Below are 223156 nucleotides of genomic sequence, written 5' to 3'. Positions count from 1 at the left end.
CAAAGGGCTGGGGTAAAGCGCCCCTGGGTTCAATCCCTGCTACCAGGAAAAAAATATGTCAAATGAAGGACTGAAATTAATAAATTTTCCCCAATGCCCCCTTTCCCCTCCTGTCTCAATACACCTCACCTCCTGTTCCTAAAGCCATTTAAATTCATTCACTTGTGTCATAAAAAATATGATGCTGTGGGTGGTATACATGGGTGGGTTGAGTGGTACTATAGAAGCCTGGCACTCAGGGTTGGGAGGGGTAAAGCTTAGTAGCAGATTGTTTGCTTACAAGGCATAAGGCCTTAAGTTCAATCCCCAGCACTGGGAAAAAATAAAGAAACGGCTGGGGATATAGCTCAGTTGGTAGAGTGCTTGCTTTGCATTAAGGCCCTGGGTTAGATCCCCAGCACCAGGGTGGGGGGGGAAGGAAAGTAAAAGAAATCTGGCCTTCTGGTCACCCACCTGCATAGCAGAAAGAGAGACCCACCTAAATTCTGGTGGTTAATTTTGGCTCCCAATATTAAGTTCTCATTCTATATAAGGGCAAAGCATTTTATACATATGGACTTACTATCCTTCATTACCACCTAGGAAAGGGATGCACTCTAGTGCTCTATTTTATGGATGAGAAAACTGAAGGTCAAAGAGGTTTAGTTGCTTGCCTGTGACCTGCCCAAGGAGTTTGAACTCCAGCCCTTCCGACTGACAGAAGCTGGGTTCTCCCCAGCCTTTTCCCCTCCCTCCAGGGGTGGTACTATGGTGTTCTACCACAGAGCTCATCCCTAGTCCTTTTTTTTTTTTTCCCACCCCTCAGAACTGAGGCTTGAACCCAGGGGCACTTAACCACTGAGCCACATTCCCAACCATATATATTTTTATTTTGAGACAGTGTCCTACTAGATTGATCAGGGTCTTGCTAAATTGGGAGGGACAATTAAATTTAACTTGTTATCTTCTGCCTCTCAGCCTCCAAGCCACTGCTGATGTCAGGTAAGGGCCATTGTGCCAGACTCAAGCTGCTCTTTCTAAAGAAGTTCCTTTTTACTTTCCACACTGTCTTCTGATTTCCACACCAACCCCACATGGTCATGATCTTATCGATGTATGTGCTTTATTGCTGACTCTTTCTCATCCTCACTAGAATGTGAGCTCTGTGTAAATCAGGACAGTTCACTACTTGTTCACCACTGTAGCCTGTGCCTGGCCATCCAAGGTCAATAATGCTTTGGTGTTCTTGTAAATTAAAGATGAGACAAAGGCCAAACACAAATAGGAGGCAGAGGGCTGCCTGGGAGAACCATATTCAAAGTCCTAAAGAGAGAGAAGGCTTTAGGAGGTACCCAGAGGTAGTTGGCCAGAGCTGGTGACATGGAATGTGGCATGGGACCATGAGGTGTGATGAGAAACAAGAAATGGGGAATGTTGTCAGTTCAGGGCAATATCTGAGGTTTTTGTCCCAGAGGCCTGAGAATACTGCTAAAGAGTTCTAAGTGGGTGGGGCAAGAACAATTTTGCAATGCAGGTGTGTGCAGGAACCGAGTCCACCAGTAACCCAGGGAAGGTGGCAGGGAACACAAGCCAGTTCTAGAATCCCAGCTGAAGGTTGGACAGTGGCATGATTACTAGGGTATAGTCCTTGCCTATATTCCCAGCTACTCAGGAAACTGAGGCAAAAAGATCCCTTGAGTCCAGGAGTTCAAAGCCAGTCTAGGCAACATAGGGAGGCCCTATCAAAAATAAATGGGCAGATGGGGGTCAGTGATTAAGCACTCCTGGGTTTAATCCCCAATACCACAAAGAGAGAGAGAGAGAGAGAGAGAGAGAGAGAGAGAGAGAGAGAGAGAGAAAAGGAATAAAGAAAGCTGGGGCAGAAAACCCACAGGAGGAAGAAGGATGTGAAGGGTAATGTTGAGAGAGGGCTTTTCACATTTAACTCAATGTTCTGTGTTACTGGAATTGTTATTCTGTTTTACTTTCATTATTTATTTATTTAGTACCAGGGGTTGAATCTAGGGACACTTAACCACTGAGCCACATTCCCAGTCCTTTTTAAAATTTTTTTATTTTTGTGACAGGGTCTCACTAATTTGCTTAGGGTCTCACTATGTTGCTGAGGCTGAGTTTGAACTTGGGATCCTCCTGCCTTAGCCTCCCCAGGGATTGCAGACATGTGCCACCACACCCAGCTCTTAAATTTTTTTATTGATTTATTTTTTATAGATGGTGTCTTGATATGCTTCCCAGGCTGGCCCTAAACTCCTGGACTCAAGAGAGCTTTTTTTTTTTTTTTTTTTTTTCCTCCTTGTAGTACTGGGGATTGAACTCAGGACCTCATGAATTCTATGAGTTCAAATATGGTAGAGGAGCCCTTTACATTGAGCTACACCCTCAGCCCTTTTATTTATTTATTTTAATTTCAAGGCAGTGTCTAAGTAAGTTGCCCAGGTTTACCTCAAAACTTTCAATCTTCTTGCCCCAATCTCCCAAATAGCTGGGATTATGGGTATGTGTTCCACCATGCCCAGGTTATTTTTTTTAGAAAAATAATTGTGATATTTATTAATTTTTAATTTTTTTTTATATTGGGGATTGAACCCAGGGGCACTTTATCATTTAGCTACATCTGCAGCCCTTTTTTATTTTACTTTGAGACAGGATCTCATTAATTTCTGAGGGTCTCAATTGCTGAGGCTGGCCTTGAACTTGTGATCCTCCTATCTCAGCCTCCCAAGTCTCTGAAATTACAGGTGTACACCAACGCACCCTTCAATAATTGTGAAAATCTCAGTGAAGGCCCCCTCATCCGTGTCCCTTCAGGTCCTGGATCTCCTGCCTCCATCATTATACTTGCAGAGTCTGTTCTGGAATCCTTCTGCAGGATGCTGTGGTCCCTCTTTCCTGACCAGAGCCTGGGCCAGGTGAAAGAATGGATGAAAGAGGGGAGTCAGCTTTTTCTCTAAGATAGAAAAGTGGAGTAAAAGACTAGCAAACCGGGCTGGGGATGTGGCTCAAGCAGCTTGCCTAGCATGCTCCGGGTGCTGGGTTTGATCCTCAGCACCACATAAAATAAAATAAAGATGTTGTATCCACCGAAAACTGAAAAATAAAATATTAAAAAATTCTCTCTCTCTTTCCCCTCTCTCGCTCTTAAAATAAAATAAAATAAAAAGACTGGCAAACCTTTGTTTATGGGTGAAGCTCAAGGAAAGTGGATGAGAATGCAAATCCTGGCCATAACAATGACCAAGCAACCCTAATACTAGAACTCAGTGGGCCCCAACTGTAAAGTAGGACTTAAAACCATATGTGCTTCACCAGCTTGTGTGACCATTAGGTAATTAACACAGATGGAGCAGGAAGAAGCTCAGCAGGACCTCAGTAAAGGGAGAAGTTGGGGAGAAAGAGGCAGAGGGTACCCAAGATAAAAAGTGGGGTCAAGATTAGAGGATGCTCAATTTCCCTTGTAAGGTTCCTCTCCAGCAGTTGGGGAAGGCCAAGAGTAGACCCCTTTTCAATCTTGGCTAAGGAACAGAGTCCTGAGGATACCAGTAATCTCCAGGTAACTCTGATTTTGCTCCCCTGGGGAATGGGAGTTAACCAAGGTCTCCTAGAGGGATTCTAGTTTTCCAGTTTTCTTTGGGAAATCTTTCCCCATTACCAGGGTCCAGTGGGGCCTCATGTGACAGTGGGGGAAGGGGCTATCTCCCTCATGGCCAGAACACCAGGAAGCCCCTGGGGCGGGGTGGAGGGGTTGGGACAACAGGCTCTGGTCACCATCACAGGGAGCTGGGTGAGGCAGCCCTTATCTTGCTTGACCTGGTGGAGGCTGACCACTCCCTCCCTCCTTCTGGAAAATGTGGCCCTCTGCTCTTTCTGAGGCCTCTTCTCCTTGAATCCCAGGGGTCCTGGGGTGGACCTTCAGTGACCAGATCTATCCTTGACCATCTTGGGGTGCTTTGGCTGGCTCTAGCCCCAAGGTGCCTCCCAAGACACCACCACCTGGAGTCTTCAGGGCATCTCTGACTCAGCAGGTCTGTACCTATCCCCCCCACCCCCGCCAGCGTGGCTCTGCAGAACACCCTGTTGCCCAAGCCCTAACTGCTGGCCACTCCCTAGCACCTCCCCCCACCAGCCTTACTGATTTGAATTCCTGACTCTCCCTCCCTCTGGCCTCCTCCCTAGCTAGACTCAGGCCCTCCCTCAGGGTGAGGGAAGGAATCCTCCAGATAAGGACATGGGGGCAAACACACACACATACACACACACACACACACACACACACACACACACACACACATACCTGAGTTCAGACACGGGGCTCTGCCACCAACTTGTTGTATGACCTTGACAAGTGACCTCCTTCTCAGACCTTGAGTTTCCCCATCTATAAAAGGGGGGCAGAATGGCACTCAGGATAGGACTACTCTTAGCAGGACAAGAGCACAAGGTGAGGTTCTCAGCAGAGGTCAGTTCTTAAAGGGAACCATGGCAACTAAAAACCGAAAGCCAACTCTTTCTTGGGGTAGTCTTGGTGATAAGCGGGTTGGTGTCTTTCCTAAGTTAGGAAAGGGTTAGTCCACACACCACGATGTCTGTTCCATGCCATAACATATCCAGATATCTACTTGAGGGAGCAGGCAGAGTAAGACAATCTTATGGGGAAGGTGGTGGAGTAAATGAGTAATTCCAGGGTGCAGGATCACACCTGGGGGCTGTCCAAGCATGTGGGAGGGGCAGCTATGTGGAGGAAGGGAGGAGTAGATGAAGACAGCTTCCCGAAAGAGGTGATAGAAGGCACTTTTGAAGGGCAACTTGGAGTGATCCCCTGAAGGGACAGGAGAACTGGGAAGCTAATTTTAGGGAAGAGGAAACAGGCTGAGACTCAAGCAATGGAGGAACTGCCAGGGTCACTCAGGAGTGAAGGGCCAGGATTTAATGGCACCCCCACTCTGTTTTCTGTCTGAGCAGGAGGTATCTAACTTTCTGGAAGGCACATTATACCTGGAGCACCTTAATTAGTGGGTCCCTAAGACTGAGAGGTTAAGGGCTAGGGGTGTAGCTCAATGTTAGAGCACTTACCTTGCATGCTCCAGGCCCAAGTGTGATCCCCACTGGAGAGTGGAGGGGGAGATCCCATCAAGCAGGTATAGCCAGGCCCAACAGGAGGGTTTACCTAGGATTCCAGGGAATCCTATGAGAAATGGGGCACATGAGCCTGAAGGTCTGTATCAGAGGCCAAGGTTTTATGGGAAAAGCAGGCAGACCCTGTAGGGAGGGAACACTTGGGAGGTCCTCAAAACACAGGGCATTCTCTGTTGGGGAACAGACCCATTGCTGATCTCACCAACCATCTGGAACAGGATAGGTGGGACTGAGCCTAGAAGTTGGATGAACCTGTGGGGATGTCAGCAGTGCCATAGTGGCCCCAGGAACCCTTTATGCCCAGGATCCTGGAGCTGGCTCCACCTGGCTATAGCCTTGGCCTGGAATACCTGAGTCACTACAAACCCCCCTTAGCCTTCTCCAAATCTAACCTCTATGGGAGTGAGTCAGGAAGAGAATGATGTGGCCAAAGGTGGATGTAATTCAATGGTAGAGCATGTACAAGGCCACCAGAGGTGTCTCTGAGCCCTAATTTTTTTGGTACAGCGATCAAATGCAAGGCCCAGTGCATGCTAAGCACATACTCTTCCACTGAGCTATGCCCCCAGCCCCTCTGAAATCTCCCTTTTAAAATTGTGACCTTCATATTGTGTTCTTGTGACATCTTTTCCAGATCTGGAACAATGACTTTAAAATGGATCAGTTAGGGGCTAGAACTGTAGCTCAGTGGTAGAGTGCTTGCCTGGCATGTGGGAGGCATGGGGTTTGATCCTCGGCATCACGTAAAAATTAATAAAATAAAGGTCCATCAAAAACTAAAAAAAAAATTTAAAAAAAATAAATAAATGAATAAAATTTTTTAAAAAATGGATCAGTTAGTCTTCCATTTCGAAAATATACAGTAGCATAGGGTGGGAGGGGGCAAGTCATGCGCAAGTAACCGGGAATAAATGGGCTAGAGGCCCCTGGGCAGAGATGGATGGGGCCTCAGTCTCAGTATTCCTCTTCAAACCCACCCCCAGTGCCCACTGGATAGGCTCCTCTGCCCTCTGACCAGTCAAGCTTCCTATTTCCCTCAGTCCCCTCCTGGGTAGAAGTGGCTTAGAATCTCTAGGTCACATGTTTGGCCAGGGAAGGGGCCCAGTGCAGGTGATAGTCAAGCACTTACTTCCTTCCTGACCCACCCCCGTCTTCCAGTAACCTGCTTAACTTGTTAGATATGTGTGACCTTTCCTTGCTTTTGCTCAAAGTCTTCAGGTTTTGGGGAACTTCAGAGTACCAAGGTGAGCCTAGAACCATGTTCCCCTGTCCCAGTCCCACTCCTGTGCCCTCGACAGCTTTCTTGGTCTTAGTTTGGGGTCCTTAACCTCAAAGTCCTCTATATACATGATCTGTTAAAAATAAACTTAACCCTACCATAGATGAGGAAAAGGAGACTTAGAGAGGTCTCGTAGTTGTCGCATGCAGGCTGGAATTTAGACCCAAGTGCTGGGTTCCAGAACCCAATTGCTCCATAGCTCCATGACCCTGCCTTTCCTAGCCTTATACTTTATTCATTTACCAAAAATTCCCATGGTCTCTGGGATTTAGGATTTCAGGTTGCAATGCTGTGTGAAGAGTGTAGCTCAGTTTCACATTGGCCAAGTCTAACCCTGGTTTCTGGTCCTCTAGAAAGATGGCCCCTATCAGTTTGTAAGGCACTCCCTAAAGTGCTCTGGGGAGTTAGGAGGGAACAAACAAGGCTGAGTGGGACTTGAATTCTAGGCCTACAGCGTCAAAAAGATATTTTCTGCTTTCTGTCATTGAAGGTCTAAGCTGGCAAGTGTGGCCCAGGCAGCTCTGCCCTGTGATAGCACACAGACAATAGGAAAACCTAGGTAAACTGCCAGGTGTGGATGAGGGCTACAGAGGGAAAATCAAACAAGGTAAGGGTGGGAGTGAGAGATGGGGTTGCTACTTCATAGCTGTTGGAAAAAAGCTGAGTGATTTGGAGCAATGGTCATGGAAATTCATAAAATTAAGTAAAAATCTGGCTGGAGTGTACTTAGAAAGTCTGAGACCCTGGATTCAATACCCAGGACCAAAAAAAACAAAAAAACAAACAACAAAAAAAAATAAGGTGAGCACAGGCCCTAGATTCATTCTACAGTAATGAAAATAAATAAGTAAAAACTAATGGAGGGCTAGGGTTGTAACTCAGTGGCAGAGGGTTTGCCTAGCATGTGTGAGGCACTAGGTTCAAGTCTCAGCACTACATATAAATAAATAAAAAATAAAGGCCTGTTGACAACTAAATAAAAAAAAAAAAAAGTAAGAGAACAACATGGATAGCATGGTCCTCACTGGATTGAATTTGTGATTCTTTGGGATGAATATCCTTGTCTTTAATTCTTTGTTTTTCCCCAGTGCTGGAGATCGAACCCAAGTTCTTCACCACTGAGCTGTATCTCCAGGCCCCTTGTTCTAAATTTTTCTTTCTTTTTTTTTTGTACTGGGGATGAGCTACATCCTGGCCCTATCAATTAATCACTTAATTAATTTGGTATAGGGATTAAACTCAGGGGTGCTTAACCACTAAGCCATATCCCCAGCCCTTTATTGTATTTAGAGACAGGGTATCACTGAATTGCTTAGGGCCTCACTAAATTGCTGAGGCTGGCTTTGAACTTGTGATCCTCCTGCCTCAGCCTCCTGAGCCTCTGAGATTACATGTGCCACCACACCTGAATCCTTTGTTCTTAATTCTGAAACTATGTGAATTACAATTTCTATTCTCATCTTAAACTGTCATTGCTATTCCACCCACAATGGGAATCATGTTTGTATCCAACCCTCAGTCAGTGAACAAACTGCACATCCCCCAGGGTATCCTCCCCTGCAGATTCAGTTCTCATGTTGCTCCTTGTCCTTAGACACCATTCTAGGTTATAGGTTCACCAGGGATCTGGTGATTCAAAACATTGTGAAGAAGAGCCGGGTGTGGGGGCCCATACCTGTAATCCCAGCAACTCTGGAAGCTGAGGCAGGAGGATTCTGAATTCAAAGCCAGCCTCAGCAATTTAGCAAGGCCCTGATCAACTTTGGAAGACACTGTCTTAAAATAAAAAATAAAAAATAAAAAGGGCTGGGGATGTGGCTCAGTGGTTAAGTATCCCTGGGTTCAATCTCTAGTACCAAAACAAACAAACAAAAAAAAAGAAAGATTGTAAAGAAGAGATATTTGCTGGGCTGGGCAGAGCAAATCTATAATCCCAGCCATCTGGGAGGCTGAGGCAGGAGGATCCCAAATTTGAGGCCAGTTTCAGCATTTAGATAGGCCCTAAGCAACTTCATGAGGCATTGTCTCAAAAATAAATAAATAAATAAATAAAAAGGACTTGGGATATGGCTTAGGTTTTTTTTTTTTTTTTTTTTTTGTTTAATATTTTTAGTTTTAGGTGGACACAATACCTTTTATTTTTTTAATTTTTGGTACTGGGGATTGAACTCAGGTACAGTCAACCACTGAGCCACACCCACAGCCCTATCTTGTATTTTATTTAGAGACAAGGTCTCACTGAGTTACTTAGTGCCTCATTTTTGTTGAAGCTGGCTTTGACCTTGTGATCCTCCTGCCTCAGGCTCCCTAGCCACTGTGCTTACAGGCAGGCATACACTACTGCCCCTGGCTGAACCTTTATTTTATTTATTTATTTATTTTATGTGGTCCTAAGGATTGAACCCAGTGCCTCATACGTGCCAGGAAGTGTTCTACTGCTGAGTCACAACCCCAGCCCTGACTCAGTGTTTTTGTAAATGCTTCTGGGTTCAATCCCCAGTACCCCCCAAAAATGTATTAATATTTCTGGCAGCATTATTCACAAGAGCAAAGTAACTTTGCACTGTACATCAACAGATGAACAAATAAGCAAAAGATGGTAGGGATTGGATTTTTGCTTTAGTAGCAAGAGTGCTTGCCTAGCTGGGCATGGTGGCGCACATCTGTAATCCCAGAGGCTCAGGAGGCTGAGGCAGGAGGATAACAAGTTCAAAGCTAGCTTCAGCAAAAGCAAGTTGCTAAGCAATTCAATGAGACTCTGTCTCTAAATAAAATACAAGATGGGGCTGGGGATGTGGCCCAGTGGTTGAGTGCCCCTGAGTTAAATCCCTGGGTGTTACAAAAACACCAAAAAAAAAAAAAAAAAAAAAACAGTGCTTGCCTAATATGCATGAGGCCTTGGGTTCAATTCCCAGCACTGCAAAAATATATAGAAAAAGGGGCTGGGGATGTGGCTCAAGCGGTAGCGCGCTCGCCTGGCATGTGTGCGGCCCGGGTTCGATCCTCAGCACCACATACCAACAAAGATGTTGTGTCCGCCGAGAACTAAAAAATAAATATTAAAAATTCTCTCTCTCTCTCTCTCTCTCTCCCCCCTCTCTCACTCTCTCTTTAAAAAAAATATATATATATATATAGAAAAAGAAAATAATTTAAAAATAAATAAATAAAGCTGGGTATGGTAGCACACACACTTGTAATCTCCCCAACACTGGAGGCTAAGGCAGGAGTATCTTAAATTCAACCTCAGCAATTTAATAAGTCCTGTCTCAAAATGAAAAATAAGAAGGACTGAGGATATAGCTCATGGTAAAGTGCCCCTGGGTTCAATCCCCAGTATCAAAAAAAAAAAAAAAAGGTGGTATATGCATATTGGAATATTATTCAGCCTTTAAAAGGCAGAAAATTCTGACACCCACTACCACATGGATGAAACTTAAGGACATTAAGGCTCAGTGAAATAAACCAATCATAAAATGACAAATGCTGTATGAGTTCTTTCATTTGAGGTACTTAGAGTAGTCAAATTCATAGAGACAGAAATGAGTAGTGGGAGTAGAGTAGGCCAGTGGTAAAGCATGTACAGAGTCCTAGATTTAATCCTAATCATCAGAAAGAAGCAAAGTAAAATGCCCTTTTAGTTCATCATGTCCAACAATGCTCTCAGTCAGAGGAAAGACACTGCATTTCTCAACGTAGCCTCAAATGATTGGAAGCACCCTGGGGCACAATAATTGGTGCCACCAGCTGTTTCCATGTCAAGTTAGTGGTTGCCAGGAGCTGGGGTGGGGGATGGGGCATTACTGTTTAGTGGATACAGTTTCTGTTTGCATGATGAAAAGAGTTCTGGAGACCTTTTGCACAACAACATGAATGTACTTAACACTACTAAACTACACTTAAAAAGGGTTATGGTTGGGCTGGGATTGTGGCTCAGCGGAGTGCTCCCCTAGCATGCCCTGGGGCCCTTGGTTCGAATCTCAGCACCACATAAAAATAAATGAATGGAATAAAGGTATTGTGTCCAACTACAACTAAAAAAATATATTAAAAAATAAAAAAGGAGATGGAGTTCTGTGGTAGAATGCTTGCCAAGAGGTCCTGGCTTTGATCCTCTTGAAATGGAGAATTTTTTTCTTTTTTCTTTTTTTTTTTTTTCCTTTGACAGTGCTGGGGTCCAAACTCAGTCTCTGCATATGTTAGGCAAGTGCTGAACTATAGCACCAGCCTATGATGGTTAAAAAAAAAAAAAAAAAAAGTTTTTTTTTTTTTTTTTTTTGTACTGTGGATTGAACCCAGGGGGCTTTTACCACTAGTAACATCCCTAGCCCTTTTTATTTTTGAGACAGGGTCTCACTAAGTTGCTTAGGGCCTCACTAAGTTGCTAAGGTTGATCTTGAGCTTGCAATCCTCCTGCCTTAGCCTCCTGAGTTTCTGGGATTACAGGTATTCGCCACCATGCCCAGCCGATGGTAAATTTTGTTAAAAACAATTGTGAAAGATGTTGCTTTCAGCTGTGAGCATTGGCCTAAAAGGAGGAAAGGTGATGGGTGCCTTCAAGGGCTGATGGTGAAGTCCAGTGTGGTGAGCTGGTCTGAGTTCCTTCCCTAGGGTAGTCACAGAACCTGTCTGAGCCTGTTTTCTTGCTGTAAAAATGGATTATTGTGAGCGTGAGAGGGGACAACAGTGGCCCTTGATCCATGGATATCCTGATAGATTTCCTTTGCTTGCTGAGGCCTGTGGCCTTCAGCTCACAAATAATGTGTCCATGTGTACACAAGAGCTCCTCAGGTAGGTCAAGTATTCTTTGAGGATAAGACTGCCATAAATGTGTCAGATTGGGCTCTTGGGCCTGCCCCTTCCCTCTTTCCACCTTCAACCCTAGGGACAATAACCCTTTAGCCTCAGTTCTTAGACTTGACCATATAACCAGATGGTAGCTCCAAAGCTTCTGTCTCAAGAGTGCTTCCAGGGCTGGGCATGTGGCTCAAGCGGTAGCGTGCTCGCCTGGCATGCATGCTGCCCGGGTTCGATCCTCAGCACCACATACAAAAAAAGATGTTGTGCCCGACCCGACGGGGAAAAAAAAAACTAAAAAGAAAAAAAGAGTGCTCCCAGTCAGGGTTGAGTTGTAGCTTAGTGGTTGGGTTCCATCCACAGCACCAAATAAATAAATAAATAAAACAAAGATATTAAAAAAAAAAAATAGAGTACTTCCAGTCATTTCTGGCTACACTGTCATCCTTTCTCTGATAGCATTGGACAAAGTGGCATCAAACAGAAGCAAGGAAGGATGAAACCCACCCTTTGTCCCCATCTTCCTGGAGAGGGAACCCTGGAAAACCATGGAAAGAGGAGGTGGCTCTGAGCCTTCTGACTTTAGCCATTGGGGGACTCCCCTGAGTCTCAGTTGGCATTTATGTAAAATAGGGGCAATTAAGAAAGTGCACTTCCAAGGGGATCTCTCATGAAGCACTTTGGGAAAGGGAGAATCTAGAGTCAGACTCCCTACTGAGAGACACTGACCCCACCTTCACAAGGGTTCACCAGCAACACAATCCCAGCATAGGGACCCCTTGGGAAAGTTCTAGCCAGGAAAAACCTTCAGGGCCCTGTTTCTTAGCTCTGGCTTCTGGCTGGACCCTCTGTAACCAGCATGCCTTGAACAGGGCCCACCCTAAAGAGTAAAAATGCAACTACTCTTCCCTGGCCAGGAAGACATTTCTGTAGTACTTGCAGATCCACTGGACAGGTCAGGGAAGAAGAGACATGTGCATGTTTCCCTTGGTTGTTCTTTAACTTCTAAAATATTCTTTTTTTTTTTTTCTATGAACATTTTAATGAGGGGTTGAACATAAAATAAAAAAATAACATTCTGATTCTTTTTTTTTTTTTAAGATGCAGACTTTTCTTAAGACTTTCATACAAGGCAATGGATGAATAATGTTAACTTGCTAAAGACAACACATATTGACCACAGAAAAAGGCACTTCTTCAAATACATATTATAGTTTTTGACAACTTTGAAACAGTCAAACTCTCAGGAATTGGCTTATTTTCTTTTGGAAACAATTAAGCCCAACTTCTCCCAGAGGTTAGGGGACACCTGGGGACTGCCATCAGTTTTAACACAATGGTGCCTGGAGCAAATGTTGCTTAAGGCGGCTGCAAGAAGGGGTGTTGTATGAGGGTGCTCATGCTTGCTTCTTATCCAGAGGGGTGTAGGAAGCCAGAGGCTACCACCCCAGCAGGTAGCCTTGCTTACTCTCTGTGGATAGACAAGTCATCCAATAGGTGGGCTGGGACTAGGCCCCTGTGGCCACCTGACTCACCATAATAGAATCCTTTATCATCCACAGGCCCATACACTGTGATCATGTCCCCAGCCCTTAGTGCCAGCTTGCCTTTTCCCCGGCATCCTGCTCTCCTGTTCCTGGGATCATAGTCCAGGGCCGCCATCATGGTCTTTGGAGTCCACAGTGTGGGTCTCTTGGAGTTCCCTTGGGGTATGAGGAAGGAACCTTGGGGCCTGGTGAGCCTCTCAAAGTCTGCAAGGTGGCCCACAGAGGGCAGGTGCCCTTGTGCTGGCAAATGCCACCTCCTGTCAGTCCACTCTGTGCCCACCTCTACCTCCACCACAAGGTGCCCAGGGATGTTGCCCACTTGTCCATTGCACTCACCATGGTAGAAACCATGGGGGTCCTGACAGCCCCATACTCTTAGCAACTGCCCTTTCTGGAAGGTCAGTTCCTTCTCTGCAGCCTCAGGGTTGGCAGACATTGTCAGAGGGTTATAATCAAAGAGAGCCACAAAGACCCTGGCGGGAATATTGGCTTCTGTACCCAGCTGTGTGGGGCCACCCCTGGACATCTTAATGATTTTGCTGGATGGAGTTGGACACAGCACTGAACTGGGCTCAAGGAGCTGGCCCTCTCTCTTATCCCCCAGAGCCTGACCTCGCCTACTGTGAGGCCTCAAATTCTTTTTCTGCTCTTGATTTTTTGTGCACCAAGGATCCAAGCACAATGCTGCCGCCTCCTCAAAGATGTCATGGAAATCAGCTGCATATTGCTGGCAGGTTCTCTGTTGGGGAGGTATGAACACTTGGGTATCCTGTTTTTGCCTAAGGGTCTTTTCAAAGGCAGCCTTCTCCTGACTTAGCTCTTTTCTGGGCCCACACTCAGGGGGCGGATGGCTGAATCCTGGAACAGGACTTCTGCTGGTATTCATGTGCCCATAGTGGTTTTCTTTCAACCCAGACTGGTCACTGGGTAGAGGTAATCTGTGGTGGTTCTGGGGATTCTTCTGAAAGGACACATCCTTTCTGCATTTTTTCCAGGTTTCTATGGGTTCCTGGACTTTGTTGCCAGTCCCTTCTGAGCTTAGGTTGGACACTGGGGACTGCCTTTTTGGGGCTTCTTCAGGGAATGCTTCTAAAGACTTGGTCTGAGGCTCCCCACAACTTCCAGGAGTGTGGGGGACAGCTTTGGTATTCAGAGAAGCCAGTACCAGCTTCTGATGGCAGACAGGGAAGGTGACTCTATAGGTGGATGGGTCACCACAGGTATAGCTAAATGAAGGAGTCTCTGGTAATGGGTTGCAGGTGAAGTAGTCCTCAGGGATCTGAGCTGGCACTGAATCCATGGACTCACCATAAAGTGACATGGTTCTCACTGAGACCTTCTGGCATGTTAGGGGCACCTGCATTTGGGAAAATTGCAGCAGGATGCTCCCAGCAGTGGCATCAGTGACCTCTGCAACCTTGAGCCCATCTGCGTACACAGCATAACCAGTAACCTGGACCCCATTGGAGGACCCAGCTGAGTCAATGGTCACAGGAAGCCAACTGACCACCAGGAAACCTGGCAAGGTGTGGTGCTCCACCAGGACATCTAGCGGAGGGTCAGGGGGTCCTGCTAAGGGGGTATTGAAGATGATGGTAGAGGACATTGTTTCCCAGTGCTCCTGCAACAAGTCCCAAGGCAGACGCACCTCCACCCGCACCTGATATCGTGTGCTGGGATGTAGGCCTTGGAAAGTATAGCAGCTCACACCTGAAGGGGTCAAGGCATGCTCCTGGTCATTGAGATATACCACATGGGGGTGTCTGTTGCTGCTGCAGACCCAGGCAATTTCAGCTGATGTGGCTGTGACATTCTGCAGATGTAGTTGCATTGGAGCCACACACAGCACTCCTTTGGCCCCCAGAAGGGGTCTGGAGAAGCCCTGCTCCCCCGCACTATGTGGTGAGCCTAGCCAACATGCTTTTGTCTTGGACTCCAAGATCTCTACTGCCACTTCTGTCTTGGAGCCCACCCTTCCCTTCTGGCATGGCACTCTATCCACTGATCCCTGTGCTTCCCCTGATAATGAGCTATTTTCCTCTGAGATTCTGCTCTGCCCAGCTGGCAGTACAGTGGGGCCAAGGTCAGGGTACTTGGAGGACAGGCAGCCCAGGATGTCACTGTCTGGAATCTGTTCCACCAAGTTTGAGGGCACTAGTCCCCGCCGGCCATCCTCAAGCTCCCCTTCATAGAAGCCATCGTCATCCATATCCCCAAAGATATATACATAGTCACCAGCTGTCAGGGGCAGCTCACCATCAGGTTGCTCATTGGGCCCCTCTAAGGGGTTGTAGCTATACCTAGCCAAAAAGATTTTGAGCTTGGGAGTTGCAGGAGTCTCAGAGGACCCCACTTCCAGGGAAGGAGACACACTGTCTGGCTCCAGGTCATCCACCTCACTGACTGTATCCATGTCCAGAGTAAGGCAAGATGGCACTGTGGCCCACATGGACTCCACCTCTGAGGAGGAGGAGGAGTTTGAATGGGAGCTGGTTTTCTTGGTCTGGGGCCTGGAGTCCAGGAGCTGGCTGGCAGGGACCCTATCTGACACTTGGGGCACACTGGATGGTTCCCCAAGAACTGGGTTCTCCTGCTGGGAGAGACAAACAAGAAGCTGTTTGTCTCTGCTGGGCTCTGTCAGAGCATGGTCTTCAGGCCCTGGCTTGAACTTGGCCCTTCCACTACCCCTACCTTGGGATTCTGGGGTTTGGGTGGTCTCCCGTAGCTGTTCGGGAGGGTGGTCAGGGGAACACTGCAGCGCCTGCATCTCCTTCCGGGCATCCTGCAGGTCACTCAGGGCCTTCTGCAGGTCGTGCTGCAGCTGCTGCTGCCTGTCTTGCTCGCGTGCCGCCTGTTGCAGCAGCTGCTCTGCCAGCAGGCTTGCGGCGTCTCGCTCCTGGCACGCGCGGCCCAGCTGCTCGCGCACGTCGCTGTTCTCTGCAGCCACTTTCCTCACCCAGTCGGCCTGGGCCTGCAGTCGTGCGTTCTCCTCCGCCAGCCAGGCGCCCTTGCGCAGTGCTGTCTGCAGCTGTGCTGCTGTCTCCTCGCCGCGCCGCTGTGCGGCCGCCGCCTGAGCACCCAGTTCCTCACATTCCCTACGCCGCGCGCCCAGCTCGCGCTCTAGTGCTTGCACCTGGTGTCGCGCATCTTCACAGAGTGCGCTCTGGCCGCCCGCCTCGGCTGGCTTGTCGCTCTTGCCCTGTTGTAGCGTCAACTGCCTTTGCAGGCGTAGCACTTCCCGCTGGGACTCACGTTGCAGCCGGTCCAAGTCGCTGATGTTGAGCCACTGCGTGCAGGGGGCGCCTCCTCCAGGATCAGAGACGCTACTAAGGCCAGTGGCGACGCGTGCTTGCAGCAGGTGGCATTCGCGCTGCAGCTCTTCGATCTGCTTGTCTTTGGCCAGCAGCGCGCTAGCTTGCTCTGACAGATCCTGCGCACGCTGACGGGCAAAGGCCTGGCATAGCTCCAGGCCAGAGCGGCTCTCACCCGGAACAGGCGCGCTCATTGCTCTCAGGTTGGTCTCCTGAAGCTTTCGAGCCCGGTCCTCCAGGCGCCTCGCGAGTCCGGTCAGTTCCGCGTGCTTCACTTTGAGCCGCTTCACCTTTTCCTCCGCCCCGTCGGAGAAGTGTGAGCGACGCAACTGTATGTTCTCTTCTTGTAGTCCAGAGCAGCGGCGTGCCAGCACCCGCAGCGTTTCAGCAAGTTCCGAGTTCTGCTTCACCAGTTCCTGGTAGTCCAAGCTCAGTGGTGAAGGCGTCAGAGCAGCGCAGGGCTCCTTCCGGGAGATTTCTTCTCGGGGATCGCTAGGATTCCTACGTACCGATGACAGGGATGGTAGCAGTGGCGGCGGCGGGGTACTTAGGGAGCCCCTGATGGATGCATCTGTCAAGGAGACTCGCGCCTCAGATTCGGAGGCCTTGGGGAAACTCAGTGTGCTGTCCAGCGAGCAAGAACGCTCTGTTGCCAAGGAATCGAGGGAGCTGGCGCGCGTTGGGAGCAGGCCATCTGCGGAGCTTGAGCACACAGCGGGCACCAAATCCAGGGAACGAGAGCGAATGCGATCGCGGGCGCTCAGGCCGTCCAGGGATGCGAGACGACAGTCGGGCTTTGGAGTGAGATGAGCACTGCTTGCTGTTTCAGGGAGCGGCTCTTGCGAGGGATTCACTGCCTGGGAGTCCGGGGGTCCAGACAAAGCGGGCTGCCAGCGGAAGTGTTCCAAGATGTACTTGAGGAAGAGCTGGCGCTCCATGTCCAGCGCCGCCTGCAGGTGACGGATGCGCGCTGCCTGCTCGCTGTCGGTATCCCAGCGCAGTTGTGCCAGGACGTCCTGCAGGCGACAGCGACATTGCGCGGCGGAGACCTCCGGCGCCCCCGCGCGGCTGCAGTAGCCACGGTTCACCAGCTCCTGGGCCAGCTGGCGCTGCAGCTCCCGGGCCTGGCGCACTACGCCATCGCGCTCGCGATGCAGCAGCTGCTGTAGCTGCCGCAACTCGGCCTCCTTCCAGCGCAGCAGCTGCCGGATCTCGGTCTCGCGCTGCCGCTGCACGTCCTCCTGCAGCTGCCGCAGCTCCCGGAAGCGCTGTGCCTCCCACTTGGAGCGCAGATGGTCAGCCAGCTGCTGCCGCTCCCTCTCGGCTGCCTCCCGCAGCTGCCGCGCCTGGGACGCGAAGCGCCGTCGTTCCGCCAACCTCCGCGCGCGCTCCGCCTCCAGCTCAGCCCGCAACTTCTCCAGCTCCCGTCTCTGTTCCTCCTGCACTGCAGCCGCCGGGCCGGGGCTATCTGGCTTCTTGGGCGACGCGCGGCCGCCACCCAAGGGGGTGGGCGAGTCCTTGGTCATTGTGGCCGCAGCCAGGCCAGACGCCTGACCTCACCTGGGAGGCCACAGCTCGCCAACGGCTGCCGCCCCGGCAGCGGCCAACCGCCCCGCGCGCCCCTTCCGGCGCACTCTGGTGGGACTCCACGCGCCCCTTCCGCTTCGGAATGGGTTCCCCTAATCCCCTGCCGCGGGTGTCTTCAAGGGTTGTTCACCTCTCCGTGTTGCCTAGGCAGAGGCTGAGACCTGACACGGATGCCTGAGCCTACTGAGATTCCCTGGGTGTCTTTTTGGCCCCACATCTTTCCTGCTTCATGGCTCTGTGACCCACCTGGATATTTTTCCAGGCACTGTTCGTGCAAGCCCTAGCAGAAAAGGATGCCCCGTGGGAAGCCTGAGCGCTGCTCCTGGGCCCAGAGAAAGGGTCCAGGTGGGTAGGTCAAGATCACAGATGATCTGTGTTCTCCCAAATTCTTTCTCTGGAGTCTTTGTGTGCCCTATCTTCAATTGCCTGGCCAGGGTTTCATGCAATGTGTTTGACCTGGGTGGCTGGGATATACAGCAAGAGTGCCTAAACTTGGGGGTGAGCACTGCACCACTGACAGGAGAGCACATCTGGTGGCTGTATTCCACTACATCTACTCTTCCAAGAAACCCTGTAGTGCCAAGCACTAGCATACATCATCTGTTGAAACCCTCTCATGCCCATTTTACAGATGAGTAGTATCCAAACCCACAACTTGGATTTGGTGCCAGCTGTGACAGAGGAGAAAAGGGCACTTGTGAGAGCCAGAGCCCAGGACCTCACAAATGTTAGGCAAACGCTCTACCACTGAGCTACATCCCCAAATCCCTGTGCTTTGTTGGTTCTTTTTATTTTTTAATTTTCTTTCTTTTTTTTTTTTTTTTGTATCAGGGATTGAACTCAGGGGCACTTTACCATTGAGCCACATCTCCAGCCCTTTTTTATATTTTATTTAGAGACAGGGTCTCACTGAGTTGCTTAGCGCCTTGCTAAGTTGCTGAGGCTGACTTTGAACTCCTGCCTCAGCCTCTGGAGACACTGGGATTATAGGTGTGAACCACTGAGCTGGGCTTGTTAGTTTAGCTTTACCATCATCTGGCAAGGATGCTCAGAAAAATAAAGAACCTTTCATGGCCACATAGGTTGGGAGTAACTAAGGGGATTCAAACCGAAATATTCTGTCTCTGGAGTCCTTGGGTGCTCTGTTTCCAATTGTCCAAACTCAGGGTCAGCTGTGAGAATCTCTCCCTAGTCTTTCTCCTGGAGAAGAGTCTTGCATTTCAAAGCTTCAGACAGAAAACAGTCAAGGAGAATCCAGAGGTGCAGTCAGGCAGCAAAGGAGGTCAGGGAATGGGCCTGCTGCCCCTTCATGCACACCATGGGAACACAGCCCATCCTTTGGTCTGTCCCTTGGGTGCCTGGAGCTGCTTACTTCCCTGAAAGATAAAGCCAGGGGCCCCTATAGGCCCAACTAAGTCCCACATCATAAGAGACAGCAGCACCTGCTGTGGCCTTCCAAAGGGTCATTTAGTCAGATTGTTAGGGCTGGTGGTCATTGGATTCCAATAGGGTTTCAGCTTCCTGTACTTCCATGCTGTCATTTGTTAAATGGACTAATAATGCAACACTATTTGGTCTGTGTGACATGTGATCTCACAGAGTTCCCTGATCTTTCTGAATACCCATGTCCTCTGTGTTCAATGAGGTGAGAGAACCCAGAACAGAAAAAGGCATCCGGGTAATTAGCTCACTTATTTTAGTTTGAGTCCATTTTTTTTACACTCAAAGAAACTGAGGACTTTGAGGCAGGAATTTTACTGAGGCTGGGCAAAGCTACCACCATGGTGGACATAGGACAGATAATGTCTGATCTCTCTGGGGCTCAGGGAGGAAGGAAGCACCAGAGAACAGAGTTTCTTTCTAGGTCCTACCATTTTTTGACTAAGTGATCATGGCAAGTTGCTTCATATCTGCCAGCCTCAACACAATGCATATAGCCATAGCACCAGCCTCCCAGAGTTAGAGGGACATGGGGACTTCATTGGCCCAGGTATAGGCAGCTCCAAAGTTTGCGTAAAAGCCTATTTCTCCTACTCAGGGCTTAGTCTGGACTTTCACAAGCCTTATCCAGACTCCTGGCTTAAAGGCCTCTGGCATTTGCAAGTGTGGTTCTCTCTACATGGGTTGCCTACCTTACCCAAAACAAAAGTAACACCACCACCACCACTACAGAATAAGTACCTACTATGTGCTATGCTCTATGCTTAACATGCTTGCCATACATTATCTATTTAAACCACCTGTGGCCATTTTACAAATGAGAAATTTTAAGCCCCAATAGATCAAGAGTCATCTGAAATAGTGGGTTCCTCTCAACCCTTGTTTTGTCCACTCATCTACTATTCACTTTGGCTTTAACATAGCAGTTTCCTCCTCCTGGAAGCTTTCCTTGACTCTTCCAGCTGGAACAGCTCCATAGAACACTATAGCTCCCAAATCAACCCTGCCTGATGGTCATTGGATTCCAATAAGGTTTCAGCTTACCCATTTCCTTTGGGGAAGGGATATGTCTGAAACATATTTTTGACTCTGTCCAGAATGGGTTCAGAGGAAGTGAAAGTAAAAAGTCCCTCCTAAGCAAGATGGCATAAGGACCCAGGGCCAGACAAGCAGGAAAGTCACAATGGGTACTGACCAACTTGACTACCTGGCCTTCCTAGCTCTACAATTTAAATACCACTTGGCAGCAAGGGCTGGAGCCCTAAAGTCTGATCTGCATACATACATATCACCTCATTTTGGGTCCACTTATGGGGCTTAGGAGCTCAGGAGCCCTACTTTAATCTGGCTCCTCTCTATCTTTCCTGCCCCTGGCACCAAGTGGTTTGTGGGAGACACAGATAGATAACTGGTACCTGGCCATCTGTATCTAGAACACATTTTTTTTTTTGTGTGTGTGTGTGGGGGGGTACTGGGGATTGAACTCAGGGGCACTCCACCACTGAGCCACATCCCCAGCCCAATTTTGTACTTTATTTAGAGAAAGGGTCTCACTGAGTTGCTTAGCACCTTGCTAAATTGCTGAGGCTGGCTTTGAACTCACAATCTTCCTGCCTCAGCCTCCTACGCTGCTGGGATTACATGTGTGTGCTACAGTGCTGGGCTTAGACCACATTTGAGGTGCCTTTGCTTCTCAGTCTGTGGTGTCTGCTTGACCTGGGAAGCACCTGGGACTTTTCTCCACCGCTGTGTTTGCTTAGCACCTCGCCCTCTGGCTCTACTTTTCCTACTAAACCCAAGTTTTTCAAATCAGGTTCCCCTGAACCCATAGGAAATATGGTCAGTGGTAAGTAATAAGAACTAGGAATTATGACTTCAGGTGTTCATCTTGAGAGTTGAGGTTGAGGTTGAGTAGGATGTGGGGTGAGGGTGGGCAAAGCAGGTGAGGGGCAGGGATGGGTTTAGCCTTGAATTGATGCTTGGCCTTTGGATGTGGTAGCTCCAGAGAGGTCTGCTTTCATGGACTCCTCACCAAATCCCTGTTTTACAGAGGGGGATCTGAGGCTAGGTGGGAGCAAGTGGCTTTCCAAGGCACTTGGATGACTATTGCAGAGTTGGATTGTATTTCAGGGTGGTGGGTGGGGTTCCACAGCCTGCAGTCCTGCTGTGGCCTTAAATGGGGCCTCAAATTATCAGGTCAGGAGGGCAAGCTGGTACCAAGGGAGAGGACTCTGGGACGAATCTCTGAGTTCCCAAAGGCTACCGTCTGGCAGCTATCTAGGTTGGCACACCCTGTGGCATATCAAAGGTATTCTGGAAGGTGATTGAGTAGATGAGCAAAGCAGGGTTTCCCCAGTGCTGGGTTTCAGCCATTCCTGCACTTATTGTGTTGCCTAGTGATTATCCGGTGACCTGCCCATCATCCTTATCAAATCTGAACTTGGGAAGAGCAGGGGCCATATCTTCCTTGGTCTCTACTAAGTCCCTGATTAAGCCCAGCACATTACCATACCCAATATATGAGAATCACAGATTAGGAAACAGGAGGACTGCCATTAGCTCACCATATTACTGTTTTCTTTGGACTGAGATTTCTCACTTATAAAATGAAAGGGATGCATGACATCAGCAGTCCCCCCCCCCCCGCCTTCCCTTTTTCCCTTCATTTATTCCCTCCTTCCTCCTTCTTGTGTTTGGTGCTGGGGATTGAACCCAGGACTTGACAAGCACTAGGCAAGCACTCTACCACTTAACTATCTCCCCAGATCTCATGAGTGACTTTAAAACTGGATTCTTGGGCTGAGGATATAGCTCAGTTGGTAGAGTGTTCGCCTTCCATGCACGAGGCCCTGGGTTCAATCCCTAGCACCAAAAACAAAACAAAACAAAACAAACAAACAAAAAAAAAAAAACTGGGTTCCTTAGGGCTCTAGGATTCTTGTAATACCACTGTGGTATTCCTAGAAATTCTACAGTTCTGTGGGGAGCAGATAATGTTGTTGGGAACTGAAAGAGAGACACTCTCAGATTCAATCATTAGTGTTCCAAGGAGGACTTTGATTTTTAATAAACATGTTCACTTTGAAACAATTTTGAAAACTCCTATGTTAGAGGCCTTTCTATTATGTAGACACACGTTCTGCCCTGCTACTAAAGCCCTGAGCTTGGTAGAAGTTGCCTGGCTTTGGGGAAGGGCACAAGCTCTGTCATGGAGGCCCACAGGAAGGATTTAAACTTCCCAACCCCTGGAGCTCCAGCAGCCGCAGCTTTCCACACCACGTCCTTTATCTTTGCTTCAGTGTGTTTTCTGTCTATTCTCTGCTGTCTCTTTAGTCTCTAGTGTAGTACCAGGTACAGTCAGGGACTCCATAAGTACATGACTGAAGAAGATGGAGGCAGACAGGCCCTCTGCTCTTCAGCGGCCAGTCTAAGGAGCACACAAAGGTTAAATATAAATATCACAAAGGAACACAGTAAGTTGGGTATCATGGCACACACATGTAATCCTGGCTATAATGGAGGCTGAAGCAAGAGGATCGTAAGTTTGAGGCCAGCCTGAACAACTTAGTGAGACTTTGTCTCAAAAAAAAAATAGACTGGGAATGTAGTTTAATAGTAGGGTACTTGCTTAACATGCACAAGTCCCTGAGTTTAATACCCAGTACTCCAACAAAACAAAACAAAAAATGAAAAAGGAACATAGTAAAATCAGAGTCTGGACAAATGCTATGGGTGAAAAATGGGGAGAAGGGCCCTATCAGAACAGGCTTTCCAGAGGAGGAGACAAGACATATGAGCTGGGAATAGAAGGAGGAGAGGGCCTGAGACTACAAAGCCCCTGACCACTGCAGTCTAATTGTCTGGACTAAATCTCTCCTCTTTCTGGGCAGGCCCATACCCCTCTTGCATTGATACTTGACCATACTGTCATGATCTTCATTTGTGGGGAGGGTAAGGAAAACTACAGATCAGAGAGGGAGCATCCCCCAGCCAGACCTTAATCAGGCAAGTTCCTTTCACCACCCCCCCTCTAGCACTGATGTTTCCTGGAAGGGGCCAGATACCTGGAAGGGAAGTGTTCCATTCTCTGTCCCCATGTTCTGGACCCTATGGCCTGCCATGGCTGGTCATATCCTCCTGGGCATGGAGGGTAGCACGTATACTAGCTTCCAGGAAGGGGCAACACATGCACCAGTATTCCACTTGGGGCTCCTTGGCCCATTGGGCTGACCTCTTGCCCTGGCATCCCTGGCCCAGCTCCCCAGTACATTTGCCTTTACAGGTGACCATTCTTTTTTCCACTTGCACTTTATATGCTTTTTCTTCAATCTTTACTACAACCAGGGAGGCTGATGCTATTCTCATCAGATAAGGAAACTGCCTAGGGTCACTCAGGGACTTGTGTCCAGGTCTTTGTGACTGAGTCTGGGCTAGTCTCTGCTGGCATTGGCAGCCTGGATATTACTATAATCCTCAGACACTTGGATAAGTGGCTGCTGCTTGTCTGAGAACCCTGTTGCTGTTGACAGCATCACTGTTCTTAAGATCTCCACTGTGTCCAAGACACACCTTTCATTTTCTAGCACCTCCATTTCTCTCCCATTTAGATCTATTCCAATTACTTTCCTTATTCCACAGTCTGAAACACAAGGCTCTACTCTCTTCCCATAGGCATCAGTGGAAATGACCAACTGTTCTGTCATTTGGCTATAACTCTAGGTTAGAGGATAGTTCTTCATTAAATGTTTGTTCAATATCCATTCTGGTGAGGGCATGGCAGAGAGCATAGAGAATTCATCAAATACAGAGAAGAGAGTGAAGGGAAGGAAAAAGGAGGGAAGGAAGCCAGGCAGGGAAGAGGATAGAAAGGAATAAGAAAGGACAGAAGGAAGGAGTTCTTTTTTTTTTTTTGAGAATTTTTTATTAATATTTATTTTTTAGTTCTCGGCAGACACAACATCCTTGTTGGTATGTGGTGCTGAGGATCGAACCCGGGCCGTACGAATTCGAGGCGAGCACACTACCAGTTAAGCCACATCCCCAGCCCCAGGAAGAAGTTCTTTAGGTCAGTCAAATCCCCTCAGCCTTGGTTTGACCCTCACAGTCGAAGAATACACTTGGGTTGAGCTTGTGATCAGCCAGCTGGCTGAGAGTTGAATAATAACTTAAGACTCAGTTTTTTCCTTTGTAAACAGACCCGATAACTCTTCCAAACTCACAGGATTTGGGGGGCATCAGTGAGATGCTGAATACATTTTCTTTCATGGGGGCGCAGCACACAGTTGGATGTCAGGTTATCTAAGCAAAGGATCATAGTAAGTTGAGTCTTTGAAGATGAATAGTACTTTTCAAATGGCTATCGGGGCATTGGGGCAGGGACTGACACAGGTATCCCTGGCACAGACAGCAGCATAAGCAAAGGAGTAGGTGAGATGTGGCTAAAGCACTGACTGTGGGAAGGGAGATGAGGCTTTGGGTCAGCAGAGGAGGTAAAGGCAGTATGTATCAGATGAGGGTCTAATTCCAGGTACTCAGTTTCCTAGTTGGGTGATGTGGTACAAGTCACCTCTTTTTTTGGAACTGGGGATTGAACTCAGGGACATGTTACCATGGAGCTATATCCCCAGTTTTTATTTTTGATTTTGAGTTAGTGTCTTGCTAAGATGTTGAGACTGACCTCAAATTTGCAATCCTTCTGCTTCATCATTCTAAATCTGTAGGGTTACATCCATACCCAGCAAGCCACTTTCTTAGGGCCTCAGCATCCTTTTCTTTCAAACAAAACATCTTAGTACTGTTCTGTGGTGCAATGGTGGGCATAGATGTCTAGTACCCAGTTGATTATATCAAGTATGAGTACCCATTGGCCATTTGTTTTCCTAGTCTTTTCACCTAGTGGGAGAACTCCTTCCATCCCTGGCCTGGCCTCTCCCCTAGCTCTGTCAGACTTCTCCTCAGAGCCTCCATACCTCACCAAACCCTCACCACCTTCTGTCATTCTTAGTATCTCACCAGGTTGCCTCCTTTTTTTTTTTTTTTTTTTAAAGAGAGAGAGAGAGAGATTTTTTTTAATATTTATTTTTTTAGTTCTCGGTGGACATAACATCTTTGTTGGTATGTGGTGCTGAGGATCGAACCAGGGCTGCACGCATGCCCGGCGAGCGTGCTACCACTTGAGCCACATCCCCAGCCCACCAGGTTGCCTCCTTGGAGGCAAGTGCTGAGTATCTCCCTCTCTGTATCTAAGCCTATGAACTAGTAGGTAAGCACTCAGGATCTTGTGCTGATTGGAGGAAGGAACTCTATATGTAAGTATAAGTGGTGTTTGAGTGTTTAACTTATAAATTAGGCACAGTAAGGAGTCCAGAAGGGAAGAAGAAGATGAGGAAGAGGAAGAGGGCACCCCTGATGGGAGCCTTGGGAAATGGCATGAAAGGCCCAAGTCTGAGCCTGGCGTGGTCGCTCATGCCTGTAATTCCAGCGGCTTGGGAGGCTGAGGCAGAAGGATCATGAGTTCAAAGCCAGCCTCAGCAACCATGAGGCGCTAAGCAACTCAGTGAGACCCTGTCTCTAAATAAAATACAAAATTGGGCTGGGAATATGGCTCACAGGTTGAGTGCTCTTGAGTTCAATACCAGGTACTCTCATCCACCCCCCAAAATGCCCAGGTCTGAATGATAAGGAGGGGAGCTGATGTGACCAGAATCTAGGCCTGCTACAAAGAGTAATGAAGGTTTTAGAAAAGAGAGGCACCAAAGGTCACAAAGACCAGGCAGCTTTTCCACTGGGGCTGGATACATTTCCTGTGTGTTTGTATAGCATTGACACCCTGAGACTCAGAGCCTCAGCTCTTAACCTACAAAAAGTGAATACAAGGAAGCTATCTCAAGGATGAAAGAGTGAGAGGATGCAGGAAGATGCTACAGCAAAGGCTAGCCCTTGATATTCATTCTTTCCCAGTCTTACCATATTCCCAGATTTGCATGGCAAGGTCAAAGGTATGAATTGTGCTTATTCAACTGGCTTGGTATTTCTCAAGGGAAGGGTGCCTTTCCCTCTGTGGTTCTCCACAGAGGGAAGCTGTTCTCAATAAAGTGGTGTACTTTATTGGACCTGGGCCTACTGAGGGCAGGCACTGTGCTCCCTGCAGGATCATGGAGTCCCTAGGCTTCTAAGTTCCCCATGACTCTAGAAAGCTGGTGGAGTCCTTCAAATGTTTATGGATCACCCTGTATGCTGGCCTTTAGCAGAGGTATAAGATCTCCCTTACTAGAGGGAGACATATTCTAACATCCCCAGTAGATGCTTGAAACTGCAGATAGTACCAAACCCTATATATACTATGTCTTTTCCTTTATAGCCAGGTATTGATTAAACATGAGGATGCATTCTGAGAAATGTAACATTAGGGAATTTTGTCATTTTGTGAATATCATAGAGTGTATTTATACAAACTGAGACAGCTAAGATATCACTATGATATAATCTTATGAGACCATTGTCATATATATGGCCCATCATTGGGATGTTAAATGGTGCTTGACTGTTTAGCTTATAAATTAGGCACAGTAAGAAATCCACAATGGTAACTAATAATAAAATAGAACAATTGTAAGCCAGGTGCAATGGCACACGCCTGTGATCCCAAAAGCATGAGAGGCTGAGGCAGGAGGATTTTAAGTTCGGGGTCAGCCTCAGCAACTTAGCGAGGCCCTAAGCAACTTAGTGAGACCCTGTCTCAAAAAATAAAAAGAATTGGGGATGTGGCTTTGTGGTTTAGTGGTTAAGTGCCCCTGAGTTCAATCCCTAGTACCAAAAATAAATAAAAATAATAAATAAATAAAATAAAAAGGACTGGTGATGTAGCTCAGTGATAAAGTTCCTCTGGGTTCAATCCCCAATACCCTCCCCCCAAATAGAACAATTATAACAATATACTGTAATGAAAGTTATTTAAACTTATGAATTATTTATTCCCAGAATTAAAAAAAAAATATTTTCAGACCATGGTCAACCATGGTAACTATAAACCTGGATAAGGGGGGCTACTGTAAAAGGAAGGTAGGGTTCCTGATAGCATAAGCCTTATCATCTCATTTCTCCTTCCCTCCCCGGGTCAAGCCCAGGCCTCCAGGATGCAGTGTGGGAGGCCAGCTCTATTCTAGGCTACACTTTCTCTCTTTCTCTTTCTTTTTTTACTCTATAGGGATTGAGTCCAGGGCCTTGTGCATTGCTGTGTAAGTGATCTACCGCTAAGCTACATCCCCAACCCTTTTTGGTTTGAGGAAAGGGTCTTGCCAAGTTGCCCAGGCTGGCTCAATCTTGCCACATGCCTCCTGCCAAGTAGCTAGAATTACAGGCATGCTCCACTGTACCTGGCTTAGGCTTTATTATCTCCAGTGTGCTTTCCTTCTCATCTTTCCTGGGAGAACCAGTGTCAGACTGGAGAAAAACTCCTTAACGTGGCCTATCTGTGTCCTACTCCTTTCTCTCTACATGCAGTGCCACCTAACGTCCAAACCATTATCACCTGGATTATTATAACAGGCTTCCAAGTGGCCCCTGCTCCCCTTTTTATCCCCCTACCCACCTCCATTCTCTAATCAGAGTCCTGTCCTTAGGTCCATACTTAAACCCTAAAGACTTCTCATTCATAGTACATGGAATAAATGTGAACCCACTCCCATTTCTTTTTTTGTACCAAGGATTAAACCCAGGGGCATTTAACCACCAAGCCACATCCCAGCTCTTTTCTATATTTTATTGGAGATAGGGCCTTGTTAAATTGCTGAGGCTGGGTTTGAACTCTCTATCCTCCTGCCTTAGCCTTCCCAGTGTCCGGGTACCACTGCACCCGGGTACCACTGCACCCGGCTCCCACTCCCATTTCTACTGGGCTTCCCATGGTCTATTACCTGCCTCCTTTCTTCCCTTTAATCATTCTTACTCTACTGTGACCACTCAGACAGTCTCAAGGTCTTTGCCACCCTTAATTCTCTGCTTGAAATATTCTTCAACCTTTTCAGCTGTTCTTCCTATTCTTCAGGTCCCAGCATCGGCTCTGAAGCCAAAAGCCCAGCCTGGAACTGAATACCTCTGCTCTTAGCTGGCAAATGACCTTGGGCAAGTCCCTGGCCCTGTTACTTTCCTGCCACATGGGGATGTTATTTATAGGGTGGTTTCCAGTATTAGAAAAAAATTAGTAGGTTCCAGTATTAACTACTCTTATTTAAGCTATTTCTTCAGTGAGGCTTCCCTGACCTCTCAATGAAAAGTTGGTCCCGACAGTCACTTTCTCCTTACCCAGTTTTCATTTCTTCACAAGGCTTAGCAGTGCCAGAAATAGTCTTGGTTATTTAACTATTTTATGTAAACAAAACAATATTTATTGTGCATCTACTATGTGTCAAGTACTGTTTGTAATTGCCATGTAATTGCTCCAAGAAGACCGGTTCATCTGTGATTACCCCACCAATCCAGTTCTCTGACCCCCACACAGTAGGAGTTTCGCTCAGCAGGGGCAACCCGCTTCGCCCGCCCCTCCCCCGCTCCAGGAAGTGCGGGGGCTCCAGCCGCCCGGCCGGCCGCGATGCATTCTGGGAAAGCAGCAGCACCAGATCCAAGATGGCGGCCAGCAGGAGGCTGATGAAGGTAAAAGCCATTCTCCGGCGCCGGCCGGGCGGGGGGCGGCGTCCCGTGCTCGGGGCTCCCACGGCGGGCCGGGGCTCCTCGGGGCGCCGCAACCCGGCCTCTCTTCCTGCTTGACCCTGCCGCCCCGCCGAGCCGCGTGCGAGTTGAGGAGCTAACCGGGCCGCCTAGGCCGCAGCCTGGGCGGGATCGCCAGGCCGCGCTGAGAACCGCCGCCGGCTCCTCCGCCCAGCCTGGGGCGTTCATGCCACCCTCCTCCTGGAGCCCGGGCGGGTCCCTATTTTGGCGGCTGTGGCCTGGGCTGGGGGCGCCGCTGATGCCAGGACCGGGCTAGGAGGACCCAAACCCTGCACTTGCGGGGAAGGCCCGAGACCCGAAGTGCCGGAGACCCGGCTGGGAGCCCGCGCTGCGGAGCCGCCCCGCCCTGAGCCGAGGTGTGCCGGACGGGGAGCCTCTCTCCACTTCTCGAGAGGCCGGCAGGCTGGGAGGCCTGGGCTGGGGAAGGAAGGAGGAGGCCAGGCGGCCAAAGTTAGGTCAGTTTGTTGGTGGGTCGTTTGAAATTGCTCTGGGTCCTAGCAAACTGTCGCCTTGTGACTGCAGAGTCACACAGCGGGCTATTTCAACTCTAGGAAGGCTTGGGGTCGGCCCCAATCGTGCCTCTGTTCTCCTTCTAGATTTCCTTCCCTATTCCCCACTTAGTCATCCCCATCTCTTTTTCCTGATGAAGCAAAGTGCCATTTTTTGGGGGTGGGGTGGGGGTTGGATTCTGTCGTTCGAATCAAAACGGGCCAAAGTTTATAAAAATAACTTAGTACGCGCACTTTGGATCTTGAATGCACCGGGGTGCCTTCTCCTTAATTGGCTCCTTTGATGAGGAACACAGGTGGTAAATTGACTTAGTTTGCTAGTGGATTTTCCGACGTCCTCCTGAGCCAACCCAGCCAACGTTTGTTAGTCTGCTGCCGGGTAGTGCCAAGGAACTGCAACCGGGCCGGAAATACAAAAGGTCCAGGACCTACTTCCTAAAGGTGCATAAAAAGTTGAGGCTCATCCTGGGCAGACTCTTGGTAGAACTAGACATTGAATTTTGAGTTACAGCCTCTGGGCCTTCCTTCATTGGGAATGTTTCCTTTCTTCACTAAGGGCTAGAGAGGACATTTAACTTTATAAAATTGGAGTGGAATTGGGCACAAAAGAACAATCAGACTCCAGACCTCTCCTTATCTTTTCTGCCAGTGACACCACCATTCCCCTAAATTAAAGTATTATTATTCATTTATTTCCCTACTTACCAAATGAGACTTGCAAGTGTGTGACTTGCTTCCTAATCTTACTAAATTACTTGAATCCGTCTACCCTCCTCTCTCAGGTGCCCTCTTGAGCCACTCCTTCCCTGGACTTCTTTTCTTGGACACTTGAGTCATTTTTCTAAAGCAAATACTTAATCCTTTCACTCCTGTTAAGAACTTGCATGGTTTTTTTGCCCTCAGCAGTAAATCTTTTTAAATTTTTTTTTAATATTTATTTTTTAGTTTTTTTAGGTGGACACAATATCTTTTATTTTACATTTATGTGGTGCTGAGGATCCAACCCAGTGTCTCAAGCATGCTAGGTGAGCACTCTGCCACTGAGCCACAACCCCAGAGCTCTCAGCAGTTAATCTTAACTTCGTGGCTTGCCAGACTTTTCTGGCATTTCTCTAAGCAATTTGTTTAACTTCACTTCTCATCCTTTGGTTTTCCACTACTCCTGCACCTGATAGCAACAGCTACCATTTTTCCAGCTTTTACACTGTACCTAATATTCATGATCATATTTAATCCTCCCTGAGAAGTAGACATTTTCCCCATTTTGTAGATGAAAAAAGGGAATGGAGAAAGATTCCTTGGCTTGCCTAGGCTGCTTAGCAAGGGTGAGAGTGAGCTGTTCTGTTTGATTTTAAAGTTTGTTATGTTGTCTCCCTTTGCACATAGTATTTGCTGTGCTTAAGAAGGGCTACTTTCTCACTTCTTCTTTCCAGGGAGGTTCTAGGTTCAGCTCCAATGCCAGCTACTTGTGAGCCCCTATCCCTCATCAGAATGAATTGTTTCCTCTTCTGTGTGAGCACTGAACTTATTTTATGTTTCTGTTTGAGTATTGTCATAATCTGAGGTTGTCTTTCCTGCACTGGGTCTGAATTTCTGAAGGGCAGGGATACCCAATTCATCCCAGTATCCTCTTGATCTGTCTCAATTAATTCAGTTTATCAGGGGCTATCAGAGGTCTGAGAGAAGATTAGTTCCACAGATCTTTTCTTGTGTGTGTGTGTGTTGGGGGCGTTCAGAGCAGGGGTTGAGTGGGTACTAGATATTGAACCCAGGACCTTGTGCATGCTAGGCAAGCAGTCTACCATTGAGCTACATCCCCATTCTTTTATTTTTTATTTTTTGGTACTGGGGATTGGACTCAAAGGAGCTTAACTACTGAGCTACATTCCCAGCCATTTTTTTTTAATATTTATTTTTTAGTTTTCAGTGGACACAACATCTTTGTTTGTATTTGTTTGTATGTGGTGCTGAGGATCGAGCCTGGGCCGCTACCAGAGGAGCCAGATGAGTGCGCTACCGCTTGAGCCACATCCCCAGCCCCTCCCCAGCCATTTTTATTTTTTTATTTTGAGACAGGGTCTCACAAAGTTGCTGTGGGTCTTGCTAAATTGCTGAGGCCAGCTTTAAACTTGCAGCTTTAAACTCTGCCTCAAGTCTCCTGAACTGCTAAGATTACTGGTGTGTGCCACCATGTCAGGCCCCATTCCTTTTTAAAAATTTTTAGACAGCGTCTTGCTAAGTTGCCCAAGCTGGTCTCAGATTTTTGATCCTCCTGTCTCAGTAGCTGGGATTATAGGAATGTACCACCATATCCTGCTCTTTTTTGTGTTTTCAACACTAAATTTTTTTTTTTTTTTTTTAAAGAGAGATTGAGAGAGAATTTTTTAATATTTATTTTTTAGTTCTCGGCAAACACAACATCTTTGTTGTATGTGGTGCTGAGGATCGAACCCGGGCCGCAAGCATGCCAGGCGAGCGCGCTACCGCTTGAGCCACATCCCCAGTCCCAACACTAAATGTTAGTGTACTGTCATTTTTGTTTTATGAGGTTTGGATAGATTAGGAGAGTTACCTAAAATAGAATAGTATAATGGTGGAGAGATGAGGCACTATATTTCCTTGGCTCCCAATCTCAAATTGCTTGTCTCTTGTCATTTCCTACTTCAGGGCTACATAGGAAGGAGTAAGTCCATTTTTAAAATTCAATAGGAGATTTCTGGCTATATGCTGCTTATCATTTCTGAGAGCCAGTATTTAAGCCTGTTTAGTTTAAAAACATAAAAAAGGAAAGAATACTTATTGATGCATGTTGGTCAGCAGTTTTTCAGTAGTTGAGGTGGAAATAATAAAGGGAATTTTGGATGGTGAAAAATTGGAATTTAGTGAGTACCTTATGCAGAGAAAGCAAATACATTGTAGATGGTCACATTAACCAGGGTTGGTGTAAGGTCCAGTGTCTGATGCAGGAGGATTGCTTGAGCCCAGAATTTTAAGATCCAAATAAACAACTGAAACCAGGATTTTACAAGACCTTGTCTCAAAAAATTGTGTCAAAAAATTAAAAGGGGGGCTGGGGACGTGGCTCAAACGGTAGCGTGCTCGCCTGGCATGCGTGCGGCCTGGGTTCGATCCTCAGTACCACATACAAATAAAGATGTGTCCACCGAAAAACTAAAAAATAAATATTAAAAAGACTCTCTCTCTCTCTCTCTCTCAAAAAAAAAAAAAATTAAAAGGGCTGGGGATGTAGCTCGGTGGTAGAGTCCCCCTGGGTTCAATCCCTAGTACTGCAAATAAGCATAAATAAATAATAAAAATCAAGTGGTTTGCATATATTAGTTTGAGAAGTTATTTTAGCCCCCCCTCGCCCCCCTCCCCCCCCAGATTGAACCCAGGACCTTGTGCATTCGAGGCAAGCATTCTACCAACTATTTCCTCAGGGTGAGAAGTTATTTTAGGCAAAGTGAGTACAATAAATAGTCTTTAGTTTCAAAAACAATAACCAAAAAGATGAACTTTTTTTTTTTCCCAGAACTCTTTTAAGGGATTACAATGTTAATAAAACATTAAGTACATTTTAATTTGCACATAGCTAATTCAACATTGATGGCAACACCCAGATTGTAACTATTGCTTCACTCAGGACAGGGAAATAGCTACAAAGCCAAAAATTAAACCTCTATGCATGGCTTAGAAAAATTGATTGCTGTTTGATCATTTATTTGTTTGCAGTCTCACACAGTACACATTTCCTTTAGGAGTCCTCTCATTGAGTAACTTCCCCAAGAAGGGCTTTTCTCAGAGGGGAAATTTGTGAATTTAGAGTAAGGGAGGGAATATTATTATTATTTTTTTAATATGTTTTAGTTGTAGGTGGACACAATACCTTTATCATTTATTTTTATGTGATGCTGAGGATCGGATCCAGGGCCTCACCCATGCTAGGTGAGTGCTGTACTACTGAGCCACAACCCCAGCCCTATTTTATTAGTGTTTAATGGCATAATTGTTAAGATAAGGAATTGAGAGTTGAAACATCCTTTTAATGCTATTTAATAATATTCACTCAGATTTCCATATTGTTGTACATGAGCACATGTGAGTGAGTGGGAGGAGTCACTAAATAGCAATTCATTCCTTGCAATTAATTTTATTAAGCAATGAACAAGTTTGCTCTTGAGTACAGTTTGTATTCTTCCAAGTTGGGTAATGAAGACTATAGAGAAATGACTGTGTCTAGTAGTTTTGTTAGGAGGTAAGGGGAGAGCCAGGCATGGTGATGTGCACCTGTGATCCCATTTACTCAGGAGGCTGAGCCAGCTGGACCAACAACATAGTGAGGCCTGTTGAAAAAAAAAAAAAGAGAGAAGTTTTACCGATAAAGTTATACCAGTATAAATGGCCTGAGTCTGTTTTGGAAGTGGATTTTAGGTTTTTGGGAATTGAGAAAAGCATTTGTAATTTTTATCCTAAAGTCATGCTTTCTTGTAAGTTGGGACTAATTCAACTTTCCTTAATGATATTCTTTGTAAATGTTTTTCTATGGAAAGAAGATTGGTACAGGTACTGGGAAAGAACATATAGTTACTTATTGAAACATTTAGTTGGGACTTTTCCTTAAGACATATAAAAGAATAAAATCACTTGTCTCAGAATAGTGGGCTTTTCCTAACCTTGTTTCAACTCAAAATTAAGAAAGAGGGGCTGGGGAAGTAGATGAGTGGTAGAGTGCTTGCCTAGTCCACGTGAGGCCCTGGATTTGATTCCAGCATTGCAAAAACAAAACGGACTAAACAGACCCAAAGTAAATTAAGAGGCTGTTGATTTCATGTTATTAGATGAGGTCACCTGAAAGTATTCTTCTTCTATTGTGAACTATCACAGTAAATGTTCAAGACATAGTTGTCTTTGCTACAACAGTAAATTAGGAATTAAAATTTAGAGAGACAGATATGCCTTTTGAGCCTAGTTCCCCTGCCCCCCCCCCAAGTGCACCCAGGAGCGCTTTACCACTGAGCCACATCTCCAACCATTTGCCATTTTTTTTTAAGAGAGAGAGAGAGAGAGAAGAGAATTTTTTAATATTTATTTTTAGTTTGGCGGACACAACATCTTTGTTTGTATGTGGTGCTGAGGATCGAACCCGGGCCGAGTGAGTGAGCTACTGCTTGAGCCATATCCCCAGCCCTTGCCATTTTAATATTGTATTTTGGGACAGGGTCTCTCTAAGTTTCTTAGGGCCTTACTAAGTTGCTGAGGGCTAGCCTTGAACTTGGAGTCCTCCTACCTTAGCCCCCCTAGTCTCTGGGATTACAGGTGTGTACTACTGTGTCTGGCCCAAGCTTAGGTTCTTGTATCCAACTATGTCAAGAGTTTTTGGTGAAGCTGGGTGTGATGGTGCATACCTTTAATTCCAATGACTTAGGAGGCTGAGGCAGGAGGATTGAAAGTTAGAGGGCAGCCTCAGCATTTTAGCAAGACTCTGTCTCAAAAAAAAAAAAAAAAAAAAAAAAGACTGGGAATGTAGCTCAGTGACAAAGTGCCCCTGGCTTTAATCCCCAGCAAAAAGTACTGGGAATATAGCTCCTGGTAGAGTGCCCCTGGGTTCAGTCCCTACCAAGTACTACACGAAATTTTTTTTTTTCCCCTTGAAATGGTACATAGACCTGAAGGCATATGAGATTCTGAGCTCTTTCTGTGACTCCTTCTGATCCCTTACTTCTCCTCCTGTCTTGTTTTACTAAGTTTAGTGGTCTACTTGTCTACTCAGTAGCCTAAGGAAAAAAAACCTGTATAGCTGTCTAAACCCTTTCCTCTTATCTCTATTCACCTATTAGATTCTTCTGAACTATACTATCCATGTCTGTTCTCTGCCTGTCTTCCAACTATTCTCATTGCTGCTGCTTAGTTCAGGCCATTCCCATCTCCATGGTCCACCTGTATCAGATTCCTTGCCAGTCCGCCTATCCTCTGACCCACAGAATTCTTACATAGCAGTCAGTCAAGAGTAGTGTATTCTTTGTGGAGCTAGAGAGGAATGCATATGCCCAGGCTTTGTGCTCAGAGATTGGGACTGAATGCAGCATAGCAGGGGTAAGACTGGGATTCAGGACTAACAAGTCTACGTGTCCACATCCTTAGCATGTTCCTTCAAGGTCTGATCTCTTCAATTTTGTCTCTTCCCCACTTGCCTGTGAAATCCCTTAAACATGGCATGCTTTGTTTATTCTGAAATTTTTTTTGGGGGGGGGGTGGTGGTGGTGCTGGGTATTTGACCCAAGGGCTTTAGGCAAGCACTCTGACATTGAGCTATATCCCCAGCCCATCCGGGTCTTTTGATTGAATCCAGGGGCACTCTATCACTGAGCTACATCACTAAGTCTTTTTGTTTTGAGGCCGTCCTCAAACTTGTGATCCTCTCCCCAAGAAGCTGGGAGGGATTTTAGGCATGCACCACTGCATTCTGTGCCAGGGTGACTTCTTGTCCTTTGAGATTCCATTTAAGGGGCATCTTCTCTGGACCAAGCCCTTGAATGGTCAATGAGGAAGAAAAACAGCACATACCTGGAACCAAGAAATTCTGATCTGACTGGGGTGTGTGCTGTGTGCTGTGTGTGTGCCAATTGAATGGTAGACTACAGGGGAGAGAAAGAGACCCTCCTGATATTGAGAAGGTGGTAGAACACGGCCTGGCCCTTCAAAATGAGTAGGGTTTTGCTGGGTATGGTGATGTAAGCCTGTAGTCCCAGTGGCTCTGGAAGCTGAGGTAGGAGGACATGGACAATGTGGACAGTGGCCCAGAGATGCCCTGAGGAGTCCCAGAAACTGTGTTTACCAAGTCCCCCAGACAGGCAGCCTGCTTCTGACCTTGTGCTGTTCCCTCATTGAGTTTTAGTTAGGCTTGCCCTTGAGGTGATTTTCAGAAGCACCAGGGAACTGGCCTGGTTTTGCCCTAGGTTGTCATGTGCATCATAGCTGGCTTCCTCCAGAACTAGGAGTCTTCTGCTTATGAAGTCAGTCTTGGCAGGACCAAGTTCTCTGGAAGGGACATTATGGAAGGTTTAGGTTCTGTAGCCTTTAGGTTTCATTTGTACCCTTCAGGAGAGTGGTCCTTCTCATTTGTTTTGCCTGTGTGATTCTCATCTAGCTAGCCTGGAATGTAGATAAACCTAATTCTCCTCAGTAAAAAACGTGTAGAATAGGGACCTTCACTCAGGGCAAAGGTTTTGAAAGGAAGACTGATGCATAGTGATTAAGAACTCAGGTTCTGGAGTTTGAATCCTGGGCCTGCTGCATCTTATCTGATTGATCCTAAGCAAGTTACTTGACCTCCCTGTGTCTTAGGTATTTCATCTATGTGTGAAAGTTAAATGAGTTAACATATATCAAGTGCTGAGAAGATTGTTTGATGTATACTAAGATATTTGTAGATGTTATTATTGGGAGTGAGCAAGTCATGTTCTAAAATAGTGAAATTTGCCTGGCAGAAATGGAGAATTTGGAGGATTAGTAAGAGACGCTGCTGAAAAGGTAGGTAGAGGCCAGGTGGGCATGAGCCTGCCTGAATATGACCTCACTACTCTGGCAGAGCCCGTTCTCTTAGCCAAGGTGCTCTTCTATCTCTGGAAGTACCTATCCTGTAGGATTGGTGAAAGAGTTACTGTGATCCCAGTGACTTGGGAGGCTGAGTAAGAGGATCCCAAGTTTGAGGTCAACTTTAGCAACTTAGTGAGGCCCTATCTCAAAATTAAAAAAGTCTCTGGATTCAATTCTCAGTGCTTCTCACCCCCCACCAAAAAGTGAGCCAGCATGTACAAATTTTCTTCCCTTCCCTCAACCCTCTTTCTTTCTTTCTTTATTAGGGATTAAACCTGGGGTGCTTTACCATTTTACCATTGGCTTATATCCCCAGCTCTACCTGCCTTTGTTTTGATACTGGGGATTTAACCCAGGGAGGCTTTACCATGGAGCTATATCCCAAGCCCCCAGCCATTTAAAAATTTTATAAATTTTTTTTTATTGTTGTTGTGAATGAAAAAATTTTATAAATTTTAAGACAGGGTCTCATCAAGTTGCTAAGGCTGGCCTTGAATTTAATCGTGCTGTCTCCCAACTTGCCAACCTCCCAAGTTGCTGGGATTATAGGTATGTATCATCATACCCATCTTCCTAGCACTTTTTATTTTGAGACAGGGTCCCCATTAAGTTGCTGAGGATCTCATGAAGTGTTCAGGCTGGGGTCCTCCTGCCTCAGCTTCCCTAGTCATTGGGATTATAGGCATGTTCCACCATGTCCAGCTATGTATAAGTTTCTTTGTTTAAAAATATTTACTGTGGGGGCTATCCCTCTCCCTGCACAGTAGTTTGTCCAGTGTTTTACTTTGGACACAATATCTTTATTTTGGGGCTGGGGATGTGGCTCAAGCGGTAGCGCGCTCGCCTGGCATGCATGTGGCCCGGGGTTCGATCCTCAGCACCACATGCAAACAAAGATGTTGTGTCTGCCGAAAAACTAAAAAATAAATATTAAAAAATTCTCTCTCTTTAAAAAACAAACAAACAAACAAACAAAAAATATCTTTATTTTATCTTTGTGTGGTGTTGAGGATCGAAAACAGTGCCTCGTACATGCCAGATGAGTGTGCTACCACTTGAGCCACATCCCTAGCCCAATGTTTTATTTTATGTTATCTGTAAATAAAGGGTCTTTATTTAAAAAATTTTTTTTTCTTTTACAAAATTGATATGCTTTTGAACTCAAAATGTGCCTTCCTGTTATCTCAGAATCTCACCCTGTTTTTTTCCCTTCCTGACATGAATATATGTCCAGTGCAGTAACAGTCCTCCTTGTGTACAAAGATGTGCTCAGCTTCAGTGGAAGGCAAAAGAGGAAGGTGTGAATGAGGGAATGAACCCTTGAATGAGTTGTTGCAGTCCCAGAAGTAATATTGTTGCCTTTTGTCTTCTTTTTTAACCTTGAAGCAGAAAGTTAAGAAAGTTGCTTCTGTTGGCTGTTCAGTTTATCCTCCTGGCTCCTGCCACAGTCTCTTTAAAATTCCAGAACTTGGAGAGCAGTACACACTGATGGCCCCAGTTTATAGATGAGATTACTATGGCCAGCAGCAGAGCCAAGTCCACTGCCCAACTGTGCGGGCTCTCAATGTCATGCTCTGGTTGTATAGATGATTGCTTTGGTTTTTTTTTTTTTTTTAAAGAGAGAGTGAGAGAGGAGAGAGAGAGAATTTTTTTTTAATATTTATTTTTTTTTATTTCTCGGCGGACACAACATCTTTGTTGGTATGTGGTGCTGAGGATCGAACCCGGGCCGCACGCATGCCAGGCGAGCGCACTACCGCTTGAGCCACATCCCCAGCCCAATTGCTTTGGTTTTTAGGGAGGGATAAGGTAGATAGTAGGAGGATTCATTTCAGAGTAGGTGGTTTTTGTGTTTTGTTTGTTCTGAGGGCTTTTTGTTTTGTTTATTTTGAGGTGCTTAAGATTGAACCAGGGTTTCACATACACGTGCTCCACCACTGAACCAAACTCCAGCCCTGTTCCCACCCACCCTTTTTCCTGGTACTGGGGATTGAACTCAGGGTCAGTCTACCAAAAAGCTACATCTCGAGCCCTTTATATTCTTTTGAGACAGGGTCTCCTCAAGTTGCCAAGTCTGGCATTGAAATTGGTATTCCTCTTGCCTCAGCTTCCCAAATTGCTGAGGTTACAGGTGTATGCCACTAAACCCAGCCCTGTTCTGTTTAACAGTCTGGGTCTGTAATGATTATAGTTTTCTGTCCATTATTATCCTGTCAAATTTTGCCTCAACCTTCTTAGCAGAGGTTCAGCAAAGGGGTACAGTTCTGTTTTGACACCCCCTAGCCTAGAAAGCACACTTACAGCCAAAGAAGATGCTAATGTCAAAGCCAGTGTTTGTGATGGGGCTCCTCTCTTTCTGAGAGGCGACTTGTGGGTGGGCAAGAGGGTGTAACTCAGAAGGTGAATGTCTTCTGAGCCTTTTCTGAGGTGGTTTGTGTTTGTTTTATAACTCTTTTGTAACTCTTGGTATGAAAAGTTAACAAAGCAACCTAAATTTACAGAAGGAGTTACCTTTTTTTTTTTTTTTTTTTTGTGGTGCTGGGGATTGAACCCAGGGCCTCATGCATGCCAGGAAAGCACTCTACCACTGAGTCATATCCCCAGCCCTATGTGTTTGTTTTGTTGTTGTTTTTTAAATATATATTTTTTAGTTTTAGGTGAACACTATATCTTTATTTTATCTTTATGTGGTGCTGAGGATCGAACGAACCCAGTGCCTCACACATGCTAGATGAACACTCTACCATTGAGCCTCAACCCCAGCCCTTGTTTTTTTTTTTTTTTAATATTTATTTTTTAGTTGTAGTTGGACACAATGCCTTTATTTCACTTATTTATTTTTTATGTGGTGCTGAGGATCGAACCCAGGGTTCCGCACGTGCCAGGCAAGTGCTCTACCGCTGAGCCACAACCCCAGCCCCAACCCTTGTTTTTAATGCTGGGGTTGTGTTATCTGTAAATAAAGGGTTTGAACATGCTAGGCAAGTGCTCTACACCCCCAACCCCCACTACATGTTTTATACAGTTTCTTTTCTGCTTACTCATTCTGTGTCACACTTTATGTCTCTGGTTCTGTTTTGGACAGACTTGAAGAGACTGGTAAGCCCGTCCTTAAGGAGCTCTCAGTCTGGTTGAGGGATACTGGATTTGGGAGTGTGTAATGTAGGTCAAGAATGCCAGGCACACCCATGTTCAAATGGAGACAAAAACACATTCTAGGAGTGAGACTTGTGAGAAGCTGTCTGTGTGGAGCTGGTGCCAGAGCCTGTTCAGCTAGGGCCTTGGACATGCTTGTCTTGGGATGTTGTAGGCAGTACCTTCCTTCAAGCCTGTACAGAGGGTTCTTTTTAGTTACATCCTCTTTAAATGACCTCTCCAGGAGTTACCTGTTTGGAGGCATTGATAGAGTAATAGGGACCTAAGTTTAAATATTGATTTTTTTTTCCCAACTCATTTGTATTGTTACTTTGAACCCATGTCCTGATATCTACAAAAAGAATAATGAAATGACTTCATAAAGTTTTGATAATAGGTCCGTATATCAATTATGATAATAAACTAAGTATAAGATAGCTAGCTAACACATTCCAACCTATGGAAGAGGTCATGTGTTGTCATGAGTCCTGTCCCCTTTACTGAATATTAATTCTATTTATTATTTTTTGCAGTACTGGGGATTGAACCCAGGACCTGTACTAGGCAAATATTCTACCACTGAGCTATATCCTCAGCCCTATTGAATATTAATTGAAATGAGATTTGTAGATTTGCAATGTATGGAATCAGGTTAAAGTCATGATTTAGTGTCTTTGCTCATGGTTGCATTGAATAAGCCTGGAAAACTTGTATTTCTGCTAAAAGTAGTCGCTTTGAATCACACAGAAGTAGAAATCTGCTATTTCACATTATTATTTCCTACCAGTTGTGTAGCTGGTATTTGATAGTGACACTGTGCTTAGATTTAAGGCAGCTTTGTGTAATTTTCCTCAGACATCTGGTTTATCTGCCAGAATTTGTTTTGGCCAGTCAAGAGGAGCCTAAAAACATTCCTTATTCAACATAGACACTTACTGATTTACTATGGAGAACTAGGGAAATTACTGTACATGTTCATGTTTTTGTCGTTGTAAATATTGATATGTGGTATCCCAGAGCAAGCTAAACTGTCCTAGGATCCTACACAGGAAACAGAGGCACCTGCTAGGCTCATTTTTTTCTCCATCCTCCTCACAATGGGAGTTGAACTGGGGGCATTCTACCATTGAGCTACATCCACAGCCCACCCAGGGCCCTACCTACCTTTTTTCCTTTCTCTTTTTTAAGTACCAGGGATTGAACTCAGGGACACTCAACCACTGAGCCCCAGCCCTATTTTGTATTTTTTTTTTTTTTTTAAGAGACACGGTCTCACTGAGTTGCTTAGTGCCTCACAGTTGCTGAGTTGCTGGGATATATAGGTATATGCCATCGTGCCCAGCTGCTCTGCTCATTTCTTTTCTTTCTTTCTTTTTTTTTGGTACAGGGGATTGAACCCAGGGTTGCTTAACCATTGAGCTACATCCCCAACTGTTTTTATTTTTTATTTTGAGATAGGGTCTCATTGAGTTGCATAGGGCCTTGCTAAATTGTTGAGGTTGGCTTTGAACTCTTGATCCTCTGCCTCAGCCTCCCAAGCTGCTGGGATTATAGGTGTGTGCCACTATACCTGGCAGCATGTTGATTCTTTTTTTTTTTTTTTTTTTTTTTAGAGAGAGAGAGAGAGAGAGAGAGAATTTTTTAATATTTATTTTTTAGTTTTCAGCCGACACAACATCTTTGTTTGTATGTGGTGCTGAGGATCGAACCTGGGCCGAACGCATGCCAGGCAAATGCACTACCACTCGAGCCACATCCCCAGCCCCAGCATGTTGATTCTTAAGCAGGAATACACATTGCAGTCACCTGGGAAGCATTTCTAAGACACAGGTGCCCAGCCCACTCTTGAAGTTGATGTGGTGGGACCTGATACCAGCTAGTCTCTGTCCTTCTTGCCCTCCCCCACCCCATCTCTCTGCATGTGGAAGTTGAACAGTCCCCCAGAGGCTCCAAAACTTACTCTGGACCTAATCATGACATTAGAAAACTCTCTAACTCATTTCCTGGTTGCTTGCTTAACCTGTTGATTTCTTCCCTCATGTGTTTCCCACACTTGATCTTATCTCAAGGTTTTCTGTATCCTTCATGCAGAGCCTCTTCTATGTAGCTATTTCCTTCTGGGGTCTTCTGGGCTTCACTCACTCTGACCTAAAGGTGCCTAAAATGTCATTTGTTAGCTCTTCTAACTCAGATCAACAGCCAAGGAGGGACTTTAGACTTACTTTCTGTAGTTCCTCTAGGGACATATTGCTTCTTTTTCCATTTAACAAATATAGTGTGACACGGTAGTATTGAATATGCTTGTTTATACTCAACAAGAACCCTGGTATTGAAATGTGCTATTCCTAGTGTTGGTGTAACATCAGAAGCATCTCTCACTTGGCTTCTCTGATATATATTTTGAGGGGGAAGAATCATTGAGTACTTTGGATTTGTTATCTTTTTTGCTAGTACTAGAGATTGAACCCAGGGGTTCATTACTATGAATTATATCCCTACCTCTATTTATTTATTTATTTTTTTTAGGTACTGGGGATGAGACCCAGGAGTATCTACCACTGAGCAGTTTCCCTAGACCTTATTATTAAAAAAAAAATTTTGTAGTTGAAGATTGACAGAATGCTGTTAGTTTATTTCTTTGTTTGGAATCGAACCCAGTGCCTCACATGTATTAGGCAATTAGGCAAGTGCTCTGCCACTGAGTTACAGCCCCAGCTCCTCCTTATTTTTTGAGACAGGATCTCACCAAGTTGCCCAGGCTGGTGTTGAACTTTGGATCTACTTGCCTTAGCCTCCTGAGTTGCTGGGCTTATAGGCATATACCACCATGCCTAGTTTGTGTATTTACTTTGTTTATTTATTTAGAGAATACTTTATTTCTGTAATCAAGCATAGGTAAGACTTTAAAATTTAATACAGTGTATTACCCCTGTACAGATGGGAAAATATTATGTATTTGCATTTGAGATAGGATCTTGTTAAATTGCCCAGGCTTGCTTTCCACTTGCAATCCTTTTGTCTCAGCTGGGATTACAGGAATATACCAACACACCCAGTTTTTCTGATTTCTTTTTTTTAAACCCATCATATTCATATTCTCTCTCTCTCTCTCTCTTTAAATGCTTATTTATTTTTTAGATGTGGGTGGACACAATACCTTTATTTATTTTTATGTGGTGCTGAGGATCGAACCCAGGGCCTTGCACATGCTAGGTGAGCGCTCTATCACTGAGCCCCAGCCCCCATCATTCTCTCTCTCTCTCTCTCTCTTTTTTTAAAGAGAGAGTGAGGAGAGAGAGAGAGAGAGAGAGAGAGAGAGAGAATTTTAATATTTTATTTCTTAGTTTTCAGCAGACAAAACATCTTTGTTTGTATGTGGTGCTGAGGATCGAACCCAGGCCGCACGCATGCCAGGCAAGCGCGCTACCGCTTGAGCCACATCCCCAGCCCCTCTCTCTCTTTTTAAAAAAAAAATATTTATTTTTTAGTTGGACACAATATCTTTATTTATTTATTTTTATGTGGTGCTGAGGATCGAACCCAGGGCCTCACACGTGCTAGGTGAGCGCTCTGCTGCTGAGCTACAACGCCAGCCCCCATCTCTTTTTTAAGATATATTTTTATAGTTGTAGTTGGACACAATTATTTTATTTATTTGTTTTTATGTGGTGCTGAGGATTGAACCCAGTGCCTCGCACATGGTAGGTGAGCTTTCTACTGCTGAGACACAACCCCAGCCCTGATTTCTTAAAAAAGACTTTGACCATGAACTAGTTAGTAATCACTGGCCCCTGTGTGGTTCTTAAACTTGGACTTCCATGGGGATTATGTGAGGAGATTTTGAACAGTCAACTTTCTAGGCCCCATAGAAGAAACAGATTTTTTGCTACTTTGACAAAATGCAGATAGGTAGATCCGAGTTGGGTGATGAGTGCCGATTCTGCACTGCATGACAATCTCTTACTCTTCTAGCTGCCTCAGTACTTGAAGCAGTGGACTTCTGCAGGGGTTTCAGGGCCCAGCTTTCAGGTAGTAACCCCTTTCCTTTCTGCACACTCCACACTTTGCCACATGGTTGGCATATGGGCATCTAGCTTGCTGAGCTGGCGTATAGGGAATGGGCTGTTCCTCTTTTTAAGAACTGTACAGGGCTGGAGATATGACTTGGTTGGTAGAGTGCTTACCTGGCATGCACTAATCCCTGGACTCCGTCCCCATCATTTCCCAAAAGAAAAACAAAAACTGGGCAGCATTTCTGGCTCGGAAAGGGATCATATTTTGGGAAGCATTACTGTCTTCCTCTTCTTCCACTTGTCCTGGCTGGGAAATCTGCTGTTCTTTACCAGGAGAAGGGACTAGCAGGGTTCTGCTTTCCTTCAGGTCTCTCTCTTGGTTTGTCAGCATTGTATCATCAGTTCTGAGCAGTTGACCCCAGGCTGCTTCTGGTTCTGAGCAGAACTGAAAGGAACCTTTGTGGGAGTATTTTTTGTAAGCTCCTGTCAATCTTGGCTTTGGTCTTCTTGTTTTTCTTAGAGCTGGGCCACTCTACATTTTTTCTTTGTCAATTCCTTTCTTCCACTATTTGTAATAACCTTTATTTTATTTTATTTTTTTTAATAGTAGGTGGACACAATGCCTTTATTTTTATTTATTTATTTTTATGTGGTGCTGAGGATCGAATCCATGCCTCATCAGTGCTAGGCGAACGCTCTGCCACTGAGCCACAACTCCAGCCCTGTAATAACCTTTTGAATTAAACCTCTTTGACTTTATGTGGTTTCTTTAAATTCCTTCCCCAATTCTTCATTATCAGGACCTTTCTCAGTTATTGTTTAAGGGTTTGTCATCTTGAGTGTCATATTGACTTTTTGAGTCTCATGCCTTCAGATGGAATCTATTTTTTCCCTAAATGAGTATTGAATTCATCTTCTTTAAGTTGTTTTCCTCAATGTAGGAGGCATGATTGGCATTTAGTGGACTGAACATTTTTTTTCCTGCATTGCCATTTTGTGCAATGCAGGACTTTTAGCATCTTAGCCAATGCTAGGTCCAGTGATTCTCAGCCAGGACTCTAGAGGACGTTGGGAAATCTGGGTGGGGCAGTGTCACAATGCCTAGCATCTGTCTCAGGCAAGGCTCAGGATGCTTAAGTGCAGAGTTAGGATGCTGGTGACACCCTGTTGAGAAACTCTTTACTATGGGTTGTTCAGCATTCCCAGAAGATGACAGGACTTGTTTGTTGGTTTCTCTCACTTCTGCCTTTTAATCAGTTCTTCCTTATTGGTTAGAGTTATGCAATGGAGCTTGCCTCTTCCTTGGGAGGACTTAACTTGACAGCAAGGTAAGTTGAGAGTTTATCTGATAACCCTGCTTTGAATTCCCTGAGCTTCCCAGCTTAGCCCTCTTTAGTGTTGCCCTTTCTTCTGTGACCCAGGCATGTGGCTTGCTCAGAATTGCTTTTATCTTTGTTTATGCATCTGCTTGATATCAAAGTACCTATAGGTGCTCTCCCTGCACCCATGCCCACAGGTTTCTCTTTTTTTTCTTGAGGAAGATACAGTTTTTCACTGCCCTGTTACAATTGAGTTCATCTTGTGATATTTTTGTAATTCTTGTGAGATTTACCTTCTTGTGTTTTTCAGCCGTAATTCACAATGTTGGTATGTAGAGTTCTGAAACCATTAAGTTTATTGATTAAGATTTGCACAGTGGCACACAACTATAATCCTGGAGGCAGGAGGATTGCAAGTTCCAGCCCAGCCTCAGCAACTTAATGAGAGCCTGTCTCAAATAAAAAATAAACATAAAGGACTGGGATGTGGCTCAGTGGTAGAGTGCCTTTGGGATCATTCCCCAGGTCTAGGGGTAAAATTGTTTTCTCCCATGATATCTTCTCCTTTGTTTTTTCTTTTTGTTTTTCCTGGTTGTCTAGTTTCAAAGTTCTTTCTGGCATATGTATACATATTTTTTCTGTCTGTATTTGGTTCAAAGCATTTTTTTTTTTTAAAGAAAGAGTGTGTGAGAGAGAGAGACATTTTTAATATTTATTTTTTAGTTTTCGGCGGACACAACATCTTTGTTTGTATGTGGTGCTAAGGATCGAACCTGGGCCGCACACGTGCCAGGCGAGCGCGCTACCGCTTGAGCCACATCCCCAGCCCTGGTTCAAAGCATTTTAATAGTTTAGTATGACCCAGGCCTTACTGGGGGTTATGATATCTTCTGTCCCTAGCTAAGAATTTTAATTCTAATATCTTTTTTTAAAATTTTTTTATTTATTTTTTAGTTTTCGGCAGACACAATATCTTTGTTTTTATGTGGTACTGAGGATCGAACCCGGGCTGCACACATGCCAGGCGAGTGTGCTACCACTGAGCCACATCCCCAGCCCCTAATTCTAATATCTTGAACCAAGGACCAAAAAGCCAAAATATAGCTTTGATACTCAGAGAATACCAGGTCCTTTTTTCCTGTTCCCCTAGGAAGGCCTGCCTTCTTAGCCATTTACTAACTTAGTCGTTAAGCAAATGTTTGAGCCCCATCAAGAGCTAAATCCTGGCACTGCTGGGGCTTTCTGGTCTCTGCCTTCCCACCTGCCCTCCTCGAGCTGATATTCTATTTGGGAAGGGAATGGGGCTGGTGTTGGTGCAAGACTTTTTTCCCTTCTTGAATCTGCCCAGGCTTCATTATCTCCAGTGGAGTGTTCTGATGAATCTCTGGCATTAGCAAAAGGACCAGGCAACAGTTGGCAGGTTGAAGTGGTCCCTCAGGCTTCATGCTTTCTCTATAGGGGAGCCAGACCACTTCATCCCTCATTGTAGAGTAGATCTTCTTAGTGCTAGTTCTTCCAAATGGACCTGTCCCTCAGTATGGCAGTGCCTCTGCCCTCCTTGTGCTGCTTGTTAAAAATCTTTATGTTCAGGTTCCATCTACACTTGTTGGACTAGAATTTCTGGATCTGGGTCCAGGTTCAGGTGATTATGGTGGGCACCAGGGATGGGAGAGGGGTTTGACAAGTAGTGAGCAACCCTGTGGGAAGACACTGTGCCTGTTGCTTGCCATAAAGTACCTATTCCTTGCATTCCTTCAATACATTCTCCTCCGCGGCCCATTCTGGGCCAAATCCTCTTTACCCCAACTAAAGAACCTGTAATTGGCTTTGGTTCCCCCTTCCTCAGGAATTGTTCCTTTCATGCCTATATAGCCCCAGTGTGCCTTGTAAATTGCTGCAGAGCAATTAAGTGTGGGGTGCAGAGGATCTTTTGAGCTTGAAGATATTGGACCTCTGAGCTATCCTGAGCCATGACTGTGCACAGGGAGAGGCTTTCCTCATTCTAGAGGTTGTGTGGGCTGGGTCAGAGAGAAAGCAGCTTGGTACAGGAAGCAGAGCTCAGTGGGGGTGATGCTCAGAGTTGCAGAAGAGAAGATATCTGAGATGTTGGGGAGGCTGTCTTGCCAATGGGCAGGAGACTGGGTTGAGGCAATGGCAGGAGGGGCACTCCAGTTATGTGAATATGAAGGAATGTTGGTAATGTGATGGGTGGCTGGGAGTGTGCATATGGGATGGCTTGGGTTGTGAAGCCTGCTGGATATTCACATGAGGTGTTGAGGAAGCAATGGGAAATGTTAGGCTGGTACATAGTCAAAAAGCAGTAATAGACAGTTCTAAGCACATCTTAGACAGGGTCCTAAAGTATTTAATTGCAGTGGTTGTGCTTTCTGGGTGAAATAGCATTTGTCACATTGACTATATACATGCAGTAATAACCTGATATTTTTAAAGATTCCTGTTGCTTACAACATAGTTTCTCTTTCATTGTCTGCAGCTCTGGGTCTCATTTCCCCTCTGAGGCAACTGAAGAAACCAAGCCTTAGTGAAGGTTTCCTATCCCCGTCCCCATCCCAGTTTGTATGATGGTCTCTTTGCTTATGCTGGGATGGAGTCCTGAAATGCACTCATGGCAATGTGTAGGAAAGTTTGTGGGTGTGCATTTACCTTTGGTTGGCTCCTAGTACACAGTTTTATTCATCTTTATATTCTTAGCATCCAGTGCCTAGTCAGTGCTTAACGAATCTTAATTGGAAGAAGTTAGGTCTGTAGCATCTCAGGTTAGCCCCTGCTATGTGTCTGCTAGGTGCAGGGTGTTGAGAGTATTTAAATAGGCATGGCCACCAACCCAAAGAAGAGTTGGTATATCTGTAGACATATGATCACCCCCGTTATGCTCAGTGGACTCACCGAGGTGGGGGCTTGTCTTGGTCTGGGACAGGGGTAGAGGCAATGACCTCACAGAGGGTTGGGCTCTGTGCCTCCTTAACCACCCTGGTGTGATCTAGTCCTCAATCATATTTTGTCATTAGTGGTGTCATCACCTGGTTTAATTTGAGGGAGTCAGGAGGGATCTTAATATGTGGTACTTTCCCTGATTTGATATCCCTTTATGCTTTGTTAATCAACAGGAGCTTGAAGAGATCCGCAAATGTGGAATGAAAAACTTCCGTAACATCCAGGTTGATGAAGCTAATTTATTGACTTGGCAAGGGCTTATTGTTCCTGTGAGTATTGAACACTTCCACTTCTTATCAGATTATTCTTTCAGGTGGTGTGTGTGCTGTTGGGGCTATCTCTGTGCTCCTAAAATACGCTTGTAGTCTGGGTAGCCCACACATGCACAGAAGTGGGCTGTGACTCTGGGCTCTTGAGGAGATTTCCAGCTTTGTACTAGTTTTCCAAAATTCTGGGGGGTTCCAAACTTTGCAGATTTGTGGTAATATACACAGGGGAGAGGAGTATGTATTTGTGCTCCTATTCTCTCCTGTCTTCCCTGGCTTCTGGATGCCTGGCCCTATTTATCGGGACAAGACCTCCTTCTCTGGCTTCTCTTAATAGAGGGTTGGTATTCCCATCTAGGTCTTCTTTTGCTTTTCCCCTTCATTTTGCATCTTTCTAACTTTCTGGACACCTGTGTTCCAGGCTTTATTTCTGGTACCCTCCAAGAGGTGCTTCCCATTTATCTCAGTCCTTATTCCTAACTGACCACATTACCTTCACTGGCTTTTCTGGGGTTTTGCTTTCAATGACTACCCCCCACATCCCTACCTCCCCCTGTCTCAGGGACTTCTGACTCAGAGACTTGGGCTTCTCTTAACAATAGGCTTTGCTTTGGCATTATTATCTTCTTGTCTCTTCTTTTCTCCATTCTTTGATCCCTCACCCCTTTGGAGACTTGACCTGTGCTTAACTCCAGGATGCAGTTCTCATTTCTCCCACCTTCCTGAAAGTACTTCACACCAAGCAACTGGCCTCCCTCCAGTTGTTATACTTCTGACCCTTGCTTGCCTCCCAAGCTTTTAAACCTTTGGCAGTGTCTCAGCCCAGTCCTGTGGCCAGTGCACCATTCTTTGCTGATCTGCCACTGCTACCTCCTCACTGTTGAACTTGGGTCTTGTTAGTCTCTACCTTTCTCTTCTGTTTCTGGGGCTCTGCTTTTTCTAGCATCAGTGATTATCTTCCTGTACACGAAAGGTTTCTACCTCTGTCTCACTCCTTGCCTTCTTGGAACTGCACTGTTTGTCCATCAGGTGACTTCAGTTGGGCAATATATAGCCTTTCAGGCACCCAGCCCACAACCTCATCCTTCTGTAAGAATGCTCCCCTTCTTTTCAATTCTTACAGATCCACCCTTCTTCTCTCTTCCTTTTTTCCTCCACTTTTCCCATCTGAGCCTCAGGTGCTTTCCCTCTGTCTGATATTGTCCTCTTATTGTTACATATAATTGTTTCTTGTGAGAGCTTGGATCCTTTTCTAAAGCAGAACATAAAATATACTTACTGTAGATGCTTTCTTGGTGCTGGTTCATGCTTCTGTTTTTTTTAAAGCTCCTGAAATTTGAGTGGCAAATATTGGGTTTGTAGTTTATTCTCAGTCATTTGGATAACTAAGGAAAGATAGTTTTGGAATTTTTAAATGTGGGAGCTTTTAGTCTGGTTTTGAAGATGAGTGCTTTGAATTTTTTGAGACTTGAAGATGGTACAGCTGAGGGCACAGGGTGGGTGATCAGGAAACCCTGGATGGGAGGGACTGGCTTGTGACTATAGCCCTTGCCTGCCATTATGATCTGTTAGGTGCTGAGTAGAAATATAGCTAGGATCTTGTAATCTCTTCTTCCTTTTTCTAATTGAGATTTTGTATTCCACTGATAAAAGAAGTGAACAGCTAATCTATGGCTTTTTTGGAAAATGATAAGAATCAATGGAATATGGTTTTAAATGACAAGGCTAGGGTGGTGTGCTCACCATGTGAGCTCAGTAGCCTGAGAGCCCACAGGCCAGCTTAAGTGTAGATTGCTTCAGAAGTCTCTGCCACCAGCTCACTCCAAGGCCTTCCTTTGGTTTCACACTGGTTGAGCCTGTGGAACAGAGGGCTAAGGGTCTCATTAAACCAAAGTTAGAGAGACTGGCTACTTGAATTCTAATGTGCTTGGACTGAGGTTCTGGGGAGTATCCCAGGCCAAAGCTGAGCCCAGGGAGAGTAAACTACAGCCAGACTGCTCTTCCTGCTCAAATTGTACTCTTACCATTTCCCTCTCACTTGCCTTCTATAATTATTGCCCAGGTCCCCTTCGTTGGCACCAGCAGCATTTCAAGGTAGCATTTTTATTTTTATTATTATTACTCTTTTTGGTACTGGGGATTGAACTCAGGTGTACTTGACCACTGAGCCACATCCCTAGCCCTATTTTGTATTTTAAGTAGAGACAGGGTCTCACTGAGTTGCTTAGTGCTTTGTAGTTGCTGAGGCTTCCTTTGAACTCACAATTCTATCGCAGCCTCCCAAGCTGCTGGGATTACAGGTGTGTACCACCACACCCGGCAGCATTTTTTTTTTAATATATATTTTTTATTTCAATGGACCTTTATTTCTTTAAATGTGGTGCTGAGAATTGGACCCAATGCCTCACACATGCTAGGAAAGTGCTACTCTCAAGGCTGAGGCAGGACCCAAGGCTAGGCAGGAGCCATAATCCCAGCTCCTCAAAGTAGCATTTCTTCCTTCCCCAGAGTTGACATTCTTGGCTGCTACCTTCCCTGAGTTAAAGGAGGGCCTTGAGTCTTCCTGCATCCTAGGGGCTAGGCCAACATGGTAATCTTTTACTCCAGATCACCTGAGGTCTGTTGAATTGGGGTGAAAACAGAGCCAGCTGATAAAGCAAGGCAGCCCTGCCACACCCTACCTCAGGCATTTATATCAAGGTGCTGGTTGGGAGCTGCTGAATAAATCTTTGGCTGCAGTGCAGGGAAAGGGAGAGCAGGTGGAGGAGAAGTGAGAGATTCTCCCTAGAGGCACTATATTGAGACCATGATAGTTTAGATTTATTCTCTTTATTTTATTTTGTTTCAATACTGGGGATTGAATCCAGGGCCTCACACATTGTAGGCAAGCACTACCATTAAACTACTTCCTCTGCCCTTTTTATTTTTTGAGGCAGAGTCTTCTTCAGTTGCTGAGGCTAGCCTTAACTTTGCAAACCTCCTGCCTTACCCTCCTGAATTGCTAGAATTACAAGGCATGTGCCATCATGCCCAACTGTTTCATTAATTTTTATTTATATATGTATATTTATATATCATATAAATATATTTTCTTATTTATATATAAATATGTGCAAATATTTATATGTAAATAAACTGGGCAAGATGAAATACATCTATAATCCCAATAGCTTGGGAGGCTGAGGCAGAAGGATCATAAGTTCAAAGCCAGCTTCAGCAATTCAGCAAGGACCTAAGAACTCAGTGAGACCTTGTCTCTAAATAAAATACAAAAAAGGGCTGGGGGTGTGGCTCAGTATTGGTACCCCCCCCACCCCAAATCTATATCTGTATTTTATTGCTGGGTGCAATGATATATTGTCTGTAATTCCAGTGACCCAGGAGGCTGAAGCAAGAGGATTGCAAGTTCAGTACCAGCTTGGGCCACTTAGAATCTACCTCAAAATAAAAATGTTAGAAGGGGCTGAGGATGTACCTCAGTTGCAATGGTAAATCTCGGTTGGATTTGATTCCTAATACAAAAACAAACAATCTAAACATATTTGTAAAACCATTGCTACTATTTCCAAAATATTTTCATCACCCAAGCAGAAATTCTACCTATTAAACAACAACTCTTCATTTCCCCTATTCCCCAGCCCCTTGTACTTCTGTGATTTTTGCCTATTATAAATATTTCATATAAATGAAGTAACATACAATATTTTTACTTTTATATGTGTTTTATTTCACTTAGCATAATGATTTTTTATTGTTATTTTTAGATATACATGACAGTAGAGTGTATTTTGACATTGTACATACATGGATTATAACTTAGATTCTAATTAGGATCCCATTCTTGTGGTTGTACATGATGTGGAATTTTGCTGGTTGGTGTATTCATATATGAACATAGGAAAGTTACGTACAATTCATTCTACTTAGCATAATGTTTTCAAGGTTCATCCATGTTGTAGTATGTATCAGAACATTATTCCTTCTTATGAATCATTAATGTTCCATTGTGTGGATATACCACGTTTTGTTTATCCATTCATCTGTTGGTAGACACTTGGGTTTTTTCTAGTTTTTGGGTTTTTTGAATAATGTTGCTATGAACATTGGCATGCAAGAATTTGCTTGTGTTCCTGTTTTCAATTCTTTGGGATATATATGTAGAAGTGGGATTGCTAGATTATATATTTATTCTGTTTAATATTCTGATAAATCGCCAGATTTTCACAATAATAACCACACAGTCTTACATTCCAGCAGTGAATGAGGGTTCTGACTTCTCCACATCCTTATCGATACTTTTTCATATTAGAGCCATCTTAGTTGATGTGAAATGATATCTTATTGTGGTTTTGATTTTCATTTTCTTCATCATTAAGGATGTTGAGCATTGTTTTTGTATTTTGTATTCTTTCTTTTTAAATTTTTTTTTTAGTTGTAGATGGACACAATATTTTATTTATTCATTTTTATGTGGTGCTCAGGATTGAACCCAGTGTCTCACACATTTGAGGCAAGTTCTCTACCACTGAGCTACAACCCAGCCCTGTTTTTGTATTCTTATTGGCCATTTGACTGTTTATTTATTTAATTTATCATGGTGCTGGAGATCAAACCCAGGCCCAGCAAATCTTTTTTTTTTTTTAAACACTGAGCCACACCCCCAGCCCTTTTATTTTTCATTTTGAGTCAGGGTCTTGCTAAGTTGTTTTGGGCCTTGCTTCATTGCTGAGGCCTGCCTTGAACTTGAGATCTTCCTGCTTCAGCCTTCTGAGCTGCTGGGGTTACAGGTGTTTGCCACTGTGCCAGGCCCCAGCATACCGTTTTAAAGCTGGTTGTCTTTTGTTGAATTATAGGAGTTCTATATATTTCCAGGATATTAAACCCTTATCAGATAAATGATTTGCAAATATTTTCTCCCATTCTAGGTTTTTTTTTTTTTTTTCCTGTTTTTCTCTCTTTAAAGCTGTTTATTTATTTGGTGCTGCGGATCAAACCTTGCTGAATTGCTGAGGTTGGCCTCAAACTTGCGATCTTTTTGCTTAGACCCCCAAGTTGTTGGGATTATAGGTGTATGCCACTGCACTCTGAAAATTTCACAGTTTTGTTTTTTAATTTGAGTTTTATTTATTTATTTATCTATCTATTTGTTTATTTTGTGGTACTGGAGATTCAACCCAGGGGCACTTTACTACTGAGCTATATCATAAACCCTTTTAAAAAATGTTTTATTTTCAGGCAGAGTCTTGCTAAGTTACTGAGGTTGAACTCAAACTTGTAGTCATCTGGGCTGGGGTTGTAGCTTAATTGGTAGAGCATTTACCTTGCATGTATGAGGCATTGGGTTCAGTCCTCAGCGCCACATAAAAACAAATAAATAAAATAAAATTATTGTTTGCTTGTAACTAGCAAAAAAACTCTTTCAATCATCCTGCCTCAGCCTTGAGAGTAGTTGGAATCATAGGTACTCACATGCCTAGCTAAAATTTTTTTTTGGGGGGTGGGGGTGGGGGAAGTACTGGGGATTTAACCCAGGGATGCTTTTCCTCCTGAGTCACATTCCTACCCTCCCCGTCCCCCCCCCCTTTTTTTTTTGAGACAGGGTGGGCAAGGTGGAGCACACCTATAAGCCTAATAGCTTGGGTGGCTGAGGCAGAAAGGATCATGAATTCAAAGCCAGCTTCAGCAAGTTAACAAGGGTTTCACTGAGTTGCTAGCACCTCACTGTTTGAGGCTGACTTTGAACTCGCTATCCTCCTGTCTCAGCTTCCCAAGCCTCTGGGATTACAGATGTGTGCCAGGGTGCCCGCTGAGGTTGCATTTAATCTTGAGATCACTTTAGGTATTTTTTAAGTTGTTTAGTATCTCATTAAGTTGCTAAAGCTGAGTTTGAACTTTTGATCCTCCTGCGTCAGCATCCCAAATCATTGGAATTATAGGCATGAAACACTGCACCCGGGAAAACTTTTAATTTTTATTGAAACCCTATTTATTTATTTTTGAGGCAGTCTTGCTATGTTTCCCCAGCTGATCCTGAACTCTGGGGCTTTAAGTGATCCTATTTCCTCCTCTACCCCCAAATAACTAGAACTTCTGGTGTAGGCTGCTTAGGTCTGATTTTTAAAGAAACTGTTGTCATAACATGAATTCATGTAGATTTTCCGATGTTTTTTTCCCTAAGAGTTTTTTTTTTTAGTATCAGCTCTTCAATTTGGTCTTTGATCCATTTTGAGTTCGTTTGCATATATTACATGAAGTAAGGGCCCATTTTATTTTTTTATATGTGGATAAACAGTTTTTCTAGTACCATTTGTTGAAGAGGCTATTCTTTCCTGTTGAATGATCTTGCATTTTTGTTAAAGATCAATTGAGCATATAAGTGAAGGTGTATTTCTGAACTCTCAGTCTATTGGATTGGTCTATGTGTGTATCCTTTTGCCAGTGCTATACTGTTTTGATTATTGTCCCTTTGTAGAAAGTTTTGTCATGAGGAAGTGTGAGTCCTCCACCTTCAGTCTTTCTAAAAAATTGTTTTGCCTTATTCAGGGTCCTTTGAGATTCCACATGAATTTTTCCATTTTGGGAAGCAAATACTGTTGAGATTTTGATAGAGGTTGCATGTAATCTTTTTATTTATTTGTTTTGTGGTGCTGGAGATTGAACCCAGAGCCTCATGCACGGAAGCAGTCACTCTACCAACTGAGCTATATCCCCCAGCTTGCATTTAATCTTTTTGTTGTTGTTGTTGATACTGGGGATTGAACTCAGGGGCACTCAACCACTGAGCCACATCCCTAGCCCTTTTTCATTATTTATTTATTTATTTATTTACTTACTTACTTACTTATTTTTCAGAGAGAGAGAGAGAGAGAGAGAGAGAGAGAGAGAGAGAGAGAGAGAATTTTTTTTTTAATATTTATTTTCTAGTTATCGGTGGACACAACATCTTTGTCTGTATGTGGTGCTGAGGATCGAACCCAGGCCACATGCATGCCAAGTGAGCACGCTACCGCTTGAGCCCCTTAGCCCTTTTTAATATTTTATTTAGAGACAGGGTCTCACTGAGTTGCTAGCACCTCACTATTTGAGGCTGCTATTCTCCTGTCTCAGCTTCCCAAGCTTCTGGGATTATAGATGTGTGTCAGGGTGCCTGCTGAGGTTGCATTTAATTTTTTTTTTTTTTAAAGAGAGAGAGAGTGAATTTTAATATATTTTTTTTAAGAAAGAATGGGGGGGAGAGAATTTTTAATATTTATTTTTTAGTTTTCGGCAGACACAACATCTTTGTATGTGGTGCTGAGGATCAACCCGGGCCGCATGCATGCAAGGCAAGCAAGCTACCGCTTGAGCCACATCCCCAGCCCAGAATTTTAATATTTTTATTTTTTAGTTTTTGGCGGACACAACATCTTTGTTTGTATATGGTGCTGAGGATCGAACCCCGGCTGCATGCATGCCAGGCCAGCTCGCTACCGCTTGAGCCACATCTCCAGCCCCATGGTTCATTTAATCTTGAGATCATCTCATTTTTACAATATTGTCTTCCAATCCATGAACCTGGGATGTCTTTCCATTTCCTTAGGCTTTCGAGTGTTGTTTTTTTTTTTTTTTTTTTAAAGCAATATTGTATAATTTTCAGCATGCAGGTCTTATGTCTCTGTTAACTCAGGCTAACCTAACAAAATATTATAGACCCGGTGGCTTAAACAAAATTTATATTCTCAACAGTTTTGGAGGCTAGAAATCCCAGATCAAGATCTAGCAGGGTTGGTTTGTGTCAATGACTCTATTCCTAGCTTGCGGCCTTCCAAGTATATCCTCACATGGTCTCTCCTAGCTGTATGTACTGGAGAGAGGGAATTGCATGGTTTCTCTTCTTGTATGGATACTAATCCTGTTGAATCAGAACCCCTCCCCCCACTTATAACCTCTTTTAACCTCAATTACTTCTCTGTTCTAAATATAATCACACTGGGGTTAGGGCTTCAATGTGTAAACTTTGGGGGAATAGCATTCAGTTCACAACAACCTTCTCAGTTAAATTTATTCCTAAGTGTTCTATTGTTTTTTGATATTATTATAAATTAAATTGTTTGCTTAATTTCCTTTTTGGATTATTCTGTGTTACTATGTATAGAAATATTTCTGATTTTTGGGTGTTAATTTTGTATCCTGTAATTAGCTGAATTTGTTATTCTAATAGATATTTGTATATAATCTTTAGGGATTTCTACACTTAAGATCAGGTCAGTTACAGATAGAAATAGTTCTTTTCTGATTTGGATGACTTTATTTATATATTTATTTTATTTTTTGACATAATTGTTTAGGCTAGAATGATCAGTACCATGTTGGATAGAAGTGGCAAAAGAGGGCATGCTAGGGCTGGGGATGTGGCTCAAGCGGTAGCTCGCTCGCCTGGCATGTGTGCGGCCAGGGTTCGATCCTCAGCACCACATACAAACAAAGATGTTGTGTCCGCTGAAAACTAAAAAATAAATATTAAAAAAAAAAAGAGGGCATGCTAATCTTCTTTCAGATACTATGGGGAAACTTTCAGATTTTTAACCATTGAATATGGTGATAGCTCCTTTTTTTTTTTTTTAATGTTTCAGAAGTTCTTTTCTATGGTATTCAGTGTTTTTCTGAAAGTGTATTCAAGTTTGTCAAATGTTTTTTGCTGCATCAGTTAAGATGATCATATGTTTTTTCCCCTCATTTTGTTCTATTAATATGATGTAGAACATTAATTTTTTAAGATGTTATATTATTGTAGTATCCTTTTGGCCAAAACTATTGTAGGTCGTAGTGTATAATTCATGCTACTTCACGCCCTGCCCCCAGTATTTGGGATTGAACCCTGGGCCTTGCATTATTGCTAGGCAAGCACTGAGCTACAGACAGTTTTATTTTATTTTAAAATTTTATTTTATTTTTTAAATTTTTTGGCAGGGTCTCTTAAAGTTGCCCAAGCTGACTTTGAGCTTGGGATCCCCTTGCCTTAGCCTCCTGAGTAGCTGGGACTATACCTAGCTGGCTTATTAGCATTTTTTTTTTTTTTTTACAATTTTAATTTTTTTTTCTTCTGATAGCATTATGTGACTTCATTATCAGGGTGATACTGATCTTGATTATATGAGTTACAAAGTGTTCTTACTTTTTTCTTTGGAAAAGTGGTTGAATTTACCACTGAAGCTACATGGATCATGGTTTTTCTTTGTGGGGAGTTTTGATTATTGATTCGGTCTCCTTAATCATCTTATTGGTTATAGGTTTACATTGATATTTTGTTTATTTTTATGTGAGTTTCAGTAGATTTGTGTATTTTTAGGAGTTTGTTCATTTTGGTTTTGGTTATCCAGTTTATTTGGTGTACAGCTGTTCATAGTATGTGTTTGTTTATTTATTTTGTGGTACTGGGGATTGAACCCAGGGCCTTGTGCATGGGAGGCAAGCACTCCACCAACTGAGCTATACCCCCAGCCCTTATTGTTTTTTATTTTATTTTTTTATATTGAAAAGGGTTGCTGAGGTTGGCCTTAAATTTGTGATCCTCTTGCCTCAGTCTCCTGAAGAAATGGGATTTACAGGCGTGGGCCACTGTGTTCTGCTTGTTTATTTATTTATTTTTTTTGTGGTGCTGGGAATTGAACCCAGGGCCTCAGGGATGCTAAGCACATGTTCTGCCACTGAGTTATACCTCAACTCCATGAGTGTTCTCTTATAATCCTCCTTATTTTTGTAAAATTAGTAGTAATGCCTGCACTTTCAGTTCTGATTTTGGTGATGTCTGTCTTTCTTTTCCTTTTGTCAGTCTAGCTAAGGTTTTATCAATTTTGTTAATATTTTCAAAGAATCAGCTTCTAGTTTCATTTTTTTTTAGCATTTTATTTATGTGTTATTTATCCTAATTTTGTGCTTAATTTGCTCTTCCTTTTCTTGTTCTTTAAGGTGTCCAGTTAGGTTGTTCAGAGGAGATTTTTCTTTGTTTTTTAACTTCATAGTCCTTATATATTCCCTCTGAGCATTACATTTGCAGCATCCCTTAAGTTTTGGTATGTTATGATTTAATTTTGTTTGACTAAAGCAATCCTCCTCCCTCATCCGCCTGAGTAGCTGGAAACCATAGGTACTTATTACTGTACCTGACTTATTTTCTAATTTGTGATTTCTTCTTTGATCCATTGGTTGTTGAAAAGTATGTTTAATTCCCATGTAGTTGTAAATTTCCTAGCTCTGTTATTGATTTCTCTTTCCATTCTTTTGTGGTCATAAATGTTACTTAGTCTGATTAAAAAAAAATGAAGTATCTTCTTCCATCTTTTTACTTTTATCAGATACACATGTTAGATCAAAAGTTTTAATAAACTTTAAAAGATCAAAATCAGACTAAGGGGCTGGGGTTGTAGCTTACTGGGTGCTTGCCTTGCATGTGTAAGGCACTGGGTTCGATTCTCAGCACCGCATATAAACAAATAAATAAATAAAGGTACATTAATAACTAATAACAGATTTTTTAAAAAATCTGACTAAGTGGGCTGGGGCTGTAGAGCGCTTGCCTAGCACACATGAGGCAATGGGTTTGATCCTTAGCAACACATTTTTATAAAATAAAGTAACTGTGTCCATATACAACTACATTTTTTCTTAAAGAGAAGGGGAGAGAGAGAGAGAGAGAATCTTAATTTTTTTTTTATTATTTTTTAGTTATCGGCGGACAAAACATCTTTGTTTGTATGTGGTGCTGAGGATTGAACCCAGGGCCTCGCACATGCTAGGCGAGTGCTCTACCGCTGAGCCACAACCCCAGCCCCTCTTGTGATATTTCTTGACTTAAAATTCAAATACTTTGTTATCCCAGCACAGTGGTCTACATCTGCAATCCCAATTTAGCGAGTCCCTAAGAAATTTGGTAAGATCCTGTCTCTAAATAAAATACAAAAAAAGGCTGGGGATGTGACTCAGTGGTTAAGTGCCCCTGGGTTCAATGCCCATTCTCAAAAAACAAAAAACCTGCTTTGTTAGATAATAATATACTCACTATAGGTCTCTTCTGGTTACTGCTTACATGAAGTATCTTCTTACATCTTTTTACTTCCAATCTCTCTATATCTTTGTATGTAAAGGGTTTCTCTTGTAGGCAGCATATATATGGATCATACTTATTTTTTAAATTTATTTTTTTGGTACCAGGGATTGAATCCAGAAACATTTAACCACTGAACTACATTCCCAGCCAGCCCTTTTTATTTTGAGACAGTCTTGGTAAATTGCTCAGGGCCTTGCTAAATTGCTGAGACTGGCTTTGAATTTATAATCCTCTTGTCTCAGCTTCCTGAGCTGCTGAGATTACAGGCTTATGCCACAATACCCAGAGAATCATATCTACACCACAGCCCATTAATTTCCCTTCTTTCCTTTTCCCTTTATTGTTTTCTTAGAGGTTAACATGGGACCTTCATTTCATTTCTTAAACTTTTAACAACCTAATCTGATAATACCAACTTGATTTCAGTAGTATGTATTCTGTTCTCTCGTGTGTGTGTGTGTGTGTGTGTGTGTGTGTGTGTGTGTGTGTGTGTGTGTTTGGTGATACTGGAGATGGAATCCAGGCCTTGCCCTTGCTAGGCAAGTGTTGAGAGCCACAGCCGAAGGGACCCCAGCAAAATTCCAGCTGCCAGCTGATGATTGGCTCACAGCGGCCCAGCAACTTCTAGCTGATTGGCTCCTCTGCGGTGATGCTCAAGTGCTTTATCAATGAGCTACATCCCAAACCCTCCTTTTTGTGGTACTGTGGATTGAACTCAGGACTTAGTGCATGCTGTGTATTAAGTGCATTGCTGCTGAGCCACATCTGCAGCCCTCAGCCTTTTTACTTCCAATTTTATTTTTAACATTTTATTTATTTTTTTTTTAGATTTTGATGGACCTTCATTTTATTCATTATTTATATGCTGTGCTGTGAATTGAACGTAATGCCTCACACATGTTAGGCAAGCGCTCTACAACTGAGCCACAACCCCGGCCTTTTTAATTTTATTTTGAGATAGTATTTTGCCACATTGCCTAGACTGCTTTGAACTTGTGATCCTTATGCTTCAGCCTTCTGAATAACTGGAAGTACGGATGTACATCAGCATGTCTTATTCTCATGTGGCTTTGTACCTTTCTTTTTTTTATGATTACTGTCACATATTGCATCTTAAACATTATGTGTCCATTAATGCAGAGTTATATAATTATTGTTTTATTATATTTGCCTCTTATATCATTTAGAAAAACAGGAGTTGCAAATCAAAAGTGTAAATGTTTTTATGTTTTCTTATGTAGTTACCTTTGCCAGTGTTATTTATTTCTTCAAATGGCTTCAAGTGACTATATATTTATTTTCATTTCAAGACACCCTTTCATATATCTTTTCGAATCGGTCTTAAAAGATGAATTATCTTTGTTTTTGTTTATCTGGGTAAAAAAAATCATAATTTTTCTTTAATTTTTTTGAAGGATGGGTTTTACTAACAATTGTCTTGAATATATCATCTCATTGTTTTTTAGCTTTTGTTTTCTGGTTTCTGGTGAGAAATTAGTTGATAACGTTATTAAGTATCCCTGTATATAACAAGTCACTTCTTGGGCCAGGCGCCCTGGCATATGCCTGTTATCCCAGTGGCTTGGGAGGCTGAGACAGGAGGATCGAGTTCAAAGTCATCCTCAGCAACAGCGAGATGCCAAGAAACTCAGTGATAACTTGTCTCTAAATAAAATACAAAATAGGGCTGGAGATGTGGCTTAGGGGTAGAGTGCCCCTGAGTTCAATCTCTGGTGCCAAAAAAAAAGTCACTTCTTTCTTGCTTTTTCCAAGATTCTTTCTTTCAGTTATTTGACTATAATATGTCTTGGTTTGTTGTCTATGAATTTATTTTGTTTGGGGTTTATTGAGCTTGGATTTGTAGATTTGTATCTTTCATGGGATTTAGGGCCATTATTATTTTTTCTTAATGAATAAATATTTATTTATTTTTAGTTGGACACAATACCTTTATTTTTATAGATTTTTATGTGGTGCTGAGGATCAAACCCAGGGCTTTGCACCTGCTAGGCTAGTGCTCTACCACTGAGCCACAATCTCAGCCCCTTGGGGTCATTATTTCATCAGATATTCTTTCAACTCCTCTTACTCTTATTCTTCTAAAATTCCCATAAATATGTATTTGCTCTGATTGTTGGTATCCCACATGTCCTTAGGTTCTGCTAGCTTTTCTTCCTTCGTTTTTTTTTTCCCCCCTTTCTGTTCCATTAACTGGATCATTTGAATTGTTTTGTCTTCAAGTTTACTGATCATTTCTTCCACTTGCTCAATCTCCTGTTCAATCACTCTAGTGAAGTTTTTATGATTACTTTATCTTTTTAGTGTTGCTGGGGATCCAGCCCAGGGGTCTTGAGCATACAATAGGCAAGTAGTGCTCTACTACTGGTGTATATCCTAAGTCCCACTTTTATTATTTATATTTCTTTATTGATATTATTGTTTTGTTCATAAATAATTTTCCTGTTTTAGTTTTTTGTCCATGGTGTCCTTCCTTCTTTGATCCTTTTCTTTCTCTCATTTCTTCTTCTTTTTTTTTTTTTTTTTTGTGTGTGTTAGAAATCAAACTTGGCCTTGTGCATGCTAGGCATGCTCTACTACTGAGTTATGTGCCTAGGCCCCTTCTTGAGCATATTTAAGACAGTTGAGCTTTCTTTAGTAAATTTAATATCTAGACTTCTTCATGGATGGATTATGTCAATTAATTTTTCTTTAAATGTGCCATGTTTTCCTGTTTGTGTGTTTTGTGACTAATTTTTTCCTCCACCCCTCCCCCCTTTTCTTTTCAGTTTTAAGACTGGGTCTCACTAAATTGCTGAGGACTTTGCTAAATTTCTGAGATTGACCTAGAACTTGGAATCCTCCTGTTTCAGACTACTGAGTTGCTGGGGTTATAGATATGTGTCTCTGCACCCAGCCTTTGTGATTTCTTATTTGTTGAAAATTGGACAATCTAGTATTATAATGTGGATATTAGATTTTTTCCCAATACTCAGAGTTTGCTGTTCTTGAAGGTTGAATGCTTTGCTTGAGATCAACCAGTGTTTAGATTAGAATTTCCTTGAATGGCAGAAGTTTTTAAAAATCACATAGAACATCCCTTTCAATCTTTGAAGAGTGGCTGTCTGGTTTACTCTTCAGCCATGCTATTTACAACCCTCAGCTTCACTTCTGCTTACATTGAATTTTAAAATTAGTCAGTGGTGGAAGCTTAAGGTGGTTTTACTCTTTTTTTTGGTACCCAGTTGTACTTAGCCACTGGGCCACATCCCCAGCTTTTTTTTTTTTTTTTTTTTTTTGTATTTTTTTTTAGAGATAGGATCTTGCTAAGTTGCTGAGGCTGAGGCTGGCTTTGAACTCATGACCCTCCTGCCTCAGCCTCCTAAGCTGCATGTGCCACCATGCTCACCTGTCATATTCATTTTCTGAGTATGTGTCTTCTGGTAGGCATGTATATGTCTTTTCAAATGCCCTGATGTACCTGAGCTATTCTTTCTCTTTCTCTTTCTCTTTCTCTTTCTCTTTCTCTTTCTCTTTCTCTTTCTCTTTCTCTTTCTCTTTCTCTTTCTTTTCTCTTTTTCCTTCTCTTCTCTTCTCTTCTCTTCTCTTCTCTTCTCTTCTCTTCTCTTCTCTTCTCTCTTCTTTCTCTTCTTTTTTTTTCTTTCTTGGTGGTGGTGGGGCACTGGGGATTGAACAGAGGAATGCTGTACCACTGAGCTGTATCCCAGCCCTTTACATTTTTGAGACAGGACCCTGCCAAATTACTCAGGCTGGCTTCAAACTTGTAATGCTCTTGCCTCAGCCTCCCAAGTCATTGAGATTACAGGCATGCATCACCACACTTGGCCTGGCACTTTTTGTTTTTGGTACCAGGGATTGAACTCAGGGGTAACCATTGAGCCACATCACCGGCCCTTTTTTATTTTGAGTCAGGGTCTCACCAAATTGTTGAGGCTATCTTTGAACTCATGATCCTCCTGCCTCAGCCTCCCAAGATCCTGAGCACTTTTAAATGCCTTAGTTTCCTAAATTCTCTTTCCACCTTTCCCTCCTTGACTAGGGAATTTATTATATACTTCAATTCTTTTGTTCTAGGCAGCATATTTTTGAGTAGTACCTGCTAGTTTTCCACCTTTATGGTTTGTAAGTTAGATGAAATAGATATCAGCATGTGTGTCAGTCCTTTGTGTAATCTCCAGACAGGTTAAAACTAACACACAGGGGCTCGGGATGTGGCTCAAGTGGTAGTGCGCTCACCTGGCATGCATGAGGCACTGAGTTCTATCCTCAGCACCACATTAAAAAAAAAACCAAAAAAAAAAAAAAAACTCTGACATACAGAAATTTGCCATTAAGGATTGCTCTGAGATCAGGGGCCAGTGTCCCATACTGGATAGGAACCTCTGTCTTTAAAGCTATCTACCACCTAACCAGGGAAGTAAAAAATTGCCACAAAGCTTACCTATCATTGTTTAGTTGCCCTTTTCTGGATTCTGTCACTTGGTTGCTGTAAACCTTTGACTTTCCCAGAGTTTTTTCTGTAGAGGTTTGAACCCAGGGGTACTCTACCACTGAGTTATATCCCAGTTCTTTTTATTTTTTATTTTGAGACAGTATATTGCTAAATTGCCCAGGCTGGTCTTGAATTGTGATCCTCCTGCCTCACCCTCCCAAGTAGCCAGGATCACAGGCATGTGCCACTTTCCCAGAGTTCTGACAAACTCAGATATAACCTTTTTTTTTTTTTTAATTTTTAATATTTATTTTTCAATTTTCGGCGGACACAACATCTTTGTTTGCATGTGGTGCTGAGGATCGAACCCGGGCCGCACGCATGCCAGGTGAGCACACTACCGCTTTAGCCACATCCCCAGCCCATAACCTTTTTTAAAAAACAAAACAAAACAAACAAACAAACAAAAAAAAAAAAAACTTTTTTTGTGGTTATAGATGTTCAGCATACCTTTATTTTGTTAATTTTTTTATGTGGTGCTAAGGATCGAACCCATTGCCTCTCACACTTGCTAAGCAAGCACTTTGCCACTGAGATACAGCCCCAGATCTGACTTTTTTTAAAAAAACTTTTTTTAGTTGTAGATGGATACATTATTTTTGTTTTATTTATCTTTTCATGTGGTGCTGATGATCGGTCCCAGGGCCTCATGCATGCAAGGCAAGCATTCAACCACTGAGCTATAACCTCACCCCTGATCTGACTTTTTTTTTACCCTTATGTTTCCGTGGAGGGAAAGGAATTTGGAGCTGATTGCTTTGCCTTTTTTCTGGTGTCACTCTCCAAGTTTTTCTTTTTTTTTCCCCCTGGAGATTGAATCCAATGCCCGGCAAGCACTTTACCACTGAGCCACATCCAATCCCCAAGTTTTTCTTTTTTATTCAGGAATGAGTAGATTGATTTCATCCCAGCTGCTCAAGAGGCTGAGATAGGAGGATTGTGAGTTCAAAGTCAGCCTCAGCAACTTAGCAAGGCTCTAAGCAACTCAGCGAGACCCTGTCCCTAAATAAAATATTAAAAGGGTTAGGGATGTGGCTCAGTAGTTAAACATCCTGGAGTTCAATTGAAGTTTTATGGTAAAGTTTTTCAAGGTGGGTCTGGGGTTGTGGCTCAGCAGTAGAGCACTTGTCTAGCGCTTGCGAGGACCTGGGTTCAATCCTCAGCACCACATAAATATAAATAAGTAAAATAAAGATATTGTGTCCAGCTACAACTAAAAAATAAATATTAAAAAAAGTTTTTTAAAGTGCCTTTTTTAACTGTTAATTAAATCTTTTTGAATTAATTCCTTCATCACATTGTTATCTTTATTGTGTTTGTGTCTATGTTCATGTGTGAGCTAGAGTTCTGTTCTTTTGTTGTCGTTCTTGTTGTTGTTAATGGTTTTTAGTATGATAGTTATATTGATTTCATGTATTATGAAGTAGAAAGTTCATTTTTTCTTCTGTGTTCTGATTCGTTTATTTTTATGTGTGCTAAGAATTGAACCCAGTGCCTCACACAAGTGAGGCAAGCGCTCTACCACTGAGCCCCATTCATTGGTGTGTGTTAGTGTTCTTTTCAACTTCTTGATTTGAGTACTAATTCTTTAGGGTTGAAGTTTGTTCTGGCTTGAGATCCCTTTTCTTTCTTTCTTTCTTTTTTTTTTTTGTGAACCACTGTTAAAATGCCTTTATTTATTTATTTATTTTTATGTGGTGCTGAGGATTGAACCTAGTGCCAAAAGTTTGCTCATTCTGTCACTAAACCCCAACTCCAGCCTTTGACTTCCTATCTTGTCTGGGCTGCTCCTGTGTCCTGTGTTCTTCACTCTGAACTTGAGGTGGTTGTTTTAACTTCTAAGGAGAAGGTTATGCATGCAAAGGTAAAAACAACATCAACAGTAAGTGTTACATATAACTGTGCTTCACGTTTGTAAAGCAAAGCTAATGATAATTACCTGCCTCATGCAGTGGTCAAGAGGACTTAGTAAGTTGATGATGCCACTGCTTCTAGCAGAAGTGCATGTTTCATTTAGCTGATGTGGTTTATGCTTCAGTAGGGATGCCCCTGAATTTCTCTGCCTTTGGTCTTTGGAAGTACAGACATATGAGTCATCTTTTGTATCCCTGAGGCCTTGTGTATCAAGACTTGCCTCAGTAATTTTATTTAATATAAAGTGAAGTTCTTTGGGAAGACATTACTTGCCTTGGTGTCTTCTCCCTACCCTTAGGAAGGGATGCAAATTCTTTGCTATTATACATTTTTGTTTCCCCATGCTGGTTCCTGGAGCTCACTGCTTTCTTTTCAGTGCCCACACACTCCAACTTCTTGTGACTCTTTTTAGAATAGTTCTGGGAATGGGCTTCAGGTATACCTTTAATGTACATTTCAAAACTTGAAATTGTGCTTGCCTCGGTGTAGAAGTTCATATCTCTGAGGTTATTTGAAGCACCTTGGAGGTTCATCCTTAGATCTTTCCAGTCTGGGATCAGAGATCAGCCTCTTTGGAGCAGCTCTTCTTTTTCCCTGGGCTGCAGGTCAGTTCTCTGCACCACCTGACTCTGAGTTGGTGCAAGCTTGGAGCACAAACAGAATAAAGGTTGACTTGAATACATGTTTCTTCCTGGGTCTTTTTTTTTTTTTTTTTTTTTGGCACTGAGAATTGAACTCAGGCCCTTGCACATGTGACTCTCTCACTGAGTTACATCCCCAGCCTTGTTTATGCCTTTTCAGTGGGAGACAAGCCTTCTTGGTAATGGTCATGCCACTTCCTGTCTAAAGAAACACAGATGCCCCTTCCACTTAGGGTCCCAACCTTCTCCTGAGACTCTCCCTATCCTTTGGTTAGTGAGCCAGTACCTAGATTCCTCCTGTCTCTGTTCCTCTGTCTTCCTCTATTCCATTCTGGCCACATCTCTACCCAGTTGTCAGATCACTGCTGCAGAACAGAGAACCCATGCAGACCTGACAGTTTTGCAGGAGGAAAAAACTTTTGTGTGTGTGTGCACACACTTGCATGCAGCTGTGTCTTTGAACTTTTAACCTTGCAGCAATTGTAGATTCTCATGCATTTGTAAGAAGCAATACAGAGAGATTTCCAGCACTGTTCTCCCAGTTTCCTCCAAAGTGGTATTTTTGTGTACAATAGTATAATATAACCAGGATGATTGTGAGATAATCCACTGGCCTTATTCAGATCTCTACAGTTTTATGTGTGCATGTTTAATTAAAATGCAGTTTTATCATATGTATAGTTTCATGTGACCAAAAACCCAAACACTTCCTGGAGTCCCTTTTCTCATTATTTAGAACTCAGACACATGGCTCTGCCCATCTTTCACTGGCTATGGTACAAGAAGTACCACAACAGACAGTGCTGTCCGATAGGAATATAATGTGAGCCGTGACTGTACTTTTAAATTTCATAGTAGTTGTATTAAAAAGTCTGAGGATGTAGCTCAGTGGTTGGGTGTCCTGGGTTCAAACTCCAGTACTGAAGAAAAAAAGAGAGGAAGGAAGGAAGGGAAGGAGGGGGGGGGGAGAAAAAAGAAGGAGAAGGAAGGAGGAGGAAGAAGGAAACAAATTAAAACAAAAACAGGTAGGATTCTGTTTTTGGTACTGGGGACTGAATCCAGAGCTGAACGTGTTCTACCACTGAGCTATGCCCTCAGCCCCTTTATAAATATTTCATTGAATTCATTACAGTGTATTAAAAAGTATTATTCAACATAGTCAATATAAATTTTTTTGTTTGTGGTATTGAGATCAATTGAATCAAGAGCCTAGCATGTGCTATGCAAGTGCTCTACCACTGAGCTACATTCCCTAACAATGTAAATACTTAATAATGAAATATCTTAAATTCTTTCTTTTTTTGTACACAACCTTTGAAATCTAGAGGGCATTTTACACTTATGGTACATCTCAATTTTTTTTTTTTTTTTTGTCCCAGAATGGAACCCAGGGGCCACTGAGCTACATCCCCAGTCCTTTTTTGTATTTTGATTAGAGACAGGATCTCATTGAGTTCCTTAGGGCCTCACTAAGTTGCTGAGGCTGGCTTTGAACTTGTGGTCCTCCTGCCTCAGCCTTCCAAGCCTTTGGGATCACAGGTATGCGTCACTACACCCGGCTAATAATCTGAGTTTTGAAGAGTCTCAAGAATATAGTAGGTACAAATGGCTGGTAGGCTTCCATATGGGGCAGGTTTAGACTGCTCAAGATTTATAGTCCCTGACTAGGAAGGTCATACAGATAAAACTGGGGTTTTCTCAGCAATAAATGGGGGAATGGCTATTGGTTGGGCATTTATAGGTGTCATCTTGGATCCACCCTTTGTCTTTCCAAAAACATTGTGCCCATCTGTTTTGTTTTCAGGACTTGGGGATTAAGCATAGGGCCTTGCACATGCTAGATAAGCGTTCTACCACTGAGCTACATCCCCACTGAGCTACATCCCTAGCTCTCCTCACCACTTGACTTGTGTATGTGTGAGACCAAGGATTGAATCCAAGGGCACTCTAACAACTACATCCCCAGGCTTGTTTAATTTTTATTTTGAGACAGAGACAGGGTCTTGCTAAATTGCTGAGGTTGTCCTCCTGAATCACTGGGATTTCAGGCTTGCATGCTAAGCCTGGGACCACCCCCTCCCCTTTTTTGGATGATACCAGGGATTGAACCCAGAGGTGCTTAACCACTAAACCACACCCCTTTTATTTTTGTGATATACTGTCAGTAAGATGCCTGGGGCCTTGCTAAATTGCTGAGGCAGACTTTGAACTTGATCCTCCTGCCTCAGCTTCCCAAGTCACTAGGATTACAGGCAGGTGCCACCACACCTGGCTGCCTGGCACCTTTTATTTTGAGGCAAGGTATTGCAGTGTTGCATATCATAGTGGGTTTCAAGTGAGGTTTCATTCTTGTTTTCATTTTATTTTGTGGTACTGGAGATAGAATCCAGAGCCTCATGCATGCTAGGCAGCTACTCTAACACTGAGCTATGTCCCTAGGTCCTTAAATTTTTTTTTTTTTTTCATTGTGAGACAGGGTCTCACTAACTTGCCTAGGATGGCCTTGAACTTGGGATCCTCCTGTCTCAACCTCCCAAGTAGCTGGGATTATAAGTGTACACCACTGTGCCTGGCCCTAGGCCTTTTTAAAATATTATTTCGAAACAGTCTTCTTATTTGCCCAGGATAGTTTTGAATTTGCAATCCTCCTGCCTCAGCTTTCTGAGTAGCTAGGATTATGGGTGGGGCATCACTGAACCTGGCAAGGTATTTTATTTTTTTTAATGAATTAATTAATTTGGTACCAGGGATTGAACCCAGGGATGCTTAACCACTGAGAAACATCCCTAGCCCTTTTTTATATTTTATTTAAGACAGGATCTCATGGAGATGCTTCAGGCCTTTCTCAGTTGCTGGGACTGGCTTTGAACTTGCTTTTCTCCTGCCTCAGCCTCCCGAGCTGCTGGCATTACAGGCATGCACCACCATGCCCAGCATGGCTAGGTATTTTAATGGAATTGGGGTCTTACTATGTTGCTCAGGCTGGCCTCAAATTCCTAATTAGGATTACATGTAGGCACCACCTAGCCCAGCCTCTGTGTTTTTTTTTAAGTTATTCTAATTTGTTATTTATGATAGCAGAATTCATTACAATTCATATTACATACATAGAGCACAATTTTTCATATCTCTGGTTATACACTCTTTGTCGTTTTGATATGCATTTCCCTGAGGGCTAATGATACTAAACATCTTTTTGTATATTTTTTGGCTATGTGGATGCCTGTGTATCTATATATTCATGTGTAGATACATAGGTAGATATGTATCTAGATGGTTATTCAGGCCTTTTGTCCATAATTTGGTTGTTAATGTTTTTCATATTATTGTTGAATTATTTGTAATTAGTCATCCACCTCTCACCCCCAGAATGAACCTAGATGTGCTCTACCACTGAGCTACATCCCAAGACATTCTCATTTTTTATTCTGAGATAAGGTCTCACTAAGTTTCCCAGGCTGACCTCAAAGTTGCTATTTTTTCTGCATACGTCTGCCAAGGAACTGGGTCACAGGTGTGTACCACTGCACCCAGTGTAGCTATGATTTTGTTTTGTTTTGTTTTGTTTAGCATAAAAGGGTAGGATTTATTCAAGTGAGGAGAAAAGAGACAGTTTTTGCAGGTGAGAAGGATATGGGTCAGGTCTTGGAAGATTACCAAGGCTATTGGCCAAAATCTTTGCTAATTAGATATTAGTTATTATCAATTCTAAGTAGGTATTAGAGAAGTATCTAGGCTATTGGTATTGCCTGTGACCTTCTAATTGACTGTGCCCTTTGGCCCTTGAGTTTAAATTTTCTTTAACCTCCCTTCAGGTCTATCCCCACTATTCCCACCACTACAAGACAAAAGGGTTGTCTGGAATGTTTGGGATGTTTCTGATTATTTTTATGGCCCGTGCCTGTAATCCTAGCAACTCTGGATGATGAAGCCGGAGGATCACAAGTTCAGGGATAGCCTCACTAATTTAGCAAGGCCTTAAGCAACTTAATGAGACCCTGGCTCAAAAAGAGCTAGGGAGGTAGTTAAGCACCCCTAAGTTCAGTTCTCAGTTTAAAAGAGAAAAAAAAAAAAAACAACAGTCTTAATTGGGGCCCATTCCCTGTCTTTTCTGATTCATTTCTCTTTGAAGAAGTACCCCTAAACTGCCCTTAGGGAAATGAACAACAACAACCACTCTAGCTACTTCAGGCTGAAGAGGTGTATTGAAATGGAACAGTAGTCGGAGTCCTCCTATAGAGGCCTACCTGAGGGCCCCCATAGATGGGGATTTCATTTTAAATTTCATCTGTATGGCTCTACAAATAGTTTGGGCATCTTGCACATAAGGGCAATCCAGAGGTCCATGGTGGCAATTGGTAGATGACTGGCCACGATGTACATAGGGCAGAGATTAAGCTTTCCAAGAGATACCAGAGAAGCCCCTAAAAGATAAAACCAGATTTTTAGCCTCTGCTACTGTAATGTTGCTTCAGACCCCGGCTGTGTGTCATGCCTTCTTTCTGGGTTCTTGCCTCACAAATTCAAAGAATGAAATTCATTGATGAGAAAGAAGATCGAACATAAAAGAGTAGGATTTATTCAAGTGAGAAGAAAAGAGACAGCTCCCACAGGGTGAAAGGAGACCCAATAGGGATTGCCTCAGTTATGGTTTTCAAAAGCAGTAAGATCCATTTTTATCTCCTAACAAGAAATTTTTTAAATTTTCATTTAAATGACCAGTAACCAAATCTCTACCTCTTAGATTGGCCTTGAGGTTCTCCTACCTTCTTTGTTAAAGCCTTCATTAATGGCAACTGGGATATCCAGAGATATGACATTGATTTTTCTTCTGTAGAATAAGTTCCAGGCCTGGGCTAGGATCTGGGATTGTTGTGTTCTAGGTACATCTAATTATTATTCTTTTTTTAAAATTTATTTATTTATTTTTTATTGTTGGTCGTTCAAAACATTACATCTAACTTGTTATATCATATTTCACAGTTTGATTCAAAAGGGTTATGAACTCCCTTTTTTACCCTGTATACAGATTGCTGAATCACATCAGTTACATCAATTACATTTCCATTGATTTGCATATTGCCATTCTAGTGTCTGATGAATTCTGCTCTCTATCCTAACCTCTACTATCCCCCCTCCCCTCCCCACCCCTCCCCTCTTCTCTCTCAACCCCCTCTACTGTAAAACATTTCTTCCACTTGTATTATTCTTCCCTTACCCCTCACTTCCTCTTGTATGTAATTTTGTGTAACCCTGAGGATCACCTTCCCTTTCCATGCAATTTCCCTTCTCTCTCCCTTTCCCTCTCCCCTCTCATCCCTATTAATGTTAATCTTCTTCTCCTGCTCTTCGTCCCTACTCTGTTCTTAGTTACTCCCCTTATATCAAAGAAGTCATTTGGCATTTGTTTTTTAAGGATTGGCTAGCTTCACTTAGCATAATCTGCTCTAATGCCATCCATTTCCCTCCAAATTCTATGATTTTGTCATTTCTTAATGTAGAGTAATACTCCATTGTGTATAAATGCCACATTCATCTATTGAAGGGCATCTAGGTTGGTTCCACAATCTTGCTATCGTGAATTGTGCTGCTATGAACATCGATGTAGCAGTGTCCCTGTAGCATGCTCTTATTAGGTCTTTGGGGAATAGACCGAGAAAGGGAATAGCTGGGTCAAATGGTGGTTCCATTCCCAGCTTTCCAAGAAATCTCCATACTGCTTTCCACATTGGCTGCACCAATTTGCAGTCCCACCAGTCTAATTATTATTCTGAAAACTGACACCCTTGGCTCAAAAGCGTAACATAAAAACCGGAGCTTTTGATTCTTGTAGGCAAGAAGAGATTGTAAGCATTCATTGGTTTAGTTAGCAAATGGAGAAAACAGGTAATCAGGATGTAGATATCAGAATGTTGTGAGATTTCAACAGAATAGCAAGAGATCTTTACCACCACTTCTCTTTGCCTGTGGCTTTCGGAATGGTGCTGCCCCTCTCCTTGGCTAGTGATGTCTTGGGAACACTGATATTTTGTCTTAGAACAAAGATGTTTGTGGAGTGTTTAGTGCTGCCACAGACACTTAAGATGCTAGTGGTCTCATGTTTACAAGTGAAGTGGGAGCCGAGTGTTGTCAGCCTGTAATTCTAGCCACTGGGGAAGCTGAGTCAGAAGGATCGTGAATTCAAAGCTAGCCTCAGCAACTTAGCAAGGTCCTAAGCAACTCAGCAAGACCCTGTCTTTAAGTAAAATATAAAAAAGGTCTGGGTATGAGGCTCAGTGGGTAAGTAAGTGCCCCTGAGTTCAATTCCTGAAAAAAAAAAAATAATAATAATGGTAAAAATAGGGAGAGAGCCAGGCGTGGTGGTGCACACCTGTAATCCGAGCAGCTCAGGAGGCTAAGGCAGGAGGATTGCAAGTTCAAAGCCAGCCTCAGCAATTTAGTGAAGTCCTAAGCAACTCAGAGAGACCCTGTCTCTAAATAAAATAAAAGTAAACACCCCTGGGTTCATACTTTGTGTTAGGTTAGTGGGAAAGACAGTATGGTACATTCAGATTGTAGAGTATACTGCAACCGCGATGAAGAGCTTGGAACTCTCTGGTGATAAGGGCTAAAAGTCACATAAACTGTGAGGTGGAGAAAAGGGGTTAAAGTGCCAAGTGTGCAAGTACACATGTTCCTGTGTGTGTGTGTGTGTGTGTGTGCGCGCAAGTGTGTGTGTGCACGCCCTCATGCATGGGACCTAGAAAAAAGGTGGTAGAAGGGTGTGTGTCTGAGTGCTGGGCCAATTTCCCTTCTTTCTGCCTGTTCACAACCCATGTATATAATAAATATACTTCTCTGAGAGTAAAGAATGTTGTTTTATAATAAAGAATGTGAAGAGAGAGAGCCTACAGAATGGGAGAAAATTTTTGCCACCTGTACCTCAGAGCATTAATCTTCAGAATATATAAAGAACTCAAAAAACTTAACACCAAAGGAAACAAAAAAAACCCAATCAATAAATTGGCAAAGGAATTGAACAGGCACTTCACAGAAGAAGAAATACAACTGGTTAAAAAATAAGTGGAAAAACATTCAACATTCAAATATCCACAGACCTTTTTATGGTGTATGGTGTATACATTCTATTGTCATATCTAAAAAGAAAAATAAGAAAAAAAAATGTTGTTTTAGTTAATATGGAGGCTGAATTTTAGAAAAGTACACACGACTTTCTCAGCTGGCCTGAGCAGTGGCTACCATATCTTGCCCTCTCCCTAATTAGAGAAATGAAAATTAAAAGTACACTAAAGCCAGGTACAGTGGCACACACCTGTAATCCCAGCTGCTAAATAAAATACAAAATGAGGATGTGATTCAGGGGTTGAGTGCCCTGAGTTCAATCCCTGGTACAAAAAAAACAACGCTAAGATTTCATCTTACTCCAGTCAGAATGGCAATTATCAAGAATACAAGTAACAATAAATGTTGGCAAGGACGTGAGAAAACATGTACACTCATACATTGCTGGTGGGACTGCAAATTGGTGCAACCACTTGGGAAAACAATATGGAGATTCCTCAGAAAACTTGGAAGGGAACCACCATTTGACCCAGCTATCCCACTCTTTAGTATATACCCAAAGGACTTATATCAGTATACTATAGTGAGGCAGCCACATCAATGTTTATAGCAGCTCAATTCATAGTAGCTACGTACGCTATGGAACCAACCTGGATACCATTCAACAGATGAATGGATAAAGAAAATGTGGTATATATAGGCAATGGAATTTTTTTTGTTGTATTGTTTATTTTTTGCATGGGGTACTGGAGAGTGAACTCAGGGTCACTAGACCAGTGAGCCACACCCACAGCCCTGTTTTGTATTTCAGAGACAGATTCTCAGTGAGTTGCTTAGTGACTTGCTTTTGCTGAGGCTGGCTTTAAACTTGTGATCCTCTTGCCTCAGCACTCTGAGCCACTGGATTACTAGACATTGGAGTATTACTCAGCCATAAAGAATGAAATTATGGCATTTGTCAGTATATGAATGCTAAGTGAAATAAGCCAGTTCCAAAAAAAACCAAAGGCCAGTGTTTTCTCTGATATGCAGATGCAAACACACAATAAGGTGGGGGGAAGGGAAGTATAAAAGTTCATTGAGTTAGACAAAGGGGAATGAAGGGAAGGGAGGGAGGATGGGCATAGAAAAGATAGAATAAATTGGACATAACTTTCCTGTGTTCATATACGAATATATGACCAGTGAAACTCCACATCATGTTCAACTGCAAGAATTGGAAGTTATATTCCATGTATGTATGATGTAAGAATGCATTCTATTGTCAGTATATCTAAAAAGAAAAATAAGAAAAATGAAAAAAAATGTTATTTTAGTAAATATGGAGGCTGAGTTTTAGAAGAGTACACACAACTGTATACTTTTCTTAGCTGATCTAAGCAGAGGCCACCATATCTTGCCCTCTCCCTAAGATCCCTCTCTTCTGCCCCCATCTCCTCCCCTTTGCTTCTAAGAGAAGATAGCCACCTCTGGCCAGGCTCATAAAGCCTGCATTGAAGCAGGTTAATTTATTTTATAGAATTGTATCATTTCAGCCTTCCATATGTTAGTTGGTGGGTACAGAGTTTATTTCTTGAAATCAGGTAGAGATGACACAACATTATGAAGACACTTAAAGGCATGCAATTTTGGACTTTGAAATAGTCAACTTATATCAAGTGAATTTCACCTCATTTAAACTCCCTCCCCCCACTTGTAATCAAACTTAAAAACCTGCCTGTTAAGAGTATTTGGATAGCTGTGACAGTTATGGTATTTTACTTTTACTTTTTCTTTTTTTCCTCCTTTCTGTTGGCTTCTGATGGAGTGGGAAGTTTTCCTTGACTTAAAAGCACTTTGTGAGCACTGAGTGGGGATAATATAAGAACTTCGCTGATACCGAAGATTCATTTTCCTGTTAAGGAAGAAGGAAGATCTCCCTCAACTCCAGCCTGCCTTCAAAGAGTGAATTGTTTATTCCTCACCTTTTTTTTTTTTTTTTTTTTTTAAGTTTTTCAGACCTTCCTTTCTTTTTTTGTACAGGGAATTGAACCCAGGGGCGCTTAACCACTGAACCATATCCACAGACCTTTTTATGTTTTATTTTGAGGCAGGGTCTTGCTAAGTTGCTGAGGCTGGCTTTTGAACTTGCCTTCCTCCTGCCTCAGCCTCCAGAGATGTTGGGATCACAGGTGTGAGCCACCATGCCTGACAATTTTTTTCAGACCTTTCTCTTTCCTTTCTATGCTTACTCATGTATACAGCCCTTTGTACCTAAGGTCTCACTCAACACCTGCTTCCTTCTCCTTCTTTATCCACTGCTGCTTGCTCTGGCTTTGGATAAGAGCCACAGCCTGCCTTCCTGGGACATACTACTGGCCTTTGTTCTTTACTCTTCTCTGCCTCCTGCTAATTTTCAGTTGCTTTTCCTTCCTTCCTACCATAGATGTAATCTTTGAGACCAAGAGAGGGAAGCCCTGTTTTTTGACAAAGGGTTTCATATTTGAAATATATATTTTTAAACCTCAGAGTATATTGGAGTTATTTTAAGGAGAAAGAGCATGCTCCCATGTTGAGGGAGATATTGAGCTCCTGTCGCAAAACAAGTACCAGGATTATGGATGGAAGCAATAGAGGTGCTGTCCTTTTGGAATCTGTAGTCTCTTAAATGTTGAGTATGAGTGATCCATCTTCAGTTGTGGTGTACTTAGGACCGAACAGAAAAGAGGCAACAGGAAGTACAGTGCCTGGATTGCAGAATTCAAAGCAGTATGGCAGCCTGGGCAGAAGTAATAAAAGAGGTCTAGGGGTGCAGCTTAGTGGTGGAGCACTTACCTAGCATGTGTAAGGTCCTGGGTTTGGACCTCAGCCAAAAAAGGGGGGAGGGGTCAAAAGAAAGGATATAGATAATAGGACTTGAGTTTTGTAACTGCATATGCCTCATATGTGTAGATGTGTAGAAATAAAGTCCTGGAGAATATCCTACAGTATAGACACAGCAGTGATCCTGGGTCATGGTTTGATTTTTTTTTTCTTTTTTTAATATACTTCTCCCTTTTTTTGGTTATGAAGTATTTTTTTTTGGTTCTGGGGGTGTGTGGAAGTGAATTATACTCTGGGTCATATTGGCTATGAGTTCATGAGGGAAAATTCCTTGGCAAATTCAGATAATGAATTTTGTGGTTTTAAATTTAGATATCATTCAGAAGGTAGTTTAATCATAAAAGATTGGGAAAACAGTTCTGAAGATACTGATTCCTTCCTAGTGTAGTGGCACATGCCTGTAATCCCAGCTCTGGAGGCTGAGTCAGGAGGATTGTGAGTTCAAAGCCAGCCTCAGCAAAAATCAAAGCACTAAGTGACTCAGTGAGACCTGTCTCTAAAATACAAAATAGGGCTGGGGATGTGTGGCTTTTTGGTGGAGCGATCCTGAGTTCAATCCCCGATACCCAAAACACAAGCAAACAAAAAAAAGAAAATATTTATTCCTCCTAATATTTATGTTGGAAGGAAATATGATTAAACTCTATGTAATAATGGAATATTCACTGCCAAAGAACTGTACTATGAAAAGTCCCACAAACCAAATAGTTGAAAGCATACAAAAAAGTCATTTTCAGAAACCAGAATTAGCACAAGATGACTCCTAATTTAGCAGATTTGTGATTCAAGTAGCCAGGAAGCTTGTTTTTCAGAATGGAAAAGAGAATAAAGACAATTTACAAAAGGTAAGGCCATAGTTCATGATGGAAGGTCCATGAACTTATTTCAGATATTCCAGTGTGGTAAGGTTTTTCTTTCCTTTTTTTTTTTTTGTACTGGGGATTGAACCCAGGGATGCTTAACCACTGAGCCATATCTCCAGCCCTTTTTATTTTGAGACAGGGTCTCACTAAGTTGCTGAGGCTGACTATGAACTTGTGATCCTCCTATCCAACCTCCCAAGTTGCTGGAATTACAGATGTGTGCCACTGTGCCTGGCTATGATATTTCTTGTATTCTAGAATAGATCAGGAAGGTGTGAGGGCATAGAATCTGCCTGGGGCTCTCAGAACAGGATGGGCACCTCCCTCCCACTCCCTTTAACAAGACAACTGAATTTTAAGGGGATAGGCATCTTGCAAGACCAAGCTAGACCTCTTTATGGTAAAAAAGTTTGGGCTGTGATAACTTCCTGGGTGAGAAAATATTAGACATAAGGAAAGGATATTGCTGAGGGAAGCCTCCTCAATAAACTGTGGCCAAGAGCTTATTGTCCTCTGATGCTTGGAATGAAGAAGGGACAGCATATTCATTAGATACAAACCAGGATCCTACTGTCTGAGCCAACAGCCATGAGTCCTATGTGTGGTGCAGATAGATGATTACCCTTACACCATGGAGACACATCATGTCACAGCAGTCCATGTCTGGCAGTCAGGATTGTTGACTTCCTTTTTTGGCAGCCAGAGCACTGTATGGTGGTTTTCACTGCTTTACAATGGTGATATCAAAATGTGACTTCTGTGAGTTTATTAAAAGATTCAGAGAAAAGAAGACATGAGGTGGCATTGAGTCTTGGGATTCTTGAAGTTTTGAAGGGAGCTGAGCCTTGAAAGGTAGTCATATGAAAAGAAATAGATGGACCACAGGATTAGAATTAGGATACATAAATAAAAGACCCAAATGGTTTTATGCCATATGGTAAAGAGCTTTCTCTGGGTCTTAATTGCTACAAAATAGCTTTGTGTCTTAGAAGTTATTGTCAAGAACTGTAAATAGGGGCTGGGGATGTGGCTCAGCGGTAGCGCGCTCGCCTGGCATGCGTGCGGCCCGGGTTCGATCCTCAGCACCACATACCAACAAAGATGTTGTGTCCGCCGAGAACTAAAAAATAAATATTAAAAAAATTCATTCTCATTCTCTCTCTCTCTCTCTCTCTCTCTCTCTCTCTCTCTCTCTCTCTCCTCTGTCACTCTCTCTTTAAAAAAAAAAAAAAAAAAGAACTGTAAATAATCTTGAGATTTTTACCCTTTTCAGGTTAACAAGGTAGCCTGCCAGTTTACTGAATGTTAGCAAGACATGAGATTTCTCAACCATAGTTACTGATGGTATAGCAGGCTGGGAACATCAGCATATTTGTGTTTGAAGGGATCAGTTTCTCTTGGTCTCAGGATCCACAGAGGTGATGAAGAAGGGCCCAGATGGATGCTTTCAGATGCTTTGGGTTGTGTTATAAGAGAGGAAGCTTGAGTTTAGGGGTCTCATACCAACCACTTAACCTCTACCTAATTTGCCATCCTTCTAAATGTGGATATGGTCAGCATTTTCCTCTGAGGGTTGCTGCCAGGGGCATATTGGTTAACATGAAACAGAAAAGCACATGATATATAACAAGTGCTTAATAAACTTTGGTCAGGTCTTATTTATTCGCATGCATTGTAACATGCTTGAGATAATCAACATTTAAAGAGAAAAGATTTGAGCTAGAATAGCTCAGTGATGGGACACTTGACTAGCATGCACAAAATTTGATCCTTGGTGGAGGGGGGAGAATGAGAGCTCCCTTTCCTAAGCCTTTTCTAATCTTCTCATCCTTTAAGGGCCCCATACTGTGCTTCCCTTCCCTGGGCAGGGTTAGAATGCTGAAGAATATAGAGACCCGCTATGTGCCAGCTTCACCTGCACCCCCAACAGAGGAACTCTTGTTTAATGGAGAGTGCCCACTTAGTTTTTGGGACATGAGGAGGTAGACCTATGGAGTAGGGCTGCCAAGGGTGTTCCTGGGCACCCTGTAAGGCTTGGTTTACTTTGAGTTGGTGTGACTCGGGAAAGCCCGAGTATAAGAAAGGTAGTATAGCATGAAGGGCTTCCACAGCTCTGGAAATGGTAGGGTGGGAGAAAAGACCCAAGGGCTCTTTCCTGGGGCCATCACAGTTTCCAGGCCCCTTTGGCCATACTTTTTGGTGTCCTACAGGCCAGGATCTAGGGCATGTTGCTGGCTCTGCCCGGCAACCAGCCACTGATCAGCTCAGCTCCCCAGGATTTAGCCATGGAACTGGGTTTTGGCTCCATTGTGGGGAGACTGAGCTGCCCATATTTGCAGTTCAGCTCTCTTTGACCTGTCAGCACTTATGGTATATTCTAGGTTGGGTTATTACCTCTGGGTGATTATTTTCATAGCTTAAAAAAAAGATAAAGAAATATTTGCAGAAAACATCTGATAAAGGACTGTTACTCAAAATATACATAGAACTCAGTAAGAAGAAAACAGGGCCACCAGGAAGAGCAGAATGTGCTGGAAGCAAGTGAGGCAGAGCGGACACTGTTGTTGGTTAGGGCCTTTCACCAAAGCTGGAACTGAATGGAAGAGTTGAAATGAAAGATACCTGAGGATAGGCTGTTCAGATAAGATCTCCTTATAGAACTTCCTCATCTATGGGACCTGATGCCAGTATTTCCTTTTATCTTTTTTGGGGGGCGGGAGGGGGGTACTGCAGATTGAGCAGGTGCTTTACAGCTGAGCTATATTATATTCCCAGTCCTTTTAAAAAAAATTAGTTTTTATAGTTGGGCACAGTACTTTTATTTTATTTATTTTTATGTGGTGCTGAGGATTGAACCCAGCACCTCTCACGTGATAGGTGAGTTTTCTACCACTGAGCCAAAACCCCTGTCCCCCTCCCTTTTTTTTAATTTTTAAGAAATTTTGAAACCTATTTCAAACCTATCTCACTAAGTTGCTGAGCCTGGCCTTGAACTTGTGATCCTCCTACCTAAGCCTTCCAAGTTGTTGGGATTACTGGTATGCACCATCATTCCTAGCAGATTTATTCTTTTGATGAGGGATCTTGTTACTGGGATAGGCTCTGTGTGTTGGGGGAAGGATGTGTAGGTTATCTATGAACTTTCCTCTCAGTTTTATAAACTTAAAGGAGCTCTAAAAAATAAAGCCTATTTAAAAAAAAAAAAAAAGCATAAGATGCCAACACATCAATCTCAGACTTTTTCACAGCTTAGCAGAGATCTTGCTCTAGAAGTACTGGTTGATTATTGGTTTGCCCTACAGTTGATATACCATTTGAAATAAATTAATCTCTTTTGGCAGGGCCAGTACCAGGGAGTAAACCCATAGGTGCTTTACCACTGAACTACATTCCCAGCCCTTTTTTATTTTTTATTTTGTTAAGTTGCTGAGGCTGGTTTTGAACTTGCAATCCTTCTATCTCAGCCTCCTGCGTCACTGGAATTACAAAGCATGTGCCACTGCATCCAGCAATAAATTAATCTTTTTTTGTGGAGGTGGGGGTACTGGGGATTTAATTCAGGGGCACTCAACCCCTGAGCCATACCCCCAGCCCTCTTTTGCATTTTATTTGGAGACAGGGTTTTTTACTGAGTTGTTTAGTGCCTTTTTTCTGAGGCTGGCTTTGAACTCTAGATCCTTCTGACTCAGCCTCCAGAGCTGCTGGGATTACAGGCGTGCACTGCTGTGCCTGGCTTAAATTAATATTTCAAGTGAACAATTCGAATAGTCCTGTCTTGGCCACAGATAAGTGAATTGTGATGTGTTCATTTTGATCTCTATTTGCTTCCAGGACAACCCTCCATATGATAAGGGGGCCTTCAGAATCGAAATCAACTTTCCAGCAGAATACCCATTCAAACCACCGAAGATCACATTTAAAACAAAGATCTACCACCCAAACATTGATGAAAAAGGGCAGGTCTGCCTGCCAGTAATTAGTGCTGAGAACTGGAAGCCAGCAACCAAGACCGACCAAGGTAAGCATATTTCCTTGTCTGCCTTGGATGGAACTCTACTGAGAATGCTGCTGTGGGATAGGGACTTTAAGTTTCCTTCTAATGCCAAGTCAGGGTCCAGAGAAGTCTTAAACATACCAGTACATGCAGAAGTATTACTGAGGTTCCACCAGTCCTGTGGGATGGTTGCCTCAGTTGAAAACTACTGTGCAGTATTGAGGAGGCCCTTTCTGGGCTTCTTACAGTGTAGTGAGACATAGACATCCTGACTATTTGCTGAATGTGCAGTGATGGGGTATGGGCATTAGTCCCTAGAAGTGAGGCGGGATTGTGGGACTGCCTAGAAGAGGAAGATAGAGTTGTGTCTAAGGTGGTATTATACAGCAGGTAGTGCCTAAACTTAGGCTTGAAGGAAGAAGAGTGGTTGGTGAGTTCCTTCCTGGGTAACAGAAGGGCATGAGCCAAGATCCAGTGGCTCAGAATGGGTTGTTTGGAGAGGCAGCAAGGTCAGACTCTAGAGCAACATTCCTGGATGAAAGCATATCGTTGGTTATGGAACTCCTTGGACTTGGATGTGGTTGTGTATGTGTCCATTTGTCTATATGAACACACACATGTTCATTTTGTAGGAAAAGTATTTGACTCAGTATTGTGATTATCCTCCCTTTTATCCCCTGGAAATAGCAAAAACAATTAGAGACTCTCATATGAAGCCCTGACATCATTTTTTTGGTGGCTTTGTAATGAGAAGTAAAAGAATATAAGATCTGTTTATATTACAGAATGTGGTGAGGCTACAGTGGAGTTTTTCATTGATAGATTAAAAAGTCACTTTTTGGTGGAAGCCCACCCTAGAAGATGGAATTAAAAGGCTTTCACAAGAAAAATTGAGTCTTACTTCTTAAATAATCACCATGAAAAGTGTATGCTGGTCCTCCACAGCTGAGTAGTTGATAGGGGTAAGTGCTGAATGTAGGTGCTCATTTCAGAGAGTGAACTCCAAAGGACTTTACACTGGTTGTGTAAAAGTTGATGTTTATAACAGCCTGACACAATTCTCAGTGCACATGGCCTGATTTTTTTTTCCCCATATGAAGTCTTAGTTCTTTGTTGGATTGTGTCAACTTTCACACAACTCGTGGAGATCTTGCTGAGTTGTATATCTCTGTTCGGCCACCATGTCAGCAGAGGGTGGGAGGAATTGTTCTTCCAGGTCAGGCTGCCCAGGATCTGATTCTGGCTACAAAGATTTTAGGGTCTTCTCCCTTGCCTGAGAACCAAGGGCATGGTGGCCAGGACTGGGGACACTTGCAAGATATAGATGCAAGTGTTTTGCTACCTCTTGCAGGAGCTGACTGTGTAAGAGGGCCACGGCAATACTATTTTAGCTTCAGCTAGAAATGTTATAGCATAGCCCAAATGTTCTGCTTTTTCAGGATGGGACTGCTCCCTTCCCCCATTACAAAGAGATAACTTAGGGGTGGCCTTTTATTCTTTTGTAAAATGTACCTGTTGATTTAAGATTTATAAGGTAAAAATTTTGGTGTAGGTTCTACATTCCTATTTTGTGACTTGGGACTGTCTGGGGTTTCTTCATAGATAATTATTCTGTAGAGCCTTTATAGCATGGTTTTGATCCCATTCTTACATATATCACGAATGTTGTCCCTTGCACTTCACCACATTCTTACATTTCTGTTATCTATTTCTCATTTACAAACCCCCTCAAAGCTTAATGGCTTAAAGTAACAAGTTTATTGCTCATTCTTTTGGTTGTCTGGTTTCATCTGGATGATCATTCTTGGGGTCACTCATGCATCACATTGAGCTGAGAGCTGTGCAGGGTTTGGGGTGTGCCAGTGGGCATCATTCACATGTGTGGCAATTGATGTTTACTGGACTCCTCAGTTCTCCTTTTGGCCTCTTATAGGCTGGATAGGACTTCTTTATATCATGGTGGGGTTCCAGGGCAAAAGCAGAAACTGCCAGACCACTATGGCACAGATGCAGAACTGGTATAGTGTCATTTCTGCTATATTCTGTTGGTCAAGCAACCTAGACTCTAGAGAAGGGAAATGGACTTTGCATCTTGACAGGAGGCATAGCAACTCTGGAGAGGGGGTTACAGAGGTAGAACAGGTGGGCAGTGATACTGAATCCTCTTGCTGGCTCCTCAGGCCTCCTTGGGGCCATTTATCCCAAACGATGGCTATCCTGGACATACCTTTGCTGTTCCCACTTGCTAGATCTTCCTATGTTCTATGTATCAATTTTTCTGGCCCTATTTCCTGATTGCTCTTCAACCACTAACATTGTACAATTTATTTTTGTTTTGTTTTGTTTTTGTTTTTTTTATTTATTTGCATTGCTAGGCATAGAACCTTAGGGCCCTGAGTATGCTAGGCAAGCTCTCCACCATTGAGTCATACCCTAAGCCTAGCATTTTCCTTTTTTGATGCCTTTCCATTTCTTCATTCATTTCCAAAAGTCATGAAATACATGTGCCACCCCCTTTGCTTTAATCTCCCTCTAGCACTCTTCTACTATCTTTATAGCATCTGTTCATGATTTTCTTCTCTTGCCCTTGTCCTTAGAAAGTTATCATTCTCATCTCTTCAGTGTTCTATTTCTTGCATTTTTGTTCCTTTTGTTGCCAGTTTAGCTTTTTAAAAATGCCCCCCATCATAGTGCTAAATTGCTATGTGGTATTCCTGAGTACAAAGAAGTTATGATGTGTCTTTTGGAGAAAATACAAATGTTAGATAAACGTTATTCGGGCATGAATCACAGTGTTATGGCCATGAATTTAATGTTAGTGAATAAATACAATGAATTAAGTAGGGCTTCTTCTTTTTTTTTTTTACCATTTTTTTAATATTTATTTTTTTAGTTGTAGATGGACACAATACCTTTATTTTATTTATTTATTTTTATGTGGTGCTGAGGATTAAACCCAGGGCCTTGCACATGCTAGGTGAGCACTCTAGTGCTGAGCCACAACCCCAGCCCTAAGTAAAGCTTCTTTAAATATGATGGGATTGGGTTGTAGCTCAGTGGTAGATCACTTGCCTTGAATGTATGAGGCCCTGGGTTCGAATCTCAGCATGAGTAATAAATGGTTATATATTAATAAGTTAACAAAAACATTGTGAGCAAAGGTTTTTAGGAACCCAATCCTCTGTTTCCCTTAGGAGCAGTGATTTAGTGTTATTAATTGAATGCTCACTGCAAGTTTGTAGAACATAATTACTACAGATAACAGGTTCACTTGTATACAGGATGATCAGAATAGGTGAATCCATGGAAACAGATTACAGAGTCAGAAAGGAGAGGAAGAATGGGAAGTAACTGCTAGTGAGAGCGGGTTTTCTTTTGGGGGTGATGAAATGTTTTAGAATTAAATGGTGGTGATGTCACACAACTTTGTATAAGCACACTAAAAACTTTATGCTTTTAAAAAGTTTTTTTGTTGTTTTTTGGTATGCGACATGTCGGTTTTTTAAAAAAGGAAAGACTAAGGAACTGTTAAAAATTGAGCAAAGGAAAGTGTGAAAAGTCAAGAAACATGACAAAACTGTATCAAACAGAAGGTAATATTGGAATAAAAAATGTGGAAACAGTTTTGTTCAGCAGCATTTGGTTCAAGTAGCTATCTTAGCAGCAAAACAAGGACTTAGTTTGGTGGTTAAATGAGATTTTACTATATAAAATACAATCAATCATTAGCCTGGCTCAGTGGTTTATGCCTATAATCCCAGTGGCTTGGAAGGCTGAGACAGGAGAACACAAGTTAGAGACCAGCCTCAACAACTTAACAAGGCCCTGTGCAACTTAGTGAGACCCTGGCTCAAAAAGGACTGGGGATATAGTTCAGTGGTTAAGTTCCCCTGGGTTCAATTCCTGGGTACCAAAAAAATATAATCAGTAATGAAGCCAGCTTAACTGAATTTAGTATTAATTAAACTTCTATGTAGCAAATAGCATAGCAGCAAAATTAGATGAAGACAAAAATTTAACACGTTCATAAGCAGAATGTTTCAGTTCCCTATACATTATCATAACAAATTAAGAAGATAAGATTTAAAAAAGACTGAAGCAAAATAACAGGATTTTTTTTGTGTGTGTGTGTGTAGATAGACACAGCACATTTATTTATTTATTTACTTACTTACCTTACGTACATACTTATTTTCATGTGGTGCTGAGGATCAAACCCCGTGCCTCACAAGTGCTAGGCAAGCATTCTACCATTGAACCACAGTTCTAGCCCCTAACTTGTACTTTTTGGTACATTACATGGAAGGCTACAGCATTACTTTAGGGATAGAGGAAGGCATCACTAACATCCTGTGAAAATGGAGCTTCTAAATCTCCAAGAAGAGAAGATATTGTTAATCTCCTGTATTATAGAGAAACTATCAGCAAAAACAAAAAGGAGGAAATTTTATAAGCTTTTTTTTTTTCTCAGATGATAACACAGTGACGTTAAGAAGTAAAATTTGATTTTTTTATTTTTTGAGGTGAGGTCTTGCTATGTTGCCCAGGAATCTTCCCACCTCAGTCTCTTGAGGGACTATAGGCCTGCCTCCAAAATGCAGGGGCTTAAAAACATGTATCAAGCTGGGATATTGCACCTGGAAAGCCCTAAAAAATGATTGAGGAGCATGTGGGTAAAGAAGAGATCAAGAATCTAGGGGTGGCAGTGGTAGCTCAGTGGTAGAGCACTTACCTTGCACTTGTGAGGCACTGGGTTCTGTCCTCCGTACCACATAAAAAATAAAAGTATTGCATTCACTTACAACTTAAAAAAAATTTTTTTTTAAATAAAAATAAAAGGGTGCCGCAGTAGGTGGATCATTTGAGCCCAACCAAGAGTTTGAGACCAGTCTGGGCAACATAGTGAGATTCTATCTCTAAAAAAAGAAACCAGGGAGCTGGGGTTGTGGCTCATCAGTAGAGCACTCGCCTAGCATGTAAAAGGTCCTAGGTTTGATCCTCAGCACCACATAAAAATAAATAAAGGTATTGTGTCCAACTACAACTAAAAAATAGATTTAAAAAAAATAAAAGAAAGAAACCAGGACCAGACCATTGTAGAATATGATTAGTGTGCTGCCCTTTATGTGAAAAATAACAAGATAGGACCACAACGGTAGTTTGAAAAACAGTGGTAGCTATTAGTGTTCTCACTAGCAAAATAAGTCCAGCTGTGCTTAAGTTACTCTAGTTTGGATGAGGAGCCAGAAATTCAGCCAAAGAAACAAAGAATGAAATACTTATCAAAAATACTACATTAATGGGGGCTGGGGATGTGGCTCAAGCGGTAGCGCGCTCACCTGGCATGTGTGCGGCCCGGGTTCGATCCTCAGCACCACATACAAACAAAGATGTTGTGTCTGCCGATAACTAAAAAATAAATATTAAAAAAACTCTTTCTCAAAAAAAAAAAAAAAGAAATACTACATTAAAATATTTAGATATACACGCTCTCTGCCCTCTTCCTCTCTGCCCTCTTCTCTTTCTCTCCTCTCTCTACCCTTTCTCTTTCTCTCTGCTCTCTTTCTGTTTCTCTCTGCTTTTCTTTTTCTTCTCCCTTGGGCAGCCCCCCAATAAAATCTCTTGGTTGAAAAAAAAAATATTTAGACATGATCAAATAATAAAATTGAGTTTTCAGAAAAGAATGACGTAGTGAGGAGGCACTAGTGTAACTAAGTGGTTTTATACTGATATATTATTAGGCGCTAAGATGATCCTGATGAGAAGTAGAGAGCCTAAACATCCGTAGCAGATGGTGAACAGGAGATGAAAACTCATCAGCGTCCCCTCACATAGCACTTAGCCTCCCTTAGTTCACTGAGGTTCCTGAAGTGCTAAGCAGATAGTGATTCTACTGTTCCAGAACCATTTCTGATTCTAAAAAGATGGGAAATCACTTATTATCAGTGCTATCAGGCAAATGTGGTTTGGGTTTCCAAGCCTGAAGTCAAGAACAATAAGGGCCATCTGACTGCAGCATCTGTCACCCCATTGATCGCCAGGATTGATTTGGCTTCTTTGGCTGGCTAGGTGGCTGTCCCCTTCCTCCATCAGCACTTCATGTGTGAAGCTGCACACTTAGTCAGAGGAGGACTGTTCTTTAATCCAGGTTATATGAGTAGCTGCGCTCCCCTCAGAACTCCAAACAAGCTCTTAAGAACAACAAAGCAGGGCTGGGGTTGTAGCTCAGTGCTCGACTCGTATGTGGAAGGCACTAGGTTCAATCCTCAGAACCACATAAAAATAAAATAAACATACTGTGTCCATCTACAACTTAAAAAAAAAAAAGACAAAAAATAGGGGGGAAGAGAACAGTTTCCCCTCTTAGTGGAGAAAAGCTTGGCTTACACTGAAATAATACCACCTAGAGAGCAGGTTTTGTTTGATTTGGGAGGGGGTGCTTTGGGGAGGGTGGTATGAGGTTTAAGTTGCCCAGGATGGCCTCAAACTTGCATCCTCCTGTCTTAGCCTTCTAAGTTGTTGCGAAGTGCTCTAAAACAGAGAGCTACATCCCTAGCACCCCTAGCCTTTTAAAATTTCTTTTTGAGATAGGGTTTCATTAAGTTGCTGAGGCTGACCTCAAACTTGTGATTCTCCTGCCTCAGCTTCCCTAGTAGCTGAGTTTTCAGGTATGTGCCACTATGCCTGGCTCTGAAGGCAGGTTTTCATAGACACCTTGAGAGTCTTCTTTCAAAGAGTATTTGTGTGGTCACTCCCCTACATGGCCAGGATGGCCCAAGTGATTATTTTCATGTTGTTATTTTTCTCTTTAGTGCTGGATATCAAACCCAAGCTTTGTATATGCTGGGCAATTACTCTACCACTGAGCTATACTTCTGGTCCTGTTTTAATGTTTATTAAAACACTCCTTGTTTAAGACAAATAAAAGTGATTTCCCATTTGAGTCACTGGTATTTCCTTGTCTTCTGTTAAAGACTTGGTGATTTAAGGAAACATACTAAATAAACAATAAGGAAATCTTTGGATATAGAGCAAACTGTGGAATGGTTGGCATCAGGAGAATAGGAACAGGGGGCTGGGACTATGGCTTAATGGTAGGGTACTTGCCTGGCATGCAAGAGGCACTAGGTTCGATTCTTAGTACCATGTATAAATTATAAATAAATAAAGATCTATCAACAATTGAGAAAAAAAAAAGAATAGGAACTGAAAAGCTTTACCATCATTTCTGCTCATTCAGGTGAGAATAAAATCTGCAAAGGGCAAATCCTGAAATAAAAAGACAAAAATATGCCTCCAGTTCCTCTAGAGATACTACTACATGTGGTGGGTACAGGTAGGGAGATGATAGTATCTGCTCAAGGGGTGTGGAGATTGAATTAGAGACTATCTTGGCCTGAAGAGAGCCTTCCAGGTTCTTGACCCCTGCTCATTCTACACTGTCCACACTCTGCACTTGGTGACCCAGCCACTATTCACCCCATTCAGCCTTGGCCCTGCATGTGCCAAACTTTCCTCATCTTTGCCCCAAACCTCACCTGGGCCAACTGTGGTCAAAAGAACCTTCTAGAAACATTGGGGCAGGTGGTCTTTGTGCTATAACCTTTACTCAACATGTTATTGATTGGTCATGCCTCTGTGCGTGAGGCAGCCTATGTCAGCATTTGATTTCATTCCTTGCAACACTGGGTGAAAAGCATGAGTCCGTTAGTAGAGGAGCCCGTGGCATCAGCAATCCAAAGTAGTGTTGACTGTCATCCATCTCTTTCTCTTAATTACAGAAGAGTGATGGGTTGAGTTTTGGTAGTCAGAATTTTTAATAAAGAGAATATGTTGTCTTAAAAGCAGTAGATATAAGTCAATGTTGAAGTCACAGAATTTCTATCCTGAGGTTAGCTGCCTTTTGCCCATGCACTTTCTGAGACTATTCTAATGCCCAATGCCTTGTCCTTCTCTTGGCAGTAATCCAGTCCCTCATAGCACTGGTGAACGACCCCCAGCCCGAGCACCCGCTCCGGGCTGACCTAGCTGAAGAATACTCTAAGGACCGTAAAAAATTCTGTAAGAACGCTGAAGAGTTTACAAAGAAATATGGGGAAAAGCGACCTGTGGACTAAAATCTGCCGCAAGTGATTCCAGCAAGTGTGAGCAGAGACCCCGAGCAGTGCATTCAGACACCCCGCAAAGCAGGACTCTGTGGAAAATTGACACGTGCCACCGCCTGGCGTTTGCTTGTGGCAGTTACTAACTTTCTACAGTTTTCTTAATCAAAAGTGGTCTAGGTAACCTGTAAAGAAAGGATTAAAAATTTCAGATGTTCTAGTTCTGCTTTCTTTGTTTTAAAAATCACTGCTTCAGTCTACTTCAAAAGAATGGTGTTTCTTTTGTCCAAATTTACCCCAAATCTTCAAGTTACATTTAGCCCATAAGGTTAAAAAAAATAAGGTTGTGGTTCCCCTTCCTTCCCTGCCCTTGCAACTCCCACTTTCTTGCATTCAGTTTATTGTTCATGTATTTACTTCCCCAGAACCAATTCCTCTCTGCTCCACAAAGGAGAAGAAATGGCTCTTGTGGCTTTTCTTCTCCAGTATCACACTGTCCCATGTGGGAGTTAGTTCAAATTCTCCTGCTGCCAATTTATAACATTCTTTTAAAAAATTACAAAACAAGCAACTCCACCCTCCTCCCTCGGGAAAAAAAAAATGCTGTGCAAAGGGAGGCCCACTCCTTGTGTAAAAATCTGGCTAATGTTTCCACAACAGTATGGATTAAACGGGCAAACCCTGATGTCTGTAATGATTGAACTACAGCCTGGCCAGGGAAACCCTGTAATGCCAGGTCTGTGGTGACCCCAGAGGGAGGGCCTGCCAGCCAAGGACGCTGCGCACTTGTGCAATGAATTTCTCGCCAGAAAGGCTCCTGATCAGGCTGAAGGCCAGCACCCCTTTCTGCAGCCATGTTAGAAGATCCACTGCTCATCGCAGGCAAAGTAAAAGCCAGAATATCCATTTGAAATTCTAAGTTCCATCTGAATGTGCCACGGAGCTCTCCAACTCCTCAGCGCAGCAGCCCCACCACAGCCCTTCCTTGGCACAGTTTGACCCTTTGCGGGATCAGAATTGGCAGGACTCAGCTTTGTAGCTGGCACCAATCTGGGGTCACTGGGGTCTCTGCTGGCCCCTTCCTTCAGAGCAGCCGCTGGCTCATCCCAGGAACAAGATGGCCTTTCCTCTCCCTTTGGACTCAACAACCTTTGCAGAGTCAAGCTCCACTTGATGCTCGCTCAATAATATCCTTTCAATGTGTTTTATATTGTTTTGATTGCCTTTTTTTGTAGAAATAAAAATTGACCTTAGAGGTTATCATCAGATGAACTTTGTAAGGATTTGAATGTTAATGTCTTTTCAAGGCAAGTGGGACTGTCCCTGAAACAGTAGAGAATATATGGCATTCTGATACCGAGGAAGCTGATGATCCAAACGCCGTGTGTCACCAACTCTGCTTCTGCCACTGGCGGCTTTTCTTCTTGGCTACTGGGGGGACTAGATCCTCTAGAGAAGATGACTTCAAGAAACTTTGCTTTCTTTTTTGACTTTAATTCTATAACTTGAGATCTTTCAGGGCTCATAGCCGTGTAAGTCAGGTCTGGGTTTCGTCTGTGCAGATGTGAGAAGTGATGGATAGGTTAGGGAGCATAACACTGTTTAGATGTCCAAGCAAGTGGCCCCTGCGGGGTGTAATGAGCTCAGCTTCTTTAGTCCTAGGTACTCGAGGGACAGGTTTCTGGAGACTCCCCTGTGTCCAGGATGGCAAGAGCACTGGGCCAGTGTTTCCACATCTGTCCATTAATAGAAAGGTGATAATGGATTTTATTTCACTCATATGCAGATTTGTAATAAAATGCCAAATGGTTAGAAGATATCCAAACAAACCACCATTTGTTCTTGTTGCTTCTCTGAATCTAGAAATATTGCCATTCTTGGAAACTGTCCCATTGCTTCATATTTCTGCCAATGTAGCTCTGCCTGCCTGTCACCCACTCACTGCTCTCTGCTCACTGTGGGAAGGTACCCCTTATGCCAGCAGCCCCTCTCAGGGACTCTCAGCTCTGGTACTGGCACCCTATGGTCTGCCCCGACAGCAGAGGCCTGGCTCTCTAGTGGGTGTACTTCCCTTTGGCCTGGGTGGCTTGTTCCTTCTAGCCATGCCCTGAGGCAGGCTTTGAGCAAGCTGGTGGCCAGCCCTGGCTGCTCCAAAACCAAAAGCTGGATCCTCTGGAGTAGAGGAGAGCTGTAGAGTAGCCACCTATCACTGACCCGTGCTGGCTCAGGATTTCACATCTGCCTAGTTCCTTGAAGTGCCCTGGGTCTTCCTCCTGTCCCTCTCCGCAACGGTGGAGAATAGGCTTTCTAAGATGCTGCGATCCCATTCTGCTGCCCTTAATAAAAATGCTCTCCAACACTGGTTTGTGTGGGTTTCTTCCTTCCTTTGGAGGTGGGTAGTGCCAGGAGCCTGTGCTCTTGGAGAGTGGGAAAGGGTGGCTGGGGCCTTCGAGCTCTCTCCCTTTTCCCATCCTCTTCATAAGAGGCACACAGTGGTGTTCTTATGTCCCCGGAGGGAAGCAAATGGGGTATAATCAACAATGGACAAGCAGAAGAATCTAGAGTGTATCAAGGCCTGCAGAGGGATCCTGTGGATGTCTAGTAAGGGAACAGCAACTTCCACACATGAATATGTCATTTCAGTCCTCCTGTGACACCCCCCCGAAGAGAGTGGTGATGCTATGATCCATGTATAGCAGAGGTGAAAATAGGCTCTGAGAAGGGTGGCTTGATCAGTGTCCTAATGAAGCTGGGGCTAGGCCATTTCCCTAAGTGGTTTCCAGCTAGAAACTGACCCAGCATTCCCCAAAACGTTGGGTGCCAAGGTACTACAGTAAAAGTGCCAGTTTGGTGTAGCACCTAGCCAGGCTAGTGACACATTTTTGTTCAGGCCTAGTTCCCTTTCTGGAACTGGATGCTAGATAAGACCAGGACTACCTGTCAGTCTCAGAGAGCAAAGCTTCCTGTGGTTTTAGTAATAGGGACAATAAGGGTCTTTGCCTTTAGTTGCAGGTGGGCTGCTCTGCCACATCCTTTATCCTCTGAATCTCAAGGCAGCACTGTGAACACCATTATCCTTATGCCTGTTTTTATAGAGGAGGAAACATGTTCTGGGTGATGACAAGGGCATCTGGCTATTTTTGCATTTACTCCTGAGCTGCTTGCATCCCACCAATCAGCACATTTCCTCTCAAAGGGTCCAGTCATGGCTATAGACTCTTCCTCTCCTCCAAAAGTCATAGGCATAGTGGACCCTATAGACTGGCTTCTCTGACCAAGGGACCGAGTCTTTCTCATCACCAAACAGGCAGCAGCTTTTTTTTTTTTTCTTTTCAATTTTTTTTAAGTTATTGAGGACCTTTATTTTTGTTTATTTATATGCAGTGCTGAGAATCAAACCCAGTGCCTCACACATGCTAGGCAAGCGCTCTACCACTGAGCTATACCCCCCAGCCCCAAACAGGCAGCTTCTAAGCCCTGCTCCAACTTCCATTTGGCAGTTCCTCTGTGCCCTTCACTTGCCATCCAAAAGCCAGATCTAGTCTTGATTCTTCCTGCCCTGTTTTTTTTTCCCCCTTTTCCCTGCTTCCTCAAGTTCAGTGTGGCAAGTGGCATCATTCCAAGACAGCAAAGCTGGGGGTGGGACTTTTTAAGTGCAGCATGGTACCTAGCCCAGGCCATGCCTGGTTAAATGTCTATTTTCTGGGTGACTGGGACATGTTCTTATTCAGAGACAGGGCTCTTGGGGAACCAGGCAGGCTTCAAGACCAGAGTAGAAATGACTTGCCCAACACTGTGCAGAGGCTCAGGGAAGGAAGTCACCTCTTCTGGAGCACCTTTGTGGCTATTGGGCCCTCACTGCAGCCCCTAGCTGGAGGCACACTAGGGTAACCAGGACAGTACCTCCCGGCAAAACCCACCTTTGTTCTCATACATTTTTGTGGGCTTCTTTAACCCTACCTCCCAGTGTGGCCCAGATCACATTGATTGTTGCCTTGAAGGCTGGACTGTGTCCCAGTATCCAGCCCTGGCCTGGCACAGAGCAGACCCTCCATATATGAACACTGAGTGGATATGTAACAGTAAATCACTGTCTTAAGTCATTCTGCACAGCAGTTTGGCATACGAAAAACTCTAGTCCTACCCAGCCATGCCAGTAGGCCACCAGTAACCACTCCAACAGGTCCTTATTACTTTCCTTTCCCTTGTGAGGTGGCCCTTGTTTGCCTGATTCTCCTACCAGTCTGGCCATACCCTACCTTTATCTTAAATTCCTAAGGTCCCTGGGGTTGTTCTAAACATCCATCTTTGCTCATCTTCCTTCCCTGGGTGACAATAGCCATTTCTACAGTTTTATCTAACATTTGTGCAGAACCCTAAGCCCTCCTGCCTACTCTGCACCTATCTTTCAAGCAACATAACCAGTTACTTATTCCTCTGAACACCCCATAGTAGAACAAGGCCACTCCAAGGCCTCAGCCAGCAGACTTCATGAGTGTGACCAGATCACCCAGGGCCAAAGCAAGGAGGTAAATGCTAGACAGCACATGGGACTAAACTCACAGTGATTCCTGTTCACAAGCATGAGGGAAAGGAAGTAGAAAAGCGGGCTGGGGATGTGGCTCAAGCGGTAGCGCGCTCGCCTGGCATGCATGCGGCCCGGGTTTGATCCTCAGCGCCACATACCAACAGAGATGTTGTGTCCGCCGAAAACTAAAAATAAATAAATATTTTTTAAAAAAAAAAAGGAAGTAGAAAAGTGCTGTAGGTGTCAGAGTCAAGGACAACTGGAGGGTTAGAATGGAAGACCAGCATAAAGCCAGAAAAAGATGTGGAGGGAGGTGAGCTAAAGTCATGGTCAAGGGGATGGAGACATGGATAAGTGCATGCAGGAAGAAGGACTAGGATACCTTGACCCTTTCAGAAAGCTGGGTACAGTGGCACATGCCTGTAATCCCAGCAACTTAGCAAGATCTGGTCTCAAAAAAATTAAAAAGACCCTTGATATGGCTCAGTGGTAAAGCACCCCTGGTTTCAATCCCCAGTAGCAAAACAAAAACAAACCACTTGTCCCTTTAGATTGTCTGTGTTCAGATTAAGAACTCTCTTGACACCTGATCTCATGGATTGGTAACAGGCCAGGGTCCAGTGCACTTCGAATAAATAAATCAGTATGTCCAAAGCCCTGCCCTATCACTCCAACCTCTAGGTCTGTAAAATGGAGACACATGAAATTAAATGAGACGAAAAGGACCATGTAGTGTTCCACCTGTCTTACTATCTTTTGGAGTTGGGCAGAAGGACTCTTTTCTCTCAAGTTCCCCACTGTCTTCCCTACCTACTCTGCATGTCTCAGGGACCCTGAACCAATTAATATGGTGACCCTGTCACCAGGCCCAGTTAGGAATCCCAGGTTCCCATTTCCACAGAAGACTGCCCTTCCTGGAAAAATTTAAACATACTCCTTTAAGCTTGCCTTAAAGGGGGGCCTCTCCTCATACCTGTCCCATAGAATGACTTATTTAGAACAGATGACCTCTTTTTAAGTAAAAATTGAAGTTACCATGCCTCCCAAAAAGCAGTTTGATGAGACAATCCTATTCCCATTCCTTATAAAAAGAATAAAGGAAAAACAAGCCAGGTGAGGTGGCACATGACCTGTAATACCAACTACTTGGTAGGTTGAGGCAGGAGAATCCCAAATTCAAGACCAGCCTCAGCAACTTAGTGAAATCTTGTCTCAAACTAAAAAATGAAAAGGACTGGGGACGCAGCTCAGTGGTAGAGTACCAATGAGTTCAGTTCCCAGTACCAAAACAACAATAACAAAAACCACTTCAGTATTACTGGGTGCGGTGGTATGTGCCTGTAGTTCTGTAACTACTTGGAAGACTAAGGATGGAGGATTGCTTGAGCCCAGAAGTTTGAGGCCAGACTGGATGACACAGCAAGAATCTAACCAGTGAGGCACAGTCACACATGCCTGTAATCCCAGTGACTGGGAGGCTAAGGCAGGAGGATGGCAAGTTGGAGGCCAGTCTTAGGAACTTATCAAGGGCTTAAGCAACTTAGTGAGACCCTGTCTCAAAACTCCAAAACAAATAAAAAGGGCTAGGGATATAACTCAGTGGTAAAAGCACCCCCAGTACCAAAAAACAAAAACAAAAAAACACAAAAACAAAAACCCACCATACACATTCCTAAACATAAACAAAACCAGAACACAGAATATTTGCCTAGAATATTGACTTGGTCTGGGCCACAAAGCAGTTGCTGTGTACATTCTTGTTTCATGGTTTCCCAAGCACTGTTTACAAACCACCCAAGTCTGAAAGACACATTTTATTTACAGCCAATCCCTGCCCACTGCCCCTGCCCAGTCAGGGGTTTACATTACAATGTGAATTGTCACCAAATGCTCTGCAGGCCCAGATGTCATTGTCTGGGCCTGCATGCAGCCAAGAGTGGATTCCTTAATACCTGGCTGTCACTCTGAACCATGAGGACCTGGGCACAAAGCAGGCAGTGTCTCACTGTGGGAAGTGGGTTCCTGCCCAGGCCATGGTTCCAGGCTGTGCCCAGAGGTTATTCTGGCCCCTTTCCTCCACACCTATAAGGGGCATTAGCGATCGGCTCACTGTCGGAGTTATGGTGGGGCAGGGCTCCAAGAAGGGTTCCAGAGTGGCCTTGCAGAGGACTCCCGGGGCCTCTTGGAGTCCAGGTCGTCAAGGGCGCAGAGCTGCACGCCATCTTGGGCAAGCTGGGCCCGCAGAGTGGGCGCTGTGAGGACCCGCAGCTCATGCAGCCTCTCCCAAGAGCAGGAGAAAGCATCAGGGCCCTCACCACAGCCCCCGGCTGGAGGCACACTGGGGTAACCAGGGTGTGCCATCAGCTCGGCTGTCAGGGCATGGCCTGCAGGGATACCTTCCAAGGCTCTCGCCAGCGCCCCCAGTACGCGGTGAGCAGACATGTGTCGGCCGCAAGTGCTCAGGCCCACGAAAGCATCCGTCCACCTGTAGGTGCTGGGGCATCAATGGCAGAGCAGGAAGATCCTGAAGGCTAGTTAGGGGTCAGGGCGGGAAGGAACTAGAGTGGGGCAGCCAGTGGATGCCTGACCTTTTTCCAGGTTGAAAAAGGGACACTCTGGACAAGTGAACCAACCCGTGGGACTCTGGGGATGGGGTCGGGATTGGGAGTCCAGTGCTCACCATAGGCCATGACGGGAGAAAGGACCCATAGCCGCCCTGGCATCGCGCTCCACTGTGCAGGCGAAGGCACGGGCTGGGTCTTCCAGCCACGCGCAGCCGCTCACACCACGTTCTAGCGGCAGTCGTGTGAAGCGCACCCCATAAGCCTGCAGCGACTCGGCAAACACCTGACACACACCTGCTGACGAAGCCGCCTCAGAGAGGAGCACATCTCCTCACCTGGGAGCAAAGCCCCCCGACCTGGGAGCTTGAACCCACGAACCTGGGAGTACGTGCACATGCTGATGTCCGTCCACATGCGTAGGGTCCCTGCCCAGCAATTCCCGGAAGCGGCTTAATTGGGCCTCCAGCTCCTCCCGCACCTGGAAGGAGACGCATAGACATTTGAGCTTCAGGGAGCAGCTACAGAAGATTCCCTCCTTGTACAACTGTAAGACTGAATAAGAGAAGGATCTTGCTGCTCCTGTCCCTAACGACTTCACGGTAACCTCCGGGCCGAGCTTTGGGGTCAACGCGTGCATCCTCCTTCAGCCGCACCTCCGCACCTGAGGCAAAGCCACGTCTCCAGCAGCTACCGCCTCCCGGAATCCCATCTTGCCCAGAAAGAAGCCTTCGCGGCTCAGCAGCGACGAGGCGCCTAGGCGGGCTGGGCCTACAGGTCGACCTTCGGACAGGTTGGCGTGGAGGCCGGTAGGGATGCTGTGCCTGTGGGCGGAACAGGATCTGGAGCCCAGACGCCGGGGGGGGGGGGGGGGGGGGGGGCAAATGCATCCCCCAGACCCGCTGGATCCCGTAAGGGGCCGCCCTCACCTGCGGGCCAGCTCCGCCGCGCTCTCCGCGGCCGCGCCGTTAACCAGCAGGGACACACTGGTCACAGTCCCTGCCAGGAAGGCCTCCACGATGCCCTCATCGCGCCGCGGACAGTAACCGAAGTCATCTGCGGTGACCACCAGCCGCACTCGCGGACCAGCCATGGCAGCTTCAAACCTTTGATGGAGACTTGAGGGGTGTGGTCTAGACAGCCCAGGCCCCGCCCAAGAACGCTGCCCAAAACCCCGCCCTGACGCACACGCCTAGATGCGGCTATCCTTCGCCTTTGTTGTCACCACCTAGTGGTTCCTAATTGGCTCTGTAACCACTCCGCCGACTTTGCTCTGTTGGAACTAGTTCAAGACTGCATTTATAATTACAACAGGACGAACTTTCCTTGACTAATAAAGTGAACGGCAGAGCGGGGCGCCGTGACGCACGCCTGTAATCCCAGTACCTGGGGGGGCTGAGGCAGGAGGTCCGCAAGTTTAAAGCCAGTCTCAGCAATTTAGTGAGGCCCTAAGCAACTTAGCAAGACTGTCTCAAAATAAAAAGGGCTGGGGAAGTGTCTCAGTGGTTAAGCTCCTCTGGGTTCAATCCGCAGAACCAAAGAAGAAGAAGAAGGAAAAAAAAAAGGTGAATGTTGAGAAATGGGTTTTTATTTTTTTTTATTTTTTGTGGTTTTTTTTCTTTGTTTAAAATAGCAACATAAAAGAAAAAGAAAGGAAAGGAAAAGGAGAAAAACAAAAAAAGAAAAAGAAAAACTCCTTTACTCTTTCCAGAGATCACCATTGCTAACTTTCTGGGTAGTGTACTTCCAGTATTCTCTAAGAAGATAAACACACCTAATTTCACTTCACCATCCAAAGATGATCACATCAATGCTATTGCATTCTTGTAATTTTTTTTTGTATACCAGTGCCTATGAACATTTTTCATGTTATTAACTATTTTGATTTTTTAAAATTGCCTATTGTCCTTTACTTATTTTTCTAAGAAGAGACATTTCCTTAGTAAAGCTCTAAACAAGAAAATGAACATGTATGTCATGATAATGGCTTCATTTGAGAAAGCATTAGCCTCTGTGTCTCTCTGGAGCTCTGTCCAAAGTAACAAGTTTTACATTTATAACTTAATTTTTTTGCTCTTTGGGTCCAGAAAGCCTTTCCTTACCTATGATTATGTCACTAGTTACCATGATGACAAACAGTTTTCATTGTAATGTGACTCTCTTGATTTATTTTTCACTATGGAAATCATGGTATTTGTGTCCAGTCTTTGAGATTGGTAATGTCATTTGTGTTTTACAGATAAGGAAACTGAGTGTCAGAGAGGGGAGGAGTAGTGAATCTGGGATTAGTCCCTGTAACTCTGGGCCTACACCTAGGCCTCCTCTGATCCTCTTAGTCCTCTTATGGGAAGAGAAGGTAGAGTAGAACTTGAGAATAACAAATAATACCTCATGAAGCCTTGTAGGTAATGGAGGACTCAAAAAGCCCTTCAACCAAGCTCTTGACATACAGACTGTTGTGTTCAATCATACTAATTATTGAATTAGCAGACCTCAACTAACTACCGTTCTCCACTGAGAAGCTGATCCTGGAAAGGGCAGAAGTCCTGAGGTTGTAAAGTGGAAGATAGCATTTATTAAGCACCTCCTGGGTGCCAGGCACTGGACAGAGCTGACTCAGTCCTTGCCCCAAAGGAGCACCATTTGGTAGACAAGTAACAACATGCTGTGGTAGACTCTGGCATGGGGTTTGTGGTGAATCTGTTGGACAGAAGGGGAAAGGAAAGGGAATGTGGTAATGTTATATAGGGCCTCTCTTAGGGTGTCAAGTGTGTTGTATGAAGATTTTATGTAATCCTGTACTCCCTATGTGGAAGGATGTTAGTCCTATTTTCACACAAGGAGTCTATGCTCAGGTTGAATCACACCCTCAAGAAACAGCACAGCCAGGAATTGAAGCTGGCTAGGCCTGTAACTGAGAGCTGGGACTTTTTCCTCTCTTCTCAGGAAGACTGCAGAAAAGGGCTCAGACAGACTCTGTGGTCTATTACCTTGGGCAAGGGGAGCAGGCCCCTGGAAAGAATAAATAAGAACAGGAAGCCGAGGGTTTTGCAACTACCAGGGAGAAACTGAGGAAGGTGTGTTTGTATTGAGGTTGGAGGCCATGGCTTTTGCCCTTAGACTCATTTGGGGGCAGTTTAGGGTCATAGATCCGATTCCCCAGATTCAGAGCCCCTGGCCAGAGAGCGAAATCCACAGCCACCGGAGTCGCCGGTGACTGTGAAGGCATCAGAGCCAGGGGCAGTGGGAGTGGGAGAGGAGTCAGCGTGGCCCCGCCCCCAACTATTGTGTCGTAGGAAGCAAGTGGGCAAAAGGACCCTTGTTAACCAATCAGGGGGCGGTATTTAAATAATCGAGCAGGGAGCCCCCCCCCCCCAACACAATCCAGCTCTCTGTGAGGTGGTCAATTAGCGCGCACAGACCACACAAGCTAGCCGAGCAAGGTAGGACTCTGGTGAGCGGGTCGATCATAAGCCAGGATAGGACGCCAGGAGGCCCCGGTTTAGGAGGAGAGAGGGTCAGACACATCCCGACCCAGAGACCACTGAGACAGGATACGGACGTCCCCAGAGATCCCCACCCTTACGACTCCAATTGGGGGCAGTCCGCGGACGCCTAGGGGGCTCCGAGCAGAGGAAGAGTTATAAAGGACACGGAGTGTGGGGAGCGAGGTACCAGCTGACCCCGGGGCCACTGACATAGTCAGGGACTGACGGAAAGAAACTTGGACTCGTGGAAACCTGGGCGCACCATCGAGACCCTTACGCCATTTTCCCGCGTCCTGCAGAGTGGAATCTGTTGTGGAACTGAAGAGAGAAGGCGGACAGTGGGCTTGGCTGCTTGCATTATGGCCAGCTGTCGCCACCACTCAGGATACCTGGCTGATGATGAGGCTGGCCACAGCACGTACATAGCACGGGTAAGTGTGCCTAGCAGGAACCGAGCCTGATGCCACGGACTACTAATACTCGTTCTTGTTTCCTATTGATCTCCTCTCTGGTCCTCTTAGTGAAGTCCTTATTATAGGCTTGACCTGTCTACGACCCCTTGCTGGGCTCTGATCTCCTTTGATTTCATTCCCAATGTCCCCTGACTCCAGTGTCACAAGAAGGACCTGGATCAACTAGGAACTCTGAGTATGAGCATGGTGTCATCTCAGAGTCCAGGACTCAAGTTAGAGAAGCAGCCATATGTAAAACAGGGCTCAGGATCTCCTGTGTTCTCTGCATCACAGCAGTGGAGACAGGGATGGCTTGCTCCTTGCAGAGATTCAGAACCACAGAGACTCAGAGGGGTTTTATCATTTGCTCAATCCCACCACAAATAAGGGTAGAAGTGGGCTTTCAGACTAGGTCTTGTGTATGTGAAATGTAGGTTTGGGGAACATTTCAGGGAAATCATAAATATATCCTTATTTGTGAAGTGGGGGTTGAACCTCAAAAGGGGCTATTGTGGACACTGTCACACAGCCTGAAGATGGCAAAGTCAGGGTCCAAACCCCGGATTAGCATACTCTAAAATGCAATTCCTGGGCTTTGAATTAGCTCGGTGGTGGAGCTCTTGCCTAGCACACTCAAGACCCTGGGTTCAATCATCAGCACCACCAAAACCAAAAAAACAAAACTGGAATTTCTTCCACTGTTCAATCTCCATCTAGCTCCTAGCAGCCCCCTAGGACAGGGACCTCCCTCCCCTGCAGGGCATCCTGCAAACTATGAAAAGCCTGTCTGCTTAGGTGCAGCCACCCAAGAAGCCACTGTTGCCAGAAATGGGGTCAGCCTCCAAGCTGGGTCGTATGCCCCACCCACCATCAATGGATGGCAACTCAGCTTACCGGGGCCACCGCCAAACTGCTAAGGGCCCTCAGGCTTTTGGTAGCTTCTTGGATTTCCTGACTGAGGGCCAGGTGTTAGACAGCCTACAGACAGTGGTGGAGGAGGCAACAGAGCGCATGGCTGCTATGAAGACAGAGGCTGGGGTGCCACTGGTAGAGGTCCAGGACCCAATTGAGGTGCCAAGTGGTAGGCGGCCACGTGTTCGACCCAGCTTCAGCACTGTGCACCGACACCGTGCTCAGCCCAGCCTCTGTACTGGACGCCCCAACAATTACCCATCTTGCTCCAGCTCCATGTCTGACTCCCATAGCAGCCTCACAGCTGGCTGTCTGGGCTCCCACAGCTGGAACAGTGACTTGGGTGCACAAGGCTTAGGCTCAGTGCCACCCATGAGGGACAAACTTCTACTGGAGAAAAACCTCAAGCGACTACTGCGGTTGGAGAAGAAAGGGGTGAGATCTGGGTCCATGACTGGGGCTAGTTGGGGGGTGGGGATGGACAGGCCAGGGCCAAGCGTGCTTGGCTGCTTCTGGACACCTCTCAGAATCCCCTTCCCCCCTCTCTCTCTGCAGAAAGGCCCGAGTCAGCCCAGTTCCAAGAGGGACTCCCTGCTATGGGACTCACTGGGCAGCCAGGCCAGCAGCCAGCGGACCCGGGAGCAGCCATTGTCTTGGTTCTCAGGGCTGCTGGGCTCCAGACCAGGCACTCCTGAAGCATCAGAGATGGGACCTGGAGAACGAGAGCTGTTTTTCCTCAAACGAGAATTCAACAAGGAGATGAAATCTTTGCTGAGCCAGCCAGCATCCTTTGACTTTCCTGGCTACTGTTCAGTCCGTCAGCCCCATTGCACCCTGGACTTCCTGGCTAAGCACCACCTCTTTCCTGCTCTGCAGACTGTGGTCAGCCAGGCTGTGGACAAGCTCAGTTGTGCCCGCCGCCCAGATGGCTGCCCTCTTTTTCCTGTCAACTGCGATCCCAACCCAGCATTGTCATTTAACTTGCTACCACAAGACTCCAGGATGGTCACACCCACTAGGAGAAGGGAGCACTATGATTCTTTCCTCAGTAGAGCCTCCAGCTCCAAGATAACTCCCAGAAAAAACAAGGGCAAACGGGGCTCCCCCCCTGTGTCTAATGCTCAGGTGGCCACCAAACTCAGGCTCAAGGTGAAACCTACAGAAGAGACCAATGTCCCTAGCCCCTCACTTCACCCCAGGCAGGGGACTCCTGACTTAGATCCCAAATTACAGAAAACACCTGTGTTCCAGAGTTCCAGCCAGAAAACCAAGCCTTGCCATGGCTTACATCTCACCCTGCCTGCACCTGGAATCACAGTGGAGTTGGCATCTAGTCAGGGTTGCCTCAGGGGACCAGTCCCACCTCCACTTGTCTCCTCCCACCCTCTTTCCTCCTACCTTTTCCCCATCCTCTCCTCTTCGGCTTCATTGAGTTCAAAGGTAATCCCCTCAAGGGTGGGGCATGGAACCTTGAGGACTAATTTGAAGGGCAGTGACCCTGTTACCCACCACTCCTAGCAGCCACTGTCACTGGCAGGTGCCCAAGATCAAGGTCTCTCTTGACCTGCATTATGGAAACCTGCTGGGCATAGTACAAGCTGCTGGAATACCAGGAATCCTGGCCTAGCTACTACTAAATATTGTCAAAGATGAATAAAGGCTATTTTTTATCCTGGATTTTTTTTTTTAATGTTTGTATGTGAATCTTGGAGGTCCTCCCACATGGAAAGGGTCTTGTCCCTTGTGGGGACTCTGCATCCTAGAGTCTAGTTCCCTCTAAATTCAATTGCAGGACTCTCCAGCCTCTCTGATTTGCTTAGGAAAAGTTGCCCAGGGGGACTATGTGGACAACATAGGTGATTTTACCCTGGTGGGTCTCTAGCAGTCCCCCAATCATGCCTTCACCAAGGTCCAGGTGTGCTTCTCTCCGAACATGGGCTGCAGCATCAGCTTGTAGAAGCCCAGGTTTTTCAGGCTCAGGTTTGCTGGCACCGTGGCTGAGGTCCCTAGCTTTGCTGCAGGCCTAATAGGTGAGGCAGGTGAAGTGATCATGAGGGTTGGCTATTGAGTATCACAGCATAGAAAATGTGGTAGGGTTTATACCCTTAGTGTGATAAGTATGACTTCTATATTTGTGACAGGCTGGGCTGGTGGGGCTGCCAAGGAGATGTGATGGGTGTCACAAGGCAGCAGGAAAGGTAAGACCAACAAGATGTGACATGTCTCCTTTTCCCTCCTTGGCTGCCACATAGAGCCCCAGTGTCAAGTTCACGAAGAAGAAGTCGCTGCCTTCCATCTCATCCAAGTCCAGCATGTCTCACCTCTCCAACCCCTGGTACGAGGAGCTCATCAACTTCTTGGTTGAGCAGGCAGTCTCCTTGCTCATCTGCAAGTACAAGTTTGAGAACAACCTCAAAAAGCAGCTTGGCTTCATCTCCTTCCCAATCACTGAGACACTCATGGACCTTTTCCTGGGCTTCAAGAAAGTGAAGGGCTCCCATATCCGCCTGTCCTCGAAGATAGACTGGCGCTGCCTGTTGCACAAGCTGGAGGAGGACCATTTGCTACATCAGGTCTCAAGGCAGGCCTCGCGGCTGGGAGCCCACCATCCCAGTAGCATCTCCCAGGTTGGTGCTTCCCAGGTCAGTGCCTCCCACGCCAGCACCTCCCACCATCGTGTTCCCCATTTTGGCCCCTCATGGCGTAGCACAGTGCCCCTCACCCCACAATCTACCATGCATCCTGAGCCAGTAACTGACCGGACCAAGGCCCAGGCCCAGGCCCATTCCCAGGCCCGGGCCCAGGCCCAGGCCCAGACCCAGGCCCATTCCCAGGCCCAGGCCCATTCCCAGGCCCAGGCCCAGGCCCAGGCCCATTCCCAGGCCCAGGCCCAGACCCAGGCCCAGGCCCAGACCCATTCCCATTCCCAGACCCAGGCCCAGGCCCATTCCCAGGCCCAGGCCCAGGCCCAGGCCATAGAGCCTGGCCCTTCCCTCAACATTGAGCTGCCAATCCTCCAGCTACACAGCACTCAGGAGCCTGCTACAGAAGAGGGGAAGATACCCACAAGCCTATCAGAGCCCAAGCTGTCTGTGTCATCCACCACCAGCATGGGCTTCAGTCCTCCCGAGTCCAAGGAAATGGTGAATGTCGAGGACATTGATGGCAGTGACAAAGACAAGGATAAGGACAGTGATGAGGACAAGAATGAGGTTAAGGGCACTGATAGTGATAAGGACAAGGACAAGGATAAGGACAGTGATGAGGACAAGTATGAGGATGAGGGCAGTGATGAGGATGAGTATGGTGATGAGGATGAGGACGAGTATGAGAATGAGGGCAGTGATGAGGAAAAGGAGGAGGATGAAGGCAGTGATGAGGATGAGGATGAGGATGAGGTCGAGGATGAGGATGAGGGCAGTGATGAGGACAAGGAGGAGGGTGAGCAGTATTCTGTATATGACAGCGAGTCCCAGAGCTTCCCTGAGCCTGGATTGGAGACAACCATTAACTACTCTGTGGACATGGGCCACAGTGACCCCCCATGATGTCCCCATAAGCCACTCCAAGTGCTCCATTCCCTGCTCCTGCTCCTGCTCTTTTGGAGTGACTTCCCACTCAATTGGCCCCTGCCCTGAGCAGCGGTCAGGATGGGATGAGAATACCCATGAGAATTTCTGCTGATACTCTCAGGGAAGCCAATGAGAGAAACAGAAATAAATATGTTCATTTCTCATTCTGAGATTTCTGCTTCCCTTTCTTTTCTTCCTTGCATCTGCCTTTTTTTTTTTTTTTTTTTTTTTTTTTTGGTACCAGGGATGAACCCCACAGGGAGCTTTACCCTGAGCCACACCCTCAGCCTGTTTTTTTTTTTGGGGGGGGGCAAGGTTTCTATAAATTGCTTAGGGCCTCATTAAGTTGCTGAGGTTGGCTTTGAACTTGTGCTCCTCCTGCCTCAGATTCCCAAGCCACTGAGATTATAGGTATGTACCACCATGCCTAGCTGCTCCTGCCCTTTAGTAGCACCTTTAGGGTGGGCCTAGCTCAGCTGCAGCTACCCTTCATGAAAGCTAGTATCACTCTGACCCTGGGGAATCTCATGTGCTCTGCCTTATAATGCTCTCCTCTCATGTGACCAGCCTCCTTCTACTTTCTGCCTGCTTTGTTGTGTAGTTCTTCTCAACTCTAGTCTGCAATTTTCTGGTTCCTCAACCCTCTTAGGACTCCTGGTCACCCCTCAGTCACAGTCCCTGTGCATCATGACTCCTGCTTTTTGGAAACTTTCTCTGCCTGGGGAAGCTCCCTCCTTGCTTTGGTATGTCACAGTCTCACATTGCAACCAAAAAACATGCAGTCTCACCCTCTCCAGCTATTCTCATGGCTACCTGTATCTCTAATTTGTGTTTCCCAACACCCAACTCCAGAAAATCTGGAGTTTCTATGCCAGGCCATGTGGTGGTAGCTGTTGGTCAATTGGGCTGTGGATTGGCTGCCCTAGGGCATGGCTTCTGCTGTGATTGACAAGTTTCTTCTCCAAGGTTATCCTGGAATTTCTAGCTATCTTGTACTTTCAGCAAAGCATTGCCTTTCCCTCTGCCTTGTAGGGCAGCTTGTTTATTGCCCTATTCATGTACCTTCATTCAGAGAACAATTCAATCTCTCCCCTCTAGACAAAAGAACATGTAAAGACTCTACACTATACTTTTCTTGTCTAGGTTGCCATTGTGGGGCACATGGTGGATCTGTTTTGCCTCTCTTTCAATGCATAGAGGTCAGGCTTGCTCAGTCATGCTTGACCATGCTCAGGGGCCCAAGAGTCCATACATGAAGATATATCAACAGAAGGGCTCCCTCTAGAGTCTGGCAGGGGAGTTCTCTTGGACATTAGCCACATATAGCCACCTTATAATTCAGAATCCTAAAATGGGTAGATCAGGGACCCATTTTTCTACAGAGCTCTTGTGGCACAGATCTTTTAGGGCACATGTTTGACTCAATTCCCAGTCCTTAAGGCCAACCACCACTACCACCACAGCAATACCACTTGACTGCGATTGATTAGTCCCATTGGCATATCACTATTCTAAGCCTGGTTGATTGCTAACAACGAATGTGGATGCTACAGAGTAGCTATTATCTACCTGTCCAAATCAAGAAACCTATCAGTAAAAAGGATCTAAAAAAGAAAGCCCTCAGGCTCCAAGAGACAGCAGCTGCTATGATTCCCACTCATCAACGGAGATTAGAACATGGCCCTCTACCCCAGCATCAGAGGCACATGTCTCTGGGAAGAGCTGGAGCAGTACTTTTGGAAACTATTGGAACATTGTGCTAGATATGTGTGTCCTTATCCTGTTTCAGTTATCTCTTGCTGTGTACAAAATACCCCAAGGTTTAAATAGCTTCAAACAAAAGATCATTTATCATGACATTGGGATTGACATGATAGGCTGAAGTTGCTCATGTGACTGCTTTCAACTGAGAATTAAAACATTCTAAATCTCTTCCTCCAGGGTATCTCTCCATGTAGCCTCTCACCATGCAGTCAGTAATCTAGTCTGCACTTCCTTACAGCTTGAAGATACACTGACTTCCTAGAAGGAAGAAGCAGCAACCACTGGAGTTGTTATGACTTGTGCTTAAAAGTCCCAAAATAGTACTTCTTTGGCATTCTCTTAGTCAAAGAAAGTCACAGTCCCTGCCCAGATTCAATGGGAGGGAAATGGATTCTGTCTCCTTTGCTTACAGGGATGGGAGGAATTTTTTTGTTTTGTGGTACCAGGATTGGAACTTAGGGCCTCACCCATGTTGGACAAGCACTCTAAGTTATATTCCCCAACTTTGAGATGGGAGGAATTGTTTGTGGCCATATTTAGAGACTAGCTACCACTCTTTCTCCCCTCCATGACTAGATGCATCTCAAGCATGGACACAGGTTGAGCCAATCAGACTCTCTCTTGAGAATCTGAACCTGAAGACAAACTGTGGTTGAAAGGTACTGAAGATGTTATGAATAGCCCTGGGCCATAAGATGATCCAGGGAACATTTTTCTTCATAAGGGAGGCAGAAGAAGAGCTATGAGAAGCCATGAGGCTACACAAGAGTCAAGGAAGAGTCACTCTGGCCTCCCCCACTTTGTTTCTGGGGTTTGGTTTCTAATTTCAATGATAATCAGATATTCTAAAAAAAACTATATTTATTTGGGAATTGCAGAGCATCACAAGGGAAATATGTGTGCCATAGTAAACTTTGAGCATACTCGAGGAGAACGAGGCAAAGGGAAACTTTTAAGGTGAAATGAAACCCAGAATTGGTGGTACACACCAGTAATCCCAGCACTAGGGAGACTGAGTCAGAAGGCTCACTTGAGTCCAAGAGTTCAACACCAGCCTGGGAAACATAAGAAAACATATAATAATAATAAAGTCAAAATGAGAATTATATATGCCATTTTGAAACAGTATTTGACTACAAGGAACAATAACAAGGGAGACACTGGTCCAAGATTGAACAGACAGTTGCTGGGCAGACATCTTTGCAGAAGTAGTTTTGTGTAAGGTTGTGGTGGTCCTTGTGTGAAGTTGTGGTTCTGGCAGAGTCTTTTATGATAGTTCTTATTATGAAGGCTGCATGAGATCCCCTCCTTCCTAGCCTCCTGGTTTTATTTACTTATTTTGGTTAGGGCATTACAAGTTACTTCATTTTGATTCTGACAGCTTTGACATAGCTTACTTAGAATCCTGTTTCTGCCTGTCAGAAGGATAGCCATTCTCTTGTCCTAAATGCAAGTAAAAAACCATTGGTGACTTTCAGCAGGAGACTGGCATAATCTGTTTTGTTTAGTACTGGGGATTGAACCCAGGGGTGCTTAATCACTGAACCACATTCCCCAGCCCTTTTTAATATTTTATTTAGAGAAAGGGTTTCATTAAGTTGCTTAGAGCCTTACTAAGTTGTTGAGGCTGGCCTTGAACTTGCAATCCTCCTGCTTCAGCCTCCTGAGCTGCTGGGACATAATCTATTTTCTGCTTTAACATTTTTCCTTTGTAGATAATGCTGTGGCATGGAACCAGTGTAGTGGAAGCAGCGAGATCTAATAGGAAGTGGTAGATGATACTTGTTAGAGGGGGAAATGGGCTTAGGTGGAGGTTTCAGGAGAGATGCCTTGAAATCTGTTTTGGAGTCAGGGACATCAACACTTATTTGATTAGACATAAGGAGTGAAGTAAAGAATCAAAGAAGAATTCAAAATTTCAGTCTTGAGCAATTGGTAAATGGAGATGCGAATTTGCTAAGACTCAGAAGCCTAGAGGAGGAGCAGCTTAAAGGAAGAGATCAGAATTCTGCTTTGTACATGTTAACTTTGATATGCCTACTGACATGTCCAAAAGAACATTTTCATTGCCTCTCAGATTGTACTGTTGTTCCTCTACCCTGGATTGGAGGCCCCCTCAAGTACAGGGTTTGCCAAGTCCAGGGTAGACCTTCTTAAGCCATTTAGACATTCTAAATTCTAAAAATATCAAGGTGCCTTATTTGGTATATAATTCAAAATAAACATAATATTAAACATTGAAAATCTTAATTGTTTTCAGGGAATATAATGTGTTTGCCTAGCATGGGCAAGGTCGTCCTGAGTTCAATCCCCAGCATCAAAGAAAATAAACTGACAAACAAACACCCTAAAATCACATGCTGCTGTCTTTTTTTTTTGGGGGGGGGTACTGGGGATTGAACGCAGGGTGCTTTACCACTGAGCCATATCCTCAGCCCTTTCTATTTTTTATTTTGAGATAGGGTTTCACTAAGTTGCTGAGGCTGTCTTTGAACTTGTGAAGGGGGAGGGCCCCTTCAGCCTCCCTGAGTTGCCAGGATTGAAAGTATGCATCACTTTATCCAGCTGTTACTTTCATTCAGAAGGGCTTTGCCAGCTATGCTTATAATCCCAGCGACCTGGGAGACTGTGGCAGGAGGATTCCCTACGGTCCAGCCTTGGGAATTTAGTAATTTAGCAAGACCCTGTCTAAATTAAAAAAAAGAAGACTGAGGATATAGCCCTGATAAAATGCCTCTGGGTACAATCCCCAGTATTCCACCCTCCACAAAGGACTTTATTCTGTTTTTTTTTTTCTGAATTCAAAATTCTGGATGAACTCATTAACTATTAAATATGAACTATTAACTATTAAATATGAACTTTAATTTCTGCTTTGCTAGTGCCCCAAGTGCATGGCTCAGTCAGCTTCTTGGGTAATGTAGTTCCTCTATGACTCCCAGCTTAGGGTTTGGAATCAAAATCAATGTAAGAAAGTTCCATGGATGAATAAGTAAACAGTGGCATACGTTTTCCTCCCTTGAAGACTGAACTGAAAATCCTCTGAAAAGGCAGCATAACTGAAACCCAAAAGAACATTTTCACTTCATGTCAAGAAGACCTGGGACACATAGTCACCCAGGCTTGCTTCCCAAATTCCTTTCTCCCTGTGTTGTGGTTTCCTTAGATTTGGGACTTTTTATTGAAAATTTGCCATTATCCTCAACTCCACAGCTCCCTGCTGTCCTGTGCTGCTGTATGACGCAGTAACTCCGAGTTCTGTCATGTAAGGAATCAAATGGTTGAGTGGGAAATTCAGAAGACCCAAGATTCGGGGACTGAGGTGACTCAGAGTCTGAGAAGGGGCCATAACCGAATGGCTGGGGAATTACTTCCCGGGTTCAGGGATCTGTTCACTTTATGACCACAAAAATCTAGTGACCCAACAACTTTAAGATCCTGCAGCTGCAGTTGCAAAGTCCGAGGGGAGAGACACATAATTGAGGTCCCAGAGGCGCAAGATCAAGGTGCTTTCTATACATATATCGGTAGGGTCTTAGGACCCTCAGAATGGTGTTCAGGGGCTCAGCGACCGCAGGACTCCGCGAGCGCACTCACCTGTGCAACCCTGTGCACTTTTACCACTTGGCCGTAGCCGCCCGTCCCTTGACGTTCACTGGTGAGCTCTCGGAAGCGTGGACCAATCAAAGCCCTCCTCGTGTCTCCGGCTCCCTCCCAGCGACATCTCTGGAAATCTAGGGTTGGGTCTCTTTTAAGCCTACCCAATGGCAGTACGGGCGGAGCGCCGCGCGGGATGACGATTGGCTGGCGCGAGCGGGCGCTGTCAGAGCCGGATTGGCCTGAGGCGGGAACGGAAGCGGCTAGTTGTCCCGAGCGGCTGGAGCCCGGCTAGGGCGAGATGTGGAGCGCGGGCCGCTTGAGGGCTGCCGGACCGGCGCTTCTGGGGCTGCTGCTGGCGCTCTTGGTGCCGGACGGTGGCACTTCCAAGACCAGCGAGGGACTAGTGACCTGTGGGTCGGTGCTGAAGCTGCTCAACACGCACCACAGGGTGCGACTGCACTCACACGACATCAAATACGGATCCGGTGCGTGGGACCAACGACTTGGGAAGCGCCAGGAGGCAGAGGCTCCGAGTTAAGGGTTTGGGGACGAGTTGGTCGTAGGGGTCAATGGGCCATCAGGGAACGAGCTGGCTGGGGGTCTAGAGGCGTTGGGGGCCCTCGAGAGTCTAGGACTGGGACTTTGAGAGGGTCGTTTGGATTTGGGGGGCGGGGAAATCAACAAGAAACTGCCGGTCAAACGACTTGGAGGATCAGGCAGGAGCCAGAGCTGGGAGTTAGGGGTGAGCCGTTGGGGTCCCAGAGTTGGAGTCATGGGGCAAATTATGGTTCCAAGGGTCGATAGTTCTGCGATTGATAAGCACCCTGGGATTGGATGGGATGTCACTCCTCAGGCAGCGGCCAACAATCCGTGACCGGTGTGGAGGCATCGGACGACGCCAATAGCTACTGGAGGATCCGTGGAGGCTCGGAGGGCGGGTGCCCGCGTGGGATCCCGGTACGCTGTGGCCAGGCTGTGCGGCTCACGCACGTGCTCACCGGCAAAAACTTGCACACTCACCACTTCTTGTCGCCGCTATCCAATAACCAGGTAATCCCCCTCTCTGACACCCTGGCATGTGTGTGAAGGGCTGGGGACAAAGCCTTGGGTTCCAGTTCGAGACTTTCCTTATCACCAGCTTTGAACCTCAGCTTATACGAATTGGGAATTTCAATTAAGAAATGTTTACTGAGTGTCCCTTCTGAGGACACAGAAGTGACTACCAGGGTCCTACCCCAGGATCTCCCAGCCTAGCAGAGACAACGAGAGATGCATGTCCTCTTTTAGGGGCAAGTGGAACCCTGGGGTGGGGGGCATCCATACAGCCTTTGCTGTGGGGAATAGGAAACTCAGGGCTGGGTTTGGAAAGACTCGTAGGAATCTTCCATTCCCCAGAGGGAAAAAGAGGGGGCTTCCCAGGCCTGTGGAAGAGCTTATGCTAAGGCATGGAGACCATAACTTTGAGGTGTTGGGATGGAATTGAGGATGGTTTAGGGGTTTGTGGAAGAAAAAGTTGGAGATGGAGACCTTGATTGTCAGCCTGAGGGACTGGATTTCAGAGGGGTTAGGACTGGGAGAACTTGGGGAAAGCCTTAGCTCCATGGACTCCAGTGGTCACTAAACAGAGTAACAGGGTATGTATGTGTAGGGGAGGAAGTTCTGGGAGGATATCCTGCTGTCCCACTTTGTAACTGTGGAAACTGAGGCTCAGGAAGGTTAAGAGTAAGAATCAAAGGACCAGTGAACTGGATGCAAATGTTGCTGCCAGGCAAGCAGTACCAAGGAACTTTGTATCCTGTGTGTTGACCATTATCCCCACACTCTACACCCATAGGAGGTGAGTGCCTTTGGGGAAGACGGTGAGGGTGATGACCTGGACCTGTGGACAGTGCGCTGCTCTGGGCAGCACTGGGAGCGGGAGGCTGCTGTGCGTTTCCAGCACGTGGGTACCTCTGTGTTCCTGTCAGTCACTGGTGAGCAGTACGGGAGTCCCATCCGTGGGCAACATGAGGTGCATGGCATGCCCAGTGCGAACACACATAATACATGGAAGGCCATGGAAGGCATCTTCATCAAGCCTGGTGTGGAGCCCTCTGCAGGTCATGATGAACTCTGAGTCATGGATGGGTGAATGGAGGGTAGCAGGGTGGGGCAATTGCACAGCCACTCTCAGTGGAGACTTTGGGTTTGTAGGGGTCCTCAAGTGCCTTTGTGATTAAAGAATGTTGGTCTGTCATTGTGTTTGTTGTGAGTGTGGGGGTGATATCAGGAAGTGCCAGCCATCCCTGACCCAGTTCACCATCTCTTCCACCAGCCCAGCCTGGCTGTTGAATATGTCCAAACTGAACCCAGGGCACTTAGCCACTGATCAACATCCCTATCCCTTTTTAAATTTTTTTTTTTTTGAAACAGGGTCTCTCTCAGTTGCTGAAGCTATGGTTGAACTTGTGATCCTCCTGCCTCAGCCTCAATTACTACCACAATTTGCTGCTGTCTAAAACTTTTTGATGTTCTTTCCTGAGCAATTAGCTCTCCCTATCTACCTTTAGATGGTCTGATAGCAAGTTACTCAGTTCTCCAGCCCCTAAGTTTAAAGAACTTTCCTGTTGTCTAGGCTCCATGGCAGAATGAGTCCAGCTGAGATGGGACTCAAGCTCTTCAGGCCCATCATCCCTTGCAAGTGAGGACCCCACTCTCCTTGCATTGTGGCAGTCTTTACACCTGTCTTTGACTAATAGCCAGGTGAAGACTCTGCCTATCTGCTGGAAAGTAGCATCACAGGCTCCTTCCTTCCTTCATTCTTTCTTTCTTTCTTTTTTTCCCCCTCTGTTTTGATACTGGGTATTGAACCCAAGGGTGCTCTACCACTGAGTCACATCACTAGCCCTTTAAATTTTTTTTTTTTTTTTAATCTGAGACTCACTAAGTTGCCCAGGCTAGCTTCAAACTTGTGATCCTCCTGCCACAATCTCCTAAATTGCTGGGATTACAGGCATGCAGCCTGCCCAGCATGTGGTATCTCAATTCCCCACTATTACTTTCCAAGTTCTCAAAGAACAGAGCTTCAGGGGCTAGAGTTGTAGCTCAGTGGTAGATCACTTGCCTAGCATGTGTGAGACCTTGGGTTCGATTCTCAGTACTGCTTGTAAAGAAATGAATAAAATAAAGGTCCTTCAACATCTTAAAAAAAAAAAAAAAGAACAGAGTTTCAAAAGATGGCTTAAGGGAAGGTGGCCAAAAAAGAAAGTTTTTTTGCAGAGATCTGAGGAGGTTTCCTGGAAGAGGAGGTATAATTTGGGCAAAATTTAGGATATTACAATTTAAAGCAGGAGCAGACAAAGTAAAATCATTAGCCCTGCTGTCCTGTGAATGACCTCTAAAGGTGATGTTTGGGATGACAGGTTTCCAGGACTCGGTAACAGCCAGGTTGTTGCTGCATAGGACAGTAGGAGCTTCAGGGAGCTGCTGTTGATAGAGGGTACTGCTTCCCTGAAGGAGAGAAAACAACAACAAAAACCAACAAACAAAAACCCAAGGAGAGGCTGGGGTGGCAACTACTTGGGATTTGGAATAGTGTGGGGAAAGCACCTTGTATTTGTGAAGTCAGTTGACTTTTTTTTTTAATGTTTATTTTTTAGTTGTAGTTGGACACATACCTTTATTTTATTTATTTTTATGTGGTGCTGAGGATCGAACCCAGGGCCTCACACGTGTCAAGCGAGTGCTTTCCCCCTGAGCCACAACCCCAGCCCCAGTCAGTTGACTTTATTAAAGGATGGGGTTAGGTATGGTGATGCATGCCTATAATCCTAGCTACTCTGGAGGCTGAGGTAGGAGGATGAGAAGGATCTCAAGTTTGAGGACAGCCTAGGCTATTTAGACCCTATCTCAAAATAAAAAGTTTAAAAAAGGGTGTAGCTCAATCAGGACCACACATTCAAAGGATGGAATGGGAGAAAATCTTTAATCAATTGAATCCTAAGGGGAGGGGGGTCATGTGTTTGCTCTGGATCGATTACTCTGTTTCTTCTCCATGAGACACTTCCTGGCCCCTTCACTGCCAAACTTCTTGAGTGTTATATATAAGTCTACAATCCTCTCCCATCACTCTCCAGACCTGAGAGGACTGAATGGAAGTAAAGGTAAATGGAGGTGAGCCAGAAAACTCTGGGTCAAAGGAGTGGGGCTGGGAGAGGGGAAGGGAAAACAGTCAATGTAGGATGCACTATGAAGCAAGTTATCCCTGTGTGCAGCTGGAACTCAGTCCCATTGAGAATATCATCAAAATTACCCAACCTTGGAAGCTGGGGTCTTCACCCACCAAAGTATCTTGCCCCCTTCCAATGGGGGCAGCCTTCAGCCAATGATGGGGGCAATAACCTGCAGCACTTCCCACTTGGCCTGTACATTGGGTAAGGGGTTCTGGCAGCCAGAATAAAGTCCAGATATAGAGCCACAGATGCTGGTAATGAGTATTCTTTCTGTAGAGATGAGGGCAAGGGAATGTGGATGGAACACTTAATAGTGTGGACTATACCCTGGAAAAACCAAAGTGGTCAATGTACATACATACACAAACACAAACACTGAGATGAGGAATGTTAGAATCCAATAGTGCACAGAAGGTAAGAATCCCTGGGCCACCAAAGCTGAAGCAGTGGGAACAGATAAGATGGCTCCAGGCAAAATGAAGGACAAGACAAAAAAAGAAGTAGCAGCAGAAATAACTTTGGATACCTACTAAGTGCCAGGTTGTTCCTGGCAACAATTCTATGAAGCAGGTTGAATTATTGTCTCAATTTTGCGAAGAGAAGCGAGATTCATAAAGATTCAAACCCAATTCTGCCTCAAAACAAAACAAAACAAAAAAACAAAAAACGTTTGCTGTCAGCCATTGGAATGGGAATAAAACGAGAGAGGGCACAGATGCACGGTCACATAAGCACACTCCCCCCACCCGCAACACACACTGGAGTTGTGCTAAGGCTGGGCGATATATACCCTTACCCGCTCATCTGCCTGGCCACAAAATGGATTGCAATCTCAGAAATACCCTTCCTCATACCTCTAAGATCTGCACGGCTCCATGAGCCTCAAGACCGGTCCACCTCTACCGCGGAGGTTTTAGGCAAGCCTCATTCCGGTGATGCTCTGAGGTTGGGCAGAAAGCGCAACCTCTTGAAATCCCAACACGGCCGAATGATTTATACCATCCAAGAGGTACAGAGAGCAATCTCAGCACACAATAAGAAACAGCCTACGATCCCACTTAACCGGCAGACTTGGGAAAAGGTTCAGACACTTCCCCAGTGGCCGCAATTTCCTCCCGGGTGAGCTCAGCCGCGCGGCGGGCGCCTCCCACCATGCTTCAAAACACTCTAGCTGGTACCGCTAGAAAACTTGCAGAGATTGGAGCTGAGAAAAGGCGGGCAAAGTTCCTTTTGATAAGTTATGAATGGGGAAAAAGTGTTTGTAGAACTCCTTGTTAAAACCACGGAGCCGGAGACTCGGGCGGCGCCAGACCAATCCGAGCCCGGAGGCTATTTTGAAATCGCTCCGATAGCAGCCAATAGGTGTGCGGGAGGCAAAGCCCTGCGCCGGCGCCAGCCAATGAACGCGGTGCTATGCTAAGGGGCCGGGGTCCGGCCCCTCCGACTGTCAGCGGGTTAAAGATGGAGCCGGCGAGAGAGAGGGCGCCACGAGGTGCGGGGTCGTTGGGGTGGGGACTACGGAGGCGAATGACGGCCAGGATCCTCTTCCACTAATCTGCGACTTACCTTCCCCCTGAGAGGAAGGGGTATCTGTCCGCGTGAGTAGATGGGTCTGGGGGTGGGGGGTGGGGTGACGGGGAACGGCTCTGTCTGGCCTGACTTGTGGAGGGGCCCTATCAGGACTCCTGGCGCCCTCTCTGGTCAGGGAACTCCAAAAGGGCGGGAAGCCCCCCATTCTTCTGCTCCGTTCTGACCCTCAGGGCATAAGAATCTGTTAGGACAGAATATGGAACCCATGCTGGGGGCAAGAGGCCCAGGATGAGGTCCAGAGCCGCAAGGGTGCATCGTCCCGGAATGGGGTCGCCCTTCTTGGAGTCGCAGGCCAAGGCAGGGTGCAGGGTCATCGGACTGTACTCACCCTGCTCCAAGGGCTAGTAGGCTTGGACTGCGGCTGAGTGCAGGCCCCTCTCCTTTGTGTGTGTGCCCCCTCTGAGGTTTGTCCCATAAGCTCTTGTTCTAGGGCTGGGTTGTCTCCTCCACAACCTGAAGCATGCTGGGGAAGGCTGGGGTTCCCCGGGGTTCTGAAGACCTCAAGAGAGACAACACTGATGAGATCCTCTTCTCCCCTTGTCCTAGATAAGGGTTCTGGCCTCATCCACCCATCTGTGGTTGCAATTCCCACCCTGCATGTATTGAGGACTATGGGACCCTCCTGCTGGTTGCAGGTGCTCTGACGAGGTTGCACTACTGTGCTCTGAGAAGCAGTGCAATGATATTGTCAAAGCATTTGGGACCAGAACTGGGAATGCCCCTCACCCACAACCTCTTCTTTCCTTTTCCTCCAGACAGATTCCTTAGTCCTGCAGGCCCTCCCCTCCCCCCTGCCCAGTTTGCTCCCTTCTCCATGGAAACTTGAGAGTCTAGGCAGGCCTGGGCCTCTAGGGTCAGAGGGCACACTTCCCCCAGGCAGAGAGCCCCACCCAAATGGGCCTGCATTTCAGGTTTCAGATCTCACCCATTACCACCACTAAGAAAGCCAGGCCTACCCGACACTCTTTCCCTGTTGCACTACTATGGGCCACTGGGAAGCAGTGCAATGATGAAAGGGCATCGGTCAGGTCTGCCCACTGCTCATAGCACTTGGGGAGAAGAGTGTTTGCTGCCTTACTCAACTTCTCAATTGAGAAAGCTGAGGTACCCAAAGGGTAAGTGTTTGGACTAATTAAGCATGGGTTTAGAATTGGACTGAACCATCCATCAAAGAGATGATCTGGTGGGTGGGTCCTTGGGATCATCCCTCAAGCTGTCCATCCTGATCATGCTGGACAAGTGCAAAGAGCCTTCAGATTCAGAAAGGCTCTTGGTTGAAGATCTTTCCACTTTGCCTCCCCAGGTAAGTTTGGGACTCCAGGAGCTTGTGGAGAAATAGAAATCCTTTGCATGCCTGGCTTAGACCCAGATCAACCATGGACATGTTGGGGTAAAAGGGACCTAGCCTTCCCTGAATGTTTGAAGAGGATGAGGCTCAGAAAGAAATGTTCTTTTGGGTGGGGTTTGGGAATGAGGGTGAGATAGGCCTTCTAGGAGAAAGCCTTCACACCAGAGCATCAGCAGGAGTGGGACAATCTTAGATGGGTGGACTTGGGATAAAGAAATGTGCTGGTGAGGCCCAGCTTGTTCTTTTATTTTATTTATTTTATTTTTTTTTTCTTGTAGAGAGAGAGAGAGAGAGAGAGAGAGAGAGAGAGAGAGAGAGAGAATTTCAATATTTATTTTTCAGGTTTTTTTTGGCAGACACAACATCTTTGTATGTATGTGGTGCTAAGGATCGAACCCGGGCCGCAGGCATGCCAGGCAAGCGCGCTACCGCTTGAGCCACATCCCCAGCCCCCAGCTTGTTCTTTTATAGGGAAATATTCCCTGATCCTGCAGAAGGGGCTGTGAGGTGTCTGGCATGTCTGCCTTCCCAGCTGGAATAGGGGACCTGAAGTTAAACTTTCAAGGAGCCTTATTCTAAGTGTGCTTGCAGGGCCACCTCTACCTGACACAATGTGCCCTTTAATACAAGCCTGTCTCCTAGAAAGGAGGCTCAGGTCTTCAGATGGACTTTTGGGAGTAAACTTCTCCCAGCAGAAAATACTAGAACACTGCCTTTAATCCTGCCCTGGGGAGTAAAAGCCCTGGCATCCATGGTGGGAATGAGGAGAAATGACAAATGCTTCTCTGACTCCTAGTCCTGACCCCTTGGGGTTTCTTGATCTCGTGGTCACCTGACTCAGGCCCATTCTCTCTTCTAGCTTCCAGGGGCCATTGCTGGAAGTGGCCACCCCTCATTCATGTGCAGATTCTATACCTACTGCTGAAGCAGCTATCTCCTGCTCTTGCTGGAGGAAGGTTTCTGAACTCAGGGCTAGCATTATCTCCTTGGGAAAACCTTCCCTGGAATATGCTTTTGGATCACAATTTTTTTCCAGTGGCTGAAGTCCCTAATAGGGGCCTGGGAGCCTATGAAGTCAGAGACCATATGTTGTTTTCTTTTTTTTTTTTTAATTTATTTTTTAGTTTTTGGAGGACACAATATCTTTGTTTGTATGTGGTGCTGAGGATCGAACTCGGGCCGCACGCATGCCAGGCCAGCGCGCTACCGCTTGAGCCACATCCCCAGCCCCCATATGTTGTTTTCATTTGTGAAATCTTTCTTGGTAATATCTGGCACAGAGGAGGGACCCAGTATGTTTTTTAAAAACACTAATAGGGAAAAGGATGTAGCTCAGTGATAGTGCCTTGCGTGCACAAGGCTCTAGTTTTTATCTCTAGCACCAGAAATGAACAAACAAGCAAAAATAAAGTGTGAAGCATGGTTATTGGCATAATGTGGTAGGAGTAATCAAAGGTCTTTTTGAACTTCAAAGGGTGCTTGTCCTGTTTGAAAATAGGCATATATTTAAAAATATTCATTTTGTAAGTCACATGGGGGCAGGAAGCAGGAAAGAGACTCAAATTCAGGTATATCTGACTGAGTTTCTGCCTGAACCATTAGGCAAGATGCACAAAATAGACCCTGTTCCTCCTTGATTGTCTCCATCTTGCTCTCTGACCTACAAGCTGGAGGAAATGCCTACTACCTCCTATGCTGGAGAGAGCTGGAATTAGAGGGCTGGTGGTTTGGCTGTTAGGAGACAAATCTGTTTTGAATTCTCAGATATACTCCATTGAATCTCAGGACTGATGGAAGGGTTTTCCGGAGGGCACTACCTCTCTTTAGTGGCTGGAATGGATGGTGAGGTCAACTACTGCCCAGATAAGGGAGGGAGGAGAAAGGCAGGTTTCAGGGGGAAGAAGTTATTTGCCAATCTGGATGTGTTCCGTGTGAGATGCCCAAGAATTGTCCCTAGCAGACATTTGGATATGGGTTTGGAATTCAAGGGAGGTTGAGCCTGAGACAAAGTTTGGGGTTAAGTCAATTCTGGGTTCTTGAACAGCATCAAGAACTGTTAAAGACTGTAAGGTGAAGAAAGGGTCTTTGGAAATACATCAGAGGGTCAGGAGGAAAGACACCGAGAAGGGGCCAGAATGCAGGCAACTAGAATGATAGAGCAAAAAAGTGATCCTGAAGAGGGTAAGATCCGGGAGGTGTGTGTGTGATGCTGGAGAGTAGGGCAGGAAAGGAATAGGATGAAAAATCCAAAGCTGGAGGAGTCAGGGGCAGAGTGAAATCCTATGGGCATTGCCTTTGTGAAGGCGAAGCAGGCAGGGTACTTGTCCAAGTGAAGAAGCACAGGGATAGAGAAGGGACTGGAAGCTGGGAGAGGGGTTTGGGGCCTTAAAGAAGTGACAAGATTTAGGGAGATGCCCATGTCCTCTGGGTGGGCAGGGACCAAGTGGAGATCAAAGGACTGATAGCTCCCAGAATGGGACTATTAACCACGCAGCTACCTTGGCCACGTGGAAGATGTGACAGCGCATGCCCAGAGGGTTAGGCATTGTCACGTGTGACAGTCACAGGGGATTTGGCCCCTCCCCTTGCCTCCCCGCTGATTTATTGGGGGTGGGTCAGGGGAGGGGGCCGCGGCTGTCAGAGAGGGAACAGGGAACTTGCACCGCAGCTGGAGGGGAGAGTGGGTGTGGCCCGTAAGGGGACCCCTCTGCCTTTGGTGATCTCAGCCCTGGTCCTAGGGAGGGGTCCTCTCACCTCGCCTCCAGGCGGCCGCCCTGGCCCCAACAACCGCTAAGTTCCCAGGCAGTTCGGCTCCACCACCAGCAGCCGGTTTAGGATGGAGGTCCTGGATGAGTTTGACAGTGAATTTCCCCAGAGTGTGACCTTTTGCCAGCTCATTTCGGAGGAGGACTTTGAGAGACAGGCAGCGACCTACACAGAACGCTCTCTGCGCCGCCTCTTCCGCACTCTTGACCGCAATCCAGCCCTGGCGGAGAGGGTCGTGCGCAAGGGCAAGCAGACCGAATGCGAGCAGCGCGGGCTCCTTTCCTTTATCTGGGTGCGGGCTGCAGGAGGTGGGGACCAGGAGGGTGGGAGAGGTGACCACCCTGGCCTGCTCCCCCTTAGGGTGGAGCTCCGAGGAGGGTGGGACTTTGTGGGGTACCACGGGTTTGGGAGGGCACTGTTGGGCTTAGTTGGGGTTGCTATGAGGGTCTTCCAGAAATCAAGACTACCTAGCTTTAAGAGAGGAATGGGCAGATGACTCCTTGGTATCCTCCTCCCCTGCCTATCCCGCTGTTGTAGGCGAAGTTCATCTGTGCTGTCCAGGGAGAACTGAACCAGTGTAACAGCATGGGCACCCTAGAGATGCACCAGCGCCTGGAGCAGTTGAAAAGGAGCATCCATCGAGTGCACCTGTACTCCCAGGGTGAGCTCTGGGAATCTGAGCCCAAGACATCTCCATATGCCCATTACATCCTCAGCAATGCTGGAGAATTGGGTGACCAGCTCAGGTCCACTTGAGGTGCCCATCCCCACTCTTGTTGTATTTGCCTTTTTTGGACCAGGTTTTATCCAGAGCAGGAAGAGAGCAGGCGGGTGGTACAGGCCCCATCCAGGGAGAGAAACACTGCTTCTAGTTAGATTAGTTAGTCAACTCACCAGCTCTGCTTCTTCCTGGCTGTGATCCTGAACGAGTTATCTCACATTCCTTAGCCTAAGAGCCTCTGAAGTGTGTTTTTGGAGTGTTGAGTGAAGGGTAGCTGGCAGTGTCTGACCCATCAAATCTGATACAGGACCCACTTTTCTCTGACCCTGTGTCTGGAAGTAAATATAGCCAGGCCATGGTGGGGCCTCCTTGTAATCCCAGTGACTTGGGAGGCTGAGGCAGGAGGATCATAAAGTCAGGACCAACCTGAGTAACTTAATAAGATCCTATCTCAAAATAATATAAAGGGCTAGAGATGTAGCTCAGTGGAAAGAACCTCTGGGTTCAATCACCAGTATTCCCTGCCCCCACCCCCAAAAGGAAAAAGAAAGTAAATATACATGAAACTAGAGACATCAGTAAACATCTTAGTATCTGTCACTAGCCTCACCTACTGTCCCCATCTTGACATGATGCTTTTACTTTCTGCACCCATTGCCTTTTTTTTTTTTTTTTTTAATGGTGCTGGGAATTGAATTGAGGGCCTTCTGCATGCAAGACAAGCACTCTGCCAACTGAGCTATATCCCCAGTCCTGCACCCCTTGCCTTTTCCTGGAATATTTTAAATGAAATCTCAGTTATTGTCATTGTACTTCTTGAATACTGTAGAATGCATTTCAATTTTATTTATTTAATTTTTAAATTTATTTATGTTAGAGATTGAACCCCTGGCCTTGCTCATGCTAAGCACCTATCAATGATCTGTACCCTTTAGCTGTATGCATCTTTATTTTTTATTTTATTATATTACTTTTTTTTTTTTTAATTGTTTGCAGTACTGGGGATTGAACCCAGGGGTCATGCATGCTAGGCAAGTGTTCTACCCCAGAGCTATATTACCAGTCCATGCATATTAGTTTTTTTTTTTTTTTTAAGATATTTTCTGACATAACTCACAACAGTCCCACAATATTTGCTGAAATATAGTCATATCTTCCTGGTGATACACTCAGTCTGTCATGTCAGGATCCATTGAGGTCCACACATTATTTTCAGGCATTAGGCCTCTACACTTGATCTTAGCTAAAATGGCAAGAAGTGATCAGGCATTGAGTCTTTTTATCTTTTTTAAAAATTTTTATTTGATTTGATTTTTTAGTTGTAGTTGGACACAATATTTTATTTTTATGTGGTGCTGAGGATTGAACCCAGCGCCCTGCAGGTGCTAAGCCAGGGCTCTACCGCTAAGCCACAACCCCAGCCCTTACCTTCCTTTTTCACTGGATGACTATACAATTTGAGTCCATATTGGTACATTTGTGATCACGCAAGGATGGCAGGGATAAACTGGGCTTGCCTTAGGCAAATGAGCATCCATGACCAGTTTAGCTGAAATCCCCTTTAAGGGGAGATGGTTCCACTTTTCTTTCCTCCATGTCATTGATTTGAACTGTGACATCCTCTGGTGACTCACCTTGTTTTCTGTTCTTTCTTTTTGGTACTGGAGATCTAACTCAGGGGTGCTTTACCTCTGAGCTACATCCCCAGCCCCTTTTTGCTTTTTATTTTGAGACAGGGTCTCACTAAGTTGCTGAGGCTAGTCCAACTTGTGATTCTCCTCTCTCAGCCTCCTGAGTGACTGGGATTATAGACATGTGCCACTGTGCCCAGCCTGCCTTTATTCCTTAAATAGGCTAAAGCCTTGACTAGATTCAGTTGAGTTACTTGGTGTATTTGGAGATCTGCTACCCTAGGGTGAGGCAACTTCCTTCAGCATCACATCAGGAGACAAGGCTCACTTGGAGATTTCCACTTCTGTGTGGTGCTACATGTGAGTCTTCCATATCACTGATTCATTTGATAGACCAATAACATGTATAGCCCCCTCCCCAAGTAACCTCAATGTCCTTTTTCTTTGTTTTATAGAAGAGGAAATAGACACTTAAGGAAGTTAGCTGACATGTATGATATGTGCAAGGTCATGTAGGTAGTAGCTGAGCCTGAATTTGTAGTTGACTCTAGTTGGTCTGGAGCATAGGCTCTTAGCCTCTAGGCCATTGCTGGGTGGTAGTTATTATGACAGCAAATGAGCTTTTTTTTTTTTTCCTCTGTAGGTGTGTATGTGTGTGTGTGTGTGTGTGTGTGTGTGTTTGTGTGTGTGCGCATGTGTGTGTGTGTGTGTGTGTTACTAGGATTGAATCCAGTGGCATTGTACCACTGATCTACATCCCTAGCCCTTTTCATTTATTTATTTTTAATTTTGAGACGAGTCTTGTTAAATTGCTAAGACTGGCCTTCAATCTGTAATCCTGCTGTCCTAGCTTCCCAAAATGCTGGTATTACAGGCATAGACCTGTAATGGGCTATATGATGGGGTATATGAGCCTCTTGTAAACACCTACTTTCTTGGTCATCTCCAACTTTAAACAGTAGAAGTAGCCAGATTAGTTGAATGCAGTAGGAAAACCTAAAAGAGAGGAAAGGAGGCTGGCCCAGGATCCTGTCCCTCAAAGATGCCTTACCTGAGCCCATCTCTAAGATCTCCTCAATGTAGGTTTCCACGTGAAGGAAGCACTCTTCTTTTACATCCCAGACCCAGGGACTGGGTGTTGGTATGGGCTCAAAATGGGGTCTAGATACTCCCGCAGGTGTTGGCAGACAGCTTTCCACAATGCTTGGGAGGTAGATGGCAGGCTCACCTGTACAGGCCAAGCCCACCTCTCTGGCATTACTTCTCATGAAATTCTGCCCTTGAAGTCAGACAACCCAGTTGTGGATCCTGCCTGTGCTTTATCAAACATAGGCTCTGATTTCACCTATAAGATAAAGACCATGTACTCTTTCTCCATGAGGGTGTGGGGTTAGTCAGATGGTGCATATTATTGCCTGTCATGGTGGCCCTAGGTATGTCCCTGGTACCTTCTCTTCCTTGCTGGGGGAATGGTGTGAAGACCCTGCACCATTGTTTTTGGCCTCTACTCTACCCTGGTCTGGCCTTGGGGTAGGTACTCATTGGCACCTTTTGTCACAGATGCCAAGAAGAGGAAAAGGAAGCCCAAACTGAAGAAACCAGAACCCATCCTCTTACGGGACCGGTCAACCTCCCCATGCCTGCCACCAACCCCGCTGCCACCACCTGCTACCACCATGGCCTCTGTACTGGCCCCATCACCCCCTGTATATACTATGCCCAGGGTCTTTGGCCCTTTCTCTCCGCTGCCCAGCAAGTCGGTCAGTGGGAGTGTCCACCACTCCAGGCTGTCCTGGGAGGGGCAGTCTCTGTCCCCCTGCTCAGAACAATCTACTGCTCTCCCAGGCCCATAGCCATGGCTCTCAGATATCTGCAGAACCCTCTTTGCAGTCAAGGTCTTGGGTAGAACAGTAGTGGATGAAGCAGATAAAAGGGGGCTGCTCTGGTTGAGGGGTCCTGGTGGAGGTCAAAGGCACAGAGCTCCACCTTCTTGACCTCAGGTGAGCAAGGCAACCCCAGCTGCCCTTCACAGGATCCTGGGGTTCCCAAAGGACAGGTGGAAAACCATAGGCCTCTCCCACATCTTTAACCTCATACTACCTCTTCACATGAGTGTTGTCCCCATGTTGCCTGAATTCCAGGCTCCAGTTTATCCTGTGTATCTCACTTCAGGTCCTTCCTCCTCCAGGCAGCCCTTTAAATCCCCTAAGCTGAATTAGGATCTCCTCAGTCAGCTGCCAGTCCCTCCCCATACTCTTCCTTGTATCCCTAAATTGCCAAGTCAAGGTGGGTATTGATATATCTGCTGAATGAATGAAAGTCACATAGTTCTAGTTATTTGATAAGGATTGTTTTTCTGCATGCTGAGATCCCTACAGTTGTCCTGAGATTTCCTTTGTTTTCTGCAGATGGAGAAATTGAACATTTCAAGGTCTGAAGTGAAATTAAACTGGAATGGCTTGTCCTCAAACCCAAAGAGGTGGAGGGAATTTACTTTGGGCTTAGGGAAATGAAAAAGGAGCATTTGTGGGAGGCATTTGGGGAACCAAACTTGGTTGTTTTTTGTTTGTTTGTTTGTTTTTTCCACTTAATTCTCACCATGGTCTTCAGTGATTAATGTCCTCATTTCCCAGAGGAGTCTAGACTCTGTATGAGACTCTCAAGCCTGTGTCACAGATCAGCACGTTGAGGCTGGGGAGGGGTCCAGGCCTGAAATCCCATCTCTGCCCTGTTTTTCAGCCACATGGTTGATCTGACCCCCTTGGTTCTCAATCCCGGAGGCTTCCATTTCTCATACTTGGCTGGAAACAGTGCTCATAAGCTTCACTGCCCTGGCTTCCCCTGGTAAGCAGGTCTCTGTGCCTCTCTGGGCCAGATAAATTCTAGCTGTGCCCCAGCCCCAGTATATCCACCCTTCGCCTCTAACAGACATTATAGTATTATGCAAAAAATCATACATAGATAGATAGATAGATAGATAGATAGATAGATAGATAGAGTGTGTGTGTGGGGGGGGTATTAATGGGGATTGAACCTAGGGGAGTGTTACCACTGAACTATATCTCCAGCCCTTTTTTTTTGAGACAAGGTCTTGTTCAGTTGCCAAGACTGGCCTCAAACTTGCAGTCCTCCTGTTCACCCTCCCCTGTAGCTGGGATTTCATGCATGTGCCACTGTGCCTGGCCAAATAAATCTTATGATTTCCATTTCTGGAAAAAGAAATCATAAGTAAGAGCTGCCAGAAAAGTCATGATTCCTTCCTAGTTTTTGTAATTTTGAGAAATTAGTTACAAACCACCTGAAGTCCCAACAGAAAAGGAATGATGCTGCCAAACGAGGCAGCCATATGATTGTTATATATGTGGTTTTTTTTAAATACATGACAATGTAATGCATCACAATTCTTATTATACATATGGACACATACAATTTTTCATATCTCTGTTTGTATATAAAGTATATTCCCACCAATTCATGTCTTCATACATGTACTTTGGATAATGATGTCCATCACATTCCACATTCATTGCTAACCCCTTGCCGTCTCCCTTCCCCTCCCACCCCTCTGCCCTATATAGATTCGTCTATTCCTCCCATGCTCTATATATGTGTTTTGCAAAGCACAGGTTCACTGAATGTAGGTTTTTTAAATCACCTGCTTTTTCTACTTGCAATGTTAAGTATTTCCCAAGTGTAATTTATTATTATTATTATTATTATTATTATTATTATTATTTTAGTCATCAATATACCTTTATTTTTATGTGGTGCTGAGAATTGAACCCAGCGCCTCACACATGCTAGGCAAGCGCTCTACCACTGAGCCACAACCCCAGCCCTATTATTATTTTTTTTATTATACATGGACACAATACATTTTATGTATTTATTTATTTTTTAATATTTTTGTTTTTTTAATTGTAGTTGGACACAATACCTTTATTTTTTTTATTTTTATGTGGTACTGAGGATCAAACCCAGCGCCCTGCATGTGCTAGGCTAGGTGAGCGCTCTAACACTGAGCCACAATCCCAGCCCCTGTTTATTATTTATTTAAAAATATATTTTTTAGTTTTTGATGGACCTTTATTTATTTATATGTGGTGCTGAGAATCAAACCCATTGCCTCACACATGCAAGGCAAACATTCTACCACTGAGTCACAAGCCCAGCCCATTGTTTGTTTATTTTTATGTGGTGCTAAGGATTGAACGCAGTGCCTCACATGTGTGAGGTAAGCACTCTGCCATTGAGCCACAACCCCAGCCCATGTGTAATTTATTATTATTATTTTTTTTTATAATATTTATTTTTTAGTTTTTTCAGTGGACACAACATCTTTGTTTGTATGTGGTGCTGAGGATCGAACCTGGGCCTCGCGCATGCCAGATGAGCGCGCTACCGCTTGAGCCACATCCCCAGCCCGTAATTTATTATTATAATTATTGTTGTTGGTACTGGGATTGAACCCAGAGTACTTAACCACTGAGCAACATCCCTAGCCCTGTATATTTTTTATTTTGAGACAGTCTTACTAGGTTGCTTAGGCCTTGCTAAGTTGTTAAGACTGGCCTTAACCTTGGAATTCTTCTGCCTCAGCTTCCCAAGTTGATGGAATTATAGGCAGGAGCCAACATATCCAGCCCTCAGTGTAATTTAGACTGACTGCTTCATTGTGTGACTTTAAAAAAAAAAACAAAAAAACACTAGCTTTTAGTTTTTAGACCTGTTTTCAGCTCACAGCAAAATTAACCAATAAGTACAGAGATTCTTACCTCCACAAATGCAGTCTTCCCCACTATCCACATACTGTACCAGAGAGGTACATTTGTTGCATTTGATGAACCTACATTGACAGATCATTAATACTCAGACCTTCTAGTTTACTTTAGAGTTCACTTTTGCTGTTGTGCTTTCTATGAGTTTAGACAAAATATTAATGACATGAATCCTTCACTGTGGTATCATGTAGAGCAGTTTCACTGTCCAGAAAATCCTTTGTGCTCAGCCTATTCATTCCTTCCTCTCCCCCAACTCCTGAAAACCACTGATCTTTTTACTGTCTCCCTAGTTTTGCCTTTTCTAGAACATTATATAGTTGGTGTCATACAGTAACAGAGCATTTTCTGATTGGCATCTTATGCTTGATAATATGCATTTAAGTTTCCCATGTCTTTTGGGGTGTGTGTGTGTGTGTGTGCAGTGGGCCTTGAACATTTTCCATGTCTTTTCATCATGTGATTACTTCTCATTGTTGCTTTATCTCTGAAAAATTCTCCTTTGCCTGGGTGTATCACATTTTATTTACCTGTTTGTTTCCTTAAAGACATTTTGGTTGCATATAATTTTTGGCAATTTGCTATAAATATCCAAGTGCAAGTTTTTATGTGAACATAATTTTCAACTTTAATAAATATCAAGGAGCATGATTGCTAGATCATGTACTAAGAGTGTGTTTAGTTTTGCAAGAGACTACCAAACTGCCTTCCAAAGCAAATGAACCATTTTGCATTCTTACTAGCAATGAATGAGTTCAGATGACTTTTTTTTTTTTTTTTTTTTTTGGTACTAGGGATTGAACTCAGGGGTATTCAACCACTGAGCCACATCCCCAGACCTATTTTGTATTTTATTTGGAGGCAGGGTCTCATTGAGTTGCTTAGTGCCTTGTTGTCTCCTGTTTCAGCCTCCCAAGCCAATGGGATTACAAGTGTACGCCACTGTACCCAGCCACTTTTAAAAAAATGTGCTTTGTTGCCCGACTGGCCTTAAATTCCTGGGCTCAAGCAATCCTTCCACCTCACCCACTTAAGTAGCTGGGTCTACAAGAATGTGACACTGCACCCAGTTTCCATGGATATGTTGTGGTGGTGGTGCTGGTTCTGCTGGGGGTCAAACCCAGGGACTCATGGATGCTAGGCAAGCACTGGATCACAGAACTACATCCCAAATCCTGTGATTTATATGTAAGAAAATCACATAGTTTCTCACAGAGAGTTTACCTAAGAGAACCCCAAATAATAAGTAAATCTTTAAAAGTACTTTTGGCTGCTTTTGTAATGAAAAATATAAATGCAGAGATTGCTGGGGTGAGTGTTTATATAGCTATTGAAAAGCCCAAGATAGGGGCTGAGGTTGTGGCTCAGTGGTAGAGTGCTCGCCAACACATGTGAGGCCCTGGGTTTGATCCTCAGCACCACATGAAAATAAATAAATAAAATAAAGGTATTGTGTCCAACTACAAAAAAGAAAAAAAAAAGCCCAAAGTAGCTGGGTATGTTGGCATACCCCTGAAATCCCAGCAACTGGGAAGACTGAGGCAGGAGGATTGCAAGTTTGAGGCCAACCTCAGTAACTTAGCAAGAACCTCAGCAACTTAGGGTGACCCTATCTGAAAATAATATAAGAAATAGAAAAAGGACTGGGGATGTTGATGTTGCTCAGTGGTAAATTACCCCTGAGTTCAATCACCAGTAAAAATAAAAAATAAAAATAAAAAAATGAAGAGAAGACTGTATAAACAAGGTTTTAGAAAGAGTTTCTTTCTATGAAAATATTACCACATAGAAAGAAACTCTTTCTAAAACCTTGTTTAAAAAAAGAACTAAGCTTATGAAAATATTACCACATAAGCTTAGTTCTTTTTTTGGGGGGGGCGGATACCAGGGATTGAACTTTGCGGATTGAACTGAGCCACATCCCCAGCCCCTTTTATTTTTTATTTTAAGACTAATTTGCTGAGGCTGGCTTTGAACTTGTGATCCTCCTACCTTAGCCTCCCCAGTAGCAGGGATTATAGGGCTGTGCCACCACACCTGAGGCCTGGTCCCTTTTTTATTTTTTAATATTTTTTTTAGATGTCGATGGACCTTAATTTTATTCATTTATTTATATGCAATGCTAAGAATTGAATCCAGTGCCTCACACATGCTAGGCAAGCGCTCTACCACTGAGCCATAACCTTAGCCCACCCCCCACCCACCCCAAGTCCCTTTTATTTTGGGTACTAAGGATTGAACTCAGGGGCACTTGACCACTGAGCCACATCCCCAACCCAACCCTACTTTGTATTTTACTTAGAGACAGGATCTCACTGAGTTGCTTGGTACCTCACAGTTGCTGAGGCTGTCTTTGAACTCGTAATCCTCCTGCCTCAGGCTCCTGAGCACTGGGATTACAGGTGTGACCCACTGTGCCTGGTTCTCCAGTCTCTTTTTAACCCCTTTTCTCAGATAACACATATAGCATACAATACAAGCCACAATTATTGTTTAATTAAATGGTTTTTTGTATTTTATAGTTGTGTAAGCATCACCATCAATTTTAAAACATTTTCCTCAGCTATGAAAGAAGAGAGTGAGGGGCTGGAATGGAGTGCCTGCCTAGCATGGGTGAGGCCTTGGGTTCAGTCCCCAGCACCAAATGGTAATACATGCCTGTAATCCCAGCTACTTGGAAAGGTAAGGCAGGAGAATCACTTAAGGCCACCTGAACAGCATAGCAAGACTCCATCTTAAAAAGAAAAGAAAAAGAAAAGCTCGTGTGGTGGTGCACATCTGTGATCCCTATGACTCAGGCTGAGACAGGAGGATCACAAGTTCAAAGCTGGCCCCAGCAACTAAGCAAGGCTTTAAACAACTTAATGAGACCCTGACTCAAGTTAAAAAGGGCTGGAGATGTAGCTCAGAAAGAGAATGTGAAAAGATGATCCATGCTGGGCACCGTGGTGCACACCTATAATCCCAGCAAGTCACAAGAGGATTGCAAGTTCAAGGCTCATATTAGCAATTTAGTGAGCCCGTTTCAAAATAAAATTTAAAAAGGGCTGGGGATGTAACTCAGTGGTAGAGTGCCTCTACATTCGTTTCCCCGTAACACACAAACTTGCACAAAATAAAACACATCTACAATGGGAGGTAGTATTTGCAAATCATTTCAACAATGAAAAAGCATCCCCTGCAAAAGAAAGCAAACCAATGAAGATGGGCACAAGATTTGATTAGATATTCCAAAGAAGATATACACAAGAAGATATATGACCAATAGACAGGAAAAGATATTCAATAACGTTAGTTATTAGGAAAATGCAATTCAAAGCCACAAAATGCCAGTGCGATGGCACATGCCTGTAATCTCAGCAACTTGGGAGGCTGAGGCGGGAGGATTGCAAGTTCAAAGCCAGCCTCACCAACTTAGATTGTAAGCATCCTAGTGAGATCCTGTCTCAAAAAGGTCTAAGGATGTGTCTCAGTGGTTGAGCACCTCTGGGTTCAATTCCTGAGACTAAATAAAAATGAAATAAACCGCACAAGATAACATATTACATAGACTAAAATAGCTATAATTTAAAAGCAAAATAAAAACCCAAAACATTAGCAAGTATTGAAGAGAGGATGTGGAGAAATTGGAACCCACATGTGGTTGGTGATAATGTAAAACAGTGTAACTACTGTGAAAATCAGTTCAGCAGTTCTTCAAAATGTTAAACAGAGTTCCCATGTGACCCAGCAATTCCACTTCTATATATATGTATATATCTCAAAGAATGGAAAACAGGGACTCAGCAGACACTTGTATATGAATATTCATGTTCATGTTGCAGGGGAAATTACAGCACTCCTAAGATGCCACCCCCAGTTCTCTACCTACCAGCTATAAGCAAATACTAATCTACTTCTGTGTAGATCTGGATATTTCATATCAATGGAATCATATATATGGCCTTTTGTATCTGGATGCTTCCACTCAGTATAATGTTTTCATGGTGTGACTGTTGTAGCAATGTTAATACCTTCTTTTAATGATTGAACAATGTTCCATTGTATTATTATTGAGCCATTCATCAGTTGATAGGAATTAGACTTTTTAACATTTTTGACTGCTGGAAACAATGATGTTACAAACATTTGTGTACAAATTTTCATGAGGGCATAGTTTTCAGTTTTTTTGGGTATACTCCTAGGAGTGGGATTGCTGGGCCAACAAAACTTTTTCCATAGTGGCTGCCTCATTTTATAATCCCACTAGCAATATATGAAGTTTCCAATTTCTCCACCTCTTGCCCAATATTTATTGTTACGTTTTCTTTCTTTCTTTCTTAAAGATGGAGTCTCCCTATGTTGCCCAGGCTGGTCTTGAACTCCTGAGCTCAAGCAGTCCTCCCAAGTTAGCCTCTTAAGTAGCTGGGACTATAGATGCCTACTATATATCATGCAACACAACTTAATTGTCTTTTTTAATACAACTATCTCAATAGGTATGAGGTGAAGTGTTTCTCACTGTGGATTTGATTTGCATCTCCCTGATGACTAATGTTGTTGAGGCATTTTCCTGTACTTACTGGTTATTTGTATATCTTTGGAGAAGTGTTTATTAAGATTCTTTGCCCATTTCTAAATATTGGGTTGTTGCTGGGTGTGGTGGCACATGCCTGCAATCCCAGCAATTTGGGAGGCCGAGACAAGAGGCTCCCAAGTTCAAAACCACCTTAAGAACTTATCAAGACCCTGTCTCAAATTAAAAAAAAAAAAAAAAAAAAAGAGGGGGGGGACAAGGGATGTGGCTCAATGGTTAAGCCCCTCTGGGTTCAATCCCCATTATGGGTAGGGGGGCTGGGGAGACAGCCCAATATGTATAAATACAATTTTGGGGGGAAGTACTGGGGATTGAACCCAGGTGCACTATACCACTGAGCTATACCCCCAGCCCTTTTTATTTTTTTGAGACAGGGTCTCATTAAGTTGTCCATACTAGCCTCAAACTTGCCAGTAGCTGGAATTACAGGTGTGTGCCCCTGTACCTGGCTAGGCTTAGTTCTCTTGAAAGAAAGTCTTTTCAAAACATAATCAGAAAACAGAAATTCCTGAACTCTTTCACCCAGTATTTTCAATCCTGGAAACTTCTTCCAGGGAAATAAAATAGAAAAGAAAAAAGCCATTTGTTTAAAAATATTTGTGTCAACATCAGTTAAAAAGAGGACATATGGAAATAGCTCAAATATGTATTTATATAACTATGGAATGTTATATAGCTGTTAAAATTATAAATATGATTAAACATGTTTCTGTATATTCATGAATTATAGTTAAATGGAAGAAATAGACAAGTTGGGGGAAGGATGTGAAGGTGACTGCTGGGTGACAGAAGGGTTTTTTGCAGTGTTACAAAACAAAATTTCAAAATGAAGCACTGACCATCATTAGGTCTTCAGAGTGAAGTCACAGAGCAGGACTATGATCATCTTTTCTAGTCTTTTCTAGGCATAGTTTTATCTATATGTGATTCATTTTAAAAAAAATCTTGCCTCTGTCACTTAATATGTTACAATCCTGGCAGTTGAATGCTTCTGGACTGTTTTATTATTTTTTTTAGTTGTAAAAGGATCTTTTATTTTATTTATTTATATGCAGTGCTGAGGATCGAACCCAGGGCCTCACACATGCCAGGCAGGTGCTTTACCACTCACTGAGCCACAACTCCAGCCCCTTCTGGACTGTTTTAAACACAAGCATCATTGATTGGGGCAATAGCCATCCAGTGTATGTAGTACCTTCACTATTTAATTCCACTGGGAGATACAAGACTAACTTCTAGTTTTCCACTAGTGTATTCAGGGCTGGCATTAAAGTTGTTATATACCAAGCTGTTTCTGAATTTCAGATGAACCCCCTAAAATATAGTTACAAGGGAAAGGGTATGGAAATTAATAAGAAAGCTATCTGTTTTTAGAATCTAAAGGCAATAGGTTTACTTGCAGACAATATGAAACCCACACAGAAAAGACTCACCAGATCCCCTCCTATTCCTAACTCCAGAAATAACAACCATTATATTTCTGTTTTAGTCAAGGCGTCTTTTCATGGACATGTGTATATGTGCACATGTTATCGTTTTCTGTATAACTGAGATTGGGAGTGTTCTGTTAGGCAGTTCTGTAGACAATATTAGCATATTAGTTTCTTCCCACAACATTAAAAATATCTTTAGGTTCACCAATAATAATGCAAAATACTCCATGGTATGAATAGAACATCAGAACATCATTTACTCAACTGTTTTTTTTTTTTTTTTTTTAAGAGAGAGTGAGAGAGGGGAGAGAGAGAGAGAGAGAGAGAGAGAATTTTTAATGTTTTATTTTTTAGTTCTCGGCGGACACAACATCTTTGTTGGTATGTGGTGCTTAGGATCGAACCCGGGCCGCACGCATGCCAGACGAGCGCGCTACCGCTTGAGCCACATCCCCAGCCCTACTCAACTGTTTTTGTGTGTGGAAATATTGCACTGATGTGGCTGTCTTCTAGGCTCTTGGTACATCTTACTTTCTGAGTGAGTTATGATACTACAGTGTCATCACCAAAATATGGGTTATTTTTAATTGGTTTTTTAAAATTTAAGGGGTAAAGGTGTAGCTCAGTGGTAGAGTGCTTGCCTAGCATATGGAAGGCCCTGGATTCAATTCCTAGTACCTAAAACAATAAGTATAAAAAGCTGGGTGCAATGGCACACGCCTGTAATCCCAGTGGCTTGGGAACCAGGTAGGAGGATCATGAGTTCAAAGCCAGCCTCATCAATTAAGTGAGGCCCTAAGCAACTCAGCAGACCGTGTCTCTAAATAAACACATAAAAGGGCTGGGAATGTGGCTCAATGGTTAAGTACCCCTCCGTTCAATCCCTGGTACAATCAATCAATCAATAAAATGGAAAAAAAATAAAAGCCAGAACATATTCCATGGAGAAAAGTTCACACAGAAAATACATATAAGATACCACTGCTAAGAAGTTTTTTTAATGTGCCATTCCAAACATTTTGTGTCTTCACACACAAATAGACTAGTTAATTCTTTTAAATTTATTTTTCTAATTTGTTATACATGACAGAAGAATGTATTTCAATTCATAGTACACATACAGAGCACAATTTTTTATTTCTCTGGTTGTACACAAAATAGAGTCACACCATTTGTAAGAGAATACATGTACTTAGGGTAATGATGTCCATCTCATTCCACCATCTTTCCCACCCTCATGACACCTCCCTTCCTCTCCTTCCCCTTTGCTCTATCCAAAGTTCCTCCATTCCGCCCATGCTTCCCCCCACCCCCATTATGGATCAGCATCCACATATCAGAGAAAACATTTGGCATTTGGGTTTGGGTTTGGCATACTTCACTTAGCATGATATTCTCCAACACCATTATTTACCTGCAAATGCCATGATTTTATTCTCTTTTAATGCTGAGTAATATTCCCTTGTATATATATACACCAGAATTTCTTTATCCATTCATCTATTGAAGGACATCTAGGTTGGTTCCACAATTTAGCTATTGTGAATTGTGCTGCTATAAACATTGGTGTGGCTGTGTCACTGTAGTATGCTGTTTTTAAGTCCTATGGGTATAAACTGAGGAGTAGGATAGCTGGGTCAAATGGTGGTTCCAACACACTAGTTAATTTTTAACCCAAGTAGGGTCATATTGTGTGTACTTTTCAACTTTTTTTTTCCCATTAATAAACAATTGGGATGTTTTTATTTGTTGGCTATCTCCTTCATTCCTTTAAACAGATCAGAAAACTTCACAGCCTGGCTATACCATGATTCAATTAGCTGTTCTCTCCTGGACATTTAGATTGGTTCTTTAAAGTCACAAACATTGCTGCAACCAACATTCTCAAAGTAGTATTGGGAGCCATCCTGCAGCTTAGGATATTGTCACGTGTACCTTTGGCAGTTCTGTGTGCTGGTGTCATACCTCATGGGCATATGTTGGATGTCTCCCATGCAGGACCTCAGCCTGTAGTGGCGCTCTCAACAGTGATGAGACTCCATCCCCTGCTGTGAAGGCTTCCATCTTCACCCCGCCTGTCCTACTCAAGTTCCAGCCTGTTCCCAGACCCAAAGACGACTCAGAGAATGACCCTGGCAGTGCAGAGTCCGTGCTCCACAAGAGGAGTCCGTAACTTCTTTCCTACAAACCATGACTTGTGGAATGAATAAAGTTCCCATGGAGATGCCTTCCTTGTGGTGGGCTCCCTAGGAGTTGTGCAGTCCCACTGGTTTAAATGGCTAACCTATCAAAGCGCTGTCCTTAACTCTGATTGGAAGAGTTCGGGGTTACAATGTACTTGATAGGCTAATTAAAGAATTAGGGCGGGCAAAAGGGAAGGGCTACAATTAGATCCAATTAAGGCTGAACACTATATTATGAAAATAAACCACTAGGCTTTATTTCTCACAGTATAGTCATAGTATTGTAGGCCTCCGCCTGGAAGGCAAATAGAAGTGGAGAGGAGGCTAGTGGGATTTAAATGACTTCAGTCTCGTCAAGCATGAGGGCACTCCTCTGTAATCCCTCGACTCGGGAGGCTGAAGGAAGATTATTCAAATTGGAGGCCAGCCTGCCTAACCTAGGAAGACCCTGCGTCAAAGTAAAAATAAAAAGGGCTAGGATTGCAGCTCAGTGGTAAAGAGTCCTTAAATTCAATCCCCGTCCCGTCTTTGTCGGTCTCGGTCTCAATCCCCACCCGCCAACATGACACCAGACTTTTTCAAAGACCAGAGAATTTAGGTTGGGCTTGAGCAGAGACGACATTGAGTTTTGTCTGGGCAGGTGAGAAGGCTCTTCAGAGGTTCCCAAGAAGATGGGATTCTGAGAGATTAAAGGCCAGAACCCCCGCGTTCAGACTGGCCGCGCCCTGTTCCAGCCTAACCACTGGGGTGCCCAAGAACCTTACTACCCAGCAAGCCGAGAGGCCGCTTCCGGGGCGGGTCTGCAAGACCCGGAAGTGGTGAGGAAACTCCGAGGAGGCTTGGGGATCTCAGTGGTAGGCGGTCACTTTTTCGCTTTAGCTGTTTCTGCTGCTGCTGCCGCTGCCATGGGGAAACGACAGCACCAGAAGGACAAGATGTAAGTTGAGTCTCAGCTGGGATTGGCGCCACGCTCTGTTCAATCCCCTGCCTGACTTAGCGCCGCTGCTGTTTCTCAGAGTTCGTCGAGAGGCCATTCCAAATTGTCACTTCCGGAAATTCCCACCCCCTTCTCCAGGCAGCCTCCAACCACCACGGTTTGCTTGGATTAAGCCCTGATATGGTCTCTTGAGCGCGACCCTTACACTGCCCTCGGCGCTCAATTTGAACCGTCTCCTTTACTTCTCAGAATTTGCCTGGGACCGCCCCGGCCATCCATTATGAGCTTTGCTCTTGCATTAGTTAGTAGTCTCTCCTGCATCTTCAGTCTCCCTGGATGCTGGTTCACACTTAGCCTACACATCTCTAGTCTGTAGTTTAAGACAAGCCAGCCGGGCGCAGAGGCGCACGCCTGTAATCCCGGCGACTCGGGAGATTGAGGCAGGAAGATCGCAAGTTAAAAGCCTACCTCGGTAATTTTTCGAGGCTGAATTAAACCCTTTCTCAAAATAAAAAGGGCTGGGGATGTAGCTCATAAATAAGGGGTCCTGGGTTCAATTCGGTACCAGAAAAAAATAAAAACAAGCCAACCGTGTCCCTCCCTTTCCTCCAGCTACCACCATGTTTCTTTGATTCTGTTCCTAACAAGTGAAAGTCTTGTGTCTCCTTGCTGTTTTCTGCTGCATCTTGAAACCACCTCAGTCAGACTTTTGCACCCAGAACAGCCCTTGTGAAGATACCGTTGTCTTTGTTGCCAAATCTGGTGTTCTCAGTAGCCTAAAACACGATAATTACTCCTTCCTGAAATCCTTCTTCAGTGTCTTGAATCCCACGTGCTTTGTTTTCCATCTACTTCAGTGTCCTCTCTCTTAGTTTCCTTTCCTGGGCCTTCCTCCTCTTCTCTCAGACCTCATAGATTTCTTCCCCATTATTTTGTCTGTGAGTGATCTTTCCCAGTCATCCATAAGTTGAAGTTGATTGATTTTTTTTTTTTTTTTTTTTGGTACCAGTGATAGAACCCAGGGGTGCTTAACCACTGAGCCGCATCCCAGGTTTTTGTATTTTATTTAGAGACAGGGGCTCACTAAGGAGTACAGGGCCTCCTTAAATTGCTGAGGCTGGCTCTAAACTCTCTTGCCTCAGCCTCCCAAGCTGCTGGGATTACAGGCATGTGTAGCTGGCCCAGCCAAAGTTGATTTCTTTATCTTTCCATAGTGAGCTATTTACTTGACATCTTCCTGTGAAGAAGAACTGGTAGATGTCTGGGAGTTTCTTTTTCTTTCCTTTTTTTTTTTTTTTTTTGATAAGCATTTTACTGTATACTGTATATGTTTTACTGTATATATATATTTTTATATAAGCATTTTACCAAGGCTGGCCTGGAACTCTTCATCCTCTTGTTTTAGCTAGCCTCCTGAGTAGCAGGGATTACCAGTACATGGTACTACCTGAAAGTTAATATTCTCTGTATTATTATTGTTCTGTCACTATGACAATATCCCTGAGAACTAAAGTAGGGAAGGTTTATTTTGGCTCATAGTTTCAGTCTATGGTCAACTGACTCTATTGCTTTTAGACCTGTGATGAGGCAAAATATCATGGTGGATCAGAGCTGCTGTCCTCATGGCAACTGGGAAGCACAGATCAAGGAGTGGTCCAAGGACAACATATGCTCTTCCAGGACATGCCCCTAGTGACCTACTTTTTTCACTAGGCCTCACCTCCTACAGTTTCTACCCCCTCCCAATAGTACATTCAATTATGAACCAGTTAGTTGATTAATACATTGGTGAGATCAGAGCCTTCATGATCTGATCACTTCCCAAAAGCTCTACTTGTGAACATTGCTACATTAAGGACCAGCCTTTCAGCATGTGAGCCTTTGAGGGATATTCCAGATATAAATTATAACACATCCTAAACAAAACTTTTGATTTTCATCTTTTTACCCTGACCTCCTCCCTCCTCCCTATTTCAGTGGTTATATCACTATAGATGGTCCCCAACCTTCTGTGAGTTGACTTAACAATTTTTCAACTTTATGATGGTGTGAAACAATGTGCATTCAATAGAAACCATACTTTGATGTTTGACTTTTTTTTTTTTTTTGGGGTACTGGGGGTTTACATTATGTGAGATATTTAACACTCTTTTTGATGTTTGTGTATGTTGCTGGGGGTTGATCTCAGGCCTCCTACGAGGGCTTCTATCACTGAACTATATCCCAGGCCCTAAAATAAGCATTTTATTAGATATTTTTGCTGTGTGGTGGGCTAATGTATGTGTCCTGAGTATGTTTAAAGTGGACTAGGCTAATCTGTCATGACCAATAAGTTAGGTTATCAAATGCATTTTTAGCTTAGGATGTTTTCAACTCAGGATGGGTTTTTCAGGGCATGGTCCCATTAGAAGCATCTGCTCAGGTCAGAGGTTTGGTTGTTGGCCTTGATGCCTTTCATTATTCCTGTCCATCAGGAAGTCCTGGCTCTTTCAGGAACTGACCACTTTCCACCTTGTCCACCAGTCCTCCGTAGGTGAAGTTGGTATATCCAACTTCTTGGACTTTTGTGGTCACCTCTTGTTCTGATACCTTTTCAGTTGTTTTCCTACACACGGCAGCCAGACTGGTGCTTTGAGACATATGTTAAATCATGTCAGGGCCCTATTCACAACCCTCCAATAGCTTCCCTTCCCACTTAGGGCAAATCCAGAGTCTTTACCATGGCCTGTGTAGCTCCAGTGATTGGTCATTGCCCATGTCTTTATCTTCATCTGTTTCCTATTATTATTCGGTTATGTCTTGTTTTTGGTACAAACCCAACCGTTAAGCCTTCATACATATTATGCCTACCAAGCTCTTCTCCAGATCTTCATGTGCCCAGCTCCTTCATGTCAGCTCTTCTCATAAATTCAGTTTTTTTCTTTCAGAGCAAAGAAGGACTGTTGGTTTTTATTTACTTGTCTCAGTATCCTTCTGCCTGCTTTGTTTATCACTATGTGCCTGACATTTAGCAGGTATTTTAATAAGCATTTGCTGAATAAGCCACAATTACATCATCAGTTACTTACTTCATAGACTCTGTCATCTCTATGAAGATCAGTTACTTACTTCACAGATTCTGTCATCTTTATAAAGGGGAGATAGTAACATTTTCTCTCTTCTTCAGGTACATTACCTGTGCTGAATACACTCACTTCTATGGTGGCAAGAAGCCAGGTAAAGCATAAAATTCTTCTGTTTTCCATGGTTGATGGGGTGGTATTAAGGAATGATGTCTTCTTCTACTGTGAGCTGTAAAAATGAACAGTTAACAAGAACACAGATATTATAATAGACAACTGGAGTGAGGACATAATCCACAAAAGAGGAAATATAATCAGCATAGGAGAACATGTTTTATCTTGGTGGGGATTTTTCAAAACATAGATTAAAATAACATTTTGGTTTTTATTTTGAGACAGGGTTTTGCCAAATTGCTTGGGGCCTCACTAAGTTTCTGAGGCTGGCTTTGAACTTGCGATTTTCTTGCCTCAGCCTCCTGCATGTCTGGGATTACAGGCATGCACCACTGTGCCAGGCTTCCTCTAAGTTCTTTTTGGTGTACCCCATGTGTTTTGAAGTGTAACTCAATGGTAGAGCCTGCTTAGCATGCTTGAGGCTCTCGGTTCAGTCCCCGGCACCAAAACAGACAAACAGAAAACTTTAAATCCATAGCAACTGCTGTACTAGGTAATTTGCATTAACTTTTTTATAAAATGTAATTGAATTGTTGTTAGGTGCACATAGATGAAATATTTTACAAATAAGTTTAGTGTTTTTAATTTCATTTTAAACAGATATCCCACAAACAAATTTTCGTCGATTACCTTTTGACCACTGCAGGTAAGGGTTCTGAATGTTTATCTTTCCCTGTGGTTCTCTGATATATGGTTGGACCTCCTTTTTCTGAAATATTTGGGACCAGATAGATGTGTTTCAGATTTGAGTTTTTCAGATTTTGGAATATTTTCATAGACTTTACCACTTAAACATCTCTAATCTTAAAATCTGAAGTCCAAAATGTTCCAAAATCCTAAACTTTTTGAGCACTGATGTGACACTCCAAAGTTTTGGGATTTTGGAGCATTTTGGATTTTATTTTCAGATTAGGGATGCTCATTATGTACTATCTGGTAGTGAATCTGAAGGAGTAGGTAGGGATCATTTATATTCTTCTACCTGGATTTTCCCTGAAATGGGAGGCAGTGGACCTAATCATGATGATAGGTAGTGTATATTTTTATTTATTGTGTCTGTATTTACAGACTTTGTCTTTTTTACCTCATTCTTACCTTCCAGGATAGTAAGCCTTGTTGTTAAGCCCATTTTACAGTTGAGAGAACTGATGCTTAGAAGACTGAAGCACCTGGGTCACGTATCACATCTGGAAAGATTGGTCACTGAGTCTTGATCTCAGTGGTCTGACCTCAGGCCCACACTTGTAACACTTTACTCTTGTTAGAGAAATTAAGTAATTGCAGCATCAGCAGTAGCAAGAGTAATGTTATCATGAGGCCTTTCCCTACTTATATGTGAACCCAGGCACTGGTGCGGATGAGAAGAAACCCAGAAGCAGAGCCACCTAAATGCTGCTTCCAGCCAGATTGGTCTGGTTATGAACAGAAGTGGGGGGCCTGTTGGAGAATCAGGGCTTCGACTGATGAACCCCTTACATTGCCCCTTCCAGGGTGAGGGGGTGTTAGGAGAGTGGGCAGGTCTGGTGGTCCTAAGGCCTGAGGTTTGCACAGCCTGAGCCATGGTCACTTCTGCCCTGGATGCTTGTATTCACAGCATCTTCCTTATCCCCAAATTCTGATTCTGAAGGTCAGGATGACCCTTGAGAGCCAACAAAGCTGCCCTGGTGATGCTGGCACCCCAGTTGAGGGAGGTCATCCAGATACCACAGTGCAGTGAGGAATGGGCAGAGGAATCCATGGTGCAGGGAGACCTGAGGGCCTAGTTACTTCAGCCCAACATCCGGGCCTCCCTGCATTTGCCCAGGACCTTGAGGATCCACCTATACAGTGGTTAGTGGGGACTATTCCTCTTTAGCAGCACCTGCTCTGTGAGGTGCAGCCTCAATGGCTAGTGTTTCTTCCCTCCCCATAGTAGAATCTGTAATCAGTCTGTAAGAATGTGGTCTTCACATTGGATATTAATTGATGTGATGGAAATGAATCATTCTTGATTCAAGTTCCTTCAAGAGATCATTGATCTTAGTTTCAATTATTTTTTAATTACCTTGGGTTAGGAGTAAAAATGTGCTGTGAGGGCCTAGGGTTGTGGCTCAGTGGTAGAGCACCACATAAAAATAAAAAAATAAGGCCTGGGGATGTGGCTCAAGTGGTAGCGTGCTCGCCTGGCATGCGTGCGGCCGGGGTTCGATCCTCAGCACCACATACCAACAAAGATGTTGTGTCTGCCGAGAACTAAAAAATAAATAAATATTAAAATTCTCTCTCTCTCTCTCTCTCTCTCTCTCTCTCTTTAAAAAAAAAAAAAAGATTCAAAAAATAAAATAAAATAAAAAAATAAGGGCTGGGGCTGTAGCTCATTGGTAGAGCGCCCGCCTCACACATGTGAGTCATTGGGTTCAATCCTCAACACCACATAAAAATAAATAAAGATATTGTGTCCAAGTACAATTAAAAAAATTAAAAATAAATAAAAATGAAAAAAAATAAATAAAGGAAATGTGTCTATCTACAACTAAAAAAAAAAAAAAGTGCTTTGAGCAAATGACCCTTAAGGTCTTATTGGGGAGCAGTCAGTTACATGTTCATCATCATGGCATTTGGAGCTTGCTTTGGTTTTGGCTCCAGCTCTGGATACTTACCAATAGCACTACCATTACTGCTATAGTTAGCATTGAAGGTGGGGCCAGAGACGGAGGTGGCCAGGTTGCTCATCTAGGGTTCCCTTGAATAGCATTCTGGGAGGTCCCCAGGCCAATCCTGGTCAGAGCTTAGGAGGGTCGAAGTCACAGTGTTGCCAGGCTATCTAAGTCTTAAGCCCTGACCTGTGCTGACTAAACTCATAGGTGAAAAATGTATAAACAGAATTCAGGGCAGCTAGGTCTCTGAATGGCTATTGCAGAAATCCATGCAAGAAAAAGAGTATTGTGTAGGCAGTTCACAAGGTAGGTTCTGCTTTTCTTTTTTTTTTTTTGAGAATTTTAATATTTATTTTTTTAGTTTTCGGCAGACACAACATCTTTGTTTGTATGTGGTGCTGAGGATTGAACCCAGGCCGCACGCATGCCAGGCGAGCGCGCTACCGCTTGAGCCACATCCCCAGCCCAGGTTCTGCTTTTCTTCAGCAGACTCCATGAGGGGAAAATGGCTCTTGGTCAGGGCCTCTTCAGATGTTTATCCCCATATCCATGTATGAGAACTTCTTGAGAGCTCCTAGGGACTTAGGTATTCACTTAGTCATATGGCAGCTCCTTGGAAATGTGAGGGACTATGTACACACTCTGTGGTCAGGGGAAGACAGGGCACCCCAGACCATAGTAGCCCCATCATACCCTCACAGGATTTGGGAGGATAGCTTTCAGTATAAAAGTTTGGCCTGTCTGCTGCATGAAGTTTTGGAGAGTGAATCCTGGTCCTGCCTCCCCAAGGCTACCTCCAGGGACCAGCTTTTTTTTTTTTTTTTTAATATTTATATTTATTTTTCCTTCCTCCCTCCCTCCCTCCCTCCCAGAATTGAACACAGTGCCTCACACATGCCAGGCAAGCACTCTACCATTGAGCCACAACTCTAGCCCCCAGAGACCAGTTTTGATAACAAAAATATTATAGACATACAGAGGTTGTGAGAAAACCTGGTTATTGTGATTCTAAGGCCCTGTGGCACCTCCTGGGACCCGTGCCTTGTACTTAATGGTTTATGCTGCAAGCTTTGGAGGGATGGGGCATCAGGGTCACTTCTGGTGTTGACCACCAGTGCAGACTATGCAGAGAAGCCTGGAACTGTTAGAGGAATGATTGAAGAAGGGAAGCCAAAGGTGAGTACTAGGGTGACTGGCCAGCCCATGGTGAAATCTGTGTGTCTAGCAGCTGACCAGGAATGACTTCTTTTTCAGTCTTTCTCTTCAGCCCTTTGTCTACCCGGTCTGCACCCCAGAAGGTGTCGTCTTTGACTTGCTGTGAGTTTTACCTTAACTTTGATCTATGTATATGGTGAGATTGTTGACACCCACTAAGGAAGGAGGTGTTGGGTTTGTGCATCCAGACAGTGCCAAGCAAGGCAATGCCAGGGTCACCAGATCCTAATCCCAGCAGTCTCAGGAGTTGTGAGTGAGCCTGTTGGTGACTAAGGAGGAATAGCCAGGGCCTCAGGGACATGGCAGCAGTATTGCTATGATGTATCCCTTTTCCTCTCAGATAAAGAGCTTTAACTGGCAGTTGCTCCTGTCCCTGCCAGAAGTGGGTTCAAGTTGCTCTTCATTCTCTGTATGTGAGGGTCTTTGGGTTTTAATTGGCATCAGTTTGGAATGTTAATGGACTAGAGACTCTTCACTTTATAAAATTAGAGCCATAATGAAGGCTTCTGGGACCCGTGCCTTTTACTTAATGGTTTGTGCTGCAAGCTTTGGAGGGATGTGGCATCAGGGTCACCTCTGGTGTTGCAAGCTTTGGAGGGATGGGGCATCAGGGTCACCTCTGGTGTTGACCACCAGTCAACAGTGCTGTAGTTTGAAGCATTATGCTTATATTTTTCTTTTTTGGGGGGTTGAACTCTGGGCATTACACATGCTAAGCATTCTACCACTGAGCTACACCCTCAGCCCTGGTGACACTTTCGGTTTTCTCTTCCCTTCAGGAATATCGTTCCATGGCTTAAGAAGTATGGGACTAACCCCAGCAATGGAGAGGTAGGTGGCCATGTAGAAATTTGATGCTGGTGAGAGCTGTCCTCTTGCCTTTATTTTGTCCTGGTCATTTTCATGGACACATGGACCTAGTAGAGAACCATTCATAGGGAGCAAGTACACATGGGGTAAAGAGTGACAGGACTCCCTCTCCTCACCACACCCACTCCTTTCTAGAAATGTCCACTATATGAGCATGAATATAAGAATGTACATTGTCCCTCTGTGTCAGTACATTTTGTATCTGCATGTTCAATCAACTACCAATCATAAATATTTGAAAAAAATTTGTCCATATTGAAAATGTACAGAATTTTTCCTTGTCATTATTCCTTAAATAATACAGTATAACAACTATTTACATAGCATTGACATTGTATTAGGTATTACAAGTCTTATAGAGAAGGACTGGGGATGCAGCTCACTGGTAGAAGACTTGCTTAGCATATGGAGGCCCTGGGTTCAATTGCCAATACTACAAACACACAAAAACTCTCATCTACAGGTGTATATAGTTTCTGTGAAAATACAGTGCCATAGGTACTTGAGCATCTATGCATTTTGATATCCTGGGGGGTCCTGGAACTGATTGCTATACTGAGGCACTATTACATATGCCTTTTCTTGGGCCACAGATGTGATCATAGTGGATGAACACCTGTGTACCTTGTTTTGTATGCGTTGCTTAGAAACCTGAACTTCTTGGTGCAGAAATCACAGCCTTTTCTGTGTTGTAGTGTATATCCTTCTTTGTGGGAGTACTATGCTGGATTTTAACTTGTTTGCCATTACATAGGTGCAGGGACTGTCCCTAGCATGTTTCTTTGGGCAAGTAGAAGTATCTGTCCAAGGATGGGTCAAAGGATGGGTACCTATTAAGTCAAAGGATGCTTACCTTTTCAGTTTGGGCAGCTACTAGAGAATTACCTTCCGAAGCCATCGTATTGCTTCACACTTTTGATAGCAACATGTGAAGGAGGAGTTCCCTATGTCCTGAGCAACAATGGGTAGTTTTTTTTTTTCTGTTTATAGGGGAAAAATTAATTTTTTATTTTTATTAATGTAAAAAATTTTTAATTTGTAATAATTACATTTCTTATTTTTGTTGTGTTTTAGTCTGTTTTTGTCACTGTGACCAAAATACTAAACAAAAACAACTTAGAGAAGAAAAGGATTTATCTGGGCCCATAGTTTCACTGTATGGTCAGTTGACTCAGTTGTGCTCTGGCCTCTGAGGTGAGGTGGAGAAAAATATTCACTGCCACAAGGATATGAAGGGGTGGGGGGACTCAGGAGCTCAGGGAAGATGAGTCCCTCCAGGGCTCAATCCAGTGACCCACCTCCTTTTGTCATTCCCCACCTGCCTACAGTTACCACTCAGCGAATTCATTTAAACTAGGATGGACTGATTAGGGTTACAGCTCTCATAATTTAATTTTTTCACCTCTGAATATTCCTGCATTAACACAGGAGTATAAAACCAGCTTTTATCTTGTAGCCTCATCATTTAGTCCTATTTTTCAGTTCAGTAGTCACCTCTGTTGGCATATGTATTTACAAAATGGGCTCTACTCAGAGCCAGTAGGGGTGGATGGTGGATTATATAAATGTACCCACCTAGGCACACCATTCTGTAGCCCCCTTTTGAGTCCTGGCAATGTCCTGTGGTTTGCATAGAGAGGTCCCTGCATCTAGAGCTCTAGAGCTCTGTTCTGTAGCTATAAAGGATTGGCTGGGCAAAGACCTTTCCAGCCTGTCTCTGTTTTCACCTGGCTTCTCAGCCTCACATTTCTTCACATGTCTTATCAAATTATTATTATTATTATTATTATTATTTATTTATTTATTTGTTTTTCTGGTACCAGGGATTGGACTCAGGGGCACTTAACCACTGGGCCACATCCCCAGCCCTTTTTTTGTATTTTATTTGGAGACAGGGTCTAGCTAAGTTGCTGAGGCTGGCTTTGAACTTGGAATCCTCTTACCTCAGCCTCCAGAGTTGCAGAGGCATGCTCCACCACACCCAGCTCTTATTATTATTTATTGTGTGTCTTTCAGAAACTTGATGGTAGGTCCCTGATAAAGCTGAACTTTGCCAAGAACAGTGAAGGTAAGTCTCTTTTTAGCCAGCTCTGGGATTGGCTCATGGGGTCCCTGCTCTCACTTTTTTTGTTCTAATTAGTTATACATGACAGTAGAATGCATTTTGACATATCATACATAAATGGAGCGTAACTTATCATTTTTCTGATTGTACATGATGTAGAATCACACTGGTCATGTGGTTATAGATGCACATAGATGTAATAATGAATAATAATGTCTGATTCATTCTACTGTCCCTCCTACTCACCAAGTTCTTTTGTCAATTCTTCCTTCCTTTTTCTTTCCCTCTCCTTCCTCCTTTTTCTTCCTCCTTTTATTTCCTTTCCTCTTTTCCTTTATTCCCTTCCTTCCCTACTTCCTTCTTCCCTCCCTCCCTCCCTCCCTCCCTCCCTTCTGATTGAATCCAGGGCTTTGCACATACTCTACCACTGAGCCACATCTCCAGCCCTCACTCATTTCTTTCTGAACAAGCTAGACACTTGCTTTTAATTTCTCAAAAGATACTGCATGATGATTTATCCTTAGGTTTGAAAACAATATTTTGAACTTTTAAAAAATTCAGCTTATACTGTCTTGCATATGATTATTTTGAATGTGATTAGCTCATTGTGGCACAGCGTTCTGAGGAGGATAAAATTACTTTGACCTGGGATGATGATAAATGTTCATTTATTTTTAAAAAAAATACCACATGATTTCATAAAGGTCCAGATAGTTTTAAAATGGGGGTGAGTTGGCAGAGAACCATTTTTTTGTACAAGGGCATTCAGTCCATTGAACAACCAGTGGCCTTTGTGGGTATAATTGGGCCTTGTGGGGCATGAGGAGTGTATTAATTGCTGGAGGCAGAGTCAGGGTGGGCAGTTAGGCCATGGATGTGGTTGGTCTGGAGGGGTCTCTTGGCTGGGCTTCTTATTACCACCTCTTTTTTTTTTTTTTGTACCAGGGATTAAACCCAGGAGGGCTTAAACACTGAGCCATATCCACAGCCCTTTTTATTTTGGGATGGGGTCTCACCAAGTTACCTAGGGGGCCTTGCTAAATTATTGAGGCTGGCTTTGAACTTGTATTCCTCCCACCTTAGCTTCCCAAGACACTGAGATTATAAGTGTGTACCACTGCACCCAGCTTGTCAACATCACTTTTAAAGCCCCAGCCCAGTTTGAAGGCTTCGTGCTTTATATTTTGAAATGTCTTCTTGTCTCTTGGCCACATACCAGGGCTGATGTGACCATCCTGCATTATTCCTATCTGAGGTGCTAATCTTACTGGAGGCCTTTGTGCCCTAACCCTGGTCTCCTTTGGCCATGTAGATGTTGTGGTTTAGGTTGTTATGATTGCTGGGTGTATGTTTTCCAGGGGAATGCAGAGAGCACAGGAGGCTAGGACCCCTCCTTCTTGACTAACACTAGAGTCTGCTTCACAGTCAACACTGGGTTTGTAGATCATGAGTAAATTAGAGCTTCAGCAAAAAAGCAGTATTGTATGTTGATGAAATCAGGAGCTTCACTCTAGTGACTATCCAACTCTGTGATCAGCTGGTTTAGGGAGGTTTGCAATATGTGCCTGTCATTCAGGAATTATTTGCAGTAAACAAAGCAGCCCAAATTTCCCTAAATGAGAGGAGCTTACTTTCTAGTTGGGGAGAAAACCAGATAGTGTGTCAGACGTTGTTTCTGCCATGGAAAAAAGCAGAACAAGGCAAGGGGAAAGAGCCTCAGGAGGACCAGAGGACCAGAGTTTTTGTTTGTTTGTTTATTTATTTATTTATTTTTTTTGCATATGATTACTTTGAAGGCGATTAGCTCATTGTGGCACAGTGTTCTGAGGAGGATAAAATTACTTTGACCTGGAGTGATGATAAATGTTCATTTATTTAAAAAAAAAAAAAACACAGAGAGTAAATCTGATGGAAAGGAGGCAGGAAGCCAAGTGAGGACCTGGAGAAGAGCATTCCAGGCAGTTGAGTATACCCAGTACAAAGCCCTGAAATGGGCATGCATTTGAGGGTGTCTGTCCAATCAGAAATCCAGAGTTGCTGGGACAGCATGGGCAAGGAGTAGAGGCAGAGGATATGGTCGAGATTGAGTTGCAATGGGAGGCACAACAATCCTACAGAGCCTGGGTGGGAGCCTATAGGAGGACCTCGCCTCATTTTTTTTTTTTTTAATATTTTTATGTGATGCTGAGGATCGAACCCAGTGCCTTATGCATGCTAGGCAAGCACTGTACCACTGAGCCACAACCCCAGCCCTCGCCTCATTTTTTTGTTGGATGTTTTTACTGGGTGGGGGTTGGTACTAGGGATTGAACCTAGGAACTTGTACATGTTAGGCAGGTGCTCTGTCACTGAGCTATACTCCCAGCCTGTTTTATTTTTATTTATTTATTTATTTATCTATTTATTTATTTATTTATTGGAACCAGGGATTGAATCCAAGGGCACCTAACCACTGAGCCACATCCCTAGTCCTAAAATTTTTTATTTTGAGGGGCTGGGGATGTGGCTCAAGCGGTAGCGCGCTCGCCTGGCATGCGTGCGGCCCGGGTTCAATCCTCAGCACCACATACCAACAAAGATGTTGTGTCCGCCAAAAACTAAAAAATAAATATTAAAATTCTCTCTCTCTCTCTCTCTCTCTCTCTTAAAAAAAATTTAGAAAAGGGCTGGAGATGTGGCTCAAGAGGTAGCGCGCTCGCCTGGCATGCGTGCGGCCCGGGTTCGATCCTCAGCACCACATACAAACAAAGATGTTGTGTCCACCGAATACTAAAAAATAAAAATATTTTTTAAAAAAATTTAAAAAAATAATTTTTTTTATTTTGAGATAGGTTCTCACTAGGTTGCTTACAGCCTCACTGAGTTGCTGATGATAAGGACTAAAATCGTCACAGTAGCATTACATTACTTAAAAATTTAATAGGCATTTCTTAGTCTAATTAAATGTGTACCCACTGGTAAAATCTCCATGGTTTACTCATTTTTTATAGTTTTCAAATCAGGATTTTAAAGAATTCCACTCAGATACATGTGGGTGACATCGATAAGACCCTTAGTCTTTAAGTTCCTGCCTCCCTTTTGTTTTGAGTTTTATTTGTTGGGACTTACTAGACAGGGCTGCTGGGTGGGGGCTTATTAGGGCAGGGGATCATCAGGTATTTGCCACAGTAGTCCAGGTGAGAGATGAGGAAGGTGAGGAGACAGTGTGGCTGGTGGGTGCTACAGGTGTGAGAAATAGGAGAGGCAGTCAAGACTAAATCACTGGGAGAATGGGCTGTTTCCTGTGCAGGGATGGCTTCAAGAGGAGGAGGAAAAGTGACTAGCATGGGGGTCACCTGGGACAGGGTAGGTCCATCCATCTGAGGAAAGTGAGGCAGGGATTTACTGAATGAATAGGAGTTTACTAATGAGGCTTGGGAGTGGGACTTGAGCAGCTGTTGTCCCTCTGGTTCTTGGGGTTTTTCCTCCTCCCTTTCTCTGACCCACAGCCTGAGTTCACTCCTGCCCTGGCCCTCAGTGGTCTTCTTTGGAATGATCAAAGTTCTCAAGGGTGACTAGCTTTCCTGTGTGTGCCTTCTCTCTAGAGAAGTATCACTGCCCGGTGCTGTTCACTGTGTTCACCAATAACACCCACATTGTGGCCATCAGGACAACTGGCAATGTCTATGCCTACGAGGTGGGTCCTCACTGCAGGGAATGTGGGACTGTATGGCATCAGGCTCTTGGGTGTGTGCTTTGGGTGTACTCTCTCATCTTGGCTGGAGTTAGGAATGAACCCAATACAACAAGCATGGTCTGTTCTCATGGGATTTATAGTCATAGCCACTAGCACAAGCTTTCATACCCAGACCCAATTGGGTACCTTCCCATTTCAAACAGATCCAGAAAAGTGGAGAGGTACTTCCTGGGCCTTCTGGACCTGGAGTCCAAGCAATTTTGATTGCTGAGCGGGGAGTCTTAATACCCCAGAGGGCAAAGATCAGGCCCAGGAAGGAACCTTTGCTCAGAGAACAGGCCCCCAGGGCTACAAGGGAGCTCTTGGACCCCATGGGGCAAGGGAAGGCCATGTCCTGAAAGAGATATCCCTAGGAAGGAGTGAGTGCCAGGCTGGTGAGAGGAGTTCTGGCAGGGAGTAGATGTAGGGATAGGAGGCAGCAGTTTCCATACAAGTGCTCTTGCTCAGAGCAGGGGCAGGGAGGAGCCTTACTTTGTGGAAAAGCCTGTGCCTTTTTGTTTCCTCACCTGGACATTTTCAGAGTCTCAGTGGCCAGTGCTGTCCCAGGAACTCTTGGGCTGCTTCTTGCCCAAAGCACATGGATTGGCTTGGTTAGTCCTTGCTGAGCACCAGTAGACTCTACTAGGGCAGGCATCTTGTATTCTTGCTCACCACCTGTCTCTGGTCCTACCACTGGGCCTGGTGCATGAGCAGTGAAGATGGAAATGAGTGGGGGGTGGCCTCACTGAGCCTGTTGGCCAATATGTAAAATGTATCCTGACAGCATCCCATAAAGAGTGCTGAGCGCACTGGGTTCCAGTTGCTGTCTGGGGTGCTGCCAGCCAGCTCTGCCCTTCATGAAGGGGTTGTGGCCAGGAGCCATGTAGTCTCCACCTGATTCCTCACCTCTCAGTAGTGCTGTGATCTAGCCAGCACCAGGCCTTCCTTCCTGCAGTCTCCCAGAGCATTGTAACTCTTGGTCTGACTGACTGCAGGCAGTGGAGCAACTAAACATCAAGGCAAAGAACTTTCGGGACCTGTTGACTGATGAGCCCTTCTCTCGACAGGACATCATCACTCTCCAGGTGAGTGTCCCCTCCTATAAGGAAAACCTACTCCATAACCTCTGTTCTGTTTCTCTTTCCTGCCCAGCTTGATTACCTCTCCCTTGATTGTATGGTTGTGATTCCTTAGCCTCTTAGCACGCCCAACCCCACCCTGGCCTTTGGCATGGGAAACTACCTCTGTGACTCTCATGGCTCCTACAGTGCCTCTCTGTTGTCAGGGGGCCTTATCTCTTTCCAACAGCCATCTCAGGGCATCTGAATAGCAGCTTTACAGGCTGGCCCTGCTCCAGTCACCTTGAGGACAGGAATGGGCACATGCTTCATGCAGCATGAAAATAGGGTATCCCTATAGTTGTTGGGGAACCTTGAGTGAACCCATGAGAACTCTGACATTGAAAAGCAAGGGCCACCAGATTGGAGCTAAGGTTAGAGCAGGCCTATAGGAGCCACCAGTTCCCCTCTGTGGCTTGTTCCATACTGATTGGAGCTTGGCTCCATTGCTACCAGGCCATTCAATAGCAGCAAGTGAAGCTTCATAACTGTGTTCCCCAGAGGGAGAGGATGTAGTTTGCCAGTCATCTGAGCAACTAGATGGTCTGTGCCCTATCCCTACTCATCCTCACTTGTCACCCAGCCTGCAGCAGAATCCCCCCTCCTTGCCTGCTCAATCCCTCAGTGCTGGCCTCTTCTTTGGGCACATGACCACCACCCTTTGCTGCCTGTGGCAGTTGTTTGGTCACCGTCCTGGGTTTACTCTCCTGCGTATTTTCTTTTGCTGTAGGACCCCACCAATTTGGACAAGTTCAATGTCTCCAACTTCTTTCATGTTAAGAATAACATGAAAATAACAGACCCAGGTACGTACAACCAGGGACTGGTCTGGGTGGAACATGGGCTGCACCCCCTAGGCAAAGCCCCTGCCTTCCTAGGGTCCAGGGACTCCAGGGTTCTGGCCCCAGCCTAGCTTTGCCCCAAGTTTCCTGAATCCATGTTCAGTGTCTGACATTCAGAGAATCTGCCAGCTGCTTGTCATGGGAACCCCAAAAGGTCAGACTTGCCAGGACATCTCATTTTCCTTTCCTCAGCTCTGGTGGCCATGGGCACCCACCTGGATTTCTGTTGGCCAGTGCTTTCTCTAGGGAGTATTGACAGAGGTGTCACTGAGGTGGAGGCTCTGGGTGACATCAGACTCATGTCTTGGGGGCAGCTGGGCCCTTTGTCTTTCTATTTCCTGTGGTTGGTCAGTGTCAAGGAGCCTACTGTGGAATGAAGTAGGAGCTCTCCAATTTTCTTAGCTGACTTAAGGCTGCTTTTGAGGACCCAGGAAGACTTGGGCCAAGATTAGTTGGCATCAGTGCTGCTGAGAACAGCATCCCAGATACTCAGTGATGCACACTGTATGAACCAGTTAGAATTTAGCGATGCTGAGGCTGAGCACACAGTTGAGGAGCTCTGACCTCCGGAGACCTGGAGGCCAAGTCTAGGGCCCAGGTATGCTGTTCCTTTCCTTCAGGTAAGCAGCAGCATGCACCATCCTGCCTGGTACATTTCATATCTGGAAAGACCCCAAACACATTTTAAATAGTTTTTTTTTTTTTTTTTTTGCAATACTGGGGATGGAACCCAGGGGTACTTGACCACTGAGCTACATCCCAACCCTCTGTATTTTTGTTTTTATTTTTACTTTGAGACAGGGTCTCACTGAGTTGCCAAGACTGGCCTTAAACTTGCAATCCTGCCTCAAACTCCTGAGTAGCTGGGATTTTAGGCATATGTACCACTGTACCAAGCTACGTAGATATAGTTTTTTTATACTGGGAATTGAACCCAGAGGCCAGAAGCATTTTACTAGTGAGCTATCATCTATATCCCTAGCTCTTTTTATTTTTTAGGTTGAGACAAGGTCTCACTAAGTTTCTAAGGCTGGTCTTAAACTTGTAATCCTCATGTCTTAGCCTCATGAGTTGCTGGGGTTACAGGTGTGTGCCACTGTACCTAGAATAAGAAAAAAAATTTTAAAAATATTTTTTAGTTGTAGGTGGACACAATACCTTCATTTTATTTTCATGTGGTGCTGAGGATTGAACCCAGTGCCTCATGCATGCTAAGTGAGTGCTTTACCCCGAGCCACAACCGTAGCCCAAGAAAAAAAAAATTAAGTTATAAAAGCAAAACATATACTATTAAAGTGGGGGAATGTATAGATGAACATAAGTAAGAAAATAAAAGTCAACCCTAAGCCTCTCGCCCATCCTAAGACTGCTGTTGACTGCATGGAAAAGACCTCTTCAGGCCTGGGACCAGGTACCCAGGGCAGTGTGTGTGCTCAGAATATCTGGCCTTGGTGGACCCATCACTGCTGCTGCAGTACAATCTGTGTTAGTAGTATGGGATCCACAACATATCTAGTGACCCTAGCCTAAACTTTCTGGTGGCTTCTGCTACTGTAGTTGGCTCTGGATTTCTGTCTCCATCATATCCATCTATGGATGCTTCTGTGGCTTGGCTGCTCAGGACCTCCATGCTGTTTTGTAGATGAGGAAAAGGCCAAACAGGACCCATCTTATTATTTGAAAAACACAAACACCGAGACCCGAGAAACACTGCAGGAGCTGTACAAGGAGTTCAAAGGGGATGAAATCTTGGCAGCCACCATGAAGGCCCCAGAGAAGAAGAAAGTGGACCAGCTAAATGCTGTAAGTAGGCAGCTCTGAACCTGTGAAGTGATTCTGGGGCAGGGACTCATGGAGCCTAGGATACATTTGGAGGGAATGTGACTGGGACCTTCTCTAGAACTGTTGTGGCCCTAAGGGCCCTGGATACTCAACTCTTAGGACTGCTGAGATAGCGGGCCCCAAGAGAGTGAGGAGGGTCACACAGACCTCCTGACTGAGTGTGAAAGAATGGGTGGTAAGCCAAGGACAAAAGAGTTGGTCAAGCTGAGGAAGGGCTGCTTTATGCCTTGGTCCCTGACCTGAACTTGGGTGACTAGCTGTCTGCCTCCAGGGACTGTGTTTATATCTTAGGACACAGCAGTCTTAGAATATGCAGGTCTGAAGCTGGGCTTGGTGGTGCACGCCTGTAATCCCAGTTGCTCGGGAGGCTGAGACAGGAGGATTACGAGTTCAAAGCCAGCCTTAGCAACTTAGTGAGTCACTAAGCAACTGAGTGAGACAATATCTCTGTATAAAATATAAAATAGGGCTGAGGATGTGGCTCAGTGGTTGAGTGCCCCTGAGTTCAATCCCTAGTACCAAAAACAAAACAAGACAAAAAAAAAACCCTGGAGGTCTGTGGTGGCAGGGAGACAGGGCCCACTTGGTACTGGAACCTACAGTAAAGCCAGGGAGACTTTCAGGGACTGCTGAGATGTTTGGGACCGCCTGCCTGAGCTTTGCCTGGGATGTCCTGTTCATGTCTCCTTGAGGTTCCATCAGCAGTGGTAATGCTGGTATTTGTCACAGTCTCTCAGGCCCAGATCTCTTTCTCCTCTGTGCAGGCATGACTGGTGAGCTAGATCTGCAGGCAGAGCAGAGGCTGGGAGTAGCTAGCTCTGAGTTTCTCTCCCCCATGAAGAATTAATGAACAAAATTTTGGAAAATTAAAAAGAAGTTCAGCTAGGTATGGTGGCACATGTCTGTAATCCTAGCTGCTTGGGAGGCTGAGGCAGGAGGATCACAAGTTCAAAGGCAGCTTTAGCAATTTAGCAAGGCCCTCCATAACTTGGCCAGACCCTGTCTCAAAATAAAAAATAAGAAGGGCTGGGGATGTTGTTCAGTGGATAAAAGCCCCTGAGTTCAATCACTAATACCAAAAAAAAAAAAAAAAAAAAAAGTTCTTTGCCTATAATCTTCCCAATGGAACACAGCCATCCTTAGCACATTGCATTTCTTATGGGCAAGCCCACTTTATTGTCTTCTCTTTAGAATAAAAAATAAATAACACTTATTAGGACTTTGTTTTTTTCTTGATTAAAGTGATCATTTTTTTTCTAAATTTTTTTTTATTAGATGTTGATGGACCTTTATTTTATTCATTTATATGCTGTGGTGAGAATTAGAATTGAACCCAGTGCCTTGCACATGCTAGGCAGATGCTCTATCACTGAGCCACAACTCCAGCCCTGAGATTATTTCTTAATGTAGAACAATTTGAAATCTTTAGAAACAAGTCCCTTGTACTTCTATCCCTGAAGAAGGCTGGCCCTCTGTGATACTTATTCTCAGTGTTGACCTTCCATCATAAGTTGGAGCCAAGTTGAGGCTGTGGACCACTGGTTCCCACCCAGGCCAATTTTACTCCCTTGGGCCTGGCCTTGGCCTCTCCTTCCATGGCCTTTACCATGCTCCTTGTCCCTCTAGCCCTGCTGTCTTCCAATTCTGAACACTGAGGGAAAGGCCCTTAAAATGCTGGCTGTCTCACTGGGACTGTGTGTGTGTGGTGGTCAGGGAAGCTGAGAGAGAGGGATAGGGAAGGACCTAAGCTGCATGGTTTTCTTGGCAGGCCCACTATTCCACGGGGAAGGTCAGTGCTTCCTTCACCTCCACTGCCATGGTGCCGGAGACGACACATGAAGCAGGTAGCTGCCTGACTCTTAGGTCCCTGGGGACACAAGTTCACAGTAGCAGCATATGGGGCCTCCTTCCTGTCACATAGGTACTGCCCATCCCCAACTTGGGTCCAGATATTTCCAGCACCCCCCTTTTAAGTACTGAGTCCCTGCCTGTCCCTTGTGGCCCTAAACCCCATGGTTCCCAGGCAGGTCTGCCTATGAACAGGACAGACCTTCAGCCTTCAGCTCCTGCACTGCCTTTACAGGTCAGGGGGACTGGGTAGAGGGGCTGTCCCAGGTGAAAGGTGGGATTGGAGCTTGGGCCTCTGTTCAACAGCTGCTATTGATGAAGATGTGCTACGCTACCAGTTTGTGAAGAAGAAGGGCTATGTGCGGTTGCACACCAACAAAGGTGATCTTAATCTGGAACTGCACTGCGACCTGGTAGGTGTGACAGCCAGTCCCCTCACCCAATATGAGGTCTTATCTGCATTCTTATTCAGAGGATGAGGTCTTTCTTTTTTAATATCTTTGTTTTGATTATTTATTTTTATGTGGTGCTGTGGATCAAACCCAGTGCCTCTCATATGTGAGGCAAGTGCTCTGTCACTGAGCCAAAACCCCAGCCCAAAGGATGGGGTCTTATTTCAGCATCCTTGCCTTAAACATGAAGCTACAGTTAGAATATGCTTGTAGCAAGTCCAGCTTGTCTCTCAGGGAAAGCTGAGGTGGTGTCCTGGCTTCAGTGTCAGGGGCCCTATTAGCAGCATAATGTATCTCCTCAACCACTTGCTGGGCAGGTGTGGAGGTGTGCACACATTCCAAAAAAGGGACCCAACTCCACTTCTGCTCTGTAGTTGCAGATGTCCTGTTGTTTTAGTTTCTGGGACCCATTCTTGACCCCTTGTTGAGGCTATACTGGACTAGGGTCTCTGTTGCTCTGTAGTCTGGGTAACTGCCCATCCCTGCTCATGATAAAGACCCTGTGTGGCTTTTGTGACCCTAAATTTGGCTGCTTCATGCCTCAGAACCATTGGGCTATTTTTCAGACACCAAAAACCTGCGAAAACTTCATCAAGCTCTGCAAGAAGTGCTATTATGATGGCACCATCTTTCACAGGTCCATCAGGAACTTTGTGGTGAGTGTCACCAGTCAGTGTTAGCCACAGATGGACTCAGTGGGCATGGGGGAGCTGAATGGGCTTGTCTCTGCCTTGAGTGGGCATCTGGGCCAGGTCTTGGTGGCCTGTGTACATTTTGTAGGTGAATCCTCTGTGAGATATCTTGAAGACTAGCTTTTAAGTTCTAACCCATGTAGAACTGGGTTCAGGCAGAAAGATGGTCTGGAGGCCTGTTGTCCTCACTGAAACCTCAGCCCCTCTGGATAGCCTGTCTTGTAGGTGGGGAATATGTTTAGGCAGGGCAGACAGTGTAGTGGAAGGCAGCAGGTGGCCTCAGGCTGACTAGCTCACTGGCTTTTGTTCTTGCAGATCCAAGGAGGAGACCCCACAGGCACAGGCACAGGTAGGTACTAATGCTACACCTGTCCCTGACACCATTGGCTATTCCTTGGGATGTGAGGGGCAGGTTGGTGAGGTGAGCTCTGGATAGAGAATGTGGAAGACAAGAATTAGGATTGTACCTTAACCACCAGCACTGCGTGCTACCTCAGGGATGTCCCTTTGTTTTCCTGTTTTAGGTGCTTATGAGGCCTGTAAAATTGGGGTAGTGGTGTCTCCCTGGGGCCCCAGAGGCACCCCTCCATCAGAAACAAAGGGAGGCTGGAGGGCCTTAGATCCTGGGCTGGCTTCCCTCCTGCTGAATCTCAAACCTCATACTGCCTTTCAGCTGCTTCACTCAGCATGGTGCAGTGATAATGCCTTGTAGCTTTAGAGTTCTATTCCCTGGCTTCTTGGGGACAGGGCTGAGTGATCAACACTCAGCCAATGTGAAGGTGATGGAGTCCAGGGGAGGTTGGCAATGTGATGCCTCAGGTCCGAGGGCTTTTTCTAAAGTACTCCTGCTCCAATGAATTGCCAATACCCCTTGGGAATCAGGTTTTAGGGCTGCCAACTGACTGTTTTTCTTCATGTTCTAGGAGGTGAGTCATACTGGGGAAAGCCCTTCAGAGATGAGTTCCGGCCCAATCTCTCTCACACAGGACGAGGCATCCTCAGCATGGCCAACTCGGGGCCGAACACCAACAAATCTCAGTTGTAAGTCTGGGTCCAGTTGGCCCAGTGGGGCTGCCATGGGATGACCTGGGGAGGGACCCAAAGTTTCCTGCAGTGTCTTCCTCTTCTCCTTAAAGGTTGTGCTAGGCCCGAATCAAATCCAAACTATATAGCACACCTAGGCTGAGTGTGTATCCCTGCACTCAAAAGGGGGAGCCCCCTAGGCTGGGGATGTAGCTTAGTGGTAGAATGCTTGCCTAATTTGCATGAGGCTCTGGATTTGATCTCTAGTACTGTTGCCCCCCGCCAAAAAAAAAAAAAAAAAAAAAAAATCCCCAAGCAAGTTACTATTTAGAACTGCATGTGTTCCTATGAGAGCAGCATCCAGCAGTTTATCAGAGGTAAAGGCCTCTTAGAGGAAAGCCAATGGAACCGGACTGTGTGAGTGACCAGGAGGACATGCCAGGGGAGTTCAGTGTATTGGATTAGCACATCGGGAGGGAGGCATGCAGGGGACAGGTGCTGGAGGTGTAGTTGGGGGACAGAGAGGCCTCTGTGTATGGACCATGGCTACAGGAGGATGGCAGCAGGGCCTGTGGATGCCTGGTTATGTTGGAAGGAGTCAGGCACCTGTATTTTTAAAGAATAGGTATTCATATTTCATTTATTCATTACTTAAGAATTTGGCTTGACTTTACTTTTAGATATGTCATTTTTGTATGTGTGTGCTAGGGGTCAAACTCAGGGCTTGCACCACTGAGCCACACCCCTGGCCTGTATGTCTTTTTATCTTTTAGTGCGATTTCTTATGGTCCCCTGTTTTCCTGAATAAAACTACTTAAGAATTTTTATAATTTGTAGTATTTTTGTAAATGGATTTTTTCTAAATTGTAGGTGATTATTGCTTATGTAGAGTAAAACTATTTTATATCTAGCTACTTTATCAAAATTAGAGTTTTTAAGAAGAATTTCCTGGGTTTTCTAGATATTCAAGTCCATCAGTAAAATCTGGCGTCCACTTCCCTGTATGTGCATCAGTCATATTGATGTCACCTGTTGGGGCAGAAGACATAGGCATCCTGCCACTCTGAAATGTGTTTTTGCCATCTGATAATATTTGTCACTGGACCTGGTTTTTAGGAGAGGTTAGATGAATTGCCAGAGACTTTTTTATTACCCTTTGTCAAGATGATCATTTTTCTGTCCTCACTGTAATGTGGTCTTGGTCATGTGAACTGGCTTGATCAGGCATGGGTGGGAAAGGTGTGCACTAGCAGGCTTTATGGCCTAGAATAGTTAAAATTATACTAGTGTCCCCAGGTGTTAATAGTTGGCCAAGGACAGCACATAATGATGTGCTGCTTCCCTCAGGGCTTCCTCTGTACACCCAGCCAGAATTTTGTCTGTTTGACAAGAATTTGACTCATGTGTCCCAGAATTTTAGTTGTTTCCATGGAATCCTGAGTTCTCTTTGTCTCAGTGCTGACATCTCCTTTCTCATTCCCAAGCAGTCTGTTCCTTCCTTGTTCATGAAAGATTTATCTGTTTTTAGTTTCTGTGTAATTGTTTTCTGTTTCTACCTTTGATTGCTTCCTCCAGTTTTCTTTTCACTTTCTCCACTTTTAGCTTTATTTACTCTCTACCATGAAGACAGATGAAGTCTACTTTTTTTTAGAGGTGCTAGGGATCAAACACAGGGCTTCAAATAAGCTAGGCAAACTCTCTCACCAAGCTATACCACCAGCCCTGTACATTTGAAGGGTATATTCCTCATTCACAGCTTGCTGGTCATTGTTAGTTTCCCTTTTAATTTCTTCTCAGCTTTCTTTCTTGCCTTTTTTCTTTTTTTGTGTGCTGGGGATTGAATCCAGGGCCTTGTGCATGCAAGGCAAGCACTCTACCAGCTGAGCTATATCCCCAGCCCTCCTCTTAACTTTCTTATTTCCAAGTAGTTTGGGTACATTTGTTTTTATTGTTTTGTTTTATGGGGGGTACTTTGTTTATGGAATCTAACTTATTTGAATTAGGATCCCATTCTTGTGGTTGAACATGATGTGGAGTTTCATTGGTCATATATTCACATATGAACATAGGAAAGTTTTGTCCTATTGTTTATTTTTTTTTGTGACTGGGAAATAAACCCAGGGTCTTCTATCTGCTGGATAGGCCACTCTACTACTGAGCTGCACACTGTTTTTCCCAGCTTTTTTTTTTTTTTTTTTTTTGATACAGGGTCTTGCTAAGTTGCCTGGCTACTTGCAAACTTGTGATCCTATCAAGGAGCTGGGATTACAGATGTGAACCAATATTCCTGACTTACTTATTTTTTTCACCTTACTTATAATTTTTCAGATTAACTAGACTGTAAAACAATGTGGGCCATTTGCCTTCTTTTTTTATTTCTAATATTGTTTTGTACTAGTTCTGATAACTTTTACTTTAGTATCCTCAAAGAATTTTATTTATTTTTTTCTTTTTCTTTTTTCTTTTATTATTAGTTGTTCAAAACATTACAAAGCTCTTGACATATCATATTTCATATATTTGATTGAAGTGGATTATGAACTCCCATTTTACTCAAAGAATTTTAGACTTTTTTTTTTTTTCATCTTTGTTTTCCCTCACCTTTTTTCTTTTGTATCCTTCCTATTTTCTTCAGGCTCATTTTATTCTCTTTCTTAGCTTCTTTTACTGTGTTAGAAATCAGCAAGAGAACTGCTGGAAGGCAGAATTCAGGTCTGTATAATTGCAGGTTTGACATGAGACTTACTAGAGAGCCTTGTGTGTGGTCAGCCTGGTGGGTTCCTTTGGCCAGGTGATGTGTTCAGTGTGGCCTGGTGGTTCAGTCCTGTGTGTCTTGCTGGCAAGGCCTATGCTGGTTTTCAGGGATGGGGGTAGCATGATGCTATCACAGCAGGGTTGTGCCTACCTACTCCACTGCCTGGGGAGTAGCTTTGTGCCTCCTGATGACTTCCCCCAAGACATTTCTTGCCTTCTTTCCTGTTTGATGTCTTCTTCTACCTCTTTACTTTCAGCTTTTTATATTCTGAACTTTGTAGAGCTTTTGTTTAAAGGCATACACTTGGATTTTGTTTTATTTTAGTTTATCCTGACAGTATTTTTTGTTTGTTTTAGATATACATGACAGGGGCTGGGGATGTGGCTCAAGTGGTAGCGTGCTCGCCTGGCATGCGTGCAGCCTGGGTTCGATCCTCAGCACCACATACAAACAAAGATGCTGTGTCCGCCGAAAACTAAAAAATAAATTTTAAAGTTCTCTCTCTCTCTCTTTTTTTTTTTTTTGAGAATTTTTAATATTTATTTTTTAGTTCTCGGCGGACACAACATCTTTGTTGGTATGTGGTGCTGAGGATCGAACCCGGGCGGCACGCATGCCAGGCGAGCGTGCTACCACTTGAGCCACATCCCCAGCCCCTCTCTCTCTCTTTAAAAAAAAAATATATATACATGACAGTAGATTGTATTTTGATATAATATATATACATGGAGTATAACTTATTTGAATTAGGATCCCATTCTTGTAGTTGAACATGATGTGGATTTCATTGGTCAGATAGTCATATATGAACATAGGAAAGTTTTGTCTGATTCATTCTACTGTCTTTTCTATTCCCATCCTTCTCCCTTCCCTTCATTCCCCTTTGTCTAATCCAAAGAATAATGTTCTTCCTTCCCCCTCTCTTACTGTATGGTAGCATCCACATATCAGAACATTCAGCCTTTGTTTTTTTGGGATTATCTTTTTTCACTTAGCATGATAGTCTCCAGTTTCATTCTTCTTTATAGTTGAGTGGTTGAGTAATGTTCCATTGTGTATATATCCCACATTTTCTTTCTTTCTTTCTTTTTTTTTTTTTTTCAAAGAGAGAGTGAGAGAGGAGAGGACAGAGAGAGAGAGAGAGAATTTTTAATATTTATTTTTTAGTTCTCGGCAGACACAACATCTTTGTTGGTATGTGCTGCTGAGGATCGAACCCAGGCCACACGCATGCCAGGCATGCCACGCTACCACTTGAGCCACAGCCCCAGCTCCTATTTGTATTTTTGATAATTGCCATTCTGATTGGAGTGAGATGGAATCTCGTTATAATTTTAATTTGCATTCCTTTAATTGCTGGAGATGTTGAACATTTTTTTCATTTATTTTTTGACTATTCGTATTTATTCTCCTATGAAGTGCCTGTTCAGTTCCTTTGCCCATTTATTTATTGGGTTATTTTGTTTTTTTTGATGTTAAGTTTTTTGAGTTCTTTGTATATCCTAGACATTAATGCTCTAGCTGAGGTGCAGTTGGCAAAGATTTTCTCCCATTCTGAAGGCTCTCTGTTCACATTCTTGATTGTTTCCTTTGCTATGAAGAAGCATCTTAGTTTGATACCATCCCATTTATTGATTCTTGATTTTACTTCTTGTGCTTTAGGAATTTTGTTGAGTAAGTCAGTTTCTAAGCCAACAGGATGGAGAGTCGAGCTTATTTTTTCTTCTGGTAAGCACAGGGTCTCTGCTCTAATGCCTTAGTCCTTGATCTACTTTGAGTTGAGTTTTGTGCAGAGTGAGAGATAGGGGTTCAATTTCATTCTACTTCATATGGATTTCACTCTGTTTTCTCAAATGTATGTTTATGGTGCCTTTGTCTAGTATTAGATAACTGTATTTATGTGGTTATGTCTCTGCATCTTTTATTCTGTTCCATTGGTCTTTGTGTCTGTTTCAGTGCCAATACCATGCTATTTTTGTTACTAGAGCTCTGCAATATAATTTAATGTCTGATATTGTGATGCTTCCTGTGTCACTTTTCTTGGTAAGGATTATTTTGGCTATTCTGGGCCTCATTTTTCCAAATAAATTTCATGACTGCCCTTTCTGTTTCTATGAAGAACGTCATTAGAATTTTAATAAGAATTACATTAAATCTGTGTAGCCCTTTTGGTAGTTTGGCCATTTTGACAATATTTTTTTTAAATATTTATTTTTTAGTTTTTTTATTTTTTATTTTTAGGTGAACACAATATCTTTATTTTATTTTTATGTGTGCTGAGAATCAAACCCAGTGCCTCATGCATGCTAGGCAAGCACGCTACCATTTGAGCCACATCCCCAGTCCCCATTTTGACAATATTAATTTTGCCTATCCAAGAACATGGAAGATCTCCATCTTTTAAGGTCTTCTTTAATTTCTATCTTTAGTGTTCTGTAGTTTTCATTGTAGAGGTCTTTTACTGATTTTGTTAGATTAATTCCCAATTATTGAATGTTTTTTGAGAATATTGTGAATGGGATAATTTTCCTGATTTCTCTTTCAGCTGATTCATCATTAGTATATTGGAATACAATTGGTTTATGGGTGTTAATTTTATATTCTATAAGATCTACTGAATTTGTTTATGAGTTCTAGAAGCTTTCTGGTGGAATTTTTTGGATCTTGTAAATATAGAATCATGTCGTTGGCAAATAGGGATAGTTTGAGTTCTCCTTTTCCTATTCGTATCCCTTTAATTTCTTTCTCTGACAGTCTTAAGTGTGTGCTTAACTTCCAGTTGGTATACTGTTTCCTAGGATCTTACTTTGTGCTTTCAAGTCAGTCTTTTTATGTTTTTTTTTTAATTTTTATTTTTTATTTCCTCTTCTTTCTCCTTGTTTGAAAGTTAGATGTTTTAACTTCTGAGGTAAAGTCTAAAGTTACTACTACATCTCTACCTTCCCCTAGACAAGACACCTGGAGAGCTTTTTCCTTCCAGTCACCCCGGCCTTCTCACATGTCAGTGTCATTGTGCATTTTAATTCTTCCCCATTTTTATATCAGATTAGATGCAGTCATTTTCTGGGTCTTTGTGTATTTATATTACCCAAGTTTCTCAATTCCTTTACTCCCACTCTTGCGTGGCAGCCTCCTTTCTCCTGGTTTGGTGTCCTTCATCCTTCCAGCAGGGCTTATGGTAGTACAGGGCTCTGGTTCTCTCATCCCAGCTGGCTTCTTCTTAAAGCAGTCACTTGAATAGGCTCAAGCAGGGCATGGGGTCTACCCAATAGGAGGTTGGTAACAGCCAAGGAGGCCAACTGCTGTGCTTTATTCTGGGGAGCCACAGATCTGGGGTTAATTTGGTGGGCCTTAGCTAACAACCTGTTTTGGACAGGCAGTACGTGGGAGTCAGATGAGCATGATATACATGCAGAAGCTGTGGGTTCGCAGAGCAGACCCTGGAGGGCAGTGGGCTCCTGCTATGGACCCAGCAGTCACTGAGAAGAGCTAGGCTGGGTGGGATAGCTCACAGAATTCCCTCAACCTCTCTTCCTTCTTCCCCAGCTTTATCACATTCCGTTCCTGTGCTTACCTGGACAAGAAGCACACCATCTTTGGAAGGTAAGAGCAGCTGCTGCATGAAGTTGGGGGTGTCCACTTGGGCCAGGCCATTCTTTCCCCAGCTGGGATCTCTCACTGCCTGTTCCTAACTTGAGCTTGTGCCTGTTGTGCCCTTGTAATGTCTCTGCTGAGGCTGTGGCTGTAGAGTGAGGTATGGGGTATTTCTGTGGAGAGTGGAGAGAGCTCTCCAGACCTGTTGGGTTGACAAGAAGAGACAAGTCCCAGCCCAACCTGGCCAGCTGCCCTGGCTCAGACCTTCCACTTTCCCACTCTGGGTACCCTTTGGATAGTACCCAGGTTGGAGGTCAGGGCCAGGTCCTATCTTTCTCTTCATGCTCCAGGTGTGGGGGTTGGCAGACTTTCCCATAAAGGCCTAGATGATATCTCCAGCTTGGTGGGCCACATGGTCATCTGGGGTTCTGGCATAAAACAGATGTAGTTCTATCCAAATAACTGGGAGTTGGATCTGGACCCAGTTATGGTCTATTTACTTTACCTTCTCTCTTTCAGCCCCTCCAGCAGCTCTGCTGCTGCCCAAGGAGTCAGGCCAATCTGATTGGGTGGTGATTTCATGGGGCCCCATATCTTGGGCCAGTTCCCATTCTGGTGTGCCTCAGGGACTTTGAGGTGTGCTGCCCCAGGGCACATGCATACTCACCTGTCCCTCTGCTCCAGGGTTGTTGGGGGCTTTGACACACTGACAGCCATGGAGAATGTGGAAAGCGACCCCAAAACTGACCGCCCTAAGGTATGTAGCCAGGGAAAGCATAGGGGCCACTGCCTAGTTGTGCAGGGGAGCCTGCTGTTTACTCAACTTGCCCATATGCCACCAGGAGGAGGTCCGCATTGATGCCACCACAGTGTTTGTAGACCCCTATGAGGAGGCAGATGCCCAGGTAAGGAGGGCACAGTGCTACCACCCTGGGAGGGCTTTGGGCAAGCTATGTCATTCCTCACGGGGGCAGAAGGACCTCCACATCTCCAAGACACTCCAGGTCACCCACAGTCCTGTTCCTCTCCAGATTGCACAGGAGCGGAAGAAGACACAGCTTGAAGTGGCCCCAGAGGCCAAGGTGAAGTCCAGCCAGCCTCAGCCTGGGAGCCAGGGCCCCCAGACATATCGCCAAGGGGTGGGCAAGTACATCAATCCAGCTGCCACGTGAGTAGGGCAGGTGGCTCTGCCATATCCCTCCCAAAAGCTAGGACCCATTTTCTACAGTGCTCCCATAGGCAGATCAGGCAGTGGTAAGAAAACCTAATATAGACGTGGGACTGAACTTGTGCCCTGGAGGTCACTGCAGCCACAGGGACTATTCCATACAGGTTTGGGCAGGGCTTCTGTGCAGGCCAAAGAATCTCAGCACTGGGAGTTATGGGATTTCTATGAGGGGAGGGCCAGTAAGTAGTAGGTTTCAGTTCATTTTGAGAGGGATGTGGGAGGGCATGGCCTCCTGGCACATGTGTGGCTGCTGTAGCCTGTTTGTTTTCTCAGGAAACGAGCAGCTGAAGAAGAACCATCAACCAGTACAGCTGCCTCCATATCCAAGAAAAAGCCCAGCCGGGGTTTTGGGGACTTCAGCTCCTGGTAGCAGCAGGTGGTTACTCTGGATCCTGGTAGGGATGAAGGGTTGGGGGAGGTTTGTACCTGTATTCCTGACCTTTCTGCCCATCTTTCAGGCTGTGATCCAATAAAGCTCTTGCCTGTTGCCTGGGTCCCCTTTACTGGCCCCTGGGACCTTGGCTTCCCCATCCTTCACCTGGTGTTGGGGTTCCTTGCTTCTTTCCAAGCTTGAGCCCAGCCTTGGGTCCTGCCCTAGACCCCACATGGGGCTCTGGTCTCCTGTGGGCAGGCCCAGGTTAGTGAGAAAGGCCTTGTCTCCTCCTGTGCTTTCCTTACCCTTTTTTCTGTCATCTCAGGACAGTCCATATGCTCTGATCTTCTGGTACCACTTGGGACCTTGTTAGAAACACAAATTCTCAGACGACTCCAGACATGATCCTGAGCTTCTGGGAGCTGGGACTCCCTAGTGTTTTTGTTTTTTGAAGCGTACTGGGGATCAAACCCAGGGCCTAAGCACTCTACCACTTATCCCGAGCCTCATCCCCAGGCTTTCCCTAGTTTTTTTTTTTAGTTGTAGTTGGATACAATATGTTTAATAAATTTATTTTTATGTGGTGTTGAGGATCAAACCTAGGGCCTCGCAAGTGCTCTACCTCTGAGCCACAACCCCAGTCCCCTAGTCTGTTTCGACAAATGCTCTGGTGCTTCTAACTCTGGAATAGAGCCTTGACAATACTCTGCCACTCCTTGCTTGGAACTGGGCACGCTCACCTTTGGATGTATTAAGCTGCCTTGTCTCTCCACCCGAGTCAAACTTCATGAGGCTTATAGCCCCTGCTGTGATGAGGATAGGGGACAGCACTGGACCTCACTGCTGAGACCCTGCTTCTCAGTCACCAGCTCCTCTGCCAGGCCAGTTCCCTCAGCATTCCTGACTTAAGGGTTCCTTCCATTGACCCATTTTTCTGTGAAAAGTGTCCAAAAAATTTCCACCCACCTGTTCCTGATCACTTTTTGTTCCCTCTTCAGTCTGGCAGCCTAGCTTCTAGTCTCCTGATATTAGTCCCTGATACCTTGGTTTCCTCTAAACACCTCTTCGGGAGCATGGTTTCTGCCTCTGGGGAGAGTGTCAAGTCAGTATTCTCTGGCACCAGACCTATTAGATGATGTGTCTGTCCTTGGTCTATCACCTCTTCCAATCTCATCACATTAAAATTCTAACGTAGGCTTGATTCTTGTGTTTCTCTTTCCTCATTTACAACCTTGAATCCATCAGCACTCTTGGTTCTAGAATATACCCTGAGCTCTTCTGATACTGACACCAAAGGCCTGAGCCCTTTGCCCTCTGGATGGCAGGCATGCCCTTGCCCACTTCCATACTGTTGCTGCCAAGTGATCTTCATGAGGCACATTTTCCCACTGTAATCTTGCTTCATGCCAGCCACTGGCTTTTCTTTGGCTGAGAACAGGTCTATACCTCATCCCCACAGGCCAGCTCCACCTTCTCCAGCCTCTTCCTCTGTAGCCACCCATGCCCATCAGTCAGAACCCTGGGCTCCTTGGTGGCCCTGCAGCACTCCCATTACATACCTCTTCACATCTCCCACCAGATTTTCATTACTCAGTTTATCTCTGGCCACTTGTCTGATAATTCACTTTTGCAAGAAAATGCTCAATAGGATGCAGTGACAGACTAGGCAGACACAAGCCTGTAGACGGGGTGGGGAAGGGAGAATGCTGGAGGGGACTATATGACTGACTCTGATCATGCATGAGGGTGCTGCCTGCCTCTTCAGCCATTATTTTAACTGTACTCTTATCCTTTTCTCTGGTCATAGTCAAAAGCTCGCGACCAGGCAAGTGTGACACAGCAGTAGGACTCCAGCAGCTCTGAGACCCCAAAACAGCCCTTTGCTCTGGTGAGCTCTGCAGGAAACCTGGGGCTCATCCCTCATTAAGGGCACAGCCTCCTCAACAATGAGCAACATGTAAAACAAGAAGTCTGACATCAGAAGCTTTATTTATAAACCTCACACAAACATAGGACCAAAGGCCAGTGGCATGGCTTGGGGTAGGGGAAACTGAAGGCGGTGTATGCACTTGAGCTTGATCATCCTTGCTCCTTGAAGCGAAGCTTCCTGCTGCCTCCAGGCTGCTGTCCATCTGTCCATCCAGCCTTATCCAGTGATCTGCACCTGCCCCAAGGGGAGGGCCACATCCTCACCCAAACTTGCCCTCCAGGGCAGAAGACAGGCCTGACCAAGTCCTTTGACAGAAGGTTTATATTTCTGTAGTTCATTTTAGAGCTTAAATTATGTCCTTCTAGATATTAAACCACTTGGATTTTGTAACTGCCTGATGAGATCATCAGGTAGAATAAAAAGACTTTTGGAAAAAAATCTCATCTCTGATCCTTTTGAATATCTGACAGATGCCATCAAGAATAAATTTTAAGATATAAAAATACTATGAGTGTACATATATAAAATGACAAAACTAAACCACGTTTCTAAAGCAAATGTACTGTGCCAGAATATACTACAAATGTATTTATAATCCTAGATACAACTCCAAATATTCTCAAGGAAAAAATTTAAATAAATAAAAGTCATGGGATGAGAGTTATTGTTTAGGAATTTAAGAGGGTGGAATATTCCAGCACTTCACCAGCACATCTGGTTGTGGTCTTGTGAGTATTACTTTCCCTGATGCCAGCTCATGGTCAGTTCATTTGGTTTACAGTTTAAAAAAGAAACTTATATTTCTCAGAAGACCACCACCATCAACAAAAAATGATAAAAGTTGTGTTGGTATCCATTACCAACAAAAGTACAAAGTAAGTCATAAGAGTACTAGTAAAAAATTTTCAATCAATGCCATCACAAAAGACGATACAAAAACCAAAGTGCTCAAATGAAAGGAGCAGTAAACTTGCCCAGAACATATAAAAGCTTTAAATATAACCTTAGTATATACAAAAATGGGTCAGAAAAATTCTAGAAAAGTCTCTTCAATTTAAGTAAAACATTTATGGAATCGTACTCGGGCTGCACTCTAGGCAGGCTAGTGAAGCCATATCATTTCTCCCCATTCTCTGAGCCTCCAAGGCTAAGTTCCCACTTGCAAAAGGAATGAAGACTAGAAAGGAAGTCACTGTTAGCTAATTTTTCACTTAGTGCTCATTTGTCAATTAAGGAAGATGTCTTTCCCCTTTACAATTCCACATAATGGACAGAAGCCACGGACCTTGCTACTTCATGTGCCACTCACAAGTGAAGCATCTTTAGATTTCAGACCTTGGGAGTAACAACTCCAGGCTCTGGCCACTTCAGGGTGGAAAGCTGTTTAACTTAATACAGGAACACAATAAGCCAGCCTCAGTCTACAGGAGACTAGCTCAAGAGAAAGCAGCTTGCTGGACCACCACCAGATGCAGAGGCTTACAGGCTGTGCAAAGATGTCCTTGCTTTTTTAAGGTGAAGATGTGCTTAAAGTAACCTGGCACTGCTACTCCTACTAAGCTGATAATGGCTTGGTGACATGCCTACTAAGTCACTGAACCCAGGACAATGCATTTCCCACATTCCAAGGCATCTAGTCTTGGGCAAAGAGATGGCACCAAAGGGTAGGCTCTGGGATGAGCACTGAACGGGAGCCAGGTGGCAACCCAGTGCCTGCACTGGTGACGGGACCTGGGCAGCTGGGGAGCTGGAACTGTCCAGAGACGGTTTCACAGCCATTTGCTAGGCTGAGAGCTATCAAAGCACACTGCTCTTCTAGCTCTCTGCCTCCCTACCACCAGCCTTTTTTTCTACCCCTCTGTCCTAAGCCTAAATTGTTGAAACCCAAAACTTATCTAGAAATGTTTTCTAATCTCCATTCTCTGCAGATCGGCTGATACCCTTGAATAGTGCCCATGCACTGCAGAGGCACAGGAGGATGGTAGGCCATGACTTAAAAAAAAATCTGTGACAGAAACCCAGCATTTGGGAGACTGCCCAGGTCCCTTCCACATCAGCCCGCATGACAGCACCAGAAAGGGGAAAGGTGACTTACCCAGCAAGCCAAACACCTTTCCTTTACAACATTTAAACCCATCTTGCAATTTTTAACCTTTTCTAAAGAAATTTTAATCTGGCAAATCTCAAGTTAGGAAGTTTTCCTGCTGGTTCTGACCTCTTTCATATGCAAAAATAATTCTTTTTCTTCAAGTACGTCCAGGTAGAAAATGAAATCCAGCTTCATACTTGGTCCAGCATGCTATTCTATAATGACATGAACCAGCCACTCAGCAACTGCCAGACTTGTGAGCCACTGTTACTACTGAGGGTAAAACCTCCAGGTCCAGACCTGTGAGGTTATCACCTCGTAATGGCCTCTGCAGGGCCCTGGGATGGTCTTTTCTAGAGATTAGTTCACTTGCTTTCTAGATAAGGAATCTATTGCCTTAAAGAAACAAAATGTTCATTAGACATATTTCTCTATTTATAGCTTATCTAAAATGTATTGGTTATGTTCCATTTTTGAATAGGCTAAAACAACAACAAAAAAAAAAAAAAACACTCTGGGTGGATAAATTTTTGACTGCTTCTGAAAGATTCTTAAATGGACACTATGCCTTACGGTTTACATGTAGGAGGAATAACCAATTTGTAGTTTTGAGAATTGGGGTAAAACAAGCTACCTTACTCTAAAAAAGGGAGAAGTGAGACTTGCTCTTGAAAGAGACCTTGCCTCTCTGGTCTTTAGGAACTTAGTTTTAGATTTCTATTGAACATGAAAAAGCACAGCCAAACTATATTGAAGGCATAGGTTAAAAGAAGGTATTAATTAGGCAAATAAGTCATCAGTTGGTTAATTCTTTTTCTAGAACTTGAGAAGTTAGAAAAAGATCATTGCAAACTTTCAGAAACAACCATGTACATAAACAGGACACAAATTGGGGATGCCTTACCCAAGGAGATGGCCAAGAGAGGCCTTTGAGTGTCAAAGCACGGCTAGCCTGTGAGGTCAAAGTTCAAGAAATATTGTCATCCGGGATGCTCTTACATCTCCATTACACTTCAGTCTCTTTCACAAAATAGTATTCAAGAGAATGGAAAGTTTCCACTTTACTCCCAACCATTGTCTTTGATCATGTGGGCAAGCTCAATAATAAATTTTCCTTCCTTATATTTCTGACTGCTCTCAAAGGCATGTTCCTTGGGAGGGGGGAAAAAAAGTAGAGAGAAGGTTTCAGGACAGAATCTTTCATTTTTCAACTTCATTATACCTTTTTTTTTTTTTTCTTGGTGATGAGGTTTGAACCCAGGGGCACTCTACCACTGCACCACAAGCCCAGCAATTTTTATTTTGAGACCGGGTAGAAAATGCAGTCTCCCCAGCTGCTGTGGATTATAGGTATGTACCACCATGCCTGGCTTTCCTTTTCTTACAAAAATAGGGATTAAAGGCCACCCTAATTTGGTTCTGGGGATTTAACCCAGAGGTGGTTTACCATTGAGTTACGCACACTGCCCTTCTTATTTTTTGAGACAAGGGTCTTGCAAATTGCCAAGGCTGGCTGTGAACTTGCAATCCTCCTGCCTCAGTCTCCTGGGATTACAGGCCTATACTGCTGTGCCCATCTGTGCAGTGTTAATTCAAACCTTCAAAGACCAGGATTTGGGATATAGCTCACTGGGCAAGCATGTGCTTAGCTGGTTTGAGGCTGTGGGTTCTATCACCAGCACACCAAAAAAAAAAAAAAAAAATCTGTTTATTGAACATGTACTATGCATAGGGCAATTTAGGAGATATGATTGATATGAAGCACAGAGACATCAGTAAAAAACAGGTCAAAAATGCTCAGGAGCAGGCCTTTTATGCAAGGACAATGGATACCATCCTATCATTTTTTAATACTGAGTATATGGCCTCATGATACATACCTATGTTGGGGACATAAATGACTAGGGTGAGTTGTCTGGTAGGCACAGAAGAGATGGTCCCAGTAGGAAAGTAGCAGGTATAGCCATAGAGGAGACACATGGTATGGTATCCATGAAGGGATGGCAGGGCTTCTGGAAGAAGGGCTCTGTGTTCCCTCACATTTTATGGAGAATCAGAGATGGTCAGAAATTCAAGAAAGAGGGAGATCAGGCAGCCCTGACCTGGAAAACTCTGGAGCCACAAATAATGTAGCAAATACCTTAAAAAAAGGAGGGCTCCATGTGTAACAGCCCTCTCAAATGATATTGTCAAGGGTGGGGCTCCATAAGATGGACAGGTGGCTTTTGCTAGGAGAGAAGCTGGGGCAGAGTTGGACCTTTGGAAGCTGCCAACACAGAAGGGATCAGAAGCATGCCAGGCTCATGTGGCCTGGGACAGAGAGGGCTCAGCAGATGAAGGCGGGCAGCAGACAGTGTTAGGAGGAGACCAATCATCCTCACTGGCCTCGGACACCTGAGTGCTAGGGGACCAGGGAGGAGGAAAGGCCTTAGAGTGGGCAAGAAGGTCCAGGCTTATCATCTTTCAGATTCACCGTGTCGTCAGAGAAGGAATGGAGAGATGAAGGCTAGAGACAGAGCAGAGATGGCAACCATCAGCTCATGGTCCAGGGAAAAAAAGAAGAGCCCCGGGAGAAGAGTCTTTGGGTAACTTCTGCCTCTGAGCCCAGACACTGAGTAGTCTGCTGAACTTGCTCCAAACAATGGAACTCCCTTCATGGAAGTGCCTTTCAGGCTCTTGGAACCTGGGGCAGCCCCATGAATGACTGGTCCTGTGCCTTAACCAGCTTCCAAAGAAACTGCTGAAAATATGTCATTGACGGATACCACTCCAGAGGGAGGTTTGACTCAGTTGCATAAGCTGTGTGTGCATGTGTGGCATATTGTATACATTACAGCACACCAGTTAGAAGAGGTGGGTACTCACGTATTTCCACCCGAGTGTGGTCTTGCAGTTCTCACAGTAGATGTCTGCAACTGCATGCAGCCCAGTGAGAAGGACCCTCTCCTCAGCAGGACCACAGCCCACGTTCACCCTGTAGGGACACAGGTGATCACCCTGAAGGCCCATATTCCCAGACCCCACTGCTGGCTTCCTCCCACCCTGCCCCCCTCCCCAATTATTGAAAGTTCACCAGAAAGCAGCACTGAACCTTTTCAGCTCCCCAACCTCCTGCCAGCTACCACCTTTAATGAGAAAGAATTTTTCTTTTCTTTTTGCAGTGTTAAAAAATGAAATCCAGGGGCTAGGGTTGTGGCTCAGCGGTAGAGCGCTTGCCTAGCACGTGCAAGGCCCTGGGTTTGATCCTTAGCACTACATAAAAATAAATAAATAAAAGTATTGTGTCCAACTATAACTAAAAAATAAATATTAAAAAAAATGAAATCCAGGACCTCACACATGCTAGGTAAGCATTCTAGCACTGAACTACACCCCCTGGCCCAGGAGCAACTTTTTCTCTCCCCACAAGGATCCCAACACAGGATAAACTGCAGGAAACTAAAGTCCTTATACTAAATTTTCAAAAACTCCCAGCCATAGAAAACTAAAATTCTTTCAGGTCATATAAAGGCAGTGGCTGGGTAATTCCAGTCCACAGGTGGAACTCCATTTATATATTCCAGCTATGCATAATTGAACACGGGTTGGACAGAAGTGATCAATGCCACACGATGGGAACCCCAGGCCACCTGCCAGACAGCAAGTACTCACACAGAATTGAAGAGGTAGGCTCTTCCCTGACTTCCCTGAAAGGACTGTAAAGAAGAAGAAGGTGTTAGAAGATTGGTTGTGATAAGACCCTGAGGAGTTCTGCATTCTGGAATGATTGTGGAACAAGGTGAGAGAGCTGCTCAGTCTTGGTGGTCCTGTGGAAGTAGTAGTCCCTAGAGCACCATGCTAACCAGGGTTCCATTAACTCCACCAGAAGAGGTTACAAAGAACAGGACAGATGCCCCTCCAAAACGCTAATAATAAATGAGGTAAACAAACTGATTTTTCATCCATATTGAGTTGGGAAGTGAATTACTCTGTTGCTCCAACATTCTGAAAGTGACTGTATTGGAACAAAGTGGCAATACAGCACCAGGCATAATGGTATACACCTGTAGTCTAAGCTACTTGGGAGGCTCAAGCAGGAAGATCACTTAAGGGAAGGAGTTCAAAGTTAGTCTAAAACAAAACCAAAAAATGGTCATGGTCTAAGATGATCCATTCCTAGGAGTCAATGATCTTCCAGCCAAGAAACTGATCTAGTATATTCATATATTCAAAAATGGTTCAATGTAAATGAATCAGAGTAAGGTAGTGTGCCTCTCTTGAATAGGAAAAAATGCCCCATGGGAGGGTTCATCTGCTTTGGTGCCAGGCTCAAATGACTCACACAGCATGGTCAACCTCCAAAATAATCAAAAGAAATGCAAACCAAATTTTTTTTTGCCCATCACCTTAACTTAAAGTCAAAAGGCTGTGAGGAATGCTTACTGGGACATAATTTGACAACATCAAAATATAAAAGGCACATCTGGGCAGCTCAGGCAGCTAGACAGGAGGATAGTGAGTTCAAAGCCAGTCTTAGCAAATTAGTGAGTCACTAAGCAACTCAGTGAGACCTTGTCTCTAAAATAAAATATAAAATAGGGCTGGGGATGTGGCTCAGTGGTTGAGTGTCCTGAGTTCAATCCCCAGTACCAAAAGATAAAGGAAAAAGAAAAGGCACAAACTGTATGACCCAGCAATCCCACGTTTAAGTATTTACTATGGAAGAGCTGGACGTGGTGGTGCTCGCTGTAATCCTAGTGGCTGGGGAGACTCAGGCAGGAAGATCTCAAGTTCTAAGCCAGCCTCAGCAACTTGGCAAGGCCCTAAGTAACTTAGAGTGAATAATGTGGTTTCTATAGACCAAAGAAAAAACATCATATTGTCAAGCCATTAAGAGGGATAACTGCAAGGAATAGAGGTAGAACAAGGCAGGCGGAAAGACCAATTCTCCTTTTACTTTGCATATATATTTTTTTCCTTTTTGATGGTGCTGGAGATTGAACCCAGGGTCTTGTGCAGGCACTCTATCACTGAGCTACATCTCCAGTCCCTTTTATCTTATTGATATAGGGTCCTGATAAATTGTTCAGGTTGGCTTCAAACGTGCAATCTTTCTGCCTCAGCCTCCTGAACGGCTGGGTTACAGGTGTGTACCATAGCTCTTGGCCCAGTACTTTTTTGTGTGTGTATAGGAGATTGAACCCAGAGGCACTTAACCACTGAGCAACAAAAGTCTTTTTCTTAAATTTATTTTATTTTTAATTTTTTGGTATAGGGGATTGAACTCAGGAGCACTCAACCACTGAGCCACATCCCCAGACTTATTTTGTATTTTATTTAGAGACAGTGTCTGAGTTGCTTAGCACCTCACTGCTGCTGAGGCTATCTCAGCCTCCAGAGCCACTGGGATTACAACTCCTTTTTATTTTTTGAGACAGGGTCTTCCTAATTTGTGAGGCTGGCTTTGAACCTGTGATCCTCCTGTCTCAGCCTCTTGAGTCACTGAGATTATAGGTGTGTGCCACCATGCCTGGCCCAATAAGCATTAGTTTATATTTGATTGAATCCGGGGCACTTATCCACTGAGTCACATTCCCAGCCCTTTTTGTACTTTATTTAAAGACAGACTTTGAATTGCTTAAAGTCTTGTTAAATTGCTGAGGCTGGCTTTGAACTCGTGGATCCTCCCACCTCAGCCTCCCCAGCCACTAGGATTACAGGTGTGTGCCACTGTGCCTGGCTAAGCATTACTTTAATGGATAATTATAAGCAATAATTTCTTTTAAAATTAAAAGCAAAAAACAAAAAACAAAGGGAGAGCACCTGCTTGACCTTAATAGACGTCTCTCATCTGAGCATGAAATAAATCTTTATTTTAAGCCACTGAGATCTGACTTTTTTCCACCTCACTTGATGCAAACAACATTTGAGTTTTTGTTTTTGTTTTGTGTTGGGGGTTGAGTCCAGAGCCTCTAGCATGCTAAGTGGTAGCATGAGCTACAAGTACCCAGCCAACCAGGAATGTTTTAATTTTACAATACAGCTTTCAGACTTAAAAGGGGTATTTCCTTAAGTGATTTTCTAGGATTTGAAATATCATTCTGTGTTCAATTTAACTAATAACTGTTTTATAGAACTTTTGCATATCCTGGCCAGGCATAGTGGCACAAACCTATAATCCCAGTGAACAGTCTTGGGAGGCTAACACAAAAATTGCACATTTGAGGAAATTTATCAAGACCCTGCCTCAAAAAATAATAAACCCTGGGGATATAACTTAATGGTGAATCACCCTTGGGTTCAATCCTCAGTACCAGTATGGAGAAGGGGGAGAACTTTTGCACATCCTCATTAGCCTTCAGTTTTCTAGACTAGTTTTCTTGCCTATTATGCAAGTCTTTAGTTTCCAACAGGAAATGACAGAAGCAGCTCTGCAATTCAGATTCAGATGTTAGTCTGACCAGAATGTGGGTCAGCTAACTTCTGTAAATTAGAGCCAGGAGAGGGATGGGTATGGTGGTACATGCCTGTGACCCCAGCTAATGGAGACTGAGGAAGGATGGTTGCCAAGTTTGAGGCCAGCATGAGCAACTTGGCCAGACCCAGTATCAATGTAAAATAGGAACAACTAAGGAAGTAGTTTAGTGGTAGAGTGCTTGCCTTCTGCTCTTGATGTAATGTTAAAAACAGCTATGGTCTAGGGTTCTTTGAAGTAAGCATCTAAAATTCCTTCTGGCTACCTCTAATGACTGATACACCCAGGATGCTCCAGAAAAAAAGACCATACTGGTGCACTGTCTGTTCAGGTGAAAGGTCATGGCTAACAGCAGGTGTCATTGCTCAGTGAGATTACCAAGCCCCACAGTCTCTAACTGAAGGCCCAGAGTGCTCTGCCAGTCATTATCTCATGACACCTTTTTACCCACTGCACCTGTCTCAGAAAATGAGGTGCCTCAGGAGCTTCTACCACTTTCCTGAAAGTTCTGGATGGAAAAAGGAGCCATAAAAGCAAAGAGAGCAGAAAATCTGCCTTGTTTAACATGTTTTATTTCAGATGATAAACAGAAATAACATCTATTACTATTGAAAATGCAAGAGATAAACGTTATTCAAATTGAGTTAAACAATAAACCTACAAAGAGATTCTTGGAAGGTGCAACTTCCTGATGAGACTTTCAAAGTAGCCCAGGTAGATAGGTGGGGGGTGAAGACTGGTTCCCAGAATGAATATTCGCTTTTCCATTATATTTGTATTATTCTAAATGTTCACATCTGGTTGATTATAACCATTACATCTGCTAATAAAGAGCTCAATAGAATGAGGAACCAGAGGATGCTTATTTATGTCTTGGGTCTGGAGGTACAGACTACCTACAGCTTTAGTCGTGGGCTCTTACAGACCATGGCACAGGTGGGCATGTCCCCCTAGGCATTTTCTTCTCTTTATATTTTTTTCTTTTTGGTTCTAGGGATGGAACCCAGGCTCTTGGGTATGCTAAACAGGTGGTCTATCACTGAGCTTTATACCCAGTGCTCTGGGCATTTATCTGAGCAGCCTCTTTCCTTGTTAATTACTCTAAACTAGTCCTACAGATTTTCTATAGACTTCATTTCTTTCATGTTCTCTGATTTCATATTAATTTCACTGCTTTGACAAATAACTGACTCATCTTGCTCTTAGTAATCTACAAGAATTCCAGATGCCCAGTTCTCCAATACCCATCTATTGTGCCAAGATTACAATAAAGATGTTGGTGTAGGGTCTGGAGTTGTGGCTCAGTGGTAGCAGAGTGCCTGTCTGGCATGTATGAGGCACTGGGTGTGCTCCTCAGCACCACAGAAAAAATGTAAATAAAACAAAAGTTTATGTCTACCTACAACTAAAAAAAAAAAATTAGAAAAAAAAAAGATGTTGTTGTAGCCACATTTAATCATGCACAAAACTTTCACCAACACTGCCCAGAAGGCTGTAGACCTTTACAACACAGCAAATTCAGGAAGTCATGTGGTATACTAAGTAAGTACCATGATGACAAATGATAATTGTGTTAAGTGTGTTTCATGAGTTTTTTTTTTTTAACTCAAACCACTTGCCTTGGAGATCAGCTCGTCGTGATTGGCCAGGTGGGCTCTGCAGTGGATACAGCTGTACGTTCGGTGACAGTTTGGTAGGTAAGCTTGGAACGTTTTGGATTTGGTCATTTTCACCATTTCTGCTGGGTGCTCCTCACTCAGCTCAGGGCTGGCACTTGAAGACCTGCGGCTCTGCTGGACTCTCTGACAAAAGAAACACTGGAAAATGCACGCAAGAGCCGTTGTTGTTTGGAAGGGTGTGTGGCACTGTCCACACAGCTGGGACAAGAAAAAAATGTCACAACCTGTCAACAAATCAGACATAGCTATGGGTTATATAAAGAATAAAATATATATTATTAAGGATTTATGTTTAGAATTTATGTGTTTTGAAGAATGGTGGTGGTGCTAGGGTTCAAATCCAGTACCTACCACTTAGCTACATTTCCAATCCGATATCTATTCTTTAAATGTACTTAAAAAGAATACTGTTAACCATTCTATATTTAGTTAGAGGTGCTAAGTAGACTAATTTTAAATACAAATAGATGAGGAAAAAACATTTGATTAAATACATCTTATACCATGCTTGGCTTTAGGAAACATGAAGGAAAAGGAAAATGCAGCCAACATGGACTCCTAAATGAGATCAGCAGCAGTACTGGATACATCCCAAATCCGGGAATAATGACTCAAAGCACTAAGACATTTGAGTGATGGATCCAGTACTAACTAAACTTTAATAAATTACCTGCCAGTCTAGAGATAAATTCAGATTTAAACTCAAATACAGTCAAATAAATTTTGACAAGGACATCAAGACCATTCAATGGGGGAGAAGAATATTTTTAACAAATAATGTTGGAAAAACTGGATAGCCATGTGAAAAAAAAAGTTGGACCCTCACATAAAACTCTATGGAAAAATTAGCTAAAAACTATATAAAATTCTTAGAAGAAAACATAGGGAGAAAGCTTGGGATATTAGATTTTGCAATAATTTCTTGGATCTGACATCAAAATCACAGGTAACAAAGGGAAAAAAATAGACAAATGGGATTTCATGAAAATGAAAAACTTTTGTACTTTAAAGGATCCTATCAATAGGGTGATAAAGTAACCAATAGAATGAACGAAAAGTATTTTCAAACATACCTGATAAGTTGTTAATATCCAGAATATAAAAAGAACTGCAATCAACAACCACTACCAAAAAAAAAAAATTGATTTAAAAAATGGGGAAAGGGGCAGGAAGGGCTGGGATTGTGGCTCAGCGGTAGAGCACTTGCCTAGCATGTGCAGGGACCTGGGTTTAATCCTCAGCAACACATAAAAATAAATGAATGATATAAAGGTATTGTGTCCAAATACAACTAAAAAAAACAAATATTAGAGGCTAGGGTTGTGGCTCAGCGGTAGAGCACTCGCCTAACATGTACGAGGCACGGGGTTCGATCCTCAGCACCACATAAATGTAAAATAAAGATATTGTGTCCACCTAAAAATAAAAATTAAAAAAATATTTAAAAAAAAGAAGGGCTAGGGCTATAGCTCAATGGTAGAGTGCTTGCCTTGCAGGTGTAAGGCTCTGGGTTTGATTCTCAGCACCACATGAAAATAAACAAATAAAGATATTTGTAAAAAATGGGCAAAGATATGCAAATGGCCAGTAAGTGCATGAAAAAATATCCAACATCACTAATCATGAAGGAAAGGCAAGTCTATAATCTTAGCAGCTCAGGAGGCTGAGACAGGAGGATTGTGAGTTCAAAGCCAACCTCAGCAAAAAGCAAGGCACTAAGCAACTCAGTGAGACTCTGTCTCTAAATAAAATGCAAAATAGGACTGGGGATGTGGCTCAGTGGCCAAGTGCCCCTGAGTTCAATCCCCAATACCCTCAACCCCTGCAAAAAAAAAAAAAAAAAAAAAAACAGAAAATAAAAAATGTTAGCAAGCATACGAAGAAATAAGAACTCTTGTACACTGCTGGTGGGAATAAAATGGTGCAGCTGCTATGAAACACACTATGATGGCATGGAATTACCATATTGTTATGGTTTAGATATGGGGTGTACCCACAAAACTCGTGAGACAATGCAAGAATTTTCAGAAGTGAAGTGAATAGGTATATGAGAGGTATAACCTAATTAATGTATTAATCCACTAATGGATTAACTGGGCAGTAACTGTAGGCAGATAGGATGTGGCTGGAGGAAGTAGGTCCCTTAGGGTGACTTTAGGGTTTGTATTTTGTCCTTGGTGAGCACAGCTTGCTCTATCTCTCTAGTTGTCATGTCCAGAGCTGCTTCCTTCTGCCACTTCCTCTGCCACACCATGGGCCCAGAGCTATGGAGTTGGACATGAAACCATGAGTGGATTGAAACCATGAGTCAAAATAAACTTTTCTTTTTCTCAACTGTTCTTGTCAAGTATTTTGGTCACTGCAACACAAAAGCCAACTCAAACATATATGGTCCAGAGAGACATACATACCCAAGTCCTTTCAGCAGTATTATCACAATAGCCAAGAGGTAGAAGCAACCCGAGTATTCATGAACATATGAGTCATGTATAATGTCATGTATAGATTATTATTTAGTTTTTTAAAGGAAAAACTAAATATTTATTCATGTTGTAGCATGTGCCCACATTTAGGAAATGTGGGCACATGCTACAACATGAATAAATCTTGAAGATAGTATGCTAAGTGAAATAAGGCAGTCACAAAAGGACAAATACCTAGGAGATACCTAATCAAATTCATGGAGACAGAAAGTCAAATGGTGATTTCTAGGGACTAAGGAGAGGAGTGGAGAGTTAGTGCTTAATGGGACAGAGTTTTCAGTTTGAGATGATGAAGAGTTTAGAGATGGATGGTGGTAATTGTTGTGTAATGATGTTAATGTACTTAAAGCCAGCGAACTGTATGCTTAAATGTGATTAAGATGGTACATGTGATTTGTATTAACCACAATGTTTTTTTTTTCATATATCACTTTTACATTTTAAACATATTAAAAAAAAAAAAAGAAGAAAGAAGGTGAGCCCATGACTGATATTGCCATAACTGCCACCAGGACAGAAACTAAATTCTTCTGAGTAGCCTCACCTTGGCTGGGCAGTCTTTGTGACAGGTGTCTTGCAGGAGAGAAGCACACGAAGACTTTGTTTCAGGATAAACACAAGAGAAAAATTTTCTCCAAATTTAAAAATATGGCCATGGGGGCATGAGTCTTTAGGCAGTTTTGGCCCAGGAGGCTTGCTCCTCCTCCTCAGGGCACCTCCTGTCCTGGCCTGCAAAGAACTTCTGCTTCAAACAGTATGCCTATTCTTCCTGTGCCCTCCCCTGAGATGACACTCAGGGATACTGTCCTGGATCCTCCACAGATTCCCTGGTCCTTCCACCTGTGCAGGAAGCTCTGCTCTCTGTTCAGGTATTCTAGCATAGGAAGGTCACCTTCTTAAACTTGTGAATTTAGTTTTGAATGGGCAGAACATAGTGTCTAAACATACAAGCTGCAGACAGACACAGAATTCCCAAGTTTACTAGGTGTGCATGCCTAAAATCCCAGGTACTCTGGAGACTGAGGCAGAAGGACTGAAAGTTCCAAGCCAGCATGAGCAACTTAGTAACTTGGGGTCTTAGTGAGACCCTGACACAAAACAAAAAATAAGAAGGGCCGGGGTTGTAGTTCAGTGATAATACACTCCTGGGTTCAATCCCCACTACAAAAAATACAAATAATATAAATATATGAGACACTCATGTGTCTGCTGCCCATTATGGAACTGGGACCGTGTCATTACTAGGCCACAGTGCCCTTGCAATGTCCCCTTCTGAGATGTCACCCAGTTTGGACCTGTGTTTATCATTCTCTGCCTGCCTTGACACAACATGTATGTGGTGTGGCCCTAGGCAAAACCACTGTGTCTTCCATGTTAGGAACTGGATATGGTGCTGTGACTTTTCTGTAGAGGCATGGATGAGTCTGCCCATGTTCCCATTGATTGCTGGCCTCCCTTCACCTGGTACCCATGTTGTGTTCTCATCAGATATGCCTGGTGCATGCAGCCACTGATGGTTCATAGACACGTGATGGCTCCCAGATTGGGCCACTGTGTGATACTCCCATGGATGGCATCTCTCCCGGGACACCGGCAGGCACATTGTTGGTGCCATCCTAGGAAGTGACAGGTCAAAATTACATGCATCTAGGCCACACACCCTGCCAGCAGTGGACAATTTTTTTGCTGCCACTTGATATGGTCATATCTTCCTCCCTGCCAACTCCATATGATCACATTTAAATTTTTTTGCCAGTTGGTGGTATGAAGCAACATCTCACTGTGGCTTTAATTTGCTTTAACCTGGTCATTCATACTGATGAACAGGCATCCTCTTTTGTGACACTCCTTTTCAGTCTTTCTTCATTTTTTCTATTAGTTGCTGATCTTTTCCTTATTGATTTGAAGGAGCACATGATATATTATGGAGACTGAAGCATACACAAAACAATATAGATTGTGTCATTACAAGCATTATTGTGATGTAAATGTGCCTCCTTATCTTGAGGGAGAGATGTTTTGGGACAAAGCTATGGCTGATGGTCACTGTCCAAGGCTCCCAGAGCAGAGAAGAGAGCTCTTATAGCTGCAGACCTCTGAATGTGACCATATTTTTGGAGCAGTGGCCTGATTCTGGTATTGTTGTGGGCTGCATATCCCAATGCTCTCAGCCTGGATCCTCCACACATTAGTCACACATATGAAAGTATGCATGAGTCCCCTAGAGGCAGCTACTCCTTAACTCAGTACAATATACTCTCAACTCAGTTGTTCACATGTGCAATGTGAATTTCAGGAGGAACTTAATTATATAGACATGTGTATCATGTACACATGTATATATGTGTATGTATATATGCATGCATTCATTAATGGGTTTCAAGTTTTCCAAAAGAATAGTCTAACTAGACTCATTATCAATGTGTTAGTTACCATATACAGTTCAAATTTTAAAAGACAAAAAGTAAACCAAAAAAATATATATGGTTTAAGATTTTATAAAAACCAACTTCCAGGTGGCAAAGAGCTTGCCTAGCATATGTGAGACACTGGGTTCAATTCTCAGCACAACATAAAAATAAACAAATAAAATAAAGACATGCTTTCCAGCTACAATTACAAAAAAAATGAAAACAACTTCCATTTATAAAATTATGATACAACATATATTTGGACCAATTCTCCCACTTTTGAGAATAAAAATGTTGACAAAATGATATTTTATTTTAAATTAATTTTTATAAGAGAGAGTCTTGCCATGTTGCTGAGGCTGGCCTGGAACTCATGGTCCTCTGCCTTACCCTCCCAAATAGCTGGGATTACAGCATGCATCATTGTACCCAGCTTAGGACATTTTCTTCAAAGCATAAAGGGGTTTACAAGATAGTGAGGAACACTCTGGCTCCCTCTAGGAAGGGAGAACCCAGAGGAATGAGCTAAGCATGGCAGTTGCTCATGCTCTGAACGCATTTGCCCAAATTCAGCAAACTTGAGCTTCTGTTCACAAGTCTAAGGTCAGCCTTAGGTGCAGAGTCTGATGAGGATACCCACTCTACAAAGTAGTCAGCATAAGATAACCCTAAAATGAATTTACAGTCCAAATCCCATCAGTAAGAAGGTTCTAAGAACCTAGTTGAGGTACCTGCCAGAAATAAGCATAAATCTAGTCTGGAGGAAGTAGCTGTATCCAGACTTTAGAAATCCCCACAAGTAATTTTTCAATGAGTAACAGAGTTAAAAATAATCAGGCAGGCTGGGGGAGTAGCTCAGTGTAGAACACTTGCCTAGAATATGTGAGGCCTCGGGTTCAATTCCTAGCTACTTGGGAAGCTGAGGCAAGAAGACTGCAAGTTCCAGACCAGACTGGGCAACTTAGCAAGATCTTGCCTCAAATAAAAAGGGCTAAGGATATAGTAGGGAAGTAGAGTACCCCTGGATTCAATCCCCAGTACAGGAAAGACAGAAGGAAGGAAAAACAAAAATATATGTAGGGAATAGCCAACAAGAAAAATAACCTTGTAGGGGCTAAGGTTGTGGCTCAGTGGTACAGCACTCGTCTCGCATGTATGAGACACTCGCATGTATCAGCACCACATAAAAATAAGTAAAATAAAGGTATTGTGTCCATCTACAACTAACATAATAATTGAAAAAAATAACCTAGTAGCTGAGTACAGTGGCACACTCCTGTAATCCCAACAGCTCGGAGGCTGAGGCAGCTCACGAGTTCAAAGCCAGCCTCAGCAAATAGTGGGGCACTAAGCAACTCAGTGAGACCCTGTCTCTAAATAAAATACAAAATAAGGCTGGAGATGTGGCTCAGTGGTTGAGTGCCCCTGAGTTCAATGCCTGGAACCACCCCCCACAAAAATAAAAACAACCTTGTAGATCTGGAGAAAAACATGAGTAGAAATAAAATAAACACAATAGGTTTGGGCTGCAGTTGTGGCTCAGGGGTAGAGCACTTGCCTACATGTGTAAGGCACTGAGTTCAATCCTCAGCACCACATAAAAATAAATAAAATAAAGGTCCATTGACAACTAAAAAAGAAATTAAAAATAAAAGCACAATAGGTTTAATAGGAATAAGGCAGCTAAAAAGAGAATTAGTTAACTGAAGATAAGTCAGAATAACTAATAATGGAAAAATTTCCAGAATTGAAGAAATAATAATTTATAGACCTAAGAGGTGAACAATCCCAAATAGAAAAATAAAATAAAGCCATAGCTAGTCAATAATAATGAAACTGGGCCGAGTGTGGTGTCACCCAGAAGCTCAGGAGACTGCGGCTGGAGGATTGTGAATTCAAAGCCAGCCTCAGCAATTTGGTGAGGCTCTAAGCAACTCAGTGAGACCCTGTCTCTAAATAAAATACAAGAATGGGATGGGGATGTGGCTCAGTGGGAGTGCCCCTGGGTTCAATCCCTAGTACCAAAATAATAATAATAGTAATAATGATAATAATGATGATGATGAAACTGTACGCCAGGCATGGTGGCGCATGCCTGCAATAACAACCGCTCAGGAGGCTTGAGGCAGGAGGATCCCCCGAGTTCAAAGACAGTCTTAGCAACTTAGTTAGACCCTGTCTCAAAATAAAAAAGGGTTGGGGATGTGGCTCTGTGGTTAAGCGATCCTGGGTTCAATCCCTGGTACCCCCCACAAACTATAGCTGGGCACGAAGGCACACACTTGTAATCTTAGGTACTAAGGAAGATGAGGCAGGAGGACTGAAGTCCAAGGCAAGCCTGGAACAATTTAGTGAGACTCTATCTCAGGATAAAAAAAAAAAAAAAAAAAAAAAAAGGGCTATGGATGTAACTTGGTGGTGGAGTGCCCTTGGATTCCACAGTACCAAAAATTTTTTTTAAAAATTCCTGAAGAAGTCTGATTATATTGGATATTCCCAACTGGTGATTCCCAACCCTTAACTGTTTTCCCCCATGAACTGCTATTATGTTGTGCCAATCCTGAATTTTCCCCTGGATTTCTTTAGATTCAAGAATTTCTCAAGATTTGGGGCTGGGGATGTGGCTCAAGCGGTAGTGTGCTCGCCTGGCATGCGTGCGGCCCGGGTTCGATCCTCAGCACCACATACAAAAAAAAAAAAAAAAACAAAGATGTTGTGTCCACCGAAAACTAAAAAAAAAAAAATATTAAAATTAAAAAAAAAAGAATTTCTCAAGATTCAAGACCTCAAATGTAGGCTTAATACTTTACATTTTGTAGATTTTGTGCTACTAGGACCTATTGGATCCTTCATGAATTTGAATCCAGGCCTCCTTCCCATCTTTGATAAACTCTGACATGCCCTAGGAGGTCATGGAGACAAGTGTTAACTGGATACCACCTTACATGGATCCCAGTTCCATCTCCTGGTTCCACTCCTTTTCCCATGTATCTCAACTTTCCATGAGGACATGAAAAGAGAGCTGGCCAGTAGTATATTCAAATCCATGTTCCATCAATAAGAAAAGAATGAACTTGTACTGGTTCTACTTATTAAACTCATGTTGAATCTTTGTTTTAACATTTTTATCCACATTTTTCTATTGAAATGACATTAAATAAATCTCTGTTTTCTCTCTTCTCTCCTTTCCCTGGATTTTCATTTAATAAACATACTTAATTATAATGGTATGAAGTGAAGGGCCATCAGGGATAGAAATCTTACTCGAAAACTGGTTTTTCAGGTCTTTTGTGGCGAAGCACTAAAGTGACCTGAATAGACAGCTAGCTACAGAAACTACCTTTCACTTTATTCATTGGTTTTGAACAGATAGCAGTTTTATTCACAGAAAGGCCAATACCCCTCATTTTAAACTCTGCATTACCTTCTAATGGAATAGCACTCAAAATTTTTAATTGTGGTAAGAATACTTAAAATGAGATCTACCCTTTCAATTTTATGCACAAGGTACACTGTTGACTATAGGTATGATGACTATACAGTAGATCTCTCCAGCTTATTTCTTTTACTTTAATTCAAACTTTATGCCCATCAATTAATAAGTCTCCATTTTTCCCAGTTCAGGCAACCACCATTCCAGTCTTTGACTATTTTTTGTTTTTAATGCTGGGGATTGAACTCAGCAGTGCTTTACCATTGAGCTACATTCTCAATCCTTTTTGAGACAGGGTCTCACTAAGTTGTTAAGGGTCTTACTAGGTGGCTGAGGCTGGCCTTGAACCCACAGTCCTTTTACCTCAGTCTTCTGAGTTGCTGGGATTACTGGCATGTGCTACCATGCTTAGCTTAAATCTGATGTTTAAAAAAATGTTTTTAGATGTTGATGGATCTTTATTTTATTCATTTATTTATATGTGGTGCTGAGAAGAGAACCCAGTGTCTCTCACACATGCTAAGCAGGCACTCTACCACTGAACAGCAGCCCAGCCCTTAAATCTGCTTTTAAATCAGACATTCACTGTCACTTCAGGGGAAATCATGGTCAAGTTTTCAAACAATTAATGTAAAATGGGCTTCTACAACAGGATCCATTGGAAAGCTGGGCATGATAGTACATGCATGTAGTCCCAGCTACTTGGGATGCTGAGGTGGTAGGATGACTTGAGCCCATATCTGAGAACAGCCTGGGGAACAGTGAAACACTTTGAGAAACAAAACAAGCAAATAAAAACTGTGATTCTCTAAGTCTGGAGGGCAACTACCATCCCCTTGAAAGATACTGATGTGGGGTAAGTTTTTGAGTAAAAACATTGTTCTGGGTTCCAGAAGTTCCTCTCCAAAAATAAGCACAGAAATTATTTTAAGAGAATGTGAATCAGGCCCATGTCCATATGGTGCAGTTACCACACTTCTAAAGACAGAAACACTGAGGAATGATACCAAATGCCAGCAGCTTTTGACTCTTTATGGGATGAGGTGCAGACTGCCTGGGCCATGGGCACTTTGTTCTCTTTCACCCCCTACCTCATGTCAGTCACAGCTCTGGTTCTTTCTAGTCCCTGTGAAGTTTTTTGCTTCAGCATCATTACCACCTGGTAAATAAGTTGGGCCCCTCCCATAACTTTACCCCCAAAGTGTTCTAGGTTGTGAGGTGAAAGGATATCAGGCACATAAAGAATGAGTGTGTGGGGGCTGGGGCCGTGGCTCAGCTCAGTGGTAGAGTGCTTGCCTAGCATGTGTGGGGATCTGGGTTCGATCCTCAGCACCACATAAAAATAAATAAATAAAGGTATTGTGTCCAACTAAAACTAAAAAAATAAATATTAAAAAAAAGAAGAATGAACGTGTGAGTTAACTAGAACTGGGGTCTCTGCTGGACTTGACCATGAAATCACAGGTATGCCTGATATACAGAGTTCCAGGAAGTAGAGGGATGAACATTTTGCTCAAAAAATACATGATGTGGGGCTGGGGTTGTAGATCAGTGGTAGAGCACTTGCTGAGAATGTGTGAAGCACTGGGTTTGATTCTCAGCATCACATAAAAATAAATAAAATAAAGGTCCATCGACAACTTATTAAAAAAAAAAAAGACATGATGTGTACTCCTGTGGCCTTTCCATGTAAGCCAGAGCTCATAAAGAAGGTTGGATCTCAGACAGGTGATATGTGCTAGGGACATTAGGTCCTTGATCCCAGGGAGAAGTGACTGATGAGAGGCAGAAGAGGTTTCCCAACCTCACTCCTTCCTCCAAAGCTGCTCTGTCCCAGAAGCTCCAGCTCTGAGGCCTTTCCTTCTTCAGGGGAAAAGGCCTCTCTGCTGCTGGCTTCCCTTTCCCAACACTCACTAACACAGCACTGTTTTAGGGATTAAAAAGGTAAAAAGTCAACTTGCCATCACAGAGAAAGGGACAACAGATAAAACTGCCAGCTTATGGATAAGGAAATGCAGCAGCTCCTAAAGAGCCTAATAGTCAATGCCTACACTATTCGAAGGATTTTACTGCATAAGAATCACCCAAGTTAACAGTAATCCTAAGAGATATGTGTTGTTCTTAGTCCCACTGTGCAGATGGGGAAATTGAGGCCCAGAAAGATTAACCAAACTATTCAAAGCTGCACAGTAAGCTGTGGAGCTGGATTCAAAGCTGGGGAGTCCAAAGCCTAGATCACTGCGCCTGTAGACACACAAACAGATGTGCAACTTCACTCATCAATGCAGACTGACAGCACACTGATTAGCTTTATTACACTTAGCAGGTTGGCAATAGCTTAAAAATATTTGAGCTGGGCATGGTGGTGTATGCCTGTGGTTCCATCTACTTGGAAAGCTGAGGTGGGAGGATCACTTGAGCCCAGGAATTTGAGGCCTGCCTGGACAACATAGCAAGACTTTATCTCTTTAGTGGGGGGAAAAAGTTGATAACACTGCTGTATCTGTTTGGCAACTCCCATTAGCATTCTTGGGCATGCACCTCTGAACACTGGAGGGTCCATCCCAGGAGTTCACCTTCAGACTGTCTTATTCATGTGCAAATACCTGGATATAAGTAGTCACAATTTGCCTGCAATAATCTCAAATTAGAAGCCACTTCAAGTCTAATCAAAAGACTGACCAAATGCACTAATAAGCATGTATCAGAAGCACTTCAAATGTGAAGCTTCAGCTAGAGACTGGAAGGGAAGAGAAGGGTGACTTTTTTTTTTTTTTTTTCACTGTCTGCTTTATTTTTTTGTGGTGCTGAGGATTGAATTTGGGGCCTTGTGCATGTTAGGCAAGTGCTCTACCACTAAGCCACATCCCAAGTTCATCTCTCTGCTTTTTTGTACCTTTCCATTTTGATGCCAAGAGTATGCACTGACTATTCAAAATCATACTTAGAGGGGCTGGATTATGGCTCAGCGGTTGAGTGCTCGCCTAGCACGGGCGGGACTCGGGTTCGATCCTCAGCACCAAATAAAAATAAAGGCATTGTGTTGTGTCCATCTACACCTAAAAAAATAAATATTTAAACAACAACAACAAAAATCACCCTTAGAGTACATGCACTCACAGGCAGGGAAAGGCCTGGAAGGATTTATATCAAAGGTTAATAGCACTAGTACCGTTTGTCTCAGGAGCTGCTGCATTTCCTTATCCATAACAACAGTTTCCCTCTGCAAACACACATCCACTTCCTTCCTTCATGAATCACAGGATAATAGGCTTTCTCCACATTTCAGATACTGCAGCCTTGGTGGACCACAGGTCCCACTGCGAGGGGCAAGAAGTACCAATTACATAACTGCCTTAAGAAGGAGCTCCTTTGGTCTGCTGTGGTCTCTCAACAGCTCCCATTATCTAGGGAACCAAGGGTGTCTGGCACCTCCACCACCCAGTGGTCCAGACACCTCTGGCTTTAAGACCTGTTTTTTCCATCTCTCCTCCCACCATGCTCAAGTCCTGCATATCTCCCATAAAACTATAGATAATGTGCTTGCAGTCAGTCTCTCTTTCCAAAGAATCTGAAATGCATTCCTTCTTATTTCTACCACTAGTAAGTTTGCAACAGCCATAGACCTGATACACCTTCTAGCAGAAGTGTCTAGTTTCCTTGCAAAGAATTAAAATGGGGAAGAAGTAGGAAGTACACACAGGTTGCCCTAGAAGGCTGAATTGGAAGGGAAGAGGCTGGGAATTTTAAACTATTTTATTTAGTCACATGTTGAATAAAATATAATAAAACATTCAAAGCCCTGTCTTTTGACAAGGGAAGAGAAAGGCCAGAGTCACAAAGAACTGCAGAAGGGCCCTATGCTCAGGGGGGTGTATGCCAATAACACTGGGAAGTCAAAGGGTACCACATAAGCATGAGCAGGTGAGATTTACCACAGAGATATACCTCCACTGGACAAAGCGGGTTCCATACAAAATATGCGGTATATTTGTTGGCTCTGGGATCTTAAATCAATCTTTGTTACCTTATCTATAACATGGGGTAATATGTAATTCATATGACTGCCCAGAGAATCACAATGTTAAGGAAGGTGGTCCTTGGTCACAGTTCAAAATGCCTGGCAAATGCCTCACAATAGAAACATACTGTCATTGTTACAGCAAGGCAAAGGACTAGCAAGCTCAACACCTTACAAACCGCACAAGGAATCTTGGCCCTCGTCCCAGAGTTCTGAAGGTATCAGAGGACCTGCTGAATAATGGGGAGTACGGTCTCTTAAATCCTTCCTGGTGTATTCCTAATTGTGGGTTAGCTCCAGGATTCCCATTTTATTTTCACCTGATGGGTTTTCAGTAGAACAGTGTCTCTCTCATAGGAGGTTGGCAGAGACCTCTATTTTGTCCCCTTGACATCTTTCCTGAATCCATCTCATACTGCCCACCCCATTATTCTTAGCTCTCCATGTCTTGAATTCAGAACTTTTTCCAACTTTAACTCAAATCCCTTGTCAAGCTGGGCCTGGTGGCACATGTCTGTAATTCCAGTGACTCAGGGGGCTAAGACAAGAGGATCACAAGTTCAAGGCCAGCCTCAGCATCTCAGTGAGGCCCTAAGTAACTTAGGGAGAAAAATAAAAATAAAGAGCTGGGGATGTACCTCACTGGTTAAGCATCCCTGGACTCAATACCCCTGGTACCCCCCAAAAAAATTCTCTTGTCAAAATTTGCACTCTTAGATGGGGATTTAGCTCAGTGGTGGAATGCCTGCATAAGGCCCTGGGTTCAATCCCCAGCAAAGTAAATACATAAGTAAAAATTTAAAAATTCCCATTCTCTAGAGGCATCACTGATTGTCAGATCTAATTACTCATAAAAAAAAAAAGAGTGAAAGAATGAATAGTTTTAAAGCAGGAGGACTCAGTTGAAGTGCTTACATAGTATACAGAGGCCTGGGGTTGGATCACCCCTGCTGGAAAGCAAGCAAGAGGAAGGATTTCTACTTCTTCATATTCTAAACAACATTTAGTGCATTTATCAGCCTTCCCAGGGAAAATAATACACTAAAAGTACACAGCAGTCCTTTGCCCTCTCCATCCCTGCTCTTTGACAAGATGCTTGTGGAACTCAGTGAAAAGAGGCAGGAATCAAAGGATACATATTACACGAACACTGGTCTCAACATAAAGAAACAGCTGTAGCAACTTTGGTACTTCAAAATGCAAAGATTTAATGTTTGGAGTTTAAAGAATGGACCCAGACCAGTTTTTAATTTTTTTTTTTTTTTGTACCAGGGATTGAACCCAGGGATGCTTAAAAACTGAGCCATATCCTTACTCCTTTTTATTTTTTATTTTGAGACAGGGTCTCACCAAGTTGCTTAGGGCCTTGCTAAGTTGCCAAGGCTAGCTTTAAACTTACGATCCTCCTGCCTCAGCCTCCCAAGCTGCTGGAATTACAGGTGTGTGCCACTGTACCCAGCTAATTTTTTTTTTTTTTAATTTGACCAAATATACCACAGCAACGTAGGATGGTTTAACATTAGGGAAAACTGGATGAGGGGTATAGTGGAAATGACAGCACTATCTTTACAACTTTTTTTTTTTTTTTTTGGTGCCGGGGATTGAACTCAGGGCTTCACCCATGCTTTGCACATACTCTTTTCACTGAGGCACAACCCCAGCTCTTTTGTAACTCTTATGGAAATATGTTATATTTTTCTAAAATAAGTTTATTTTAAGAATAGGCTGGGGGGGGGCTGGGGTTGTGGCTCAGTGGTGGAGCTCTTGCCTAGCATGTGCAGGGCCCTGGGTTGAATCCTCATCACCACATAAAAATTAAATAAAATGAAGGTATTGTGTCCAACTGCAACTAAAAAATAAATATTAAAAAAAAAAACAGGCTGGGTGTGTAGCTCAGTGGTAGAGTATTTGACTAGTATGTACAAGCCCTAGATTCCATCCTCAGCATCAAAAAACAAAGATTATTGTTCAGATTGGTAACTAAGATAATTCAATTATTATTTTAAGTGCCTTAGTATTGGCCAGATCCTGTGCTAGTACATGTATGTGATATGGCAGGAATTTGCTCTAGTCCCTTAAGGAGAAGCCACTCTAAACATATAGGGTACACATTGATGTGCACAAAGGTATAGGTTTTGAGCATCAGCATTCCTCAAACATGCCACCAAACAATGTCCTCCTAGAGAGTTTGGCTAATGATGGGGCAACCAGTGTATGATTATAAGGCTCAATGGTACCAGGATCAAGCTCAGCTTCTGGCATGGAACAGGTGCTCAGCATACATTTGCTACGTTTACTAGAAAACAGCAGAAGGTAAAGGGCACGTATGTGATGGGAGATGGCAGCTTGGCAGGTGAAGCAAATAGTAAGGTTTCACAGAGAATGTAAGATTGGCTTGCGCACTTGAGAAATTTAGGAGTTGGGGGGGGGGCTCGGGGGCTGATGGATGGAAAGAATAACATTCTGGCCACGCCTGTACGTTTTGGATAGAGAAAGAAACGCAACGAACCCAAAGCGTTTGGGGTGGGGAAACTGATGTCTTTCATGTCCATAACCTATCTATCTGAAAAGGAATTTTGGCCTTATTTCTGTACTAGAATTGAGCACACAATTTAGACATCAAAGACGTCAATCAACAGCAGGTAAGGGAGGGTGGTGGCTCCTACTTCGTAGGGTTCTCAAGCTCTGGCTTTTGCAATCTCTGCATTAATAAAGCCTACTGCCACAAGTGGTAAACACCAAGGACAATTAATTTTAATTATGATCTTCGTGTGGGCAACTTGAAAATACGTCCCCCTCGCAATAAACAATCCTTCGTTGGAGACATCTTTTGTTCTTATTTCTTCAATTGCTGCTTTTATTTTTTTAAAAAGGAAAGAAAAAAAAAACCCAAAACACTAAGTATCTAGTTCATGTCCAGTAAACCTCTGCATGGTGGGGCGGGCAAGGGGCCGGGAGAGGCGGGGAGGTGGAGAGAAGGCGGGGAAAACCAAAGATTAGGCTTTGTGGTGTATTTCCAAATGGAGTGAACCAAATATCAACACACCCGAAAATGAGAACAGAACAAAAAAGTCAACGGATCCGCCTCTCTCGTGCCCCTGCCCGCCCGCCCGCACGCCCAACAGGTGCTTCCCAGGCCCGCCCGCCCGCAACCACAGTACCCTAGGGTCGCCACAAAGTAACCGCCCGCGCAACTGTAACGAGGCCCGCCAGTACTCACGGCCGCTCCGCGGTCCGTGTCCCGGCCCGCAGCGCCCATCCGGCCCGGGCCTCGGTCAGCGCGGGCTGTGCTCTCAGGCGGCCCCGGCGTGGCCCGGGACGCGCTGCGGCCGTTGGCGCCTCGGCAAAGCGCGAGGCATCCTCCCGCCGCCGCCCCGCGGGCCGCCAGCCCTTTGTTTTGGAGCAGCTGCCGGGCCCAGCCGCCGTTAACGGCCTCGGAACGCTGCGCCGGCCAATCAGCGCACCACCCCGCCCGCGCCCCGCCCCATCTCGCGCGCCCCCGCCCGGTGTGCTCCACGCCACTAGGATGGGCGGGATCCCACCCTGCCAAGCGGGATAGGGATGCACGTGCCGCGGGGCGCGCCGCACTTTCATTGGCTGGCCTGCCGGGCGCGGCCTCCGAGCCATCCTGTTAAGGGCTGCGGTTTGCGGAGGCGGGGCACGGGGGGCGGGCTCAGCGAGGAGCACAACACGCAGGCGCGAGTGGGGCAGGCTGCTGCGTTCCACTTGGAGAGGTGTTCGGCTCTGAGACGTAAGGGCCCGGGGAGGATCACGATTGGTACGCGTGTCCTGGCACGCAAGGTTGGGCTGAAGTCTTGTTGAACATTACTCCAGGAGTCGTGGATGGGGGAACCTGCGTGCATCCCCTCTTTAGGCCAGGGCAATGCGTGTCCACTGCGTCTGCGCTCTTGGCCTTGTTCGGAAGGCAACTGCAAAAGCCTGCGCATGGATCGCAACGTGAGCCCAGTGGCACCATCCCTGGCCCGACGTATCTGCTGAGAGTTTGCCCACGTGCGGGGTACTCCACCTTTTCCTAAGTCTTCAAGCCGCCCTTAGGACCCATTACCACGGGAGAACCTCCAGACGTACGTCTGGACCCTAGGTCAGCTCCGGAACCCCCAAATCGGATTCCACGTTTCCCCCACCAAGCAACCCACTCCCTCTCGGTGTCCACATGGTGTCTCCCTATCCCTCTGTTGTTATTTTCATGGTCCCACATCATTTCTCTGTAGATCATATTTTAAATTAGACACAGTGTTTAAATCACAATGTACATAACATTTAAAAAAATACTTTAGTTGTAGATGGACACAATACTGTTATTTTATGTATTTATGTGGTGCTGAGGATTGAACCCAGTGCCTCACACATGCTAGGCAAGTTCTCTACCACTGAGCCACAACCCCAGCCCTGTACACAACGTTTATACACGTTACTGTCCTCTAGAGTGTGTTCTTTCTTTTTTTGCAAGCCATTGCATTTGTAAGCTCTCTTCTGGTACACACTTGATATACATTACTTAGATTGTGGCCTAGCATTACCTGTTACACATTTGTCATCGTTTACTTAGTGATTCTTCCACCTCCCGGCTTCCACAAACTTCTTGGCTGTAAAGTGGAATCTCATAATCATTTTAAGATGTATTTTTCATTAACAGCCACTAACACCATTTTTTTAAAAGTAACGGCCATTTTTAGTCCTTTCAGTTTTTTTTTCTTGTGAATTTTCAAGATTCCTTTGATTCTCTTAAATATTAAGCTTGTGTTATTTTTGCTATTGCAAATATCTTTTCTCATCTTGTCTTTTGTAAAAGAAAAATCCTAATTTTTATGGGAATCAAAGTGTATATCTGTATATTTTCATTGTTTTTGCAATTGTTGCCGTGCTAGCTATAGAACCAAAGCCTCAGGCATGCTAGGCAAACTACCAGCCTGCTACATACTTTTGTATCTTATTTTTTGAAGAGGACATCTCCAAGTTGACGTCTTTTAAAATATTTTTAGTGACTGCATATCAAACTTTTAATATTCATGAATATCTGACTATAGTGGTTGGGCACTTAGATTATTTTTGCCCTATTTCTGCATAACTATAGATTGAATTTTTTAGCACTAGACCATCATTCTCTGCATTATTACTCCTAGCATCTTTATTAGAGACATGTCATTTCCATACCATCTAAATTATTTCAGTGTGTACCTGAATTATAGAGAGTCTTTCCAGTGCCCTGGCCTGTCAACTCATTGGCCCCTTTGTCTTTTGCATGGTCCTAGATGTTGACCCTGCCCCCACTGGCCACTGACTAGCACCTTTTATTCTGCCCCCCCCCCCAATTTTGTATAATATGGTAAAATACACATAAATTTACTATTTGTTTATTTATTTATTTTTGGTACTAAGGGTTGACCCAAGGGCACTTAACCACTGAGCTACATCCCCATTTTTTTTTTTTTTTTAAGAGACAGGGTTTGCTAGGTTGTTGAGGCCCTCACTAAATTGCTGAGGCTGGCTTTGAACTTGTGATCCTTCTGCCTCAGTCTTCCAAACTGCTGGGATTACAGGTATGTGCCACCATACCTAGCTATTAGTGTTAATTTGTATTTCCCAGTAATTAAATGACATTGAGCATCTTTTTGTGTATTTGCCTTAAATGCTTTTAATCATGACTTATATTACCAATTATATTTTATGTATACAATGTTTCTATTTTGGATAATAAAAAATTTTGGAACTAGTGGGTGGTTTTGCAACAATGCAATATACCTGATGCCACTGGAACAATACATTTTTAAATTGTTAAAATGGTAAATTTTATGTTATACAGGTTCAGCATGTCTAATCCTCAAATCCAAAATCTGAAATATTTTGAGTGCTGACATGATGCCACAAACGGAAAATTCCAGACCTAACACCCTGGGGTGGTTCACAGTTAAAACTAAAAATGTAAAAAAATGACCTTCACTTTTGTTTTAAGGTTTGGGTCCCTTTCCCTAAGGCACTTCATTAAATATATGTGAATATGTCAAAATTGAAAACAATCCAAAATACTTCTGGTCCCAAGCATTTGGATAAGGGATACTCAAACTGTATATTTTTACCACAACCAAAAATAATTTAAAAATTGTTTCAAGTCAGGTATAGTCCTGTAGTCCCAGCTACTGGAGAGGCTGAGGCAGGCACATTACAATTTCCAGGTGAGCAACTTAGACCCTGTCTCAAAAAAAATAATGAAAGGGATAGGGATGTATCCCAGTGGTAGACCACTTGCTTATCATGTTCAATCCCCAATACCACCACCAAAAAAAAAAAAAAAAAAAATGTTTACACTGTGATCCAGTGCACATATATGTGAAATAAAAGTTTCATGATTTAATATTATTTTTTAAATGCCCTGATATGTTTCATGCTTCTACTTCTATTTTATTAACAAAATCCAGGACACAAATCTCTAAGTGATCTTGTCACCATAAGGAGGTTCAAGGAAATTCTTTATAGAAGCAGAGGATGCCTTCCAGGCTCTTGACATTGCAGAAGAGATTTTAACGATGTGTCAGGTTAGCGATAAGAGGAAGAGCTTTATTAGAATGTGAAAGGTAAAGATACATTTTCTTGGCCTGAGGTTGTGGCTTAGAGGTAGTTTGCTCGCCCAGCACGTGTAACACGTGTGAGGCCCTGGATTCGAACTAACAAATATTTTAAAAAGATACATATTCTCAGAGCAGAATGTGGCTATCAGCAGAGCAAGATGTGCTTTTGGAGTCTTGGACTTTTCTTTTACAGGAAACTTTGAGAGGGGAGGGATGGGCAGGAGAAAGTAGATAGGAATGACATCTTCCTAGTGAACTCAGTTCTTTGATTATGGATCACAAGACTTTTATGATGTCAGCCCTATCTAATGTTGGGAATGTGCCTATGTTTTAGGTTTTTTAAAATACAGCTACCTAGTCTAAAAAAAAAAAAAAACATTGTGTAGACTGACAGAACATGTAAGTTTTAATGAAAATAAGGCAGTGTTCACAGATGAGTGAATTTACAATAACTTTAAAATTTGTAGATTCCTCAGAAATTTGGGAATGAAAGTTGTGGAGGAAAAATCAGGTCTAGGGAGTAAGTCTAATCATGGGACTTTTAGATTTATAGCTGCAGTCTCTTTCTTTCCCCTTAATCTACTTTCTCCTTTATCTCTCATCTTTATTTCTTTTATTCTTAATTATTTTTTAGTTGTAGGCAGACATAATATCTTTATTTCATTTATTTTAATGTGGTGGTGAGGTTTGAACCCAGTGCCTCATGTAAGCTAGGCGAGCACTCTACCACTGAGCCCCAGCCCCAGCCCCTCATCTTTATTTCTTCTATTTTATCTCAGTCTCACAAGATACACATCAGCCATGCTCTGCCATCTGCCACTCACTGCTGGTCCTTCTCATCACACTGTCTATAACCACAGTTTCAACAGCCCATGCTGATAGGCTTCCTTTCCACTCTTGGAACCTCTCCTTTTAGTTCCCAGCCCCACAACTCATGGTCCTACTGCCTGTCCTCCTCCTCTCTCAGTCCCTTTCCCATACTCACGTTTGAAAAAAAAAAAAAAATGTCTTCCGACACCTGGAAACACAGCAGTGCAGCTGGCTGCAGCTTTACTTTCAGGAGATTAATTTGTAAGAGAGCTTAGTCCTCATGGCCACCCTCCATCAGCTCCACCTCTCATGTCCATTTAGGTTCCTACCCTTCTGCAAGACAATTATATGTCTCCTTCTACTTTGCTAACTCTGTGCCCTCCTATATGAAAACAGACACAGACAGGAGAAAATTTCTCCCTGTTCCCCCCATTAAACATCCCATCAGTGTGCCTCCCTTGCCCATCAGCCAATGCCATTAATACAGGGCTCATGTCCTCAATTCTCCTCTTTCCTAGTGGTCCCACAGAAAAGGAGACACGTTGTAAATTCCATCTGCCCCTTTAGCTATCCCCATGTACTGTGGTTTGAATATGGTTTGTTTCTTCTGAAAATTGTTGAAATTCGACACTGCGACAGTTTGGGAGGTGGGGCCTTAAAAAGGTGATAAAGTGGTTAAGAGGGATTAATGCCTTTCTGTCAGTGAATTCTCATTCTTGGGGAGAATGAATTAGTACCCCTCCCAAGTAGGCTATTTAAAAGCCAGGCTGTCCTTCTTATATCCCTCCTTTCACATATGCCTTTCTGCTTTCTGCCATGAATTAAAGCAGCAAAATGCCCTCACTAGAAGTGGCTGCCTAAACTTACATTTCCCCAGCCTCCAGAACCATGAGTCAAAATGAACCTCTTTTCTCTCTCCCTCTCTCTGTCTTTTTTCTTCTTCTTAGTACTGGGGATTGAACCCAGGGGCTCTTAACCATTGAGCTCCATCTCCAGTCCTTTTTATTTTATTTTATTTTATTTTTTTTTTGAGTCAGGGTCTCACTGAGTTAATAAAATTCTGACTAAATTGTTGAGGCTGTCCTCAGATTTTCAGTCCTCCTGACTCAGTCTCCTTAGAGTTGCTGGAACTACAGATGTGCACCATTTTGACTGGCAAGACAAACCTCTTTTCTTTATAAATCATCAAGATTCAGGAATTTTCTCATAGTAATAGAAAATGAACTAAGGCCCCACATTTTTCTACAACTGTTCATGGCAAGATTATTTAGAAGTGGCCTAACCTGGGTCCTCCCATCCTCACTCACCCCTCATTCCCATTGCACCTCCACATTACCAAACCTCAAATCTGGGCTCAGTTCACAACTTACCAGATGGTTGAGGCAGCATTTCATATGGCTTGGTCACTACCTCTAAACACCTTCGCTCTGATTCTGAGACTCCACTCTCCCTCACTGGGTTCCCTTTTTCCAAATCTTCTTACCCACCTGATGTTGGAGGACATAAAGCTCTGTCCTCAGGGCTCTGCTCTTCCTTATGCATTTGTGACAGGTGATTTCCTTTAGGATCATCTGCTATGAAAACAATCTTTACACTTATACTTATCAAATGGATACCTCAGCACAAACTTACCTGCATGCCAGGCTTACATGTCCAGTTGCCTAATATATAAATATAAATATATATACTTTTATCTATATGTGGTGCTGAATCAAATCCACTGCCTCACACATGCTAGGTAAGTGCTCTATTACTGAGCCACAACTCCAGCCCCATGTTTTTGTTCTCCTGCCAGGGAGAAAGTTTCAAGAACTTTCTGATCCAGAAGCTGTAGGGCAGAGGCCAGTCCACTCTTTTTTTAGTGGTGCTGGGGATTGAACCCAGGGCCTCGGGCATGCAAGGCAAGCACTCTACCAACTGAGCTATATCCCCAGCCCACCAACCCACTTTTCCAGGAAAGTTAAACCTTTTACTCCACAGTTCCTCTGCTTACTGCTCTCCAGGCACACCCACTTTTTTGCTGCTCCTTCATAGTGACCCTTCCTTCAGGGTTCTACTTATATGGCTCCTTCTCAGAGAAGCCTTCTGTTTATGCTCTGGGGACCAGTCTCCTCAACCTTCTACCCTCTCTATTGCCTCACCCGACTTTATTTTTCCTCCTCCACACCCCTCCTTCCCTTTGTTGATTTTATTGCCAGTCTCCTGTAACCAGAATGTGTGCTTCTTGAGAGCAGGGACTTGATTTGTTCTTATCTCTCCCAGTGCTGAGGACATGTGCCAGGTAAGCACCCCCTGCAGGATGTTCCAGAATTGAATAAGATCCAAGATAGGAGCTACAGAGTCGATGCTGAGGAAATGTTAGTGTTCTTTCTGACATTCAGCCTCTTCCTCTCAGGAAATCCAGTGGAGAGTTTCTCAGGAAAAGACAGTATCAAGGGACAGAGGTTACACTGAGCAAGCCTGCCTTGTGTTCCAATGTGGGTGAGTGGAACAGGCTATGTATTTCGCTTTTTTGGGTGGGGGGTGGTGTTGGGAATTGAACTTAGGGGCACTCTGAGCCACATCCCTAGCCCTATTTTATATTTTTTAAAAATATATTTGTTTTATTTATCTATTATGTGGTGCTGAGGATCAAACCCAGAGCCTCAGACATGTGAAGCAAGTGCTTAACCACTGAGCTACAACCCCAACCCCCACCTATTTTGTATTTTATTTAGAGACAGGGTCTCTCTGAGTTGTTTAGTGCCTTGCCTTTGCTGAGGTTGGCTTGAACTTGCACTCTTAAGAGTGCCACCTTTCTCAGCCTCCTGAGGCGTGTACCACCATGCCCTACTCAAGCTATGTATTTCATAAATGGATAAGAACATTAAATCTTTGCAATTGTAATAGTTTCAGGGTCTGTTGGAAGCTCTCCAACTCTGTATAGAATGGCATCATGCAAGCATTCACTGCTGTGCTGGAGCCAGACCTTGAAGATAGGGTCTGGCAAACTTGGAATGGAACCACCATTTGACCCAGTTATCCCACTCCTTGGTCTATATCCAAAGGACTTAAAATCAGCACACTACAGTGATGCAGCCACATCAATGTTTATAGCAGCTCAATTCACAATAGCTAAGCTATGGAACTAACCTAGGTGCCCTTCAACAGAAGGATGGATAAAAAAATGTGATATATATCTATATATCCATATATACGGATAAATATATATGCATCCATATATATCTATATATAGATACATTTACTTGCAAGTGTCGTCAATTCATTCCTCTTTATGGCTGAGTAATAAAAAATGGAATATTACTGAGCCATAAAGAGGAATGAATTGATGACACTTGCAAGTAATATGCACACAGAAAATGGAATATTACTCAGCCATAAAGAGGAAAGAATTGATGACACTTGCAAGTAAATGTATGGATTGGGAGACTATCATGCTAAGTGAAATAAGCCAGTCCTTTGTAGGTTTAATGTTTTTATTGATATGTGGAAGCTAACCCACAATGAGGGGAGAGAGTGGAAAAAATAGATATTTAGTAATTTGGACAATGGGGAATGAAGAGAAGGAAGAGAGGACAGGAAAAGGAAAGACAATAGAATGAATCATAAATAGTTTTCCTATGTACTTATAGGAATACATGACCAGTGTGACTTGACTCTACATCATGTTAAACCATGAGATGCTAATTAGAATAATTTATAATCCATGTATGTTTAATATGTCAAAATACATTCTACTGCCATGTATATCTAAAAAGAACAAATTAAAACAAAAAGAAATTAAGGCTGAAAAACCCCACAAGATTTATTATTTTGTGGACCAGAAAAGAGAAGTCTTGGGTTGTAGCTCTACTTTATCATTTATTAGTTACATGCCTGTAGGCAAATACATTAAACCCCTTTTAACCTCAGTTTCACTATCTATGGAGTGTAGAAAATAATACCAGCTTCCATACCTTATAAAACTTTAGAAGGAGAAAATGTGACAAAGTATGTAAAATTGATTTGAAACTGTTAGTGTTATACAAATTCGTGCTTTTGTTTTTGTTATTTTGGAAATAACTGGCAAAAAGATACTCAATAACCCAAGAATGACACAATAAAAAGGTTATTTTTTTAAAAATATTTTTTCAGTTATAGATGGACACAGTATCTTAATTTTGTTTATTTTTTTTTTGTGGTGCTGAGTATCAAACCCAGTGCCTCATATGTGTGAGGCAAGCGCTCTGCCACTGAGTCACAGCCCTTTAAATAACCCCAGCCCCAAAAGGTTATTTGTATGCTTAAAAAAAAGATAGGGTTTGGCACACTGACCTCCCCAGGGGATTCAGTCTGGCTGTGAACCATAGCTGAACTGTGTTCCCCCTTAGACAGTCAAGGACCACCACAGGGACAAAAGACAAATTCATTCCTGCGGTCTTCTACACATAGGCATGTAAATAACTTAAGGAGTGTTCATTTAAAAACTGGTAATACAATGCTTATTAGCTCTAAATTCATCAAACCTACCTTGTTCTTCAAGACTGAGGACTCCAAGTTAATAGTAACTAAGGTATTCTCACAATTTGCAGAGATATTGACCTGGCAGTTTATAATATATATATATATATATATATATATATATATATATATATATATATATATATATATACATATATTTAGTTGCAGATGGACACAATATCTTCATCTTATTTATTTATTTACTTATTAACATGGTGCCAGGGATCAAACTCAGTGCCTCACGCATGCTAGGCAAGCGCTGTACCACTGAGCCACAACCCCGTCCGACATACCAGTTTTTACAATGTCCTGTTCCAGACCCTTTGGAGTGGCACCTGGAAGTCTTCAGTCATGGTCCTACACTTCCAGGAATAGCAGAGCCTTTCAGGCACAGCATCTCATGATGAGACTGTCTTCCTAAGCAGAAGCAATCACCTTATGGAACTGAATTGCCTCCGCTTCCAGGATCACAGATCTGATAGATAAACATCCTGAAAAACAAATGGAGATTGCCCCTTTAAGCAACAAGGATTTCTCTGGAATCTCCTGGCAGAATCAGAACTGAGATAATGACCAACCAGTAAACCCCATAAAACGCTCCTCCATTTTCTTATTTGGGGAGCTTTCTCCCTAAGTGCTATCTTACCTCTCCCTTGAGGTTAAACTCCTCAATTAAAGCTTTGCCTGTGTGTCCCATACTCTTGGCCTGGTTTCATTTCTATTGTCCTGGGGTCAGAGGCTCCCAGCTCTTGTATCACCCCCAAAATTTGACAGCAAATGGATCTTTAAGGAAGTAATTAAATTCAAATGATGTCATTAAGATGGACCTTAAACCCGGTGGGTGTGGTGACAGTGTTGTGTGTCCACCCAGCGGCTGGGGAGGCTGAGACAGGAGCATTTTGAGTTCAAAACCAGCCTCAGCAAATTGGTGAGACACTTAGCAACTCCGAGAGACCCTGTCTCTAAATAAAATATTTAAAAGGGCTGGGAATGTTGCTCAGTGCTTAACCACCCGTGGGTTCAATCCTCAGTACCCCACCCCCCCAAAAAAATGCCCTTAATCCAATATGACCAGCATCCTTATAAGAAGGGATTAGGAGTGGGCATAGTGGTACATTTGCTTGTAATCCCAACAACTAGGGAGGTTGAGGCAAGAGGTTCACAAGTTCAAGGCCAGCCTCAGCAATTTAACAAGACCCTGTATCAAAATAAAATATAAAAATGAGTGGGGATATAACTCATTGGTTCAGTCCCTAGTACAAACAAACAAAAACCAAAGAATGAAATACATATATGCAAGAATAAGACATGTGAAGATCATGCCATGAGAAAATGGCATCTATACAACTAGGAGAGGCCTCAGAGGAAGTCAATCCTGCTGACATCCTGATTTTGGGCTTCTAACTCTAGAATTGTGTAATCCCTATTGTTTAAGTCACCAATCTGTGGTACTCTGTCATGGTGGCCCTAGAAGACAAATACACTCAATTTTGTGGGGGCAGAAAGATACCTAAACCAATTCTCCTGAAGCATCTCCCAGCTGGCCTTCCATCCCCAAATCCTGCCTAGAATCCCTGGGTCAGTCAGGACGGAAGAGTTTATTTACGTGGAACTTGAATTCAAGCTGACAGGACAACTGTTCCAAAGACAGAGAACTTAATCTCTTCAGGCACCGGGGGTCTGCTTGGCCATGTAAGGGGCTGGGATGAAGACGTTGCGTTCCCCTTGAGTTCTAAACTTCTATGGTTTCCCTAATAGTTTCCTTCATGATATTAAAACCCATTAGGAAGTATGCAGGTGCCGTTGCCATAACAACTGCAAGTCATCTTATGTTCTTCCCAAATTAAAAAAATCTCCTGCTTTAGGACAGAGGAAAGATGTAAGAGAATAGATGAAATTAAGTTATTGATGGAAGCAGTTACCATGGTATCATGCTGTCCTTGGAGCCTGCCAGCTGCCACTTGATTTCTCCATTTCTCCAGTAAATGAAGGAGAGAAGAAAAGGACCTGCCTTCCACAGTGAGGGAGAAAAATAAATTATATTTTTTCCATAGCTTTTACTCAAACTGTATGTTTTAATTAGAGATAGTTGACTAATTATAGGAATTTATATCTGCAGAGTAGCTCTGCACCAAATGTACTGGGTTTCTCAAAGCTTTAACAAATCACTTGCAGATCTTATTAAAATGTAGACACTAAAATGGTAAATGTGGAGGGCCACCTGAGATTCTGCATTTTTAATTTTAAACCGTGATAAAAGACATATGACATAAAATTTTTTAAAAAAGTGTTGGGAGTGTGGCTTAGTGATCAAATGCCCCTGGATTCAATCCCTGGTACCACACACACACACAAAAAAAAAAAAAAAAAAAAAAGACATGAAATTTACCATCATGCTTGGGAGGCTGAGACGGGAAGATCACGAGTTCAAAGCCAGTGTCAGCAACTTAGAGAGGCCCTAAGACCCTGTCTGTAAATAAAATATAAAAAATATGGCTGGGGAGGTGGTTCAGTGGTTAAGTGCCCCTGGGTTCAATCCTCAGTACCAAACAAACAAACAAACCCACCACCACCACCACCAAAAAAACCCTCCAGAACACATTCCAACTCCCGGCTACCCACCAGTGTTGAGGATGAATCCAGGGCCTTAAGCCTGATAGGTAAGTGCTCTACAACTGAGCTAAACCCCTAGCCCCACCAAAACACTTCCTGCAAACCTGAAACCCTTTTTAATTAAGTCCCCATTTTCCTCCTTGCAGAATCTGCATCTATGACCAGGTAATAGATAGGCTGCTGGTTTCTGGACCACATTTGGAGCATCAGGCTTTTGTTTGCAGCTGTTTTTTGTACCAGAGCCTGAGGAAGGTGGCAGGCAGATGAAGAATAAGCAGGCCATATGGTGGGCTTTCCAGGGACTTCCTGGCAGATGGAACAAGAGAACAGGAGATGTCAATTCAGAGGAGTGGACAGAGGGCTACTTAATTTACAAGTGTGAGTAGGATTTACGTAATTGTAGGGAGATCAAAGCATGGTAGAAGTAATGTGAAGACACTAAAAATTCTTTGTTACTGTTTGCTATGGTTTGGAGGTGTTTTGAGTGTTCCTCAAGGCTTCACATGTTGACATTTAATCACCAACATGAAGCATTAAGAGGGTGGACACTTAATCCGGCTACTGTGTTTGGACATGGGGCCTCTGGGAAGTGAGTAGGATTAGATAGAGTCATCAGGATGGAGCCCCCATGATGGAATCTGGTGGCTTTATAGGAAGAGGGAGGGAGACCAGAAGACACATAGACACTCGCTCCTGCTTTATCTTGCCCTGTGATCTCCTGTACTGCTTCTGGATTCCAGTGAGATGCAAGCCCTTGAACCTTCCGAACTGTGAACTAAATAAACCTCTTTTCTTTAAAACTTGCCCAGCATGTGATTTTGTGTAATTAGCATCAGAAAATGGATTATTATACTGCTGTATTGACTTGCTAAATTCACTAGCCAGCTGACTTACTTTCTTTTTGCTATAGCAAATAGTGGTGATATTTATGTTTTTGTACACATGATCGCTTTTCTCTTGAATTGTTCTCAAGGGGAAAAAATACCAGTAATGGAATTACCGAGTCAGAACTCATCTTCTCATTGGCTTCAGTCACAGTGAGATTCCACTGTATTCGTTTTCAGTACTATCAGCAATGCCAAAGAGTGTATATTGCTTTACAACTTTACAACATTTGGCTTTTATAATTTCCCCTTTGCTGAAAACAGAATGAAAAAAGTAGAGTATGCAGGGCTGAGAGTAGAGCTCTGTGGTAGAGTGCTCCTCTGGCTTATGCAAGCACCTGTGCTCACTCCTGAGCACTGAAAAAACAAAACAAAAAGCACAAAATAGCTCTGCCCAGAACGACACTTCCTCCTTAATTTACTGCACATTAATATATTTATTATTATTATTATTATTATTATTATTATTATTTTTGGTGGTGCTGGGGATTAAACCCAGGGCCCTGTGCATGTGAGGCAAGCACTTGGCCAACTGAGCTATATCCCCAGCCCCTACATTCCCATATTTACTAATGGCATTGGATGCTTTTCCTCATGTAAGTAGATAATATCCTTTGATTGACTGTCAGTTGGGAATGAGGAAATTGAATTTTTTTGTCTCCGTATGTTTTGGATTTATTATTGGTCATACATGGCGGATGTGTCCCCAGACTCAGCCTTCCTCCCTGTTGTCTGCATTGGTCTGTGTAAAATCAGGCGGAAGATAATTCTCCATTCTTCCAGTTTTTCTAAGACACTAGAGTTAATGGTTTTCTCTTACCATATCTGCTGAGTGAACACCTGACCTTCTACCTGCATCTGTTAGAAAGGGTACTGGGTAACAGGCTAAGAAGAGGGGTGACTTTTAATTTTAGTTCTGACATGAAAGAGCTTAGAAATCGTTACTCTTTTCCTTACAATAAGAAAAAAGGCAAATAAACTGAAAATCAGTGACTTTTCTTAGAACCATCAGAGAAAGTTGAGGTCAATGGACCACTTCCCCTACCAAATTAGAGAACCAGGAAAAGACAGAAATTTTTTTTTCAATATCTTTATTTTGTTTATTTATTTTTATGTGGTGCTGAGGATCGAACCCAGGGTCTCACACATGCGAGGTGAGTGCCTCTACCGCTGAGCCACAACCCCAGCCCCACAGAAATTTTCATATGTTAATCAGATTTCTGTTACTATGACAAAATTCCTGAGATAATTAACTTAAAAGGAGGAAAGTTTATTTTGGTTTACCATTTCAGAGGTTTCAGTCCATGGACACTTGCCCTTTGCATTGGGCTTATGCAGCACAGTATACCTTGGCAGGAGCACATGGCAGAAGAGGCCTGTTCAACCTATGTTGGCTGGGAGCAAACGAAGACAGGAAAGGGCAAGATCCTAATATCCTTGTCAAGGGTGTACCTCCAATGACCTAATGTCCTTCCACTATACCTCATCTTCTAAAAGCACCAAGCCTTTAACACATGGAACTTTGTGGGACATTTACCATCCCAGGTTACTTTGAACAGAAGTCATTGGAACCAGGAAAGGGTAGAAAGAATGAAAGGACCATTTAAATACAACTGTGCTGAATTGCCAGAGGCTGAATATGGATGAACTTAAAGATTCATAGAAAACCAATTTAAAAATATTCCAAAATTAAGGACAGAAACCAAAATACCAAGCCAGTAATCTCCCCTGCCCACACACCCCAAAGTATTGAGTATTGAACTCAGGGGCACTCTTCCACTGAGCTACATCGCCAGTCCTTTGACTTTTTATTTTGAGAAGGGATCTTGCTTAGTTGCTGAGGCTGGCCTTGAACTTATGATTCTCCTGTCTCACCTTCTCAAGTTGCTGGAATTACAGGTGTGAGCCACCATGGCTGGCTCGAATCCAGGAATCTTAGAAAACACTGAGTAGGAAAAATATTGAAAAACGTTTACACTTAAGCATATCATATTCAAATTGGAGAAAGCAAAGATAAAGAAAATCTTGATAGAAGCCAGAGTGGGGAAAACATCTTACCTACTGTGGTGGTTTGAATATGTTTTGAGTGTGTCCCTCAGGAGTTCATAGGTGAGGAGGCTGGTCCCCAGGGTGGCTATGTTGAGAGGTGGTGTACCTAGTGGGAGGTCACAAGATGGTCTACCCTTTTCACTCTGGCTTCCTGTGTTGAGATGTGATCTTTTCCTTCTACCCTGCTCACTGCTGCCATTATGATGATGCATTGTCATGAATTCCTCACCAGAGTGCCAATGCCCATGCTATGCCCAGAAGTGGAAGCTAAATAAACTTATTTATAAATGCATTAGGCATTTTATTATAGCAATGAAAAATCAGACTAATATATCTACAGAGGATAGGAAATACATTGGGGACTGGGGTTGTAGCTCAGTGGTAGAGCGCTTGCCTGGCACATGTGAGACACTGGGGTTGATCCTTAGCACTATATAAACAAATATAATAAAGGTATTATGTCCATCTAATATACTGGACTTATTAGAAACCATGTAAGAAGACAGAGGAATAGAATATTATAATGGTTATGAAGATCTGAGCTTCTGATCCACAAAATTTTCTTTCTGAAAAAAAATTTAATATTTCTTACACCACAGGTCTATTGGCAACAAATTCCTCCAGTTTTGGATTTTCTAAAAAACTATTTATCCTCCATTTTGCTGTGCTAGGCAAGCACTTTGCCACTGAGCTACATCCCAAACTCTTCTTATCAATTTTTGAAGGATAATCTCACCAGATATAAACTAGATTGGTGATTTTTCTCTCAATACTATGTTTTTAATAGGCATGGCAAGAGGCGATATTCAATCTTAGGGGGAAAGCATCTAGCTTTTCACCATTGATATGATATATTTTTTTTTTTAATATTTATTTATTTTTTTTAGTTCTCGGCGGACACAACATTTTTGTTGGTATGTGGTGCTGAGGATCGAACCCGGGCCGCACGCATGCCAGGCGAGCGCGCTACCGCTGAGCCACATCTCCAGCCCCTTGATATGATATTAGGTGCAGGATTTAAAAGATTTTTTTAGTTGTTGACGGACCTTTATTTTATTCATTTATTTATATGTGGTGCTGAGAATCAAACCCAGTGCCTCACACTTGCAAGGCAAGTGCTCTACCACTGAGCCACAATCTCAGCCCCTAGTTGTAGGATTTTTATAGCTGCTTCTTTTTTAAAAACTTTATTTATATTTTTTATGTGGTGCTGAGGATCGAACCCAGTGCTCATGCATGCTAGGCAAGCGCTCCACCACTGAGCCACAACCTCAGCCCCTAGATGCTTTTTATAAAGTTGAGAAATTCTTTTCTATCCTAGTCTGCTGAGAACTTATATCATGAATGGGTGTCAGATTTTTGTCAAATACTTTTTCTGCATGCATTGTTACAAACATATTTTTCTTTATCAACCTGTTGATGTGATGGATCACAGTCATTAATTTTTTTTTAAAGAGAGAGGGGAGAGAGAGAGATTTTTTTTTTAATATTTATTTTTAGTTATCGGCGGACACAACATCTTTATTTGTATGTGGTGCTGAGGATCGAACCCAGGCCGAACTCATGCCAAGCGAGCGCGCTACCCCTTGAGCCACATCCCCAGCCCAGTCATTAATTTTTGAATGTTGAATTCACCTTCTTGCATTTCTGGAATGATTCCTATCTGATCATGTTGTATGTTTTTTTTTTAATACATTGTTGGATTCCATTTGTTAATATTTTGTTGAGCGTTTTTGCATCTATGTTCGTTAGAGACAGTCTGTAGTTTTTCTTCCTTGTAATGTCTTTATCTGGTTTTTGTATTAGGGCAATAATGCTGGCCTCACCAAATAAGTTACGTGCATTCCCTCTGTTTCTGTTTTCTGGAAGAGATAATAAGGAATTGATATTTCTTTCTCAAAATATCTGGGCTTAGAAACCATCTCTTCATATTTTCAAGTTGTAATTTTTACCTTTCTGCATTTAAAAAAATTTGGCCATTATTCTATATGCATTCTTCTTCTTCTTCTTTTTTTTTTTTTTTTAGTTTGACCTGTTTTTTATTTTGAAATGTGATTGCTAGAATATTTTAAAACTACCTGGAAGGCTTGCATTCTGTTTCTTCTTTTTTTTTTTTAGTTGCTCAAGACAATACAATGATCTTGACATATCATACATTTGATTCATAAGGGGTATGAATTCTCATTTTTCCACGTGTAAAATTGCAAGATCACATTGATTATACAGCCATGTATATACAAACAGCAATACTAGTGTCAGTTGTATTCTGCTGCCCTCCCTATCACCCCTCCCCTCCCCTCCCATCACCTCTCTCTACTCAATCTACTGTGACACGTTTCTCTTTTTTTTCTCTTCCCCCCACACCATCATATATGTATTTTGTATAACGATGAGGGTCTCCTTCCTTCTTCCGTGCAATTCCCCTTCTCTCTCCCATTCCCTCCCACCTTTCTTCCCTGTTTAGTGGTAATCTTCTTCTCATGCTCTTCCTCCCTACCCCATTTTGAGTCACCCCCCTTATATCAGAGAAGACATTTGGCATTTGTTTTTTAGGGATTGGCTAACGTCACTTAGCATAATCTGCTCTAGTGCCATCCATTTCCCTGCAAATACCATGATCTTGTTATTTTTTTAGTGCTGAGTAATAATCCATTGTGTATAAATGCCACATTTTTTTATCCATTCATCTATTGAAGGCATCTAGGTTTTTTACCCCTCACACTTTTTTTAACCCTTCACACTTCAAATAGAGCTCTAATCTCCAGAGTATACAAAGAACTCAAAAAGTTAAACAACAAGGGCTGGGGATGTGGCTCAACTGGTAGCGCACTCGCCTGGAGTGCGTGCGGCCCGGGTTCGATCCTCAGCACCACATACCAACAAAGATGTTGTGTCCGCCGAGAACTAAAAAAATATTAAAAATAAAATTCTCTCCTCTCTCTCTCTCTCTCTCTAAAAAAAATATATATTTTAAAAAAAAGTTAAACAACAACAAAAAAACAACCCAATCAACAAATGCACCAAGGATCTGAATAGACACTTCTCAGAGAAGGATATACAATCAATCAACAATTACACGGAAAAAATGCTCACCATTTCTAGTGATCAGAGAAATGCAAATTAAAACCACTCTAAGATACCATCTCACTCCAGTAAGAATGGCAGCCATTATGAAGTCAAACAATAACAAGTGCTGGCGAGGATGTGGGAAAAAAGGTACACTTGTACATTGCTGGTGGGACTGCAAATTGGTGCAGCCAATTTGGAAAGCAGTATGGAGATTCCTTGGGAAGCTGGGAATGGAACCATCATTTGACCCAGCTATTCCCCTTCTCAGACTATACCCAAAAGATCTAAAAAAAAGCATACTACAGGGACACAGCTACATCAATGTTTATAGCAGCACAATTCACAATAGCTAGACTGTGGAACCAACCTAGATGCCTTTCAATAGATGAATGGATAAAAAAATGTGGCATTTATACACAATGCATGCTTCTTTTTTATTTTATTTATTTATTTTTTTAGTTTTTGATGAACCTTTATTTTATTTATATGTGGTGCTGAGAATTGAACCCAGTGCCTCACACATGCTAGACAAGTGCTCTACCACTGAGCCACAACCACAGCCCATAGATGTGTGCTTCTAATTCATGTTCCTGCACATGTGACCTTTGTGAACAGAAATTTGCATGGAAAAGTTATTTACTGCTTATAGCTTTGGATTTAAGTTACTGAAGTGAATACCAATAAAAAGAAAAACCAAGGCCATGTTCATTGGTTACATGTTTGGAATGTTAACCAATATATTTTGTAAGTTGTGATTTTTTTTTTTTTTTTGTAAAGAGAGAGTGAGAGAGAGAGGGGGACAGAGAGAGAGAGAGAATTTTATTTATTTTTTCTTAGTTCTCTGCGGACACAACATCTTCGTTTGTATGTGGTGCTGAGGATCGAACCCGGGCCGCACGAAGGCTAGGCGAGCGCACTACCGCTTGAGCCACATCCCCAGCCCTGTAAGTTGTGATTTTTATTCACTGTTACATTTTATGTATGCTCTAACAAATTATTATTTTTAAAATCTAGTGTGAGTATACTAAAGACTGCTACTAAAGATCTGAATTTAAAAAAAAATCTGGACTTGGTACATTCATGTTTCTAGGTGAACGAACTCCTGAATAAGTTGAAAACATATCCATACCCAAATTTACAAAATCTGCCAGTATTTATAGCAGGTTTATTTTATTTTTGCTTCTGCAGATTGAAACCAGGGATGCTTTACCACAGAGATACATCCCCAGTCCTTTTTGTTTTTTTATTTGGAGACAGAGGCTTGCTAAGTTGCCAAGGCTGCCTCAAACTTGCTTTAGCCTCCTGAGTCTCTGGAATTATAGGTGTGTGCCACTGTATCTGGCTTTATAGCAACTTTATTCACAATTTCCAAAACTGAAAGCAACTCAGATGTCCTTCACTAGGTGAATAGGTAAACAAACTGTGGAACATCCATATGATGGAATATTATTCAGTGATATGAACAAATTAGTTATCTAGCCATGAGCAGACATGGAGAAATCTTGAGTACATATTACTAAGTGAAAAAAGCAAGTCTGCTTTTTTTTTTTTTGCATTTGTTTATGCAGGGAAATGGATGGCACTAGAGCAGATTATGCTAAGTGAAGCTAGCCAATCCCTAAAAAACAAATGCCAAATGTCATCTTTGATATAAGGAAAGCAACTAAGAACAGAGCAGGGAGGAAGAGCATGAGAAGAAGATTAATATCAAACAGGGACGAGAGGTGGGAGGGAAAGGGAGAGAGAAGGGAAATTGCATGGAAATGGAAGGAGACCTTCATTGTTATACAAAATTACATATAAGAGGAGGTGAATGGAAAGAGGGAAAAAAAACAAGGAGAGAAATGAAGTACAGTAGATGGGGTAGAGAGAGAAGATGGGAGGGGAGGGGAGGGGGGAGATAGTAGAGGATAGGAAAGACAGCAGAATACAACAGACACTAGTATGGCAATATGTAAAAATGTGGATGTGAAACCGATGTGATTCCGCAATTTGTATGGGGGGGGGAATGGGAGTTCATAACCCTCTTGAATCAAATGTATGAAATATGATATGTCAAGAGCTATGTAATGTTTTGAACAACTAATAAAAAAAAAAAGAAAAAAAAGAAAAGGTAATGGCAACAGTAAACAGCTTGTGATTGCCAGGAGTTGGGGAGGGAAAGACAGGTATGCAGAGGACTGGGGGTAGGATTGCCAGGAGTTGGGTAGGTATGTGGAGCTTTACATACTATCTGCTCAATGATTCAAAAAGTCTAAAACTGACTAAAAAAAAAAAAAGTAAAATCTCTTTTTAAAATAAGGATATGTACAAGAAGGGAAAATTGGCCCGATTTTCTGAAGAAAAGAACATTCACAGGAATCAAGAGGTTTGATAACCACAGTGAATGAGATATATAGGGATCCCTGAGGATTTCGACAAAGGAGTATTAACTGCTCTCAAGACAAATGTTAGAGCCTGGAAAGCAGAAGAAACAGGAATTCCTCCACTCATAATGGGTTTATCCTGATAAACCCTTCATAAATTGAAAGCATCAAAAAGTATATCATTATTATTATTTTTAAGTACTGGAGAATGAACCCAGAGGTGCTTTACTACTGAGCTATATTCTGGGCCCTCTTTGTTCTTTAATTTTGAGACAGGGTTTGCTAAGTTGCCCAGGCTGGCCTTGAACTTACAGTCCTCCTGCCTCAGCCTCCTGCATCTTTGGGATTACAGGCATGCTGCCACAATGCCTGACTTCAAAATTGTATTTAATCCATTTAACCTACTGAACATCCTAGCTTACAACACAGCACACTGGAGTGTTGGTTGTTTCCTTTTGTGATCTCGGCTGACTGAGCTACAGCTGCTACTGCATCATTGTGAGAGGATCATATTGCATGTTTTCCAGAGAAAACATCAAAACTCACAACTCAAAGTATGGTTTCTACTGAATGCACATCACTTTTGCACCACTGAAAAGTCAAAAGATTTTAAATACAACAAAGGTATGCCGGGGACCTTCTGTAGTTGAATAGGCAGCCTGAGGTCCACTTGTTATGCTAAGTAAACAAATCAATGCATCAATGAAAGAGGTAAAATGAAAGATTTTTTTGTGGATGGCAATGTTCTGGAATCCTCAGGGTCTCTATGCAGGCTCCATGCTTGCCATCTGGTATGCCTCCATGAAATGCTTTCTAGTTCTAATGATTCCCCTGCCCTGCTTACCAGAGTAATTATAAAGTATTAAAAAACCTCTTGCTTGGGCTGGGGTGTGCCTCAGTGGTAGAGTGCTTGCCTAGCATACATGAGGCCCTGTGTTCCATCCCCAGCACCAAAACCAAAACGACAAAAAATATCCAAACAAGCTAAAACACCAAAACAACAAAAACCCCTCTTGTACCTGTCAAGAGAATGCTGCATCTTAGAAATTCCCTGGTATACAAGGAACACTACCTGAATCCTGGATCACAGGGACACCCTTCATCTGGCCAATCTCAGAGGCAGGGTTGCCATGGCAGAGCTGGGGAAGTCTTGGCCTCCATCCTGGGTAAAGCTTTGCCTTCCTGCTCCAGCCTGAGGGGTTGTGGTCTTGAGCTTTTTCTCCAATGTCTGGTTTGTTTTCAACACTGGAGTTAGGTCTGGAGTTAGGCTCATGCTGTGAATTCACCCTGGCCAAGAAGTCCTGGCAAAGGGTCCTTGGGCTGAGGTGCAGAAGGGCAAGCCTGGAAAGGTCTGGGGTCCATAGGTGGTAGCAGCAGCAGCAGTTAACACTATGTAGACTCAGGGCCTTTTGCAGGAGACATTCCACTTGGGAGATCACACCATCTGATTTCTGTTGTGTGTGGCTGCTGCTTGAGGTAGGACGGAGATGGGATGTTGAATGGAGGCTGCTGCTGTGCTGTTCACTGGCACTGAAGACCAGAGCAGTGGGGCTCTTTCAGGGGCCTGACAGGGCCTCCAGAAACAGAAACATACCCCTGCTCTCTCCAAGGAAAAAGAAAACTCAAAGCAAACAAGACACACAAGAAGGAAAGGAGTGAACTAGCAAGCCACTAAGAGGCAGAGCCTGTCATCAGGCAAAGGCCCAAGGCAGGGGGGGGTCCTGCCTGAAATCAGTGAACCACTGAGCAGCAGGGTCAAGAGCAGAACATCTCTCTGCCTTGGACCCCAGGCTTTCTGTGCATCCCAGTAGAGATCTTTCTCCTTTTAAAATCAAGCTAGTCCCTGGCATTTGTACAAAGACCAGGTCTCATCATAGTTCAGCAGTAAGGAAGCCTCACAGGGATGCTACCCAAACCCTGGCTGTCCCTGAGATGCCCTGTGGTGGCATCTCAGGGGTGTATCTGCTTTCCTTTTGGAGCTCCTTTGCCAGCAGAGATATTTTGCTTTCATCTCAGATGGGGCATTCTATGATGACAGCCTGTTCTTAAATGAAAATAGCAGGTGCTTGCACAGGCATGCAAACCTGGGTTAGCATGTCAATGTCAGAAAGGTAAGCAACAAAGGGTGGCCAGAGGGTGTGTCCATGCCAGTTCCATGTGGCCTCAAGGTTCCTGTGTGCTTGAGGATCTCCCTTCCCTTTAGAGGGATGCCAGAGAGAATCAAGTGGGGCTTGTCCTGGGCCCCTGCCTTCCAGGGTCCAGGGAGGGATGGTTGTGTTGAAGTGCACTGACTGCTGGCTTCCAGTGTCCCCAGCCTATATCATTGGTCAGAGAACAGAGAAACAAGTCAGAGGTGAGGCATTTTATTTACTCTTCAGTCAATGACCTCATTGGCCTTTTTCTCCCCTTCTGAATTTCATTAAAATGTTCTTTGTGTGGTCTGCATGTGACTGGCAGCAGTGGGCTCTTTCCGGAGAATTTAACAGCGAGGCCCCTGTAACTTCTTGCCCCATGCTTCTCCCTTTGGAGAAGCCCTTTAAATGCTGTGTTCCCAGACTCTGCTCCCAGGGGTGGAATTTGATAACACTGATCCCTTGTTAATTCCCTTAATGCTTTCCTACCACACTTTCTCCTTTTAAAATCTGCTTTGGTCCCACATTTCCTTCCCAATCAACTGACACAGACATGAGGCAGCTGCCCTTGCTGATTTAGATTTTTATTTTCCATCTAGCAGTGATTGCATTTTCTAATACTATCGAAGTTGGTACCTTTAGTTCGTCCTTGTAGATATTTTCTTTGAAGCCCCTATGGCATTGTAATGTTTTCAATTTTTTTTGGGGGGGGGTACCAGGGATTGAACCCAGGGGCACTTAACCATTGAGCCATATCCCCAGCCCTTTTTTTTTTTTAAATCATTACATATTTTATTTGTAAATGTTTACATAAGTACAGGGAAACTAAATTTTTGAGACAGTGGATGTTATTAGATTATCATCAGTTTATTATAAAAGAGACGTGGAAATTATTTACATGATGAAAGGTTTCAGCACTTCAGTGGAATGAGCAGCTTCACAGGACGCCATTTCAACGGTGATTTGTTTCAGTCTACATACTTTCCAAGAATGTCACCATCTCTAAATAAGAAATAATCCTTGTTATCTAGAACTACTTTGGTGCCTCCATTCTCTGGGAGAATTTTATCTCCAACTTTCACACTACTGGCGGAATCTCCCCACCCTTTCCTTTAGAGCCTGATCCCACAGTTACTACTGTCGCTTGCAATACTTTTCCTTGAGATTTTTCTGGAAGCATAATGCCTCCTTTGGTTACAGTTTCACATGCACTCCTTTCGACCAATACTCGGTCAAAAAGTGGAAGAAACTTTCTAAGTGCTTGTCTGGCCGTGACTCACGCCACTACAGCTCGGACTCTGCTCTCATGCCACCGCCACAGAGACCCACAGTCCGGCCCTTGGAATACGTGAAAAGGCCTCCCCAGCCCTTTATTTATTTTATTATTATTATTTTTAGTTGTTAATGGACCTGTATTTTATTTATTTATATGTGGTGCTGAGAATTGAACCCAGTGTCTCACACATGCTAGGCAAGCACTCTGCCACTAGCTATAGCCCCAGCCCCCCAGCCTTTTTTTGTATTTTATTTAGAGACAGGGTCTCAGTGAATTGCTTAGGGCCTTGCTAAATTGCTAAGGCTGGTTTTGAACTCGCAATCCTCCTGCCTCTGACAACTGATTTATGCAACTGACAACTGATTTGTTACCTTCTAGTCTTACTATACAAGACAGGTATTGGCTCCCCTGCTCCTTCTGGCCAAACTGCTGGGATTATAGGTATGTGTCACCATTCCTGGCCGATTTTTCCCTCTTTATAGTTGTTAACTAAAATTGAATGCCTAATTACTGCAATACTGCTGCCTTCCCCTCCTTGTTTATTTGTATGGTTTCTCCACTGGTCTTAACAATTCCTCCTGTCCTTTTAAACCAGGAGGATGACCTTACCCAACATGACAGGCTCTCCTGCATGGACCATGAGATGGGCAGGTGACCTGTGCCCATCTCAATCTGTAGTGGAGGTGCTGACAACCATTGTGGCCTTGCTGTTTCTTTGATTGCTTGTTCTTTTGTGACACATTTGTTCTTCTCTCTGGTTTCTCTCATCATCTGATTCATAAATAAAATGTTCTGGCAGAATATTATGCTATTTGGTGGGTGGCAGATAGGTAAGGGATGCAGGTAGTTTTTAGATTTCATTTCAGGGAAGGGCAATAGTGATAAGTATTCAAAAATGCAAAAACCTGAGCATGACATATTACCAAGCTACAGTCCCAGCCCACTGGCTCTTGGAGCTGTTCTCATGTCTCTGGTGCATGTCTCTTGCTGCGGTCTTGGATTATGGTTGGTTCCATCTCAAAAAACCCACATTTCCTAGCTTATTAAAGTTTAGCCAGCTCCCCATGAAGTGGGAATACTTTATAATTTTAAAAGGAAGTAATGGCACTTTTGGACAGAGAATAAAACAAATCTCTGGGCTTAGGGGAATGTAGATTTATGGGCTGGTAATGTGGCCATTGACTCCTTGCCTGCCTCTTCTAAATTGGCCTCAGAGTGACCCTAAAGGGGGCTGAGGATGTAGATCCATGGTAGCATGGCTTGCCTAACAAGGTTCTGGGTTCAATTCCCAGCACTCTAAAACAAACAAAAATGGAAAAACAACTAGAACAAGGATCCTCTATGTGTAGATAGCCTGTGTGCCTACATTGCCAATCTGCAACATAACTTCCTCCAGTGCCTTGTACTGGGCTTGAAAGCTATGGCCCTGGTTCAAGTGTCCCAGGTTGCACAACTTCCACTCCCTCTTGCTCCTTCATATGCTTGGCTTCTATTGCCAGATTCCCACCACAAAGATGTGCCCTCCATGGCCCAACAGGCAGCTTCCTCCTACCATTTATGCAACTGACAACTGATTTCTGTTACCTTCTAGTCTTACTATACAAGACAGGTATTGGCTCCCCTGCTCCTTCTGGCCATTCAAGAGTAATCCTTCCTGATGGAGAAACTTTGGATTGGGTAGAGGGTAGTGAGGGGAGGGGAGGGGGTAAGGAGGTAGGAAACATGGTGGAATGAGACAGACATCATTACCCTAAGTACATGTATGATTACACAAATGATGTGACCACATCATGTACAACCAGAGAAATAAAACGTTGTGCTCCATTTGTGTACATTGAATCAAAATGCATTCTGCTGTCCCGTATAAGCAGTTAGAACAAATAAAGAGTAATTCTTCCCAATCAGGTGCTTTTCTTACCTAATATTTTAATTGAGAAGGTCCTGAATTCCTGGGCTCAAGCCATTGTTTTGCCTTATCCTCAGGAACTGACTACTGGTGTGTGCCACTGTGTCTGGCCCTTACCAAATATTTTGACTCTTTTTTCCCAAGTTTGTGTTTACAGCATTATTGTTCTAAATCCTTGAGCTGAAACCGCTGGGCTTCCTATCCTCGGGACCCAGACCAGCACATCACAGGCTGCAGTTCCCAACTGTGTCCCATCACCTGAGGGTGAATATCTTATACAAAGAATTCCCTTAAACTAATTTCCTCTTTCGGAAGAGGAAATTAAGAAACAGAATGAAGGAAGAACTTCCCCGAGCATCAGGGATTAAAGATATTTTTCATTTCAAGCACAAAAGATCCTGCCTATTTTCCATGTTTGTCTGCACCACTATAATGGTTCTCAAAGCCCATGAGAAACTTGATGGCCACTCAGAGTGTCTGATCTTCTCAGAATGGGAAAGTTATTTTTAGATAAATTACTTTCCACGTTCCTGTTATCATCAAGCTTTTAAATTCACACTTTATGTATCATCATAGAAATATCACAAAGATACTGGACATAGGTCTTTTTGCCCTTTATATAGATGAAAAGCTCTCCCCTTTTTCTCAAACTTACAACTCCAGGGATTCTGTGAAGATGGAGGAAATCCTTGATGCAGCCGAGCCATTGGCTCTGCAGGTCTATGGCAGGAACTCAGTAAGTGTATGCTGAATTGATCCGAAAGCATATTAGTAAACTGAGGCGAGACCCATGGTTTCTTCCACTCAATAACTTGCAACTGAAATTGAATAAGGTCTCTTTCTCCTGGCTACCCATCTTTTAAAATTGGTGCTGGGGATTAAACCCAGGGCCTTATGCACACATCCCCAGCCCACCTACCTACCATCTTAATATCACTATCCACAAAGGTGACACATCCAATGCGCTGATCTTACAGCCCTACCACAACAAATTTCTGCTCCCCATATACAGTTCAGGTTTGTTTCTGAGTTACTTCATTTAAACAAACCTGAAAACGAGGCAGGTATCTGATCATAGTCTCCCATCATGTCTGCTTCGTGGGTGTTCACCATGTGATCTCTACCCATCTACTGCAGCTCCTTCCCCCTAGTTCTATGGCCTCAGTCTTACCACTCCATCTCATCCCCTTGGTCCTTCCCTTTGCCCCGCCCAGCTAATGATATATATGAACAATGTCCTATTGCATCACTGAGGCCTCTCTCAGTGGTGGACAGTTCTCATTTCCATTTCTTAGGAGGATCTTCCTCATCCTCACACACTTCACCCAAAAAGACATGTTACGGGGCATGACCTGTTTCTTCCTTTTTACCTATGAAATGAATGTCTTTAGCCATCCTTGGCCAAACTCAAAGAGTGAGGCTGTGCCCATCTCCACCTCCCTCTTCCCCTTGGCAAGCCCAGCCCCAATCCTCCATCTCCTCTTCCCTGATAGTGCCTTCCTCTTAGACACACTCAGAGATACCACTGTCCCCCTCATAATGAGTTTTTATGAAACTCATTCCTTCACTGCTCCCTTTGGGATACCCCCAAACCCTGATCCTTCTGCCTCACCCTGGGGCCTCAGAGGTGTGATTCCCTCCTTGCTTCCACCTCTCTGTGACCCGTTGCTTGGCTTTATTCTCTCCTCTCTCAGATGACCTGAAGTGACCTCTGCCCAGCTCTAAACACTTGGTTTTGATTAAATACAGCAGACAGTCCAGATGCTGGTCTACTGCCAACCAGAATTGGTATGCCATTACTAAGGAAGGAGCTCATTATCGGTAAAGTGGGGAAAACTGTGATTATCAGCTTTCTGTGAACAGACTGTGACTACTTTCTATTGGATTTGGACAACAACAAAGTGTTAACCCATCAAGGAGAAAGTGAATGTTATGTACCCTCAAGTGTTTCAAATGTCCCCTTGAAAACTTCCAGTTTAGGCTGTATTTCCCTGAAGAAAGTTTTTGGATAGGTTTTCCTTTCTCAGATCTACAGAAAGCAGTTTCTTTAGTAAGCAGACATTTTAATGCTCTAACATTTAATGAAATTAAAAAAAAAAAAGCACTTAAGAAGACTTGCTGTTTACTGAATTCTTGCTTTGAGGTAAATCACTTGAAAAAGTGATTTTTATAATCTTTACCACATACAAGGCAATTTTGGTTCTGCTTCATAGCTGACGGTCTGCCATGGCGAGACTGAAGCACAAACAAGTAGGAATGAGCAACCCAAAGCAGAGGGTCAGGCTGTGAACCTGGTTTAGGGGCCTGTGTTTTTTCCTACAATACTACATCAAAAACATTTCCCACCAGGGCACATGCCTATAATCCCAGCAATTTGGGAGGCTGATGCAGGAGGTTCACAAGTTCCAGGCCACCTTCCGTAACTTAACAAGACCCTGTCTCAAAATGAAAAAGGGAGGGGGATGTAGTTCAGTGGCAATCTGGGTTCAATCACCAGTCCCAAATAAACAACAACTACAAATTTCTGTCTTGTAAATAAGTCACTGCAAAATGCTCAATACTGACAAGAATCAAAATGTCTAAGACTCACTAATACAGTTATAACTTCTTGGTCTGAAAAAAGAGCTGCCCCCATATTAGGACTGCTGAAGATAAGGGTGGGAGGCATACAAAGAGAGGACATGGGGAACACCTCCCCCCCCCCATTTATACCTAAGGAAATGTAGAGGACTAAAATTAAAACCCCTTTTTGACTCTAGAGAACCAGCTTATGATCCTATCACTAATTGACATAAGCAAAGCCAAAGGAAGAAGGCCGGCTTACTTGCTGTAATTAAGGCCTAGACGATTTCATACTTTCACATGTAAAACTGCAATTAAACTATACATGCACAGTACTGTTATTTTGGTAACACAGGGACACAATTTAATGATTCTAAGGATTTTTTTTTGTAGTTTTTTTTTTTTTACAAGTCAGGTGCCATAAACATTCAAATAATCCATCTTTTAAAAAGTACGTTTACAACATCAAAAGAATTAAGATGAAATATAAACCTTTCTACTTACAATTTTTATACAGATTAACCAAATCACAAATACCACAAATAAATGTTAAGTTGTAGCAATATAATGAATAAACATTCAGATTCTTAATAAAATCTTCCTTTAACATTTTTTTTAACTTACCATTATACTAAATAATCTATGCAGAGTTTTGGGGTACAATACCAAGAAGGCACCAACAGTACAAAGCAGATACAAAGCAGATTCAGAACTTTCTGGAGTGCTCTACACGGATAAACAGCACAAAAAGCAACAAGCTTAAGCTAAACCTGGTATAACCCTAGAGAATTCATTCAGAATTCACTCTGGATTCCCAGTTGTTGCTGATCCATCATGTCGAGTTGGATGACAGTAAGAGAAACCACATCCTTACTCCACTCTTACATGCTTCTCATCTGCACTATAGGAGTATCTTGTTTCAATACCAGCATAACAATTTTAAAGCACAAATGCTTTAAAAATGTGTAAGCAAAAGGATTGCTCAGATTTTCAAAACCACTACATTTACAAAAATATTTCCCTTAAACTTGGGATTGCTCCAAAACATTGATTTACAAATATAAAAGTATTATGGAAGGACCCAAAGCGTGTGCATATGTATGTGTGTATTAACATACAGTTATCATACTATATAAAAGTTAATTAAAAAACCATATTAACATAAAAGCAAATAAAGATCAAAGTCTCCTCTGAATGGGCTGAATATTATGTGGCATGTGGGTGGTTTACCTTCATGATTCCTCAGAAACAACTACTGGTTGGCCATGTATAGTTTACTGAAGCTAACAGTTTTCTCCACACCCACTGCCTCTGCCTGAAAACAGCAGAAATGAGTGTGAACATACCACACCTGCACACAGAACATGATGATATTTGTTTACCCAGATTCCATTGTGGTCTGTGTTTCTCTGTAAGCTCTAAAGACTGTCAGGGCAGAGTCTTCATAATTAGTTCTCACATCTATCCCAAAGGCTTTTTGGCTGGCTGTTTCATACCAAACAGAACGTCTTGGAATGTTTCAATGGGAATTTTTTGCTTACATTTTAGACACCAAAAAAGACATCCATCAGAAAGCTTATCTGAGCATGCTAATAATGGAGGCATTCAGCATCACCAATATGAATTGAGATGACATAATCTGTACATATTTAGAAATATAAAACCAAAACGATGTGTCTGTTATACATAATAACTTGTAG

The 223156-nt window shown here is 43.7% G+C and overlaps 8 protein-coding genes and 1 pseudogene across 15 annotated transcripts; 5 read left to right on the top strand and 4 right to left on the bottom strand.

The window, feature by feature from the left end:
• Window positions 1-12673: 12673 nt before the first annotated feature.
• LOC113191838 (RIMS-binding protein 3B-like) lies at window positions 12674-17593 on the bottom strand. Its single transcript, XM_026401708.2, has one exon. The coding sequence runs from the start codon at window positions 17591-17593 to the stop codon at window positions 12674-12676; it is 4920 nt and encodes a 1639-aa protein (XP_026257493.2).
• An 11073-nt stretch (window positions 17594-28666) lies between these two features.
• On the top strand, window positions 28667-91980 carry Ube2l3 (ubiquitin conjugating enzyme E2 L3). 3 transcript variants are annotated; one of them, XM_026401710.2, is made up of 5 exons: window positions 28728-28745; window positions 45349-45401; window positions 48521-48616; window positions 81383-81569; window positions 89508-91980. In XM_026401710.2, the coding sequence occupies exons 3-5, from the start codon at window positions 48548-48550 to the stop codon at window positions 89660-89662; spliced, it is 411 nt and encodes a 136-aa protein (XP_026257495.1). In that variant the 5' UTR covers window positions 28728-28745; window positions 45349-45401; window positions 48521-48547; the 3' UTR covers window positions 89663-91980. The 3 variants fall into 3 exon arrangements, with proteins under 3 accessions (XP_026257494.1, XP_026257496.1, XP_026257495.1); XM_026401709.2 differs by lacking the exon at window positions 45349-45401 and having other exon boundaries at window positions 28667-28745; XM_026401711.2 differs by lacking the exons at window positions 45349-45401; window positions 48521-48616 and having other exon boundaries at window positions 28697-28745.
• A 4035-nt stretch (window positions 91981-96015) lies between these two features.
• Window positions 96016-97840, bottom strand: Ydjc (YdjC chitooligosaccharide deacetylase homolog). Its single transcript, XM_026401755.2, is given in 6 exon segments — window positions 96016-96341; window positions 96344-96669; window positions 96856-97033; window positions 97118-97217; window positions 97401-97560; window positions 97666-97840. Coding segments are annotated over 6 exon segments (1092 nt in total). The 5' UTR covers window positions 97830-97840; the 3' UTR covers window positions 96016-96177.
• Window positions 97841-100542: 2702 nt separating this feature from the next.
• On the top strand, window positions 100543-105277 carry Ccdc116 (coiled-coil domain containing 116). 4 transcript variants are annotated; one of them, XM_077795596.1, is made up of 5 exons: window positions 100543-100655; window positions 101478-102023; window positions 102144-102737; window positions 103841-104800; window positions 104909-105277. In XM_077795596.1, exons 1-5 carry the CDS (start codon window positions 100584-100586, stop codon window positions 105134-105136), a joined length of 2400 nt encoding a protein of 799 aa, XP_077651722.1. In that variant the 5' UTR covers window positions 100543-100583; the 3' UTR covers window positions 105137-105277. The 4 variants fall into 4 exon arrangements, with proteins under 4 accessions (XP_077651722.1, XP_077651721.1, XP_077651720.1 ...); XM_077795595.1 differs by having other exon boundaries at window positions 101472-102023; window positions 103841-104731; window positions 104867-105277; XM_077795594.1 differs by having other exon boundaries at window positions 103841-105277.
• Window positions 105278-110798: 5521 nt separating this feature from the next.
• On the top strand, window positions 110799-112760 carry Sdf2l1 (stromal cell derived factor 2 like 1). Its single transcript, XM_026401742.2, has 3 exons — window positions 110799-111009; window positions 111378-111574; window positions 112359-112760. The coding sequence occupies exons 1-3, from the start codon at window positions 110823-110825 to the stop codon at window positions 112638-112640; spliced, it is 666 nt and encodes a 221-aa protein (XP_026257527.1). The 5' UTR covers window positions 110799-110822; the 3' UTR covers window positions 112641-112760.
• Window positions 112761-120509: 7749 nt separating this feature from the next.
• On the top strand, window positions 120510-135751 carry LOC113191818 (uncharacterized). Its single transcript, XM_026401677.2, has 6 exons — window positions 120510-120731; window positions 120977-121100; window positions 124352-124551; window positions 125200-125270; window positions 125531-125635; window positions 135577-135751. The coding sequence occupies exons 1-6, from the start codon at window positions 120510-120512 to the stop codon at window positions 135749-135751; spliced, it is 897 nt and encodes a 298-aa protein (XP_026257462.1).
• Window positions 135752-136589: 838 nt separating this feature from the next.
• Ppil2 (peptidylprolyl isomerase like 2) lies at window positions 136590-168554 on the top strand. 2 transcript variants are annotated; one of them, XM_026401730.2, is made up of 21 exons: window positions 136590-136698; window positions 139865-139914; window positions 140535-140580; window positions 143825-143887; window positions 144565-144616; window positions 146672-146723; window positions 150305-150396; window positions 151431-151520; window positions 152284-152359; window positions 154038-154198; window positions 156006-156081; window positions 156392-156498; window positions 157104-157193; window positions 157545-157578; window positions 158153-158270; window positions 164554-164610; window positions 165286-165358; window positions 165444-165506; window positions 165633-165769; window positions 166103-166205; window positions 168010-168554. In XM_026401730.2, exons 1-20 carry the CDS (start codon window positions 136667-136669, stop codon window positions 166197-166199), a joined length of 1566 nt encoding a protein of 521 aa, XP_026257515.2. In that variant the 5' UTR covers window positions 136590-136666; the 3' UTR covers window positions 166200-166205; window positions 168010-168554. The 2 variants fall into 2 exon arrangements, with proteins under 2 accessions (XP_026257515.2, XP_026257516.2); XM_026401731.2 differs by lacking the exon at window positions 139865-139914 and having other exon boundaries at window positions 136665-136698; window positions 168010-168550.
• On the bottom strand, window positions 168107-194108 carry Ypel1 (yippee like 1). Of its 2 annotated transcripts, XM_026401733.2 has the most exons (6): window positions 193923-194108; window positions 178295-178492; window positions 173873-173916; window positions 173087-173195; window positions 171126-171173; window positions 168107-168366 (listed from the first exon to the last, which is right to left on the bottom strand). In XM_026401733.2, the coding sequence occupies exons 1-6, from the start codon at window positions 193959-193961 to the stop codon at window positions 168349-168351; spliced, it is 456 nt and encodes a 151-aa protein (XP_026257518.1). In that variant the 5' UTR covers window positions 193962-194108; the 3' UTR covers window positions 168107-168348. The 2 variants fall into 2 exon arrangements, with proteins under 2 accessions (XP_026257518.1, XP_026257517.1); XM_026401732.2 differs by lacking the exon at window positions 168107-168366 and having other exon boundaries at window positions 171135-171372.
• A 22458-nt stretch (window positions 194109-216566) lies between these two features.
• On the bottom strand, window positions 216567-220007 carry LOC113191819 (10 kDa heat shock protein, mitochondrial pseudogene; annotated as a pseudogene).
• Window positions 220008-223156: the final 3149 nt, after the last annotated feature.

Source organism: Urocitellus parryii, chromosome 3 (assembly GCF_045843805.1).
Source record: "Urocitellus parryii isolate mUroPar1 chromosome 3, mUroPar1.hap1, whole genome shotgun sequence".
In the NCBI taxonomy this organism is placed as follows: Eukaryota; Metazoa; Chordata; class Mammalia; order Rodentia; family Sciuridae; genus Urocitellus; species Urocitellus parryii.
The sequence above is the reverse complement of the archived record's forward strand: the minus strand, read 5'-3'. Positions and strand labels throughout refer to the sequence as shown.

Coding starts and splice junctions, on each gene's coding strand:
- LOC113191838 (XM_026401708.2), bottom strand. CDS start 17,593: ATGACCAAGGACTCGCCCACCCCCTTGGGTGGCGGCCGCGCGTCGCCC.
- Ube2l3 (XM_026401709.2), top strand. CDS start 28,719: ATGGCGGCCAGCAGGAGGCTGATGAAG. Junction 28,746..48,520: donor CCAGCAGGAGGCTGATGAAG/GTAAAAGCCATT, acceptor GTTAATCAACAG/GAGCTTGAAGAGATCCGCAA. Junction 81,570..89,507: donor AGCAACCAAGACCGACCAAG/GTAAGCATATTT, acceptor TTCTCTTGGCAG/TAATCCAGTCCCTCATAGCA.
- Ccdc116 (XM_077795593.1), top strand. CDS start 100,584: ATGGCCAGCTGTCGCCACCACTCAGGATACCTGGCTGATGATGAGGCT. Junction 100,656..101,471: donor ACAGCACGTACATAGCACGG/GTAAGTGTGCCT, acceptor CTGTCTGCTTAG/GTGCAGCCACCCAAGAAGCC. Junction 102,738..103,840: donor CCACCAAACTCAGGCTCAAG/GTGAAACCTACA, acceptor GCTGCCACATAG/AGCCCCAGTGTCAAGTTCAC.
- Sdf2l1 (XM_026401742.2), top strand. CDS start 110,823: ATGTGGAGCGCGGGCCGCTTGAGGGCTGCCGGACCGGCGCTTCTGGGG. Junction 111,010..111,377: donor CGACATCAAATACGGATCCG/GTGCGTGGGACC, acceptor GTCACTCCTCAG/GCAGCGGCCAACAATCCGTG. Junction 111,575..112,358: donor CGCCGCTATCCAATAACCAG/GTAATCCCCCTC, acceptor CTACACCCATAG/GAGGTGAGTGCCTTTGGGGA.
- LOC113191818 (XM_026401677.2), top strand. CDS start 120,510: ATGGAGGTCCTGGATGAGTTTGACAGTGAATTTCCCCAGAGTGTGACC. Junction 124,552..125,199: donor CTCCGCTGCCCAGCAAGTCG/GTCAGTGGGAGT, acceptor TGTTTTCTGCAG/ATGGAGAAATTGAACATTTC. Junction 125,636..135,576: donor CACTGCCCTGGCTTCCCCTG/GTAAGCAGGTCT, acceptor TCTCCCATGCAG/GACCTCAGCCTGTAGTGGCG.
- Ppil2 (XM_026401730.2), top strand. CDS start 136,667: ATGGGGAAACGACAGCACCAGAAGGACAAGAT. Junction 151,521..152,283: donor AGGACATCATCACTCTCCAG/GTGAGTGTCCCC, acceptor CTTTTGCTGTAG/GACCCCACCAATTTGGACAA. Junction 156,082..156,391: donor GGAGACGACACATGAAGCAG/GTAGCTGCCTGA, acceptor TCTGTTCAACAG/CTGCTATTGATGAAGATGTG.
- Ypel1 (XM_026401732.2), bottom strand. CDS start 193,961: ATGGGCGCTGCGGGCCGGGACACGGACCGCGGAGCGGCC. Junction 173,917..178,294: donor ACGACGAGCTGATCTCCAAG/GCAAGTGGTTTG, acceptor TCTTCTTTACAG/TCCTTTCAGGGAAGTCAGGG. Junction 173,196..173,872: donor GCCTACCTCTTCAATTCTGT/GTGAGTACTTGC, acceptor GTGTCCCTACAG/GGTGAACGTGGGCTGTGGTC.